Source organism: Takifugu flavidus, chromosome 8 (assembly GCF_003711565.1).
Source record: "Takifugu flavidus isolate HTHZ2018 chromosome 8, ASM371156v2, whole genome shotgun sequence".
NCBI lineage: Eukaryota > Metazoa > Chordata > Actinopteri > Tetraodontiformes > Tetraodontidae > Takifugu > Takifugu flavidus.
The window spans coordinates 3935475-4218386 of NC_079527.1; the positions used below are offsets into that span (position 1 = coordinate 3935475).

Sequence of the window (282912 nt, forward strand, 5' to 3'; positions counted from 1 at the left end):
TCATCTTAGACGTCACACAACTGATGCAGCATGTACATTTAGAAAATGTTGGTCCGACTTAAACGACATGTATTTGAACTATATAGATGAGGTTAAATTTGTTGTAAATTGCTGGTAGGTAAACTCCATTCATACCTGGTGCTGTGTCGAGTATTTAACTGCATTTTGGGATATTTTTGTAATTGAACTACTTGAATTTACAAATTAAAATATAAGTCCAAAACAGGATTTGTTTTTTTGTTTTTTTAAATACACACATATGTTATTAAATATATAAATAAAAATGTTACTTTACCATTACTGTGTTTAACACTAGTGTCCCTGCCAGTGCAGCATGTGAGCAGTTTCTCTTGGTAAATTATGTTTTTAGTGGCTGTCTGAGTTTGGGAACTGCTCATGTGTCATGTCAAAGGTCAATTCTGCCCTTACATCTAAGGCTAGCACCTCTGAACCTCCCAATGTGGTTGGTTGTCAACATTGTTGTTCAAGACACGCCAATCTAGAATATGTCTCTTATTACCCCACATCGATAGAATACCCAATATGTCTATAGCGAACAAACAAACTGTTGACACAGAAAGCTTTGAGAGGCATATTTATACTGTTTTTTTAAAAATCTATATATTACACTATTTTGTTTAATACACAAAACATGGTGATACAAGTAAAAAAACATATAATGAATTGCTAAAGCTACTATTTTTACCTGTACTATTACACTTCCTGGTTTCTGGGAGGTCGCTGTAGTGTAGCCTATCCCATCTGCATGTGTGTAGACCCCTGAATGCATCACCAGCTCATCGCAGGGGCTTATGTCAGCATCCAGTACCTCAGAAGTCCTGGAACGGTCTCCTGGCACTATCTGCTGATACCAGAACTTTATCCACACCTGGTTGTGAATTGAGAACCCTCCGCTTCTCAGCCCAAAATGCGCTACAGACTCAGCTTTACCTGTAAAGAAGCTTCCCCAACACTGCATTCAGACATTACAGCTATTCAATTCATATGAAAGCCATTTGTGGCACATCAATAAGGTATGCACCTGAAATAGATAATTAGAGTTAAGGTAAATTTAAGTGCATCAAAAAGTCACTATCAATCACCAAAAATGTTTTTCAATAATTTTCAGATTCTGGCACATTTCAGGTGGTCCATTTACCTTGCTGGCCTGCATGGACAAGATAATATTACTTATTTAAGAAGTTGAATAATGAAATGTAGCCCCTAGAGGACCAATTAAAGCCTACAGCCTTTGAATAAGTACAGTGAGCACATATGAAGAGAGCCAACCAAGATCCTAGTGCTTCACTGGAGGAATCAGCTGTTGAAACATTTTATATTTATCTTTGATGTTCTTAGGCATTTTGACAAGATGACAGCATTTCTGCTCTTGGGCTTCTTAGTTTTTGAATATTATTAGTTTTTAACATATTGTATACTATTTCCTCTCAGCTACTTTTCATTAGCTTAAGGAATGGAAATACCCTTGCAAAAATATGACTACAATACAGAGAGCCACAGGAGGCATTTACAGAGCTTAAGCACAAAATTGACTTAGCTGCATTTTCAGAGAAGCCCGCCTCACCTTTAGTGATCTTTGTTGTGAAGTTTCAAGTTCTGATCCCTAGAAGTCATATATCAGGAGACAAATGACAAAAACTAAAAAAAAAGAGAGACAAGGACAGTCTGCTTCCTTGGGTCACCACTCTTACATAAGCATGATGCTGATTTAAGAAGGCAGGTTTCAGTCAAAAATGTTTAGATGCTCCAGAGGTGCCTCTTTAGATGTGGTGTGCTTTGCATTTCAGATATTATACTTAAGGCAAAGTGAATTTGGAACACTGACAAACTTAGCAACACTGTATTAATGGAAAACAGAAGATTAGATGACTGCTCCTATTGTCCTGTTTGGGCCATCACGACAAGGTGGAGTTAGTTGTAGATTTGAAAAGCACCTTCTTTGTTTAAGCATGAACCAACGCTGCATTAGGTAAGTTACATGCTGCAAAAGCTTTTCAATGGAATTGTTCTGCTAAGCAGGTACTTGCTGTCTACTCCATGCTTTCTTTCTGTTCTAACAATGAGTAGAGAAGAGCGGAATTCTTCCAGCACATTTTTGAATCATGACCGTAACCACAATTACCCTGTGATTGTGGCATGTTAACCAAATTATGATGCGACCAAATTGTGCAATCAAGCATGTATGTCTGTGGTTTAGACACATCATGTGGTGAAAAACAACAGGACAAACTTTATTTTAAGGGCAGTGTTTGCTGAACATAATCCACCAGACACAAACTAATTCAGAAATGCCCACACTGGCAACCAGCCAGACACAGAGATTTCAAGCAGTTTTGCGCCAGTCAGGCATCCTGTCAGGTTGCAACATAGCTGCCCATCAAAATCAACCAGCAAGCCTATATGTCAGTCAGCCACATATGCAGCAAAGTTTCAATGTGGCTAGCCAATGACCTGCTCTCCCACTACATCAGTCATCCAATGGGCTTTCCTTTCAGTCCTCTACATATTCATCTTCCCTCCGTGTCCCTATCATCTTTTCATGTTCCATCATCCCTGTCCTCGTTTGCTCCCTCCTTACTTGCTCGCATTGTTCTGCCGTGACCCGACTCCTCCTCCACCATGTCAGCACTCCATTCTTCCTTCCCTTCTTCATCTTCCTCATCTGTAAAAAGGGCAGGCCTGTCAGAATAGTTTAGCTAAGATGTGCTGTTTTCCCTGAGGCAATGACAGGGTCAAATGACCCAAACTCTGTATTTACTGTTGGCAAGGAGAAGACAGACACTCTTATCAGAAGTATCTAACAGCAACAGAGTGTTTGGAGTTCTGTCTCTAAATTCAGGCCAAGGTTAAAACATAGGTTTCATTGATTAAAATAACTGTAAGTGATGTTTTACAGAAGACACACAAACACACACGTATGTATGTACTGTATGTATGTATGTATGTATGTATGTATGTGTATGTGTGTGTGTGTGTGTTGTGTGTGTGTGTGTGTATTATACACACACCACCCACACACACAGAGCAGGGCCATGCTGGAGGAGTAAAGGTACAGAGGACCTACAATTATATGTTCACATATGTATATAGACACACACGCATATCTATCTATCTATCTATCTATCTATCTATCTATCTATCTATCTATGGAAAACTGGACTAAACCGGTGTTAAACATAATGAGATGTGCAAAATGTGCAGGTAGTTCATCCATTTATGGCCACTTTCTTTTGTTATTGAGATCACAAATGTAGTTTCGGACCTGTTTTTGCCTGGTTTCCCAAATTCTGTGTATGTCTGACCCCTGAAAATGGCCAGTGACAGTACCTTAAGATACTGATTATAAAAGTGTCAGTTTGGGAAGCTCCAGTGGCTCAAACTGAACGTCCACCCGTCGTTCTAATTTCATTGTACAATGAACGTAAAATGTAAAGAAAATCATGCTCCATTTGTAATTGTCACATGTTAAATATGTAACAGGCATACTTCATTCATACAACCACCAATATGTACATATGTACACAATCATAATTCAATTGAATTAATCTTTATATAGAAACCAAGGGCCTGAGCCCAAGAAGCAGCAGTGGTGAGAGAAAACTCCTCTTTTAACAGGAAGAAACCTTAAGCAGGACCAGGCTCACAAGGACCCTCATATGTACCCTCCTGTTGGGTAGATCAGGAGGAAAAGGGGGTCGGTAAAAGATAAAGAAATTGGACATGGAAATGGAATGGACATACTGCATATCATGCGTAAACATTAATTACACTGAGCAATTAATGCTAGAGCCGAGCATGTCAGTGGTCAAAGGTTGGCAGGTCAGTGTGCAGCTATGGGAGTTGGTAACACCTGTAGATGGATACAGAGATACAGAGGAAGGGGAAGGGAAGCATCAAAAATTACACAAGAAAATGTGTTAATGACATCATCACCGACCTACAACATGAGAAGTGGAGGAGAGGAGAGGAGAGGAGAGGAGCTGCAGTCATTAACTAGCAGGGTGATGTCAGGTGATCATATTTCTGGACTCCGACAGCCTCAGCCTACAGAACCGTAGCTCTGATGATACCCGCAAAAATTGGATGTCCCCATTTTAAATATGATAATTGGTTTGACTGGAAAAATGACTGTAAATAAAGAATTACTGACTACAATCACAAAGAGGAAGGTTTCAAATCTAGTCTTAAAAGCAGAGGAGTTAGCCTCTCATACTGGGACAGAGAGCTGGTTCCACAGCACGGGAACAGGGGTAGCTAAATGCTCAGCCGCCCGTTCTACTTAGAGATTTTGTGACCCACAAGTAAACCAGCATTCTGAGAATGGAGTGGTCTGATGGGATTAAAGGTGTGATGAGCTTCACCGGTTAGGATGGAGCTTGGCCTCTCAGGACTTTGTAGGTCAGAAGAAAAATTAAAAAAAAACAAAAAAAAACATTCTTGATGGGTACAAATACAGAGAAGCCAGCACAAGAGCAATGGGATCTTTTTTGTCAATATCTCTCACAACTCTAGCTGCAGCATTTTGGATCAACTGGACACTTCTCAAATACCTTTTTTGGACATCCTGATAATAATGAATTACAGTAGTCCAGCCTGGAAGTGGAATGCTGTGTCAAGATTTTCTTAATCTGTGCAGTGTTTCTCAAATAAAAAAGGCACTTCTAGAGTTTTTATATGCGAATTAAAGGATAGATCTCAAGCTCAAAAGTTACTCCAAGATGCCACAAAGAGATTTGAGGCTAAAGAGATACCATCTGGGGTAATAATGTAATCTAATCTATCCCCGAAAAGATGAGGACAAACACTATGACCTAATTTTCTCCTGAATTAAGAAATTTTAGGTCATTCAAGACTTTGTCTTTAAGACAGGTCTGGAGCTACATTAACTGGTCTGTCTCCTTAGGTTTCAGGGATAAATACAATCATGTCATCGGCAGAGAAAACGGTTCCAATGCTGGAACTCAGTCATTACCATCTTCTCAAGGATTTCAGAGTTTTCCTAATATGAATAACTGTAAATGTGGCCTAAACAAATGCAAAATTTTACATTCCTGATCCTTGTAACCATATTAGCCAACAAAACATTCTGAGAACATTTCCTCTCCTGATGAGTCTACAACTATTAATGTCTTTATCACATACAAGCCCATTACAGTAATGGAAAATAATACACACAATGCAAACAGGTCTGAGGAGTAATTCTCTGTGTGTCCAATGTGGAATTGATTCAGTGCACTGGGCCATGCTGGGGTGCTAACCCAAGCTCAAGTCAAGCACGTCCTGGTTAAATTGCGTAAGAGGCTGAGCTGCCTTTCAGGGAAATTAAGCCCCTCTGTCGTCTTGCTGCAGACTGTCTCAATCCTTTGATGCCTTGTTCACACTCTGTGTCCTCCCTCTCTTTCTCTCAGTCGTTCTCCATCGTTTGTCCTCCTCCCAACTCCCCCTCCCAGTTTGTACAGTACGTCTGCTCACAGCCGAGTAGAGTTGAGCTGGCCAGGCCCGTCTGCTAACCGTGATAGTAACGGCTTTAATAAAAACACTGTTTGGGGGATGAGAATTGAATTTCATACTTGGGTGCTCCGACACTACATGTGTTTCTTTTTAATAAAGAAAGAAGAGCAGGAGAGAGGAGAGCAGAGCAGAGCCACTCGGCCAAAAGAAGATAGACTCAGGCTTTTCTCGTTCCTCCTCACATTTTTGCTTCCTTAAGCTGGGCGGTGTGTTTGGTGTTCCACAGGGGACATCTATGAAGTCAATCAGAGCTTTTCCACACCTTGTTGAGATAAAAGTGTTTGTAGAAGTGGTTTAAGAACCTGCTTCTCAGATTTGGTTTCTCTTCTGCTACAACTCAGTCAGTCACATTAATATTTGACATTATCAAACACTTTGATAGCCCTTAGATTTGGCTTTTCTTTTGAATAAAAAAGGCAGATCTTTTAAGGTTTCATGTTTAATTTAATCAGTGACTCCATATGTCTTGTAATTTGTTTCACTGCAGCTACACAAAGCCACTATATAAATTCCACCTACTGTTATTTGTTACATTAACACAAATCATATGATTGTGCAAATATTTAAATTTTCAATTTTGAAGTGACAAAGCTAACTACATAAACAAAAATACACAAACCAAAAGTAAAATCAGCAGGTATCATAGTTTCCTGCATGTGTGAAAGACAAATTGCATTCAAATCTGTTTTTTCATTTAATTTTCAAGTGACCCCTTTAGCTAATGTATCACACCTTTTATTTAGTGTACTGAGGAATTTAATTATATAATTTACCCAAATACTGTATGTACATCAACCCTGTGAAATACCATCACCAATCACCAAAGGTGCAGGTGCTCTGACAATATAGTCCTATAGAGCATAATTATTAAATGAGTTGGGAGTAAGAATGCACCTTTTGTTCCCCTTATGTGTGATGAGCTATTTTAAAAATGTTAATAGCTTAGTCTTGTTAATATATTGTTAAAGCAGAACTGACTTTTTCAATTATACAAGGACTTTAGCACAAACTCAGCAGAAAAATATTATAAAATGTTAATCTAACTTTTCAAAATTGATTTCAGTTAAGGTTTTTCTAGCTACAGAGTTAAACTTTTAAAATTTAAAATCTTGAATGTCTGTTGTCTTATATAAACTTGAATGGCTCTGATAAACACCAACAAGAACAATGATTTGTCTTCTTCTGTCAGATTTGTGAAAACATAACAGTGCAGCAGTGTCTCCTGTGATAACTGCATGTCAGAAATGTATGCTTCCTCTGGATGCAGCCGCAGCCGCTATAGTGACCTCGCTGGAGAGAAGCTGAGCAAAGCAAGCTTGCAAAGATGAAATTCTAAATGACGCAGCAATACTCAGAGCAGAAATCATATGAAACTTTAGACGGTGACAGTATAGGCAGTGCAGCAGAAATAATCTATTTCTTAACTCCAGACATTTGGCTTTTGCTGCGACCTTTCTGTCCTGTAACTATACTGCCAACTTTAGAAAATGCATCAATGATCTCATATCCTTAAAACTGAACCAGCATTCATTCTTAACTCTTAACTCTGAATTGAGCTCATTTCAAACCTCTGGCAACATTAAGCTCTGCAGGTAATCCGGCAGCAGCTGCACTCCAAAACCTGTGACACATTTTTTAAATGAGGCACCATTAGAGAAGATATAGTATATATATATATATATATATATGTTAAAATGCTTTTAGGGCCCTCCAAACCATCTTCAGAGACTTAATAGGAAACAGCATTACACCAAATGTTGGCAGAGATGAAAAAATTACCTTGTGTTCAGAGAACATGCAGAGACATTTTCTGTGAGTGCTGTCAGCTCTGTCATAGAGTCTTAGTCACTCTGGATTGTACATCTTAGGAGGAAAAGCAGATGAATTATTCAAAAAAGGAAGTGTGTAGGAAGATGAAATAATAAAGTGAGAGATCTACAAAAAAGAAATGTGGACGGAAAACAGACAAAGGCCGCCCTCACATTTGGAGGCATCTGTCACTATTACCCGTCTTCTTCGAACAATGATTTACAACATTTGTACGACAATTGTTTTTTTCTTTGCTTTGCTGCAAAACATGACGCAGTTGTGTGCCAGTTTGCAACCAAGATTGAAGAAATCAGCAATTATTGTATTATTCTATTGTCTTTTATAATAGCAGCATCCCTATCACAGTCTTTACAATTATTTGGGTTTTTCTCTGGTTAGTCAAATGTTTGATGGAAACTCACTGAACTATTGACATTTCCATTGTCCCTGAACACGTGAATAACTTGGATGACGGCTCTTTCTTTAACGGACGGTCCACCGGAGGCCGAGCCCAGAATGAGAGAAGAAAGATCCATGTGTTTAAGTCTGTAAAAGTCAGTTTATTAAAAACTCAGCAGAAAGACCAAAGACAAGAATGGTAAAAGGCAAACAAAAAGTGCTGTAAACTCCAGGGGCAAGGAAAAGAAAACTCAACAGCTGCAAGGCCAGGTAACTGTCTCTCTCAAGGAAGCAGTGATAAAGGAGAATTAACAGGAGATGAGCAGTACAACTGTCATATGACAAATACAAAGGTGTGAGTGCTAGCAAAACCACACCACATGGAATCATCTGGTGCTGGCAAGTAGCCACGCCTGGCCTTTTATAGTAAATTATTGGTAAATGGCCACAGCTGACTCAGGTGTGCCCACCAGTTTCCTGCCCAGGTGTGCCTGATGAGAGCAACAGAGGGAGAAAAAGAAAATGGAGCAGAGAGAACAAAACCAAGGCAGTGGATACGCAGCAAACCCAGGACCATGACACTTCCACGATTAACAATAAACCCTGAAAAATCAATACCACAGCCACCCTTTTTCTCTAAGATGTTAATAAAAAAGTGCCACCCATGTCTAATATGAATATTTTCTCCCGTCATTACATGGTTTGCATACTCATATGTATATGTTCTCAATCTTTATTCCCATCAGAGGTAAAAATGGATAGTTGTTTTTGGAAGTAAACTGACAATATTCCTCAGGAACACTCAAATCATAAATTTTCCAATTTGCAGTCAATTTTGATTAACAAGCCTATTTACAATAAGTTGACAGGGTCTGTAGCTCAGAACAAGCAGTTACAACATTCTGTTTCCTGTGCATTTTCAGCCCTTCTGGGTCCAGATGCACGGTTGAGACTTCTTTTTGGAACTGTAGTCAATAAAAATATGGATTTATTCACCACCCAGCCCATTCTCCAAAGAGTTATTTTATTGTTGTAGTTTTGGCAATCGTTAAAATCAAACAAACAACAACTAAAACCTCAATAGAATTTCTATGACGCTATGTATTCATACTTGTTTATGGCCGGGAACTAGGGTAACTCTGTCTCAATTGGTGGCAGGAAGTAAAAGATATCATCTTTGCTGAAGCACTTTGCCGCGCTCTTAAATGACTCATTCTTCTTTCTTAACTTTTAATTAAACACACCTTTGCATTCCATTCTCTGTAGGCATAATATTATCAGCTATACTGGCAGCTACTGTGGATATACAGGCATGGAAAAAGTACCTTATGGGACTCAATTGCACTGTAATAAAAGGTTTGTCAAAGCAGCAGCAAAAAAACATTTCGTTGTAGCTGTTTGGTGGCTCGGCTGACTTTTAATTAGTACTACTAATTAGCGAGTTCTTCAGCTAACACTGAACAGTATAGATGCATAGCAGAGTTTCAGGCACCCTTTTTGCTTATGCTCTTTTTATTAATTTTTCATATATCATGTATTTGTTTAGATATCAATCAATGTTTATTTATGTAGTGTCTGTTACAATCAAAATTGTCTCTAGGCACTGATCCTCAACAAGCAACAGTGGCAAGGAAAAACTCCCCTTTAACAGGAAGAAACCTTGAGCAGGACCAGGCTCATGTAGGGGGACCCTCCTGCTGATGGGGGGGCTGGGTAGAGAGAGAGAGAGAGAGGAGAGGAGAGGAGAGGAGAGAGAGGAGAGGAGAGGAGAGGAGAGGAGAGGAGAGGAGAGGAGAGGAGAGGAGAGGAGAGGGGAGGAGAGGCAGAGATCATGCAAGTACATTAATTATAACAAGCTGCTGGTATAAGAGTTTATTTGGTCAGCAGGGTCAAAGGTCAGCATACATCTATAAAGGTGACGATACCCGTAGATAGATACAGAGAGGGGGGGGGGGGGGGAGCAGAAAAACTACACAAGAAAATATGTTCATGACATCATCGCTGATCTACTAGGTGAGGAGGAGAGTAGGGCAGGGGAAGGGAGAGGAGAGGAGAGGAGAGGAGAGGAGAGGAGAGGAGAGGAGAGGAGAGGAGAGGGAGAGGAGAGGAGGAGAGGAGAGGAGAGGAGAGGAGAGGAGAGGAGAGGAGAGGAGAGGAAGGAGAGGAGAGGAGAGGGGAGGAGAGGAGAGGGGAGGAGAGGCAGAGATCATGCAAGTACATTAATTATAACAAGCTGCTGGTATAAGAGTTTATTTGGTCAGCAGGGTCAAAGGTCAGCATACATCTATAAAGGTGACGATACCCGTAGATAGATACAGAGAGCGGGGGGGGGGGGGGAGCAGAAAAACTACACAAGAAAATATGTTCATGACATCATCGCTGATCTACTAGGTGAGGAGGAGAGTAGGGCAGGGGAAGGGAGAGGAGAGGAGAGGAGAGGAGAGGAGAGGAGGAGAGGAGAGGAGAGGAGAGGGGAGGGGAGAGGAGAGGAGAGGAGAGGAGAGGAGAGGAGAGGAGAGAGAGGAGGAGAGGAGAGGAGGAGAGGAGAGGAGGGGAAAGGTGAGGCTTAGGAGTTGAGAGGAGAGGAGAGGAGGCTGTTAATGGGTGTCAGGTGGTCATGTTTCTGGACGCCAGCAACCTCGGCCTATAGCAGCGGTCCCCCTATTCTACCTTTATAGACACATTAGAGATGCATTTTAAAAATATTGTTTTCCTTTTTGTTGTGTTTTCTTGACTGCTCTTCCACCTTTCAGGGTTATGGTATCTTAGCTGCTTACAGGTGAAAGCAGGGTACACCCTGAATGAGTCGCCAGCCCATCACAAGGCCCTATTTGAGCACTTTGGGGTATAGAATCCTGCTCAAGGGTACCTTGGCAGAGCTCTGAAGGTGTTCTGACACCTCCACTACCTCTCTTACCTGCTACCAGAACACCTTCCAAATTTTGGTTGCACCAGGGCTTGAACCGACAACCCTCCGCTTCTCCGCTACAGACTGAACATGCGATTTTCTAGGGTGACACTTTTAAATAGAGGATGTAAAAAAATAAATGCCTGGAGTGATCCTGCAGCAGGCTATGATGAAAACACACATGCCTTAATAGAAAATGACTGTCCCAATCTCATTTAAAATGTGCTGAAGGATGACAGTTCACAATGCATGACATGGACGGCCTCAGATGGGGGTAAAACTCTCCGCAGATCAGACTCTCTTACGTATCGCTTGTTTTCAACGCAGCCCATGCTATCGAAGGAGAGCTGAATAAATGAATGAAACATGGCATGTGAGGGAGGAAAGTGGGCAACGAAGCAGTGCAAGAAAGTCAGAAACTAAAGTAAGAAAACCACAGAAAGAGGAAACTAGTGACACGTTGCACAAGGTCTGAAGCGGCGCTGACTGACAGGCCAAACATCACACAAGCACATCTTGAGGCAAAGCCTGGCTGGCTTTTACTAATTGAAATGTGATTGGAGACTGGGGGGGTGGAGGGGGTGTCCATCTAATTCACATCAGAGCAATTAATAACTCATTCAGTCCAGTCTTCTCCTCTCTACTTCCATCACCATTTCGATTTCCAGTGTTGACTATAAATTAGAAAAGGAGGGAGAAATAATTGAAAAAAAATGAGGGAAAAAAGAATTCTGAAAGGGGAGCTGGAGGCAAATTATAAAATTGGGGAAGGGGATTAATTTGTACAACAATTCAGGGAGCTACCCAGGAGGATTTTTTAATTCATTTATTTATTTAATACCTGAGAGATTTAATAATAGCCTAAATCTCTGGACTCACTTTCATTTGCTGCTTGTGCAGACATCAGAGAAAAGGAGACAGGGCAGGAGACTTCATTAACTTTCTTCCCTCGTCATCTCATAAGTATTAAATATGGAGTTATCTTGCTAAAGTTGACTCCAGGCCACAAAATCAAGTTAATGTAATATTTCTTTTTGGAATGGAGGGAGCCTCCCAGGCCACGAGTTAGCAGTGCTGGCAACCCATTCAATGATTTCCTTGCCTTGGCTATCTTCCTGCACTTAATATCCTCAATCTGGAAAGGAAACACTAAATACAAACAGGGATTAGGAAATGTGGATTGAAAACCCAGCAATCTGCTTTCCCACCCAATTTAGCAGACAACAACCTGCATCCAGGTCTGGTTCCCTAGTTCTCTTGTGTCTTCCTTGGCTCAACAAGTCAAGGAAGACAAGAGCTCGGACCTAGAATCTGAAAGTGTTGAGGTAGATACAGTGTCTTTATAGCCAATTTCACCACTTGGATAAAGAAAGAGGGCATCAGGGACTAGTCCATGCAGAAGGTAAAAGAAACAATCACAAGTCCTAACTGAATGAAGGACAAGGGTCTCCATGAAACACGCACTCGAGTTCCAAACAATGTGCACTAGCTTTAGCTGAGGGTATCCATCTCTCCGCTAAAAAGCTCAAACACACACACACACACATGTCGCACAGTTGAAGTGATTTTGTCTGGTTTGTTTCCTGATTATTAATTGCAGAGGTGCTGCATATTTCCCTAGGCTCAAATTTAGCGATGCAGTTGGAGCTGAGCATGGAGTAAGCAGTAAACTTTAGGTACACAATGGCTGCAGCACAGGTAAACAGTGAGTTCTGAACACAAGCGGGAAAAAAACATGAAAACATAATCAACAGTCCTTTGTTATACTTTTTGGAATTTTGGCTTTATCCTCATAATCTATAGCATGACGTTTTTGCTCATGTCAATTAAACTATTTTCATAACACACACACACACACACACACACACACACACACGCACACACACACACACACACACACACACACACACAGGCACTATAGTGAATGATATGTGTATTAGCTAAGCGCTGCAATTATAAGCATTAGGGAAGAAATGCCTTCAAATGGAGTAATATTTTAGAAACTCTTGACTTCATGCTGTCTTTTACAACAACAGTCACATTTTTGCATCCAAATTATACATTAATTTATTATAAGAATAAGGAATCTGACAGCAGTACAAGATTAGATTTTTGATTAGCCCCCACCCCCTCCCCCTCCCTGCAGATGAAGTTTGGACCAGCATTCATGCATCTGCCTTGGTGGTTGCAGTGTATTTAAAGTCTATATTTTAAAGAATACGGACTCTCATTTCACATTATTTCTCTTGTAAAAATATGAACCACAAATGGAGATGGTGGCGTCTTTATTATATAAGAGACCGTGTCATGTCTAAATGTGTCAAAAGCTAGTATTCCTATCATCATCTATTATAAATACATGTATTGTCAGAAAAGGTAAATATAATCAACACTGAGGTTGTACTAACACATTTGGGGGGGACACATCTGGAGGGGACAGATGTGGCGCCCCTCCTGGTCAGTTACAATCAGGATTGCCTCGAGTTGCTTGAACCTGAACAAGCAATGAGGAAAGGGTGAGGGAAAATACCTTATTAACAGGAATAAGAAACTTGAGCAGAGCCAGGGTCACATGGTGATGGCAGGAAGAGAAGAGAGAGAGAAGAAGTAAAACAGTCACTTACAGCATAAATGCACGTCCACTGAAGATGCAGAACAAACTACAGCAGGCCAGTGTGTTGGGCAGAGCTGTTATGTTCTGTCTTTCCCCTGCAGAGATGATTAAATCCATGCAGGTTGATATTCCAGTCTAATGTTCTTGTCTGAGCCTGACTGGGCATTTATAATCTTTTTGATCACATCTAAAAAGGATTGACATAATTTCTCTGGACACTGAAACAATGGAACATTATATTTTACCCACAATGGCAACATATATTTACATTTTCAAATAATGACAATGAAGGTGGGATTAAAAATAGCAGATCAAATGACTGACGTCCTCGTTCCTCCTCCTTTTTTTCATTGTGTTCTAGCTGATGACTGACAGTATTAGTAGATGGATGACAGTATTATGTTCTGCTCAACTTTGTCTCCCATAAATGCTATCATACATATCGTCAGTGATAAAACCACAGCATTTTCTTGTCTTACTTCTGTTAGTATTTTAAATATTGACTGTGCTCATTTGCAATATAAATTACTCCAAAAGCTATGGCAGCTACATGCTGCCCTATTATTATTTAGCTCACGTTATTGTAAGTTCATTCATGTTAGGTTAATTTCTCTTTATCCCCGTGTGTTTGTTAGCATTTCTGATTAATATCCTTAGATTACTGAATCACAGTGGTTTAAATACAACTGTCACCAACACTGTCATGGTGCAGCTAAGGTGAAGCTGCTTTAATGGTCTCTACACATAAAATGCAATGTTGATAATGACTACCGTAATGAATATAAATAATATAAAAAAATAACAATTAACATTTGATATTTGCAACTTTACATTGCATTAAATGATATTGCTAACATTGGAGCCTCTCTAGACAGTTTTTTTTAAAACTTTGCTTTGTTTGCTTTTAAAAAAAATTAAAATGAAAAACTAAACATACATGGGCAAATTCTAAAATCTGGCTAATCCAGTCTGACATATTTTCATCAGGGGCAGTGATAGCCATAGGTTACTGAGTTGCGGCTTCAGCGGCGGATTCTTGGTTCAAGCCCCAGGTGTGGACAACACTGAAGGTTTTCTCATCACAGGGAAAGGTGCCAAGACCCTCACAGCACTGCCAAGGTACCGGTGCTCTTGAGTGAGCTAGCAAACCCCCAAATGCTCACATACAGCCCTGCAATGACCTGCTAACTCATTTGAGGTGTATCCTGTCTTTGCTCATATACAGCTGGGCTCCAGCACCAACCCATGACCCTAAAATGTATATAGTGGTCAAGAAAAAAAGACATAATAATAGAAATATTTAAATATATTTATTTCAAACAAATGTTAAACACAAGTTAGTTGTCGGTACCGGTTGTCCAAATTTTTTGTCCAGGATTTAGCTTTGAGGCTGTCATTAATTAACCACACAGAGACCCATCCTTGTCGTCTTTGCTTAACTGGTTATAATTATTGTGAAATTAAACAGAATCTTTTTTTTTTTTTTCAGAATGAAGCATTCCTTGGAAATAACCACAACCAATAGGGAAGAGAGTTATTCCTGTTCCAATAAAACACAGAATAAATGTCATCCTGTGAGCACTGACTCAATTTTACAATACAGGGACTCAATATTTATTCAACCTGTTGAAAATTTTGATGAAATTAATGACGAAGGCTGACTGTGTGCGTCAGATAAGTAGAACCAAGTGAGAACTCGCCACATATCTAACAGGTAGCAATGAAGAGGAACTAAATTTGTGTACACAGAATGAATCAATCAGGCACTAAAATGGTGTGTATACTTTGATGAAATGTATACAACCAAGCAAGAAGATGAAATTTGATGCGTCTATTATACTTGTTTAAAAAAAAAAACAGTAGTGAGTGGTGTGTTTTCATCCTTTTGCCACAGGACAACACAAAAGAAGATGATAATGTGCTCCCACAAAACTGTAATTATTAATCTCTTTGTGGAAAATGCGTGTGCCAATTATTTTAGCTTGTGGTGCTAAAATTAGTACTGGCTCCTCACAGGGAATTGTAACCCTTTTCTGTTAAGAACAGGCATAATATGCTAATTTTCTAGAGAAGAACTTAGATAGAACTAAATGTGTCAGCACTGAAATCTACCAGTAATGGTGGAAATGTTTTCCTATTAATTTAACAGAAACCACATGCAAATGAGTCTCCGAGCTGCTGCTGCTATAGACGACTTTAGAGTAAATGGTAAATGGAGGAGTTTTGTTCTACAAACTGGTCTTATGTAACTGGTCTAGAAAAGGTGTGTGTTCTGAAATGCCTCATTCTTTAAGGCCAACATGATTTCGCGTGGTGTTCAGGTCTGTGGCATCATTTCATTTTTATCAAAAGAAAAACTGTACACTTAATTATTTTTTTCAGAGTGGCATCCATTAGCCTCAGTTCATTTTCTGTGAAGAACATATGAGAACATATTATTAATAACCACGCACTCCCTCGACCGGGCCGAATAAAAAACTAAAAATTGTAGGTCCTCTGTAACTTAATTCCCCCAACATGGCCCTTCGCTGTGTGTGTGTGTGTGTGTGTGTATATGTGTGTGTGGTTTACCTTTTATCAAACACCCCCAATTTTGGAGTGGGATACAAAATTAGCTTTGCCAGTGCAGTTCCTCATCACAGTTGACCAAGATGGGCAAAAAAGTCTCTGCCGAGAGGACTTTGCAATTGAGTTGGGTAGAGAAAGAAGCTTTTAATGATAAAGAAGAAGTTTCAGAAGGTGATGCTCACATTTCTGTAAATTCAAAATTGCACTGGCTTTGAAGAAGTGCATGGGATTGAACGACCGCTAATTCTAAAACCAGAGAGGAGCCACAGGACGAACCTGTCAGCAGCCAGTTCTGGAACCAACATGTCAGCAGTTCGCTCTTGGACCAGAACATGCTGCCACGTGAATATTGTGGACTTAAAAAAATAAATAAAGATGAACCTGAAGGGTCTTTTTCGTCAAGAAATGACCCCACCATCATGGATGCCAGTGTGAGAAGGGATTCAGGATTTTCATCTCAGTTTTCCATTCAGTAAATTATCATGGATTACACAAATGGATTGACAGCATGTTCCATGACCCTGAGCCTCTGCAGCAGAACTCTGGTGCACCATCCTCCTGACCAACAGAGCCAAAATCTGTAGCCAATGGCAACAAAAATAGCTGCTGTTAAGTGTGTGGACCCAAGATCGTGAGAGAGACATGTAAGCATGTGTCAAGTGCAAGAAATATATGAGTATGCAAGACACAGGCAGTAACTCTGTGGTCTGGAGAAGACAAAATATTGAAGGTGTCATCCAGACTGGCCTGAATGTGTTCTGCTTGCGTTAACGGTACCGAATGACTTAAATCTCTAAATGAAGATCAAATAAGTTATCTTGTTCATAATAGGTGTCTTTTTTCCCCCAATAATTTTATTTGAATTAAAAATAAACAAAACACAAGCAGGACTTTAATTCAGCAATTTCATCTAAAAAAGACCAAGGACAAATTTTAACTGTACATGGTTTTTATATTGCTGGTAATCGGCATTTTTTGAGTATTCTAAGATAAAAATGTGTGATTGTGTTGAATAAAACCCCTCCAAAACAAACACTGGCTGAGTGAAAGACCTACGAATACCACACAAGCATTAAAAGAAATGCAGACTGACGTGTAGAAGCGGACTGAAGCACATTTACAAATCTAAGTGTGTACTTTAAACAACACTTTTCCATCCATCCATTATCCAACATCCACAGTCTTAAAATGCAGTACTCTAATTGTCTTAATCATTCAATGGTTTATTTAATCTGTTGTTAATCAGAGAAGTGTTAATCAAAGCAGCAAGGTTGGGCTGGCTTCATTGAAAGGCAACAATTCTATAAGTATTACTTTTCAACATGTTCCTCCTTTGTCTTCCATTGTGAGAATGTTCCAATCTACCATTTGCTCTCATTTTGCATTTCATACAGTGTCAGCTTCTTCCTCTATCTTGGAGATGCCCCCTCCTCCTTCTACCGTTCTTCTGTGCATCCAGCTCTGGGTCTCACTAGTTGTTTACACCTCCTCTGAGAGCTTTTTTACAGCATCACTTTACATTTAGATAACATCGCCTTGCTACCCTAAATTGATCCAGAGAGGGAGGAGGAAGATAACGAAAGGATGGACTGCGGTGCAGGAATAAAAGAAAAGCGGTTATTATTGAAGTCCAGGCCAAATCCTGCCAGGAGAAATAATTGCAGATGTTTGGGCTCCCCGTGGTCAATGAAACAGGACAAAATTTTAGTGGAAATACAGAGACACAATTATGACCAAAAGCATTTTTTCCATTAGGTTTTCATTTACTGATTCCTCCTGCTGTGTCAACTCATATTTATTTACCCCCCCCCCCCCCTCCCCGAATCATTTCTATTGCTAGCTGCAAATTAATACCAACATGAATTAAATTGTAACATCATCACACTTTACCATCTCTGAAAGCACTTAAATTACACATTAAAACAAAATGATTTATCAACTGTCAAGGCACCTGAGGCTCCATCTGTTGCTGCTAATCTGAAGTGAAAGAGCTAAAAGCAACTGCATTTTAGATTCCTGAAGATGTTTAATCGCTCTTGTCAAAAGCTCATTGCAGGTTTTTTTTTAAAAAAGTCCATTTTTTCATGGAGAATTCACTTTTGATGGACAGCTTTTACTTTGCTATTTTCCTCCGGCTGTTTGACCTTTTGCCAAATGTTGCTCTGTTTTTGCTATCTCATTTTTGAAAGCACTTTATAGTTTTTTAAGGATTGTAGTTTCTAAGGAAGGCTTCTTTCATACATGTTCTTTATTCAGAAGCCGTACCACAGATAAATTATGTTTCAAATGGGCTTTAATGCCTAGCACAGTGGGACCTCTACTTACGAACGTCTCTACATGCGTATTTTTCAGGTTACGAAGCGTCTCAACGGGAAAATATTTCCTCTTGTTACAAAGGAAATTTCAGGTTACGAAGGTCAAAATTATGCTACCGCTGCTACTCGCAGCTCGCGGAGTTTAGTGAACGCAAACTTGCTTGTAGCTGCTCTGCCACTGGCTATCGCCTAGCATCTTCCTGTAATCCCATTGGCTAGGAGGGACGACAATATGTACAAGTTTGTGTGTATCCCAGCGTCGTCTTCGTTCAACTTTTATTTATTGTGGGTGTTCATATGTTTGTCCATTAGATGGCGGTGTTACCACAAGTGTTAACGTTCGTTGCTAGTAATGACGGCTAATGTAAGATTAGCCTGTAATAAAGTCCATTTTGTTCCTGGAGAAGCCTTGCACTGAATTCCTACATTTATTGTGCGGTAATCTAATTGTAACATGTATTTGTTACATATTTTGATGCATTTTTATGATTTATAAAAAAAAAAATGTCCGAATATTTGGGGGCTTGGAACGGATTAGGGCATTTGCATGGAAATTTTTTCAGGTTACGAAACAACTTCTGGAACGAATTAAATTCGTAAGTAGAGGTCACAGTATATCTGCTTTCTCTGTGATTTTGAAAACCTTTATTTTCATATGAATTGCTTTGTAGTGATTGAGATCTGTACCTGTTGCTGAAATGTGTGGGTTCAGCTTCTGGTCTGCAATTCAAGTGAGCCTGCAGGAGTGATCTTTTGTTACATTATGATATAGAAATAGTAGCATTTGACAGCGATCAAATTGATCATCACTGCATGAAGGCTGAGTTTAACATTTGTAAATATGTCAAATATGCAGTGCTGCACTTTTGAGCGGCAATATGATTGATAAAAACATTTAAATTCACAATAATTACTAGGTTTGAAAAAGAATATACAGTATTTATAGAGCCAAATGATGTGTGATACAGACTAATGAATCCATTGATTGAGTCCAGATAAGCTGTGGAAGAAACTATGGTTGAACATTCAAGACTTTTTTCAGCATGAGACACTTTGAGATTCTCTTACAAATACAACCCTGTTGCAGTATGATGAGGATTGAGTTTACATATCTCAGCAAATATCGACCATGCACAGTTCAGAGAATGAATCTGACACGATTCGAGACTAAGAAATGGAAAAAAGTTTGGTACAAAGGAATGTGTGGGTGGAGGAGAAATAATGGGTGAGCAAACAGAAGTTGCAATGTGGCAGATGAACATCTTTAGTCCAGCTTTGCCCCACTGCTGTCTTGTAAACATTATGAATAATAGACCAATTCACCTTGATCTTTTGCTGGCTGTTTCTGGCAATCTCACACATGCACAGTCTCAATGGGGAAAATCTGCTTGTTAGCTGTAGCATTAGCAGGCCTCCCATGCTGTTTATCACAAGCCTAGCTGCAATTAGAGACACATCCTGATGAGACCAAAGGAGGAAGCATTAGACTGCACCTATGTGTGTTTGTGTGTGTATGTATTCATACCTGCACTTTGCGTAGGTGTGTGTTATATGTGTAACAGAGATCAGGCAAGGCAAAATAAGTGCACAGAAGAGATTTAGTTGCCCTCTGTAGTATATAAATGTGGTGCATCATATATATATATATAACAGTCACTAAATTATAATTAGGAAAACAAACTATAAATTATACCAAAAGTAGCTACATATATGATTAATCTTATCAAAACACACAAACGAATCTGGTTTGCAATAAAAGTGAAAAAGGAAAAAAACAAAAACTCAAGCATTCTTTAAATTCCTAATTGCTCCTTTTTCCCAGGCAACCCTCTGTACAGATTTTTAATTATGATTTGGCATCTGTTATTTATGAGATGAAATGGTTGTTGCTGATCAAGGCTCCTTTGGATGGTGGCAGAGATGGTGGAAGATTCACTCAATCCAGAGAGGGAGACGGGGGGGGGGATGATCAAACTCATTTTCATTCACACCATGGTCAGCTCCATGCTGACACACAGACCCATATCGGAAGCAGAGCCTTTTTTGCACGCTTCAAAATTTGCACTTCAAAGTCAAAAGGCACACATTTCAAATTCAAAATATCTGTTTGGCTAGTTTATCCGTTGATGTGATAATTTATTGCTGGCCCACCAACAGCAGAGGCTGCACCGTGAAAAATGTCCTGAAATAAAAACACCTGTTTAGCAATATGATGTGGCTTGGAATGCTGGTTGTTTAATGACATTCATTCCCATGCTGTTCCCTGTCTCATACCTGAAATTTGGTGTGTTTCATGTGTATTTATACTACAAACTCATTCCTGTTGCTGCATGTCAAATAAGCATATAGGCAACTTTAACTGATGAAGCAGTATAGCAAATATATGGATGACTCACATTTGGAGGGTGAGAAATTGATTTGGCATGTTTCAACAAAACTGACCTCAACATACAATCGAGCTGCAAATATTTTTAATATACAGACAGGCTTTCATCAACATGAAAAAAATCCCACAGTAAACAAGCCACGTTAAAAATTACAATGTGACAGGAATGTAGAGACGAAAAAGGAGGGCTGCATGCCTTAAAATGACAAGAGCAATCTATCAAAATGAGGACGTTCAGTTTGGTATCGGGAGCGTTTGTCAGAGCCCGATTCCACTTTATCGCGAAATGTATTAATTGGGTGCAATACTGCCCCCTAACCGCGGCATGGAGCCTTGCGTCCGGCGCGTCTGATTTACACACGGACTCCGCAAGAGGACGCGCTCGTGTCACAGCTTCTCCCTCTCTCCCCTACCTTCTCTTTCTTTCTTTCTCTCTCTCTCTCTCTCTTTCTGTAACAAGGGATGCCAGAGTCTAACCACAGCTCTCCTCTCATTCATGCTGAGAGCTTTTCTCCGGCGCGCACAGAATTGCAGAGCTGAGCTTTGGACCTGCTGCTTCCGTCGCTGCTGCCGTCGTGTGAGAAACCCACCAGGAATGGAAATGTGTTCTCTCCCACTCTGACATCTTAAAAAAAACAAACAAACAAAAACAAACAACACGCCAAGCGCGACGAATGCGACAGATGTTGGGATCAGTAAGTACAGGCAAACTTTTCGAGGTTGTCCATCATGTTTTCCTCCTCATTGAAGCTTGTTTTTGAGGTTCCCCCGTTAAGACAACGCGATCCTCTCTTTATGTCAGTCGCTTACGTCTGTCTCTTTACTTTGGTTTTTGGCACACATGGACCCTTCTCTGGCGGGCGTGATCCTTCTTTCTGCCCTTTCGTATTTTCGCGATCAATCGTGTTACATATCTTTGAACCAGTCGCCCGCAGCCACAGCAGCACTGGAGGCGCAGAATAACATCTTTATAACTTTACATCTATTCTTTTTCTGGCGATGACGATGTGGAAGTCGGATTGTCGTTAATGGCAAAGAATACAGGTAGTTTAGATATGAAGTATTTGTGAACGCGCTGTTACCCTGTGACATTTACTGGGGTGTTTCTAGCGTCCACATCGTGCTCATTTGCAACTTGTCAGATGGACTATTGCAAGGACGGTGTCGCCATGGCACAGTGATGCCGTTACACTGCGTCTTCGGAGCGCATCGGGGAGGACCGCTGTAATTGTGCATGTGTCGCTGCTGTCGCTTGTTGTGAGTGTCGTTCAGTTCATTTTTATTTATTTTCAAGTTCATATGATGCCGTTGTTCTAATGTTTTCTTAAAATTCTAGAGTAAACTTGAAAGGAACGTACCAACTTTGCATATGCAGATTAACACACCTGTGCATGAAAGTGACGCAGTGTTGTGCCTTGAGGTCCTGGACCTATTTTGTATCAACAACAAAAAAGTAGTTGTATAGGACTTTTCTCTGTCGAAGTGATGCTTATGGTTTCCTTTAAAAAATGTATGGAAGCGGTGTAAGTTTGTTAATGTGTGTATGCGCAGTTAATGCGTGCGTCACACTCATTCTCCCACACATAAACACCCACATTTTGGAATCACATCAACATGCTCTGACAGTTTTGTGTCACCTTATGAATTTTTGACTTTGAAGCTACTTGTGTGGTTGCCAAGCTATGAAAAGACCCCCCCCCCCTTCGCCACACACACACACACACACTTTTAGGTATATGTTTGGAAATACATATATATCTATATATCTTTGGGTCTGCGTGTGCATGTGTGTGAATCCTCTCCTTTTTGTGCTCCTTTATTATCTCTCCCCGGGGTGAACTTATGTGTGAGAGCGTGATGGAGATTTGAAGAGATATATTGAAGGAAATATTTCACTCATGCTGTCTTAAGTGCACACATGTGTGTTGGTGAGTGTGCAGGCAGAAAGAGCATGCGGGCGTATGAGTTGATAACACAGAAACCTTGAACATCACCTGCCTTTTGAGGCTGATGTTGTGCAAGTCTAGTTTATATCTATAGCCCAGAAATTCCATTAACGTTTGTCTTGAAAGCTTTGAAATATTTACAGCAGACAATATCCTTTTCCCTTAATGAACACGGGCAAAAAACACAAACTTTTTACAGAAAAAAAAAGTAGAACAGCGACGTGATAACTGTAGAACGTATCAGACATGTATGCGTGTAACACTGCACGTGAACCCACTTTAACCAATTACCCAGTTTATTTTTGGAGGCTTTTATTATTCATTTGCTCTCAGAGGAAATTGTAGATTAGTGTCTCACTGTGTGTATTATTATATGATGACTGCAGCCAAAGCTAAGTTATTTAAGGGACTGATGGCATACTCAATCTGACACCAGTTCATATTTTTCTTTGGGACGCCAATCTCCACTGGCACGCGTTATACCTAGTTTGTTCTGCTGTGCAGTTTCTGTAGGTACTGCATGCCAGTTCATATTTGCATTACATTTTTTGGATGCTTATAATATTAAGTAGCATATGATTAACTTGATTACTAAGTTAAGAGGAACGCATGCAATATCTAGGCAGGCTATTTTTCAAGATCATGACTATACATATTATATAATTTGGATATTATTTAAGATTACCTACCATTGCAAATTATGTACAGTATATGTGGTACTGTCGAATTCATGTGTGTGTGTGTGTGTGTGTGTGTGTGGTGGTGGGGGGGGGGGGGGTGTTGTATGAGAGCTTCAGTTTCGCTCTCCAACTGAGCTGAGGTCTATACACATTTGATGCTGCGTTCTGCAGTCCATCTACATTTAGCAGGTCCATAACTTTAACAGCTGTAATAAATAAAGGAATGGGGAAGACAGCAAGGAGATGAATGCTCCCAGACACACCCAGGGGAAGGTGTGTCAGCGTGCCATGTGGGATGTAATAGAAAAGTGACGGTGCACCTAGATAGTCTTATAAATCAAAAATCCAACATAATCCCCCTCTTTCCATACTAAGGCCCCATTTATGCAACAATGGTTTCAAGATAAAATGCAATGGTTTCTTGTGTTTTGTTCTCTTTTAACTTGAGGATGGAGTTAAAGGATGTCTTAAACACACATTTGTGAATACGGCCTCCAGAGTTGATCCTTCTGAAATGCCAGAGCCAGATGGAGTTTTCAGGGGCAACACTGGCGTCACACTCTTCTTTGTGCATGTGCATTTCACGTTTATTCTAATTGCCCTGCATGTGTTGTGCTTGTGCACCTGAGTCTACTCAATTTGTTGAATTCCCTTTGGCAACATCTTTGGCACCGTATCTGCAATCAGCAAAGACTCCACTGTCATGTAAACCCAACAAATTAAACAAATAACCTAACAAATAACAAAACCTCCGCTGATGAAAATAAGAGCATTTACATCAGTGTCGTCTCTGTTATTTTTTATCCACATGAAAAAGCGTTTGGAATTCAACATATTTGGAATGACACAAACTTCTGCTGCTACATCCCACATCAGCTGAAAGGATGGTGATGTGAGGGTGGTTTCAGACTATGTGAATGAGAGGCACGATGAACAAAAGGCCAAGTTATAGTCCAATGGAAGTATAAATGGATTTATGATAAATTGGTTTAACAGTTACTCTACTGAAGGTTACGTTGCCTTATTTTGGATTTTAAAAAGCCCCTGCGCCTGGCGGAGGGCTTTTAAACTGCCAGCATCATTTGAATGCAGCTCTTGCCGTGAAGGTCCAAGGTAGCAAAAATATGGCCGGCAGGTTAAAATTGTTTCTTTTGTTCGAGGAGGACGTCTTTTAACAATGCACATCATGTAACAGGCTCAGGTTAGAAAGAGTTGGTTATGAAAATCTGTTCGGTTGCAAACATTTGCTTTCCTAAATTCTAAAATATAATACCAAACATTAAAAAAGCATAAAGTACATACCGTATTTTCACGACCATAAGGGGCACTGTAATAAAAGGTGCAGTCTCAGTTATAGGTGCTATATCTGTATTTAAAACATACATAAGGCGCACCGTATTATTAGGCGCATGCTAAAACCCTAACCCTAAAAAATGACAACGGAAGTAAAACAGTGAGTTTCGACACATTTATTGAACAAAATATTCATTCTTCCGTAACGAAACCATGAACGTTTTCATCTTCTGTATCTGAATTAAACAGCTGCACTATTTCAACGTCCAACATCCCAAATTCCTCCTCTTAATCATCTGAATCAGACCCACCGACCGGTTCATCCATGTTGGTGATGTGGCAGGGCGCGGTTATCTTGTTGCGGCAGGAGGTGCGGAAGATGGCCGCCCTCTCCTGGTTAGGGAAGATGGCCGCCCTCTCCTGGTTAGGGTTAGGGAAGATGGCCGCCCTCTCCGGGTAATCCGCGGGCAGCCGCTGCGCAACAGTTGTCCTTTCGCGTATGGAGAGATGCCGCCGCCTCATAAAGCGAAAACACCAGGACGGACCTCCTTGGAAGTGCTCAATGTCCATTTCTTCAGCAATCGCTTTGGCCTTTTGGCGAAAGGTGACAGTAGAGACGCCCCTTCCAGTTGCTCGCTGTTCCACAACCCACTGTTCCACTCGGTCTTCCAGCTCGGGCCACCTTGCTTTGTTCCCGCGGAAACTCAGCTTCGTCTTCCTCACTTTCGTTCACTTTCTTGTTTTCTCCACTTTCTGACCATGGACTCATTCACATTAAAATGTCTTGCAGCTTCTCGATTGCCATTTTCAGCCGCATATTCGATGGCCTGCAGTTTAAAGTAAGCCTCATTCATACACGTGTCGCTTGACCGGCGCCATTTTAAGGGATCCTTACGCGTAGGTGTGCCGCTAATTGATTGGCGGAGCGTTTACCGTAGTGCACCTACCAAAGGCGCACAGCAGATTTTGAAACTCAGTCCACACACAAGTCGCACCATAATATAAGGCGCACCGTCGATTTTTGAGAAAATCTCAATGTTTTAGGTGCGCCTTATAGTCGTGAAAATACGGTACATAAAACAGATCAAATTTGATAAAAATAAAAAACAAATATCACATGAATAAACAAAATTAAAACGGGTGCCACATCAATAAAATACCAATGAGCAAAGGTGAGTTTTTAAGTGGGATTTAAAAACATCTATAGAATAAAGTTATCTAATGTGCAATGGTACGTTAGAGTTTAACGGTAAAGTTTTCCAGAGCTGGGAGAGCGACCACGGCAAAGGCTCTGTCCTCTTTGGACTTCAGTCTCGATAAAGTCAGGGTCAGCTGATTACAAGATCTTAATGCTCTGATTGCCTCTGGCTTCATGATTCTGTGTCTCTGAATGAGAGAAATTTTAAGTGGGTGAGTGCTGCAGTCATTTAATTTCCTGTTGTGAGCAAAAATACTTTAACTGTAGTTTTGTCAGCAATTAAAAGAATTTCACAATCCAATTTTCTTCTGCTGCTGCAGACCCTGGAGCTTCTGTTTGTTGTCTCAAATGGCCAATTTCCTCCCCTTTATGTTCTGCGCCGTTTGACAGTTGAGGCAGCAAAATAACGGGGCCCTGTGCGTAACCTTAAGTGTAGCTGAGCGTGGCCATAGTTTTCTGAACTTGCCTGTGCCTTCTATGCCTCCATAACGTTAGTCCAATCAACATGTCCTCAGATTTTTTTTACAGTCACTGGGACATCCTCCCTCCTCTCCTTGTGTATATTTAGTGCTGAGCCAAGGTCAGTGTTTGAGAGCTTGGATCCTGTTTTCTTTCCATACATGGCTCTCAGATGCAGATCTCTCTCTTTTTTTATACACTAGACTTTAGGACATTGTTTATAATGGGGACAAAAAAAGGGAAGGTAAAGAGCATATGGACAAAGCTGTGATGAAACCTAAAGAGTTTGTCCTAAATCTTGCTGCAACATGATAGGATTTAATTTTTTAAATGCATCACCGATATGAGAGTGACAGATTTACAATGATTCAACAGTGTGATTGTAATATCAGAGAGTTTTCCTTCATCCAGAAGTCCTCTGGTATGCAAGTGTGTATGAATTTCTGTGGTGGGACACTCATTTGATGATGAGCAGAATATGTAGTGTAGCAAAATGACAGGAAAAAAAGCTAAAAAGGAGTTTGGATTATTTGCAATACCCCCCCACTAGATAAAACTGTCCAACATCTGTTTCTTTGTGGATTTAGTCTCTTACAGCTGTCTGGGAAATGTGCTTCAGTGTCACTCTGTAAAAGTGTTAATGTCAGTGCATCACTGAGTGCTGGCGTAAATGCAGATTGGAGTTTTACACTCTAAAGTTGTTTTTGTGTCACAAACAGAAATCGTCTAAAATGTCATAGCAAGGTTTCATCATTGTTGCAGCACCTTAGGCAGCTGGTGGAGAAAAGGTTAAAAAATGTTGAACGAGTGGGGTGATAATACAGACATGTTTGAGTTTTATCAAGTAAGAAAAAAAAATCATATCCAATATCCAATGACACCACCGAGTGCCCTGGTCTGGCTGCATCCGAGGTAGCAGGCTGGTGAGCCAGGCAATGCTCGTGATTCAATGAGGTTACACAAGCGGTGACACTGCTGGAGGAATGCCGGAAGGAAATAAAGCTGCATCATGCTTAACCCTGCAGACAGGGTTACAAAACCAGAACAGCACTCCAGGGTGTGGAAAGACTGATAATAAAGAGTGCGTTTAAAACTGGCCTTCTCGCAGTTGCATAAATAGGATATTTATTTTGTTTTTAATATCCAAATATGGTCTGATAAGTCTTTCAGACTTAAATCGTCGCAAATTAAAATGATTGCTTATTCTCACAGGGCATTTCCCAAGTCTTTACAAGATAAATTTGCTGTACGATTGCTGAGGAGCTAATGGACAGTCAATGCATACATGCCGAGTCAGTTGGGACAATGACACTTTCCTGTGCTCTGACACACGCATGCACAGAGGAGCTTAGTTCATTTTGCTAAGTGCTTGGTCCAATACAGGACAGCCGTGCCCCTACAACAGGCAGCAGGGGGTTTTTTTTCCATTGAGATTTTGGGAGAAATCGTATCATTGTCAGATGTTTGATGCTGCTATTTATTAGCTTGTGTCAAAATGAATGCAGCTTTCTGTTTTTGATCAAGGACATATCAACTTGCTTTAATTTTCTCCATCCTTACACAATAAGTTTTAATAAAAAGCATCCCAAAACAAACTTGTTCAACAAATTCATCTTGTAAATAAGAGTGCATTCAAGCCCTGAACCCATTGAGAGAAACTTACTTTTTCCTTGTAGGTACAGAGAAATGTTTTGCCCAGTCTGAGAAATGCACTTTTGTTTAGCTCAGATCGGTTTTCCTACAATGCAATGCTGCCTTTCCAGCTCTGCTTCCCTGCCTGTGTTTCTGGATGGGATTCTGCCAGCTTTAAATTCCCCTGTGTTTTGTCCGAAAGAAGGATACATCTGATAAGGAAGAGAAACAGTATAATGTTGACAGTAAATGCTTCCTCACCCCATAGCAAAGTAAACTACAGGGTCAAAACATGTTGAAATCCATTTAAAGCACCATGAGGTTTCCTCTTTGAAAGTATTGGAGCTCCGGCTGGTGAAATTGGCCCGAATATCGCTACCTTTATAGAGTGGTGATGCATGGGAAACAATTTAAAGGCAATACAGGCAGACAATTTAGCTTTTAACAGACGCGGGGGGTTGCAAATTGACCCAAACTGAAGAGAAAGTGTTGAGTTCAGTAAAAGCAGCGGTGACACAACGGTGCAGGAAGCTTTTGTCTAGTGAGATGAATTTACTCAATAACCTCTGCCTAATGGGGCTGTCTATTATTTACTGGTTTTGTGCCATCACAGCTCCTCTTACTTCACAGCTTAGGTATTGTCTGCTATTTGTGCATCATTTCTTTCCCCTTCACTCAAACATTGCCCTTGAAAATATGCATGGTTTCCAAACTCTGCATGCTATATAAAATTAGAAATAGTTATTGTTATGGCTTTTCATGGTTGAAGGAGGGGTCTGTCATCATGAGAGTAACAAAAGCTTTTTTTTTCCAACAGTAAGAAGAAAAAACAATTCATACATTTTTTTTGGTCAGCTGGAAGAGCTTTTCTTTTTCTTGTATAAATGCAGCAATACAGCTACGGCAGAGTTTTATTAACTAGGACTTTCTTGTTCTTGTGGTTGAACCAGTTCAGCGTGGGTCTTTTCACAGCCTTGACTTACTTGGTGTCGAACATGAGCCCACGTTCTTCTGCCAAGACAAATGCTCACTACAAGCATCATAATGCTGTTAAAACAGCAGTTACAGATTCAACCTACTTGGTCTGATTCCGTCTTCCTTTCAGTCTCTTTGTCTATTTTTGTTTCTCGAACTGAAGCGTTCAACGGTCTAATTCTTTTCTCTGTCTGGCTTGTTGATTTTTGAGATCTTGGCAGACTGACAGGACAAGGTTTTGCTGTGGGAATCTCTTTTTTCTCTAATGAGACATGGAGCCATTTACTGCACACACACACACACACTGTTGCAGAGCAGTGTGTGTGTCTTCCGCAATTTTTACAGATGCGGTTTTGTGAGATTGGTTGGTTGAAATAATAAGTGCAACTGTTAGTCAGCACTTTCTTTTAAAACTATTGATTTTTGTTTTTTTAAGCACTGTGTGTGCAGATCTTCATGCCTGGACTCTCCCAGTGCTGTTTCAAATTATTTGCCTTGGTACAACTGAGGAAACGGAACAGTTTTGTTGGCTGTTGGGCAGTGTTTCATTTTCCTTTTGTGAGCTTTGTGGATACATTTTTGGGGTCAGTAATACATCCTATCACTTTGCCACAAGTAACCATATATTAAAAAAAGAAATTGCATGTAAAATGAATGTAAACATTCAATTAAAGTGAATACTTGATAGGTGAGATGGATGACTGAGGTTTAGAAAGGGCAACAACAGCCCAAGCAGCAGGACCAGAAACAGGCAGCAAGGAAAATAGACACAGCTGGGGAGCAGGTGGCGGTGCTGGAGTGGAGCCAGTCCATCACCCTTTAAGGATCGCTGTCTTAACAGCACCCTGTGTTTCACAGAAAACCAGAGGTGAGCTGGGCAGAACATCTGAAGTGTTTGTATTTGTCTTCAGATGTTTTGGGACCACAGGAACGGAAATATTCGTCTGACAGTAGCATTCCTAACAGCATGGAAATTGTACCCCTCCTCCAATAAAATAGGTTGTTATGTTTAATTATATGATATTTAGATATATCTGTAAATCAGTGTTTTAAGATAGCAGACCTCAGCGCGTGCTCTCCACCAGGTATTCATGCAGACATCTGTGTTAGCGTACAGACAGGCCGACTGGACCACTCCTGTCCTGGGGATTTTATTTAAGGCTATAGGGAGAATAAAAAAGCATGTCAGATTGTGAATTGACCATAAAGCTCTGTCATTCTGCGGGGATTAGAAGGGGTTAAACTGCAGGGCATAATAAAGACTGGCATTTTTTCTGGGACACACTTACGTTGTCCTATGTGTGTGCCTCTGAACTTCTAAGTGTGTATCTGTGTGCATGTTTGTATTCCTCAAAATGTTGTGTGTGTGTCTGTGTGTGTCTGACCTATAACTACCAAGGGGCAGCCAGGTAGTTCCTGAGCTGAGCAGCAGGGGATTACTGATGGTGGGTTTTTTCCCTCTGCATCCTGATGCTTGGAGTCAGGAGGGAAAAAAAATAGCACAGAGAGAAACACAGACCGAAGCCAGTGTGTGCGCTTGTGTGTATGTGGGAGAGCTGGAGGAGACAGATTGAGGAATCGCTGCTCGCAGTGCCGTTTAAGAGTGACTTAGTGGCTGTTTCAGTCGTAACATACTGCAGGAGTGCAGCGCAAAGCCTCTGTTAGTCATCAGACCTCCACACGCGGTGACACTTTATGTTACTCCAGAAAACAGAATGAGCTCCCTGTTGCCATAAATAAAAGGCTTTATTCATCCCATGGATGCACCACAGAAGTTGTTACTAAATTTTCTCGGCTACTAATGACTGAATTCGAATGCACAGAAAAAGAAAATAGCACGAAGAATTGAAACTAAAGCTGGAAAATGAATTGGGGCACACGCTATGCTATGCATTACAGTTTTGTCTACATTTGTTTTTGTCTTATCCTCACTCTTTTCAGCACATGATTGTGGACCGTAATAATAGATGTTGACTCCTCATTCAGCCTTCCCTCCAGTGTTCCTTACGTTAAATGCCCTCAGCGTTAACATCATACATTTGTTAGCAATTTCTTATATCACTTAATTACTCCAGTTGTTTTGACGCCTCCCTATCATACAAAAAACAATATTGCTGTCATTGGGGTTTGCAAAATCAGGTCATACTGCAAACAATTAAAGTGCTTGGGTAACTTCACTTGAATGAAATGCATGCCATAGGTTGTTTTGCCCTTATTTTTTAAGAAACACTACCCCCACTTTGACATCCCTCCAGTTTTGCGTGACCCTTCTGGGGTTCTGGAAATGATTACCATCTGTCAGACAGAACAATCAGATAAAGCATCTACATTGGTTTCTGAGGGACCTGGGTTGGGGTAAAGGTTGCATTCTCTCCTCTGATTAAATCCACTCTTCACACTGTTACAGTATAAACCATTGCAGCTGTGAGAGTGGATGTAGGCCAAAACAAAGGTTTCATCATGTCACTTTGCAGTAATTGTTTCAAGAGGCTGCATGGATGATGTCATACTGAATCATCGTACATTTAATTGTACATCATTGTTTGAATGAAGCTAGTATTCCACACCGTAGAATCATTTGTCTTCATGATAGAGCCTCGACAAAAAGCAGAACCAGAACTTTGGAATTTTGTTTTGTGTGCAGCTGTCGTATTAAAAACCCTCTGCCAATGTGAATCAGGCTGAGCCATGCTGGGCTAAGCTTGAAGATGACTCTTGGAGTCACTGATTTTTTCTTTTTCCAGTGTCCTGGTTCAGTATTTCTGGCACTTAGCTTCACACTCAGATTCCCAGTGCATTCTTTCCAAATTCTGCAGCCTGGAAAGAGGCGACAGGGCCAAAGCTAAGGCTTTGCCGTGCACACACATACTCACACATCTCCTCAAATCGCAGTGTGTGAGATTGACTTTAAAATCAAAGTTTATTTGAAATGCCTGGAAAAATATCAGTGCCATCTTCTGCTTTTCCCCTTGGGTTTGTATTCTCAAAAAGTAGCTGGTGACATTTAAGGCTAATTGTTGTATTCATTTGTTGATTTGGCTCAATCTTTCTGGCTGCTGATTTCTTGTTTACATGAAAGACTCTTTCTCTCACAGTCACACAGAGAATGGGATTAACACTGAAATGTGATGAGCATATCAAGGCTCTCCCAACATCTGGTTGTCTAAGCAAGTCAGAGGTCCTGCAGGAAGACAAATGGGGCCCCTGCACAGCCAGATTAGCAGATTTTTATCAATGTAACTTCAGCTTCCTTGGCTTCACTCTTCACAAAAACAAATACTGGTACATGTAATTAATGTGCACCGCACAAGAATTATTCTCGCGTTTCACAGGATCACACTGTTTTAAAAAGAGACCTTTGAAAAAGTGAAAAAAAAGTTTTATTTTTTGGACTTTTTAGACTTGAAAAGGTCATGTCTTACTGTTGATGTTTGCTTCTGCCACTGTCTATATGCTCACTGCCTCAATAGCTTTTTCTTTAAGATAAGATCAGTAATATTTAGCTAGACTGTAGACCGTATAAATAGAGCTGCTAATTTCTATCATGCATTTATATATGCAGCATGTACAGTATATGTGGCATTCAGAGGTTTAAATAATTGATGGATTGAAGCATAGATGGTACAACACATGTGTTAACTATCCACTTCCAGAAGCTACAAAGAAACACAAACTGATCATCATTGCTCCAAATAAGGTTTCTTATGATCTGATGTTTTTATTTCTCAACACTGGCATCAGCATTTAGTGTTTTATTAATGGAATCTTTAATGGAATTTTACTCCTTGGACTCTCAGTTGGTGCATTTAGTGGTGAAAGATTTGCAAAAGACACACCTGTACACAAACAGGCAAACATATTCATGTCTCTTTGAGGAGATTAAGTTAACAGTCATCTATGATAACTGGAGGCTGGCAAACATATTATTTTCATTTGACCTTAATTTTACGGCTGTAATTTGAAATTGGAAAATGTCCCATCAGTTGTCAATCACTTGGCTTAATTGAGTTGCTTTCTGACATTCATTGCATTTTAACCATAGCAAATTTATATATATATATATATATATATAATGTGTGTGTGTATGCACAAGTGTGTCAAATGCTCAACAAAATCAGATCAGTCACATGGGTTTTTGTGTTGTCGGTTAATGTAGATTAATGTTCGATTAATTCATTGGTATATTTTCTTTTGTTTGGGCAAAAAAAAGATTCACAACAGAATATGATATACCTACACTTAACACACATTTTATTTAACCTAAAATAAATTGAGGAATAAGTAAATAATCTGTCATTTTAGGATCCAGCTTTTCAAACCTTTGTAAAGCCTGTGTCTTGATGATTTTAATCAGTATGCAGATTTTTTTTGTGTTCCGTTTGGCAGTTGTTTCAGTCAATATGTCAGAGGTAGACTTACTATTAATGTGTGTGTCTGTAAATGGAGAAGGGTTCCACTGTTCAATGACCACGTATTTCCGCTCTGATGCTTTAGGCAAGTCCATCTCTGCTCTCATATGTGATGCACTTCATGTTCAAGCATTTGGACTGCATCTTAATTTGGACTAAGTGAACTGCATCACAAATTATTGTAAAGAAGAGCACTAATAGGACCGAACTGTCTAAATGTTTTGCGAACTTTTGTTATTTTTTGGATGTGTAGAGATGAAACAGAATAGCCAGCTGGGTATCTGGTGTGCTTTGAGAAATCTGTTATGATCTCATTGATTGGTGTCATACAGGATGAGGTCACCACTGAAGACGCACAACAGTTGCCAGATGTAACAGCATGTGACTTTATGTGCATCACAGAAACCAAATCTGAAAAAATAAGACATTTATTTGACATGCCAGAATGATTTGTAGCTTAATAACCAATTGAACTGCAGTAGTTGTCTTGTTCCTGTGTTCTCTAGGGCTTGTGTTTCCCAGGGTTACGAGCAGACAACATGTTTACAGTCTTGTGGAGCATTCACAAAGAGATTCTTCCTCCAGTCTCTGTCCTTCTTATTCCAGACAGACCTGTCACTGCTCCCACGCCCTCTCTGACCCGGTCCAGATATGGGGGTATGCCCCCTCTACATGCCTGAAGGAAAAACAGTTTGACAGCAACATCAGGAGCTCTTCAGCTGTAACATAGTCCGGACTAGATATTTATTCAGCAGAAGCAAGTCTTCAGCTTTGGATGGATGATAATATCACAGACACTGATAGTTCTCTCTGGGACTGCATTTTCATTAGATGAGCACAACCTGGGAAGAGGTTGTTGTTGTCTTTTTCCTTTCTTTTCTTCCTCCTATTTTAATTAAAAATAAAATAGTAGAATGGTTGATACTAAAGCTCTGTTTACCATTGTTGTTGTGTTTATGAACCTGATTTCTAAAAAAGGCCGAGCCGATGCAAGTTCCTCAGCACCCCCCCCCCCCCCCCCCCACCCCCACCCACCCAGAACCGAAAACACAAGGGGCTAATTATTTATGAACTGCTATGAACTGCATGCGTGCCAAAAACAACACAAGCAGCTGCAATATTGCTTTAGGGTTAACAAGACAAAATCATCAATGTCTAACACACCATTAGAAGAAATGCAGCTGTCAGCTCACATTTGAGTCCATACATAAACACATACCAGGCGAGAGTGTGGTCATTCTGGGTTACCATGAGCTATGACACCACAATTAGATGTGGGAAATGAGCAATAGTGGTTGCATAAATGGTGGAGTTATTTTTGTCATTGTTGTTCTGTCTTTCATGTAGAAACACGTGTGCAATATCATATCCGTACATTTGGGTTTGTGCCAAGTCAAGGTTTTCATTCATCTGGCTAATGAACCACATCAGTGTCTGTCATTTTACTGGCTGTCCTGGGAGCAAAACACTATGGGGATATGTGTCACTCCTTCTAGGGAAGTTCTTTTGCTTTTCCGAAGAGAGGTTAATGGTCAGGTTTAGGTGCAGCGTAGAAGCCAGGCAGCTGGTTGAGGTAACCCCAGCAGATGTGATACCAGGTCTCAGGCTGTTTTCAATGTTCAGCTCTGTGCCATTTGGTTCTACCTGGGAGAAATTGTTTTATTTTAGCGGATTATACCTTATGTGTTGTGCTTAATGCCCATGAGACAGTGGCTCCACTGGAATGCTGTCAGCTCCCAGACCTGATAATCAGAACCAGATTCTGCAACCCTGGAGCATGTGCAATCACAATACAGCCAACGTCTGGAAAATTCACTCCTTTTTTTCCCCCCTGTGTGTGACCCAGTGTCAGAAATGCAGATCCAAATTTGATTAGCCGTGCGGTAGATTTTTCTCTGCGTTTTTATGGCACTGCACCTCAAACGCAGACAAATTAGACTCCAGACCCAAGTGTGATTAGATTTGGTTGCAGGGATCTCAGAGGGAAGAAAGGTCTGTTGTTGATTTAATGTCAAATGGGGCTGAAGTGAACTGTCTGTTAAAAAAAGAGCATAGTTTGAAATCTCTAGCTCATAGTGAGATGAAATGGAAACATTTGTAAAAGAACAAAATTACATGTGCAGCAATGCAGAAACCCCATTACTGCCCCCAGAGTAACACTTATTATTGCAGGAGGTAGATTTAATATACTCTCTGATCATAAAGAGACACAACAACACACTTTAAAGTTCATCCACGCCTGTTGTAAGGAAAGGATATCTTTCATTTCATTTCAGTTTGCTTTTAATATAGGTATTTACTTAAGGGAGACATTTAGCTGTCCATCTTTATATGTGAAGACACTTTATTCACACATATTCAAAATAGTCAGGAGAGTTTACCCAGGCAAAATCAGAGGTAACTGGGAGGGACGAAAATGCTGAAATTTGGGCTATTGGTCATGTTAAATTACACCATAAATCCTAAAATACTAATTGACCCAGTCAACAATTGTTCATCATAGCAGCCAATTTGTACAGAGGTTTTTTTTTTTTTGTTACTGTGCAAAGTGGGAAAGAATGCGTCATTAGATGAGATTACTCACCATGATTTATTTTTCATCCTGCATTAATAAGCCTGACCACATCCCTTGAGGAGTTGTCATCTTTGATTATGCCGGAAAGCCCAGTGAGAGCCTTTACTAAATAAGTGCTAGTGCTAATGGAACAAAATGTATTCACACTGGCGAAAAGTCTAATCAAAATGACACACTGGGAATAGTTCAGATCAAGAGCTACTTGGTCTCATCAAGAAAGGCAGTGAAAGAGATTTGGTTATTACTTGCAGTAGTAGAAGTGCTTTTTCCTACCTGGACCTATTATGTTGTTGGTCCGAGCTGAGCTTAAGTGCAGTATTGATAATCACCTGACTTGGAAGAAGTTTTTCCTCTATTTTCCTTGAATACAAATGAAGCATTTTACATAAGTGGACAAAACAAGCAATTTCCAGACACCAACCTGGGTTCAGTCTGGACAATAGTGCTGCATAAATGAGATGATTTACTAGTGTGACCCTGGTGGGCAGGGGGAGAGAAGGTTGGATTTAATAGAAACAAGAAAGAGAGAGAGGGGTTAAACGCTATGGATTTAGACGAGCTCCTGCTCCATCTGATCTGAACCACTGTGTGCACTTTAATAAGCACTTTCATTTATATTAAAGATGCAAATGTAGCCTTTACAAAGAGATTGATATGCATAGAGGAAACTCTGCGAATGTGTGTGTATGTCTTTGTGTGACTTTATCAGGGTTCTTTGTTCATTAGCCCAGTGTAATTGTGTTAGCAGTGTTGTATGCAGGATAGGAAGAAAATATCAGTGTGTAAAGGTCACATCAGAGGAGAGATGACATACAGATAGACGTGTGCATATGTGCACACACGCACGCATGCACGCACGCACACACACACACACACCCGTCTCAATCTTAGATGCACATGAACATCGTTTTTGGCTGTGTGCTTGGATGCTAACTCCTACCTTGTGCTATGTGTATGTCCTTATATGATTGTGTGTGAAGGTCTGTGTAGGCATGTGAGGGTCTGATTCAAGTGCCAGTATTTAATCAGCTATGGTATCACTCCTCTGTAAGCTTCAGCATCTACATTGTAGTCAGCAGAAAGAGCAGGTACATTACCTACTTCACGGTCCTCGGGTGTGCATGCGTGCAGAATGTGGACTGGATCGTATGAGTGGCTGTTTGTTCCTGTAAGCAAAGCTGTTGCAGATAGATCAATATTACTCTTCTCAGGAAGGTTGTTTTACAAATTGGGGAATGGATAGTATTTCTAGTTGTGACTAAATGTTAAAATATCTTAAGAGGTGCCACCTTGTTAACGTTTGGACTGCGAACATGGAAACATTCAGTTTTCAAAACAAGCTGCAAAAGCATATTTAACTGCTGGAGATGTACATCACATTTTTTATCCATACTTCAAAACCTCTGTCTCCAGTCATCTAAATAAATTAAATAATTATATAATAATCAAGATAGAGCTTTATTGCCAGCTCCACTCAGTCTCATGCAGAGCAGATGCTGGCAAATCAGTGTTTATATCTTCACCTTCCTAATGGCAGCCTCAGTTTATAGCCAGCATTACATCACTGCAGTGGCTATAAAACCAGTTTTATTGCAGGTCGAGCATAAAGTCTCACAGCAAAAAAACATGGTAGTATTCCTCTTGCCTCTAGATATAAAATGGCAATCTGCACTTAGTTTCCCATCTGTCTCCCCACAGAAATATCAGCAGCAATGCAGTAGCAGAGAACTCTGTCTTCTGGTTTGTCCTTGTCACTATTGTCCTCCAATTTTGGGGTGTTCTCTCCTATACATGTACAGCCAAACATACTGTTTATGGAAAACAAAAATCTGCAGAGGCTCCTTTTTTGTTTTCTTTCCCTCCCTCACTCCATCCCTAATATCCATAATTGCTCCCTCCAAAATAGCTGTTCTGCGGTCGGGAGCCTGTTGTGATTATACACGCCAAATTCTTTGATAAAGAACAGTGTTTCAAGACCTATTCAACACTTACACTGCTTCTAAATGATTTTAGCTGCAGGGACCCCACTTTGGAGACTATGGTTGATTGCATGGCAATGATCCAACTGGAGTATTAATTCTCTGATAAAACATTTGTTAGTTCAGACAGATACCTTTCCCTGTATACCATAGCACTGTTTCTTGCAATAAAAATACTTTCTTGACAAGTTCTCTGATGTTACGTTCCTAGGTGGAATAGGAAAGACTCATTCCAAGAAAACACAATAGGAAACTATGACTTATATTGTGTCTCTGGTGTTGAAAAGTTGTATCTCTGATTTCAGTGTGTTTGTGACCTTGTTAATTAGACCAAATGGTCTTTGACAGGTGCTATTACATGCCACGGCCAAAATAGGCAACCAGCTCAGGTCAGGTTTTCTGTCTCCTTCCTTATCAGTAAAAGTTTGAGGCACATCTGAAACTTATGATGAGCTCTTCCTTTTTCCCTTAATTTATACCTCGGAATTATTCCACTCTTGACATCTAACTTTGTGCTGTGTAATCAACCAATTTAATTCTAAAATTAATTTGCCATCAGCAGGATGGTCCCCCTACATGAGCCCGGTCCTGCTCAAGGTTTCTTCCTGTTAAAGGGGAGTTTTTCCTTGCCACTCTTGCTTGTTGGGGGTCAGGCGCTGGGATTCTGGAAAGCGCCTAGAGACAATTTTGATTGTAACAGATGCTATATGAATAATGATTGATTGATTGCAGCATGCACGAGTAATAATAGCACAACACAGCCACAGCACAGAAATGAGTGTTGGGATCCGTTAATGTCAGTTGTTTAAATTTAAGAAAAAATTGAATGATAATCAAAATGAAACAAAACTTAGATATATTCCATGCAAATGGGTTGCTAACCTTTTTTATCAAAATATCTTTAACAGGAGAAATAGAATCAGAATTTTCACCCTTTACCTTTTTGTTCACAAGACACCAGGATACAGTCAAACAACGTGTACATTCATATATAACTGTGATGTAATTTACAAATAGTTGGAGAATCTTGTGACAGAGGACAGTGTATACTTATATAATAGACACAGTAGCTATTGTGATTGCTGCACATAAAAGGGAAAGACAAAAAAAAGCCAAATAATTTTGAGCGGGATGCATGGCACATGAACTAATCAGCTCTTTCTATTTTGCTGATTCATTAGAGCTGCAAGCTCAATATTTACTCTCAATCTTGTAGAACCAAGTTAACGCAAGCTGGAAATAAATAAATAATCATTGGCAAAACACTCAAGTTAATCACAATTAGCATAAACATCTTTAATCTGCATCATAAACGTAGTGGAAGAACTGGGCTTCAGCATCCCCTATTGTGTGCAAAAACATGCAGCAGCTGTCAGTTTCATTTCATTTTTGTTTGAAGCATCCCTAAATTCCTCCACTCTGGAGAGCTTGGAAGACAGAAGAGGTGAGCTGAGTTAGTGACTCAGTCAAATTAAGGCTGTGGCATGTGGTTCTGTTCCATGTAGAATTTTTTCCAGTATTCCAGTACTCTGTATTAGTGAGTGATGACTGAGCTGCACCTGTCAGCTGAGACAGAAAAGGGAGTGCATGTTGGTGTTTCTGAGTGCAGATCTTAGTAGCAGTGTCTTAGAACAAAGCGGCTGAAGGGCGAAGCTTCTGGAGCAGTTCTTCAGACTGTACAATGCTGTAAAACACTTAAAACCTATTTGAGCAGGTGAAAATTGCCTAAGCATTATGCAAGACTGTTCTCTGTTGACAAAACCATATGTAAGCCAGATTTGATTTAATTTTAAGTTCCTTCAATTAAATAATATCTTGATATAAAGCAATGCAGTGTAAAGGAAAAGTCGTGCATATCAGAAAAGGTTGAAATATTTAATGTATTACTTATAAGTAGTAGCTAGTGGCCTGTTTGGCCATTGGCTGACATGCTGTATTTATCCTGAGGCATAGAAAGTATATTACATTTAGATCTGTTTATTGATTGTTCTATTTGATCTAGTTCCACTCCTCATCCTTTACTTACTTATCTCATCTTTGGCAAGCTGGACAGCACTGATGAACTTGCAGAGGAATTCCTGACCTCCTGTTTCACATTGATAGGGTGACCTAAGAAGTGCTTCAGTAAAACGAAACTCCTTTCAGCGTGTGAAAACTAATGTTTTTAATTATTTTTAAAATTAATCATGCAGTTTAATGGATTATTTTATACAGCCCTACTATTAACTACTACAGTCATTATTCTCAATATTACACAATTGAAAAGACAATTAGAAATCTTCTCATGTCACAATTAACAGTTGCCTTCGGAGATGGTTATCAAGGTATCTCATAATAGGCATCCTCACATTAATTTGATGTTTTAAGGTACAATTAAAGATGGGCCAACTGATGCAATAAATGCTCCTATCAGTGTGTTTGTTGTAGGAAAAATGCTGAGATTCTGATGACAACGATGTTAAACTAGAAATATCTGCTGCTTGCATTTCGTCTAGCACAGGTAACTGCTGATCAAGTGTAAGCCTCATAGGCTTGAGTTTGTCAAAGGAAACTGATGCCAGGTTGATTGTTGACTCAATAAAAACAGTTTTTTCCCCCTTGTGTTGAAATGCTTTAACTTTTAAAACCCACATTGCAGTACAAAAGTGAAGTACTGATGCTGCTATGATCTGTTTTACCAGTGGTTTCCCAGTGTAGTAATCCAATCTTCAAAATTTTGTTCCATCTTGTTGATATAGTCTTCAATACAAATAAACAGAGTTAACACAGCACTTGCTGAAATAATTCACATTTGCAATGGTTAAAATTATACAGTGTTAAAGTAAATGTTTAGTAATTATTAGACTAATTCCAAATGGTCAGTGTGGACCCTGGTTGTCAATTAGAGCTAATATATATATATATATATATACATATAGGCCCTGAGCACCAGAGCAACAGAGGCCAGGGTCTACTGTACCAGACAAGACTCCAGGTGTAGGCTGTGTGGAATATAGTTCAGCAACTTGATCCAAAACCTATTAACTAAGCACTTCAACATAAATGTGATCAGGATAAAGCAATTCAATCAAAAAGCATTTCTTCTCTACATGTCAGTATCAGGCTTGACATCTCCATTTTTACTATTCAGACATCAGAAAAGGTGAAGCGACAATGCTGCAGAAATAATCACTTTAAAATGTCACTCAGTATAATATGTGTCTGTTTTAGCATATACGGCCTATTTTCTTCTGTCAATCAGTTGGACAAGTACATAGGCCATGCATCTGTTTAATGTCAGCTATTTCTGTGTGTGTTAATGCTGTGAAGTCACTGTGATACTATGTAAAACTGTATGTGTCTTAGATGGTTACAAAAGATGTTTTTGTCCTGGTGAGACAGACAACAGCATCGTCATCTGGGACACTGTAATCATGGCTCGGCTACAGATGAAAGACACTATTGACAAGAAACTGAGGGAGAGGAATGCAATGAAAGGGAAGGAGAAACAGAGGCAGAGAAGAAAAGTTCACTGTTAAGCGAGTTTTTGCATTGTGCTCTACATTTAGACCTTCAAAGAACAAATTCATGACAATAAAACTTAACTGTGCAAAGTTACTTTACTACAATGCTAATATGTCACTATTGACCACGATGATGTACAGTGAGAAGATGCAAAAAAAATCACTTTATTTAATCTACATTGTCTGAATTCAAATTTGACCCATTTTTGATGGATTTCTTAAAATGAAAAATATAAGTGATTGAATTTACATCTGCTTTTTCCTTTTGTTTTTAGGGATGGTGGTGGACGAGGCTGAGGACCAGGGAATGAGGTTATAAAATAACGGGAGAAAGAAGGAAACAGTGCAGAGGAAACCCAAGTGCTCTAAGACACTCCAGTTATATCATCAGACCTCGTGGGTCCTATAAGGCACTGACTGATCCGAAAGGATTGTGTAGCAAGAAAACACCCTGTCACACTTGCTCCGCCTTCACTACCATGGCTTTATACCATATCCCAGTCTGCATTATTGCCCTTCTCCTCCTCTTCATCTCCATGGCCTCCACTTCTTTGCCCCCCACCTCCTCCTCTTCCCTCCTCTTCTTCTCTCCCCCAGAAGGTGGCCTCACACATTTGGTGGTCAACAACAAAACAGGCGAAGTCTACCTTGGTGCTGTGAACTGGATCTATAAGCTCTCGAGTAACCTCACCAAGCTACGCAGCCACGTCACTGGTCCCGTTACTGACAATCCCCGTTGTTACCCTCCACCTGGTGTTCAGTCCTGCCCCCATGAATTGGTGCAGACCTCTAATGTCAATAAACTTTTGCTACTTGATGCTGCCCACAATCGCTTAATTGCCTGTGGAAGTACCTCCCAGGGAATATGCCAGTTCCTGCGTCTAGATGATTTGTTCAAGCTTGGCGAGCCCCACCACCGTAAGGAGCATTATCTATCCAGTGTTGCTGAAGCAGGGACCATGTCTGGTGTTGTGATCTCCCCAGATGTTTTTGGTGGTGGTGGAAAACTTTTTGTTGGTACCCCCATCGACGGGAAATCTGAATACTTTCCAACATTGTCCAGCCGCAAGTTGATGTCCAATGAGGAAAATGCTGACATGTTCAGCTTTGTCTATCAGGATGAATTTGTTTCCTCACAGCTTAAAATTCCCTCTGACACACTTTCCAAGTTCCCGGCATTTGATATCTACTACATATATGGCTTCAACAGCGAGCAATTTGTGTATTATCTTACTTTACAGCTTGATACCCAACTTACATCACCAGATGCGAGCAGTGAGCAGTTTTTCACATCTAAGATCGTCCGCCTTTGTGTTGATGATCCCAAGTTTTACTCCTACGTTGAGTTTCCAATTGGCTGCACCAAAGATGGAGTGGAGTATCGTTTGGTTCAGGATGCTTATTTGGCTCGACCAGGAATTCGTTTGGCACGCTCACTCGGTATTCAAGAGCATGAAGAGGTTCTGTTCACTGTATTTGCACAAGGTCAAAAGAACAGAGCCAAGCCACCCAAGGAGTCAGCATTGTGTCTGTTTACAATGAAACGGATAAAGGAGAAGATAAAAGAGAGGATACAGTCATGCTACAGAGGAGAGGGGAAACTGTCCCTGCCCTGGCTGCTAAATAAGGAGCTGGCCTGCATCAATTCAGTGAGTATTTCAGACTATAATGTACCTAAACTGTGATGTTCTCTACTGGTTAGCGAACAAAAAACATGAAAAGCATGCAAAGATTATACAATCCAACATTTATCCTTGAAGGATTTTAAATTCTGATACATGTGGACTATATTGTATAAGACCCACATCCCTTTTTTTTTAAATTTGAAAAAAGTGGTAGTTTTTTTTTGTGGAGAAGTAAAGAAGTTTGTTTGATATTTAAATTAGCCTTTGGACATAGGGAAGACATTTCTCAAATTTAGATTCAAATGGTTTGAATAATGGCTATATACTCTGAAAGAACAGAAAAATAAGTGGATCCTCCCACTGCAACAAACTTCTCGCGTACTTTTCATAATTTTGGCATTACAATGTTTTGCAGCAGATGCCTTCCTCTGTTTGGGCTACCCTATTTTACTAATTATTACTTATTTGCACGTCTTTTATGTGTTTTACAAGATGTGTTATTCATTTTTTTGGAATTCATTAATCCCCTTGGCCAAAATCCATAGCTGTACAACCTCGCACCAGTTGAAAATCTGAAAAGACAACATTTCAACATCTTAAACCCTAAAGTCCCTGGCTCAGCATGCACATTTCTCAACAAATTCCTGTGGAATATGTATTGATCATAAGTGAATTTATTACACAGCACTAAACATTTATAATGACTGTCAAAGACAATGGCAGCCTGACAGGTCACCAAAATGTATAGCTGCTGTGGTCAAAAATCCTTTGCTAAAATAATGCCTCCATGTGATTGAATAACTGCTCAGGTTTCCCCCACAGTCCAACATCATGAATGTGGCCACAAAATGTAGTTAAATAAATATGATGCCTTTAAGAGGGGGAGATTTATTTAGCATAAAACTACTTGACTACATAATTATATGGTTAATGTATTAGACCAGCAAGAGAGCACGTTGTGTTTATTTGAGTTTTCAAAAGCTTCCAACCTCCAAATTGCTGTTTTTCTAACCCCATGTAGAAACACATTTTATTGGCAGCCCATGTTAAATCCACAAAGACACAGTCTAATAAAATAGATTAAACAGAATACATTAGATCAAAATGGACTAAATCAATTTACTGATTTATTATTTCCCTTTTGCGGTAATTTACTGTTGTCAGTGTGATTTTGCCATCGGCTGACGTTACACATTCGGTATGAAGACAGGAAATCGGTTTCAAAGCTAGTCCCTGTTGTTTTCAGAAATTCCTCCAGCTGTCGACAAGCTATGGTTTGTCTTTTTATTTTGCTATAGATGAGGGGGTTTAAGGGTGTCTGGGAGATATTTATGTGAGTCCTACCCACATGTCACACACGTACACACATTCTCATGAATAATTCACCTGGCCTCACCTTCTGTTATTCAGTCAGTGCTCCATAACAACCTGCCATAAATCTCCTACTGCAATACACCTAACTGTCTTCATCCACTCTCTCCAACCTCTCCTCTTGCTCAATAATTTGCATATTAATTTCACTTTGTTCACCCCATGGTCCCTCTTTCCTTTCTTTTATATTCAGTTTTCTTGATTTGCTATGCTCCTTTCACTCAGCTTTCCTTGATTCGTTTTCTTTGTCTACAAATTTTAAACTTTCACCTATTTCATTTTTAACAGCTAGCTTTCTTTGGTCCTCTTTCTCACAGAAGGCTTTAGTCTCCTTTGGCCATCGCTCTCTGCCCTCTCCTTGACTCACCACTGAGTGATGAGGTATAGAATGACTTAGTGTGTAAAGCCAGTGGCTGGATGTGATCTGAAAATTCAATGTGGGGAGAACAGAATTCATGGTAAGAAACAGGAGCAGGGTGATAAACAATGGAGCAGCGCTATAGAAGGAAGGGTGAATGGCCAGGGTTGAAGACAGAAAGTAATAGAGGGAGAAATAAGGAGGTAGAGCACAAGGGCAGACAGATGTAAAGTTATTGGGATGTGGCATGAGGAAAAACTGAGAGAGAAGTAAAAGCAGAAATAAAGCCACTGGGGATGAAAGGGAAAGATGTCAATTTCTGGGGTGACTGAGACTGAAACTGGAGATATTGACAGCGGTACACGACTTTGGTGATATTAAGTATTTGACATACTGACTGGGCAGGTCTTAAATGTCTGAAACTATAATTGTCTGATCATGCTCGCATAATTATGGGACTGAGCTGGACTTGTGCACTCTTAAGTGTTTGTCTATCTAATTAATTATGCTTCTTATAATGAATTCATATTTAGTTAGTTCAACAAGTGTAAGTGTTACAAGCACAGTATATTTTCTAAGCCATGGCACAGTTGGAGCTGTGCTTCTGCAGAGTACCAGGATGCTATTTATTGCTACTGTTGGATGGTTAGATTTGGATCGCAAAGGACATAAGAGACACAGACAATATATTTTTTTCAATAACATAATAATATTCAGTGCATTTTGTAATGATTGCTGATTTATTTTTCGAAGATCATGCAAGACATTATGTTTTTTGCTGCTGCATGGCTGTGTAAAAAAAACAACAATATATGTGCATATTATTATGCTAATGAGAATAGTTACATGATTGTCCTTTATGGCCATCTGTCGTTCTGCGTGAAATCGATCAAGGTCATGTCAGCAGATCTCTCTCTGGGACGTCACTTTGACAAATTCATCAATTCCTGTTACATTCACGTTTGGTTTATTCTGATGATGGGGGTCTTGTGGCATTATGTAGAAATTTTCTTCCATTCAAGAGACAAGGTCAGGCCAACACTAACCCTATTCGAAGGCTATCAGAAGTCAGGATCGAGGACAGTTCATCCCTTTACCTTTGGCACAAATTATTACAAAACTCCTACATTCCAGCAAATTATCATTAACTTCTTGTATCTATTATAGCTTCTTAAAGGACGAACTTTATAGTCACAGTTCCACGCTGTATCCAGCATTGACTTGAAAGCAGTCCAAGTCCAATTTCAATTTTCCCGTAATGGCTTGAGAAGTATAATTCATCCAGTCCTTGAGTCACTACAAAGTCAAGATTATATTAAAAACAAAAAGTCCCCCTATTTAATATATATGTATATACTGAGCTTTTATATATGCAATACACATCACTACAGTTATTAGTTTGCATGTGTCAATAAGAAATGGAAGAGGAAAGGATATTTTATTGTCATGATACACTTCCATGACAGTATTTAGTCCAGATGGAGGGTAAATCCCTTAGTCATAGGGAAACCAGAGTACCCACAGGAAACCTATACAGACACGGAGAGAGCAAACTAACCGAAAACAAACAAAAAACATATGGTGCAGTCACAACTGCAGTCCAAACAACTAGATACAATAAAATTACATGAAATTATTTATCCATAGCATTTTACACGGCAGAGGACCACTGCAACATGACCACTTTCAAAAATTTTGTTGATTTAATAATCAGTTTATTCTACTGAGTACATTCTTCCATATAAATAAATATAAAAATATTTATAAATAACTATAACCCTAGATGCAAATTTCATCTCGTTTTTAGATGACAGGGTTTGAGACATCTTTGGTGGCCTTGGGTACTGGCCTTGGGGTAATTGTCGGGTATTTGCGCAGCGTATAAATCAATTCTAACTTAGCTGAAAAATGATCCATATTAATGCCTTAATGCCTGTTTAGCCAGTAGGTTTTCACAAAATCTAGCTAAGCAAATGATAAAATGGTGCATAACTATTATCTGTGTTTAAATCTTGACTGCGTGCTTGAAAATCTGGCTTTATCAGTGTCAAAGTTTTGTTTTCTTTCTCCTAAGACTACTTTTCAGTCTGAATCATTTTACATGAGGATTACAACACCGTTAGGCTGTTGTGTCTGTGAGCTAAATCTGAGTTCAGACAGTGACATTGTCATTTCGACACACTTTGACAGGCATGACTCAAACCCTCCCTGTGCATCTTTATGTCCACTTACGCCAGCCGTGGTCTCCTGGGAGGGAAACTGAGGGGTGGGTGACCTTTGATGTATGTGGGCTGCTGTCCAGCTCTACCAACTGAGGAATTCTACCACCTCAGCATGACTAATGAGTCTGACTCAGGCATAGGATGAAGATACCTTCATTGATAGGCCTACTTTGTTTTTCCTGTTCTCTTCATTCTGTGTTGCAAATTCTTTTTCTTGCCTCAAAAACATAAAGAAAACCCAAAACAAATCTGACAGAAAGACTCTTCTGTTCTCATTCCCTTCACCATGCTTTTCTGAAGTTAACTGTCTGCCATCCTTTCCCCATTTTTTTCTTCCCTTTCCCTATTTCTTTCTATAAGCCTAATTCTGTTTATTAATATTCATCAGTGTTCATAACTGCTGGCCAGGATTATAGTGAATATCTCTGACATTTTGCATTCTGTCTTCCAGGCAACTGATATCTGGCCCTCTGTGTTCTATCTCTTCTCTAACATCTTGTTTTATCTTCAGTCTCATTACTGGATGCTTGTTCTACACTTGATGGGTCAGCCGGGTCCCTCTAAAGCGTTACAATGGTCTTTTTTAATGCACTGATTGCATGAAAAAAAGGTTTATAAACCTTTTGTGTGTGTGTGTGTGTGTGTGTGTGTGTGTGTTTTTATTGAGTGCCAAAATTGGATGTTCTTGTTGGTTATGGAACAGGCTAAGCAAAATATTTTCAATAAACCTGAGTAGGGTTTTATTCTAATACAGAATTTTATTCTATTACAGAATATGGAACGATACACAATTAAATTACATTTTTGTTACCTAATTAAAAAATAATGTTCTAGAAGGAAATTCCAAAAAGATAGTTTATTAAGTTAATCAACCATTCCTCAACATTGGCAACAATTATACATTGGATTCTGTCTTATTGCAAGATCTGTGAGAGTTTTCTCTCAATGGCATCTTCCAAAAAATGAGAACTTTTATAGATGGCAGAAGCTGGAGGACAGTCAAACCTGGACAAAATCATATTCACCAATTCCTTCCCCTTCTCCTGAATACTGGAAATATACTGGATTTTTCTTGTCTGGCATCTCTGAACAATCCCTGTCTCACTTACTGTATATACTGTATATATATAATAAAACAAATATATATATATAGTGAGACCTCTACTTACGAACGTCTCTACATGCGAAATTTTCAGGTTACGAAACGTCTCAAAAATACGCTACCGGAGTGGAGTTTAGCGAACGCAAACTTGCTTGTAGCTGCTCTGCCATTGGCTATCGCCTAGTATCTTCCTGTCATCCCATTGGCTAGGAAGAATCTGTACATGTTTGTGTGTATCCCAGCGTCTTCTTCGTTTCACTTTTATTTATTGTGGGTGTTTGTATGTTTGTCCATTAGATGGCGGTGTTACCACAAGTGTTAACGTTCGTTGCTAGTAATGACGGCTAATGTAAGATTAGCCTGTAATAAAGTTCATTTTGTTCCTGGAGAAGCCTTGCACTGAATTTCTACATTCATTGTGCGGTAATCTAATTGTAACATGTATTTGTTACATATTTTAATGCATTTTTATGATTTATAAAAAAAATGATGTCCGAATATTTGGGGGCTTGGAACGGATTAGGGCATTTACATGGAAAACACGTCTCTACTTACGTAATTTTCAGGTTACGAAGTAACTTCTGGAACCAATTAATTTCGTAAGTAGAGGTCCCACTGTATATATGATATGTATAAGATTTTCAAAGGCAAGCTGTATGCATGCTGTGAAGACAAAACAAGTACCACTTGTTGAGGATGTGGTTTGATACAGTTACCATAGTTGTAAAACATTTCACAGATTTCTTATGTTTCATCTTGTAGTCATTTTTAGCCTCTGGATGAATCATGTTGAGGTCACCCCACATTAAATTTCCCTATTTAAATGAATGAATCCTCAACGGGGGGAAATTCTTAGATTTGAAGGTGAAGCCCGAGGGTTAAATTTACTACACAACATTGTTCATTGTCAAGTCAGAAATTACGGAATGAATTTATTGCTGGCATATGTTCATGATAGTGTGTTTTGATTGCATGCGCCGTACGACCGAGGTATCATCTCACCTTTACTCGGGAAATTAATATCTCTGAGACTAAGGAAATGTTAACATCAGTTCCGCACCGTATTAGTATCATTTGAAGGTCAAATTGAAAAATGAGAGGCTCATATCCATCAGTAGAAGGTGAATGCAGAAATACTGAAGTTGTGAAACTGTGGATTAAAATGAAAACCATTCTTCTTTCTATGATAGATATGCACGTACATTCATGTCAAACTGTAGTTTAGCTGGTTCAGAAGATTTTCCCAAACCAGCGCTAGACATCCAGGAGTTCAGAAACTGCTGAACTGTAGTATCTAATGAAGAGTGTAATTACGTATTAATATGCATTTAGACTTGAATTTATGCATGTGATTTTGCAAACACATGCTTTCGTTATATGGGTTTGGTCCTTAAATTATTCATCTATGTTTGAATGCAGGAGCTAAACACAGCAGTAAGGCGCTACTGTATTTCACAGACTTTGAATAAAAATGTTTGGAATAATTGGATTAAGGTGGTTTACTTCAGATTACACAGATTATAGTATGCTGCTCTCAGATGGACAGTAGGGTTTAAAGAGCATCATCTGCTTTGCCTCGCTTAGAAAGAGCTTTTTTGCTAATGCCATTGACTAAATGATTGCCTCAGTGTGGTAAAATTAGGCCAAATGTCGGAAAGTAGCAGACGTGTCATTACAGGTCAGAGAGGCCCGATCAACTCAAAGTCCACATACACACACACACACACACACACACACACACACACACACACAGACACACGTACACATAGAAAACACATGCATTTTTGCAAAGTTAACATTTAAATCTTAAATTAAATTTGATATAGATGTAAATTACATATTTTGCAAACCTGCTTACAATATGAAAGTAGATACAGCATGAATCCATTATTTTCATGTCAAAAATAATGTAGAAACAAATGCAATAGAAATTGACTTATATTTTCTTTTATAATATTTTTTTGGAAATGGTGTTGACCAGAGAAGGAATACAACACAAGGGCTCATGGGTCATTTTTTTGTCTTTTGTATTTTGAGAAAAGTATTTTGGTGACTGATAATTAATTTTCTTACACTTTAAAATTTATTGAGGATGAGACCTTTATATATTTTATGCATGTGCTACCATACAGTAATAGTGTATCAGTCAATTAATTAAAGTTATATTGACTACAATATAACACATCATTTTCAAACTGTTACTTTTCATCCATCCATTCATCCTTTACCATCTCCCCCATTAACAGGGTCGTGGGGGGCTGGAGCCCATGCTATCTACCCTTGAGCCCAAGGCGGTGGGCACCCTGGCCAAACTTTACCAATTTAATATTAAATAATAATAATAATACATATTTCCAGGTTTTTATGTCATATCTAGATATGTTTTAGGATAAGATAAACTTTATTGATCCCACATCGGGGAAATTCACATGTTACAGTAGTAGCCAGTGGTATACAACACGAAAAGAAAAACTATTATGTTATGTACGTGACTATGTACATTATACATTATATACAGAGGGGAAATTATATACAGAAGGGAATGTATGAAGAAACTATACTATATGAAGAAAAATGAAAGTGCAAATAAGAATAGAATTGTGGCATTTACAGATTGCACAGTATGTTGCAAATATGTTGTAAATATGCATAGAAAAGAAAAACAAACCAAAAAAAATATTAGATTGCACAATGGCTTATCCGCAGATTCCGGAGGTAGTATGATTAAGTAGTGCAGAAAAGTAGTGTCATGCTGGCTAGAATTTGAAAGCAGAAAAGAAAAGTCAGGATGGTTAAACCAGCAGCAGGGAACCCCTGAGGAAGTCTGACTGATCTTTGGTGATCGACACCATGCAGATCCATCACCAATGCAAAAGCAGATGCTGAAGGCTATTTGTCCTTTTGCCAGCAAAAGTAAAATGAGAAGAGTCAAAGTGGTGAAAATTTTCAGATCTTCAGAATATCAGTCGGGAGGCACTATCTCACATGCAACTGTGAAAGGAACTCTCATTACCATTATTTATTCATTTAAATATACTGACAGTTTTGTATAGCTTCAGTGTATAGTTGCTGTTGCGTGCACATATCGAAACACACGTCTCCAGTTTGAGTGTAAAATGCAGATGCTCATAGCTGTGATGCCTGTAAAGCAGACTGCTCTGCCAGATGTCTACACACACAAGTGTTTTTGTGGGTTCCATTGTCAAAACTACAAAGACACATTTTCTTCCCCTCATGAGCACAGATGCGCATTGATCAAGAATGGAATTTATGTGGATGCATGTAGTTATGTTTGTGTTAACAGGTCAAAGCTTCAAGTGTCTCAGTCTGTCAGACAGATGTTAGACACTCCCACCCCTCTCTCTCTCTCTCTCTCTCTCTCACACACACAAACGCACACAAACACAAACAAGCTTTCAAACAAGCGTGCTCATCGACACACATGCACAGTTGCTCATTAACAACCAATTAGAGAGCAGATATTGGCTCACAGGGGGAAACCAAAGGCCAACCAGTTCCTGTTTTCTGCATCCAATGCCAAGCAAATAGCTGGCTGGAAGCCAGAAGAGAGAAGGATGGAGAAAGAGCAGGAGAGAGAGAGAGAAAGAAAGAGACTGCATGTGTTCATTGCTGCTTCCTAAGTTTGGCAGTCTAGTCTCATCTCCTTTCGGTATTATTCAAAGAAGCATAGAAGCACGCACGCACACACACACACACACACACACACACAGACACACACACACAGTGACAGAGAGAGAGAGAGAGAGAGAGAGAGAGCATCATTTCATTCAATGCATTTTTCCTCTGCAAGTCTTGTTGTTCATTGCATCATCTAGTATGTCTCAGTAGTCTAACTTTCACTTCAGCATTATCTTTTTCACATGGGAATGAGGTAAAAGCTATATGCAAAACACACTGACACATACACACCGAAGGACAGAGAAAGAGAGGGAGAGAGAGGGAGCTTGTTCTCTGGGAATGGAGCAAAATGTTTGGATGAGGAGATGCTTGAGATATTTTTCTCTCTGGAGAGTGTGTAGGTAATTTTTTTTTTGCTGCTCTCTTATACCGTACAGCATCCATCCATCCATCCATCCATCCATCCATCCATCCATCCATCCATCCATCCATCCATCCATCCATCCATCCATCCATCCATCCATCCATCCATCAATCCATCCATCCATCAGTCTCTCAGTATCCCTTTTTTGTCTAAAGCTCTATATCTCTTTCTGTCTCTTTATCTATCTGCCTGTCTCTGTGGATCTCTCTCTAGATCTTTATCTTTCTATATTTCTATCTCTATAGATTTGTCTCTCCCTCTATCTACCTCTATTTGTTTTTTTTCTATCTAGCCGTCTATCTTTCTCTCTCTCTCTCTATCCATCCATCTGTGTCCCTATCTATCTGTCTCTCTCTAGCTGTCTTTGTCTGTAAAGTTCATAGACTTGATGTAACTGGTGCTGTTACACTATGCTGACAAAAACAAATGTGTAAATGTTGGACTTTTCTAGTAATTTATTTAGTCAAGTTTTTGCATAATGCATATAATGGTAGAATTTATTTGCAACAAGAAATTCCACCAATTTAAGGATGGTAATTGGAAAACCAGGTGTTAAATTGCTTTGTTTCTTTTCATTTTCACAGACAACTTGATGATCCGAGGTTAACCCCTCTCTTTAAGCGATTTGTGTGTGTGTGTGTGTGTGTGTGTGTGTTTTATTTTAGTGGTCTTCACCATTTGCATGAAAGAGCTACAGGAGGTCAGCATATGGGACATCCTTGTGTCACCCGCTGGAAATGTTTGTGTGGGTTTGTGTGGGTACGATAGGTTTAGCCTCCTGTACACATGCTATACTTTGTAAAAATATTAACATAGATTGAGGTTCACCAGGCCAAACGAGACCACTTAACCTAAATATGCTCCAAAAAATCAAGCAATAGTCAATATCCACGTATTACATGTGCTTGCATTGGATCATGAGTCCTCATTATCTGGAGTATAAATCTGGGCCAATGGACCTGTCCCTTACAAATTATCTATCAATGATCAGTTTGTTTATTTTATTTATATGCTGATATAATACATTTTAGCCACATATTGTTAAATTTTATAGTCAGTGCAGCTTGATACTTATCTATTGATATTACACTTTAATGTGGAGAACTCTAGCAATTGGCTATAAGTTGCCATAAAGTCAGTGCCTTTTGCTCAAATGACAGAAACATTCAATAAGCTTTTAGTGCCGTGGTTCACTGAAATGACAAACTTGCATGTGCATCTTGAAGAGGCCGATAATTTTGTCCCTATTGATCATATTAAAAATATATGCAGACTGTTGGAATGTACTTTTTCCCCATTCTTGTCACCAATTTGTAACATGTACTCAAGGACAAACTGCTGACAAACATCACTATGTTCTAAAGGATCATAACCCACTTTCCAAGCAGGAGCAGAAAGGTGTGTGCAATTTAGCATTGAACATTTTGACAAGGAGACCTTCTGATTTGCATCCATGAAGCCTTGTTGTTAGTGGTCAGACAGTCCTGCTTGCCAAGCCACAGCTCCCCCACAGCTATGGATTTTACTTTAGTCTATAAACTGCAGCTCCCTTCTAAGAGAGGAGATTTATCACAACGGGCCTGATGAACTGCAGAGTAACAAAAACTGAATGTAAATTAAACAAATCAACTGTTCCAACTATACAGTACTGGTGGCGGGAAGGCATCTCTTGAAAGAGCCAGTGTGATTAAGTAGGCCCACCATAGGAATTCCATGTGTACAAGGCACACAGCAGTTAACAGATGTCAGGTCCATGTGAGGTCACCGAGCGCACAAATGTGTCTCAATCTGAGCGGTTGACTCTGCGGTAATGATTTAAGTCAGGCTAAACATAACAAAGCATTACTCCTCAGCATGTCGGCAGAAGGGCTGGAAATATGGTGATCTCAATTGAGCATGTGCAAACACCACACCTGGAATGCAGAATAGGCGCCATATCTAAATAAACTGTAACTGAATCACGTTAGTACAGGCTGCTGATAACGAACAATCTTTTGACAGGCTAGTGTGATTGAAATGTTTCAGTGTGGACTTAGAAGATCACAGCACTGGATTTTAAGAGAACATTTATCACTTTAGATTCGGACTTACGATCTAGTAATAATATACAATAGACAAAAGGAGAAAATATGCTGGTCTAAAAAAAGGGATGTATATATTTTACCTGGATGAAAGAGAGAGTGAAAGCAGGGCACAACATGGAAGAATTGGAAGATCTGTAAGTAAAGTAGTTCTATGACAGAACACAAGCAAGGGTTATCTGTCATGTGTTATCTGTTGTGTCCTTTTTTTTCTTTACACACATACAGACGAACACACACACACACTGTATAATGGACATAACGCTCCCTGACCACCTTGCGAGGTGAAGCTTTGATTGACATCTTGTTTTGTAATTAACATGAAAAACTTGTCAAGTTGATTTATGTTGTGTGATAGGTTTCTGTCAGTTTTTCCAGCTGTGTTTCTTCCTGTGTAGGATGTCTTAGGAACCATAAATTCTAAATGTGTGTGTCATGAAGAGAATAGCATATATTGTGAACATTTTCATCACTTGTGACTTCCGACTAATATCCAATAATTGGTGGAACAAATTAACTTCAACAACATCCATATTGCAGTCATATCATCTAGATAATTAAGATAATATTAAAAATTGCCCATGTGGAGGAAGTGAATGCTCATGTTTTTGACACTAACTCATATGATGTTGACAATTTCTGCTGCAATAAGAAGAACCTCCTGGCCCTTCCACAGCTATCAGATGTTTTTAATGATATGCTTGTTACACACATGCACACCCATGTATAAATCATGCATGACATATCAATATATCAGTGTTGCCATGTGCCTGTTCGAGACACTTTGATTATGATATGCTAATTCAACCTACAATTTGCTTGCTCTCATTTCCCTGTCATCTCCCCAGAGACCCATTTATGTCTTACAAACACACTGACAATCATGCTCCATTTGATTCACTTTGTATGTTGGCTCATCTCGCATTATGAATTGCATTTACTGAATTTTGGGGAAACAGCTGTTGAACCATACTGTTCTGTAGTGGTAAGGGTTCATGTAAAATCAGATAGATGTATATACCCTGCATGGGTCCAATTTTTGAGAGCTGGACCCCCGCTTGCTCAATAATACCAAAAGCCTTGACCCAACACACCCATGTATGCATGATCAGTCACTCCGGTAGTGTGTTTCCTTTTGATTTGGACATTGTAAAGACAATGCTATATGAACGTATATTTCAAAAATCTAACCAGAGCCTAAAAAAGCATACATTGGCTTTCAAAATAAAGAATTCAAACGCTTGATAAAAGTAATATATACAGTAGGATTGAATACTGCATTTTTCACTTTTATTTTGAAGAAAAAAAAAATCAACCTCATTCTGCCCACATACAGATCATACTTACCCATAATAATACATACCCCTGAATTTGCATAAAAGAAAGTTGTACACATTACTACAGATATCCATCTCACTGAGGGACTCTGCTGCACACTAGTTTAAAAGTCATTTTTAGCTTTCCTGAATGCCAGACATCACAGCATTACCTTTACTGTCATACTTAAAAGTTGCATTTTTGAAACATTAGTAGTAGTTTTTTTTTATATTATAATTGTTTGTCAATCAATTAACACATAAGCCTCAATCTTTCCTTTCTGGTGATCATTTTCAAAATCATTGATTTTTCTGTTGTTTTTTCTCCAAAACCTCAGCCGCTGCAGATAGATGATAATTTCTGCGGCCAGGACTTCAACCAGCCTTTAGGGGGAACCAGTGCCATAGAGGGCATCCCACTCTATGTGGACAAAGATGATGGTATGACCTCTGTGGCAGCCTACAACTATCGTGGACACACTGTGGCATTCACTGGCACCCGCAGTGGGCGTATGAGAAAGGTAGGCATTTTTTGACATGTTTGTGTGTTCTTGTTGCAGTGAGAGATAGAGAGAGAGACACAGAGAGAGAGAGAGAGAGAGAGAGTTTTAGTGGCTATTTAAAGTGGAAACGGATACAGTTCTAATCACTGTGTTTTATTTTTCTGCAGTATGCTACTATCTGTCTTAATGTGGGCTATATGAGCGTACACACAAAACACTGCAGACCCCTTACACATTTTCCCAGCTCTGGTGTTGCCCTGTAGTCCTTGTGTCTGACCCTTGGTCCATCTGTGTGCACATACGTGGAGATTTGCGTTTGTGTTGCTGAGCGTATCCACCAATATGAATCGTTTTTTTCCCTCGACCTTGTTTGTCTTCCCATGCAGTTTGGATATGTAGAGAAAAATGAAATGCAATGATTGTTAATGTCCTTGCATAGATCAACGAAGATATTGCAGGGACATGTTGCTGTCTTTACAGTGTGGGGAGCATCAGATACGCAAACTCAGTCCTGATTACAGTCACAACTACGCTGATTCACAAGTCTTTTGTTTGTTGGAATCTGGTGAGTCTTTACTCCAATGCAAGAGGCAATTATTTTTCTGAGAATACATAGGAACTTAAAGGTAAATATGAAATTCTTATGGGAGAAAACGCATAGTCTATGTGCTTTATTGGCTGTTCTACGGAGAAAAGTTCTGGTAGTTGTATCATAGCAACTGGACTGAGTTCCATGAAAACGTCTTACCTCTCATCCAAGAGGCTTCATCAGTTCTGACTGACTGTTGGGAAATTGGGGACATCACCTTTCACCTATTTACAATACAGTTTTGAATAACATCCCCAGGGGGAGAATAGGCCATTCACACGTGGCCACTAACTAATCCCATTGTGTCAGGGAAGTTTCAACGACCTGCATAATGAGGGGTGAAGTAACCCACAACCAGGCTACTGAAGCTCCAAATGTGTTAATGACTCCTGAAGAGTATAAGTATCTGGAACTCCCCAAGAACTGATGAAGCCTCTTGGATAAGAAATGAAACGTCTTCATGGAACTCAAACAGTCCAGTTGCTATGATTCAACTACCACAATTACCATGACCTGGATGACTGAGAACAGTCACAGACAGATGGAGTGAATTGTCATCTTGTACCAATGAATTGTAAGTCATTGCCCATTTATGTTTAAATGTACATCTTCAAGTGATCTTTGAATATATTTGTGCCATGTAAAAGAACTAATTTTTTCCACATCAGGACTGGGGGATAAAGAAAATGATTATAATTTTCCAATACTTTTGTTTTCCTGTTAACAGTGTATTAATGTTGTGAAACGGGAGGATAACTTTTGTTTCCCAGCCCCTTTGACTCTAACCAGACTCTTAACAGTTGGCTAATTTGTTGTCAGCTTATCGTTAAAGTTAAATGACAAATGTTTATACTTCCAGCTATTAATTTCTTCCATGTTGCTCAAACAAGAGATTTATTGACCTCTCAAAATCCCATCCTCAGATGCTTAGCCAACTATTTTGTGCTGCTCAATTGTGTGTGCTTTGTATTACTATTTGCACAGATTTATTGACATATTGATTTTTTTTTCCCTTTACCATTTTCCTTTTGCGCACATTTAATTTTGGGATTGCTGAAAGTTGTACATATGTAAAGTGTGTCAAAGGTTGTAAAGGTTGAGAAATACTGATAGCGTTGTAACCAACAAAACTTGCAGAACATCTTCTTAAGAATACAACTTTTTTAATGCGCTAAAATAGGCTAGAAAGGCCTTTATTTTTTAAATGCATTAAAAGTTGTTCCTAATTAAATGTAAATTATGGAATGTGTATGTCCTGATGACCTTTTTGCATGTATTTGTAAGAAAGTTGCTGCATATAGGTCCGAACATTTGCCTACAAGTTAGAAGGATGTTGATGCCTGTGAATCAAGCATAGACTTGTACACTGAATATGTGCATTACTGTTTTATTACTATCTTTATGTGGCATAATTTGCAGTAAGTTCTTGAAAGGACATCTACTTTTTAAACAAGTCTGGAGCAACATTCTACAAATGAATAGGTGGCTCAGGAAATTGTATGGGGATAGGGACTAGATCCCAAATCAATTACAAGACTCATTGTCTGCCCCCTTTTAATGAGACTATTTTCACTGTTTTAGCTATGCTTGAAGCACTGATACACACTTTTTGTTAAATGCATTTAGGTATACTCTAGGTATAGCAGGTCTCTATATCTTATGTAGGATGCAGAAAGATGGTAGACTCCGCCTCATGTAAGCTCTCACTAGCATAAACAGCATATGACAGTAAATATATTGTTGTTCTTTGATCAGCACTTTAAAGTGCAACAGAATTACTCCCCCCCGCCCCCCAACACAGTTTTCAATGCTTTAGGAAGTAAAGGTGATGTGTAGGTGGGGTAGCAATTGCTCATAACAGTACTATAGGCTAGTGTCTGTGCCTTTTGCTCTCCCACCTCTACCCCAAATCCGTTCAATCCCGTCATTTTGTCTTCTCTTTTGTCTACCTGGGAGAACAAGGTGTTCTTGCCACATCAGAGGAGATGAAAAGAAGCTCTCAGGAGCCTGAAGTATTTCCACATTTTAGAAACAAAAAAGAAGGGGAGAGATGAGAGGGAGAGTTCCTCTGAGCTTTCGGTGAGTGTGTGTGTGTGTGTCTGTTTGTGTGTGTGTCAGACGTGTGAACTGTCTGAGAGGGGATATATGTGAGGAGGGGTGGGTTTTATGTCATTTCATCATTTCCCTTCCAGCAGCAAATCCAATTACTTTTCCCTTTCCTTTCCATCTTGGAAGATAGCGTGAGTGACAGGAACGATTGGAGCGGCACTACTGAGGTAACTGTGCCAGCCATATGATTGACATAATGCTGGCTCTTTACTGCCACGAGTCTTTGGGATGAGTGAGCTGGGTTATGCCTCAGGGCATCTCAGAGCAAGTGAGGTGCTCTGAAAGTTCAGGGTCCAGCGCCTTCGAAAGGTACATGCCTTCCACTTAGAGATCATCTGATTCTCTTTGCTCCCCTCAACTGTGCTAGCAGTGACAGTGTGTCACTATGTGTCTGCACTTGCGACAATTTACATTGTACTGAAGATTTATTTGAATTTCTTGAAACTAAAACATATTTTTGCATCCTCCTCAAAAACTCAACAGACAACTGTACATAAGGGAGTTTTTGTACCCAAAATGTTATCATTATTATAAATATAAGTTTTTTAAAAATCTATACACATAAAAGACAGAGATCATGCCAAGTTAAAGATGCTGAATGATGATATAAAATCATGCTGGTCTGGCAAAAAGATACGATAATGTACTTAAATATCTCATTAAATCATGCAGTGAATATTTTCTCATTTTGTTTGTGGCATGTGTCATTGAAAGTTTTGTAGTTGCTAGTCTCTAGATTTATCTTGTTTTGTAGTTTAGAAAGAAGGATGTCAGATCAGAAGACTGTTTTGGATCACATACAGCACATGTACAGACTCTGCAGGACTAGAGGTAGAACTAGCTGTCACGATGATTAAGCCTAATCGAAAAACATGGGATGGGAGGTAATTTAGCATGTGACTGCTAATTAGCACTAGTATTCAGAGTGGCAGTCAGTGATTGAAGCAGTGCATCGGCTGCTCAGCCCGCTTAAATGGCAGGAACACCAGTATGAAAGAGATGATTGATAATCTGGTGCTGCGCTGCTGTCTGCTTCCCAGTTTGTGTGTGAACTATGGTGTGTTCTTCTCTCTGATGCACGCTCATAATGAGCTGAGGAGCCCAACACCTGAACACAGTCGTTTCATCTTTATCTCATTAACTCCAACTTAGTGGAGTCTTTTCTTTTTAGTTTCTGCAAAACCCCAACAGACTTCTGACGTGTTTTTTAATTAATTAATTCTTTTTTTTTTTTATCATTTTGGTCTCGCGCAGAAACACAAGCCACATGTTTATGAAACCTGCCTGAAATTATATAAATCACTTTTTTGACACTAAATCAGCCCTGATAAGTCAGGATATGCATAATACTGGCAGTGGATGTATTCGATATTGTGAATAGAATGGCAAAAGCTACATTTTATACTTGTGCATGCCATGAATGCTCAGTTGAATTGGAAGTTCAGAAGCCAAGCTAAAGTCTTTATAAGCTCTTTGATATTTTCTTTGAGTTGTTTTTGCATCATTAATATTTACGAAGTGGTATTTCAGGAAGAGCTGTGCTCGGGGGTGGGTATGTAGCAAAGTAAATACATCAATGTCGACCTCTGTCACTCACAAGGCAACAAACACTAATGAAGATAATGATTTTTAAACATAAACTTCTTAACCTTTATAACAATATTCATTATAAGATTTTCTGAACATATTATAATGTCAGAGGAATGAGTAATGGTACATTACACAAAGGGCTTGTAATTTTTGCCAACACAATTCTGAAGATGTATTTTTGAAGCCCTAACCATAACCCCATCTCCTAGTCTGCATGTACATGTATTATTCATGCAGTGGGAATTAAATCTTTATCTATTAGATTCACCATGTCGACAAATGTTGCCAGAGTGCCAGATGTGTGAAGCCTGAGGCAGCGCCTGGCCAGGCCTAATTATTTGATGAGTTGGCTGTGAGAACACATTGGAATGTCCGAAATCACACTTTCCCCTGCACTGATCAACACCGCGTGCACACGGAGATGAACAATGAAATGGTTTCTACTTTATTTATTGCCTCCTCTTTGATGGAGAACTGTATGAATGTGACAGTCATATTTGTCTAACTTTTAGAATAACTCAAAAAGTTATGAACTGATTTTATTGCGATTTTCCTTAAATGTTCATAGCGGGCAGTGATATTCCAGAGGGACTTCAACCTTTATTTCCAATTGTACTTTCCAAATTCTGTTTCTCCCTGCTCCTGTTTCACCTTCATCTCGATCTCTGTCTAACTCTCCCTCTTACCCCAGCGCTAGGTGGGCTGTATGCCCACAGAATCCAGCTCCCAAGAGAATTTTGCCTCATCTGTCTGAGTGTGAGTGTCATACTGCCCTTCTGTCCTCTTTCCCTCTTTCCTCTCCCTCATTGTCCCTATCTCCTCTGTCCATTAGTACATTAGAGTGTGTCAGCAGAAAAAAAGTGATATCACTGTCAAGGCTTTGAATGAATGAGAGAGACTCAGTAGGTTTACAAGCACAGCTGCGGTTATAACCCACCCTAAAATGTCAGACCACAGCAGCAGTCAATAGTGCACTTGTAAGTTAGCAACCCAGAGGTAAATTAGCAAAGGAGACATTGCCAATTTGTACACAGCACACTTTCTGTCAGCTTTATTTTTTATTTTTTTTGGGGGGGGGGGGGGGGGTCTTTTTGCACGTTCAGCCAGTTTCGTCTGTTAACTCTGTTTACCTTTTTAGATGTTGTTGGACTTCTGGCTAAGGATTTGGTGTAGAGCTCCAGTGCATGCTGTGCACATCTCCTTCCACAGTCAGACTTGTTTCATATACATGCAGGAGTAGAACAGCTTTTATTATCTGGGTGTGCTAGTAAGACTTTTAAAACTTGAAATTCAGTTGAACATGTACTTTAAAAATCCAGTTTAAGTAGATCTAATCCAATAATAATATTTCTTTAGCTGTTACACAAACATACTGACCTACACATAAACTGGTGCTGTTATTTTCAAGACTAAGGCTTTATAATGTTTGTAGCCATATACAGCAGTTCAGTTAAATTGTTATGATCTATTGAGCATTTTTGAATCTATAATGTCGTTATCTATTCTGTGCAGAACTGTGGTTTAATAACTTTTTAAAACACTTTTTGAAACAAACTGTACCTTCTAAATTTGAAATTTGTCTGAAATTTGCTGCAGTGTGTGTGAATTCTCCAATTGCAACTCATCACTGTCTCAGACAAACGGGCAGCATTTACAAGGGTGCGAAGCTCTTTGTCCAGAGTCACTGAACATCAGATGAGAATTAAGTGATACAGGAATCATTTTCTTTTACTTTGCCGACAGCACAATTTGGTCTTGTTCTGCAACAATTAACAGAGACTGGGGTTCTCATTATGTCTTGCTGGCTTTGGGTTCAAGTCCCAGGTTGCTATCACTTTATACTGTATGTATTACCCCTTGTGTCCTTGAGCAGAGCATTTTTCCGGCTGTCCCACTGGAGGAATCTGGCACAATGTTAATGGCTGGATAATGCACATGGAAAGCTGGATGGATGTGCAAGCTAATGAATCTTTGATAAGTGGGAAGGCTTTCTGAGTGTCAAGAGACAAAATCACAGGAAAATTGTTCTTCTGTGAAACGGGTTAAATTGGCTCAAAAACCCTTTCACCAGTTCGTGGTATTGAAAGTCTTTTGTCTATCCTTTGAAAAGATCAAATTTGCCACTAACATTAAGATAAAATGTGAAAACTTCCCGAATACAGTACATGCATTCGATTACATAACGTAGCCCAAAGTTGTGCATAAAGCTCTGTGTTTGTTTGGTATAATGCACTTTGCAATGCAAATGCGAAATGCACAACAGTGTCCTCAATTTATCTTACTACAGACATCTCGGCATCTTAGATCTGTCTCGGAATAACTGTCACTGCAAAAGTGCATATGGCTGCAGGTGCAGATGAACAGCAGACACATATGCAGACAATTAGCTACAGACAAGCGATCTGATCAGACAGCTGTTGCACTGGTGACCGGTGTCAGGTGAAAGTGGCCTGATTCAAACTGGCCTAACATTCTACAATCACAACATGTGTCTGCACGGATATCGGTGTGATGGCTGGACATGTGTCTCTTGAACTGGCATTCGTTTGCCAGTTTGTATTCATGCCTCCATTACCTTATTACAGGATGATGTAACAGCTTGTTCCAGCAAAGGTTTGCTTTGGCATATTGAACTAGTTTATAAGTAAAAATAGGTAGCTTTTTATGTGTGTGCAATCTTCAGGATGAACGTCAGGAGCATGCAAATATGCTGCCAGTGGGTGGGTGTGTGTGTTTGTGTCTGATTATAGGGGAGAAGAAACATTTTCTTGTGTGTTTCTGCTCTTTATGTTAATCTCTTTTCCATCAAGGAAAAATCACTGCTTTGTTGACCTTTCTATTTTGTCTGTTTCTATGCATGAGCCCAGTGCGAACAACTCAGAAAGAGTTGGGCTTTTTTGTGTGTCCATGAGCAGAGTGTGAGACGCTGAGCTACAGAACAATGCACAAATGGGTCAATAAGTAGATTTCCTCATTAAAAACTCCTGGGCCTGCATTTACAAGGATTCTCAGAGTCCTCTTTGAGAGCTCCTAGCTTAGCCCGTAGATTCTTAGCAAGGAATCTTGGCTGAAGAATGATTCACAAAGTTTTTGAGAGCAGCTCTAAGCAAGGAGGGTACAGGAACTTTTATCTTAGCGACAAGGTGTGGTTGACACCCTTTCTAGGTGTAGTAAAGTCTTCTAAAAGCTGTGATTGATTGTTACAAAAGGGGAAAAACAAAGACAAATGTGCTGTTCGTAATGAATGTACAGCCCTCAAAGAACTTAAAAAGAAATGTGTAATGATGAGGAATGTTAGCAAAATAGAAGTAATTGTTATACAGCTTCAAAATGTTTGAACGCACCTCATTCACAGTATTATAAGAATTTTCTTATTGTCATGTTTACTCCCCTCGTTTGGTAATTTTAATACTTGATCTCTTTTGATCTCAGCTGTCAGCAGTGATGTTTACTGGCCGTATTGTAAAAAGAAGCAGGTAGAATAACCAAAAAAAACCAAATGAAATGGAAGAAAAAAAGGAATGCAAAAGCTGAACTGGGCAGAAAAGCAATGCTGCTGGCACCTCTCCTGGAGGATAACAAAAGAGTTTTCACAGGGAAATTCAGTCCCAGGAAAAGGCAGAGGCAGCCTTGGGAGAACATTGTCTGACAAATCAACGCGCTCTTCCCTCTCCTTTAACGTACAAGTGATGAGTGTGAGAAGTGCTGGTACGCTGCAATCCAAAGTGAGAACTGAGATTACTAAGTTTATTTTAGCAAACCCCCCTCACCCCCCCCCCCCCCCCCCAAAAAGAATGTAGCTATTTGAAAAGGTGAAACTCATGTTTATTATACCTACCCTTTGTACAAAGACAAGAAAAAGAGAGAAAAAGGGGAAAAAAACATTTTATGGACAGAGAATATGTTTACTTCCTCTCTGTCTTTTCACCGTCTTTTATGTTTAAGACACTCTTTTGCTTCTTAAAAGTCCTCTTTGCTACTCTTAACACGTTTTACACCATAGAAGCTCTTGGAAGACCTAAGATGCTTTGTGAATAACTTTGACCTTTCTGAGGGAAATTATAAGATTTTTTTTTTTTTGAGGAATTCTAAGGTTTTTCTTAGAGCGACATCACTAGGAGCTCCGTTATGTCTTAAGGTTCTTTGCTAATATGGGCTATGAACAACTTAAAAGGGAAAGCATGAAATCATCTTCATCAGATAGAGTTTTTGTGTTTACATGTCATATATTGTGCAGCAGCTGCGCCTTATTCATGTACAATGGGTCCTCCACCTGATGCCATCGCAGCTGCCACACACACATGCATACAGACTCCTATGCCAGCCGACCTTTTTTGTGTCTGAGTGTATGTTTGGGGAGGAGAAAGGACCAGCTGCAGTGTAAAGCCTCGATCAACTGTTCTAGTAGACGACCCCATCTGTCCCCCCATAAATACACACAGGAACACAACCATGCACAAACACATCCACATGGTCACTCTGTTGACTAACACACAGCCTCCTTAACTTGGAGTAGATTCTGTCACGACAATTACGTGTATTTTGCCAATGTCATATAAGTGTAAGATATGTTTTTGTGCTGATGGTCATGTGAGCATGCAGACATTAGCTAGAGAGGCTAACCACAAACCTTAGCGCAGCCTCTGGTTTGACAGTGAAGGCATTGGGAGTGGTTGCCAGTATGTGCATCAAATATTGAGAGCATTTTTGTTGAGGATGTTTATGATATTGATTGACTCTTGTGAAGCTTCCTGATTTCTGAATTGGACATTATGAATGTGGTGATTGCAGCGAGAACTGTCCACCATCTTGAGTGGGCTCCGCAATCAAGCATGATGGCCCTTGACTCTATCCGACACAAAAAATCTGCCTGGAATACATACTTCAGGCTCTTGTGGGCAGAAAATGTCTCACTGATGCTGACAAAGTCCTTAGACAGTCAGTGGTTCATTTAATTTTATTCTAGATAAATAATATCTGATTTATTAAAATAAATACTTAAAAAAATAATGGTTTTTGGCCAATTACTGGCAACAACGCACTCTCCTCTCCTCTCCTCTCCTCCTCTCCTCTCCTCCTCTCCTCTCCTCTCCTCTCCTCTCCTCTCCCTCTCCTTCTTTTTTTTCCTTGCCACTGTTGCTTGTCTGGGGTCAGGCCCTGGGATTCTCTAAAGCGCCTAGAAACAATTTTGATTGTAAAAGACACTATATAAATAAAGATTGATTGATTGATTGATAATTGTGTGTGCCTGCACATGTGTGTATGTGTTTTTTATGTGTGTATGTTTGTTTTGAACTTGGGGTCTGCTGTAGTAGTATCTGAATAGCTGGATATCACTGTTGGTAATCTAAGTCATTTAGTCTGTTGTGTGTAGACATAATAGAACTCTTCTGTGTGTGTGTGTGTGTGTGTGTGTGTGTGTGTGTGTATGTGTGCGCGTGTGTGGGGGTGCTCGTGTTTTCTCTCCTAATTGAAGTATATACTCAAGTGGCACGCTGCCTGATGTCACATCATCAGATGGAGCAACAATAGGAGAAAACAAAGAGAGGCAAATGAAAAAAAGTAGGAGCAGTGGGTGAGATGTGGAAAGCAATGATTGGAGAGGAATGAATGACAGAAAAATTGGATAAAGGATGTAGCAGATGAGAATGGGACTGAGCTGATGATGTAGAGAATTACACGTGGTTTGTCTTTGCCAAATGGATCATAATGCCGCAATATTACATTACACAATATTGCATTATGCATATTATTTCATGTGCACAGAGACATATTTTTAAATGAAGACATTGCTATTAGGCCTTTGAGCAAACTAAAATAAGCATGCATCATCCACACCAAGCACTATTAACATCTGACAAAATCCCAAGATTATATTTCAAATAGCTGTTAGTGTGGTCTCTGTAGTAAATGAACGGCTGTACAGATGAACCAAAAAAGGTAATTTTATCAGAAGCTTTTAAATATTCCTTGTGCTGAATTTGGCGTTTGTCAGATAACAGGCCTACTTTGCCAGTTAGCCATTTGCACTTGGTATTTACCTGATTTTAATATGCAATGATGTCACTATAATGCAGAGATCTACCTGTGAATATTTAAAAATGTATCAGCATGGATAGAATGAAAACTTCATTCGGCAACAACCTCTGAACATTACAGTTTTTAAAATAATAATTGAAACTCCATTATATGTTAAACATTTATATAGTAGGCTCTACTTAACTTCTTTGTTTCTTTGTAAAGAAGAGAAGTTACTACAAAAATCACCACATTGAAGAAAATCATCCAGTGTTAATGTTAAGCAACCCACAATTTATTCAAATAAAGGTATTCAATTTTTAAAAAAATGTAATGCTGTTCTCCAGAAATATGGTATTGGTTTCAAATAATACAATAAAGCACATGGACAAAGTTGAGCCAATGCACTAAATATAAGAACCTCATGTCAATACCATCTTTAATGTTTTTCATCTCACTGAGGAGTATTTGCATGATGACAGAGTGGAGCATAATTATTATGACAGTTTATAGCCAATTATTATTATATTTATATTTATTAGCCAACCCTGTGGTCCTTTTGGACAGTAGAGCACAATAAGATTCAAACACTTCACAAATTTGTAAAGTTTTTTTAAATGAATGTCAGTTATCACATAAAACGAACTATGTCTAAAACCTGGTGCTGAGCTTGAGAGCTTGGCTTGTCTAGATGACCTACATTTAGCGAATGACCTACAATTGTTCTTCTTATGTGTTTTTGGTGACTGTCAGACACAGTTTATTTGCACATATAGACCTCCTGTACTTCCTCCACTCCCCTCCACTCCCCTATGATGGGTAATCAGCCATTACTGTGGTTGTGTAGATAGTTTGAACTTCCACCAAATCAGTCAAAGCTCAAGAAGGTTTTCATATGAGAGACGTAACATCCTCTTGTTACTTTCAACAGCTCAGTTGACTCTTTGCTAGACCTTCACAGATTATAAACTTCCTGTTAATGTGTAGACAGCTGCTGGTTTTATGCGGTGACTCAAGAATGATTGGTTGGCTTTCAGGAAACATGTAAATGTGCCTGTCAACATGACAGCACATCAACTCAAAAGTTAGCAAGGCCATGCTGTGCTCTTTAAGTGCTTCTGGAAAAATGTATGGTTGATAAAATGAATTGTTTCAAAATGTAAATAGGAGAAAATACATTAAAACAATAAACACCTTGTCCAAAATTACAATATACAATGAGCCAGAGGCGAACCACATTTGTAAAGTCACATCTTTAGGCACCCTATTTACAGCAGATCTTCAACACACACATACACATGCACGCAGACACACACACACACACACACACACACACACAGATATGTGCAAAGTAAAATGTGAGGGGAAATAAATGGAGAGAGTTGGGAAAATGCTGACTAATTTTAGAAAAGATACAGTGGGTTAACATTTTGTTGGAAAGCAGATGGCAACCTATTGTCCACATTAATACTCTGATTCAGGAACACAAAGTGTGATACTTTGTTTGGGGTCTATTAGTAGTCATGCTACAGGGTCATATCAGTTGATTTGTACCTGATCATTCAGAAAAGTCTGACATTGTCTGACAAATAATGCACCGCCATGTCGTGTGGTATCAGCAGCTGACACCAAATATATTATTCCTACATATTGCACAACAAAGGATACTTTATATTGGCTACTTTGCGGCATTGGAGTAATACTCATGTATAAAATTCACTTTGAGATGAGGATGGGTGGGACTGCTAAATCTGGGTCTACCATCTAGCTTTTGAAATCACATATCAACCAGGAGGTGGAACTTTGTATACGGTTCCCATATATATAAGCACAGATCAACAACAATCACGTCATTTAGCCTGTTTGAATGGTTCCACTAGACATACCGTATTTGATGTTAGACTCCACCCCCAATCACAGGTCCTGAGTGTCTAGTATCTTAGCTCAAGAACAGAGCAAATAATGGTTGACTGGCATCAGACCTCCTGGGGGCAATGATGTGCTTACAATATTGTTGTTTTCTTTCCCTTTATTGTTTATTCAGTTTGAACTAGCAATCTGCAGTATTGCTCCCAGGTCGACCATTGTGAGTTGTTTGCCTCTGCAAAAATTGCAAAAACAAAAAAAAAAGCAAGGGAAGCATTGTGCAACACTTGAAATCATCTGGGAGCCTCAAGGCAAAATCCTGCAGACTTGGTTCAGAAGGCAAAAAGCTACAGATTTGAAACTCATGGGGAAAAAGTCAAAGTTCATTGTGGAAAAAGTTTAATAAGGGGCGGGGGGGTAAAAGGAGTATATGGGAGGCTCTGATTGAAGAGTTCTGAGGCTCTGTGGTGTCCACTGTTTCTCTTGTTTCGTCTCGTTCTGTTGCATGTTCACTCAACACTGTACAGCTGCATTAGGACAGAATAAAATGCAAAGCATGAGTTTTCATAGAAAGTATAAATGTTTAAAATAATAAATGATTTATCTTTCAAACTTTTACAACCTGGCAGGAGATAATCACAAAAAATGAGAATGATGTGAAAGAGCTGTAAAATTCAAAATATCCAGTAATAAAATCACTCGAGATGCAGAAAGGGCAAATTAGGCAACACAGTGATTTGTGGTGTGTGTGTGTGTGTGTGTGTGTTTCTTCTGGAGTGCAGCAGCTATTCAGCAAATTCTATTGTTTAACCTTATAATTTCAAGATGTCAAGGAGGAATGCACAGTCTTTTATAGCATTGTAAGTCTGATCCCATGCACACACGACCACACACAGTAGTCGTCTCCCACAGTAACTGTGAGCAAAGCACAAAGAGACAGAAGACAAAAAGATCAAATCATCAGCTACATTTAATTACTACAACTAAACCGACACAATAACAGAGCTAAACCCTCATTTGTCTGCTCTTAAAAAGAGAGAGAGAGAGAGAGAGAGAGAGAGAGAGAGAGAGAGAGAGAGAGAGAGAGAGAGAGAGAGAGAGAGAGGCTGTCTGTAGCAGCCCTCATTCCTTTGCATTCATATATTAAGGCTTTACTGGAGAATGAAGTGATGACAGCTTATCAGATTAAGGTTTGCCAGATAATAAATACCCTTGTTTGGTTTCTCCACACATACTTCTTAGACACAATTAGAGCATGCTGTTACTGCCAACATCACATTGTAGCATACTGTGCAGCAGCAGCACGTGCATTTGCAGAATGTTTATATAGATTGTAATAAGTGATGGCTCTGGAGGACAAAATGCTGAGAAATGCATCAAAGCACTCTGCATTTTTGCTTATCTTAATCCATTTCAATGCTATGATGCTTTTCTTTTGACCTTGTTAGTGCAAACTAATGAAACCACACACAGGTGCTTCTCTGTGGGTGTTTGACATGCATGCTGACTGTATTGATTGTGCACGTCTGCACACACTTTAAAGAATGAGTTGAAGATTGAGACATAGAATATATCTTTATATTTTTGTTTAATGCTGATTTTTTCCATTTTTGTGTCAGTGCATCACTTATAGATTGGTTCTACTCAAATAAGAACATTAGTGTAAATTGATATGCTAGCGACTTTATTTAGTGTAATAACCAGGTCTCTCCCAGCTCACCTTTTTACTTTACTTCATTATTCAACTTTTTTATGTGCATTCAAGAGTTTCTCTATGCACTACAGAAACCTAGGCTTGGCTAGGTGTGATGCACACCCTTCAGAAAGGGATAAGCTAAATATAAACTGATAAAAATGGAACAAACACTGTAAACTGTTTATTGAACAATTTATGCCTGATATAATGAGTATGAGAAATTTGACTTCTAATGTATGTGAGAGAACAAATCCCCCTCGTGGTGCATTTGTTATCACTGTTGCCTTAATGGATCATTCTGGCGTTTCTCTATGGAGTTTGGGAGTCCTCTGTGTGGGTTTTTTCTTGGTACTCTGGCTTCATCCTATATAGTCAAATGATATGCATTTGTGAAACTTATTGTTAACTTTCTAATTCTCCTGATGTCTTTTATCACATACCTTAAGCAGTGCCATTGATGGATGGTCTGCAAATGTGTACACTTCAATCAATCAATCAATCAATCAATCAATCAATCAATCAATCAATCAATCAATCAATCAATCAATCAATTTTTATTTATATAGCATATTTTACAATCAAAATTGTTTCTAGGAGCTTTCCAGAATCCCAGGGCCTGACCCCAGACAAGCAACAGTGGCAAGGAAAAACTCCCCTTTAACAGGAAGAAACCTTGAGCAGGACCAGGCTCATGTAGGGGGACCCTCCTGCTGATGGGGGGGGCTGGGTAGAGAGAGAGGAGAGGAGAGGAGAGGAGAGGAGAGGAGAGGAGAGGAGAGGAGAGAAAAGGAGAGGAGAGGAGGAGAGGAGAGGAGAGGAGAGGAGAGGAGAGGAGAGGAGAGGAGAGGAGAGGAGAGGAGAGGAGAGGAGAGGAGAGGAGAGGAGAGGAGAGGAGAGGAGAGGAGAGGAGAATGTACAAGATCCAAGTCCTGAATCACTGTGTCATTGTTGTGCTGAATTTTCAGGAAAAATGTGCATTCGTCATTGCACATTCAAACTCCACCTTATTCATATTTGATTGGACTTTTTCTTACAGGCAATGCAGACATCTTCCTCTGAACATTTCCTATTAAAGTCACTTCTATAGTATTCTCGCATGTGTCCGTTTGTGTGTTTGTGCATTTGTGTTTGGAGGACTTGAACTTATCAACTCTACAGCTCACATGATTGCCCTCTAGCCATGTGGCCTCAGAGTAAACACACAGACGCAGCAGACCACGCCACACTGGCTGTTACTGCAAGTGTCCTGACTTGGAGACCCAACAGAAACCGACAGCACCAAAATATCACTGCAGGGTTCCTATGTCAACACTAGCAGATGCAACATTAATTCAATCAGCCATGGAAAGTCACCAAGCGGAATGGTTGTCAGAGCGCCAGCATCCTAAAACTGCAGTGACAGTGCTTTGGAAATTGTGAGAGACGAGAGAATATGCTGCAAGTTTTTCCAATGTCGATGAATAAAATTGAGACAAAAATTTCTTAGAAAATAATTCCTTATATTCCTGCAGGGGCTTCAGTAGAATTTTCTTTATCATCAAGTGTGCAATAGCTTCCATTGCCATTGTACCTTTCATTTTACATTCATGCAGTTAAATTTAAGATTTCAGTTTATATTTGATTGCATGTCTTCTTGTCAAAAAAGACATTAATTGAGTGAATTTTCATTTGAATATTCTGTGCTCAAAGATGTATTTTTTTTTTTTTTTTTAAAAAGGGCCGGATACTATCAATACTTGCACCAGATTCTCAATTTTATAGGGAATTACAGATTAGACAGAGGTTATTATTTCCAGGAGTCACATTTACAGTGGAAGAGATCAAAGTATAGCCACTGCTCTGAGTTGAGAATCTATGGTTCTCTATGTTGGACATTGTAGCATACCTTCAGATGAATATAGGTCTTTTTTCACAAAATGATACAGATCATTATATTAAAGAAATTAAAATGTTTTTCATTGTTATCCAAATATGTACAAAATGTTTATGAAAATGCATGGTGAAAGAAAGGAAATCATGTTCCTCCATTATACTAATGTCCAAGAAGTCACAGCCATTGAAGGGTAAATTTAGTGCACATTTATGCTCATCTGAAATGGTTCAACCTTTTGTTTATCCTGCTGTTTAAAATGACACTACAGTACATATGTGTCTTTTAGAAGGCAGCTTTAGTTAGTCTGTAACACTTTCTGAGCCTGCAACATGCTGTGTTCTCTAATCCCTCTTCATCCTTTTGGTGTCATTTTAAGTAAGAAGTGCTACAGTGTGCAATCTGGCTGACATTAAGTATATCCAGCTATTCAGCCCTCTCCTTGACTAGCAGCTCATACTTGTGACACAACATCCTTTGCCTTCTTTTCCAAAAGCTGTCAGTCCAATAAATATTTGCTGAGGACATACACTCTTTAGAAATCACACCATTGTGAATCCTCATACTTCTTCATGTTTGTACCTGGACTGTAATACCACATTTCCAAAAACACATACTCAGAAAGCTGAAAAAAGAAAAGAAAAAAACAGATAAACTTTTAAGTTACTGTGCAGATATCTTAGCATTCATGTGTGTGTGTGTGTTTGGTCTAAAGAGCTAGCAATTGGTTAAATATTGAAATATATGTTTGTGAAATTGACAAGGTTCATTGATTGAGGAATTGATTTTACTACTTTCTGGTACTGTAACGTATTATCTACTACAAGGTACACTTTAGTACCAGACTGGAAAAGGGTCAACTTAAGATGAGTAATCGTAGAAAGGTAAATGCTGCGCACTATTTAGTGTAAGGAAAGTATAATATTTCTATCAGCCCACTCTCTAATTGAATTTACAAAGTTAAAACTTTCATTTATCATCAGTAAACATTGTTAAAGGTGTTATAAAATTAGATTACATTTCATTTATGTCCAATAGAATTGTTGGTGAAGTGAAAATTTCCTAAAAATAAACAAAACAAAGATCTACAAAACTTCCGGCCCTGAGTTATTGAGATATGGTAATTTCATTCTCAACCGAAGCAACTTGAGTCTGGAGGGAATCTTCCTCCCTCATCCATCTGCTTTTTTGGTAGAATCTAGGAGGGATTTAGATTTGACCACAGGGTGCCAAAGACTGGAGCAGATCAACAAGTGGTGGGGCAACAGAAGGTGTGCATGTCTCTGTACTTCTGTGTGTGTGCATGTGCCTAGGCGCTAATCTGCCATGAAGGGGGTCCACCAGGATTAGTATAATCAGGGGTTTGTGAGGACCCCCTCACAGCTACCAACTGTGTTGCACCTCCTTATCCAATCCACCTGGCCTCCACTCAAACTCTGTCACCCCCTTATCCCTCTATCCTTCTTTTAGTCTCTATTGCCATCACTCAATCCCTCTCTCAGCCCACTCTTTACCCCCTGACCTTATCCGCTTATACTCATCCTTATCATTACCTTCTACATTGTAGGCATTTAGCTCAGCAGCCTGGCATTACAAGCTCAGTGCAGACCTGAGCTAGGGCATATAGAAGATCAGACATTATATATATCCCCATGTGAATGACCACCACGTGAAAGCAGAGTGTATAAGAGACAGATGCTCATTATTTATACACAAATGTTTAAACGAGATCTCTCTAACAAAGTGCAAAGACAAAATTCCTTCATGTAAATTTCATATTAATGTTTTAATTGTTTATTTATATTATTTCCTCTCCTTATGCTGCAAGTGTAAGGATATCTTACATGACAAGCTACTGAAAATTTAACTAATTGATTTAGGTCTGAGTATTTACTGAATGAATCTTAATCTTGGATCACTTGTCTTCCCCTGTAAAAAAAAAAAGTTTATTTAATTACGAACACTTTTCAGTGTACAAATATGTGGGGGAAATCTTTCAGTTGGGAAGTACAGTTAGAGTGCAAATACTATATATTTATCATTCGTTTAAGTCATAGGTGCTTAGAGTAAGAAATGTTCTTACAGCTCAAACAAAATGAGCTGGTCTGAGGGTACACAAAATGAAAAGCTAGAAATAGAAATAAAAGGTTTTCCTTTCTTTCCTATAGAATTCATCGTCTGCCGCCGTGTTTTCAAACTAGAGTTGGCATGTATCTTACTAAATGCTCCACTTTATCCCATTCCCACATTCATTTATCTTTCTGACTCTGACATCCACCCCTTTATTTCAGCACTGGCTCCTCTACAGTAACTCAACATTGCTCAGCGTCAACCTCATCAACTTATCTTCACCCTCTCTAAAGGTCATTACGCACAGTCTGTTTTGCCCGATAAAAAACTCAGGGAAATCAGATGAGCTGTGCCATATCTGTCAGTCCCCACCTTATCAAAACACACAGACAATATGGACCTAAACACCAATACACATGCTCACTTTTGTAAAAGTTTTTATTGCCGTTTTTCCCACCATGCACACTATCAGAATATAGATGTTATCATCCACTGGGCTTTAATGAAACCCATCCTTTCTCCTTATCTTCTAATACATGCTCAGACATATTCAACTTGTACAAAACAGCACACACTCGGGCTTGATTACATTTGCACGTCAAACAGGCTGAAGTGCAGACATTGACAATCAATAGACGACGTAAGCAGAGGGCATTACTCAAAAACATAAAGAAATGAAGAGGTCTTTGAGAAGGAATAAAGGGAGCAGGTGGGAAGAAAAGAGGCACAGAGGGTCCAGCAGTCAAAGGAATGAGTATAAAAGAGCTGGAGTGCAAGAGGAATAGAAAAGAAGATATATACATTGGTCTGAATTAATTAATATCAGTTACGTAGGACAGATCAGAATATTTGCCTTGATGTAAATGCATTTGAATTCATAAAATATATAACAAAAGAATTGTAGGATAAGACACTTGAGTGGCAGAAAAGCACATTACTAACTTTATATTTACAATCGTAGAACATTAAAACATTGGGTTTCACGTAAACCTACTTGGGAGAATTTGTGAAGAAACAAAATCTATGCAAATTGTAAGACTTTTATCCATGGTATAGCTAGAAAAACAGTCTTTTTGTTTGTTTGTTTTACTTTTTGCAGTGGTTCTTCAATCAATGAGTTTTTACATAATATTTTCAAAAAATGATATATAACATCCTAGGCTGTGTCACTGCAATTTCTGTCTCCCAGTTTCCTTCTTTACTCACTTTGGCATTGGTCAGCCTCTTTCGTACACTTTCGCACTGTGTACACTACAACAATTTTGGCAAAGTGTAGTCTGCACATAGATATAAGCTAAGTTCACATCAAAGATGAATAAGTTAATGTAGAATAGAATATTGTTTGAGAAAATAAGTTTTGTAACACGTTTTAAGTTTTGTGATTTAGCTCTTTTTGCAGCATGTCGTCTCCTTTCTTCTTGTTCATCCTCATCATGTTTGTTGTTGAGTATGCATGAATATGTGTGTATCCTTTTCTTTCGAAACCTTCAAAGTGTGTGTGAAGCTCCCCGTGTCTTTCACATGCAGATCAGCCACACAAGCCCTCTCCACACAGGCTCTCAAATGGACCTGTTTTAGTCTTCGGCTCCTGAACAAAACCTACTTGTCCAATGTAGTTGGCTGACTGGCCACACAGTGCTTTCAGTAATTACAGTGCACCCTGGCTGTGACTTGTGTTCCTGAATTTTATTGTGCACAATCGGTAAATGAGTTACGGTTCAGTGTGAATGGATCTATATGTTTATACTTTAATGGAGTTGTAATTTTATTTCATAACCTACAGAATAATGCTGTTCTTCAACAGTGAGATTATTATTCAGCTAAGCTGCTACATAGTGTTGTGCTGCTGTGGTGTCATGCTGTGTAGCTGACAAAGATCACCATCCGTCTATAAAATAATGTCCTGCGAGCACCATGTATACTTAAGCACAACCCTTCATCCATGGCTGAGACTGACAGGAAAAATCGTTGCATGTAGGCAGATTCAGTCAGAATACCCCCAACAATGTTCAACAGTGCTTTGGAGAGAGAGGCCAAATTTTATATTTTACCTGATATCTTAATGCATTTGGACTGTGGTCCACTTATTGTTGCATTTGGATTTTCTTACATATGCTAATATGGTAATAAATGCCTTGAAAACCAGACATCGCTTTGTATCAGTAAATAGTTGTATGAGACTGCAGTATTAATAAACAGTATTTCATATTCACATATATACATTTTTCACTTCTTTTCTTTACCATTATTGTTTCAGTATAGTCACAGACTGACAGCAACAAAAACAACAACAAAAAACACTGACATCTTTGTTTTGTTTTTTTTCTCACTGCTTGGGTTCATCCGCTGTGTGTTTCTGTGTGTTATTTGTCAGTTTTTTCTTTTTGATACTGTCCTCCAATCCCCTCCCTACCTCCCATACCCCCTTCCACTTCCTTTCATTCATCTATCCATTCATTCATCTATCCTTTCCTTCATCCATCCATCCATCCATCCATCCATCCATCCATCCATCCATCCATCCATCCATCCATCCATCCATCCATCCATCCATCCATCCATCCATCCTGACAGCTTTATCAGGGTCAAAGGGGGGCTGGAACTTACCCGAGCTGCCTTTGGGCTAGAGGCATGGTACACCAATGACAAGTCCCAACAACACTTATCCCCAATTCTTCTCATGTGTTCACCTGCTTTAAATTGTTCTTGTTTTCTTCTCAAATGTACTTAAATCCACTTCTCTTGCCTTTCTGTTTGAGACATTCTTTTTTTGAAAGCATCTAGCATTTTTTACAGTCAACCTAAAAGGCTTATATAATTTATTATAAAATGTACACCATTCAGTTTTGCATCACAGCAGATCATTTTATCACCTATTAAGTAATGCAGAAAAAGAACCCAAAACACTTTTAATAGAAATGGTGGTACATTGTTGAATGTTATCTAATTCACATTACAAAATTTCCTTGATTTAGAAAACCAAAGTGCTACGAAAGCCCAGGTTTTCACTTATTTCTCCTCTCCCCTCATTAAGGCACTGTGCCCGGCCTGTCCTTCTAGAAACCTAATTGAAAGCGAGGAGAAAGGCAAATGTTGCTTTAATCTCATTTGCAGGCGAACAATGGGTCCGGGACTATGCTAAATTTATGAAAGTGGCTTTAATGCAATGGAATTTAATGAGGTAATTTGTGACAGTGCTCGATGGTGACTGTGTCCTACTGTGTTCAAGGATATACACATTCAAACATAAGCGCAGACACACACATGAAACAAATCCAGCACAGTGTGTCAGAATTTAATAAAGGGGTGAAATGAGTATATTTTTAGATACAAATTTCCATAAAAGTGGTCTTGAAAGGAGCTGTTATGTGCTAATGTGTCTAGAAAATGTGCTGAATCATGTTGTGATAACATTCTGCATTAAAATATATGGAGTTAGAGAAATTAATTGACCAAGACCCTCAAATATTGACACCTAATTAAAGCTTAAAGCCTTTGCTTAAACACTTGAACCATCTATTTATAGTGCTAATTTTGATGACTATCAGATAGGATTAAATCCTAAAATTAGATCAAAGAAGTGTCGTGGTTCTATTGGATTAGTTTTGCTTAAGCAGGAGATATATTATAAATGTGTATTTTGATATCAATCATCGAACAACACATCCCCACAACACATTCTCTTACCAAAGGGCATACTACTTTATATATTGGACATTATTATATTATAGCATATATTGTGCATTATATTGGACCATTGGTCAGATACATGCTTTTGTCACATACCATTATGACACATATTATCTTAAAACTACAAACGTTTTATTTTTCCACCTGTGAATATACTGGAATAAGTTATGCTGTTAGTGAAAACATGTGGTCACCTTGCCAAAATAGTAAAAAGAGTGTTTCTAAATTTGTTTTGGCTGAATGACAGAAATAACAATAGGTTTTAATGCAGTTAGGTGACAGAGGGAAAGTCATATATCTAAGTTTATTCAGTGCATATTTTGATTGAATTGGCTTTGAATATTTAATTTTAGATTTAGCTGTAACATCCCAATTATATGAATATAAATACAATCATTTTTTTAACCTGCTGAGACTGTGCTGCTGCTTTGCACCCTCCTCAGAACCCAATAACAATTTAACTGCACTGTCACTCAGCAGTAAGACAGGGAGAGAGGGAGAGAAATTAAAAGCAGAGAGATGGATGAGGGAGTCAGCAGAGAACAAGAGGCAGTTGAAGCAGGAGCACATGAGATATATGACTAGCAAGGAACATGGAAAGAGGGACAGTGAAAGAGAAGAGAATGAAAGAAAGGAGGGGGAGAGAGATCGTGGAGAGTTAAGTTGAAGTGGAGAAGAGGGTGGAGGGCAGGTTGATGCTAGCAGCCTTGTAACACCAACATAAGAAACTAAAACCTCTGCCAGATTGTCATTGACCACAGGTCATGGAAGGAGAAAAGGAACCAGTGCTCAATTTGCGAGCAGATTCCAACTTCCATGAACTATTCAGACCCTCATCTAATGCTAGGGGCAACATCAAGCGATAGAAAGACCTTTATCTTAAAGGATACTAAACAGTGTAGTATGTAAATTGCAATTAATTACACATTTAATCAGTTGACACTGACGGAGACACGGCATCTTCATCTGAAAATCTTAAATCTACTCTTCTCAACTGCTTTTCCATTACCTCTAATGGTACCAAGTCATCTTTCTCCAAAGATTAAATATCCCGCCACCAGGCCTCAGCTGGCGTTCACAGCTCCATTACCCAAGATATGAGGTGAGGACAGGAGACATTACCCTAAAGGACGTGAATCACCTTCCTGCTGGCTCCATTGGGGTTAATAACACCTTCATCCCGGCAATGGGGTCAGTAAAGGAATGGAAGGGGGAAAAATAGAGACCTTCCATGCTGCAACGGTATGAGGCCTGGGTCACGGTAAATGTGTGCAGTGGTCATGTGTAATGAAGCAAGTAGGCACACTGGAGTCATGGTCTCCATCGATGGAATATATCACTGGTCTGAGGGTACATCATTTCAATGCACAAGTGTAGCTACGTATGTGTGTGTGTGTTCATGAATGCAGAAGTGTCCTTGCATATGGATGCTGTTGAGCAACCAAGTAAATAGGGTATACCCACTTTTTCATCATCCCGCAATGATGGCACCACAAAGTCAATTTTACGCTTAAAATGCAACTATTTCTCATTCTAGTCTAACCTTCAAAGTGTAAAGTCTTGTGTTGTTAAAACTGTGATCAGTGTCCTCTTCTTGATTTATGAGAAAATACAAAAATATATTTTCAAGTCATTATTAAGTCTTTATATTTCAATAATTATGTAGAGTTTTGGAAATCCGAAGGGAATACTAATAAAGCCCTCTTTAGACCATTCCAAATTTACATTAATCTTCTTAATTAATGTTCTGAACAATGTCGCCAACACTCTACCAGAGTTGCTCAGGTTCATTTCAATGTCTTTCTAACCTAAAGGATGGTTTTACTGGTCTTTGCCAAATTTGCCTGTCCTATAGGTCAGACAGCATATTCAGAGTAGCAATTGATTCCTGACTGGATCATAGAAATATAATCATGTCCTTTACAGGTTATTCCAATCTATCTATCTATCTATCTATCTATCTATCTATCTATCTATCTATCTATCTATCTATCTATCTATCTATCTATCTAGATAGCTAGCTAGCTAGCTAGCTAGCTTTATATAGCATCTGTTACAATCAGAATTGTTTCTAGGCGCTTTACAGAATCCCAGGGCCTGACCCCCAACAAGCAACAGTGGCAAGGAAAAACTCCCCTTTAACAGGAAGAAACCTTGAGCAGGACCAGGCTCATATAGGGGGACCCTCCTGCTGATGGCCGGCTGGGTAGAGAGAGAGGAGAAGGGGGAGGACAGGTAGAAGAGAGAATAGATAGAACATAGAAATACAGTATATTAATTAAAATAAGCTGCCGGTAGAGTCAGGTTGGGTGGGTCAGTGGGGTCGGAGGTCAGTAGGTCTGTATACAGCTTATAAAGGCGGTGATACCTGGAGATGAATAGTGAAGGGGGGGGGGGGGGGGGGGGCAGAAAAACTACACAAGAAATAACATCACTAGTCTACTTGGTGAGGAGGAGAGGAGAGGAGAAGAGTGGAGAGGAGAGGAGAAGAGTGGAGAGGAGACCATGACCCAGTGGGGTGATAGAGGCCTGTCAAGTGATCATGTTTCTGGACCCCGGCAGCCTCGGCCGATAGCAGTATAACTAAGATGTGACCTAATGATTAGACAACCCCCTAAGTATGATAATTTGTCTATCTAGGATAGTAACTGGAACCAGGTTATGGTAAATTTACTGCTCCTCAGTGATGATCATTCCAATTTAACTAAGAGGACGTTTTTTTACTCCTCTTTCAAACCAGCTTTTCCTCTCTGGCTAGAATGTGACCATTTCTGTTTTAATATGAGTGTGCTTTATCTTTTAAATGTAAATGGACAGCTAAATTCTCTCTTAAGTTGGCTGTCCAGTGTTGGGCCATGCATCTATGTAGTGGCTGCTTAGTCTCACCAATGTACAGAGGCTATTTGACCGCCTTAAATACGATTTAAAATTGTAAAATGTTCCTTTATTTATTTTTTCATATTTTCTCACTTATCCAGTGTTTTACACTTTTTTTATCCTCCCACAGTGACAGTGTGTGACCACCACAAACTTGTACCTTACACTGAGTTTTTATTTTTCATTACTCTGTTAGAATATGCACATTAAACCTTCTCTATATTTTAACAACTAGACAAGCTAGACTGTTATGATGGCTTGTGTTCCAATAAAATTTTACATAGATAACCTTTAAGTCTCACACTTGCACCACTAGAATCAGCAACCGGAGCCAGATTGTCTCAGGCCCTCTTTCCTCCACTATCTCCTCCACAGAATCACATATCTTGCCAACCTATAAGAAGTGACACTAATGGAGCGTTCCATAATCTGCTCCATCCATCTATCAGTAATGGGATGCTCTATCAATCCAGCTGAGGTGTGGGAGGAGGGATGTAGCTCTCGATGCTTTTGTCATAGCAGGCCCTCATAAAGTGCGTAATAACCATTTCGCCAGGGTAATCTCCATTCCGATGGGACAGGTTTCCAACCAGCCTTGACCTCTATGACTTTTTCGGTTGATGATGATGTCATTTTCTCAGACAGGCTCCCTATCTGGAAGTGTGTAACTGTGTGTGGTTTGTGAGATGGCTGCTCATCAGCAGAGGTCAAAGCTCTGAACTGTACTGTCTTTCACAGCATGCTGATTGAATTAGATGGCCATAAAGAAAACTTGTGTGATCCTGTGTGGCTGTGTCACTACTCTTTGTGGAATGTGAAGTTGTGTTTGTATGCAGCATGTAGCACAGGGATCCAGCTCTTCCCAGCTTCATGTGTTAAAGAGCGTGTTCCATCACCAGTGCTGGACAGCTCCTCTACTGTGATTTTCTTTCATTTTGGTTTTCTTTCTCATCTCCAGAATATTGGAAAATGTAAAGACTGTCCCCCCATCACCTCATAAGTTTGCAGTGATTCACCAGATTCTTTATTACTGTGATGCCTGGACGCTGCACAGCACTAGCACAGATTGTGTCAAAATTGAAATTGCATTCATCATACAGCAACCAAACCATTCATATTCTGTTTTCTGTTACCATTACCAACAAAACAAATGCTGATCATTCTCAAATTTCTTAAAACTTTTTCTATAATTTTATTTAATTTCCATCTAAACAGCAGCTGTGCTGTTTATATGTATATATATATATATGTGTGTGTGTGTGTGTGTGTGTGTGTGTATATGTATGTGTATATATATATATATATATATATATATATATACTTCTTCAGCTTCTCGTGTTCCTTCTTCCTGATGTTGCTATCACTCGGGATTGCTACATCTATCACCACCACTGTCTTCCAGTGTTTATCCACCACCACAGTGTCAGGCTGGTTGGCCACCACCATCTTGTCAGTCTGGATCTGGAAGTCCCACAGGATCTTGGCCTGCTTGTTCTCCAGCACTTTCGAGGGTGTCTCCCACCTGGACCCTGGGACCTCCAGTCCATGGCTGCTCCATGTATGCCTTGCCTGCTAACATCTTGCACCCTGCTGTGATGTGCTGGACTGTCTCAGGGGCATCCCCACACAGTGTACACCTAGGGTCTTGTCTGGTATGGTGGACCCTGGCCTCTATTGCTCTGGTGCTCAGGGCCTGTTCCTGTGCAGCCATGATTAGTGCCTCTGTACTGTCTTTCAGTCCGGCCTTTGTCAGCCACTGGTATGTTTTCTCGATATCAGCCACTTCCTCAATTTATCGGTGATACATTCCATGCCTGGGCTTGTCCTTCCATGATAGCCCCTCAGGTTCCTCCTCCTTGGTGGGCTATTGTTGCCTGAGGCATTCACTCAGCAATGGGTCAGTGGGGGCCATCTTCATGATGTACTCTCGGACGCTTGTTGTTTCCTCCTGGACAGTAATTCAGACACTTACTAGTCCTCAGCCCCCTTCCTTTCGCTTTGTGTGCAGCCTCAGGACACTGGACTTAGGGTGAAACCCTCCGTGCATGGTGAGGAGCTTCCTTGTCTTGATGTCAGTGGCTTGTATCTCTTCCAGTGGCCAGGGTATTATGCCAGCAGGGTATCTGATTACTGGCAGGGCATAGGTGTTTATGGCCTGGATCTTGTGCTTACCATTCAGCTGACTTTTCAGGACCTGTCTTAACCTCTGTAGGTATTTGGCTGTGGCTGACCTCCCAGCTGCCTCCTTATGGTTTCCATTTGCCTGCAGGATCCCCAGGTATTTGTAACTGTCCTGCACATCTGTGATGTTCCCTTCAGGTAGGTCAACCCCATCAGTTGCGATCACCTTTCCTGGAGGAGGTGGCTGACGGTTGTTCCACTTCAGAACTGGTACCCATAACCACTCTTGGTGATGATCTGGCTGAGGGGGTTTAGGCCTATGCAGAACAGCAGGGGGGACAGAGCATCTCCTTGACATATGCCACATCTGATGCTCACCCGCACAATTGGCTTTGAGTTGGCTTCCAGAGTTGTGTTCCACAGCTTCATGGAGTTCAGGATTAACTCTATCATCCATGTGTGCGGCATTGAGTCATAGGCTTTCTTGTAATCAATCCAGGCAGTGCACAGGTTGATGTCCCGCGTCCTGCAGTCCTGGGCGATTGCCCTGTCGACCAGTAGCTGGTGCTTGGCACCTCTGGTGTTGTTCCTTATGCCTTTTTGTGCTCTGCTCATGTATTGATCCATGTGCCTGCTGATCTAATGATGCCTGATAGGAGCTTCCATGTGGTGCTGAGGCAGGTTATGGGCCGGTAGTTGGATGGTATTGTGCCCTTCTGGGGGTCCTTCATTATGAGGACTGCCCAGCCTTGGGTTAGCCACTCTGGGTGGTCCCCTGATGTTAGCAGCTGGTTCATCTGTGCTGCCAGGCGTTCATGGAGTGCAGTCAGCTTCTTAAGCCAGTAGGCGTGGATCTTATTGGGCCCCTATCTATACACCGGCGTGTTCCTGATTTCTGGTAAAGTTAGAAAGAATTTTTCTGTTGCTATTATTTACCAAGTTACAGTCAAAGTCTGATAAATGGAAAGTCATTCACAATGGAAAAAGACAATTAGATACATTGTGTACCCGTAGATGTTTCGTTTTTAATTATTTACTCAATGATGCTCAGTAAAAGTTGCTTTGACATTAACTGAGCACATTACAGTCATTCCCTCTTCATAATTGGTTGACTGGACTGTCTGAGGATCAACCTAGCGGCACGGGATGGACCTAAACATAATGTCCCAGAGGTGGTCTATTGGGTTTAGGTCAGGTGAACATGGGGGCCAGTTAATGGTATCAATTCCTCCATCCTCCAGGAACTGCCTGCATACTCTAGCCACATGATGTCGGGCATTGTCGTAGACCAGGAGGAACCCAGGTCCCACTGCACCAGCTTTGGTTCTGACAATGGGTCCAAGGATTTCATCCCGATACCTAATAGCAGTCAGGGTGCCATTATCTAACCTGTAGAGGTCTGTGCGTCCTTCCAGGGATATGCCTCCCCAGACCATCACTGACCCACCACCAAACCGGTCACTCTGAATGATGTTGCAGGCAGCATAACGGTCTCCACAGCATCGCCAGACCCTTTCATGTCTGTCGCATGTGCTCAGGTTGAACCTGCTCTCATCGGTGAAGAGCACAGGGTGCCAGTGGCGTAGTTGCCAATTCTGGTGGTCTCTGGCAAATACCAATCGAGCTCTACGGTGCTGGCAGTCAGCACAGGGCCCACTACAGGACGTCGGGCCCTCAGGCCACCCTCATGGAGCCTGTTTCTCATTGTTTGGTCAGAAACATTCACACCAGTGGCCTGCTGGAGGTCATTATGTAGGGCTCTGGCAGTGCTCATCCTGTTCCTCCTTGCACAAAGGAGCAGATACTGATCCTGCTGAGGGTTTAAGGACCTTCTATGGCCCTGTCCAGCTCTCCTGGAGTAACTACCTGTCTCCTGGAATCTCCTCCATGCTCTTGAGACTTGCTGGGAGACACAGCAAACCTTCTTGCAATGGCATGTATTGATGTGCCATCCTGGAGGAGTTGGACTACTTGTGCATCCTCTGTAGCGACCAGGTACCGCACCATGCTATCAACACAGATGTTGATCCAAGCCAAATGAATAACTACAGCAGTAGAAAGTCAGTCAGTAAAAAATCAGCCAAAAGAGAAGAGGAGGGAAAAAAGTATCAGTGGCCTCAACCTGGAAAGCCATTCCTGTTTAGGGGGCCGTCTCATTGTTGCCCCTCTGATGCACCTGTTCTTGATTTCATTAACAACAAAGCAGCAGAAACTGATTAACAACCCCCTCTGCTACTTAACTGACCAGATCAATATTCCAGAAGTTTGACTGATAGGTTGCTATATTCTGACTAAAAAGTGTTCCTCTATTTTTTGAGCTGTGTATAATTGGATTTGCTTATTTTTAGTATACCCTAAGTGGAGGTGGATTTGTGTGTTGAATTGGAACAAGGTAAAACGTGACAATAGTCAGATTGATTTGTGAACCAGCCATGATGAGTTATAGGACTGATGCTTGTTCATTTCATGTGTATGTGTTTTACATCCATGTGGTGCCAGTGTGTTTACCACATGGTTGCATCTCACTGATCATGACATCATGGTTTTCACTGGTCCATTTCCATCCCCCCCCCCCCCCCCCCACTGCTTCCATTCATCTCCACTGATGCTGAAATTGCTGTCCTTGTAGGACACTTTCTCTGTCCCCACACTTTAAATTTGTGTCTCATTCTTCTCTGTTTCTTTGTTCCTTATTTTTTTTTCTGTCATTTTCTCAAGGTCTCTAAAGGGAATCTTTTTAAATTGAACGATGTAGAAAACAACCTGCCACAAAAGTATAGAAGGATGGGGAAATTAGGGCACTCAGCGAGTGAGTGGTGTGTTTGAGTGCCTGACAGAACTCACAGAGGCCCACCCACTGCAACTTATCAGGCATTCCTGATTACATTCCTTCCTCCAAGATTACTGGATAGAACTAAGTTAAAATTAACAAACAATTAGAAATATACATTGCTAGCTTCCTGCTACACTTAAATGATGTACATTTATGTCCTCCAAACTTATAGGAATCATCTATATCACAATAGTAGAATTATATTTTGAAACAGTTGAACAATTTAAATTCAGTGTGCTGGGACCTGCTGGTCCTTGTAGAATAAATTCAAATTATTGATGTTGCAATAGAAAGTGTTGTCTGATTCTATGACACAAGGCAACCACATAAAAATAGATGCACTGAGTTAGAGTTTAATTGGTCCTTAAACACTCCTTCCTAAAGTCTTACCCTGTCATTGCAATGATCCCTATGAACTCACATCAAAAACTATTTTACTTTCTTGGAAAATGTGTTTGGAAACTATCAATTTGCACATATAAAACTGGTATCTGGCATTATTAAGCCTATAAACATTGTACCAGATAGAGCTGCAGGTTCATGGTTAAATGAATAGGATAAGAACTCTTAAAATCTGTCTGGGAAGTACAGAAAGGTCAGTAGGCTGAATGTGTATGTCTCGGCCTGGCACTATAATAAGCTTACCAGTCATGGGAAAAGCTTTTCCTCAGCATGTGGTGATATTTGCGTGTCTCCTTGAAAAAAGAAAAAGAAAATGTGTAAGTGAGCGTGCCACATTACCTGAGAAAGAGAGTTACCTTATACATCTTGCAAAACAATAGACCTATTTGCCGTTGATAGCTAAAAAAATGATATTGATGCTGACATGTATGTTTTGATGAGTTTTAATTTAATTTTAACTTTTGAATATACAAATTACACTGTTTATACTCCTATGCTGTCACACTACTTAACATTCACATATTACCGTATTTAAAACCCGTCACCCATATCAAACATGCTTTGCTATAATCCAGTCTACTGCTGGTGGCAAGGTTGGCTTATTTTATGCTTGAAAGAAATTCAGCTTTCAGAAAAAAGAAAAGGAAATCGAGCCTCTGCATTATTTTATTTTGAGAAATACAATCAGAAACTACTTGGGCAGGCAATTTCAGCTTCATCCAGCATGCATATCAGTGTCTGTAACTGCTGATAGGGTCTACCAAAAGACGGCCGTTTTTTTCCTGGTTTATCCTGTTGGGTGGCATGTTGCAGTGCAGTGGTTCACACAGTCACCTGTTTGTGTGTGAGTGTGTGTGGTAGGCTCCAACTCCCTCTTGTGACCCTGATTAAAATATGTGTCAGTTGACAGAAAATACATGCAGTTTACGTGCATATAAGGTGAACCTTTTGTGTAATAATTTTGCTGAAGATTCAACCTAAAATTCTGTTTTTTTTTGGTATACACCAGCAGGCTTGCTCAAGTATTAAATAAAAGCATTAACATATTGGCAATGGATGAGACATTCTTACTGTATCAAAAGGCCTCAAAATAGCCATATTTGTATTGCAGTGGTACTAAGCATAGGCTTCTTTGAACAGGAAGGTTTTAAGGCAAAGGCCTCTCGTACGAGGACAGGGTGGTGTTAGTTACAGATCGGACCAGTGTCTGATTACTGTCCACCCTAAAGTCATTACACTGATGGACTGAAACTCTATCTCACACACAAACATGCTAATTATTCAACACGGGGGTTAGAACCCATGTATGCCGATGGGATTGAGACAGGAAAGACATCTATAGAGACTGTACACACAGACACAGAGACAGACACACACACAAACACACACACACACACTCTGGCATGTTATCCTCTTCCATTATTCCTGGAGCTATTTCATTAGCCTGCGTGAACACTCTGTGTAACAACTAACAGAAATCACGTGTGTCTCTTGAAACAGATACTAGCGGTCATAACATGATATGGTGATTTATGATGAATTTATGATAAGACTGTAAGAGCTCTTAAACCCCTGTGCCTCCGACCTTCAACTTACTTCCAATCTTCAGCATCTTTTTTCCCTGTATGCCCTCCTTCTATGTGGTGACTGAAAAAAGGAGGTTCTGCTGAAGTGAGCAGATTGTCTCCATCTGTAACAAAAACTACCTTAACCCCTCATGTTCTTAAACTTTCCCTGCTACCTCATCTTTCAAAATTAACAGACTTTTAGTCCGTCAAAATGTGTCTTTTTTGTGCTTCTTTCATACAGCTACACTTAGTACACATTGGTGACACCACCAAGGGAGGGTGTTATTGTCTCTCTTCATCTGCCTGTTTTAAATGGCAATTTGAAGCTCCGTTGCCTCTATAATTAGCTCAGAGCTCCCACAGGAGAGGGGGAAAAACAGCTCATCATCACTCCTATGTAATTACAAATCTGAGCGGGGCCTCAAACACAGTCAGATGCACAGACTTAGAAGAAGCTTGAATAATTAAGCATCTTTGATCATTGTTTTTTGTTAATTACAATATTTGCTAACCTAAAGCTTGCTATGTTTTTCTCTTAAGTGCCATATTCTGCAAACAGCTGCAAAAATTGTATATAAAAGGACCGGGAACACAACACTACGAGAGAACAGTCCACAAATATAAGCGCTGCTTTTTTTTTGCCTCATCCCAGAGCAACGGCAAGGCTGTCCTGCAGCAGCTCCAAGACATAAAGTGGAAGACAGAATGTGTTAGAGGATAACAAGATTAATCCTGCTGTCCACTGCACTCTCTCTTTCTGACATGGGGACTTGGGGAATACAGAAAAAAGAGAAGATGCAGGTGGGGAGTACAATGAAATTATGAATGAATGAATGAAATTATGCAGAAACTTTCCCAGACAGATGTGACTTCTAATACTTTCATCTCATTAAACATATTTTTTTTATTTTTCAACTAATTAAATACCATAATAATTGTAGAAATAAGCGCAATTGCATTTGCAGTAATACATTTAAAAAGCAGACACTTTATGCAGCTGTAGCAATCAATAACATACCAATGCAGGTAAAGCTAGATCATGTGCGCTTCACAAGTACTCTTTTCTGATGCAAATTAAACCAAGGCTAACTGGAACGGACCCAGAATAAGAGTAGCTGTCATAAAGCACACTGTGTGTTATTTTAAACAGCAGAAAAGAAAGTTCTATGATTGGAAGTGCCCAGGTTTGAACTTGGGATCTGCAGTCCTATGCTCTTCCACTGAGCTACACCTCCTGCAAACTCAATCATGTGATGCCACCATCGCCTCTGACAAGCTGCAATGGTTATAGAAGGTGCTCGCCATTACCTCTCCACAAAATTATCCCAGTAATAGCACAAGTGATTGCTGGTAATAACTGCTGGTTTTTAGCTGAATTCATCTTATTCAGAGACAGACAATTGAGGGTCGGGGTCAACATTGATGCTGGACAGGATGGTAAGAGAACAAACAAAATTAAAAAAAAAAGAAAGGATCAAAACCTCTCATTGTACTTGATAGCAATAAACTGGTTGCATACCCTGTATTCATTTCAAATCACTGTACCACCAAAAACTGTTATTTTGTACTTTGGATGGATTTTTAATTGTACCGGTTTGTATTTTGAATCGCTGTTTAAATTAAAGCTATCATTCAACTGTAAAACTTAACATTAAATTAACTTAAAACTAGACTTTAACTGGACCTAGAATTTACACCATTTTACCCCCAATATATTAGCTGCTGGTGTCTAATTTATGGTAACGATCATTTGAGTTTTTTTGCTTCTGTATTGAATGCATTGTCTATGTTTGGATTGGTATGTAGCCATTATAAGCTCGTGGCCTTTGAAGCAAATCTGTATGTAGTTCCATATGTAGTCCGTCTTATAATATATAACCACTCACCCATATTAAGTCACCTGTCACCTGATTTGTATTCACATGGACACACAAACACATATGATCTCTAATGCACAGTCAGGATTGGGTCTTGACTGCACTTCATCAAAGTCACACAGATGGAGTGACGTTGATGGAGTATAATTTCCTCCTGCTGTTTGCTCCAGTGGGGCTCATCCAAAGGAGCAGAACATTGAAATCTATTGAATGTTTTCCCCCTTCGTAAATGTTTATTTCTTTTCTTTTAAAAATCCATACTCCTCTGTTTACCTCCAAGAGTGCATTGCTGCAGTCCTCAAGGTCCACACCTCTCTGCTCCTGACAAATTGAGCTTGTTTAGCAGTAGTTTCCCTGCTCACTGCAGGGCAAGTCACACACATGCACACTCCCTCTCCCTCTCTTGCTCCCTCTCTTTTTCTTACACACACACACACACACACACACACACTGGTCTGCACTGTTCACAAGCATGTTCTGCTTGGTGGCTCCCATCTTCTGAGCTGGTGCATCAAAGAAAGAAAGGTGGTGACGAGTTGAGGAGAAAGCTGAGGAAGGGCAGGGGGTATCTGTGGTCAGAGTGAAATAAAAAGGTGCAACATTTTGCTGATGAAACAGTTTAATACATTTGAAGCAGCCACATCACTGGTCCCGTTAACGACTGTCTTCATTTCATCATCACACAGTTGGCAGATGATCCAGAATTCACTATATGGGACTGTATGAGCAGTCCCAAGGACTACTGATTTTTTACAGATTCCTCTGGGGTGATGTAAAATTAAACAATCTTTTAATACCGACCTGTGTAAACTAAAGAAAATGGAGTTGATTGTTTCAAAGCCTAGGCAGCAACCATTCAACTCATGGAGAGTTGACTGGGTTAACTCTTACCTTGAAGGACATGCATGTTCTTAGAACTGCTGATGCTTCTTGGATGAGGGGCAAAGCGCCTTCAATGAACCTTTACCTAGGTAAAGTCCACATTACCTAGTTCAAGCTAAAGAGAAAAGTTCTTATCATTCAGTCACAATAGGTTACATCATCCACAGCCCATATCATTAGTGGTGTAGAGTAGTGCAGGGAACAAGTTTAAGTCTAGTTTTTTTTTCTATATTTGAGAATCCAACGACTCCTTTTAGTTTTTTGCAGAATAAAGGCAGGGATAACATTTTCATAGAGTCTGTGAACAGATTAGCCTAGCTGCTCCAATCAAGAACATCAGTAATATAAACAGAACAAAAACTCACTGCCAGAGATCTGGAAAATTTGACTGAATCCTCTGTTTTGACCCTCAAGCCATATGTCATACATCTACGGACAGTAAGATAACAATGTAAGATATCAGGTAACTGTGGGCCCCTGAATACCTATATGTTATATGTGATTGAGATCAGCTTTTACTTTTCATTTAGGATTTTTCTTCATTCTAAAAACCTACAAACTGCAAGCTGTTAGGTTACTAGCCAAACTGTACTGTCCCTAAGGCTCACCATTTTAGAAATGGTGCTTTGACAGGTGGTAGCAAAAATTAATATGTTACAGCATCACACGTTTCGAAAGGAGCAAAGGAGCTTTCACTGCTCATTGGTGCTCCATCCAAGAGTTTTGCTCTCACAGTGATGGAAATGGCTTTGCACACCCTTGATGCCTTTGTTATCTGACACTGATCCCTGATGAGAAATGCTAAATTTTACCTCTTGTTTCTTAAGAGTAACTCACCCGGAGGGGTAGCTCGCTGTGTACAGCTTAGAAAAGTTGAGTAATTGTCAGTTAACATTTAGTTTTCCTTAAATCTGAATCAAGTTTCACTAAGTATTTACACACACACAGGGATTTTTGTTGTTTTGACTTTGAATTACATGTATAGATAGATACAGTCAGAAGACATTCAGAAAGGCAACGGGGCAATAACAAACTTTAACAGGCATAAAGAGAAATATAATTAAGCCTCACTCGTGTAAATAAAAACCAGTGAGTGGATTAAAGTTGATAAGAGGGGGTAGTGCAAAATAACACTGTTGTAGTAGTCCAAATGGCATAAAGTACTAAATATGCATATTTTTTTTACAGTATGAAATGTAAAGCAGTATATGACAGATCCAGTTGCTCATCAGAGTGATGGCCTGAGGAAAGAAGCTGCTTTTGTGTTTAGCGTTGATGCGCCTACCAGAGAGAATAAATGAAAAAAGGTTGTGCCTGGGGTTTGATGGGTCAACAGTGATGTTTGCTGCCCATTTCCTGACTCTGGAGGAGTACAAGTCAAGGTAGTTTAGCACCAACAATTCTCTCTCCAGTCATGATTGTTCTTTTCAGCCTGTGTCTCTCCTGTCCTGTATAGCTGAAGCCAAGCTGCTACCAAGTGATCAGGGATGTGCAGAGAACTGACAGAACAACTGCTGTGTAAATAAAGCAGGTCTCCCGTCACTATTAATGACAGGGTTCCATCTTGTTCCCGATCTTGGTCTTTTTTTGTTCCACCATTGAAAGAACATTCTCTGCATCTGTGTTGGAGTGGTGCAGCACCAGGACCAACTTTTGTACTTATTTTATTATGACACCTCTCACCTGTGAAGAAAGAAACAAGAACACAGTGGAAGTAATGTGTGAAGTTTTTTTTTTTTCTTTTGCCAAATATGCATGAACCTCACAATATACTACAGACATGTTTAAAAAAAACAACAGTGCATTTAAACCTTAAAAAGGTTCACAAAAGGCTCAAGATATCTTAAAAAATGCAACACACTAATGAGTAAATAGTGTATAAAGCATACATACCTGAATCAATCAATGGCGCTTAGAGTGATCTCTGATCATTCAGTCCAAGATGTCGCATTAACTGTCTCTGTATCCCAGGAAAGAGCCCAAATGCCCATGATGCACAAATAGGGGTACATTGGGGGTTAGCATGAGTTCAATCTCCTCACTGTCCCTGCAAGCACAACAGACAGCTCACAAGTGGGTTTTCACGGGTGCAACAGGTAGAACAAAGATAAATACAGCTGTCAGGTGCATTTCTGACCATTTGAACCTCAATACTAAAATTTACTTTTGACATGCATTTCACTGCGAGAAAGTGAGGGTGTGGCATAACAGCATATAAAACCTATCAAATAAGTCTCAGAGCCAATGCATAAAAATTCTCAGCTCTCAATGTTAATGTCATGACCATCTTTGCATTACATTTCCCAAGGACGTAAGCAACCAGTTGGTTTGCAACATCCTATGCCCACTGGCGTTGCCTGAGGGCAGAATGCTTTTGTGAATTTAGCATAAAGTTAGACCTCGATGTGTGAGGTCTAACTTTACCTGAAGTCTCAGGTATGGTGTGACACGGTGGAAGTAACAGAAGTAGAGGTAAGTGAGAAACATAATACAGAACCTAAAAAGAATATTAATAATATGTGTGTTACAATAAGTGTGCATTGCATGTAATCACGTCTTAACATACTAATGAGTACAGGCGATTTCATTTCATTTCAACGCAAATTCATTTCAACACTGAATTAGTAAGGTGACAGTTCACAGGACAATTTTTAAATATTTTATCATTTAAGTAGTTGAAGTTGAAAAACACCAGCTGATTTCATGAAGAAAGTAATTAAAACGTACCAATTAATTCGACGTTTACAGAACAATGAGATCTGAGTGATGGACGAGCAATGACATACAATTCAGATGCGCTGTAACGTCTTTACTTTGTAGAAGATACTGAATTACCGGTATGTGTTTGGCTGTATAAGTAGATGAATGCTTGAGAATTTCAATATAGATCTACAGTATTTCGACTCTACGCTGAGCCCGAGATGACCTGCATGTCATGGTGCAGTTGTCCCACACTGTGTTTCTTTTATCCACTTAATGACAACAGTGGTGTATGTTTATTTTGAAAAACAAAAAATGCTATCTGGTGATATTGGCAATGCTTACACAATATGTAGTTAATTTTTCAGGTTGGGTTCAGTCAGGCAATGATCTGGAAATTCTTTGTAGGAGTTTCTGCTGATGTAACAAATCTGTAAAAGTTTGCATTAATGAGGGTTTTTATGATTAATACATATACATACTTTGCTTCCTATGCTGACTGTGTTTTTCCAGCCACTAATTAGACTGGATTAATGGCATTCAGTCATATTTATACAGAAAATTGAAAAGCAGTCACCTGAAAATTAGGAATTTGTTTGAGATAGGGTAATCTTTACCCTTACATGCATTACCCAGTAATGCATAGAGTGCTAATGTTAACATGTGGGAGAGATGAGGAAAAAAGGCTAGGATGAAATAATAAAACAAAGAAGCTGTCATAGTGTCTAGTTTTCTCATCCAGTAAAAGAGCATGTGCGAGACACTCTAAGTAGAAACTGAAGTCCATTGTGAAAGATTAAAGAGCTCACAAACACACACAAGTAATCATGGAGCTCAGCCAGGCTGACAAGCGAACAAGTACTTTGCCATGTCTAAATATTTGACAGGATGGGTGTACAGATACAGCCCTGGTGGATGCAGTTTTGTGCTTATCTGTGTGCCCCTGACTTGAATAGAAAGAGACATTGCCTCTGAGCCTCTTCTGGTTATAAAGTGTCATATACTGTAGCACATATTCCCCACCAGGGATGTAAGTCAAAAGGATGCTGTGACATCTTATCGCTCCAAGCACTCAGATTTCAATGTGAAAATCCTAGCAGTGCTAATAGTTGGGGAGAAGTTGGGGAATAGAAAAATACCAACAGCATAATCTGTCAAAGTTATACATCAGAGATTCCTAAATGTCACAGTTTAGAACTGTTTTTGCAGCCCCTTGCTCAAGACAGAATGGAATGTTGCCTGTTCAAATATTGTTGTAATTACATATTTGGTCATACTGTTTGCTATGTTCAAATATTTTGATTTGAGGTAACCATTTTACTGAGACTGTTCATAGCTAATGTTTCATAAGTATGCTGGGTTTAACTGTCTGTTGGAGTTTTCTCTTTAGGTTATTTTACTAAACTGAAAATGCTTGCTTCTTTTGAAAAAAAAATCACATGTATAAACAAAGTAATTTAATGTGTCCTTCTCATTTAGAAGAAACTCTTCTTGTTTGACTATTTTTTTTTCAGAAAAGCTTGAATATTTTCACTGTCACAGAAGGTGCTATTTTCACTGGATTGAAAAAAAAAGTTTTCTAAAAAATACATTTTAGAATACATTCCTCTGGAACCTGACAATGAGCCATTGCTGACTACTAAAACCAACTGAAGTTAATTAAGAAGCCAACTTTGTAGCGGCATGCCGTCACCATCCGGCTGTCTGCCTGTCACTCTATGGGTGCATGTGTGTATGAATGTGCATCACCTGGGGCCAGCCTCCTGTTGTCAGAGAAGCGGTGCGAGAAAAGAACGATGATTAATTTCCCTCCAAGTTACCTGTCTCGCTGATTGGGCTCTACCAGTCAGCACGTGCCCTTTCATACGTGTGTGTGTGTGTGTGTGTGGTGTGTGTGTGTGTGTTGTGTGTGTGTGTGTGTGTGTGTGTGTGTGTGTGTGTGTGTGTGTGTGTGCTGTAGACTGTGTAGTCAGCAGGTGTGCTGTGATACTTTGGATGCCCTCCAGTCAGGGTCAGACACACATCCATTCTCTAAATCGACTATTTTATAAATCTGAGCTCACCGACTCACACTCACTCTCTTTGCTCTACCTCTGCCACATTATCATTATCATAGCAGCTTTCTTTCTTTTATAAGTTTAATTGTTTAAAACTGAAATTCAAGAACCAAGTTCTGCTCCAGTTATTAGAATTAGTACAGTGTGTGAATATGTGTGCACTCACAGTCCTTCAACAGATGAGCCCTAAATCATTTTCACTAGGGATCATGAATTCACTCAAGCAGTTGTCACACACACACACACACACACACACACACACACACACACACACACACACATGGATGCATGCATGCAGAGAAAAAAAAATCATGCAAACACAGACATCATAGTACTTCTGTTCTTTGGAAGAACATTCCAAGATCATTTGTATGGACTCTTATAGACATAATACATTTCCCAGGGCTATACAATAACATCAACCCTTGCCTAAACCTAAACCCAATCCTAGCCTCGAGCATAGAACCGACTCAACCTTCAAATCGACATTTTAGGTTGTGAGGAAGAGCAAAACTGTGCTGTCATATTTTGTGACACTGTGGATAAATAGTGTGAACATGAGATGCATAAAACAAGCTGAAGTGTTTTTAATTGCTTTTCAGAACCCATTTTGTTAGCAACATTTTGTTAATTCCCATCACAGCTTCTGTTATCACCAGCATGTGGTATGTTTAATTTTTTTCTAAGCAGTTTTTGGGGGATTTAGTTGAAGGTTTTTTTGTAGTTTTACCTCAATTGTAAACTGCCTCAGCCCTGCTCTTTATGTGTAGCTTGCAAATATGTATTGACATTGAACATTTATATTTTATAGATTTTGGACCAAATCGAGTCAGAAAGATTTCAAAAAATTAAAGAAGTGACTAAGGAGGAAGATCAGATTTTTTAAAAGAATGGTAAAGAGAAAACATTGTGACCTGACCCATGTATTTGAACCCAGCATGGCATTAATCATGGCCCAAGCTCATTTTCTACCTAGTTCACTTGTACTACTTTGCCCTTCTCTACATCGAGACCTCCTACATTCAGCCCCTACATGATTGGCCTCTAGACTTCTTTTGATTTTAACATACCTTCAGTGCACCTGCAGAGAAGCAAAGTATGTTTCTAAGCCACTGTGTTCTTCTTTCACTAAGCGCACTTTCCAAGTAAATTGTCTGTTGAATTTGACAAATAACTTTAACCCGAACCTCAACCAGTATGCTCACCCTCACAATATCCTAATATGCTCCCTTTAAACTGTGAAATTTTTTTTAAAAAAGTAACAAGAGCTATTCGTTGCAAACACAAATCTGGACAATGGAAACAGCGAAGAAAATACAGTCACTCTATTTCCATCATGACATACAGTATATTACAGATGCATTAGAGTCGGCAGTTTGGAGACTTGGATGAAAGCCTTTAATAATAGCCACTGATTTCTCTACAATGCTGTCTTTAAAAAAAAATATATAACTCATGCAGACCACCATGGAAACAATCAACAATACCAGCAGTGACATTTAAGTGCCTGGAAAAAGGGGAGTAATCACACAGAGCTCAACAACTTAGCTCTGCATGAAGATTTCTCCTCAGTTGAAGTGATTGAATTGCCATGTCATGTAGACCTTCATATATATTCAAAATAAACAGTGTTTTGAAACTAAATGATTGATGAATAATTTGAATGCAATGAATGATCAGAACACTCAGTAGAGAGCGCTGCTGCTGAGTGCAATGAAAATACATATGAATGTTGCACTTTAAAACAGTAATCTAATCAGTGAAGTGAGAAAACTTTAATTAACTTAAAAGATGTAAGGGATTGGCATGGTGGTAATTATTTTATCTTTCTGATCATCTTGGCGGCAGCTATAAAATCACATTTAAGACCCTTTAAAACAGATAAACACTGGTTGTGTAGCACATTTACTTTTAATTTATTGACCAAAAATCCATTATATAAAATCCTTATGAAATCCATTAATATCCATTCTGAAAAACAGAACTGCTGTTTTAAAAAAGAATCAAGTTTCTTCCCCCCTAAGTGATGCCACTTCAACACAACTCTGTGACTCCAAAAGTTTCAAAGGTCACAAAAGGAGAGCAGTAACCTGCAGGCTCGTAGACTAGATGATAATCCAGTGTCTCCGACGCCAGTCTGGTGTCCCTTCTGTGCCAGCTGACCTGAATCTCTCTCCCACTGCCCTTTACCCCAAGCTGTAGGCCAGTGCATGTGCCATGCTGTTATTTCCCCACTCCTCTGCACAAGTCTTTCTTTAATTGAATGGGAAATAGTAAATTAAGTTGCATGTTTGTCACATGTCAGCATTGAAGAAGTAACTACATCCTTAGCCACATCCACATCAGTCATTCTACAGTATGTTTGTGTTGTGTAACCATACGTAAGACGACAAAACAAAGGTTGACGAATTAGGGGAAAGAGAAAAAAGGGGGACCAGACCAAAGTGCTGTCAGGTGATGGATGACCAGACAGAGGCTAGAAGATTAGAAAAATCGAACCTTACAAGTACACCGAAAACAAGAGAACATTTTACAGACTGGCGCACGAGTTGTGATACATCTGCAACGCTTTCAGTAGATTCACTGTCATTGATAACACAAGGAAATCCTTTAATTCTTTCGTGTGCTAACAGACACTGTAATGAAATGGTATTTTAGGAATTTCAGCATTAAATGAGGCTCAAAATAATGGGGCCATATAGGCAGCATATATCAGAACATAATTTTATGACAGTCAAAACTGAATGACATGTGAGATGTGCTGGAAAATTTGTCTGAATATCCGCCATTACTGTTTAGTATAAATATTATTATTTTTATATATTGTCTCCCACTGTTCATATTAATGTTGAAATGTTCACTGAGAATACTCTCTCTCTTCAGATCCTGGTGAACTCCATCGTCCAACCTGCCCCGCAATATGAGAATGTAGTCGTGAGCGATGGGCACTCCATTCTGAGAGATCTTCTCTTCAGCCACGATCATCAGTATTTGTATACTCTTACTGATAAACAGGTATGAAACCCCACAACACTACTTAAAACTACTTTTATACGTTGTGAAAGTATAATACGGACTGAGAAAATAAGTACATGGCATGTGATAATCTCACAGACACTAAGGGATAAAGCCACATGCACACGAAACTCATCTTAATACAGTAAGAATTTATACACTGCTACTGTATGGGCATTCCATTAAGGAAGTGTCTTAAAAGCATTAACATAAGGAGCTGACGGGTGAGGCTGATTATGAAGTCTACACAGGAAGTCAAAGGCAATACATTGCACCTAAAAACAATCTTCATTTATTTATTTTAAATAGGTGGGGGCATTTTTAGTTTTAAAGATTATGTTGAATATCAACTGGAGGCAATAAAATGTAACCTGACTGCTTTTATTCAGCCTCAGCTGCTCTGACACAGTAGCATAAATCACAAATTACTCTGAGCAGCAAAATGGTTTGAGGCCATGTTTCATACCTCCTTCCAAATGATCTTTTCCTCCCCTCTTCAGTGGGAAATGTTATATATTGCATGATGATTTTCATCAATGCTTTACTTTGATTACAGAAGAAGAAAATCTGCATTGTCTTGAAATGTTTTTTATTATAAAAAACTCTATCTTATCAGCATCTCATTTTGTGTCTTGTAGTTCTGCTTGTAGTGTAGGTGTTATCCTAAAATGTCTTAATTCACTGGAGTTTGAAATTGTAGTTTAGAGATTTAGAGACTTTGGCCTCATTTTCTTACACTGCTCAAGCTATCTCATATCATTTAATGACTACAGTGTGATAACCTTTAACAGCACTTCTGCACTATGTATACAAGTTGCTGCAAATGCAAGTGCTGTGTAATTTCCAAGCAATTAGATATAATTGACTTCCCCATGTCTGGATAAGCACAGAGAGGAAGTCGCTAGTAATTGATACCAATCGACAGTAGCGGTGTTGATGTTGAGAGGTGAAAAAAAGGGGCCTGAGTCATAGACCTCAATTCTAAAGGGATGACGAGCACAGTGTTTAAGACAGATTGGCTATCAAGGACGAGTGAAGCCAATGGTGACTTCAGTAGCTCAGATTTAACGGAACGTGCCTGATCACAACATGAGAATTGAAATTAAATATTAATTCAGAACAATACTTAGTTAAAAATTAGAATTAAAGCTTTTTTTACAAGATAAAAACTGAATTATTGTCAGTTTTTGTAACTAGTTTAAGGTGAGAAAGTTCTAATTTTTGCAGAGGACCAGAGATTTCTAAGGAATTACAGAGGTGTCTTTATCATAGTTATTTCAGACTCAACCTCTTTGCCTTTATGCTGACTTAAAATCATTAAAATATAACAATATTTCAACCTTTCTGAGAGAAAGTCATATATTGCCACAAAATGTCTCATCAATTACCCTAAACTGCTCCTAATAAGGGATGTAATGGCTCATCTTTTGGTGGCATTGCGTTTTGATTGCAGTGTTTTTTGTGATGACATTGACAACAGTAATTGTAATTAAAAGGTAAGCAAGGCCTACACATATGCCTCATATTTTATATATTATGAATGGCCCTCCTTTCCTTTCAAACATATGATGAGTTTATGAAGAAAATGCTCTAGTAATAGAATAGATCTTTCTTCAAGTCTTAAGCAATGTTAAAATAGTACAGGAGCAATGACCCTAATGACCCCTATGAGTTGCATCTTCCTAGCTAAAGGCTGTTTGGGCCAGACATAAAATATTGTTCTATCTGCTGATCTAAGAGAGAAAAAAAGTAACACGGTAACTAGGAATCTGCTTTCGTAACTTTCAAGATGCATCCAGTTTAATACTATAGATGAACGAAGATATGAAGCAGGGGTGGGAATAGTGAACTATATGACACAGGTAAGACGTATGAGGGGCAATTAAGGTATATATAGCAAACAGTAGGTATAAATAAATGTTGTTTTTTTTATCTTTGATCTTTGTTTATTTAAAAGGGGGCAGTACAATTTCATAAAACACATGATTTCACATGGTTAAAAAAGCCAGAATTAGCCAGAAGGCTAGTTTTCATCTTAAGTCCCCTGGTCATGATGTTAATATGGTCATGGTCGTGTTTTAGTATGACATGTTAAATGTCAGATTCTGGCAGACACTCAGGGGTATGTCTCTCACCCAGGAGGATTATGAGTAGGGGTATTTTCGTGGGCCCTGAGGTTTTAGGCACACTTGTTAATGTTTGTTCTTAAAGATTAAACACCCAGTTCCACCTTTGTCCATGGAATCATTATTCCACCTCCTACATTGATAACCCCGATTTGAGCATGTTCGAGGGAGCAGAAGACTTTTTCTCCTCATCAGCGACGTATGTTGTCTGAGACTCCCTGTGGGGGAAATGGTCCTTGCTGGACTTTGGCTCTCAGAAGGGCCTCCTCCCTCCAGTTGAGTCGGATTTGTCATCCCAAAGCAGCAGCCCTCTGCTAGGTGCTGCTAACGTTATATTTGGTACCAGGTCGGTGTCTATTTTCTAATTTTCTGTGTACAAATATTTGGTGGGAGCTAACCGGCATTTAAGACTGTTTACAAGTTCTTAGCCATGATTTAGCCATCTTTGTTTAATACCATCTCACTATCGAACTGGGTTTTTTTTGCTTTGCCGTTATGAGCTCAACGGAAACAACATATTTTCCTGGTCTAGTTTATTTTTTTGCAGGGACACGTCTGTCTGTTGTTCGAATACATGTATTTTTGCCTCCTGTTTACATGGCAGAGGTGATAAGCCAGATATTTTGCTAAAGGTCTCTTGTATTGGGGGGAGTGCCCTCGATCAGTTAGGACCGGTAGATTGTTTCTGTTTAGCTACAGTCAGGCAGAAAACTGATCTTGAGCTCATGGATTCTCATTGCAATCTGTGTTTTCCCTCATGTTGTAGTGTGGCAGTGCATTCTACAGTGTGCACAATATTTATGAGGTTCATTTCATGATATGAGGTATGCATTTACCCTGTTTGTCCTCTTCTTGTCCTCTACCTCTCTCTCTCTCTCTCTCTCTCTCTCTCTCTCTCTCTCTCTCTCTCTCTCTCTCTCTCTCTTCTTGATGTTGAATAATAGAAATGCCAACAGATGAAACTTCAGACATCAAAAAGCCAATTTCCCAGCCTGGCAGATCAATTTTCCCTCTTCCATATTCACGTACATACGTAATTAAAGGTGTTGGATTGTACTGCAGCATATAGACTGCATTTCTCTACAGCCGCATAGACTCAAATATAATTACAGTCATACACCCAACTGTGTCTAAACAGAAAACTGCCTGATTCACCAGGAGAGTTCCCCATTTTCCAGAGTAAGTGATGGATTTATACATACTTCCTACACACATAAACTTGTACAAGGCTCTGATTCATTGCTTTGTCTTTAATCATATCACATAATTTCTGGCCTCATAAAAATGTGCTCCAGCACTGAATCAGTTTTATCACAGCCATTGTTTCCTCATTATGTGGTCAAGTTCTCCAATCTAATGAAATCCACCTGCTTCTATTGTGGACATCAGTCTAGTAGAAATTTCCTTATATCCTAAGGCATGACATCATCTCATAGATTCAAAGTAAATAAAAATGGATTATGGCTCATACTGCATTTATTCTCTATGGCCTATGGCCTGTTTCTTTTTTAAAATCCTGTTTTTCACTAATCATAAAATGTCTGCTCCATGAGCTTTCTATCACCTTTTTTCTATTTTTATGAGGTATTCTCATTTCTTTTAAGCAAGAGGTGCAGGCTTTTACCCTACTTACAATAATTAATTTCAGGCTGAGCCCACTCTGTCATCACAATTCAACTGAGCTCACAGACCAAGGTCAACCCTTGTCTTGTGATGTAGCCTCTTAAAGAGCCCTGTCTGCAGCGCTGGCCTCTGTCGATGCCTCTGCGACATTTCTTAGACAGTGGCATAATGGTCTGATGATGTACTGCATATCTCTATATTGATTTAGCTACAGTACAGAAATGTGCACAGCCACACTATTCTGCACAGCAGAGAAACCCTACTCCTGGCTCTAGATCAGGGTGGGTTCATATTCAATTCACTCAGCACTTACTATGAAGTTCAGGGGCAAAAAAGAAACACAAACCAATTGCGTGCTCTTTTTACATTCTTTGGTTTTTGTTTAATGCATAGCTATATGTCATTAAATAAGTATAAAGACAAAATACAGATATCGGTCTTCTCAGCCAATGGGTGAATTTAAGGTTGCATCGAGGAAATTGCAAATTACAGTTGGTAAAGTCTGCTGCTTAAAGATATCATCGTGACAGTGGAAAATCATCCTGGCCTACTGCTGCCTACAGTTTATTACACGATTTGAACAAGCACTTAATTTAAATATAATGGTAGAAGTTTAAAGAATTAACACAGTTTACTTAAGAGAAATAGGCCTAATCAAAATAAGTGGTAAGTGTAAAATGGATGTAAACAACCAAATTTCCTAGAGGGAAAAAAACCCTAAGGCTGACAAAAGGACAATAAATGCAGTCCCTCTTGTACTCATTAGCGATCTGTGTTAGTTGGGTCTATATGGAAGGATTCTGGGACAGCATGTAAGCCTAATTTTCTTATACATTTGTAGTTTTCAGCCTTCAGATATTTTCCAAAACAGGTTATTGTAGTTTGTCTTTTAATCTGTGATGATCTTTTGTATTGGGGAGGCCTGTGACAACATAAGAGCTGTGCTAACACCCACCAGTTAAGCACAACCTAAAGTATTTTTTTATGGTTCTCTAATGACTATGGTTTTATCGTCCTTATAGTTCAATGAATGGCATTTATTAGTGAAACACGGTATGACACAGTCATTGTCTATTGCCTTTTTGTGCAGTCATTAATGCTATATAGGAATCAGTAACACATCAAAATGTTATATGGTTATAGAAATAAAATAGAAAATATCCCAGTGACCTTATATATATATATTATTTTATTTTCTTGTAATTATCACATTTATTAACAATGGCTTCTATCTTCATAAAGAAACTTACTAACTGATGGGCCCATTTATGCGCTAACAAAAGAGGTGAGGTTTGGTTGGCCTTGTCCTATCGTTTACACGAGAACGGTACCTGCACTGTGTGAATCCACATAGGTTAAACCGGAGTAAAAAGGTTTGAAAACATCTTTGTCTGGAACGCCGTTGTGACTGAAAGCAGTGATATGCGGCACATGCCCTTTACTCTTTTGGAAAAAGGTAGAGCGTGCATACCTAGGAACAACAACAGCTTTGGCCGACTACCGAGCAACATGCGTGCTTCTAACTGTGCTAATTGTATTATCGCTCCTCCGTCAAACTGCGGATTTGCTGTGTCAATACTCTGACCAGCAGAGACGCATTTGTTATCTTTGACAAGGGCTGAGTCAAATGCTAACGTCACCAACTACTGGCCTTGCATGCTTTCTACCACAGTTTCAGCCATTATCAAGGATCTATGATGGGCATCATTTTCACACTGTCCGTTTCAACACAGAATGCTTTAGAAAACACAAAAGAAAACCCCAATACACTGTATGCTGCGCCAGAAGGTGGGGTAATGTCCCAGACATGCCAATTTTCCGATCATTTTCATATCACTCAGTTTTGAGGCATTCTACTGTAAACAGACAGCCAAAATGGAATTAAAGTTTTAAGTTTTTACTCAAAGATGTTGTTGGGTAAACCGGGTCTTTAAGCAAAAAGTCCATGTAATCCATGAAGTACAATACGCACTCTAAATTGTGTATATATGTGTGTGTGTGTGTGTGTGTGTGTGTGTGTGTGTGTGTGTGTGTGTGTGTATGACAAATAAGGCTGCTGCATCATAGCTCACTGCATCCCCCTAGCATAAAGATAGATGATAGATAAATTATTTAAGTCTGTTATTAATGTACTCTCTGAACTGACAGGAGCATAATACCTTTACAAGCATTCGTTCAAGGGATCTCTACATGGCTAACATAGCTAAGTTTTAGCATATTTTGTTACTTATTCTTTATAGACAGCCTATGTTTTACTGGGACAACATGGGTTCCATCTGTGAAATTATGCATTAGCCACAATTATATTTGTATGCTTCTCATAATTTCATCATCTCCACCATCATTCATCTTCATACTCTTAACCTCCATTTAGCTCTCACCATTCTCATATGCTACTTGGCAATGAAGAGCTTCAACATTTTTGCATTGTGTCTGTTATATATTTGTAATAGCCTTAGCCACATCATCTCCTCCCTCCCTCACTCCATTATGAGTTAGAGTCTAAAATAAATGGACAACAGGGATGTTTTGTGATTTCATTTATTCCATCTTTATCTCCCTCCTCTTCTAACCACCCCCTCCTCACGGATGTTCACAGATAAATGTATTCCTTTCTGCAATAACAAATAGGCCAGGAAAGAAAATGCCATATTTAATATAAATGGGTGGTTCTCACTTACTTATTGTTACATGCACACTGCTTCCTAGCAACCTCAGTGAGACAAAGAGTCTTTTATTTGAGTATCACCCATTTCCTATCCCATTATCTGTTTTCTAAAACTCAATAATTGAACTGTTCCACTGAAATACATCCATCCTGGTAGCACAGTGCTCCACTAAATAAACTTCCCTTCACTTATGCTGTGTTTGAATATGATGTGTTTTTTTCCCCAGTCTTCTTCCCTCTATTATATAGGCTGCATTACTAGCCTGTTATTTGTCCGGGTGCAAGTAATAACTGCAATTTGCTGCTATTTGATGTTCTGGAAGAGGCTTGTGCCTGGTAATGGCAGCATTATAATAGTTATCAGATACAGGTTACTGTCAACACCCAAGGAATCAGCAATAATCTGTTGTGGTATGCTGTACATCACTTTAGCTCACAGCAAAGATGTACAGTATACATGCTCTTTCACAGTGCACAATCAGTATAGTATTGTATTGTATTGTGTAGCATAATGTAGTGTAGTGCAGTGTAAGTTGCCAGCATTTTTTAGAGCTGTAGAGACAGCGGTACTTGAAGCTAAATACTTTCCAAAACTGTGTTTATGCAGTTGAAATATAAGTGACTGCTTTTTCTAACACTTACAATACATAGTAAACAGGTTAATAGTATTATTATATTTATTAAGAAACAGCAGAAAGCATGTAAAATACAATTTACAAGCATGCACAGCATCCTACCATTTTCACTGCATTATACTGTATATATATACACACTTGTGAAGTGTGTTAATGGTGGGTATTGGTAGCTTGAGGGAACAAGCTGTTCCATAACTTTGCTGTTCACGTCTAATGCGACAAAGGTTTCTGCAGATGCCACAGAGACAAAGATGCTGTTTGAGGAGGAGGACTGGTCCTTTGCAATGGTCTTTAGGCATCTATTGTGTCCGGAAAAATTGGTTCTCGTTTAAGTGTAGAGAAGCTCTTATATTTGTATTGTTTTCACTTTGTGATGTAGTGTAATTCAGATCCCGCCAGCAATGTGATACATTATTCAGAATTACCATCCTGTTTTGCTGTAGAAGAAGTTAAAGGCCAATACTTCAGGTGTAATCAATCACAGAGCTATGACCAGAATTGTAATGGAGCCAGATAGTTATAAATAAAATACTTAACCATTTCCCGGGTCACCACAACAAAGATGCTAATCATGCTAACATGTATGAAGTTCATAAAAAGCTGATGATGAATTGGTTGTCAATAAAGGGATGTCTAATGCTGGTATCTTGGGATTATAGCCACGGGATCCTAAATTTTTTACAGAGCCATATTGGTGGAATGCAGTCAAAAAATACAATATGAATATGAATAAAGTTAATTTTGTCATTAAAGTTTCATCTTATCTCAGCCATGCAATGACACAGATGGCAAAGAAGTAATTGAGGCTGTTTAAAGAACATATTTTGCTATTTCTATATGAAATTAAAAAAATCAAAAGTGGAGGTAATCAGAAAAAAATAATCTTTTAACATTTTTGGTCGTTATAAAAATAAAATAATGCTGTTGAAGGGACAAGATGTGTAAATCATTTTTATCTTTTTTTTTTTTCTTCTAAAGAAAAACTGCAGCCCTGCATGTCCTCTGAACCACATCGACCATGTGTGGATAGGTCATAGCAAGACATTTTTTGAGGATTTGAATTGTAATCTCTTTGTGTGTGTACATGTCATAAAACATTGCATGCATCCCCTCTAACTATAATCCTATGGCAACCGTTTCGGAGTAATAATCACTTATTTAGTGGCTTACCTGTAATAGTTACATTGGGCTAGGCTAATAAAGGTGTATACATGAGGTAATACTTTTAATATGTAGTGGTAACTGTGTGTGTCTGCGTGCTTTATTTCCAGGTCACCCGTGTACCAGTGGAGAGATGTGAGCAACATAAATCATGTCGAGCCTGCCTGGGCTCAGGAGATCCTCACTGCGGTTGGTGTGTGCTACTTAATACGTAAGTAAATCATTATATACTGTCCATTGTAGTGGTTGCACTACTTCTTTGGAGAAAAGAGACAGTTAAATCATGGAAATGTTAGCGTTGGGCTTTTACAGGACCCAAAAGCAGGCAAGAACGCAGTGATAAAAAGTCCAAAAATAAGTTTTATTTAACAAACTCAAAACGGCAGTCCTCCTGGACTGCAGGGAAGCACCCTTCTGGTCATCCGGGGCGCACCGAGAGCGCCAGCGCGGAGCCAACACGGGAGTCAAGTCCCGCGCGTTCTCTAGTCAAGCAAAGCGGCGTGGAGACCTCGAACGAGCAGAGGAACACACCTAAACACTCCGACGCTGATAGACAGGCGCTCCGTCCTTACATGGGTGGCCTGGAGATTGCCGGCAGGTGCGCCTGCCTGCAGCGCCAATGGACTCCTCCACGTCATCTGCAGGAAAAACCAAACACATCCCAGAACCCTGGACCCCAACAGGAAACGCATGTGTTGCTCGGTTGAACATGTAATAAAGTCTTTAAGAGTACCGTTTTAAAAAGAGTATACTATGCCATCAATAAGGTTTGTGCACAACAGATTTTGAATTCATTTGGACCACATCTGACATGGATTATGGATGCTCTCTCTCTCTATCCGTTGGACACACCTTTGTTAGATGGCGGTATTTTTCTGGCGTATACTGCTGTTCACCACATTAAAATGAAATACTGATGGTTGCTCATTAAATAGCTTTCAAACAGTTTATTGTGCTGCCTTCATTTTTTTTTTGTCAGGCAAAAAATATCTCCACTGCACAGACTCACATATCTGCTAAATTATTGTTTTGCATGACTTTGCATACAGTAAGTGAACATAGAAGTCATTTATATACAGTATAAGTATTACAACCTACCAGATGTGTGCATCATGGAGATCTCGCATTCTCAGGTGATCCAATTAGAGCATTTCTACCGTGAACACTAAGCTTTCATGGTCTCACCACCACCATTAGCAAATACTAACAACACAAATTACAAGCATATCTCGCTTGCTCAGCTCAGCTCCAATATTTGGTGTAGTAGGTACTCCTCTTTGAGGAGGGATATGGAGCATATGGAAAAAAATGTGTCATTATATTAAAAGTGTCAGGCATAAAGGCCACTGTGCACACCTGTGCTGGTCGCCAAGAGGCTAATGAATGAGTCACTGATGGCGAAGCATGACTGAGCAGCTGGCTCCAATCAGCTAATGCAAGTGGGACATCAGGGCTCTGCCTGACCTAATCCTATGCCCCATTTGTTCATCTCTTTTCTTGTGTATTGGCTCAGTGGTTGACAATTTAAAAATGCTTGACTTTATAATCATAAACCTGCCTAAAAAAAAATTATTGCCACCCTTCTATAAACATATATTCAGTTTGATGAGCCCACCTGAAGGTTATGCACTGTCATGTAGTTCGGGTTGTAAAATTAATGTTTTTTAAAGGTTATCTTTTTATTTTCTTTTGAATTCAAAGTAAGTATTTGGTATCATCCGGCTCTAGATGTTCAAGAAAGGACCACTGTGAGCGAGCAGAGGAGCCTCAACGCTTTACCACAAGAGTGGAGCAATGTGTCCGATTGTCTGTCCAACCCGATACTGTCTCTGTCACCATGTCAGAAGTGCAGGTAGAGCATTTGAACGGAACTTTCCTTGTTCTTCGGAGAAGCTTTAGGTCTCAGGCTAAAAACATTATGCTTTTCTTTCTTCTTCCAGTTGGTTCTTCAGGCTCAGAACGTTCCCAGTCTGTTTGCTGGAGTAAACTGCTCCTTTGAGGACTATGTGGAGACAGAAGGACGCATATATGGTGGACGGATTTTTTGCCTGTCCCCCTCTAGAAAAGATGTTCTGCCTATCACTCAAAACCAGGGTAAATCCTATATCTCACATTATAAATAAATTAAGCACTGAACAAGGTGGAACCGTTGATTTATCAATGAACCTGCCAGGAATGGGTTAAGTGAAGTTATTTTTTAGTTTTAGTCACTAATCTCCAGTGTCCAGAAGCATTTTTTACTTTGCCATGGTAATTAGGAACACAGCATTGTGAACATTGTTAATATTTTTGTTCATTGTGGAGAAATGTAGTATTCTTGGTAAAATACAGTGGCTGTGCTTTTTTGTTTTAATTTATATGTTGTTTTTCAACTGTTTAGGTTTAACTGCACTTAAAAATTTGATGCTAATGGCGACTCATGCATTTACTGCTAAAAAGCCATAAAATGTTGAAGTTGACTTACTGAGTCCATGTCTCACTAACTTCACCAGTCTTGGGCTCCAGGTCCTCCTGACTTCCCAGCAGAAATACCAAAAGGTCAACCAGACAAGTTAAACCTGAAATGAGTCTGTTAACATTTCAGAATAGATTCTTAATTGGTTAAGACACAATCCTTGATGCATGAAAGCATTTTCACACACAAGCTGTCATGATTCCAGTTGAGACAAAGACTAGACTCAGGTAACATGAAAACCGATCACAAAATAAATATGAGAAGGACAAGATGTTACAGACACAAATGTTATATGATCATCACTGTGTAAATGTCTACAGGAAGATTGTCTGACATGAATAAGGTGTGCTGTGATTGCTTGTAGGTGACCAACGTGTAATAAAACTGTACCTGAAGTCTAAGGAGACAGGGAAGAAGTTTGCCAGTGTGGATTTGGTCTTCTACAACTGCAGCGTCCACCAATCGTAAGTTTTGGTTTACTTTAAATTAAGGTGTATTTAGTCTGCCAGTATGTAAGTTACAGTCACAAAAAGCAAAGCATTCCAGCAAAGCCTTGCTTTATAAAAACAGAAAATTGTTGAGTCCCTTTGGTAACATGTGCATGTTGAGCAATCGCTATCTAGTCTCTCGGATGGGTCAACTGCTTTTATCCACTGGAATGGAATCACATTTCAACATTACCATGACACCTAGAATGATTGCATTAGTCTGACTAAAAGTGGACTTTGTTCACAGCAGGAAACAGAAAACATCTCATCTGCAAAAACTTTGTTACGTTGTCATGCCACTTTACCTTTGGGTTGCTAATTTGCTGGCCTATTATTGACTGTTGCCTTGGTCTATGATATCATATTTCAGGCAGAAATGGTGAAACTCTACAGAGATGACTGAGCCCCCCAAAAAAGCATAAAACAGGCAAGATAAGGGAATATAATGTAGGGGATTTGTGACTCTGTTGTTAAGTGTAAGGTTCACTCTCACCCTTTGCCCCCTCAACCTCCTACATTTGAACAATCATTACTTCCTCTTCATCCATTCCTCTTTTTAACCACCTTGTTGACAGCTTCTGCTTTTTCTGGCCTCTCTCTCATTCATCACGCTCATTTATAGTGTGTTCTGCGCTCTTGGGCTTGCATACATCTGCATAGTAATAGGCTGTTAATTAGATAGAGCCATGGTGCTTGTGTGGAGATCGTCATAATGGAGTCAGTGTCGTGAGAGAAAGTGCTCACCTAGGCTACCTCCTCGAGGTCCCCAGGCACATGTCAATGGCTTCGTTTGAAACATTGTGTAAATGCTTTTTTTCCATTTGGTCTTTGTGATTTAGACTACAATATGATTTATGAATGACTCAATTAAGGTTATCTCGTACATTCATTTTGTATTTACATTAACTCCACAAAATTGACCTCTAGCCTATTGGAACCTGTCCATTAGTACACAGGACCTGAAGTATCAGCATTGAGGCAGTAGGAGTGTAGCCTAAAGGTAACTGCCCAGATTCATGGGCACAGATTCATGAAGCTCGACACGATCAGTTGTTGAGACTACAACACACATTTCCCCCTGAAAACACACAGACAGAAGGTGCAGCACATTATGCTGCAAGCTGTTTACATACGCCGTCACAATATTATTTGCATTAAAAAGAGGTTTGAAATCGTTTAATTGAGTGTGTGATAGGAGGAGGAGTAATTCATCTGTAAAGAGAGGAAGGGAGCTAAATGGGAGGAAGAAAGTAAGAAGTTGCAGAGGGGAAAGAGGCTGTGAGCCAAATAGAGGTAAGAAGATGGAAATAGAGATATGAAGCATAGTGTTCGGGAAAGAGGCAGAGATTGTGCTCATTGTGTCAGGAATAATACATTCCAAAGAGCTAAAAGGTTAGCACAGCAGCCTCTGGCCACCACGATCATTTCCATATAAAAGAGATGAAAATGTAGGAACACAAACACTGAAGGCAGGTGACCTATCACATAAAGTACTTTTACTCAAGCGTTGTATTCAAGTGGGGTTTTGGCACATTTGTATTTTTAAGATGACAGAATTCTGCTCTCCTGCATCCCCCAACTCGTGTTGTCATGACTGGCTCAATCCTTTTCAGTAGCTTATATGACGAGTAATGCATTTTAATTAATCATGTTGGCTAGAATGACTTATATTAAAATCACTTAAATCATTTTTAAGTAGCATCTGTCACAATCAAGATTGTCTAAACCTGCCCCAAATATTCGGCAAGAAAAAAAATGCCCTAAACAGGAAGAAACCCTGTTGGGGAAATCACTTGCTGATAGCCTGGTGGTTAAAGAATATTGGAAGGGAACACAGGGGAGGGGAGAAGGATAGATAAATCCATCATTCATGCAAATAATGTGTTATACATTATGCAGATAACGAACAAAAACTGAGCAGGTCAGTGGACCCAGTCAATATGTCATTGCAACTATGTATTCATGATGTTAGTTATTCATGACATCAAACATTGGCATACGAAATGAGGGGAGGAGAGGAGGAAGAGAGAGATAACTGTCAGTGGACACTGGCAGTCTAGGCCTATAACCTTCTTAACCCAGGTGAGAGCTCAAGGTCAGATGACACTGTTTTACCTAAACATTAGTATGGCCAGAATAATGACCGGTGCCACCCAGGAAGCTGTTTCCGCAGCAGCGAAGGTTGATATGTAAAGGCTTGCCCACCCACTTTACTTTTAATGATTCTAGGAACTACAAGTTAACCACATTCTGAGCAGAGCTGTCTTTCAGGATGCTAAATAGCTAAATGCTCGGCCCCCCAATCTACTCCTAGAAACTCTGGGAACCACAAGTAGACCAGCATTCTGAGAGCGGAGCGGTCTATTGGGCTGGTAAGGTATCACTAGCTCCTCCAGGTAGGATGGAGCTAGGCCTCTGAGGACCTTGTAGGTCAGAAGAAGGATTTTAAAAATTATTCTAAATTTAACGGGCAGCCAATGAAGAGACGCCATTACAGGAGTTATGTGATTCATAGCATCAAAGCTATGAATGAACACATGTGGAATTATGTACTAATGTACTTTATATAAAAAGTATGAAATAATTCTAAATATATCTCCTCAGAGTAGCTGCCATTTGCATTTTTTGATAACGCTGCAAACCCTTGGCGTCATTGAGCTTCATGAGTTGGTCCCTGTGGGCATTCCCAGTGGGCATTACTTCAGTGAGAATCTACAATGTTAATAGTCATGAAAATAAAATAAATGCATTGAAGGAGAAGGTGCATCCAAACCTTTGTACTGTACTGTATGCATGATACTTTAATCGTGTTTACAGGGTTTTGTTGCTTGCAGTATTTGGAAAACAACAAAAACTATTCTATTCATAGAATGTAAAGTTCCACCAGGCTTCTGAACAACATCCATCCATTCTCTACCGCTTATCCGGGGTCGGGTCACTTGGGCACACAATGCACCCGACCCCCTTAGCCCCTCCTGCAGGTGGTGAGCCCACGGGAAGGGGGTCCCATGTTGCCTCTTCGGGCAGTGCCCGGCCGGACTCCATGGGCAGAGGTCCGGCCACCAGGCGCTCGCAAACATGCCCCACCCCCAGGCCTGGCTCCAGGAGGGGGCCCCAGTGACCCACATCCGGGCAAGGGAAACGTAGGACCAATGTTATTTATCATCATTAGGGGGTCATGAGCTACGCTTTGTCTGGTCCCTCACCTTGGACCTGCTTGCCATGGGTGGCCCTACCAGGGGCATAAAGCCCCAGACAACAGAGCTCCTAGGATCATTGGGACACGCAAACCCCTCCACCACGATAAGGTGGAAGCCCAGGAGGGGGCTTCTAAACACCATCCATACAAAAGAGGTCAGGGAGATATAATATAAGACAAACCAGGAATTTTATTCAGAATCACAGCATGCCTCTAGTTGCTTCAGATACTGATTGCAGTTTGTTTTGTGCTGCAAAATGGGTCACAAGCTTACTTCATTTGGGTCGGTGAATGAAAATAATTTGAAAATAACCACAACCTTCTGTGAAACTGTCCATAGTAACCAAAATTAAATGAGTGTGATCTTGCAATCTTTTCATATACATTTATGACATACTTTTGTAATACAGTGGGACCTCTACTTACGAACGTCTCTACATGTGGAATTTTCAGGTTACGAAACATCTCAACGGGAAAATATTTCCTCTTGTTACAAAAGAAATTTCAGGATATTAAAGGAAAAATTACGCTACCGCTGCTACTCGCAGCTTGCGGAGTTTAGCGAACGCAAACATGCTTGTAGCGGCTCTGCCATTGGCTATCGCCTTGCATTTTCCTGTCATCCCATTGGCTAGCAGGGACGTCAATATGTACAAGTTTGTGTGTATCCCAGCGTCGCCTTCGTTTCACTTTTATTTATTGTGGGTGTTCGTATGTTTGTCCATTAGATGGCGGTGTTACCACAAGTGTTAACGTTTGTTGCTAGTAATGACGGCTAATGTAAGAATAGCCTGTAATAAAGTTCATTTTGTTCCTGGAGAAGTCTTGCACTGAATTCCTATATTTATTGTGCGGTAATCTAATTGTAACATGTATTTGTTACATGTTTTGATGCATTTTTATGATTTATAAAAAAAATAAAAAATTCCGAATTGTTGGGGGCTTGGAACGGATTAGGGCATTTACATGGAAAACGCGTCTCTACTTACGTAATTTTCGGGTTACGAAACAACTTCCGGAACCAATTAATTTCGTAAGTAGAGGTCCCACTGTATTGATCCATATTCACTCATAGCCTCACACTGCACGACAACAAAGAGGTGCTTGACCCAGCTCTGTTGCTGGGCCTTGTTATATAGCAGGGGATTTTATTGACTCCAATGCAGCAGTGCAACCGCTTACCCACGTCAGTTGTCCAGACATTGACAGCTGTACTGTGGAACAGATCTCCAGGTAACCCAGAGGAATTATGCAATCTTGACATGGGTGACAGCTGTGTGTGGAAAGGAATAATTGTTTGTTACTGCAGTCATGGAGTGTGCATCCACCTTCACAAATGTGTGTGTACACATCTCTCCAAAGACAAATCGATGAACCCTGGGGTTAATATTGAGGAGGAACTGGCTCACCAGTTCTGCTAACAAACACTCGACTGTTAGCATAACCTTAGCCCTCCCTCCTCCCCATGGAAATACACTTTCATTGATTTTATACCCTACACTGCAGTTCAATGTAGTTGCACTAGCTTATAACTGGCTGTAGCTCATCACTCTGAAATGGATTTAGGAGTTAAATCTTAAAAATCTGAAAACACAAGGACTGTAGGACAGAGACAGAAAAAGGATTAAAAAGAAATCCAGTGCAACATCATTCTTTTCCAGTAGTTTGGCAGTTTTTTGTTGGGGTTTTTTTTTGGCACATGGCTCATTTCTGTGGTGGATTTGTACTAGTAAATTGTAAATGTAGCAGTGGAGGTGCCATTGTCATTTAAATTCTAAATACCAATAATTCCAGATGGCACATCAACCTGTGTTTTAAAAAAAAAAAACCCAAAAAACATAGTTAGCTGAGACAAAAATCACCATTTTCAAAATACAGAACAACTGTCCAGGACTAAAACAGAGTAAAAAAGATATTCTCTTGTATAGTAGTGAAGTGCAGTATGAAAGTATTGAAGTAGATATTGTAGCTGACAATAGGACTAGAGTAGCAAGAAAATCACAAGAGCATTGGTTTTCAAACTACTTTTATACAAGCTAGATAATGCAACTTCATTTGTTACCAAGTAAAAACATTACTATAACTATAAAGTTATAATGTTGTCTATTTTCTTGTCTTTTATCAAACCAACATTAACTAGGATTTTAGGTAAACTGTTGCACATTTGTGTGTCAGGATCTTTTTAGTAATTATTGTGTAATTTGGTTCTAATAAAGAGCAGGGTGACGCGGCATGTTATGAATTTGTGTATTGAAGCACTGAAGTGTGAAATCAGGATTTGTTCTTTATTAAAAGCTGTTTTTCTGTTCTTATCTGATGGTCAACGTAAGAAGCAAGGCTAATATGCAAGGATAGCATTATACTTGTCCCTCTGACAATATTCTGAGAGATTTGTTCCGAAATATGTTATGCTCTTTAACTATGTTGATGACAGTCCACATTTGTCAAATTATTATTTTGTTTTTCAGCAGTTCAGCCAAGGAGTTTGACTGTTTCTTGACTGAGGATTGCATGACTTTGGACAATAAAAGAATTCTCCATATGGAATGAAAACAAGAGCCTATATTTAATGAAAGAAACCTTTTGATATCTTACATAGACTTTTCCCTCTTTCTCTTGTGTTTCCCACATTCCCACCTCTTGTAGGTGCCTATCCTGTGTTAATGGAAAATTTCCCTGTCATTGGTGCAAATATCGGCACATGTGCACACAGGATGCCACTGACTGCTCCTTCCAGGAGGGAAGAGTCAACACTTCTGAGGTGAGGAGTACTTTACGAAAAAGTTATTTTGTCAAAAGACATTTTTATACCTGATAATCAAAAAATGGACATAATCCTCAGACTGTTCCGATCAGGGGGCAAGAAGGTGGTACACTGAATATGTATGTGTCTCCATGCTTATATTTACAGTATGCTTGTGACTTGTGATTTTTGACACTCTTCAGCAGATTATTTGCATCTAATAAATGATTAAGTCCAATACTTTGAATTTGTGCATTGTTTGGTCTTCTGCCTATTTTATAATTACTAAATTACTTTCATGATGGTGATATCTTTGAGGAGAGGTGTTACTATGATAACTAATACACCTTAAATTTTGGTGAATTTGGGCTTTGCTGAAGGCTGCACGTGTCTCCTACCATTGCCTCCTACAGTGTCACCAATGGGAATGGAGTTTTTTTATAGTGTGTATAGACATGGTGATAGCAGTAGTTCTGATTTTGTTCCAGTTTGTCAGTTTGTAGCTCCTGCTAAAAGCAATATTGCTCCCTTAAAAAGTTCTCCCCAGTGTCATTAGCACTAGGTTTCCAAAGTGATTGAATTCACACTACACTGGTTATCTTCCCAAAGGCATTCATCACATTTTCCTAGGCTGACTTCACTTCATATCTGATAGATTTCATAGCATTTGTGAATCTATTCCACACAAATATCTTGTGCCCTTTTACAAACAGTAACTTGCCAACGTGCGGCATTTGCCCTCTTAATTATCCCTTGTAACCTTCTGCATTTATATAAATCAGATGTGTCTGCGACAGCAGATAAACTGAGCAGCATATTAGGGGCAACCAGGCAGAAAATTACCAGTCTAAGAAACACTTGAAGACCGTGAAGAAAAAAATCCGTATACACAAACAATGAGAGAAACAAACACAGACACAAACAAATTTGCTTTGCTCCACTGAATCCCAGCATTGCACTGGTAAAGCTGACAGGGTGTTTGCAATGTTGGGGAGGAGGAATGTTTAAATGATTTCAAATAGGGGGGGAGTAAAATAATGAAAGGCAGCAGGGAAAAAAATAGTTTGTTTGCATTTATTTTCCTGCTTGTGCGCCTTCCTGCATAATCATTTATTGGCTACAGTTTGCAATCCAAATTAATTAATTAATTCATTCATCCATTCATTCATTCATTCTGCATGAGGGTTCTTTTATATTTCATGTCCCACAAATGAATTAATGCAGCACATGATTGACAGCAGGAATAAAATGGCTGCCAAGTAAGGGAGTCCCAAGTGTCTATCAGACTTGAAGTGACTTATCTGTTTTGTTTTCTTTATTTTCCCTTTTTTCATTTGTGCATGCTTGTGTGCGCCTGCAAAACACTATAGTTAGATGTTTTTATTATTCCACCTTTACATATTTGTTTGAATTCCTGTGCTATAGAGAAGTTACTCTACTTCTAGCTGAACTTGAAAACGCTGACCTTTTCCACCTATATACTGCATGCAACTTATATACATTTTCCTAAATAGTCCCCTTGTTTTCTTCTTCCCCTACATGATATCAGTCTTTTACCATCATTCCCTTTTGATTCCTCCTTCTGTTGGTTTATTCCAAAAGGTATTTTAGCTCAAGTCTGTTTTGACCCCCTCCCAGTTCTTGCAGAACTGACCTCCTTATATGCGCAATATACCGTATGTCCATGATGCATCGCTGCCACACCGGAACAAATGAGGCTAGCTGTAAGCTAGCTGTAAGATAGCCTCATTGATAATCATTAGTGGGACGTGTTCGACTTCAGATGAACACATGGCAAATATGGATATGTGGATCAGCCTTAGCTTTTTTGCAGCTAAGGATGAATCATCAGAAATAAGTTGGCGAATAGTCCTGCAGAGGATGAAAAAAGAAACACATAAAACAATTAATGCTTGCTTGTGCGCGCACCACTTCCCACATCATTCATCTTTCCTCCTGTTCACCCACCCCCTCATTTCTTCAGAAAGTCAATTAGTGGGACCCAACACCATCGCCTTTTGTCTCTCAGATGAGGGTGTCAGAGCCTTTCTATTGTAGCTGGTTACTGGGGATCCAGCTGGTGAGTAGCTTGGAGTGGCACAGCTCGGAGTCTCTGGCACACAGCACACTTCCCTTCTCCCTCTGGGTCTCTCTGACTGAGGAAGCTGCCTGCCACTGATAGACTCAGTTCTGTGCATGTGTGTCGGCACATTTTAATTATTCAAAGTGTATTAAACCTTAAAGATGCATCTCCAGATGCCTCTCTGATCGTCGGTGTGTTTAATGGAAGGAGACAGATGAGATGAGAAGTGAAAGGTGGAGCATCCGCAGCAAAAAGTACGAGGAGCAGTGTGGCAGCAGCCTAGTTGTTAGAGATAAAGCAAAACTCGCCAGAGCATGGATTTATAAACTAATGTGCACTCTGAGCAGAATTAATTAGTCAACAAGTAACTGCTGCAAATATGCACAATGAAAGTTCACTCTGCATAATACTGCCATCCTTTTGTGCATTTTCCATCACACTGCAATTTGTAGTTTCACATTTGTGACCCTTTAACAATTGATAATAGCTATTTAATAAATGCATCTGAATGAGTGGCATTTAGATGCCAATCTTTCTTTTGAACAAATGCCACTTGGACTCCTGATCTGCTTGAGCCTCTTGAGAAAATGCTAAAAACACACAACATACATGTGACCAAGAGAAACTAGTTCCCTGTCCAATGAAAAATCAGTCCTTCATGCCATCTTTAACTTAGATTATATTCAAATTTTTACCCATCGTTTTTTGACTACCAGACAAGAGTAGGCTGGTAATAACCGAGTTAGAAAACCTGATTTAGGAACAGAAGCCTACGGAACTGAAGTAATAAGATATGGAGGCTTTTATTGAGAGCCCTGGGTTGGTGGCTTACTGCCAGCTTTTCCACTGCAGGAAAAAGAGACTTAGACTTAATTTAGACAGTTGCTACATATGATGTGGGGAAATAAATCAATGTTTTCTTTCACAGACATATTTGTTGATTTATTTATATTTTTAAATGCTGTCTCCATTAAAAATGAAATGGGACAGAACCATGAAAAAGAACCTTGAAAAAGTAGAGGGGCAGTGAAGGATAAGCCACTAGAAAATGCATGAAATGTGCAAGAGAAAACTAAGGACTTCATAAAATAGTCTGTGATGCGGAATCTTGAACCATAACCAAGCAATTTGTTGAAAATAGGACAGACATTGTGTGTGTCTGGGCTAGGTTTGGGTAATGACGATAATTAAGGGATCAAAAATGCCACACCTATCCTTTGTCTGCATAATAATTACATTAGATTAATTTAAGGTTTATCTGTCTTTCTATAGAATTATTTAGAATTAAATATTCTGCTCGTATTAAAAAAAATGTGTAAATTCTCTTATCATTAGTGAAAACTACAGGGTTTCTCACCATAGTATATGTGTATGTCTGTGCTGAAAATGTTATTAAGTCTTTGGGGGAAATGTTCCTAATGAGATTGCAAAAGTATTTCTTCAACCTGTACTAAAATACATAATGATTTCTAGTTCAAATGACACTACAGTGTTGTTCCTCAGCTGACCCTGCTCCTCCTTCCAGCTGAAGGCTTAATAAACGTCACTGCACTTTTGCTGCAAAGGCGCACGAGTAATCATATGTGGGAAATTAGTTTTGAAAGACTTTTGATGGGTCTCACTGTCTCAGTGGATAAGTTTAATGGCCATCACACTATTGAATGGTCCATTGAGGTGGATGGCCAGGGGATTAACCAGGGTATCAGTGCTCTTAGTTCTTCTCGGTAGCAAAGTAACACACTAGATTGGATTAAAAAAATATATACTTAATTTTCTCCATGAAATACATTCTCTGCTATACCTTGGCCCTTTTTGCATATATGAAGGAATTTACACTCAAAAACTGACATTTCTGAAATCGATCTTAAATGGTTAGGTGCTGTAATCATTCACAGACTAAATTCTGTAACTACAAAGAGAAATACCCCTAATCTTTAAAATTGGTACTGTGGTTTAATCCCTCTCTGATCAGACACTAGAATCTGTCCTAAAATCTGTTTTTATTCAAAAATTAGCTAATTAGTTAGCTATTAAATTCCCATGCTACTTGACATTGTGTTACATGAGTGTTTTGAAACGCAACTGTGTATAAAATGCTTCGCCAGGTCTGTTAATTTATTCAGAACCAGTTCAGTTTATTACATCTTTTTTATAAGATTATAATGCTCTCTTATTTTAGAGGAGTCAAAGGCGAGTCTTCTTTGTCTTCTAATGGCAATTTGTTGACATGTAGACATATTTTATTTTGTCTGCTGAAAAGCTAAAAAAAACAATCAAAGATAGATGGATGGATAAAAAGTTAAAGTTAATTAGGTCAAATTTATCATCATCACTTTCTCATGAAAGAGTGACTGATTGGGAAAATGGGCTCTGACAGCATATTAATGTGCTTTCTAAAAAAAATTGACTTCAATGTTTCTGTCACTCTTGTAAAGTAAAATGTTGTTTATAGTGCCATATTTATTAGAATCCCACTTCATAACAGCATGAAGTCTATTTTTGTTTCATCTTTTCTGCATTTCTCGCATTGCTCTATTTCCCCTACAGTCAAGAGCTGCCAAGAGTGGGTGGACACTCAGAAAAGACTTCTAACACAGCAGAAAGTTCATAGTTTGATACAACAGGGTGCCTTCCCTCCTTTCACCTGAGAATATGACTAAGAAACTCGGGTCATTTAAGTGAAACAGATGAAACATTTTTTCAATCAATTGAAGCACAGGGGATGAGTAACAAATGTAGAATAAAAGATGAAACAGGTCTTGCAAAGAGAAGCGCTTTCAAAAGTTCTTGCCCCAAGTGAATTTGCATAGTGCAGTATCTTTAGTTGTGAAGTTGCCTGCGTTGTGTTGTGTTTAAAGTTTCCTGACCTGGGAGCATTGGGACTTCCAATTTTCCATACTTCTTCCAAGACTAGCAGAAGAAATAAGATAGATGAAAGTGAATGATGATGGAGTCAGTTCATTTTTCACAGGCTTTTACACTGACCTTGAAGAGTTTGCTGCTGCGTTGGTGTCTTAGGGAAATATCTTATTTATTAGGGCATGGTCTAAAGGGGGCTTCAAGTTTAATTTTGATGTTTCCCACATGACATGAAGAACTGTTATTTTCCTCTAAGAGGAAAGCGCAAAAATTGGTAATGCAGACCAAAACAAAAGATAATAAAGGGCCTTGTTTCGTTGTGCACCAGTGTGTTATTGATCTACCATGCCCTGCTCTGAAATAAACACTTATAAATGGATTGTGCATTTTAGAGGCTTCTATTGATCCACTAGCTGATGCTTATCTGCAACATCCTCCTCTTTGTCCACCCATACCTGATAACAGTCAGCTTGACACACAATCACACTTGGTCATCAGAGACCTAACACAGCAGCTCTATTCTAATGGAGATATGCAATGGAGAGCACTGAGTCGACAGAGGCTGCAAAATGGATTAGCTGGACAAATTTACACATACAATATTTCATATATTTTTCTATGTCCTTATTTACTTTTGTGACCACAAAAGTTATAAAGAAACGTAAAGCACAAAGACATCCAACATGGATGGAAAATCAGATTTATGTTTAGTTATGTATATGTATTTATGTTCTGTAAGCAGAGAGAGAGTGGTGGTTAGCAGTAGGATAGACTTTTACTGACCACTTGCATACTTAAAACAACCACTTGGCCGCAGTAGTGGACATTAAGCTACACATTGAGCGTAATGCTGTGTGAAACTCAAAAAGTGGTTAGTTACCCCACCTCTTAAGTGACAGAGGGTTGAGAATGTAATGGCTTTATTTTTTGGAGGGAGTGGTCAACATCCTTTTTGTACACTTGAAAATATGTCACCACGTGTTTCTACAGGAAGGAAGGAGGAGAGTTATCAAAGCAACATCTCCCGATTTTAAGATTTAGAATCCACTGCTAATTCCTTAACATGGTCATAGTGAGCTTATATTTATGTAACTAATAAGTTGAATGTGTTTGGATTGAATAAAGAGATCTACATGGGGCTAGGACCATATATTTGCATGTGAGAATCATTCTCTACAGGGATAACTATATTAATGTTCAAAACAGAGACATTACTCAATAGATGAGTCTTATCTTTCTCCCCAGGAAGATGTGGTCACATCAAGCAGTTTTTCTTTAGGCTCGTGTGTGTCTGTGTGTATAACTGCATTGGTCAATGGGGTCTTGGCCCCGCTTTTCTAAAACGCTCCATTGGACTGTAACGCTAACCCATGGGGACACTCCACATTGCAGTGACCCACACACATACACACTAGACATGCATGCGCGCACACACACACACACACACACGCGCGCGCACACACATCACTTACACACATAAGCACGCACTACCTCATCCATCATACTCTTACTGGGGTTTCAGCACTCTTGTATGCACCCTTGGATGTTACAGTGATCTTATTTCTAACATCAATGTAAAAATTATTTTTTTAAAAAGGAAAAATGCAGTCATAGAAAATTGGTGTCAGTGACTCAAAAATGAGGTTTGTCTCCAATAGATACTGCTTTCACATATGATACGTATTTGGTCATCATCGTCTGACTCAGACAATTCTCTTTGCCTATCTATCCGTCCTTTTTAATGTCATGTAAATATTCATGATGAAATAATATTCATGATTGTCTAGAGACATTGACTTGATTGTAAAAGGGATTATTAAAAACAAGATCAATTGAATTGACAAGCCATCGTAAAAAAACACATTAAGAAAAGTTGCAAATTTGAAATTCCAGGAGATCTTGGGAGCCAACAAATGAGCATGACTGCAGGCATTGTTCCAAATTAATTACTGCATAGCTAGAAATCAAGTGTCATTCTGTTGGCTGGTGGTGTTTGTATAGTGTCTCACTGGATAAAAGGAAGTTGAGAAAAACAAATGACACAAAAACGAAATGTTAATGTGAAGAGATATGTGAGCCATTGAACGAAAGAGAAGTGAATGTGTGAGATCATAGGAATCCCTTAGGTAAAGACATTTTCTGCTTCTTTTTTTTTGATGCAGACTCAGCTCTGACACCTGTCACCACTCCTAATAAAACACAGCCTACAATCTTCTGTTCACCCTTTATCACTGTGTGATCTCTTCTGTTCAGTTTGTTTCATTGTGACCCCCCCTTTTTTTTAAAGATTCAACTTTATTGTTATTGCACATGTACAGGTACAGAGCAACAAAATGTAGTTTAGCATCTAACCAGAAGTGCAAAAGGAGCAGCAAGTGCAGATATAATAATAAGTAATAAATACATTATGTACAGTTTATAAAGTTACAGTACTTTACAATGATTCACAGGTTGTCGTGTGGGCATATTTTACAAAAGGCAGCGCTTCTTACGGACATCCTCGATGGCTGGAATTGGGGTCCCTGTGATTCGTTGGGCAGTTTTCACCACCTGCTGCAGAGCCTTGCACTCAGTGATAGTACGGCTTCCATACCAGACTGTCATACAGTTTGTCAGGATGCTTTCTATCGCACAGTGATAAAAGTTTGCCAGGACGGCTGAAGACGGGTGGTTCTTCCTCAGTGCCCTCAGGAAGAAGAGGTGCTGGTGAGCTTTCTTGACCAGGCTGGAGGTATTTGTGGTCCAGGACAGGTCCTTCGAGATGTGGGTCCCCAGAAACTTGAAGCTGGAGACACGCTCGGCGGCCATCCCGTTGATGTGAATGGGATCATGTGTGCCTATTATCACCTTCCTGAAGTCCACTATGAGCTCCTTGGTCTTACTGGTGTTGAGGAGCAGGTTATTGTCAGCGCACCATGTGGTCAGGTGCTCTACCTCTTCTCTATAGGCCATCTTGTTGGTGATGAGACCATTCACCGTGGTGCTGTCCACAAACGTGATGAAAAGTTGGATCCATGTACAGGTCTGCAGTTGTGGGTGAAGAGAGAGTAGAGGAATGGGCTCAGCACATAGCCTTGAAGCACACCGGTGCTGAGTGTGATGGTGGTGGAGCAGCTGTGGCCGGACCTAACTTGCTGTGGTCTGTTGGTCAGAAAGTCCGAAGTCCAGTTACAGAAGGAGGAGTTGGTGCCTAGGTCTCAAAGTTTGGTGATCAGTTTGGAGGGGACGACAGTGTGGAAAGCTGAGCTGAAGTCAGCAAACAGCAATCGTGAGTATGTGTTTGTGCAGTGCTGTGAAAACTGCATCATCTAGGCTCCTGTTGCTGCGGTAGGCAAACTGGTGTGGGTTGAGTGTGGGTGGGAGGCAGTCCTTCAGGTGTGCCAGAACCAGCCACTCGAAGCACTTCATAATGATGGAGGTGAGTGCTACCGGACGGGAGTTGTTGAGGCATGTCAGCTTAGAATGTTTTGGTACTGGAACAATGGCTGTGGCCTTTAAGCATGTATGAACCACCGCATGGGCCAGGGGAGAGGTCAAAGATGTTCGTAAAAATCCCGGCGAGCTGTTCTGTACATGCTCTGAGCACACGTCCAGGGATGCCATTAGGACCAGCAGCCTTGGGTAGGTTGATCCGGCTCAGGGCTGTGTAGAAAGAGAGTGTAAGGGGTTGACTGTCTGCTGGGAGTGGGGTCATGGTGGTAATGTCTTTACTGTTGCTGTCCTTCTCGAAATGAGCATAAGTTATTAAGCTCATTCAGGAAGGTTGTGTCCATTGATGTGGGGGTGGAGTTGTTGGGTTTGTAGTCTGTAATAGCCTGGATGCTTTGCCACATACGGCAGGGGTCAGAGTTGGAAAAGTCACCCTCTATCTTGCGTTTATAGGTGTGCTTGGCCTTTTTGATGCCCCTCCTCAGGTTAGCCCTGGCTGCGCTGTAGGCCTGTGAGTCCCCTAATCTGAAGGCAGTGTTATGTGCCCTCAGATGCCCTCAGGTGACACACCTCCTTGCTCATCCATGGCTTCTGACTGGGGCACGTGGTGATGTGCTTCGTGGTTGTGATGCTGTCTATGGTGGTGGTGATGTGGTCCAGGACAGAGGAGGTGAGATTATCAATATCGGCATGTGAGCCACAGCTGGCCTGGGGAGTAAACATACGCCAGTCTCTGTGTTGAAACCTATCTTGGAGTACAGAGACTGCCCCTGCCAGCCACACCTTGATTGTCTTCACTGATGGCCTGACACGGTTGATGAGGGGTGAATACTTGGGGGTGAGGAACAAAGAAAGGTGGTCTGATTGTCCTAGGTGGGGGAGGGGTACTAGCCATGTTTGTGTAAACATGGTCCAGAATTTTGCTCCCTCTTATATTGCAGGAAATATGTTGGTGGAATTTAGGAAGCGCTGTTTTTAAGTTTGAGTGGTTGAAGTCACCCGCAACAATAAATGCAGCCTCTGGTTGGATGGTTTTTTGTTGGCCACATGAATTTTTTTTCATTAGACAATGAAATATGCAGTTACAATGATGTATGTAAATTCCCGAAGCAGATAAAACGGCCTCCATTCAACCATGATAAACTCAAGGTTAGCTGAACGGTGTCTCCTAAGAGTCCGTACACCAGGTCTTGTTGATATAGATGCACAGTCCGCTGCCTCTGGTCGTACCAGACCCATCAGCTGTTCTATCTGCCCAATGCATGGAGCACCAGTTAGCTAAATGGCAGTGTCCGGTGTGCCGCTGTGTAACCATGTTTCTGTGAAAATTAGGGCATTGCAGTTCCGTGCTACGTGTGAATTTGATCTGTCCAGGCATTATTTGCACTTGTGCATGTGTTTTATCCCCCCCCCCCTTGTTATGTCATGTTTGACTTTTTGATGCTGATGATATTATGTGAAGAGAGTGTGCAGGATGCATATTTGTGTGTGTGTGTGTGTGTGTGTGTGTGTGTGTGATGTCGATTTGTTTTCCTCCTCACAGGATCCCTGAAATAATGAATTTTGCTAACTTCACTCTCACTTTATGTCTCTTTAATTCCATATCGCATCCTTGAGCTGTGCAAATGTATCATGCATCAGCTGAGTTCGATTAACCTGGATTTGTTAGCTGACGCATCATCAATGAATGTGATTGCATGTATAATAATTATCTGCCATGATAGATAGATAGATAGATAGATAGATAGATAGATAGATAGATAGATAGATAGATAGATAGATAGATAGATAGATAGATAGATAGATGATAGCTCTCTCTTTCTCTCTTTATATATATATGTGTGTGTGTGTATATATATACAGTATATATGTACAGTATGTATGTGTGTATATATATATATGTGTGTGTGTGTGTATATATATATATATATATGTATGTATGTGTGTATATATATATATATGTGTGTGTGTGTGTGTGTGTGTATATTTTTTTTTATTTTTTTTTAAGTGGAGGTGCTATCATTTCTAACTGTGCTTTAAACCCCAGAAAAGTCTCTGTTCAGGCCACCCCACTTCTGCCTCCTGCCTTGATCGTCTCCTTTCTTCTCCGGTCACGTATCTGTTTTCTTTTAATCATTATTTTTCTCATCTCCAGGAGTGCCCTCAGATCCTACCTTCCACCCAGATCTACATCCCTGCTGGAGTTGTGAGGCCAATCACTCTGCTTGCCCAGAATCTGCCGCAGCCTCAATCTGGACAGAAGAACTATGAGTGCATATTCCATATTCAGGGCAGCACACTTCGTGTGCCAGCTCTGAGGTTCAACAGTACCAGCATTCAGTGTCAGAAGACCATGGTAAGAAACAAAAAGGTTGTTGTCTGTTAACATTTTAGGCTCATCAATTCACTTAGGGATGTTTTATCATCGTATCATTTCTTTTCAGAGATCTATAAATTTTTTATTTCAGACAGCTAATAAAGAGCAACTACTAAATCTACATTAATAAGAGGAAACCCTTAAAAAAACATTTTTTAAAGATCCATTGCCTGTCTTGTAAACAAGAAAATGTAAATAATTTCTGTGGATGGTGAATAAAATATCATTTCTACAATGATAATGCTGATACCAACCTTTTTATGTTGACAAATGTTGATAATGATGTTTTTGTGCCCCAGTTTTATATGTACACTTCTCAAGCTTTAATGCTACACGATATGGCTGGAGGGCCTCCAAAATGAGCCTGCAAGTCTGTAAAACAGGTTCCATTGAGCAGTGAGAGCAGGGTTGCGTTTCCATTTTAACAAATAATTTTAGCAGATATTAGAACTTCTTGCCATTAAGCATTTGCCGGTATGGGATCAATGAAGTCACTTTCCTGTTGAATTACAGAACAAAGGCAGCCAGATGTGTGTGGTGCACTCTGCTTCTGGAAAGCTGAAATCAATATCTATCTATCTATCTATCTATCTATCTATCTATCTATCTATCTATCTATCTATCTATCTATCTATCTATCTGTCTGTCTGTCTGTCTGTCTGTCTGTCTGTCTGTCTGTCTGTCTGTCTGTCTGTCTGTCTGTCTGTCTGTCTGTCTGTCTGTCTGTCTGTCTGTCTGTCTGTCTGCGACACTGCGATTTTGTCATGCTGGTATCATGTGCTGCTACATACAATTAAACCAACGTGTACCTTAATGTGTCATACTCAGCAGAAATATGTGCTGCAGTGTTTGCCTCCATATTTATCAGACGATGTGAATAGACGACACAGTTTCCTGTGAAACTGTGGTGAAGTCACACTTTGAACTAGGTTTATAATTGGTTTGATCTACAATTTCTGAACATCACACAGTGATGAGAAAAGTCTTTTACTGATCAGGGTTGGAATATACTTAAAGATTTTATATCTTATATCTTATAAAGAAACTATTTCAATTCCTGTAAATAACAAAAGTATTGTTCTACTCAATTAAAAAGGATAAAAATGAGAATTCTAACATTAAAAGACCCACCTAATAAAAATTAGTGTAAGCTCTTTGGCTGAAATAATCCCATGAAGATTCTAGCGTAGCCATCTCTGTACCATTCTCTGAAATGGGTCTGAGAAAATGTTTGCCATAGTTCTTGGTTACCGTATGTTTGTGTTAGGTTCAACTGACCTACAACATGAGAGAGACAAATGAGGCAAAGACAACAGCTTTAAGTTTTATTTGCAACAAGGAGGACAGAGAGATGTGTTCAGTTACAGATCTCCAACACGTCCTGAGGCACATCTTCCGCCATCCTTCTTTTATTGAGATTAGGTCCCTAGTTACACAGAATTCAAATGTGCCTAAGGGGAGGGGGAAACACAAGATAGCAGGTCCCATACATAGTAAAGAATGCAAACCATAATGATGAGAATATGAATTTGTCTTCATTGATTAATTAGCTTGGCTCTGAAACAGCACATCCTTCCATAATTGGTATGAACAGACACAGAAAGAAGGAACCCTCCTGCTTTTCTGTGTCTTCCCATGTCAATCTCTGCATCTCCGTCCCCAGTCAACGTCACTCCCTTATACTCCTTACAGTAGCTGCTTCCTGTTCTCCTTCAACAGAGGGCTCCGAGCTCAGACATTAAGCATCACGAACATTAAGCATTAACAAGTAGTAAAGGCATAATGTGATGAGATTCAATATAAAAAAAATAAGGAATATAACAAGGTAAAAGCAAATAAGACTGAGCTAGTACTGGCCACTTAAAAAAAAAAAAAATCCTTTTTTAAGATTAGATTTTTCTGTATTTTATTTATTTATAGTTGGTAAACTGTGATGCGAGACTAGCATCAGTAGAGTTTGTGGAAAAAACTTGAAACGGCGCCATATGGCTGTGGGGTTGTGGGGTTGGACTAACTGTGACACATGCCTTTTCACTTCATTCCCACTTCTCATTTCCTACCTCTTAGCCTTCAGCCAAACTGTCACCACTAATGTGGAGCAAGTATTTCAGCAATGTTAATTTCCTCAGCTCCAGTCAGGTCAGGAGGCAGATGGGAGACATTGTAATGATACCAATTATGACTTACTTAACAGGACATATGATTAACATGCAGGCTGCGCACCGCAGCACTCACTAGTGGTGATATGTCTAATAGTGAGTTGTCAGAAGTGAAAAACAGCAGGAGATTTTGTCTGGCTTTGGCAGCTTTGTCTGCCATCTTTCCTTCAGCTGGTCACAAGCTCATCAGGGGCCCTGGGTCTTTGAGTTGGCTGCCACATTACCTCCAGGCATACAACACATCTGAGCTTTTACTTTCAGCTCTTTTTGTATATAAATATGAAAAGGAAGCATTGGTTATAGTACAGTGGGACCTCTACTTACGAACGTCTCTACATGCGAAAGTTTCAGGTTACGAAACATCTCAACGGGAAAATATTTGCTCTTGTTACGAAGGAAATTTCACCATACGAAAGGCAAAAATATGCTACCGCTGCTACTCGCAGCTCGCGGAGTTTAGCGAACGCAAACTTGCTTGTAGTTGCTCTGCCATTGGCTATCGCCTAGCATCTTCCTGTCATCCCATTGGCTACGAGGGACGTCAATATGTACAAGTTTGTGTGTATCCCAGCGTCGTCTTCGATTTATTGTGGGTATTCGTATGTTTGTCCATTAGATGGTGGTGTTACCACAAGTGTTAACGTTTGTTGCTAGGAATGACGGCTAATGTAAGACTAGCCTGTAATAAAGTTAATTTTGTTCCTGGAGAAGCCTTGCACTGAATTCCTACATTTATTGTGCGGCAATCTAATTGTAACATGTATTTGTTACATGTTTTGATGCATTTTTATGATTTATAAAAAAAATTATGTCCGAATTTATGGGGGCTTGGAACGGATTAGGGCGAAAACGCGTCTCTACTTACGTAATTTTCAGGTTACGAAACAACTTCCGGAACCAATTAATTTCGTAAGTAAAGATCACACTGTATTTGACAACTGGTTTATAAAGGTGATATGGAAAATAATTCAAGGGTAAATTACAATAATTGCTCATGCAGTTCTATTGTCCATTGGGCACGTCTGTCTGTCTAATTACTTCTTACATGTTAGTAATGGTTTAAGAGCTGAGCTTTGAGAGCTATGATTGTTTGGACATTTTTTCTTTTTGGTAGACAACCATTGACAAAACTAAAAAGCCTTGTGACTCGCGCAACAATAATCCCTGGAAGTGTAACATTTCTTGCAGTATTACAGAAAAATAAATTTAACTTATTCTTACATGAGCAATAAATCAAATATGTCCATCAGCACACTGAGTGCGAATTGTCCTTCATAACACCAGTGAAAGTAGGCTTTATGTGTACAATTTAGATGAATTTACAAGACATTTAACACTAGATCTATTTAGTACTACATGGACTCTTGTTTTTGGTGCCGAACATGCACAGAGTGCAATGCTCTACACCAAATATAAGTACTTAATATATATATATGTGTTTGTCTAATTATAAATGGTTGCTCACGTGTCAAAAGTTATTGTAAAATCTGCTGTAGGCCCATGTATGTATAGTTGTACAACGGTACACATCATGTTATTTTGTTCATATCGTATGACCAGCACCCGAGACACGGGGGTTGTTCATGCAAATAACAGGAATTGTTTAATTGTATTACGGCATAATTTCAAATAATTTTCCATGTAAAAGAGCACAAACTTGACCTAACAATTGCTTTGTAGCATTTCTAACTTACTAAATCAAAATTGAAAATGAAAATCTATTGGTTAATGGAATTTAGTAATTCAAATATTGGATTGACCTCTCACAGAAGCAGTTGGAGTGAGTTTATCAATATCAGAGGTTAATCATGCACAGTGATACACATGTGTTTTTGTTTTTTTTTAAATAGAGTTTCAGTGCTCCATAAGATTACAAAATTTAATAATCTATATACATAAACAAAAAGTCTGCTGTTGTATATTAAATCTTTCTGTCTGTGAATGTGTTTACATCCTTTTTTAGCTTCTCCCTGTCAGGTAGGATTGTGATAGAATCCAATTAAGGTAGCTGTTGGTAAAATGATGAATTGCAGTGCTACAAGAGACAGTCATGAGGAAAACACAGAGGCATATTATGCACAAGCACTGCACTAAAAAAACAGAGGAAGACAGAGAAAGTGAGTGACATAGAGAGTGGGTGAGGGAAAGATACAGATGAAGCAACAGAGGTGAAAATGGAGGGAGCAGAAGGATTTACGAGAGGTTAAGAAGCACAAAGAAAGAAAGAAGGCTAAAATCAATGCACAGTTCAGCAGTCAGGAAGAATGGAATCAAATGGAAAGGATCAGAAATCACAGACTCCTAAGTTATTGAGGTGTGTTACTTAATTTAAAATAATATAGTTGTTCTGCATTCAACAGATAATTTTGTAAATCAGATACAACAAACATTTGCTTCTGCCTCTAAATGTGTAGTTATTTAAAATACATTTTTTGAAATGCTGGTAATTTAGGCACATTTTCTAGCTTCATATGTATCTTTTTTCACTCTTCTGAAAGCTATTATCTTTCACAGTGTAGAAACCCAATTCAGATCCCATCTGTCTTACATTATTGTGGCATTATAATGCAGTTTGACTGTAGATTAATTTGAAAAGTCTACCTTGCTTTACCTCTGAAAATATGATAAAAATGAAAGCTGACTTGATGGTTAGTGTGATGGATCACATAAATCAAGAAAGCCAAGTCTGCTGGGTGAATTTTATACCACAGAAATGATCGCCTAACATTTTTTTTCACATCAAATTCATATGAGGAGTACCTTATTTGAGCTGTAGCATGAAACTTATTGGTTCTAGTATTTCTGCCATATATAAGTCAGTGAAATGAAAAGAAAGCACAAATATGCAAAGCCTAGAATACCAACAATGATCAACAACTACTCAACTACTCTAATATAGCAAAAAAAAAAACAAGTTTTTCCCCTCTAGAAAATCTTTGATAAACAGTTATATTGATCAGGCTAACTGTGACTCTGTGCTGTTAATATTCTGACTCTCATGTCATGCTTATTTTATATTGTGACATTAGTTACCCTATGATTGCATTAGATGGATTTGAGCACCATGCCCATCTGTCATTGTCCTCCTTTGGACTTCTTCTTTAAGGAAAAGAGGATAATGCTTCACTCAGTCACCTGTACTTTCATAACTTCATTAATGACAGACTAGAACAACATGAACAAATGTGTATACCACTGATTTTTTTTTAAAATAATGTGTTATCCCAGGCTATTCTGCACAATTCTCTGCATTTGTTTCAGAATAATAAAAAATGGTCATGATTTTTATTAATTATCTAAAAATAGAGATATTAAGCATTTATTATATATTATTTCTGAAGTTGTATTTCTTTTTCATCTTTATAAGTGAAACCAAATTGACCTAATGTTATCAGTCATCAGTAATAGATTAGAATAACAGGCAGATATAAAAAGAATAATAAATAAAGTTAACCTCCCCTATCATCACTATCGCTATTTTCAATTGGAAAAAATATGTAGGTATAACACAGCTGGATAGGATACTGTTGTGTAATAAATCACACAAAAAAGAAATTAGCCACCAGTAGATGTACACTGATCCATTCATTCATTCTGTCTGTTTGTGCTTTATTTAGCTGCTCACTGAAGCACTGAAACATTGAACTTGCATATTGAAGTACACTGGGGAGCTTCTGTATGCATGAGCACACTCTGAGACATGCACAATAGTGAGAACATACACAAGCACATAAAAAAGGAGTTCATTCAAGCCTTCCATTAACCTCACAAACACACACACACACACACATTCTTCAGGGGTTGGGTGCAGCAGCCATATGGAGATTCTCCACATGATCCTTCTCCTAATCATGTGGAGCCGACGGAGAATGTAGCATCAGCAACAACACCAGTAACCTGCTTTACATGATTTATTGTACTGACACACATGTGCTATCAAACTACATTTGTATGAACTTCTCAGATTAGTATAATTACATTTGAGAAAATGGCAAGTTGCATGTTGGTTCACATACACATTGGACAGGACATGGGTAAAAACGTTTTTTTTGGTTGTTTTTGGCTTCGAAAATGCCTAAATTCCTCAAGACCTACATTCTCTGAACTGCTGGGAACATTCCTCAGAAAGTTTGGTCCATGTTGACAAAACAGCACCATGCTGTTGCTGCAGATTTGTTGGCTGCGCATCCATGAGGCAACTCTCCCATCTTTACATCTAATTACATTTACATTTCTTTTTACAAATCTAGAATTAAACAGACACTATATTCTGACCCTTGTGTGTGTGTGTGTGCGTGCGTGCGTGCGTGCATATCTTTGGATGTGTACACTAGTGAATTTTGAAGCCACACTAGGGTATCCGTCAACATGACTAATTGAATAGCGGTGACCTGCACTAGGACTTTCACACACATGTACCAGCCTCTCTTGTTTTGCTACCTTCCCCCTCTCTGCCAACCAGCTGCTCTGTTTTGTTAACATTGGGAGTTTTCAAGTCGCTCACATATACGCGCAGGCACACACAGAGACACACCAGCCATATCTATTCTTACGATCCACTGGGACATGTGGTCCGTGGAGACAACTCATGTAGCGAGAGAATAAATGAGTGTGAAGCAGATAACGAATGAACCCTCCGCCGGGCTGCTTTGTTACTGTAATGAGGCCAGGGACGGCTTTGTGCTCACCTTGTAGTTTTTACACCTCCTCCCCTCCCTCTCCTTTCTTATCCTCTTGTCACCTCCACTCTCACTTCGTCATCCTCTCTCAAAGTCCTTCCTCTTCTATGCGTATTTTCACCCTTATCAGGAAACTCTTTGTGTTCTTCTGTCATCTAGTTTTATGTTCCCTCCACCCTCTTCTCCATCCTTATACCTGTCCCATTTTTTTTAACCTTTTTGTTATTACTAAATTCCTGCATGCATATTTATTTTTTATTACTTTGGCCGCTAGCAAAATATACTGCTCAAAAGAAAAATAAATAAATACATAACCACTGGTTTTAAGCACTGGGTCCAACATTTTTCCCTCTTATGTCAGTGCTATACAGGAATGCAGGAACTTCTGTCATGCATATTAGTTTAGATTGTTCAATTCAAATCAAATCAAAGTCTGATCATATTTAATTAGGTTTTGCTACAATAAAGAAGTAAGTCTATTGATTTTTTTGGTAAATGTGTGATAACTCTGTCATCTTCACAGACACAAACAAGTGCTTGTGTTGTTTGTCCAAGAGATTGCCACAGCTGGTGAAAGTCCCAGAAAATTGCATTCGGTATAATAGGCATAGAGGCACGATCAAATTTGTTAGGCCATGATTTCTTCTGATGGCCTTGCTCCAAATGTCACACTCCCATTAAGCTACAGCGCATTCTTTCAGAACATGGGAGCCTTTTTTTTACCATCCTTACTTCCTGTTCTCCCCTCCCATCGTTTGCTCTCAGGGGACTGGGGCACAGTGAGTTGGCTCAGGTAGATTAATTACATGCAGTGACATTGAGAAGCCGGCCAGAGGCTTCTGTAATGAGTCTGATTACTCATCTCCAGCAGCTCTGGGCAGTCAGGGGAGGGAAGTCAGGATGGCAGGTTAGCAGAGATCCCTTATTCTCAGTAGAGGGAGAACAACTTTTCCTATGGGCATAGAGGTCATTTTACATCAATACTTTGCTGAGAATCAGTGACTTGCTGAGAATTGATGTATAAGTTACCAGGAAGTATCCAATTAGAATGCAATAATGCCAGGATTGTGACCTTGTAAGGCACCAATACAGTAAGTAAAATTTGCAACCACAGATGAACCAAAAATATTTCAACAGAATTGAAGTGATTGTAGTGTAGAATTTCTTACATACATCATAAAACTGTGTGCTTCAGTGTATTGGTGATTGCTTCATGTCCATTCATTAGGGGAAGTATAATGTCAAAAAATGCATAATCTAAAAATGACTCACTTTCCTATTGTTACTGTCTTAAGATAAATGTGTGTAGTAGCTTCCTGCAAGTCTGTTTGAGAGAGAAAAAAACAATACTTAGTTCTTAGGGTTGTCTTTACTCTCATACAGTAAATTATGGTATAGTAGTGTATTTTTCCTTGCTGGTGATATTCTTGGAACCACACCCCCACCATCACTATTCTGAATTCCCTGCCCTAACCAGCCATTTTTTGTGGAAATTGCCTAAAGTGGAAATTACATTTTTGATAAATTAGCCTTTTCCTCAATTCTCCCCAAGAAAGAAACACACAGTGGGTGAGTGTGACTGGATGGCGCTGTGTCATGGTGCGTCACAGTGTGGTTGGTGTCGGCATTTTAAACCATTTGATAGTATGAATAAAGCATGATGCAGCGGGCAGCAGGGTGGGCAGGGAATGACAGGAAAACAAGCTCACCCAGTGTTGTGATGTCTGCAGATAAGTCAAAGCCCTTAAAGTTTAATGGAGGCCACACCACAGAGAGATGGGTACGTGGGCGTGTTTGCATGTGTGTGGAGGGATGCTGCGGTTTCTTTGGGACTTCAGTGGGATGTAATTGCAATCGTAATAAAGTCTCGCAGTATCCTTTCATGTGAGTAAGGCTAAAGGTCACAGTTTGAGTAGGAAGCAGCCATTCAGCATTGGCTTTGTGACCAAAGAGTCCTCTGTTGTCTGCCTCGAATCATGTGGTTTCCATTTATCTGATGTTTTAAGTATCATAATAGGCAATGTCAGTTGAACTGTAACTCCCATTTTATTTGCTAGACTCTATGCTGATTTTTTTTTTTTTACAATCTGTGTATCAGATTTTTACCATCAATGTGTCAGTAAGAATGCAAAAAATACAAATCCTGGATAGAACTGCAAGAGATTTAAGTGATGTCACAGAAAATGCAAAATTAGGTACTCATTCATCATAAAGGTATATGTTTGCGCTCTAGTGAATCTGCAGTTGCGAAAAGCTCAAAGGGACAAAATTATTTGCACAACACAAAGGCAAGCTGCAACATCTCATCTGTGTTAATTCAGATCAGCAAGGAAATATTCCAGTTTTAAAAAATCATACTAAGAAATAGATACGACAGGCCACAATAAGAAGAATTAGTTCAAACAGTTCAGAAATCACAATTTACTGTTCCTGTTCAGTTCTCTCTTCCACTGCTGATATGTCATAGTAAATGCTTCTATAAGTTAACTACTAGCAGCTCTTTTCTCAAAAACTTGCAAAATGTTATGTTTTTATGAGGTCTAATCAGCTGACTGATTTAAGTAGCTAACTGAAGGCATATTGATTTTTAAAGTTTCAACATAGACCTATGGTTGTGTATCTTAATATTTAAAATAAGTGGTAGTTTGGCTGTGTAAAATAAATAAAATAAATCTTTTGTGGATTGTCCTATTCCTTCCGTCCCTTTCTTACTGAGGTCATTTTCTTCTATCCAGGCCCTTGTGTTCTACATGTGAAGTGGCTTTGAGTAGTTCAAACAGTCATCTAATTTATGGATCGAGATTAATGTATCAGATCCCCTCTATCCATCATATTTAGGTTCTGCTTTTTTGACTTAAGCGAGGAAAGTAATGAAAGTTTAATTAAATATTTTGGCAGTAATGTTTATATTTTTGGTATATGGTTGAGTGAGTTGAAATAGAGCACAGCATGATTTCTGACTATATCATCCAGGGAGCGGACGGCCCATATCAGGGGGCCCGACACCCCATACTCTCGGAGAACCTGCCACAGGACCCCCCGAGGGACACGGTCGAATGCCTTCTCCAAGTCCACAAAACACATGTGAACTGGTTGGGCAAACTCCCATGCACAGTTCCACGCCCAGGACGAAAACCACATTGCTCCTCCTAAATCCGAGGTTCGACTATCCGGCGGACCCTCCTCTCCAGTACCCCTGAATAGACCTTACCAGGGAGGCTGAGGAGTGTGATCCTCCTATAGTTGGAACACACCCTCCGGTCCCCCTTCTTAAAAAGAGGGACTACCACACCGGTCTGCCAATCCAGCGGCACTGCCCCCGATGTCCACGCGATGTTGCAGAGTCGTGTCAACCACGACAGACCTATAGCATCCAGGTGGATCTCATCTCAGGCCCTGCTTCCTCACTGGGAGGCGCGTTGGTGGGATTGAGGAGGTCCTCGAAGTATTCCTTTCACCGATCCACAACATCCCAAGTTGAGATCAGCAGCACACCATCGCCACTATACACAGTGTTGACAGTGCACTGCTTCCCCTTCCTCAGACGCTGGATGGTGGTCCAGAACCTTTTCGAAGCCGTCCAGAAGTTGTTCTCCACGGCCCCACCAAACTCTTCCCATGCCCGGGTCTTTGCCTCGGCAACCACCATAGCTGCACTATTTCCCGATGTGTATTTATGAAATGTCTGTTTTAGTAAATATGGATTTGCTTGGCCATATTGCTGTCTGCACTGAATGAATAAAAGTGATTCACTATGCAATTTACACAATAACAATTTCCAATTTTTAGATAAATAGTTTTTAAAAAATCACATTTTTTCTCTCATAATTAATATATTTCTGTTTTTCTGTCTGTGTTAGTATGACTATGAGGGAAGTGACATCAGTGACCTGCCAGTGGACCTCTCTGTGGTGTGGAATGGAATCTATGTTATTGACAACCCATTCAATATCCAAGGTATCGTATTTCTTATCGTTTCTACTTTTTATCCTCAAAGCCCATGGGCAAAACATTGTGCAACAATTTGAATCACTCTGCCGTGACTGTCTATGAAGTTAACGCTTTCTTCCCTGTCATAAGAGATGCACAATTTCATTTTTGACAGCTGTCATGAAGAAAGTTGAAACTCTTCTGATAATCAATTAAAAGAATGGTTAGACAGAATAATTAATGGATGCTGACAAGAGCAAAAAAAAACATCTAAGGAAATGAATATGGCTGGATATTTGTCTAACACAAACAAATAGTAATACTGAAGAACTGGGGAAAGTGAAGAACGATGGGTGCGTGACAGGTTGATAAATGCATTGCTTAATGTTACTTTGGTCGGAGGGCTGGATGAGAGGACAGAATTGATAAACAAAAACAGAAGGTGACATGCGGGGATTGCATCTATTATTTCTTAATTGCTACGTGTGCCTTAAGTGGAAAACAATTACTGATTCAAAAGTCTTTATTAAGTGTGATAGTTTGGGTGGTGGAGGGTAATGATTTTAGATGTTCCATTACACAAGATAATATAAATCTTGTTCTCAACTGTGTTGCAGTTGAGGAAAAAAAGGCCTGCTAGAATGAGACTAAACTGAACTTTATCTGTCTTGTGTTCTTATTTTACTGGTTCTCCTCTGTTTTGTCTGGACTCATTTTGACAAATATCAGACAATCAGTTAATATTTCAGATTGCTTAGAATTTTGTTACTCATTGGTCTTGGCCTAATTCATTTCCATTTTCCTCTTTTTAAATTTGCTTCTTAAATGTTTCACTTTGTCTGTCTTGAAATATCTTTCTAAGCATTAAGGGCTCAGTGGAGTGTCACAAGAATATATTTCATGACTAATCCAAACGGTGGAGAAACATTTTGTCAACATTAATTTAACTTTGAATTTTTCACCATTATTTAGGCATGTTGAGAATGTCTTGTAAGTACATTATAATTTTATGTGAAAAGAAGCTGGTAGTCAATATATGTCTTTTGTTTTTCATTTTTTTGTGCCTTTTTTTCCCACAGCATACTATTAATCATACCACATGCACAGTTTGCTGTCTAACATAGGAGCATTACAGTATATAATTCACAAATAGCCAGTGCAACACCACTTCCATTCTATCAACCAATTCAGGGCAACAACCCAGCAGCAGGTCTGCGCTTTGTTCCTTTGTCTGAGAACGGACAGGTGGAAGGCAATTTTGGTTCATTTTTTGTTCATTTTTCATTTATTCAGCAATTCCTGTATGGCAAAAGCAACTGTCCTGTTGACTGTCCTGTGCAGAGAGTCTATGGGATATTGTGCATCTTTGCATCTGCCACCATATTGCCACCATATACCATATTGTACCGAACACTGTCAAATTGATGCAATAATTCTAGTCAGGAGCACGGCCACACTCTGTAGGGACATGTGCCCTCTCCATGCACATGAATTTATAAAAACTACTGAGGTAAATTTTCTGTTTTCTTGAGAAAACAGTTGTGAAATCAGTATTTGATCTCATTTTCCCTCTTTTATCATGAGTATCATTGTTGATTCATGCCTAAATGTTTTAGTAGCTTTATCATTTTTAGCATGCACTGTAGCTTTAGTCACTTGTTCTGGAGTCACCATAAGAACTCTATTTTTTTGAGAAAGAAAAACTGTTTTTATACCCTACATGGAACATATATCCATTTTTTACATGACAGGAAGAAAAAAGCAAGCAAATAGCTTTCCTGTGGATTAGATTACAGGACATTATACAGCTTCTTCATCTCGTCACTGCCTGGGCACAGTTTAGCACTGTGCTCTATGTTTTACATCAAGCTTTCCTTTTTGGACCCTTCAGTGGTAACTTAAATCACCGGTCTCACATTCACCAGTATTTCTAAGCTTACTGAAGGTGGAGTCCTGTCTCCAGCCAGGAGTGAATACAATTGCTGGTCATATTGGTTCCTGTTCAAAGGCCCCAGAAGTGACACAGACCTTGTTATATTGTTTTTTCTGTTATTCTGAATTAATTTATTTGGTTTTTTTTGCCTACAATGCTCCTTCATTGAATAACAACAGGCAAAAGTCATTACAGCCTTAGCATTCAATGTCCTTATATGAATTTAAAACTGCTTTAATTAACTCTTTATCACATATACAGTAAATATGTTTTTGAAAACACACACAAAAACATGTTCTGATTTGAGTTTTGATTGTTGAATATTTAGTTTTAGTAGAGGCCATCCCATAACCCCATAAGATTCTGTGAAAGGTCTGAACTTTTCTGGTAAATAATGCACATTGTATCCAAGGCAGTCCCCAGACCTTCATGTGTGTGTGTGTGTGTGTGTGTGTGTGTGTAAACAGTCTTTATCAGTTCACTGTAGGAATGTTATGTAAAATCCTTAAAGAAAACCTATGAGGATTATATTTAAATGCAATGCTTAATGTTAAAGGTCTAACAGCACTTCAAATCGCTCATTATAAACCCATTCTCAGTTATACAAATCTCATAAGGACCTTCTTTTCTTCTTTTTTCACTCCACTGCCCATTAATCCTCTCTTGCTCCATCCTGTCCTTTTTCTTTGAATTGGAGCAGCATTATCCGTCTTGAGCACCACCCCAGATTTGCCCCAGTGTAAAGAAGAGATGATAATGTTAATTAAATCATTCATTTGCTTTAGATTAATTAGTGTCACACTACTTTTAAGATGAGCCATGGCTAAACAGATTAGGCTGAATCAGGGACTAAAGGGGAGGGAAGGGTGGAGGACAAGGATACTCCTACATGTAGCATTTTTTTTAAACTTTTCTCTTTTGCCCTCATCTTATTTAAAATCTGTTTAACAAGTGTGACAGCCAATTCACCTATCTACAGGGTTTGGAAGTGTACCACCGATGATAAACTTCGGAATAAACATCTCTTCACTTGACCTGTATTCTCATTGGAGTTATTTGTTATTTGTTTCTTTTTTGGGCTTTTACCATCTTTTTAATACTCAGCGCTTGCTGCTGTTTAGTTAAAATGTGTCCACCCACTTCTTCTGGCTTCAGTTGCTATTTATTTATCCAGGTTTTTATCCTTTTTTCCACTCTGAAGATTACTGTGTTGTTGTTTTTTAATTAGATCAGTTACAATTTGCAATCTTGTCATAGTTGTCATAGATTAGGGGCTGATTTCTCTGACAGTCTATATTAACTGTCAAACAGATCCTCTCACCCTGTGCCTCAGCTCTCTTTTCACTCCAAAAGACTGGATCAGCATCTGCAGTACTGTAGACATTGTCCCATTCCATCATTGAATCTCCTGCCCAAGTTTTCCCTCACTAGTCACCAAAATCCCAAGATACTTAACTCTTCCACTTGGGGCACTTCTCTCTGTCCTGGAGGGGGTAATCCCCCATTTTCTAGCTCATAATTGTTGTCAGAGGAGCTGATTCTCCACTCCATGTTGCCTGAGTGCCCCGACATTGTGTCTGTAGGTACGCAGTCATAAGTCGTTTCCAGATCTACAAAACATATCTGGAAAGTTTGGGCAACCTACTGAACCAGGGAAATGCTTTAGGTACCCCTGGAGGAGTTCAGATTTATTGCTTGCAAAAATTATTGTTTCAACTTCCAGCATTTCATCAAAAAGCCTTTTTTAGCGTTAGCAAATTCCAATATTTAAAGCAGGCTCTATGTGCTAAGTAAGAAATATTCATTGTGTATACATTGGTGAGGACAGACAATGGTTTATAATTTATTAACCAGTTAAGAAAACTGAATACAACCTCTACTAAATACAAAGCAATTCTTTAAATTTCTCTCTTAAATGGAAAACAAATGTGTTGAATATTCAATGGATTTGTGTATAGGCAACATATGCCTTGGATAGAGAATCGAAAGTCCACTGGCAACAAAAAATGTCTTCTTAATTGTACAATACAATCATTTAGAATAGGTTGATGCCGTATAATGAATAATAACGAGCCATTATGCGAACAACACGAGAAAGCAAACTAGCTTTTTGTATCAATAACACATTTAATAGCATTACAACTGAAAATTAGATCATCTGTCAACAAAATATTACCTTTTCTTTTTCACTGTGTTCTTTGCAGCACACTTGTACAAGTGCAGAGCATTGCGAGCCAGCTGCGGCATGTGCCTGAAGGCCAACCCTAGGTTTGAATGTGGCTGGTGTGTCCAGGACAAGAAGTGCTCCCTCAGGCAGGAATGTACCAGTGGGGGAAGTCCTCATCTCGCTCTACTACTTTCTGAAAGTGGACGGTGGATGCATGCCTCCTCTGGAAACAGCCGCTGCTCCCACCCCAAGATCACCAAGGTAAAGGAAGTGTTTGCATCTGTTTCTCTGTGTGTAGGAGTAGGTGTAAAGGTACACAATTATGTTCATTTTCTCAATCAAAACTATTAAATCTGATTGCGTCTCAAACTTGTATGTTGCAGACCATTTTTTTCCATCAGTCGCATATTATTAATTATATTTGCAATTATGCATAACGGTTGGTATTAATAATTATACAATTATATATACAGAATGATTCATTTCTGATACTAAAAGTAATTAAATCAGTGATGATTCTGCTTATCAATAAGTGGCATTATTTAATGTATTGGCACTATAAATAGAATTGAAAGCCCCTGCACAATACAAGCTTTTACTGATGCAAATAGATTTTACTCACTAATAACCACAAAACGTATTAACATAAACAACATCATTATGAATAGAACCAGATATGAGACATTGAATATTTTATGCATTAAAAGCTGAAATAGTGAATACACACTAGATGTTAAAAATGTTTCAATCAATTTGTAACTTGTTTTTCTGTTTTTCATGTTCTAAATTTCCAGGCACATCTGTAATTGCTCTTTTCATTGTTATTAACCCGGTCACCTTCTGCTTCGTTGTTTAAATTCTTGGTCGTCCTATTGTATTTATTTGAAATTAATTACAAATGATATCAACAACAAAAAGTATGTTTGTTTTACATCCATGACAGTAGACAAAGTATACACACTGTTAAAGTCAACTTTAATCAGACATTTATGCACTTTTACCTCAACACTAAAATAATGATCAAGGTTGAGAAGTTCCGACTAGACATAATCGGTCTCACCTCGACACATAGCAAGGGCTCTGGAACCAGTCTTCTCGAGAAGGGTTGGACTCTCTACCACTCTGGAATTACCAATGGTGAGAGGTGAGGGGCAGGCGTAGCAATCCTTGTTGCTCCATGGCTCAGTGCCTGTATATTGGAGTTTACCCCAGTGGATGAGAGGGTAGCCTCCCTTCGCCTTCGGGTGGGGGACGGATTCTGACTGTTGTTTGTGCCTATGGCCCAAACAGCAGTTCAGCATATCCACCCTTTTTGGAGTCCTTAGAGGGAGTGCTGGAGAGTGCTCCTTCTGGGGGCTCCCTCGTCCTCCTGGGTGACTTCAATGCTCACGTTGGCAGCGACAGTGTGGCCTGCAGAGGTGTGATTGGAAAGAATGGCCGCCCTGATCTGAATCCAATTGGTGTTTTGTTATTGGACTTCTGTGCTCGTCTCAGATTGTCTATAATGAACACCTTGTCCAGGTATAAAGGCGTCCACATGTGCACTTGGCACCAGGACACCTTAGGCCGCAGATCGATGATCGACTTTGTATTCGTGTCATCGGAGTTGCGGCCGCATGTTCTGGACACCCGGGTGAAGAGAGGGGTAGTGCTGTCAACTGATCAACACCTGGTGAGTTGGCTCCGATGGTGGGGAAGGATGCCGGACAGACCCGGCAAAGCCAAATATATTGTGAGGGTCTGCTGGGAATGCCTGGAAGAGACTCCTGTCAGAAGGAGCTTCAACTCACACCTCCGGGAGAGCTTTGACCATGTCCTGGGGGAGGCGGGGAACATTGAGTCCGAGTGGACCATGTTCTGTGCCTCCATTGTTGAGGTGGCTGACCAGTGCTGTGGCCGCAAGGTGGTTGGTGCCTGTCGTGGCGGCAATGCCCGAACCTGCTGGTGGACACCAGCGGTGAGAGATGCTGTCAGGCTAAAGAAGGAGTCATATCAGGCCTTCCTGGCCTGTGGGACTCCTGAGGCAGCAGATAGGTACAGGCAGGCCAGGCAGAGTGCAGCGACAGCAGTTGCTGAGGCAAAGACCCGGGCAGGAGAAGAGTTTGCCGGGGCCCTGGAGAACGACTTTCGGACGGCCTCGAAAAGGTTCTGGACCACCAGCCAGCGTCTGAGGAAGGGGAAGCAGTGCACTGTCAACACTGTGTATAGTGGCGATGATGTGCTGCTGATCTTAACTCAGGATGTTGTGGATCGGTGAAAGGAATACTCTGAAGACCTCCTTAATCCCACCAACGCGCCTTCTAGTGAGGAAGCAGGGCCTGAGATGAGATCCGCCTGGATGTTGTAGGTCTGTCGTGGTTGACACGACTCTGCAACATTGCGTGGACATCGGGGGCGGTGCCGCTGGATTGGCAGACCGGGGTGGTAATCCCTCTTTAAGTAGAAGGGGGACCGGAGGGTGCGTTCCAACTATAGGGGGATCACACTCCTCAGCCTCCCTGGTAAGGTCTATTCAGGGGTACTGGAGAGGAGGGTCCGCCGGATAGTCGAAACTCGGAATCAGGAGGAGCAATGTGGTTTTCGTCCTGGGTGTGGAACAGCGGACCAGCTCTACACCCTCAGCAGGGTCTTCGAGGGTCCATGGGAGTTTGCTCAACCAGTCCACATGTGTTTTGTGGACTTGGAGAAGGCATTTGACCATGTCCCTCGGGTGGTCCTGTGGGGGGTCCTCCGAGAGTATTTGGTGCCGGGCCCCCTGATACGGGCCGTCCGCTCCCTGCCCTTTGTCACCAATTCTGTTTATAACTTTTATGAACAGAATTTTTAGGTGCAGTCATAGTGTTGAGGGGGTCCAGTTTGGTGACCTCAGGATCGGGTCTCTGCTATTTGCAGATGATGTGGTCCTGTTGGCGTCATCGGTCCGTGACCTCCAACGATCACTGGCTCGGTTCGCCGCGTGTGAAGCTGCTGGGATGAGAATCAGCACCTCCAAATCTTAGGCCATGGTTCTCAACCAGAAAAAGGTGGAGTGCCTTCTCCGGGTCAAAGAGGAGATCCTGCCCCAAGTGGAGGAGTTGAAATACCTTGGGGTGTTGTTCACGAATGAGGGAAGAATGGAGCAGGAGATTGACAGGCGGATCGGTGCGGCGTCCGCAGTATTGCGGACTCTGCACCGATCCGTAGTGGTGAAGAGAGAGCTGAGCCGAAAGGCGAAGCTCTCGATTGACCGGTTGATCTTCGTTCCTTTGGGTAATGACCGAAAGAACAAGATCACGGGTACAAGCGGCCGAAATGAGCTTCCTCCGTAGGGTGGCTGGGCTCTCCCTTAGAGATAGGGTGAGAAGCTCTGCCATCCGGGAGGAGCTCGGAGTAGAGCCGCTGCTCCTCTGCGTTGAGAGGAGCCAGATGAGGTGGCTTGGGCATCTAGTCAGGATGCCTCCTGGACGCCTCCCTGGTGAGGTGTTCAGGGCATGTCCCTCCGGTAGGAAACCTCCGGGAAGACCCAGGACATGTTGGAGAGACTATGTCTCTCAACTAGCCTGGGAACGCCTGGGGATCCCCCCGGACGAGCTGGAAGAAGTAGCTGGGGAGAGGGAAGTCTGGGCTTCTCTGCTTAGGCTGCTGCCCCTGCGACCCGACCCCGGATGATGGATGGATGGATGGATGGATGGATGGATGGATGGATGGATGGATGGATGGATGGATGGATGGATGGATGGATGGATGGATGGGAGAAGTAAACTTTATAGCATTTTGTAAATCTTACAATGTTCGTGTAGTCCTGCCTAAATTTTAATAATTCAAAAATGTATTGTGCCAAATGTGGGGCACTGTGTGCTCTGGCTGCTTGTTGGCTCTGGAAGGCTCACTGAATTTCTTTCTCAGCAAATGTACAGCGACGATTCTGGACAGCTTATCTGTCCAGGTCTTGTAGCTTCTCTTCTTTTGCTACATTCTCAAAATGATTAAAACAGAGCATTGTTTATGTGTTGTTCATGTTTATCTTTGTCATTTTGTTTTTGTCAGTCTGCACTGTCTATTGGACATATACTAACATTCTATAAACTAATTTATATGAGTTATTTTAAAGATTAGATTCAATTAAATTACCAGTGGGTAAGGTCAAGAAAAATAGATGCATTTTGTTAAAAAAATTAAAGAAAACATTCTGCTATAACAGGTAAAAAGAAAAAGAAGAGCCACTTGTACTTTTTTCTCTAATGAACATTTAATGAATCTGGTGATTATCTTGTTATTAATAGAGTAATCTGTGTCACTAGAGGTCATTTGGTTTTTATCTTTTCTCATTTTATGTCAAGTGACTTTCACTATGACTATGCCTGATCAAATGGCTATAATTATTATAATGCTCTGCCTTTGATTTTAGGTAGCTTGCATTTTATTTCAACAGAGTACTTCTAGATATACTTAACAACTTCTTTGTTTCTAACAGATTGAGCTGCAGCAGGATGAGTAAACAATGAAATCACTGATAGCAGCTCTTTATATCCTATTGTCTCCTCCCTTCATACAAGCAACCGCATCAGTGTCTGAAAGTTGCATGATGACCACTCCAAGTAATCCACATGTAGACTGATGCTGCATCAGCCAATAAGTTAAACAACACAGAGGCCCATAATTATTAGGAATTATTAAAACAGGGAAATAATGCCACAGAACAGTTTAACTGTATTTCAGCATGTATGTTGACTACTATATTGAAAGGAAAAGCAACCTGAGGCACAGTATTCCTTAACAAAACAAAAAGGACCAGTAACAAAATTGCCATCCTTCCTGGTTACAGCAGTCTGTCATATTGTTGGATGTTTGTCACATTACTTCCACAAACCATTTTCAGTTTACATTATGGTCCCGGAATATATCGAGATTTGTCTCAACCCCAACACAATTGTTTCATCACAGGATGGATAAGAGATGAAAGATGAACACAAAGCCACAAATCACAAACTTCCATTCTAGTTTTATATGGCTGTGATGTCCAGATACCAAAATGCTACTACCTTTACCAGTGGAAAGAATATAGGGGTGGAGAAACACAGTGCCTGTAACAAAAGGAGCGCTTGAACCGAACTGAGACTGTACAATACTAAGAGCAGGGGCATGGAATTAGACTTTGTGGAAAAATATAATGACCAGAACTTTCTGTCATAGGCTAAGGGCCTTTGGGTATTTATAGAACATTTGTTGTCATCATCTGAGCTGTTTTATGTACATATACCGATTGTATCTGCTCTTAAACTGTAGTTTGAGAGCAGTTTGCATATCAATACTCCCATGTTTGGTTAGTTGTGTGCATGTACAGTAGGTGTAATGATACAAAATCACATTAATTTTCTCAATCAAAACTTTAAAACCTGAGCATGTCTTAAAGTTGAAATTGTCCAAAGCACTTAAACATTGCAAATCATACACCTGTCAAATACTTTCTTGACAAATCAGAGGAGTACAATCATTAATTCCATACGCTACTCCTTGCCCAAACACATTGTTAACATCTGTTGTTGTGTATAAAAATATCTCTCTTCCATTAATTTGGATGCCGAGTTTTCATTTCCACGCTGTACTGTGTGCTCAGCCAGGCAGTACATGAGAACAGGGTAATGGACAGATTATGCATAATAACCTTGTGATGCTTGTTAAGGATTATGTTTGTTCGTGCATGTCCGTGATGGCACAGTGTGTGCAGTGTTATGACAGCCAGCGTCTATCAGTCCCCATATTTGTTTTGTCACACCACACCTGTCCCCGCTACGCGCCATAATCTGGCTAAATAAATCACATTACGATTTGGCATGATTTAGAATTATACTGAACTCCTCTGTTCAATCCAAATCAAAGTAATAAGTTTCATTTACACACATATGATTACACCAATTTAGTCCTTCCCATCAGCCAAATGGAAAATATTTTTCATGTTATTGTAAGTTTTCTAAACCATGAGGGTGATTTTTCCTCATTAAAGCTTGAATTTAATGTGTGATCATCGTTTCGTTCCGCTCTCTGCCACTTATCCGGATCCGGGTCACGGGGGCAGCAGCTTCAGGAGGGACGCCCAGAGAGCCCTCCCCCCGGCCACTTCCACCAGCATGTGTGTGTGTGTGTGATCATCGTGTGTGTGTGTGTGTGATCACAGTGTGTGTGTGTGATCATCCATCTATCTATCTATCTAGCTGTCTGTCTGTCTGTCTGTCTGTCTGTCTGTCTGTCTGTCTGTCTGTCTGCCTTTTTACTTTTTATCAGTGTAGACATGGAAAGACACATGACAAAAAGTGAATTAAGTCACAGGTTGCACAACCAGCACATGCTTATCAAAAATATTTTTTCAGATTTCAAAAATGTTGATAAAATTTTAGAGATTTTGATAAATAAAATGTATTTCCTTTTTATACAAATTAATCACAGGATAATCACATAATAATTCTTCCTTTGTGCCTTGTTTTTTCTCTATCCTTCACCCAGCTATTCCCTGAGACGGGGCCCCGACAAGGAGGAACAAGAGTAACCATCCTTGGTGAAAATCTCGGTCTGCAGTTCAGAGATATCCAAATGGGTGTGAGGGTGGGCAAAGTTCCCTGTTTGCCAGTTGAGGAGGAGTATGTAAGCGCAGAGAAGTAAGCTGGTCTCTTTAATCAATGCAAATGCACTGACAAAATGACCAACACTCAAATATACACCCTACTATATGGAATAGTATATAAGTCATATAGAGTTTAGGCATACATTGTAATCCAGCATGAAATTTTTTTTATGCACCTGGAGGTACAGGGAGGGTTCAGCAGACAAACAACCTCATAGCTTAAACCTCTTTCATTTTTGCCATTGGACTGGGGTAAAACCTGGATGAAAGGCTAACAGAAGCTCTCAGAAATCTGTAGAACTCCTTCAAAAAGATGGGAGTAAACTGGGGCACCTGTCAGATAAGAATGTTAAACTAAACTATCATGAACTTTCTGATTCACAGAATTGTGTGTCTGCTGAATGATGCCACTAGCTACAGGGTCCAGGAAGCTCAGGTTGAGGTGTGTGTGAGGGACTGTGTAAATGACTACAGAGCCCTCTCCTCCAGGCCATTCACATTTGTGGTAAGTTTATTTTTCTCCCTTTTGTAAGTGGATGATGTAATGACACTGGTTTTGTACCTGAGCCAAATTTTTATCCAGTGCTGTAAAGCCAAATCTGCCAAATAATATTTGTTTGTAGGACAGCTTTCTGCTTGAAAATATGTTGAAAATATATTAACACAAATCAACACCAGAATATTTAAAAATTAGCTTTAAAAATAATTTCTATGACATAAAATGCAGTGTATATTTCATTGGGGAAAAAAATCTATATCCTTTTTTTTTTCTTTCTAGACTCCATACTTCACCCGTATCCAGCCATCTCAGGGGCCCATTTCCGGGGGCACCCGGATCACCATTGAGGGAAGCTATCTCAACGCAGGCAGCTACATTTCAGTCAGATTTGCACAACAGCCTTGCTTCTTTAAAAAGTAAGGAACATTTTCCCCCACTAAATTCTATAATAAATATCCTTGTGTGGAATGTGTGTTGTGGAGAATTGGATTAGGATCTGACTAATAAGACAAAAAGATTATTATATACACTATTGAAACAGATTTAGGATTATGACTTGTGGCACTGTAGATAATAACAAAAAAGTAAATAAAATACTAAAAATTACCCAGGTTCATATAAAGATATTACATGTGCATGTAAGCATGTCATTAGTATGTGTCGTGTACACACACATCATATCTTTGCAGTCATGCTGGCTTTCCCTTATCTACCTTTTTCAAAAAAGCAAAGAATCACACCATTTGCTACCATGTCAAATGCAAGGATTAGCCAGTCATTGCTAATCTTGAATAGAGTAACTGTATGTTGACTTTGATGTCACAGTAGTCAGTCTGATGCTGTAGCCTCCCTGTGGTAATCCAACAGATTCCACTTTAAAACAGCTGTATGCACAGCACACACATCTGTGTACTCCTTATCTGTAACTGATGAAGTGTGTCAATGTGTTTGTAGCTTTAAATATTGTGGCTGTTCTTTGTGAATGGAGTTGCCATGGTTACAGACTGAAGGAGTTGGATGCAGGTTTTGCAGATTTTCTCTTACAATTTATCTTTATAAACTCTCTCTCTCTCTCTCCATCTCTCTTTCACTCTTTCTCTCTAAATACAATTGTACAGAGTCAGAAAAGAATGGGATACACACCACACAATGGCTTGCTCTTTCATAGACACACAGGTCCTGTATAGACATGGCCTGGAAAGGCAGCAACCACTTGTGGTAAATACATATTAGATTATATAGCTACTTTGGTCTCCACCCAAGATGAAAATAGATAAGAAAACATCCAAACACACTTTAACCATTGTCTCCAATCATCCCTTGACCATTGTTATTTCACTATAAGATTTCTAAGCTTCCTATTGTAAATACAGTTTGTCCTATCTTACCTCTACGTAATGTGAATAATGTGCTCCTTTTAATTTACTTGTATCAGAGCCCTATATAGGGAAAAGCAAGCATAGCTGCCAAATATGAGGTGTAAATGTTTAAGTAATGGAAAATATTCAAATTACTTATTTGTACAGACTTTACAGTACACTGCCATGCATTGTTTGCCATGCGTAGCACTGAAAAACACTAAGCTTGGTGATTCAGGCAGGGTTAGAGATTGTTCATGTTCAAAAATTGTTAAGTGAAGCACATTTGGTCAATATTGTAATTTTCTAATCAAATAAGTGGGTTACAATGTGGTTTAAAGAGAAGAGGAATAATTGGTTTTCAAGGCTGGACACTGGTAATTACTTGCACAACGAGTTAGTGATTAAATATATCACAACTTCAGCTTGAGCCTCAGTGTTTGAGGAATGCATTAAAATGAAAAAGCCATCATTTTCGTTAGTATTGCAATATTATTATAATTCTAGATCATACTCTGTATTGTTTGTTCCTGAAACTCATTCTCCCTGTTGGACAATATAGTTTCTCTCTTCAAAGTATTTTTTTCTCCAAGTATTTATACATTTATTTGTCTCATAAGTTAATCTTTTCATTAGATCTGATATTCATTGGAGTAAGAATGGTCCATAGATTTTTTTGTTTTAAGCAAATATAAATTTTAAGCCTAAATACACTCAGCCTCACTGAAATCTTTTGGTGGATGATCATTTTCCTTCTGACTTTGCTCATTTGGTCTGTCTAGGAGGAATGCCCGTGAGATAGTCTGTGTCACCCCTGCTGGTATAGCACCGGGCAGCACATCAGTATTGGTAGATATTGATGATGCGGAGCTTAGAAATCCAGAGGTCAGGTTTAACTACACTGAAGACCCCACTGTCCTGAAGATTGAACCAGACTGGAGCATTGCCAGGTACATTTTATCACTCTTTTCTCAACTTTGTTTAAAGTTATTTTCTATGCGCTCTTGTGTTGCTCTTTTATTACATCCATTCTGCTGTAAAATGGAGCCTCTCTTGACTTATGAGATGCTGCAGGAGACTCAGAACAGAATGCACTAAAACAGAAGTGATATTTGGATTGCTGCAGCTGGTGTTGTTAGAGGCTTATGGCTTAAAAATGATGTCTGGAACTTCTGCTAATATGAGAGAGTCCATACTGTTTCAAGGCAGTGTGAGCAAATGTAAACACAACAATATGTTCTGACAGTTTGTTTAGCTGTGGGTAAATTGATGCTGCCTCTAGACATTTTTCATCAGAATTCAGCAACTGCTTGGGTGATTGGAAAATGCTGAGCATCCCCGTGTCAGCTCAAATAGCGTGATTGAATATCAAGCTGAAAACAGATCAGCCGTGCAAGACTTGAGTTCTTTTTATAACCTGATGTCACGCATGACAAAAATTCCATATCCTCTCATTTAGTCTTGTAAACCAACATGACACATTTTCCATCAAACCTATATAATACTGTATGACTTTACTGCAAAATTGGGCATTTTCTTTCCAGGAATATCTTTTATTTTAGAATGCTGTTAAACATGTCAGAGAGTAGCTAGAATGCAACAGTGATGGTCGACAAATCACAGTGATTAATTTAAAACATCAAAAACAATTGGTTTTTCATTCATTAACTTAAATTTTGCTCCGTCAAAAAAACCAAACAAACAAACATAAAATTATTATATCATTTTTTTGTGCTACTTTTACTAAAGTCCAAACTTTTTGTTCTGCACTGCTATTAATCCAATGTCAAAATACTGGAGAGGCTGAACATTTTCCTGATGACATTTGCATTGAATCACAATCACTCACACTGTGAGGGTGTTTGTATTTGCGCCAGTTGAGCTTAGAAGTTGTTCTACTTGAGGAAGCTCAATCAGGGGTGATGATCTCAGATAAACGAAAACATGCTTCCCAGGCTCCTCTAGGTTTGGTCCACTGTCCTTTTATGTGGATGAAAAGCACGCAGACCCGTCCACCCCACCCCCACACACATTTAGCTCTGCAAATAGCTAAAATACTGCAGATTTGTGCTGGTGGAAGCTTTAATTTGGCCTCTGCCTTTCAGATGTCCACTTTCACAGTGGTACTTTCATTCAGGTAGAGAGTGTAGTGAATCAGTCTGATGTGTTATCTGATTGCTTCAAGTCTTACTCACAAAGCTCTGCACTTGGTGTGACCACATGGATGAAAGGGGAGGATGAGAATCAACAACAGTGATAAATTGAAAAAAGCCCAAGTATTTGCTTATTACTTGAAAGGGGATCTTCTTTTCTTTTTAAGGGGATTTTGAAAAACTTACCTGGCATCAGTGTAAGCAACTGTCCAATTAATTATGAAGCCTCATTGCTATTACAATATAATTTCTCTTGGTGCTTTAGTGAGTTGTTTTAAGTGTCACACTGATGTGGACAATGACAATTACTGTGTTTTTCTGCATTTAGTGATGACATGGAGCCTCATGTTAAGGAATGTGGCTTTTAATGTTGCTATCAGGCTGGATTAGATTAGGTCTTTGCAGAACCTCAGGTCATGGCAGGAACAGGCTCACAGGCTTTCTTACTCTCTCACTAAGTGGTATATTGCCTGGATTATTTATCTGATTTTGCAGAGAACACCTAACCCTTCCATTATTATAGAATTGTGTTAGTCTAATAATTGTAATGCTACACATGGAAAACTTACAGGCAGGAGTTTACTGCAGGAGTTGCAGGAGTTTACTTTCCAAGAAATAGATCCCAGGCTTGTAAACCACTTGAAGAATACTGCAGCTTAATTATAAGAATAACAACTTTTTAAAATATTTTAATGTAAGCTATATTTGATATATTTACAGTTTATGAAAAATTAGTAGACATAAGTTGATTAGATGCGATAACTTATGTACCAACTTACCAACCTGTGTTTTATGTCTCTGCAGTGGTGGGACTCTGTTGACAGTGAGTGGGACCAATCTTGCAACCATCCGAGAACCTAAAATCAGGGCAAAATATGGGCAGGCAGAATCCTTCCATGTAAGTATTTTCACGTATTTCCATTTTTAACATGTACATGTAACTTCTTACTTGCACTATACATACAGGCTTATTAAAACATGATGTAGACCCACACAAATTCAGTTATTCTTTTTTTGACAAATATATCCATGCTTATTACATTAAGTAAGGCCATCTACAGCCAACTACCGGTACTTATATACCGGTAGTCCTGCAAGTAGTGGCATACAGCCTGTCTGTGTGTTGCTCACGTCCTCTGTCTCTGCAGATACAGCTTCCAACATCTGACACTACCTCAGGCCATGTAGCTTTTTCAAATGTCACTGCATTAAATGAGTGTTACTGTCTGAAAACAAGAGACACAAAGAGACAGCTTCTGAAAAAATGTGGGGAGGATAAACTTCAACAAACCTGGCACAACGTGGTTCCATTGGAAGTTTGATCCTATAGATAACCCTATAGATCCTATAGAATCACTATACATTAAACACTTGGTTATTGTCACTATTAAAGCTCTCAAAAAACAAAGCTTGAAACAATACTTCAATGGTTTATTTTACAGCACACATGATGCATCCCACACTGTCTTTTTTGATTACTTTTAAAGTTGCACTTTGTGATTGTGCATGGTTTCAGTGCAATTTTTTTTTTCTTAAATCATTGGCTTCTCTTGATCGGCTAGCTGCCTTCTCCCTGAATACACTTCTCTAGAGACAACACAAGGGTATAAATGTCAAAAAAACACTGGTGAAACAGGTGTCACACCAAAACATAATTCATTCCAAAATGTTCAAGTTATTTTGCTAAAAAAAATGCCAGCTGCTACATAAGCAAAGGTGGAGGAAAAAATAAAGGGTCATGCAACTTTTAAGTATTGGTGATACATAATAATATCATATAATATGACATAAAGTAATGATTTAATGTTTAAGGCAATGATATATACCATTAATGTAGACACCATGTAATACCATTTCTGCCCTCTTTATTTCTGTTTCCTGTCAGAACTGTACGGTGTACAACAACTCCGTCATGGTGTGCCTGGCCCCCTCGGTAGCAGATTCAGAGTTGGGGTTTTCTGAAAGTGGCACGGGTCCAGATGAAATTGGATTCTACATGGACAATGTGAATGCTCTAGTGGTGGTCAACGAGACTTTCAGCTACTACCCAGATCCCGTGTTTGAACCATTGAGTCCCTCTGGAGTGCTGGAACTCAAACCCACATCGCCACTCATACTCAAGGTTAGAATGGCATAAATGTGGTTGCATAAATGTCCTGCTTCATTTCAGAAATGGATGATCGAGGAAGACCCTTTTTTCTAGTGTCAAGTTCACCTTGGACTGTGAGAACGTGCAACTCTCTAGGTCTTTTTCTTCATTGCCAAAATGAAATCTTGAGTGAGCACCCTCTAAAGTTCTCCAGTGGGAATAAAACGATTGATGCTGACAGTTTGACAAAGTAGGCCACAGAGAGTTTTGAGGTACATGGGAAAAAATATTATTTTAATATCAAGCTAGGATTTAATTTAGCCGACAACATTATCGCTGCCGCTGAATACAACTGTTTTGAGCTGGAATTTTGGAACAACTCCTATAAAAACATAGGGCTGCTCATGGCTCAGAGGAGAGATTGCCCCTGAACCCAATCCACATTCCTTCCTGGGTGCAGTAAAATGCCTCCCACTGCTTCTGTTCCTGGCTTGTAAAGGATGGTTTGAATACAGAGGTTAAAGTTCACTATCACCATTTAGCATGCATGCAAATATAAGAAACCAGCTATTTTCTCTCAACATGTGTAAATTTCTATTTGCTTCAAAGTTAATTCGACATCATGACATTAAGTCAAACCCTTTTCAAATTCTTTTAAAATGATGGACCTTGATTGAACTATTAGTAGCTTTTTTTAAACAGATGCCATAAGAACATCTCTAAAAGAAAATATACTCAAATTATTGTGAACATGAAAACAGTCTACATTAGTTCATACAGTACACAGCACTGGCAGATATATTTGTGATAAGATTTTTTTCTTCTTTCCTAGAAACATCACTTTCTACACTTTTACACTCAGCAGAATTTTCTTACTCTCAGTTTGACTTCAAGGGTCTAACATCTTTGGAACCTATCATGCATTATTTCTGGCTAAGCACAAATACACAGGAACACATTTACACTGACAGAAAATACATAACCCTAACCCAAAAATGTATTTGCAAGAAGTCATAACTGAAACTTGACAGCAAATGTAAGCACTGACCAGCACAGAGTCTTACATTCACCTTAGCTACAAATGTTACTGATATTGTCTTCTGCTGCCTTGAACCCACTTACATAGCCATATTTAAAATTGTGAATATCCATTTAAACTGTCAGATTAATTTCTACTGCTAGAAGGCACAGAAAGAGAGAATATACAAAATACTCGTGTGTGTATTTTGGAATTAAAAACCTGTCTTGAACCCCTTTGTTATCAATAGAGCTTACAGTGGTTACTAACACAAAAAATTCTTCTAGTTAAAAACTAGAATGAAATATTTCTACTGTTTTTATCAATTATTTTAATTAGACTGCCTGGTATTTATTTCTTCTGATCCGTGTGTTGTAAATATGTTGCCTTTGGGTTAAATTCAGTTGCCTCTTCTATCATCTGCCAGTGCCTATCTTATTTAATATCATGCAGCTTGAGCTACACTATTTATGTCCCTGTAGAGATTGAAGGCAGCGTAACCAGCGTAATTTATTCCTTAAATGATCATTTATTTCAGAAAAGCCTTTTGGTAATTGCCAAATCTCCTGCTTGGCTTACTGGTGAAAGTGTCCGACTATTGGAGAGGCTAATCAGATAGAGAAAGAAGCATCCTGATCGGTCTCGATGTGGAGCTTCCATTTCTCAAAAATGTGTGTACCCAACTCACAAGCAATTAATTTCTAATCTGAAGTGTCAGGCACGTTTGAACTTTGATGTGGTGGTTGGAGAACAATATTTATCGAGTCTTGGTGCTTTGTGAGTGCTGTGCAGCGTGTGTGTTTTCTGAGATTGTGACGCTGCATGGCGCGTTTTCCTTGCAGTGTTCATGTGTGGCCGCAGCTTCACGTGTGGTTTCAGCCTGAGCTCTGTTTGTGTGTAAGCTGCTGCATGTTTACAGGGTTGCAGTGCAGGGCTTGGTGGCAGCCCACAGAGATGACAGAATTGGAAACCAAGTCTTTCTCCGGGTCTCACCATCAAGCCAGTGGGGGACAGGACAGCTATCACTTCTCTGTCTGCTCTGCCTGTCTCATTTGCTTGTTGGCTTTTTTATTTCTCCTTAGTCCTTTCTTTCATGTTGGAGTGTATTCATTGTATCTTTCTGGAGCCCTCTCCTAATATTTTATTTGCTCCTTGAGGATGCTGTCCTGATGTTTTTGCAGTGATGTATCAGCTATATCTGTCTGTTTTACTTTTGTGGTCCTTAGAAGCTGCAGACACAAACTGAACCCCAAAAAGCACGCACACACACAGGAGTAGATTTGACCAGGCCAGATTTTACTAAGACGGGGCAGTAGAATTCCAGAACTAAACAAATTTAGAAAAACTCTTCATCGAACAGACATCTGAATGAGCAGGCACAGAAGGTTGAGCAATGAATTGGCAAAGATGGACTTGGGAGCAGTCCTTTTAAAACAGCAGGCAGGTGTGGATGATTAACTGGAGGTGAGTTCCAGGTGTGTAGATCACACGATGGAACTGAACCAGGAAGCAGCCCCCTCCAGACTGGAAACAGACAAGGGAAACACAGACAAGGAACAGAAGGGGAGGGGGAGAGAGAAAGCACTAGAGAAAACTCTTTCCGTCTTTGAACACCACTTACTGTGTTCTTACATCACAAAGAAAATGGTTTAAGAAATGGAAAAAAGTGCCTTGATATTGAAATGGACAGAACATAAAAATTAACTGAATTGAGAACTTTCTACACTTTGTTTATGTGACAGAATGATGCTCTGCGACCCAATTTAGCAGGATACTAAAGTGATATACCCAAAGATCATTGTGACAATGTTAAAATATCTAGATCACTTGCTGCAATGCTAATAAAAAAATATAATCAACTAAGGACCGTGGTAGTATAAATAATTCTCAAATATTTAACATTTGTGTCTGTCTGCCTACAGGGACGTAACCTGATTCCAGCAGCTCCGGGTAACAGTCGTCTGAACTACACCGTGCTTATAGGAGAAACCCCCTGCATCCTCACGCTGTCAGAGAGCCAGCTCTTGTGTGAATGGCCCAACCTCACTGGACAGCACAAAGTCACGGTCAGATAAAAACTCTGCATTCATTTCTTCATGTGTCTCCACTACGGTTGAGTTTTAACTTTCCATTTCTTTGGCCTCGGAAGCGCTGTGGTGATTAAAGTCTTCGTATAAATGAATTCTATATTGCATGATTCATTTTAAATATAAAATTTTATAAGAAAATTATACTGATTGTATTTTACATAGGTTCTCTAAAAAAGCTTTGCAGTAATTTTACTCTAACTTTGACATTACAGATTTGTTTATGTAGAAATCATACAATGGATCTTCTATAAAAGAGTTTTCTCTGACAGGATGGTGAGATTGATAATAATTCTCATGTGGACTTAAATTAATGAAATGTCTTTAGGTTTTGTTTCTTTATTTTGATTCAGGTTGTTAATTAACTGGAAAAGCACATTGAGCACATGTGCAAATTGTTTCCATATCTATATCTAAACTATTTTTTATTCAACAGTTTATTCTCTTTATTTTGCAATATTATTAGTTCAGAAGTTACAGCACCTCTATAATTTTACTGAAAACAATAATTTGATTATACCTGATCGCAGGGCCTGTGCTCTAAGAGTGCGCTGCCACAAAATATTGTAATTTTTTTTTCACATTACATTTTGAACTACTTCCCAAACCAAATTAATACCAGCACCTTGAAAAAGAAGCTCAATGGAATTCACTGAACTACAAAATAAACTAAAAATAATCTAAAAGCTGAATGTCTGCAAAAATTGAGCTGGATTATGTTAGACACATGTACTGAGAGATAAGCAAAGCATCTGAGTAACCACATTTATGACAATTTATGCCTGTGAAAAGTCATCTGTCAGCAGTGTCCCCAGTGCACAATCATAAAAGGTGGTCTTAAGAATAGAATTGTTTCTGCAGGATGCCCCTGATATGCAGACACTAAGCTCATCGCTAAGCTCTAATCCAGGAGCTTCTTTGGTTGCATAAACCTTTCTGATGTGCAAATTTTCCACCTACTCCCAGCAAAATCCAAGCAAAAGTCACTGTCAGATCATCTTTAAGTTGTGGTACCTGTTCCTTTTTTCATAAATAAAACTTGTATAGAAATACTGGTCCAGGAAAAAAGTCAAAAAGCAGCCTTACAGGTGTTTCCCTTGACAATGGTTCAGCTTTTCCTTGTCCAGACTTTTGAGCTATCAGTAGAAAACCCTGAATTACTCTGACTGGAGCGGACTTTGAAAATCACTCTGCAGCTCCTCGAGCATCTGGAATGAGCAAGGTCAAACCTGTCGGGCGACACAGTCCTTAGTCTAAATATATTTAAATGTTTGGAGGTCCCGCCAGTACACCCACTTATCCCCCTTTATCTCCACCTCCTGGCTCTTTTAAACTTCAACTCAGCAATGTCATTTTACACAGTCATTTAATTTTATCTTTATGACATTTACTCCCTGATAGCTACATCCAATATTCCTAGAAAGCCACATTCAAAGTATCCATGTAATTCAATATGATAGCGCTTCACAGAACCAGCCAGATCGCGGGTAAAACACTCATAATCCTTTGTCCCCTCTTTTTTGAGTCGAATGTCATGTTGGATATTGGAGCGATACATGTTAGTGGGGGGTAGAGTTAGTCCTTCTGACAATTGACAAAGAAAAAATAGAGCTGTCTGTTTCCATCTCTTCTTTTGTGTGTAACTGTGTGCAATTACTGCTTATGTGTTTGCAGGCGCATGTGTCTGCACAATTGGGCTTGCCGCAGAGCAGGGCACAGCTGTAGTGCAGTAATATTCCCCCTGTAGAACGACCTAGATAGAGCGCAGCCCAATGTGTGTCCAGATGCACTTTGCTGGGGTGTGTTTTTCGTGCGTGTGTCGCCGTTTCTCAGCTCAGCTGTGTGTCGGCAGCTGTGTGCCTCCCTTGAGTTTTCGAAGAATCTTGTTTGCTGTTTTGGCCCAAAGCTATTTAAGTTCCGATGTCAGTATTTCAGTCTATTGTGGGACTAAAAATAGACCAATCTCTACAGTAGATAATGTCCCTTTTACTAAATGCTTAACCAAAATTTTCATTAGAATTAATTACCAGAAGACATATTTCTTACATTGGTTGGCTCCATTTAAATTATTGATTACCAATATGATGGAATTGTTTTCAAAAAACTTATTTTGAGAAGATAGGATAATTAAGAAAATATCAGTCTTTATGTACAAATATTTGGCATTTCCTCTCATTATTATTATTATTATTATGGTTGTTGTTGTTGTTGTTGTTATGTTGTTGTTGTTGTAACTAAAGTATAAAATACTAATAGTAGTAGAACAGGTAATAATCACTTTGTAGCCTCCAGCAGATTGCTGGGGTTTTCTTTACATCTCTTTTCGATATTTTTTTTCGATGTTTTTTATGTAAATGTGTTTGCATATGTGTTTGACATTGCATAATTACCAAGACTCCTTGGAGGAAGATTAGAATGTTAGTAATTACCTGATTTAATTACTTATTCTACACGTTAATGTGTTTGTTGTACTGCTGCTTACATCTTCATTAACATCAGCACAAATTACAGTACATGCAGCAGTTATAAAATGAACCAATATATGTTTTTTCTATTTTAAGATTTTTTTTCAATTGCCTTGTCTATACTTATTAACATATTTATTACCTACCTTTATTACTTTATAACTAAAATAATAGTCTAAATGGTTATCAGGACTTTTTTTTAATAGTTATTTAGCACTGAGTAAAAAGCCAAACTAATAGCAAAGCATTACCAGTTCTGGAGCATGTAAATTATTCAAAGTATACTCATGTGAGGTCACAGAAACTCCCTGATGATGCTCCTCAGGAGGCAAGAATTGAAAACATTTCTGGCAAGAAATATTTGCAGTAGTCCAGGTGATGTAAACCTCTCCAGTCAAATATTGGTCTGACAAGTTCATAAAGGATAAAAATTTAATGAACCCTGCAGTAGAAATTGGGTCAGCTAACTTGTATTTCATCCGGCTAACATATTTAGATCTCTTCAGACTGTTTTTTTTTTTTTCTCAAACCATCTGCTGCCGATGAAGTGACTGCTGCATGTCCTCTTATTTATTTATCTGGAAATTTGAATTTTCAGATTGGCTGATCAGAATTTAAGAACATACTCTTCCTAAACAGTTGAGTTGGGACTATCTTGAGCAATAAACTAATGTACATACATAAATTGCTTATACCATGTGTGTATTTTCATTAAAATGTTTTGTTTGTGTTTTTAGATCCGTGCCGGTGGGTTTGAGTACTCGCCTGGCATGCTTCACATCTACTCTGATAGCCTGTTAACTCTTCCTGCCATTATCGGCATCGGAGGTGGTGGCGGTCTTCTTCTGTTGGTCATCATTGCTGTGCTAATTGCCTACAAGAGGAAGTCTAGGGACGCAGACCGCACCTTGAAACGGCTTCAGCTGCAGATGGACAATTTGGAGTCCAGAGTGGCCTTGGAATGTAAAGAAGGTAGGAAAGCTTTCTTTCACATTATCCTTAAAGCCCTTTTGTTTAACAAAATAATTAAGAAAAATAAATTTCAGAGCAAGAAAAAAGTTTATAATATGGGTTTTGGGGTATTTTTCATTAATACGTTCATTTTTTTGGTGCATTAAGTCAGTCAATAGTACTGGCTGTGTAGGATGTCAGGATAGCTACTTTGTACAAAAATATTGCGGCTGCAGTGAAACTAACTTAGCTAATAAATTTAACAAAAGTCTACATCTCTCCTTAATGCCACTGTGGTATGAAGGTAATGATTTCAAATAATGCATGTGGCAGGTATTGCAAAGACTGACCCTTTTTTTACTGAGGCCCTAATCATCATCATCGTCATCATCATCATCATCATCATCATCAAATTTTCTAATGAAGCACATTAAAAACAGCTACAGCTGGAAAATGTACTGTATGTAAGTGATAATAAACAACAGAGCATTAAAAAAACATGTAAAAATATGATATGTAATGGGAGGTCATTCCAAAGTTTGGTATCGGCAGTAGAAAAGCCCCTATCTTCTCCGAGCTTCCGATTGGACTTCGGCACCTCTAGGAGTAGCCAATCAGTTGAGCCAAGGCTCTGGGGAGGTACATAGGCCAGTGTATGGGGGCCAGAATTGGATTAATGTGCTCCCTTTTACATACTCCAATCAGGAGTCAAACAGCTGCAATTTGCACTGACTGGAGACGTGTGAGGGAGAACTGGCTGACTCCAAAGTAAAATGCATTACAGTAATCCAGCTGGGATGTGATGAAGGCGCGGGTGCTGTTGTGCAAGGATTGGCTTCCCCTTTGCCAGCTGCCTAAGGTGGAAAATTGGCCTTAATTAGTGCAGCAATTTAACATTCCAATTTAAAATCACTGTCCATCTTGAAACCCAAGATTGAGAATATTGGCTTTAAATAGTGTGCTGAAGGGCCCCAGTCAAAAGACCCACTGCAACCACACACCATCATTTCTGTTTGCTTTTGACAACATTTTCTAAAGTTCAGGGACATTCTGTCTTTAATGTCCTCAAAACACAAATAATGGTTTATTAGAGAAAGTACTTCACTTCTTCAGAAACATATAAATATGGCTTTCAGTGTGAAAGTGGAAAGTAATATCATACTTTCTCCTGATTGAACCCTATTGATTGCTTGCAAACTTTAGCCCTTGTTTTAAGTCATTATATTGCCATGCTGTTTTCTTGACTGCTTTATCCCTCTTGGGGTCAAGGGGGACTGGGCTGGAGCCTAACCCATCATCCCGATACCTAATAGCAGTCAGGGTGCCATTATCTAACCTGTAGAGGTCTGTGCGTCCTTCCAGGGATATGCCTCCCCAGACCATCACTGACCCACCACCAAACCGGTCACTCTGAATGATGTTGCAGGCAGCATAACGGTCTCCACAGCATCTCCAGACCCTTTCACGTCTGTCGCATGTGCTCAGGTTGAACCTGCTCTCCTCGGTGAAGAGCACAGGGTGCCAGTGGTGTAGTTGCCAATTCTGGTGGTCTATGGCAAATGCCAGTCGACCTCTTTGGTGCCGAGCAGTGAGCACAGGGCCCACTACAGGACGTCGGGCCCTCAGGCCACCCTCATGGAGCCTGTTTCTGATTGTTTGGTCAGAAACATTCACACCAGTGGCCTGCTGGAGGTCATTTTGTAGGGCTCTGGCAGTGCTCATCCTGTTCCTCCTTACACAAAGGAGCAGATACTGATCCTGCTGAGGGTTTAAGGACCTTCTACGGCCCTGTCCAGCTCTCCTGGAGTAACTACCTGTCTCCTGGAATCTCCTCCATGCTCTTGAGACTTGCTAGGAGACACAGCAAACCTTCTTGCAACGACACTTATTGATGTTCCATCCTGGAGGAGTTGGACAACTTGTGCAACCTCTGTAGCGTCCAGGTACCGCACCATGCTATCAACACAGATGTTGATCCAAGCCAAATGAATAACTACAGCAGTAGAAAGTCAGTCAGTAAAAAATCAAAGTGTCAATGCCCTCAACCTGGAAATCCATTCCTGTTTTGGGAGTCATCTCATTGTTGCTCCTCTGATGCACCTGTTGTTGAAACTGATTAACAACCCCCTCTGCTACTTAACTGACCAGCTGGCCTATAGGGATGAGACATTTTGTGTAGGTGGAGGAACAGATGAAGTAGGTGGTCCACTGTGTGCATCTGCGTGTATAGTGTGATTAAACAACCCTTTGAAGCGGGGAAATCAGGGTATGTTTGGTTTAGTTGTCCGTGTGAAGCAGAAATTTCCCAGCATGCTATCATCATAATTAGCAGTCATGGTTAATTAGTAACACATTAGAAATGACAACAGCTGACTGGCAAATGTCAGTTTTTGTTGCTCAGGGGAGCAAATGGATATTTTTCACATACTGAATAACGGCTTTTAAACTAATCTACAGAAGAAGCATTCTTTTTCAGACTAAAAATGTGGTTTGTCTTCCCAGACTTTGTAGTGACACAGTTTTGTCTTTAATCAGAAGCATATGATTATATTTTCCCACAACACACATGTGCACTAGCAAACCATGTAGCGGTTGGATTATGCTAATATAGAAAAAACTGCTTGTGATTGGAGTAGATAAAGATATAGATAGATATGAATCCAATACTGTGAGCAAGTTAGGCTGGAAACCTGGTCACGCATCTAACATCATTTTGATGGAAACATGAGACAGGTCTACACTGGGCTGCCCTATTACAATCAACTGTGCTAACCAAAAATTTACTTAAACAGAAACAGCATCATCATCATCAACTGAGCTTCTTGATCACAACCAACCTTGAATTTATAACCAGTTACATTACTTGTGCAATTTACAGACCTATTTATTTGTCATCTCAAATATCTTAAACAACCCAAATACAGATATATTTGTTTTGCATCTCACATTTCGTCTCTGTCAATGTAGTGGTGTTGTACATCTTGATTGAGCTTGACAACATTATTTTTGCCCATAATTTTAACTGAATCAGCAAGGTGTTGTTTTGTTTATTTTTTTCTTTTCATTCAATGTTAATAATCAGCAAAACGTATGTCTAATCTATCTCTTTTTTTAAGCAATTGTTGCTTCTGCCTTTTCTGTGTGGCACATTTGTAAAACATTTTCAGAATTATGTTTCTCCTCTTTCAAGCCATTTTCAATTTTTTACCCTTGAATCTTGAACCTCTGTTTACTTCATGCCTTTTTCTTCTTTTCTACTTTAAGGCCCTTAGCTTCCTCACATCTCCATTTCTCCCAGGAACTCAATAGTTAAGTAACAGCTAGGAGAAATTATGTTTGGAAACAGTCTGTTAATAAATATCCATTCATGCAATTAATTGACTTTCTTCCCAGTGCCTTTTTGTGTGTATTCTGTTTCTATTTCTGTCCCTATAGCCTGCACTTCCTTTTTCTTTAATTAATGGGATTGTTGCCATTTTTGAAAGGAAAACATTGTGATTGCATTGAGCATTGAAGTAATTTTACTATCTGAAATGTTCATATTATTTGGGTTTTTTTTTCTATGCTTGCTACTTGTTATTATTGATACTGTTATAGGTTACTGTCATTGATTTAATCTTCACCTGCATTGTGAGATTATTCTTTTTTGTCTTGATTATTATATTACATGCTGACACTTGATCTAATCTTATCATGATCAGTTTATCATCAGCAGTCAAAAAATTTGTTTTATCTTGTTCAAATACATGACATCATTAGGATTACATCATTTCTAATCAGTTTTCAGGGTTACCTATTGAAACTAGATTTAAAGTAAAATAGCAAATAGAATACTTTCAATTAAAAAAGAAAGTTTCTATAGTCTTGACTGAGGGCCTCTGTATTGTTGACATTTATATTTCTCAAATATCTTGTTTGTAGCTTTTGCTGAGCTCCAGACAGACATCCATGAGCTTACCCAGGAGCTCGATGGATCCGGGATTCCATTTTTGGACTATCGGATTTATGCTATGAGAGTCCTGTTTCCAGGCATAGAAGACCACCCAGTACTCAAGGAGATGGAGGTACGGGTCAGTACATCACAAAGCAACTAACTCAACTAAGCAATCTGAGCTGAACTACAAATCAAAATGTTAAAAAAATTGTTTGAGGTTTTAAGTACTAGAAAATTATTGGCAGATGTTACTAATTTTGGTTAGGTGTGTGTCATGTGTCCCTATAGGTCAAGTCAAAGTGCATCCTTTCTATACTACAAGTGATAAAATAATGATTCTGCTATAAATCATTATTTTCTTGAAGAATACGTATAAGTGCTATTCTAGTGATGCACTTCTGTACCATTGTTACGATGTATTTAGTTTTGTACTAACAAAATGGCATTATTAGTAACAATTATGTAGTTGCTCACCAAAATGAACTACGGTCTAACTTCTGTCGGGATTCAGTGTGGATCAGCCTCTGGGAAGTATTTCCAAAGTTGGCTTTCATGGCTTGAATATGTCCTGACTTTACTGTGTAGGAGTTATCCTATGACAGGCCATCATCAAAAGAAAGCTTCTCTAGAGGGAAGATGAGAGGCAAAAAGTGTTCCACACACATTTTACCTCAAAGCAATCCCATAACCTATATTTTACCTACTTTGTATTAATGTATTCAGCTTGTCTCAGTTAAAGCCAATGACTTTTTGAGTGCCTTGGTATCATCATTAGTATGATCTTGTGGGAAGTCCACCGTATACCAGGAGCAGTCATTTGAAAATGATCAAAAACTAACGGACAAAGTTACAAGAAGTAAAATAAATTCTTCGCAAAGTAGAAAGTCATCCAGGGGCCGCTATCTAGCAGGAATGTTGTCTATATAAACTTAAATTGCAAAGTAAAATTGCATTTCACATTTTGCTATGCTGTTAATTAACATGTAACTTACTGTATATTACCAGGGTGGTAGAATGGAGATAGATCAACCATTTTATCAGAATGTTTGACTACATACTAAATCAAAATAGAAAGTGACATCAGTGCGATTGTGTGAGGGAAACATTTGTGTAATGCTTTATATCTTGGTCTTTTTTTGTGTAATCTAGAAAAGTTTCTACTCAGGAGTGTATTAGTGTAAGTAAGAGTATATAAATTGCCCGACACCATAACAGTGTGATTTTGAGCTAGCCAGTATATTCAAGAATTATGTGACACATATAAAGTTGCCTCTGCAACCAAGTGAAATTGTTTTGTCATAATGATGCAATAAGTACACATTCTAACTTACATAGCAACAAACCAAAACGTTTACCCTATAAAGTTAAACAAGGTGCATGAATAGTTTATTCAAATTTTTTATATGAATTTTGAAACAAAAGGAAAAAAGAACAAATGTCAGATTGAATTATGTTTTACTTTACCTTATATGTTGGAAATAAAGACTTACATTATTGTTTGTGAGAAACATTTAGCAATAATCAATTTAATTTCCTGCCTGAGGCAATTTAATTTTCTGCCTGCCTGTCATACTGACATAAAGTTGCAATTTATTACAAATAATAACGCTAAACACTAATAAACAGATCTAACATCAGACCACCAGTTTAAAAGCATAAAACCCTCATTCTTCAGATTAACAATAGACATTGTGTGATTTTTAAAATTGCCCACTCTTTCATGCCACATGCTACTGTGGTCACTTGAAGATATCAGAGAAAAAAACAAATCACATCACTTTTTTTTGTTAGATCAAAGAGTCATGACACTGGATCCAGCAACTCCCGCTAAACATTTTCAAACTCCATCTCCGTCAAAGAGTTAAAAGTTCTTGCATTTATTTCACATGTATTGTCTAAACTTCTTTACCTTTCCTCCTCTATTTCCTCAAAGATTTTCTATTGTAATCCAATGGCCTGTTTAACGCAGCACTTCTAGGTTTTCAGTTTATTGCTCTGTGTGACGTTGATTTCCTCCAAGTTGCACACAGACAAACACACAAGCAGTACACAGATAGACATCCACATCAATATCAACCCTTGAGGCCCAAGAATCTCATTTAGCACTTCAGAGAGAGGTCCAGACACTTTATTATGGCAGACAGAGGGGAGAATGAATAAACACTACACCGATGCGAAACAATGACAAGAGGTTGAATGAGCAAAAAGAGAGGTGAAAATGATTTTGCAGGTGTGGAGAGAGAAAAAGAGACAAAATGGCATCTTGGGGGACTTTGGAGCATTGATGAGTAGTGACAGGTGCTAGTCACTGGAACAGGCAGGGTGCAACTACATATGTCCCCATCTCTTACACATGTGCACACGTTCCTTTTATTGACTATTGTCTCAGTGGGTTTTTGCAAGACCAGTAGCTTTTGGGGATTTGTTTTAAGAAAAAAAATGCTTTGCAAAAACGATTCTACCTGAAAATGAACCAACAAAACATCAAGGTGAATGTTGCTCTAGGGTAGGATATGTTATGGTGTAGTGGGGTATGGTCTCGTTTAGTATGTTTTGGTGTTGTGGTATGATATAGCAATATTTAGCATATCATTTTGATAGATTCAGACATATTTACAATAGAGATTTGACAATTTAGTGACATTATGTATGTACTGTATGTATGTATGTGTGTGTGTGTGTGTGTGTGTGGTGTGTGTGTGTGTGCGCGTACAGACAGACAGACAAACAGACAGACAAATCGATCTTTTTTACATCAAGGGACCACAATTCACACATTTGCTACATAAATTTACCGGTATGTATTAACAGTACCGCTACATTTAGTTATAAAAGATATTTTTTCATTTCCTGGTTTTTATATTACTTGTTAATCAACAAGATGTACCGCTTAATATTAAGAACATAAGGGATGAAAAAAATGCACAGAATTAAAAAAAGCACATTTGTGGGAGGGTCAGGCAGATGTCACACTAAGATCAGAGCAACATGCTTTTTTCCATTGGTACTTTTATATAGTAGTTTATACTTTTTTTCTCTGTTTCTCCAGGTCCAGGCAAATGTTGAGAAGGCACTGATGCTCTTTGGCCAGCTGCTGACAAAAAAGAACTTCCTGTTAATTTTCATACGAACCCTGGAGTCACAAAGGTGTCTTTCTTAGCAGTTCTCTTAGCAGTTCAGTTGGTGTTTAACTAGTAACTTTTATTTATTTATTTATTTTCTACCATCTATGTTGTTGAAAAGTGACTTTTACCAATTAAATCAAACTAAATAATAAAGAAAAAAATATACCAGTTGAAGTATTTTGCAACAATGAGAAATGCATTTTTAGGAAAAGGATAAAAATGAATTAACATGTGTTTTTAAAGAAAATATACCTAATTTCTTCATTTAATTAAATATATGAATCAGTTGGATCCATTTTTGGTCCAACAACCATCCTTGTGATTAATGTGTTCAATGTTAAAAGTTGATAATATTCAAATTGATTCTAATCACAGTTTTGGCAGGCTGAAAACTGGATAACCTAGTGTTTTTGTCAATCAGAACTGTGATTAAGATTCAACTAATTTGATCTTAATTATAAATTCTGAGATGTTTTCAGTGATTTAACATTGGTTATAATAGTAGCATATTGTTATTTTCCCAGGTCATTCTCCATGCGTGATCGAGGCAATGTAGCATCTCTGATCATGACAGCACTGCAGGGGGAAATGGAATATGCCACTGGGGTCTTGAAACAGTTGCTGTCTGACCTAATAGACAGAAATCTGGAAAGCAAAAACCATCCCAAATTGCTGCTTAGGAGGTGAGATCCTTCTGACTAACCAAATAGTCTATTCTGGTCATTATTTCTGTAAGTTTTATTTTATTGTGACTTACTAAATGTGTGGATCCTATCACAGAACAGAATCTGTCGCTGAGAAGATGCTGACCAACTGGTTTACATTTCTCTTGTATAAATTCCTTAAGGTGAGTCCCTGTCAGTAGATTTATTGTTAAAAATAAATAGGCAAATATTTAAGTGGATCGTGTCCTTTGTCTTTAAATATTTGCATTGCTTTATTTACTACTGTAATTATTTTTTTTAAATAAAAATCGTCATTGTAAATTGATCTTGTCATCTGGAATTAAATTTACTAATTCCTTCAATTTGCACAGTTTATTTGTATGGCAAGTGATTATAGTGACTGGAAAAGTTTAAATAATTCTTATGATAACCTGTGGGCTGTGAGTTATGCTACTAGAAATTAAAGGGAATAATAAATTACAACATTTGTCTTTAAAATGAGAAGTGGGTGAACCTCACAATATAAGTTAGAATGAAGACAGTTCTGAAGTACTTAACATTAGTCATTTCACACACCATCTTCATAGCTGGTTAAGTCATATCTCTGGTGGTATTATATTGTATTTCTAAGAGCATTTTACCTGTCTGTTGAAATTAAATACCTCTGATTTATATCACTGTTGCATTTATCTAATGAGCTCATTATAAAGGTTTTCTCTTCCCCTCACTGCTGCACTAGTAAAGACTGACATTGGTTTTAATGGATCTTTATGTTTCTTCTTTTAGCTCACATCTTCCCTTTCTCTGACCTCCCTCTTCATCCATGTGGTTTCCTCAATCATTATTCCGCTGTCACTGTCCCCTGTACCTTAAGGTCATCTGCCACACCAGAGGGGAGGTGGTGGCATCACTCGCACCTTCACTCTTAACCTTCTGTGCTCACAGTCCCTTGTCCATTCTTTTCAGTTTCAGAGATGAAATTCATTCCAAACAAATTGGTGTTTGTCTTATTTTCTGTTTCTTGTTCTTCTTTTACATTTTTTATCTATTTCTGCTGTTAGAAACATTAATGTGGCTAATATACAATTGAAATAATGAGGTAATGCTATAGGTTGTCATGTGTCAAATTTAAACATCAACAAGGAAAAGGTCTGTTCAGAATTTAAATAAGACTCCATACAATGTCATGTCACACATTAAACAATTAACTGTAATTTCAGTACTTCAGTAGTAATTTGTTACTTCCACCTCTAATAAAAGGCACCATATATGTTTTCTGGTCCTACAAAAAAATCACACAACAATCAAGATGTCTGTAAAGATTCTCAACCATCCAGGTCATAGTTATCAAAATAAGATCTCTGCGTCAACTGGACTTGTTAGGGTTTTTCTTGAATACATTTCACCTTCTCTCCAGAAGGTTTCTTCAGTTCTAAACTAGCTGAGGGCAGAGCTTGAAAATATCGCCCTTGGCAACATTTAACATGCTCATGGGTGGTCATCTGAGAGTCATTGGCAGGGTCATTGGTAAGGAAGTTCACCTAATTTCAGTTTGGGTGCTTCCCCTTTGTCTGCTAGGACACATGATGAGTTACGGTGTGTGTGTGTGATACGGTGTGTAGTTTTGGAATGTTGGCACAAAGAGTGGAGGACTGCTTTGTATGTGGGTGATAGGAAGTGCCTTAGCCCACCACCACTGTTTAAGGATGGATTTTCCAATTTAACATGAATGGCTACCTTGACACCCCTCTCAAACCAGCAATCTTCGCTGGCCACTACCCGTTCTTGATTGTCCTCAAAAGAGTGCCCACTTTCCTTTAGGTGTAGGTATACTTTTTGTCCTGTCCTGAAGAGGTGGCATGTCTGTGTTGGGCCATTCATTTATGGAAAGGCTGTTTAGTTTCACCAATGTACAGTTCATTGCATTCCACGTGGCACTATACAGCATAGATATCTTTGCTTTGTTTTTGTCTTGGTGTCCTGTCCTTCAAGTGTACTAGTTTTTGTCTGTGTGTGCTGCAAAGTTTGAACTGCACTGGAATGTCATGTTTCTAGAGGATTCTCCTGAATTTTTCTGTAACTCTAGACAGATAGGGGATAGAAATGTTGTGGCATTCGTTTCTTTCCTCTTCTTTGCTTTTTGGAGGTCTCTGTGTAGACCCAGTTTGGGTAACCACATGTTTTGAGTGCTGTTTAAGATAATCCCGTTCCTTCTTTTCCCTTTGGGTTGTGGTAGTTACTTCTCTAGCATTATGTTGTAGGGTTTTGATTACACCCAACTTGTGTTCCAGTGGTTGGTGAGAGTCAAATTGGTGGTACTGATCTTTGTGTGGGTTTTCTATAGACCTCAATGCTGAGGGTTCTGTCCTCAATCTTAATTGCACAGTCCAGAAAGGCCAGACTGTCTTCTTTTACATCTACCCTGGTTAACTTGATGTAATCATCTGTATTGTTGAGGTGGGTTGAGAATGCCTCCAATTCTTTTGTTTGAATTTTGACCCAGGTGTCATCCACATATCTGAACCAGTGGCTTGGGACAGTTCCTGTGAAGGATGCCAGGTCTTGGTTTTCAACCGATGGCACAACCGATGGCTTCCTGTCGAAGCTTTCAAACAACAATCAAGCTCATTTTCTCTACCGAGAAAAAAAAATAAAAATATTATTACAGAAAACCTGCTTGAGCCTGTATGGATGCAAGTTAAAAAGACAAAGAAAAATTATTCTACACATTTCTACACAGTATTAGAACAATTGGATGTTTTTGTCCTGATTTGTTTCTTTCAGTTAGCCTGGGAAGCATTAGCAAAAAACTGAACATTAAGGTTGTAAAGATGTCTTTACTGTTGGCAACCTTTTTGTCATCTGTCACCTCCATCTCCAGGAGTGTGCTGGGGAGCCCCTGTTCATGCTTTACTGTGCCATCAAGCAGCAGATGGAAAAGGGACCCATAGATGCCATCACAGGAGAAGCCCGCTATTCCCTCAGTGAGGACAAGCTCATAAGGCAACAGATTGACTACAAAACATTGGTAAGAAAAAGTGACTGTTTCTGAAATTTCTGTGCTTTGCTTTATGTGTAAATCTTTATTTGCAAAACGTAATCAGTTCCTGCAATGTAACTGTTGTCCTTTATCTAATTAGCTAAGGAATTTGTCCTGGGGTAAACATGAATGTGCTCAGAGAAAGACCATGATCTGGCCATGACACATCCCAGCAGCTGTCCAGTAGTAATCATTATGTGTCTATTGCAAATTCTTGTTTGGTTTGGGAACTTTCTGATAGCCATAGTACTTTATTACATTGTTTTGAGGTATTGCAGCAACATACAAAGAAAGAAACATCATAATGTGTCCACAGTACTGCAGCTAATACAATGTGTGCAAATTCTTTTCGAGGCATTGAAATGCTCTTTATTTTGCTTTTTTTTAAAAAAAAATTATGTTCCTACCAGACCTTGCACTGTGTAAACCCAGAGCATGAGAATGCCACCGAGGTGACAGTCAAGTGCCTGAACTGTGACACCATCACTCAGGTCAAAGAAAAGCTTCTTGATGCTGTGTACAAGGGCAGCCCCTATTCACAAAGGCCGAAGGCATCAGATATGGACTTAGGTAAGTATCCATCTTCTGGTAGCACCAACCCCATGGTTGTGCGCTGACCTGCCAACCGACCCCACTGACCTGCTTACCTCTAGCTTTGATTCCTCTGTTTAAGTAAGGTATTTGCATATATGATGTACTTCTACTCCTCTATATGTATTTGCCCCCTTTCCTCTTTCATTACCCAGGAGGCCAACAGTAGGTGCTGTGAGATCATAGGTCCAGGAGTTCAGTACACTGCAGATCGGAGACATTACCAAATTAATAATTAAAAAAAGCCATGGGTTTGAAAAATTAAATGCAAATGAAAACTTGAAGATGAATGATATATTATTTATTTTAGCATGAACCTTTTTGCTTTTATTTTTAAGAATGGCGCCAAGGTCGAATGGCCAGAATCATTTTACAAGATGAAGATGTCACAACTAAGATCGACAATGACTGGAAAAGACTCAACACATTGGCACACTACCAGGTAAATGAGCAGACACAACATTGCGCAGCAAGTACAACTAAACAGAGAAATAATATCTGAGTGTCTGTGCCGTGCGTTTTGATGTGCAGGTAACAGATGGTTCAGTGATCGCCTTGGTGCCAAAGCAGAACTCTGCCTATAACATCTCCAACTCCTCTACTTTTACCAAGAGCCTCAGTCGATATGGTACAATTCTTTTCTTTTTTTTTCTGAGGGGGCCCCCTCCCCAGCTGTTTACCCCCATTACCTTTCTTGACTTTCATTCAGTTTAGTTGTTGGTTATTTGGTCTTTGGTTATTGTTGTTTTGATTGGCCTCCATTGTTGTTGTTTCTTTTCACCTCCATCCCACTGACGGGCAATCATTTTGATCCAGTGCTATCAGCCCAGGCCAAGGCTATTCCACATGTATTTTCAAGTTCTCTGTGAATGGCATTGAAGTAGACATTTCAATCCTGAGCTGCCTGAGTGAGGGAGAGGACACCTGGCACTCAGTGATAAATGGAGCTCAAGCCCCTATATGCTTTATTTTATTGGAAAATTCAACTACGCAGGAAATAAATTACCCTGGAGTTGCAAAGTTGGCCTGTTATAATGGCCTGTGGTGCTGATAAAACTGCTATAGTTTTAGAAATTTTAATTAAGGTCTTTAGCAGTTTTTAAACACAGTAGGTCAAAGTGCAACAATTCAGAATTATCCAAAAACAAATATTGACTCTCCTAAGACAAAGAGACACTGAGTGTTCCACTATGCCCAACAATTGGTGGCTAGTTGTTGTGTTTCAATTATGGGCAATGCTGTAACAATGAAAAAATAAAATCTGTAGGCCTGGGACTTAAACAATGAACTCAAAGTCAAGCTGCACCATAGATTCATGCAGCACTGATCACTCCTAGAATTTTCTAAGAAAACAACCTTAATAAAAGCAGTCACACTGTTTAACAAGATGTGATGTGGGTTATTTTCCTTAATATGCTCACAGACTTACACAGATACTTTACTTCACAGTGAATATATTTTTTTTAAATATATATCAATTCTTACTTGTTCTCATTTGTTTTTTGAACATTTGTTGTGTGTAGAAGGGTGTGCTTTTGGAAGGGTGTGGGTGTTGCCCACTATTGGTCCTGATAGAATCAAAGTCCTTCAACACCCTGCTGGAAAAGACAGCATTACAGATAACTTAGCTCTTACTCCATTTTACATCTCTTCCCTGGCTTTTATGGGTCCCTGTCCCTTTAGCTATTAAATGTATCATGCCCAATCCTTATATCTTCCATAAAGGGGTTACATAAAAGGGTTACAACAAGCATCAGCAACCTTCTTTTATCTTGTCACCTCTTCTCTCTATTACTATTATCCATGAGGAACTGCAAATGTCCCTTGCTTTTAACTCTCAATAGTAATTGCAGCATAACTGTACAGTTGTATAGGACAGTAGCATGAGTAATAAAGAACATTGGTGGGGTAAAAAATGAAGGAGTAGCTACAATTATAAAAATTATTACTTTTGAGTTGGTGTTATTTATCGATGATGTGCCAGATGTAAAATAATTCCCTGTATAAAGTGTTTTGTTGTTTTGAATGACGATTTTTTTTTCACTGATTTCTATAGAGAGTATGCTTAGGACAGCCAGTAGTCCAGATAGCTTAAGATCCCGAACACCTATGATCACTCCTGACCTGGAGAGTGGGACCAAGTTGTGGCATCTTGTGAAGAACCACGACCACTCTGACCAGAGGGAAGGTGACCGAGGTAGCAAGATGGTCTCCGAGATCTACCTGACAAGACTATTAGCTACAAAGGTAAGATGTGGAGAAAAATAAAGCTTCAGTGCTACAAATTTCTGTGCTGAGATTAAGAATGAACAATGATCCATCCTGTTATAGCATATTAAAAATGCTGATTTTTTTTTTTGACCAAGCATGAAAAAAAGACTTCAGTTTGTGTGTCATAAGTCTCCAAAATCCAATAAAACTATATGTAATATATATCATTTTAATTGATAATAACTGATTTCAACAAACTAGGAGCCATTTCAGGACTCTATTCTATTCTTGTTTTCTTAAGTCTAGTATATTTTTTCTATTTGAAGCTGAAGCAAATGCAACACTGCATTATCAATTTACACTGCTACTATTACATTTAATAAAGCATATACATGTATGTGGAGTAAGTGGAGGCAGAAATGAGATATCTTGGACAATTTGAGTCTACATAAGTACAGAAACAGAGAGAGCTCTCATCTCCTTGTCTCTCTGTATCTGTCTTTCTGTGTCAATTTGCTTCTACTAAAGCTTCTACCCCTCAATTACCGTATGCAGATCTCAACTCTTTGATCACTGAGAGAGATAGAATTCATTCTCATTTTATTTTGCTGTGGCTTCTGTGATAATAGATTTTACGAGATGGAGAAGTCTGAAACAAATGTGCAGTTAGGGAAATGTATTTAGCTTCATTTGATGTGATTATATTGAATTGCAATGTTCCAGGGTGTGCAGCAGCACAAAAAAGCTTCATTCACAAATAAAAGAATTGAAATAAAAAGTTAAACATATCATGTTAAAAAGTGAATCAACAAATTAAGATCGAATCTAAATTAATGATTATAGTTAACTACAGGTTAACTTTCCCTTTATGTCTCTCCTCTCAGGGTACATTACAGAAGTTTGTTGATGATCTCTTTGAGACCATTTTCAGCACAGCCCACAGAGGAAGTGCACTGCCACTCGCCATCAAGTACATGTTTGACTTTTTGGATGAGCAGGCAGACAAACACTCTATCACAGATTTTGATGTACGACATACCTGGAAGAGTAACTGGTGGGTTGGATTGATTTTTACAAAGTTTATTACTGTAATCTTATGTGATGCCACCTCACCAGATGTTTGGATGTGTGTATGTTCTCCTTTTATTCATGGTTTGGTTCCTTGTAACTTTCATATTCCCTTTTCTTGGCCAAGCTCAATGCTATATGATGAATATTGGTGGTTTTTAAGAATTTAGTTGTGACCTTTATTTCAATAACAGGAGGGAGTTATAACTTCTCTCAATAGGTTTCCCAACATTCTGGGATAATCTTGACACTGTAAGAATTAAAGAGTTCTTTTCAATAGCCAGTCATCTTGAGTAAAGTGGCCTTTACAGATGGAAAATTGAATTACAAATCAAATTCAAATTGCCCTATAAATAACTGTTATAACATAATGATGAATACAATGCAACACTCTAAATCAAAAATTGATTTGAATTGCCTAAAATTTGGAAGCAGTTACTGCAGTCACAGTTTACTGCATGTTCAGTCATTGAACAAAAGTCATTATTCCTATTTTCTATAGTCAAATTGTATTTAAAAAAATTATATATTTTGGTCATATAAGAACCTTAATTCTATCTTGTATATATATATATAAAATCTCTTCCTTGCCATCCTGGGCGGTGCCTCCTTCCTTCCTTCAGACTCAGGTCCTCTACCAGAGGCCTGGGAGTCTGAGGGTTATGAACAGGATCTTAACTGTTCCTAGGACTGCACTCTTCTGGACAGAGATCTCTGATGTGGTTCCTGGTATCTGTTGGAACCATCTACTCAGGTTGGGTATTACTGCCCCTAGTGTCCCAATCACTACTGGGACCACTGTTGCCTTCATGCCCCACATTCTCTCCGTCTCCTCCTTCAGCCCTTGGTACTTCTCCAGCTTCTCGTGTTCCTTCTTCCTCATGTTGCTATTACTCGGGATTGCTACATCTATCATCACTGTCTTCCGGTGTTTATCCACCACCACAATGTCAGGCTGGTTGGCCACCACCATCTTGTCAGTCTGGATCTGGAAGTCCCACAGGATCTTGGCCTGCTTGTTCTCCAGCACTTTCGGGGGTGTCTCCCACCTAGACCCTGGGACCTCCAGTCCATACTCAGTGCAGATGTTCCTGTACACTATGCCAGCCACCTGGTTATGCTGCTCCATGTATGCCTTGCCTGCTAACATCTTGCACCCTGCTGTGATGTGCTGGACTGTCTCAGGGGTATCCCCACACAGTCACCCCCAGGTGAATCAGAGGGTCGATGTCATGCTCGTTCTTGGCATACAGCTTGATGTCATTTATGTAGAGGAGGTGGCTGACGGTTGTTCCACTTCAGAACTGGTACCCATAACCACTCTTGGTTATGATCTGGCTGAGGGGGTTTAGGCCTATGCAGAACAGCAGGGGGGACAGAGCATCTCCTTGATATATGCCACATCTGATGCTCACCCGCGCAATTGGCTTTGAGTTGGCCTCCAGAGTCGTGTTCCACAGCTTCATGGATTCTTTTTTTTTTTAATGAATATAATGAAGAAAAAACACAGTGAATTCTCTCTCCCCACTCCAGTCTTCCTCTGCGATTCTGGGTGAATGTCATCAAGAACCCACAGTTTGTTTTTGATATCCATAAGAACAGCATCACGGACGCATGTCTGTCTGTGGTGGCCCAGACCTTCATGGACTCCTGTTCAACGTCAGAACACAAATTAGGAAAAGACTCTCCGTCGAATAAGCTTCTATATGCTAAAGATATCCCCAACTACAAGAACTGGGTAGAGAGGTGAGTTAAACAATAACAACAAAAATATTTTTATTTTCTTTTTAATGTGTCTTTACAGATGAAAAAATGACCCATCAATCCATTGTTTTGTTTTGTACCAATTATTACTATTCAGGGTCACACAAGGTCATTGGGTTCTTAATTGAAATTTAAAAAGATATATTGATAATCAGGGTTTAACAAATTAAAACTAAAATATGAACATTATATGGAGCTGAGTTTGAATCTGAACTTATTATAGTTATTACATGACTGTGGTACATAATACATTTCCAATTGCTACTTTACACCCAAGAAATAAAAAACAAAACTCTCACTAATTATCTTAACATTGCACATTTAAAGCAGCTTATATAGTCACAGAAATGTTATTTTTAGTTTGACTTGAAATACAATGACATTATCAGGTAGGAGAAAACATCATTGAAAGACAAATATTCTTGACTTGCATTGTACTGCAACACTAGTCTAGTCCAGTAATCTTAGGGCGGCTTTGTTTAGAAGTGTGCCTCACAGCGACTCACAGACAAGTACTGTTCTTTCATGAGTGTTGAACAGACAAGATTTAGACAAGAACAGCTGTGTTTAGTAGTGAAATGGCATGAAAAACAAAAATCATCTGATTAACCCCAGTTAATTAGATGTCCATTGTCTATTGCTGCTGAAGTGAAACATAAAAAAACACTATTTTTTTCCAACAAAGGCAGCAATATCCTGAGTGATCTACATCAAGTCCTATGCTGTTTTTTTACATCAAGATAGAATAATTCATAGTTGATATAAATACAGTTAAAAAAATATTGTCAATACAGTTAAAACCTGCTTTGTTTAATCATGCCTCCCAATTCCAATGACCTTTGCAAGTGTTCAACAGCAAAAACTGTCTGCATTCCTAATATTTATCAGGTCATTTTGGGATCTAAAGGGTAACTTATACCTGAACTCTTCTCCAGGTACTACTCTGATATCTCCCGTATGCCAGCTATCAGTGATCAAGACATGAGTGCCTACTTGGCAGAGCAGTCCCGCCTGCACCTCAGTCAATTTAACAGTATGTCAGCTCTGCATGAGATTTACTCCTACATCACCAAATACAAAGACGAGGTAAGCTGAGCTGAGTGCTGTAATTAATGCCCTGCCATCCTTCTAATATTTATAACCCATCTATTTTAATGCCAATTTAAGTATAAAATAGGGTAATGTTGAAAATAAGCCTCAAGGTTCCAATAGTTGTAGCAAAAATCTCCATTGGATGTGAGGCTTTACTGCATTTTAACTTCCAAGTGTCTTAGGACTAGAACTTCTGATTGCCTACTTTTTAAAAAAAATATATTTATTTTTAAAAATCAAGTCATGACAAAGCATAGGTCATCTGTGGTTCTTTATGCTCTGCAGTTTGACAGAATTTAGTTCAAATATAGGCCACATATTCTTCTTGGACTGGAGCACTAAACTTCTACTGTAATGTCCCTAACAGTTACAATGCTGGCAGTGGAGACACATATTGAGTATAATGACTGTTACACAGCAGTTACATTTGTGGTCAGTTCTGGGGTCAGCACCCCTGTGGCTGTAAGATTTACACCAATCTCTATTTTATTTTCTTCAAATTTTATATAATCCAATTAGAAATTGAGTCCAGTCACCAGTTTTTTTTAAATATAGTTTTGCTTTAATATGACACAACTTGTTCATGATCTATAATTGATATTAGTATAATGGCATGCCTTAGTTAGTTTGCATGTTTTATTATGTTTATTCACAAATTTCTAACAAATGAAGACAGAGTTGCTGTCTGTTTTCTGCAACTCCCTTCTACTCTTAAATGGCAACATCTCCCCATCTTAATAGTGCTTTCATATGATAAAGGCTACATTGGGTCACCTCCTTTCTTCCTTTTTAACCCGCCATCACATCAGTCCCACAGTAGTTTGGTTCCAGCTGCCTCCATTCAGAGTAAATGTCCCCCATCATTACAACCTATTATCCAGAGGCATGCAGCTGCACACTCCACACCAGCCACCATACATGTCCTGACCTTAAACACACCAACACACTGGCATAAATGCACTGTAATGGTGCAGATTATAGCAACTACACACATCAACACACAGTCCTTTTACCACTGTTCCTTGGCTGCTCCTCCCTGACTTGTTCAGTTTGCAATTAACAAGACACACTTGCTACTGCGCACATATTTGGTGACCATAAACATACCACTGTCACATTCCTCTGGCTCTCAGTGTTGCCCTACTGACCTTCTCAGCATGAATCAAAATGTAATCAGTAGCAGAATGCAAGACTAAATAAATGCAGTTTAAAAACTTTTTAGAACTTTCATCACCACCACCTTATTTTTCACTGCTTTAAGTGGTGAATATAGGAATGCAGCAGATTATATGTCATCATAAAATAGTTTCTATCATTCTTCTTTTTTGCTGCTTGTTTAAATGTTTCTATTGTTTTTAGTAAAAGTCAATGCAGTGAGTCATGTAACTATATATACAGTGTATGTATATACAGGACACATGTAACTGTTTTCATTTAGAGTATTTAAATTTCACAGCTGTTGGACTATAACTCTTCCTGTGCTATAGCATGTAGTCAGATTCATCTTAACAGCTTTGTCCAACTTTAGGTTGTACGACTTTACATTGATATGCTTGATTTTTTACCCCCAAGCAAAAACCCAACCCTAGGTATGTGCATATTATTCACATGTCCGTAATAGCATTCATAGGAGGGTTATCATATCAAAATGTGACCAAGTTTCACTATTTGACGTGATAATTATTATTAAGGCTAGTGACAGTAATAAAGAAAATTCTGAAATTTTTATACAGTACATATATTACTTGTATCTATGAACGCTTTAATTATTGAATTAATCCTTGTTCCAGATTCTGACAGCATTACAGAAAGATGAGCCATCACGCCGACAGCGCCTCCGCGGCAAGCTGGAGCAGGTCATTGACACCATGTCCCTCGCGAGTTGAGGATTGCTCAACAAATCAACTTGTTGAGATCCGGTCAACAAATAAGCCTTCTCTGACAACCTTTGTGACATTTGGACCCTTAGAGTCTGTTCTCCTCGTCACAGACAGCAGGAGGCAACAGTGCAAAAGATGGCAAGGACATAAGTGCCAGCAACACGGTGGAGGGACTGCAGAGTTTGGAATGCGTTAGCTTTTCCCTCTTTCTGTGTCAGTCTCTCTGAGCCTCCAACCAACTAATCCAAATGATCACATGACTGGAACATTAGCTCAGGAGAGCACATATTCTCATCAACCGTTTAACTGGTGATCAAGCTGAAACAGTAAAAAGATGTTCAAGCTACCGACCAGTCACCTCCCTCAACCAACACTGAGGTTCAAGATTGTGAGCCACTAACAATGCAGGATACAGTACCTTGATACTTGATGAGGAATTTTTATTTTTGTTTCTCTGCTGTCAGGACAGCCTATGAGCAACAGGTAAAGATATTGATTCTCAACATGTTTCTCAGCGAGACATTAGTCATATAAATGTAGGTAATATGTTGCAACTGAGTAAGAGAAGAAAATGTACAGGGATACTCCTCCAAAAACTCCTCCAGCACTTCTATTAACAGGAACAACACAGATCTAGGAAAAGGAATTTTATCTATCACATTTGATTTGATGTTTCCTTTCCCTGAACTGCCTACTCTCCCCTGTGCTGTTACTTCTGTTACTGCTGAATTTGCACAACAAAGCAAATCAAAAGACAGAAAGGTCTATATATATATGAAAACTGTTTGTTTTTGTAGCCAGAAAACAAGATTTTCCATTGTAATGTACAAGAGTTTGAAAAAATGTGATATTTCCAAGATCAAATACCCAATGAAAAAGTCATCCTGTGCCATGTTTTGTTTTTGAATGTTTGATTAGTACAGAGACTTTTTTTTAAAAAAAAAGATAAAATGTACTATAAAAAAAGAAAATGTTGTACTGAAAGTAAGAGTTGAAGAGTAAAAAATATTTTTAAAAAAATATATCCCTCGGCTGGAAGTCACCTGTAAGCCCTGCAGCCAGTTATTTCATAGAAGAAGCTGAAGCTGACTGGGCTTGAAGTTCACTGAAGATGTTTCACTTCTGAGACATCTTCAAGTCTGCATGACTTGCAGAATGTTGTGATATTTACACTCCCGCGAGAGCACAAAATGTTGGAAACTGCTGCTGGAGAGGCCCTCAAGAAACTTTGAGCAATTTCAGTCGACTTTCTTCTTACTGTATGAAAAAATACAACTTGGATGACTTCGAATTTCTGCAGACATGCAGCCAGTTGTGTTCATAGTAAAGATCCAAATCTCAGTATGCTCTTGTATTGTAGTAGCAGACAGTTGTGCTCTGGGCACTGGGAAGTCACTCATTTTAAAGACTGCAGCACCTCTTACATTATTTTTTTCTCCTTTTTATGTTCACCCTGCAAATGAAGGCAAGCTTTGGTGTGCAAACGAAGGTTAAGTAGTATTAATTATTGTTTTGGCTTGGTGCTAAAGGTTTTGTTTTTGAATGTAAATGTGGTTTCTGAAAGAATAATGCAATGTAGCTAGGTTATTGTGTTTTGTACAAGTTGAAATTCTTCTTAAAGGGTGTAAAAGAGTTTTCATGGTGTGCTGCTGTTGTGCATTCTTCAAAAAGACATTCCTTTCTTTATGTGTAAAATGAGCAAAGGTAATGGAAATATTCTATGGGAGATACGGCCAGTAAAAAATATTCAAGATTTACTTTATTCATCCCCGTAGGGAAATTGAATTGTAGTAGCAGCCTAAATTTAAAAAAGAACAATTAGGTGTAGGGAGCTGCTACTACTGGCTGACGCCTGGGACAGCGCCATTTTTTCATAAAGTAGAAATATGTAAAGTTTCAGATGGATGAGGTGATCTCTTGATACAGCTTCTTTTGAGCCATGTATTTGCAGGAACATAAAATATTTAGGTACACCTGGGTGGCCAAAATATTACTTTAAAATGATGCCTTAACTTGCTGGAGGTACCCATCACATCCTGAAGGTACACACCGTGCTGATAAAGGGATGAGCACGGCCAGCAGGAATATTCAAAAAAGCTATATTTCTCAATGTTCAATTGTTACTAATGTGCACAACAGCAATTACAAAATGATAATGCGTGAACCTTTAAGTCTTTCAATATCAGCCTGCAAGTGTGATAGTTGACTCATCAAATATTAAACTCTACAGTGAAATTTGATCTATTGATTAAACCATCTCTGAAAGGAGTCAGCAGCCATCCCCTTGCTCAATGTGACAGTGCTAACCAGGGAATAATTGTTTCAAAGTTGGTACCACTTGATTAGCCTGCTAGCCTCTATGTCCTGTTAATACATGGTGTGGTTTTCTGTTTCTGTAGGATAACTACTTCAGGGTTAAGGTGTTGTAAGGCAGGAGAGTCTCTATTGGCTGAAAGTAGAAATTTGATTGCACATGCACGGTGTAACTTTGGGAAAATGTACCAAATAAAGTGCCTAGTAAGTGGCACTGTATCTTGGACCTACAGAATATCAGTAATAATTATCCAATGCATTTTTTTTTTTAGATTTGAATTAATTTCACCTGAAATACGTGTTACGTACCAGTGAAGTGAAGCAGTTAGCAGACTGGCTTGTAGAGTAACTCGTAGAGAGCACCAGATGGAACACTATATCTCAAGTGATAACTGTTTACACAGCTGTTTTCCACTAAAAACAAAAGTGTGACTCTTTTATTTGGCGTGAACGGTGAGTTTCACTCCCTGAATTCACACCTCAGCCTGCTGTCTTTGAGCAGCTTTTTCCCAGTAAGGCGCCATTATTTTACAAAAGAAAAAGTCACATGAAGGTGATACTGCAAGGTGGCAAAAAATCTTGACAATGTGATCTTAATTTCAGTTTTCTTCATATACTTTTTTAGGGAAAAATTAATCAAATATACCATACCATCCATATGGCATCAAAATCAAATTCATGCTGGTATCTTGCTAAAACGCTACAGTCCAAAATTTATATAACAATAAAAGTTGGCAAATTTTTGACAGCATAAACATATGTTTAGACAAAAGAAAAAACAGTTTTCATTATGTGAATCACTAATCTAGACAGGGTAAAAAAGACAGACAGTATAATATAGCTAAAATCTTTTTGACTGATGTGAGGGAGAGAATGAATTTTGTCTCAAGTCTTTTAAATACTGAAGGAAATTAGCATTTATCTTGTTTGATTTTGAAAGTGAGTTGATTCTACAACCTTTGACTTGTATATATATATCAGCAGGAGGGTCCCCCTATATGAGCCTGGTCCTGCTCAAGGTTTCTTCCTATTAAAGGGGAGTTTTTCCTTGCCCCTGTTGCTTGTTTGGGGTTAGGCCCTGGGATTCTGTAAAGCGCCTAGAAACAATTTTGATTGTAACAGACAATATATATATGTGTGTGTGTGTGTGTGTGTATATGTGTGTGTGTATGTGTGTGTATATATATATATATATATATATATATATATATATATACATACAGACACACACATATATAGTCTTTGGTTGGTCATTTTCACCACCATCAACATTTCCTGAAAATTTCCTTCGTGTTATTTTGCTAACAACAGATTTTTGACATTTTTGCAAGCTGCACAGAGTGCAATGTTTTCAGCAGAGATTAACAAAAGAGATTAACAAAAGCTTAAAGTTGAGAATACATTTGTCTTTATTGGTTTTGAAAAGACATCTACATATAATGTGGTGGTTAAGATTATTACACCTGTTAGATATAAAAACAGATTTTTTTTAAAAATCAAACACAATTTCATTTCAGAATGTTCATGAAATATGCAGATTGATATTCTGAGCACAAAAAGACTCAGTCATACTGTTTTTATCCATATTTTTAATTTTAATATTTACAATAGCCCTTCTCTTTTATATTGTGTAAACGTAGGAGTAGGAGTAGTTGACCTCTGTATGTCATTACATTTTATTTTGGTTTATCTCTTAAGACATTATATCTAACATGATTATGACTGTGCAATAATACAAGTTTATTATTTGAAAGCAGCATATCAGAATGTAAAATTTGCTTAATGGCAGCCTTCTGGCTATTGCCAGAAAACAAAATGAATTGGGGAAGAAATTACTAAATGTTTTTATTTTCTTTTAGGCAGGTGTGCATCTTGGATTCCAATTTCAGGTTCCTCAAATTTAGACAGTTGGATAGCCTTTGAAATCATGACTTCCATTATAATGATACACACCTACAGAAAAAACAAAGTAAACCATGATGAAATAAGAATATCTTCTGGAATTGACTCAAACTACCCCTTATACAAAGTTTAGATGTCTTTTTTTTCAGTTTGGGCTGCACACTCCAACACCTCCACAGCACCTTAATACTTTCCCCTCATTTGCCAATTTTGGATCCTCCGCAACAGCAACTCTGAAGTTTCTCATCCCTCCAGCTCTCTCACCTGCAGTGTTCATTTTGATTAAAGTACATTTGAGAAGTTTAGGACTTAAAGTACCACCACACACAGATTAAAAGAGGAGAAATACAGGAAGAAGAAAAATGTTCCTTTAAGGGTTTTAATACTGTATGAATTCTGATACCTTTTTAAGATTTTCAAACTTTAAGCTGCTGTGACAGGTTTTGGCTGTTTCACACCCTTGTAAATATTCTGCTCTTTCCTATTTTGCAGATTTATTATTTGTAAATAGACAACCATCAAGGAGAGATTAAACATGTTTTTGCTAAATCAGCTTTGTTGGATGTTTTCATTTCCCTTTGTTCATTAAGAAGTAGGAACAACCTTTAGATTTGTTATAACTTGTATTGCACACAAGAAAACTTGGAAGACAAAAGTAGCAAACAGACTTTAGTGTTAATATGCACCATGCAGTATGCTAAAGACAATAGTTCTGCTTCTGTCTAATTTTCTACTCAATGTTCAAAAAGTCTTTTTTCCTGAAGCCAACTAAGAAAATGCAGAGCCAAGTTTGAAGAGTATCCATATCCACTTGCTTTACTGTCCCACTGCTTTACAATGTACCATCATAGTAACGGCATAGATTTATTAGTCTTCATTACAAGGAACAAATATAAGAACAATACACACTTAAATTTACAGATATAGTCATGGTGCGCAGAAATTGTACCTATCAAAAGGAAATGTTTAGAAATAATCTGTCACAGGTAATAAATGGCCCATAAAACATAAGCAACATGCAAAGATGAGCTAATGTGCTAGTGATCATGTAGCACTGTTGGATTAGTTTGACAGAGATTTTTTTGACAGAGTTTTATGCTACGGCTGTATTCATGCTGTATTTGACCTATATCGGAGATATTTTATTGCATTTTAAATTGCATTGACCTGTCAGATAAACTTTAGTAATTAATAATAACTTAATATATTTTGCACCATAAATTACCCTTTTCATACCTACCCTGCCTGGGGTGCTGCCCCAGAGACAGCAAGCAAGCAATCAATCAATCAATCAATCAATCTTTATTTATATAGCGTCTTTTACGATCAAAATTGTTTCTAGGCGCTTTCCAGAATCCCAGGGTCTGACCCCAACAAGCAACAGTGGCAAGGAAAAACTCCCCTTTAACAGGAAGAAACCTTAACCAGGACCAGGCTCATGTAGGGGGACCCTCCTGCTGATGGCCGGCTGGGTAGAGAGAGAGAGGAGAAGGGGGAGGACAGGTAGAGGAGAGGAGAGGAGAGGAGAGAGGAGAGGAGAGGAGGAGAGGAGAGGAGAGGAGAGGGGAGGAGGGGAGACGAGAGCAGAGGTAGAGGAGAGAATAGGCACACATACTCCACAAAGTACATACAGAAATACATTATATTTAGTAAAGTAGGCTTTGTCGGGTCAGGTTGAGTGGGTCAGCGGGGTCGGAGGTCAGTATGCAGCACTGATGTCGGCGATACCTGTAGATCAGAGGTGTCAAACTCAAGTACCCAGTGGGCCAAAATTCAAAACTGGGACAAAGTCACGGGCCAACATTGATATTTATTGAAAAAAATCTTCCTCCAGCTATAACAGGGAACCTTTTGACATGGACCCAAACTAGATTTCCTCAACAACTGAACATGGAACAAGCAAAGCTTAACACAATACAATAATTTATTATTGCACACATGCAAAATCGAAATTAAAATAAAAAAAAACACATCACCGGCATTAATTTCTTCTCTTTTTATTTGCAGCCTTCTCTTTTAAATTTCAACAGTAATCTTTTGCCATTGTAAGTTAGTTTAATGTAAATGTAATGCCTTTTCATCTCTTCTACTTTCTGGCACCTTTGAGTCATTTCCAGGTGTTTGTGCTTGTCTTAGTGTTGCGTTTTATAGTGTCATCTGTTGTTGTTCTCCTTGTAATGCACATTGCCTCCACATACAAGGAAGACAGGTCTGTCTTTTACATATCTAAACAGATATTCTGCCTCCTACCTGTTCAGAAAGGTGCTATTTTCTGCCTTTGTTTTTACCATTTTTCAGAGGGGTAGTGCGGTGCCAGAATTAGCATTAGCATATAAGTTACTTCCTCTTTCGTGGTGGTTGGCAAGCCACAAATTGGTGCATTGCCAACACCAACTGATGTGGAGTGTGGATTTTCACACCAAAATACTAACAGAGCATTCTGGTATTTGTAGTATTAGCACATGCGCTTTAAGAGATAATACCGGTGGGCCAGCTCAATTGGTAGGGCTTCACGGGCCAAATATAATTACATTGCGGGCCAAATTTGGCCCATGGGCCAGAGTTTGACGCCTATGCTGTAGATGAATACAGAAGGGGAGAGAAGCAGAAAAACTACACAAGAAATAACATCACTAGTCTATGTGATGAGGAGGAGAGGAGAGGAGAGGAGAGGAGAGGAGAGGAGAGGAGAGGAGAGGAGAGGAGAGGAGAGGAGACCATTTCCCAGTGGGGTGACAGAGGCCTGTCAGGTGATCATGTTTCTGGACCCCGGCAGCCTTGGCCTATAACAGCATAACTAAGATGTGACCTAATGATTAGACGACCCCCTAAGTATGATAATTTGTCTGTCTATGATAGTAACTGGAACTACAGAATTAGTAACAATAAGCTTTTTCAAAGAGGAAGGTTTTAAGCCTAATCTTAAAAGTAGAGATGGAGTCAGCCTCCCGTACCTGGACAGGGAGCTGGTTCCACAGCAGGGGGGCCTGGTAGCTAAATGCTTGGCCCCCCATTCTACCCCTAGAGACTCTGGGGACCACAAGTAGACCAGCATTCTGAGGGCGGAGCGGTCTGTTTGGCTGGTAAGGTGTCACTAGCCCCTCCAGGTCGGATGGAGCTAGGCCTCTGAGGACCTTGTAGGTCAAAAGAAAGGTTTTAAAAATTATTCAAAATTTGACAGGCAGCCAGTGAAGAGACACCAATACAGGAGTAATGTGATCTATTTTGTCAATACCTGTCAGAACTCTGGCTGCAGCATTTTGGATCACCTGGAGGCTTCTTAAAGAGTTGTTTGGACATCCTGATAATAAAGAATTACAATAGTCCAGCCTGGAAGTAACAAATGCATGGATAACTTTTCAGCATCATGCCGCGTCAGTAGTTTCCTGATCTTTGTGATGTTCCTCAGGTGAAAAAAGGCACTTCTAGAGACTGTTTTAATGTGTGAGTTGAAGGAGAGATTTTGATCAAAAGTTACTCCTAGATTCCTCACAGGGAGACTAGATGTTAATGAGATACCATCTAGAGTGATCATGTGATCTAATCTATCCCTGAGAGCTTCAGGACCAAACACCATGACCTCAGTTTTTCCTGGGTTAAGGAGGAGGAAATTTGAAGACATCCAAGACCTTATGTCTTTAAGACCGGTCTGAAGCTCCGCAAGAGGCCCTCATTTCTTCCTTACAGTTAACATCAAATTGACTTCCTCCTTTGTCAAACAGGCAGCAGAACTTCAGGGACTGACAATATCATGTTTAAATAGTTCATGTTCATGTTTTGCTTTTTAAAAATGTTTTACTTTGCTTTCAGTTCAGTCTCACTTCAATGAAATTAACATTTTGTTATTTGACTGCTGTTAGATTTTCTCACTGAATCTCTTCCAATCTTTTTTGGCCCAAGGAAAACAGTGAAGATACTCAATGTACCTCATGTCTTAGTCCTCATAACACAGTCAAATACACATTCCAAATTATTGTGTTTAAAATATCCTCCAAAACCCCACCCCACCCCCAGGAATATTTGATTTGATAGGCAACCTATTAAAATTAGAAGTCCATTAGTAAAATAGGGGAAATTTAGACCTCTGGAGAGAATCTGACCTGCATATTAAAAGCACAATCCTCTCAATCAGATTGGCCTCTACACTTTTATGTTCTTTATTATACTCGGCACCTCTGGAGATATTTCATAGCATGTGTGGTATTATTGCATATACAGTACATATTGTGCACAATACTGTATGTGTGTGCACGCGTGCATGTGTATTTTGTATGTGCTTAAGTTTTGTGTTTTTCTATTTTTTTCCATTTTCTTTCTTTCTTTCTTTCTTTCTTTCTTCGCCTGGAGGCTTTTTTGTTCAGTCAATCACTCATCCCTCTGCAAAAAGACCGGCCTCGTCTAAGATGTAAAGAATAATTGACATTGTCACATTCTCACGAATCACCACTGTCATAAAGCCTAACCCATGATGAAGGTACTCTATTTGACCAAATACGAGAAGTTAGACACAATCTGAGGAAAAGCAACAAGAGGAAATGTGCAGCAGCAGGGAAAGAATCAAGAGCAAGCGATGAATTTATCTCTAAGGAAGTATATGGATAATACTACCTGGCTGAGATCTCAATCATTCCGTCTAGATGTAGCCCTGGCAAATGAAAGGCAGCAGGGTAAATAAGAGCAGGGCATCAAGAGAGGGCAGCAGATAGAAGTCATGTTTGCTGTAGGCAAAGCTGAAATTACCTTAATGTAATGCTTGGCTCAAATATGACATTTGACAGGGCTAAAAATGTTGTAAATATCATACTTTACACAATGTTATGTTTCTTTAAATTACCCAGAATTTAAATTAATATTTTCACATTTTATTCTACCAATTAGCTATAATTTTCTTTTACACAGCTTTTCTTGTCTCAGATGTGACCCTTTCTACTGACATGGATTTGGGTACTAGTGTGGATCAAACTATGGTGGTTATATTGTGAAACTGTAGGCCAATAAACAATATGCATAAACATGTTATGCATATTGTTTATGGGATAGTACTCAGAGCGTACGGAGGGGAACTCAACACTGTAACAGAAAAAGTCCATGTACTTATTACTTTAGCTTAGGCTCCTGCAACGAAAGACTTTTGAGGGGTGTGGTGGAATTTGGAAAAGTGCACTCTAATAAGAACAAGATTGCTGCATCTCAGCCAGATATTTAACATACTTGGTAACACGGTCACAAATAAACTGAGTTGTACGTATTGTTATGGTAAAATATGTCAACGCAAAAATGTTTCCTATGTTTGCTTTAAACGGTTTTCCCATATAAGCCCTCCTGTTAAAAGGGAGTTTGTCCCTTGCCACTTTTGATATTTGGGGGTCAGACTCTTGGTTTTTATTTAAAAACCATTAAGAAAATCTTGAATATAACAGATACTATGTAAACAAAGTTGAATTGATAAAATTAACTATAATATAATATAACTATTATTCTAAGCTTTTCTCCTCATCACGTAGACTAAGCTTTTGAGTGCTGGTTAAGGGTGCATCCTGCATGTCACAAAGGTAGTGCAGGGCCATAACACATTTGTTGTGTTATGAGCTATAATGTGCAAAGTCTATGACAGGGGTCGGCAACCCAAAATGTTGAAAGAGCCATATTGGACCAAAAAAACAAGAAACAAATCTGTCTGGAGCCGCAAAAAATTAAAAGCCTTATAATGAAGGCAACACAGGCTGTAAGTGTCTATATTAGCTGTATTAGCCTACTTTCCAAATGGTAAGTAGGCAACAAATACATAATGAGCATTCATGATTGTAGCTACACCGGTCCAATGAAATAATGGCCACGCATCATACAGATGTCTTTTGAAAAGAACCCTACAAGTGACCTATCAAAGGAAACATACATAAAGAACAATACATTTTTAAGCCATTTCAACAATAACGAATTGAGACATTAAATGAAATTATGACCATTTTAAAAATGTAAAATAAATATTGAATGAATTTTTCAATTAACATGTCTCTCAGACAGTTACAATGATGAAATGTTTATTTTCCTGCCGCGCATCCTGGAGAGAATGACGCCCCATGTGACCACTCTGCTGTACGATGGTGCTTTAAGTTTAACTTCCATTATCATGGGATGTTGAAAACTTTAAGAATGCTTGTCACGTTTTTCTCCTACAGAAATTATATTAAAACAATTCCCATTTTTTTGAAAAAGCTCCAGGGAGCCACTAGGGCGGCGCCAAAGAGCCGCATGCGGCTCCAAAGCCGCGGGTTGCCGACCCCTGGTCTATGATGTGTTGAGCGGCCTTGAGTCACATCAGATTGCAAATTGAAAGCATATAATAATTTTAAACCATTGGTACAATGCAGGGTAATCTACAAAGTAGTTTATTTGAATCACTTGTGGTTGGGAGGATGGTGGTGGGGTTCATAAGATGATAAATCTTCCTGAGCTGCCATTTCAGTGACTGACAGCATGGCAGCAGGATTTGGTGACCCCTGATCTATTCCAAAATGAACAGGTTAAAGGGTGATTTTTAGAAGGTGTCAGAGCAGAAAGACAATATGGAATGAAACCTCCTATTGCAGCCTTTTTTTGATGTAGATGACTCCAATGTACATAAGCAGCAAACAAGGAAGATTTTTGTGAAAAAACAATGGTTAGATCTGTTGGTCTTCACTTTCATATCATGTTGCAGGTGGGATAGCTGTCAAAAAGCTTAAGGCTGCTTCTAGTCTGTGGAATGCTCAGACAGAAGGCCCTTACTTTGAGTCAAGATGTCCCCAGAAATGTTCCAAATCAGAATTAGTGGTGGTAAGACTTGACAGTTATGAGACAAAAGATGCTGACAAAGTGACAGCAGTCAGGTGTTGCAGTAGTTGACCATGACTATTATAAATTCCCACAGTTCCAGGATGTTGTGCCTTTTTCACATTCAGTTAAAACCATTTCAATCATTATGGCTTGTTATGTAAAACAAGACACAATACTATATAGAAGGAGTCCAGAAGGAGTCTCCCTTCATGGTCTGTTGTGCATTTTTTTTTTTTGGGGGGGGGGGGGGGATTACAAGCCCTTTCTTCAACCCCAAATGTGGAGGACTACATATTGCATTAGTCCGGTTTCTCACCCTGAACCTGTCCAGCATGATTAAACCTACAATAAGCCCAAATGCCCCAACTGGTATAGCCCCCAGAGTCATTAAAGCATACAAACCCCCCACCCCCAACCAGTATATGTAACAGCACACATTGAGACTCAGAAACATCTGTTGAGGATTAATCATAAATTCAGATGTGTCATGCGATAGTTAGGCATTTTAAATAGATCTACAGTAAAACTTGATATAGAAACTTTCTATAAGTGAACTACAATGGGCATGTGACTGGATGTACTCAGAACAATCACGATGCAAGACAACTTAAAAATATTAATCTCCAGAGTATCTGATAAAGTGGAGAATTGGTGGTGATTTTTTTCTACCATTTACATAAACACTTATAATTTAGGGACAAACTTACCATTTCTAGTTTAGCTGGAATCAAATTTCATTTGGTACAGACAGCTGAACTATCTTTAAATTGTGTTTTATTGAATTAACCTGATGATAATGAATTTAATGTTGTGGGTTGACTGTTTGCATGATAAGCAGATTAATTAATTCAATGGATGCAAATATTTTAGTGCAGGGTGATGAAAAATTGTTAAAATTATATATGGACAAGATGAATTGTTTCCAAAATAGCATCCACACAAGACTTGTTCTAATACTTGAAATTTGATTGGAAGAGCTTCTCTTAGAAGTGGTGACTAACCCGGGAGCCTATGAAAAGCAAATGTGTCATTAAGAATTCTGCATGTGGTTCCACTCACGGTATTTTCAGAAACCAAATCCCCCTGCCTGGCTTGCTTCTTGCTGCCCCATAAGCTCACTTCACCTTTCCTCCCACTAGCCACCAAGCCATCATCATACTTTTATCTCTATCTCTCTCAATCTTTCTGCAAAATGAGCAGATTGCTCCAAAGAGCGGATGCTAGACGCTCTGGTCACTGTAGACCACCCCACAGTTACTACTGTTCTGAAGCCCCTGTCATCCTCAGTCACTTCCACTGTCATTCTTTTATGTTTTTCAAGCCCTCATATACCCCCTTTATCTCTCGCCACCACAAATTTTCCCAGGCTCCTGATCTCTCCAGCACTACTCATGACTTTGATACAACCAGCACTGCACTACAGGAGGGAGCATGGGACTTAGTGGGTCATACATAATAAGACTACAACTAAAGAGAGCTTTTAAGAGGCATCTTGGCCAATATAGATTTAAACTGACCATTAATACTGAAGCTGAGCACCTTGATGTGAGAGTGACAAGCAACTATATTAGTTTTACTGATGTCATAGCTATTGGTTTTCTTGAAATTAGTTTACAAGAAGCTGTGTTAAATGGGTACTCACACTCCTCCACCACCCACCTTCCCATGCCCCTGTTCTCATGACCCTTGAACTCTGATCAGTATCTGTCAGAAGGTGTAAGAAGTATTTCTTGTTACCACCAGTGGCGCTGTGAGTAAGGTGGAATAGTAATATATTGCTAAATTCAGGGCTGAAAATCTTTTTAAACCATGACAATAATGTGTGTGGTAATAAGGACTGGTGAACAGTCTTCATCCTTTTATTTTACATTGTTTCTCCATCTTTGATCTTCTTTGTCATTAATTTGCCTACTCTAAAAAACAAATACAAATCAAAAACAAAACACAAAACTCCACGGGGGTGTGGTCATTTTATGCTTTTAATGCAGAGATCCTGTTAGGGTGTGATTCAGGCAGGACCCGTAAGCAGACAAACAAGAGCTGACGGTGTGAACACAAGATTTTAATTAACTCAGAGAAAGGTGAGGAGTGCATATCATTCCTCCGAATTAGAGGCACGTGGTGACCTAGGAGGAGACGTGAGAAAAACAGGGATAGTTACATGAAGGGAAGGAACACAATAAGATAATATTGGCCCACATTTACCACAAAGTCGATGAAAACAGTCAGACGCTAGTGATGGGAGGCAGCGGCTTTTGAAGAGTGTTGATTGGTAACCAGTGCAGGTGTGATGGGCACCAGCGACTGGTATCCAGGTGAACCCACCACGCCCCCTAATGAGAACACCAGGAACACAAAACACAAACAAAAGGCACCAACACACTGGCCATGACAGATCCATTAATGTAAGCCACTAATGTAAGCCGTCTAAAGGCCACTGCTGAGCCATTTTTCTAAGTTTTTTGCAAACTCTTTGAAATATATTTGTGCAAATTTTCTTGGGTTTTCGTGTATGGGTTTACTTCCAAACTATGACAAAGAAGTAAAGTTGCAGTAAAGTTTAACTTAGAAGGAAAAGTAGGGCAGGAACCATGAAGTCGGTGTTATTCACTTACATGGTCATTATTCTGTATCATATTCAAACATCCAACATAAATATTTAAGTAGCAGACAAGCATCTCTATATCTGGAACACATATGAAACATAGCAAATGCAGTGAGTTCAGAAATTGATTTAGTTCAGGCCTCCCCCTACTTAAATATTGTGTACTGATGGACAGAATATAACATACATTCAAAGCAATTTCAACACTGGTGCATATATAGATATTTTACATCAGAAGAGAACATGGGATGTATAACTGAGAACAAGTTGACATAAAACCCATTTCTGTTAATGTGTTAATCTGCACATTACTTAACATATTTTGTTTACAAATTGTCCTTGGATATGTCCATTAAGCAAGGTGATATTACCAGTCAGGGCATCTTCATGTTTAATCAGGAGTCAGGAAATAGAATACCCTTTTATTCTTGTTTTGTTTATTCCATTTTGCAAAAATGTAGACTACTTGAGCAAGATATTTAATTGCTTTGCTGTCAGGTTCACTGTTTATTTTTTTTTAGCTTTAATTTATTGGCACAAAACATACTGACATTTTGTCATTTTCATCAAGAAAAATTTGAAAACTGAGTGTGTTTTTTTAAGATTCACCACACGTGTCCTCGCTGGTTGAACACAAATGGATTTGCTGATTAAATATGACAGAAACACTCTCTCCTGTTTCCTCTGTCATTCTGTTAAGAATTGGCTAATTTTTCAATTTATTTATTGGTTTCCTCTGCATGGAGTGAATTTTATTGCTGATAAATTTATGAAGAACAGTAATGAAGCAAAGCAGGAGCACGAAGTAGTGAAATGTATTAAAGTAATAAATAAGGTGTTATGTATTGCTGTTAAAATAGGTAAAAAGAAAGCATGCCCTAAACCCATCAAATTTTCAATGGATTCCTCTGTATCATCAAAAGAGTAATTAGCCTAAGTAATTTGAATTCATAATAAACTAAAGACACATTTCTACTGTACTAATAATTAAACAGAAGAAACAGAACACATTTAGATATACTGTATTTTGTTTTAGAACTCTTCATTACAACACACTGGTGACAGTCTGTGATTTGCCCTTTTTAAAATGTTAATAGTGTGATGAAGAGAGGATTTGTTTCATTCTTTCTTTATTGTATTTGTTGAGATAAACTTGATGTGCATCTTTGATATGCATCTTTTTTCATAGTACAACCTTCCTATTTTTATTCTTATTTGATATTTCTGCCATTAGAGTGTGAATTTTGTTTTCAGAGTATAGTTAAGGTAAAGCACTTTGAGTGGTCAAATGTTGACTAGAAAAGTAGTATAACATGTAGTTCATTCATCATGTGCAGTCTTCAGTATTTGTCATTTTTCATGAAGGAAAATAGAGAATGCTTGTCCTAGCAATGGGCTCATTGGGCCAGATTCACGAAGCGTTCTTACGAACAAATTTGTTCTTAAGTCCCACTTACGAACAGTTGACGAAGATTGTGGCATTCACCAATTTCTTCTTATCCTGGATTTATGCGTAGGTAAGAACAAATCCTACGAACACTCAGGAGTACTCTTGCGCACATTTCAGTGCGACATGTTGGTATGGTTGTGTTTTCTTCTCTTGTGCAGTTCAATAAAATTCAATATTACAATGATAATTCTGTCATATTTATTTATTTATTTGTTTATTTCCTATTTTTGGTGATTTACGGAGAATTTTAAAATTACGTAAATGTGCCAATGACTTAACATTAATCAACCAAATTGGAAACCATGCCAAAACTGTCTTTTTATTTGATTTTATCTTGATTTATTTTATTAGGGGATCGAGGATATGCCCTGGTTGTTGACACCACTGACCAACCCTCAGACTCCACAGGAGTTTTATTCAATCAGATGCATGCGCGCAGTCGCTCCACCATTGAACGCACCATCGGCATGTTAAAGGGGCGCTGGATGTGTTTGGACACAGAGCCACAACCCCGTGAGGATGTGCGTCCTGACGCAATGATGGGGCCAGACTGCAGGCACGCGGTTCACGTTCGAGCGCGATTAATTGCCCGTTTGTGAATAAAATGCATTATTGTCACAATCCGAGCACAGCTTTTACACGTTTATTTTTTTTACATTCTTCTTTTTTTACATTCTCGTTGATTTCTTTAAGCGTGTTGGCTATAGTCATCAGGGTTGAGGCAATTTTATCAAGCGTGTTAGCCATCCTTTCTTGATTGTTCAACACGGCGTCAGAAGTCAGGCGTGGAGAGGCAAGCTTTGGGCATTTGGCTTTGGGCATTTGGCTGCTTTTGCTCTGTCTACAGGGTCCTGCTGCAGTTCCTTTTATGGGCATTAGTGGGCGGTGACTTATGCTAATCGTATGTTAATTAGACTCACCTGGCACGCGCTTTCAACTTACGAACAGATGGTATTCATCAATCTAAGAACACAGCTGCGAACAATTCTGGGGCTTACGAACGCGTTGATGAATCCGACGTAGGGTTTTCTTAAAAAACTTCTTAAGGACAATTTAAGAAAGAATCTAAGAAGATTCGTAAGAACATATTGGTGAATCGGGCCCATTGTTTGTTGTCAATGATGCAGAAATCAAAGTGAAGACAGAGACCACAAATAAAAGAGTAGAAAGTAGTACAGAAATTGACAATGTACAGTATATAAATTGTTAAATATGTGCTGCACATATATCACAGGATTCAAAATTTGTTTAAAGCTGTCCAGAAATCCTTACAGAATGTGAACAGAATGTACTATTAAAATGCTGCAGAAAATCTGCAAAAAACATGTAAGCTGATGTAAGATGTAAGATGATGTAAGCTCATTTTCTATAGACTGTTACTCAACTAACCATTACATGTTTTTGTTTTCCTCCAGCAAGTCAGCCAGTTCATAAGCAAAACATATGAGAGACAGATAGAGGCAGCCAGTTCAGACATGCACAGACACCCAGAACGCCCACTATACAAAGACACACAGGGAAGTTTTGACCTGTGTATAGTAAGTTAATAGCTGCCAGCAATCCTGGCTTGCTTAGTGGACATCCGGTTAAAAAGGTCAGACTTCGCAAAACTTTTAGTTCTGTTATTTGTCTGCGATCACATTGTAATGATAGTTCTGCTATCTATTAACTGTAACCTGTAGTAAATAAGTTTGGTATGGTAATTTATCTGGAGTTACTAACTGATTTACAACATTATAGAATTGTATATTGCATAATGTTTTATGTGCACTTTTTCCACATCCAGTAAAATTACATCTCATTAAAAGAGATAATACCACTCCGACTCTGTTTTAAATTAACAACACAAGAGTTGGATGTGATCAGAAAATTTGCCCTACAAATAAACTAGGACTTTCTATCCTGCTCATGATCAAACTAATCCATCTTCAGTTTAATGAGATTTTAAACCCCCCCAAAAATAAAAAATACTCCCTGTTAATGCTGTGTTTCTGATAGCCTGAAATACATGTTTTTGAAATACAGTGATCCCTCGTTTATCGCGGGAGTTGCGTTCCAAAAATAACACGCGAAAAGTGAAATCCGTGAAGTAGTCAGCTTTATTTTTTTTTTTATTTTACAATGCAATACTGAACTATAGAATGAAACCAAAAATCAAAACCTGTTTTAAAGCCCAAAATTTGTTTAAAACAATAATTTTAATATAGTAATACAAGGTTGGAAACATTGTCACTCGCGTATTTCCCAGTCCCAGCTGTGCCTCTTCGTCCTGACTCCGCTCCGCTGGAGCGTCTGTTTCTACTGAAGGCGCAGGAGTCTTTCTCCGAGAGAAGAACATTGTTATGGGTAGTTGTTGGCGCTCTTTCTTTTTCTGAGCAAGAAGATTTTTATAAACGGATATGCCACCTTCGATTATATTTGAGAACTGCAATGAACGACTCGCAAAAAAAATCCGTGAAGCAGCGAAGCCGTGAAAGATGAAACGCGATATAGCGAGGGATCACTGTACATGTGGTTCTATTGATTTATAGGCTCTACCCACTACAAAACATTCACTATGTGTTTGATTGTGTGTACGTGTGTGTGTGTCTGTGTGTGTGTGTGTGTCCACCACCAGCATTTGATGTCTTAACAGAGATCAAAGGAAAGATCAGCCAGAACACCTGCACTCCAGCATGAACTTCAGGAGAGGGAAAATCTTTGCTTGGTAGCTGAGGTGAAATTTTTGTTTACACCTCAGAATCCATTCGGGAAAAACCCTTATTTTATTTTTTTTCTGTTTATTTTTGCAAAACAGAAATCACAAGATTACATGTATAACCATTTACAATCAATCTTGGAGTTACAGTATATACCGTGCTACTTTACTGAATCATATCATTAGTGGTCACTGGTGGTAATGTGCATCATTAAAGGATGGATCATCCTGGTCATCATTTAATGTTGGGTGTGAACAATTGTGAAACTTTCTGGGGAGGGATCCCAGGACAACATTGTAGGTGGCCAGCAAATGGTGTTGTCAACCTCCTGCTCTGTTCAGTTAAACTGAACAACTTCTGTTCAGTTCAACAAAGATGACTTCTTTTACTCCTCTTTCAAACCATAATTTTTCTTTGGGAACAACATTTACACTACGGTCTTCAAATGAGTGTCCCTTATCTATTAGATGTAAATGGACAGCTGAATCAGGTTCTCAGGAGTTGCCGTTCCTGTGTTGGGTCATGCATCTGTGCAGTGGCTGTTTGGTTTCACCAAAGTACAAATCTGCCCATTCTTCACTGCACTGGACAGCATAAACTACATTGCTGTTTGTGTTATGGTGTTTTGTCATTAGGATGAACCAATCTCTGCCTAAGTGTGTTGCCAGGTTTAAAATGAACAGGGATATTGTGTTATTGTGTATAAAAATCCTTCTCCGCTTTTCTGATGTACGTGCTATGTAGAGTATGGCAATGATGTTGCTTATCTTTTTCATCTTTCTTTGGTTTGCGTTTGGTCTTCTTCACGGATGTAAGAAAGGCCCAACCAGGATAACTGCACCTTTCCTGATGTGATTCATCCCCTTCTAATTCTCCTCTTCACTTGTTACCCATTACCCACAGTGGTTCAAGGTTTGTATAACACCAGAGCTGTGGGAATCACAGAGCTAACTAAGCTCATTCGCCAACATGTTTCACAATCAATTATTCAAAGCAAGTGCTTAAATTTGTTTTCGGTGGAGAAGTTTTTAGATGTTTTGCAGACTTCCAAGAGTGCGCAACTGAGCGCACCTTTGCCCATCTGTTCAAGAGTGAGGCACCTCCAGAGGTAACAACTCTTCATAGAAATATTAGATTCATTACAAGAAGATTTATTTCTATCCAGGAAGACATCCTTCTGTTGCAGCTTGCAGGCGAGATTGTCAATATGATTGTTAAAAGCGAATTTGTGGTTTTTTCAACTACCTAAATATTTAGACCCTTTTCATCTCTTTGATACAGCTATTGATACAGCTTTTGAATTCAAACATATAACTTTATTCTTGTATTTACAACAAGGTAAGTCAATTTATATGCAGCCTGCACTCAATCTTATATTATTAAAAAAGTGTATTTAAAAAGTATCATCAGCTTAGATGTTGTAATACCATTAAATGCAAATTCATTCAATGCAAAGGAAAGATCATTTATATAGAGACAAAACAGGATTGGTCTCAAAATCAAGCCCTGAAGTACCCCTTTAGAGATTTGTAGCAAGTTAGCTTTACCAATCCCTGCTTTTAGACATTGGTGTCTTCCATTAAGATAACTATAGAATAATTGAATAGGCTCCATTCCATTGTTAAAAATGTATGCAGGAGTGAGCCATTGTCGACTGTCTCAAAAGCCTTAGAATGGTTGACAAAAAGGGCAGCACACTTTACTGTTGCCTAAGACGTGTATGATGTCAATGGTAATGTGATAACATTGATGGTGCCATGGATGTGTTCTGAATAAAGGTAAAGGACCATAGAGTCATGGAAGCGAGAGGCAATGTGGCCTGGTGGATGATGCTTTTTCCCAATAAGAAGACTGAGTTGTACAAGATATGCAATGAATATGAATTATAGATAACATAATGAACAGGTACTAACCGCAGTAATTATTTGTAATTTTTACGTTATAAATTTGAAGAAAAATATTATTCTTTTTCAGGCCTAGATTGGCAGTTAGCTGTCTAGTCTCAGTGCCCATTTATCTCCTACAGTATGTCCTTGAAATGGACACAGTGATGGAAGAACAAGTCCTCCACAAGCTTTTTCTCTTTCTATAAAAACAAAAATGCAGCAAAAGAAAGTCAAGAAAACAAGCTTCTATTTAGTATATTAAAATTCAAAGACTAAAACATATCATTTAACATTCTAAATTAGCTTTCACTTAGGATGAATCAAAATCCAAACAAGTTTACCTAGTATACTTTGATTAAAATGCTCATATCGCCTACAGTTTTATAGTTTAAACTTAGATTAGATGTCATCAGCGTGCGCTCCCCTGCCAACCAGGCCCACTGAGCCATCCAGCTCTAGCTTTAATTCCTTGTGTAATTAAGGTATTGGCAAGTATGATGTCTGTCTATTCTCTCTTCTGTCTCTCTCTACCCTCTTGAGCAGGAAGGTTCCCCATTTAATCTCAGTCTTGCTCAAGATATCTTCCACTTAAAACCTAATGGTCAGGCCCTGGGTTCCTGTAATGCTGCAAGAGATAACTTGGTTTGTAACAGATGCTACATAAGTAAAGTTGAATTGAAAAGATGAATAGCTAGGACTGCAGTTACCCATGAGCGCTTATTTCTGATAAGCACTCATGGATTATTTCTGTATGTATTGTATGTATGTATTGTATTGTATGATCTATGCCTCTTCTCCTCTCTCTCTACCCAGCCGGTCATCAGCAGGAGGGTCCCCCTACATGAGCCTGGTCCTGCTCAAGGTTTCTTCCTGTCAAAGGGGAGTTTTTCCTTGCCACTGTTGCTTGTCTGGGGTTAAGCCCTGGGATTCTGTAAAGTGCCTAGAAACAATTTTGATTGTATAAGATGCTACCGTATTTTCACGACTATAAGGCGCACCTAAAAGCCTAGAATTTTCTAAAAAATCTACGGTGCGCCTTTTAACCTGGAGCGCCTTTTGTATGGATTACGGTAATATTGGTTAATCGCGGCTACCGTAGTCAGTAGGCGTGGCCGAGGTAACAGCAGTAAATTCAGTCCCAAACCATTTCTGTCTGTAAAGACCCCAAAATGGCTCCTCGCAAGAGACGCGCTTTTGACGCAGAGTTCAAACTGAAGGCTATCAGTCATGCAGTTGAACACGGAAATAGAGCAGCGGCAAGAGGATTTAACGTGAACGAATCAATGGTGCGGAAGTGGAGGAAGCAACAAGACGACCTGCGCCAGGTAAAGAAGACTCAACGGAGCTTCCGAGGAAACAAAGCAAGAAGTGGATTAACAAAGGAACTCCAGCCGCTAGATATTGGTGTCAACGGGGCATTCAAAGCTAGACTGCGAACTGCGTGGGAGCGGTAGATGACGAACGGCGAACACACGTTCACCAAGACGGGGAGACGGCGCCGAGCGTCATACGTCACTATCTGCCAGTGGATCGTAAATGCCTGGGCATCGACCGTGGTCCGAGCTTTCGGGAAGGCAGGGATTGTCACTGAAATGCCAGACAACACCAGCGACACCGACCCTGATGACGACTTTGACGAGACGGAGCCGGCCATGTTGTACGCCGTATTCGCACAACTGTTCAATTCGGACACCGAAGAAGAATTCGAGGGATTCCTGGATGAGGAATGAACTGATAAAGTGAGCTTTACGTGTTTCTTTTGTGTGTTTACAACTTAACAAGGCTGGTCATACTGTGAATATGGACATTACAACGTTGTTATATTGCTATTGCTATTGCTTTGCACTACTTCAAGAGTTCGAGTTACCGTATATTGTGTTTGCACTAACGTGATAAAAATGTTGCACTAAATCGAAGATTTATTAAACTCCACTTGTGATAAAAATGTTGCACTGCCTGTTATAACTCGCTGTTATTAAACGAACTGTGTTACGCGAAAACACTACATCACTCGGGAAAAATAATAAAACAGCTGTTTATTCGTTTTGGGAGTGAATAGAGTTGTGAGAACGACGGTTTGTATTCTATTAATAAAGTTTGACTGACTTATCTGGCTGTTTTATTGACATTCCTTTTAGCGCAGCTCGATCTAGTGAACGCGTCATGAAACCACAGGCACTACGCAGTTTCTATGCTATGCGCCTTATAACACGGTGCGCCCTGTGTATGAAAATATTTCTAAAATAGGCTGTTAATTGAAGGTGCGCCCTATAATACGGCACGCCTTATGGTTGTGAAAATACGGTATATAAAGATTGATTGATTGATTGATGATTGATTGATTGATTGATTGATTGATTGCCATGGTCTGTCTCGGGGGCAGCACCCCAGGCAGGGTAGGTATGAAAAGGGTAATTTATGGTGCAAAATATATTAAGTTATTATTAATTACTAAAGTTTATCTGACAGGTCAATGCAATTTAAAATGCAATAAAATATCTCCCATATAGGTCAAATACAGCATGAATACAGCAGTAGCATAAAACATCTCTGTCAAACTAATCCAACAGTGCTACATGATCAGTAGCACATTAGCTCATCTTTGCATGTTGTAAAATAGGAGTTTTTCCTTGCCACTGTTGCTTGTTTGGGGTCAGGCCCTGTGATTCTGTAAAGCGCCTAGAAACAATTTTGATTGTAAGAGGTACTCTATAAATAAAGATTGATTGATTGATTGATTGATTGATTGATTGATTGCCATGGTCTGTCTCGGGGGCAGCACCCCAGGCAGGGTAGGTATGAAAAGGGTAATTTATGGTGCAAAATATATTAAGTTATTATTAATTACTAAAGTTTATCTGACAGGTCAATGCAATTTAAAATGCAATAAAATATCTCCCATATAGGTCAAATACAGCATGAATACAGCAGTAGCATAAAACATCTCTGTCAAACTAATCCAACAGTGCTACATGATCAGTAGCACATTAGCTCATCTTTGCATGTTGTAAAAGGGGAGTTTTTCCTTGCCACTGTTGCTTGTTTGGGGTCAGGCCCTGTGATTCTGTAAAGCGCCTAGAAACAATTTTGATTGTAAGAGGTACTCTATAAATAAAGATTGATTGATTGATTGATTGAATAAAGTATACACATTTAAAAATAAAGTGTTGACCATATGAGTAGAACGCACTGCTTTGCATTCTGCTAAACACCTTTTCTCTGAATAAAAGCAGTGGATCAAAAGAGAAAGCAGAGGGAAGGCATCGCTTCAAGGTTTTCCCACATGAATATATTACAGAATTACTGTCGCCATGATAGCTAACACAGACAGACAGATTGAGGTCGTTACACAGGAGAGGCAGATGAGAGAAAGAGAAAATCTGGGAAGTTAAGAAAAGACATAGAGTGGTGCCTTCCTTTTATTTTCTGTACAGTTCACAAGGTGACAGGAAGGAGACGTTCTCCAGTTTTTTAATGTCTACTATGTTCTTTTCATCAGTAGGTTTTTATGCACGTGGCAATGATAGCCCAGTCTGTTGGGAACTGGGCCGAGAAGCGGAGGGTTCTTGGTTCGAGCCCCCCGGCAGACAGGACGTGCCAGAATTCCTTCTGAGCATTGCCCTGGTCCCCTTGATCAAGCTATTGTACCCACAAATTTGAAGTCACTGTGGTCAATTTCTGCTGATGGTAGCAGAGATGTGTTGATGAGGAAGGAATCTTCACAGACACCGACTTGGTTTGAAGAGATGTTTATTGGAGAGAAAAATCAGGCATCAATCGGACACTGCAGTTTGTCCGTGGGAGTTCTCGGGGTCCTGATGGTGAAGATCTCCTAAGTGCTTACTCCGTTAGTGCTCTTTTATTTAGTAAACGCATTCTTCTCTGATGACTTCATAACCTAGTCTAACCGACCCAATGATATAGAATCCAATTATTACTAAAAAGGAGGAAGGAAGGAGGAAGGCATCCATCATGAGCCTATGAAACATAAAAGTCTCAGGAGACATGAAACACCTGTGAGATAACGCTAGATTGTCTGGCAAGCAAGTTGAGGCCTTACAGATTACCACAGCCTACACAGGATGGATACTGAGAAAGCTGAGAAACAAGCTGAACTCTCACAGAGTTGCAGAAAATAGATTCAGACACTACATCACCCAGGAGGACGAGGGAGCCCTCAGAAGGAGCACTCTCCAGCACTCCCTCTAAGGACTCTAAAAAGGGTGGATATGCTGAACTCAGGATCCGACCCCCACCCGAAGGCGAAGGGAGGCTACCCTCTCATTCACCGGGGTAAACTCCAATATACAGGCACTGAGCCGAGAAGCAACAAGGATTGCCACCCCTGCCCGTCGCCTCTCACCATTGGCAACTCCAGAGTGGTCGAGAGTCCAATCCCTCTCGAGAAGACTGGTTCCAGAGCCCTTGCGCACCAGCTCAGGCTCCTTTCCCATCAGGGAGGTGAGATTCCCTAGAGCTAGTTTCTGAAGCCAGGGATCACACCACCAGGGGCCCTGCCTTTGGCCGCCACCCAACACACAATGCACCTGACCCCCTTGGCCCCTCCTGCAGGTGGTGAGCCCACGGGAAGGGGGTCCTATGTTGCCTCTTCGGGCTGTGCCCGACCGGACTCAATGGGCAGAGGTCATAAAGAGGCATAAAGCCCCAGACAACGGAGCTCCTAGGATCATTGGGACACGCAAACCCCTCCACCACGGTAAGGTGGTAGCCCAGGAGGGGCCTCTTCAGCATGTTATTTTTTAACAGTGGGACTTTGTGGGGCCGATAGATTAGCCTCACACAAGCATCCTTGCTCAGAGGAAACTTCAGACCATTGCCATTGTAACTTCAGACCTTCTCTGATCTTCCTGGAGCTGATGTTTGCTATTCTGTCTATTGTTCGATCAATTTGAATGGTCGTCTTCCATTTTCTTCCATGTCTTTCTTTCTTATTTTCTTCATCTACATCTTTCTTTCTGGTTTGGCTTTCCATTTTAAAGCATTGGAGATCATTTTAGCCCAGCAGCCTTTCATTTTCTGCACTTCTTTATATGTTTTCCCCTCTTCAATCAACATGTTCTTCTGAACAATGTCTGGCATGACCCATCTTTCTCAGGATTTCAGAGAGAATTGCATGTACAACATGTGCTGGCTGAATTTTTAAGGGCTACCTGGACAACACCTGTTTCTTCACATAATGAATGACCTCAGTGATAGAACTCTACAGAATTCATATCATGAATGTTGGGTCTGTGGGTTTCTCTAGCACTACTGCTCTACTCTACATGTTATTATTTTATAAACGATTGTATGAACAATCTAAGTCAAACAGGTGATATTTACATTGATAAGGGATATCAACTCTAACGCCTGGCAGCACAATTATTATAACACCATTTTTTGACCTGTTACACTGTCCATTTTTGGGGAAGGAAATAAAGAGCAATATTTTTTTAAACCTTCTATCCTAGTGTTACTGTAGGTCACAATTCATTGTATTTTTTAGTGTCATCACACCAATGTGATGTGAGTTGTGCACTTTCATCATTGCGCAAATATTTATGCACAAATCTAACACTTTAACAAATCAGCTGATTATTCACACGTCTCACTCTCTCTATGTATGTCGGCATGTGCAGCAACTGGTGAATTGGCAATGGGGAAAGCTGAATATGTGGCTATGCTTCCCCTATATATCATTCCAATCCAGCTATGTGCATCCTCCAAAATCCTCAACTCACCCTCCAACGCCAGGACTCAAGAAAACAGCATGTAGTTGGCAAGCCCCCCGAGTGCCTCAGCATGCACAGACACACTTCCAACACACGCCAGTAGAAGACAACCCCTGGAGCTTGACCTACATTATGTGTCCTCTTGCTTCTGATCTGACAATGTATCACAGCATGGCACGACTTCCCTACTGGGAGGGCAGTCAGGGGCACAAAGAGGGAAAAGAGCAAGCTATCGTACAAGGACAATGTGTCCTTTACACCTCGTCGACAATGTAAAGAATAGTATTGGCTTAAACTGAAATGTGATATGAGTAGTAAAACATGCAAGCAAATGCATGAGACTGGTAGACATTCTGGCAAGTTGATTATCTCTCCAAAGTTGTACATTACAATTCTATTTTAAAGAATGTACTTTTTTTACATATTGGCAAGAATGACTGGCTGAAGTAGATATACTGTAAATTAAATAATAAACAGTGATAATGATGGTAATGTTAATAAAAGTAACAATAATTGTTATTAGTGAGTAAAAATGGAGACAAGCTTGAGAGTTAACAGTACATATGGCACTAGCCCTGAGTGCCAGAAGCACACATGTAAATGATGTCACAATAATCTAAAAGGGACATAAAATAGCTTCAAATGATCTTTCTACACATCAATGGAAAAACAGAAAATTTCTTTTAACTCAGATTTTCCTGAAGATGATTGACATGGGAATTCAATGTATGATTGTCACAAACTTAATTTAAATAATAATTTCATGTGCTGGCAGATTTAAAAAAAACAAAACAAAAAAAAACGTATAATCATCTACTCATTAGCTTGTAATACATCAATGATGCACTCACACCTAGACTTGAAAACAAAGACTTAAGTAATGGTTGAAAATGTTCAAACAGTTCAAAAACAACATAAGAATGGGGATGAAACAGGAATTTGAATGTGGCATGGTTGTTGGTGCCAGACTTGCTGGTCTGAGTATTACAGAAACTGATAATCTACTGGAATTTTCATGCACAACCATGTCTAGGGTTTACAGAAAATTATCCATTTTTTTTTCTTTAAAGCTAGAAACTATCCCGAGCAGCAGTTTTGTGCACAAAATGCCTTGTTAATATGAGAGGAGAATGTGCAGACTGGCTTGAGATGATAGAATAGCAGCAGTAACACCAATAAGCACTCATTACAACCAAGGAATGTAGAAAACAATCTCTAAAAGCAAACCACGTGGAACCTACATCAGCAGAAGACTGCACCAGTGTTGCGCCTGTCAAGTGAGAACAGGAAAATTAAGCTATCGCTCACAATGGGCTTCTAGGTTCAGAGCTTCGCAGTGTGCTGATAACCCTGAGTGACTGCCCATACAAATGTTTGCATCACTTCCACATTTATGAAAAGAACATAACACTTTGTGGTTGGAAGAAACACCGCAACTACACAAACACCTGAGGTTAAGCTTTATAAATCCTAGGCCATAAAATAAAAGAGGTTTGGATTGGAAACACTAAGCAAAACTAATGTAAAAGTAAACTGAATATAAATAAAACATGCTTGGTAGGGTAGTGTTCTATTTTAAAATATATATATATTATTATTGTTTTTCAGTCATTGTATTGTCATTTCAGACTTGGTTTAGCCTCTTGTAACTAAATATTTAGACAGCACCCCCTTTTTGAAAGTTAAATAACTACAGAGACTAATTGTACTCAAACAATAAAATCATCTTTGAAGTTAGCCTGAATTCCATGTCCTCAAACACTGACTTTTGGACCTGGAAAGGAGGTGAAATGACAGAAAGAAAATGAGGTGAAATGACAGAAAGAAAATTCCCATTGGAAAATTCCCATTGGAACATTTCTTCCTAGGCAGACAAATCCAGTCAAATTAAAAGCTATCCTGAGCTTTTTACCAAGCTTTTTAAGCCAGTGGCAAATTAATTTTAATTTGCCATACAGACTTTTGATGTGGACCTCTCCTCAATCAAATAAGAGTCAGGTCAAGTTCAGATCAAATTCAGCATTTTGCAGATTTGTGCAGGCTTGGCTCCTAGCTTTAGGGGGAGAACTGGGTTGAGTTAAAACTTATGTAAGATTTTGTTTGACGGTCCCGGCACAATCTATTCCTTTACTGCTAAATTTACAGCCTGCATATGCATTCACTTAGAATCTGCGTAATATTCTATGACTTACACATGCTCTGTTCAGATCTCCTGAGTGAGTATTTGTGATAAATCATTTTAAATGTACCATAATGCAATTTTTTTTTTAAATTTCGGATGAAATTTTGTTTGAAGTTAAATCCCTACTGCTTTCCTTTAATTGGATGATTTAAGAAGTATTCTCTCAAGGGGTTGTCCTGATACCTAACAATATATCTGTATTTTCTTTTGCCTGCTGCATTGGTTACTTTTGAGCAATTTACCCCTAACACAAAGCTGTTCACTGGAACAACTTCCCAGTTCAAATCACCAAAGCCCCAGTAATCACAGTAATATAACATAGTTGAAGTCAGCAAAGAAAAACCTGCAGCGGATTTAAATTTATATAGTTTGGTAGTCATAGGTTGGACCTGACATTTGTCCTCAGTTAACAACTCTGGCAAACTAATTTGTCATAGTATGAAAGTCATCTCTCCCATAGTCCACCAATAGTAAAACTGCAATTCTGGCCTGGCTGCAATGAACTGGTGTGGAAAGGAAACAATCCACTAAAACCAAAAATTCAATAACATAAAATGCAAAAAATAAAAAAACCACCTTAAAAATTAAGTTTCTTTTTTCCCTCCATTAAATAGCTATTGATGCCATAAACTACACAAAATATTTGACATTCATAGAATGAATGCATTGTTATCTATATTCTGACCAAATCGTGGTTGAAACATAAGACTGAAACATAAGACTGTGTATACATGATTAGACCATTCCCCTTGAAAGCTACCATGGCCTACCACAAGAAAAAACAGAAAAATCAAGCAGTGCAGAGTGAGATCGCTGTAATAAATTGACAAGCTAAACCGATCATATTAACGCTACTTGTTGGACATTAAAGTCTCAAAAGGACATTAAAGTCTTGTTGGATATTAAAGTCTCCATTATCATTGGAGACTTTAATATCCATATATCTCCATTATCATTGGAGACTTTAATATCCATATAGATGTTATAAATGACAGCTTTAGAAATGGCTTCATTTCATTACTTGAGTCAGTTGGTTTCCTCCAGCAGATAAACCAACCAACTCATAGCTTTAACCACACCCTCGATCTAGTCCTGACTTATGGTGTTGAGGTAGAACATGTGTCAGTGTTGCCTCAGAACCCAGTCCTGTCAGACCATTCTTTGATCACTTTCACATTTATGATTAAGGATTCTTCTATGCTCAGAACAAAGTCTTACTATAGCAGATGTCTTTCAGATAATGCTGTAGCTATGTTTAAGGAAGTGATCCCTGTGCTGATCCCAGGACCACCGTGTGTTTCCCCAGGGATCAATCATTATAATCTTAGCCCTGCTGAGGTTGACTCTATTGCTGAGGGTGCAGCAACCTCACTGAGAATCACGCTTGATTCTGTAGCCCCCCTGAAAAAGAAAATAGTAAATCAGAGGTGTGCCCCCTGGTATAATTCACATATCAGGACCCTCAAGCAGAAAGTGCGAAGACTGGAAAGGAAGTGGCATTCTTGTAAAATAGACAGCTATCATGTAGCCTGGAAAGACTGTCTATTAGGTTACAAAAAGGCCCTCTGTAAGGCTAGAACAGCTTATTTTTCTTCTTTAACTGAGGAAAATAAGAACAACCCCAGGTTTCTTTTCAGCACTGTGGTCAAATTAACTAAGAGTCACAGTGTTTTAGATCCACATATCCCTTCTTCCCTTAGTGGTAAAGACTTCATGAGCGTCTTCACTGATAAAGTTCTAGCTATCAGAGAGAAAGCCAACCAGGCCATCCCAACAACTGGACCATCACCAGATGTGCCGACTGTGGGAACATACAGGGTCTCCAACGAGCCCTTAAGCTCCTTCAGCCCTATATATTTTTCGGAGGCGTCATCGCTAATTCAGAAATCCAAGACCACCACGTGTCTTTTAGATCCCATCCCAACACACCTGTTGAAGGATGTTTTACCATTGATAGGCAGTTCTATCCTGGACCAGATCAGTGGTTCTTTAGTGTCAGGTTATGTACCCCGGTCCTACAAGGTGGCAGTGATTAAGCCGTTGCTTAAAAAACCATCACTGGATCCTGAGGTCTTAGCAAATTATAGGCCAATATCCAACCTTCCTTTTATCTCTAAAGTTCTAGAGAAGGTGGTGGTGACTCAGTTACTGGAGCACCTGCAGAGGAACAGCCTGTTTGAGATGTTTCAGTCAAGCTTTAGAGCTCACCACAGCACAGAAACAGCACTTCTTAAAGTCACTAATGATCTTCTCATAGCTTCCGATCATGGACTGGTCTCTTTGCTGGTTCTGCTGGACCTCAGTGCTGCTTTTGATACAGTTGATCACAGCATTCTGTTACAGAGACTGGAACATGTGATTGGGATTAAAGGGGCAGCACTAGACTGGTTTAGATCATATTTATCTGATAGATACCAGTTTGCTCATGTCCATGGTGTTCCCTCCTCATACAGTAGGGTTAGCCATGGAGTTCCTCAAGGTTCTGTACTTGGACCAATCCTCTTCACCTTGTACATGCTTCCCTTAGGGAACATTATTCGGCAGCATGGGATAAATTTTCATCGTTATGCTGATGGCACTCAGCTCTATTTATCCATGAAACCCGAGGAGACAGAGAAGTTAGTGAAGCTCCAGACCTGTCTTAAAGACATAAAGTGCTGGATGTCTTCAGATTTCCTCCTCCTTAACCCAGGAAAAACTGAGGTCATGGTGTTTGGTCCTGAACCTCTCAGGGATAGATTAGATCACATGATCACTCTAGATGGTATCTCATTAACATCTAGTCTCCCTGTGAGGAATCTAGGAGTAACTTTTGATCAAAATCTCTCCTTCAACTCACACATTAAATTAGTCTCTAGAAGTGCCTTTTTTCACTTGAGGAACATCACAAAGATCAGGAAGCTGCTGACGCGGCATGATGCTGAAAAGTTAGTCCATGCATTTGTTACTTCCAGGCTGGACTACTGTAATTCTTTATTATCAGGGTTTCCAACAACTCTTTAAGAAGCCTCCAGTTGATCCAAAATGCTGCAGCCAGAGTTCTGACACGTATTGACAAAAGAGATCACATAACTCCTGTAATGGCGTCGCTTCATTGGCTGCCCGTTAAATTTAGAATAATTTTGAAAACCCTTCTTTTGACCTACAAGGTCCTCAGAGGCCTAGCTCCATCCTACCTGGAGGAGCTAGTGATACCTTATCAGCCCAATAGACCGCTCCGCTCTCAGAATGCTGGTCTACTTGTGGTTCCCAGAGTTTCTAGGAGTAGAATGGGGGGCCGAGCATTTAGCTACCAGGCCCCCCTGCTATGGAACCAGCTCCCTGTCCAGGTACGGGAGGCTGACTCCATCGCTACTTTTAAGACCAGACTTAAAACCTACCTCTTTGAAAAAGCTTATTGTTACTAATTCTGTAGTTCCAGTTACTATCATAGACAGACAGATTATCATACTTAGGGGGTCGTCTAATTGTTCGGTCACATCTTAGTTATGCTGTTATAGGCCAAGGCTGCCGGGGTCCAGAAACATGATCACCTGACAGGCCTCTGTCACCCCACTGGGTCATGGTTTCCTCTCCTCTCCTTTCCTCTCCTCATCAAGCAGACTAGTTATGCTGATTCTTGTGTAGTTTTTCTGCCCCCCCCCCCCCCCCCCCCCCCCCCCTCTATTTATTTACAGGTATCGCCGCCTTCGGAGCTGCATAATGACCTCCGGCCCCGCTGAAGTGATTGTATATCGTATTTTTGTGTGTGTTTCTGTGCTCTGTGCCTCTCCTCTCCTCTCCTCTCCTCTCCTCTCCTCTCCTCTCTCCTCTCCTCTCCTCTCCTCTCCTCTCCTCTCCTCTCCTCTCCTCTCCCCCTCCTTCTCCTTCTCGTTTTCCTCTCCTCTCCTCTCCCTTCCTCTCCTCTTTCCCCTCCCCCTCCTCTCCTCTCCTCTCCTCTCCTCTCCTCTCCTCTCCTCTCCTCTCTCTCTACCCAGCCCCCCCATCAGCAGGAGGGTCCCCCTACATGAGCCTGGTCCTGCTCAAGGTTTCTTCCTGTTAAAGGGGAGTTTTTCCTTACCACTGTTGCTTGTCTGGGGTCAGGCCCTGGGATTCTGGAAAGCACCTTGAAACAATTTTGATTGTATAAGACGCTATATAAATAAAGATTGATTTGATTTGATTTGATTGATAAAGATTGATTTGACATGGTGATTTCACGAGTCCTGAATGATTGCACTGATTGGAGAGTTTGAAGATGATGCATGGAGAAAAACAGATAAGCAGTCTTTAAGATGGTTGTAAGAAAGAAAAAAGTAAGATGTTTGTTTATCTTATGCCATTTGTGTCATTTGCTTATTACAACAATATGCTATTCCATGGTGATTGCCAAGGGCAGTAAGAAGACAAATTTGATTAATTTGTATCTTTTTCACTTCTTATATCAATGATAATCTTGCCAACTTGTTTATGCTTTGCAAGAAAGAAATACAGTAACTGTGTCAACATGTTTAAAAACCACCTGTTGGTTTATTGCTGGTGAAGCTTTGAAAATGTCCCTTCTGTTTTCTGCCTGTTCCTCTTTTATGTCCATCTTTTTTATTTATGTCTGTTAAACAAAGATGCTTCAAACTAATAAAAAGGAACATAGTATTGACAGAATTAGAATGGAGACTTTGGAGTTCCTGTATTTTTCAACAGTTGTACCTAGAGGGAACTTGTTCAATGAGTAAGGAGTGGCAATGCAAAACACATATTAAAATGTGAATTTAACAGGATGTTTAGTGCTAATTATATGGCATTAATCAGCTCTAATCTGTTTTTAATCCAAATCTTCACCTTATTAACAAACCATACGTCAAGACTGGATTAGACAAGCCAATTGGGAAAAAATGTCAAAGACAGATTGCAGAAGAGGAAAGCAAATACATATAGAAAACTTCTTAGCACATTTTCATTTAGTTTCAAGAGTTTTCTGACAGATGTCCATTTAAATATTGATTTGAAAGTGAAGTTGAAACAACTGAACTATTGCTATTCTTTGCTGTTATGTTTGTATGGTAATCGCATGTTTAAGTGAATAATTAAGACATTGTATACATACATAATAATAAGACATCAGCTCAACTTTCCCCATAAGGTTTTGTCTCTCTTAAATGGATTCTGATGTGGACTTCTACACCTCACGGTGACCAGTAGAGCAGAGAAATTGCCTTTTATTGAGGAGGTCGATTCTTCTTGGGGTCCTGTAAATTGCCTTGTATTGACACCCTGTCAGATTTGCTATCCTCCTGTTAAATCCAAGCTCTCAAGTGAGATGCCTCAACTCAACACCGGCTAGAAGTCCCTGCTGTCTATTCCTGTGTATAAAATCATTGGGCCAGATTCACGAAACGTTCTTACGAACAAATTTGTTCTCAAGTCCCACTTACGAACATTTTAAGAAGATTGTGGCATTCACCAATTTCTTCTTATCTTGGATTTATGCGTAGGTAAGAACAAATCCTACGAACACTTAGTAGTACTCTTACGCACATTTCAGTGCCGACATGTTGGCATGGTTGTGTTTTTTTCTCTTGTGCAGTTCAATAAAATTCAATATTACAATGATAATTCTGTCATATTTATTTCCTATTTTTGGTGATTTACGGAGAATTTTAAAATTACGTAAATGTGCCAATGACTTAACATTAATCAACCAAATTGTAAAACTATGCCATCAAGTAACCCCCCCCCCCCCCCACCCTATTTATATGTGCATTCTCAAGACCTCAAATGGCATATTATTGCTGCTGCAAGATATTGCTGATCGGGCCCTAAGGAGAGAACGGATGTTTCGCGATCATATCGATCTTTTTGCAGAGAGTGATGAATTCCTCTTAAGACGCTTCAGGCTCACACGACCGGTCCTGATTGATCTCTGCAACCAGTTGGAGCCAGCACTTCGGAGCCACACACTTCGGTCCAACCCTGCCCCCCCGCATGTGCAGGTACTGTCGGTCCTCGGCTTTTTGGCTACAGGGACATTTCAACGAGTGCTGGGAGACAGGGTGGGCATATCACAGCCATCAATTAGCCGCGCTCTCCCTCGTGTTTTGGATGGAATAAATCAACTGGCCACACAATATATTAAGTTTCCGTATACACCACAATATCAGGTCACAGTCAAAAGAGGATTCCATAACATCGCTGGCCTCCCGAACACCATTGGTGCAATAAACTGCACCCATGTAAGCATCAAGGCACCCTCTCCAGACCCCTTCCCATACCTCAACCGCAAGCAGTACCATTCCATAAACGTCCAACTCATCTGCGACGCCAACAACCACCTACTAAACGTGGTCTCAAGGTTCCCTTTATTTTTCAAAACAGCTCCGTGGGAACACACCTAGAACAAGGAGCAGCTGGTGACGCATGGCTCATTGGTAAGTATCTTTTATAATTTCTCTCAACTGTCTTTATTTGATTTTATCAGGGGATCGAGGATATGCCCTGGCTCCCTGGTTGTTGACGCCACTGACCAACCCTCAGACGCCACAGGAAATGTTATACAATCAGATGCATGCGCGCAGTCGCTGCACAATTGAACGCACCATTGGCATTTTAAAGGGGCGCTGGATGTGTTTGGACACAGCAGGTGGCAAATTGCCGTACAAACCGGAGAGGGTAATTATTTGTTTTTGTTATAAAACCTTCTTAGATTACGTTTATTCATCTAACTTATGACTCTCCCTCACCATTACAGGTCTGTAGGATAATCATGGCCTGCTGTGTCCTGCACAACATCGCTATGAAGCGTTGTGTCCCTCTTCCCCCCTCAGCCACAACCCCGTGAGGATGTGCGTCCTGACCCAATGATGGGGCCAGACTGCGGGCACGCGGTTCACGTTCGAGCGCAATTAATTGCCCGTTTGTGAATAAAATGCATTATTGTCACAATTTCTGTCTAACAGTCTTGATTCACTTGAAAAAGAAAAAAAAGAGACCGGTTTCAGAGCACAGCTTTTGCGTTTATTTCTTTACATTCGTTGATTTCTTTAAGTGTGTTGGCTATAGTCATCAGGGTGGAGGCTATTTTATCAAGCGTGCTAGCCATCCTTTCTTGATTGTTCAACACAGCGTCAGAAATCAAGCGTGGAGAGGCAAGGGACCGAGGACGCGTGTTGCTGCAGGAGGGGTCCGTCTGTCCTTCCACAGGTTGGCTCTGTGGGACTTGAATAAATAGGCTAATAAGTCAAGCCATGGCTGCGACCCTCAGTCCAATACGTATTCCGATACCACACACACCATGGTAAACTCCTCCGGTACTACAACTTTTAAATAAAGCTATTATTCCAGAAAATAAATAACCTTCCGATTCCTCTGGTGCAGATGACGCACAGGGAGGGGGTGACAGTGTTGCCTCGTGGCCCAGGTCTGTATCCAAACACTCAGCCGATGGTACACCTAAAGAGGTGGGGAAATTAAACAATTAAAATATCATTACAATTACAGTATAAGATTTGCCCCATATAGCCTACCTGAGAGTGCCGTCTCTCCGATGATGGCCCCGAGGCGCTGGTCCAACTCGGACAGGCTTTTGATGTCTGCTGTTCCTCCAGTCCGTTGCGTCTCCCGTCGGAATTTAGCTATGTTTTTTTTGGTTTTAGATTTAAGGTCAAACCATTTTTTTTTTTTCCACCTCCGCTAATGAGCGTCCTTCTCCCGACACTGCGTCCACTGCACTTGTGATTGCCTCCCATATTTCCTTTTTATTAGTGCCAGTATAACCAGCACTAACACTACTGAATAGAACCGATTTCCTCTGGGTGATTTCCTGCAGCAGTACCTCCACCTCTGAACTACTAAAGTTTTTTTTTCCTCCTCACTTGCTGCGCTCCATCCGACTTCTTTTTCGCTTTCAGCATTTTGCTGCTTTTTGCTCTGTCTACAGGGTCCTGCTGCAGTTCCTTTTATGGGCATTCGTGGGCGGTGACTTATGCTAATCATATGTTAATTAGACTCACCTGGCACGCGCTTTCAATTTACGAACAGATGGCATTCATCAATCTAAGAACACAGCTGCGAACAATTCTGGGGCTTACGAACGCGCTGATGAATCCGACGTAGGGTTTTCTTAAGAAACTTCTTAAGAACAACTTAAGAAAGAATCTAAGAAGATCCTTAAGAACATATTGGTGAATCTGGCCCATTGTTATTAACTACTGAAGCAGGATAAGTGTGTGGCATTAAGATGGTGTTTTCTGATATTCAGTTACAGTTGTCTTAAAATAAAAAAATAGGACATCCATAGGACATCCAATTAAATATTGATCTCTCATATAGATAGATAGATAGATAGATAGATAGATATTTATATATATATATAAATCTCATCCTTGCCCTCTGGGTGGTGCCTGGCTCAGACTCGGATCCTCTACCAGAGGCCTGGGAGTCTGAGGGTTCTGTGCAGGATCTTAGCCGTTCCTAGGACTGCGCTCTTCTGGACAGAGATCTCTGGTGTGGTTCCTGGTATCTGTTGGAGCCAACTACTCAGATTGGGTGTTACTGCCCCTAGTGTCCCAATCACCACTGGGACCACTGTTGCCTTCATGACCCACATTCTCTCCATCTCCTCCTTCAGCCCTTGGTACTTCTCCAGCTTCTCGTGTTCCTTCTTCTACATCTATCACCACCACTGTCTTCCAGTGTTTATCCACCACCACTATGTCACTAAGTCCCACAGTTTTGGCCTGCATCTGGATAGGCCAATGGTTTATGCCACTGACTTTGGTGCGGAAGGTTGTCGGTTCAAATCCAGGCGAGCCTTAGGCAAGGCTCCTTACACATATATGCCTACACCTCGGTATGAGCGGAACATTAACTAATTAAGTCGGACGTCGCCTGGGTCAACGAGGTCCGCGTCAGGGAACCGGGGCTACCTGATGTCAAATTGCCTACTGGGACAAGGCATTCATGGAGCAGGGCAGAGAACATGGTACTGATGGAGTGTCACTGCGGGAGTAACCCCAGCGATAGAGGGTACATCCAGAGGATGTGGGAGAGATGGGTACTTCAAAACCCCACGTTCTCACTCACTTGAATATCTGATATATATTTTTTTTATTATGTCTGAAAAAGAAAGAGATTGAAGTGCAAGTAAACAAATATTATTTTTTTTCCCTCACCAAGTCAACAATTTCAACAAAAAAGCAAAGGAAAAATGGCAGTTTACTCTGGCAGCATACATATCTACCAGGTAAGAAAATGTTTTTACCAATGAAATTGGATCCTAAGTGAAAATGTTTTCTAGCTGGTGGGACAGAAATCTTGGCTGGATTGTGTCCTCTGAGGACAAACCCAGTCTGTCCTCTGAGGACTGACCAAGGGTCTCTGTTCTACAATTTTCTACAATTCTGCAAGGGTCCCTGTTCTACAGTTTTCATCTTATTGGCCCTTTCTCAACAATATAAATGCAATGACCCCACCTTCTTATTTCTGTGAGTAATGGTTTCCGTCACGATGGTGTAGAATGCAACCTGTTAGCTCCACAGTTGCATCATGTGTAACTGGGTAAGGCGACATCTCTAGAAATAATCGGAGCCTAGCAGTCTTCAATACGTCTTTTGTCTTCCTGTATCTGCTGTTCATCAGTGTTACAACCAGTCCAGGAGCTCTGGGTGCAACACAAATGAGGCCCCAGCTTCCTCAAGCAGGGTATCTGATTACTGGCAGGGCATAGGTGTTTATGGCCTGGATCTTGTGCTTACCATTCAGATGACTTTTCAGGACCTGTCCTTTCAGGTCTTAACCTCTGTAGGTATTTGACTGTGGCTGACCTCCTAGCTGCCTCCTCATGGTTACCATTTGCCTGCCGGATCCCCAGGTATTTGTAACTGTCCTGCACATCTGTGATGTTCCCTTCAGGTAGTTCAACCCCATCAGTTGTGATCACCTTTCCTCTTCTAGATACCATCCGCCCACATTTGTCTAGCCCGAATGACATCCCGATGTCTTTGCTGTAGATCCCAGTGAGGTGAATCAGAGGGTCAATGTCACACTCGTTCTTGACATACTGCTTGATGTCATTTATGTAGAGGAGGTGGCTGACGGTTGTTCCACTTCAGAACTGGTACCCATAACCACTCTTGGTGATGATCTGGCTGAGGGGGTTTAGGCCTATGCAGAACAGCAGGGGGGACAGAGCATCTCCTTGATATACGCCACATCTGATGCTCACCCGCGCAATTGGCTTTGAGTTGGCCTCCAGAGTCATGTTCCACAGCTTCACGGAGTTCAGGATTAACTCTCTTAGTGTCCTGTTGATGTTATACAGCTTTAGGCACTCCAGTATCCATGTGTGCAGCATTGAGTCATAGGCTTTCTTGTAATCAGTCCAGGCAGTGCACAGGTTGATGTCCCGCATCCTGCAGTCCTGGGCGATTGCCCTGTCGACCAGTAGTTGGTGCTTGACACCTCTGGTGTTGTTCCTTGTGCCTTTCTGTGCTCTTCTCATGTATTGATCCATGTGCCTGCTGATCTTAGCCACTATGATGCCTGATAGGTGCTTCCATGTGGTGCTGAGGCAGGTTATGGGCCGGTAGTTGGATGGTATTGTGCCCTTCTGGGGGTCCTTCATTATGAGGACTGTCCGGCCCTGGGTTATCCACTCAGGGTGGTTCCCTGACGTTAGCAGCTGGTTCATCTGTGCTGCCAGGCGTTCATGGAGTGCAGTCAGCTTCTTAAGACAGTCTTATCAGGCCCTGGTGCTGTCCACCTCTTCATTTTGGACACTCTTGTTTGGATGCCTGCTAAGGTGATGACTACCAGGTCCTGTTCTGGAAGTTGGCTGTGCTCTGTCTGTAGGTGTTAGGGTTGAAACAGAGCAACCCAGCAAAACCCTGTGTGAATCAACAAAAGACACAGACACACACGGGTGACCTTGCAAGGGAGAGCGAGCAGCAGTTCACTCTGGAACACCCTCAGTCGCTCTACTGCTCCTCTGCAAAACTCCTTCCTTTATTCACATCAGCTCATTATCTTTGTGGAATTTCACCTCCTCCCAAAACACTTTTAGGGTTTTAGATAACAATTCTCACACTAAATCTGGTCCTCTGGACAATTGTGCTAAATCAAGCGAGGTGAAAAACACTCTGTTTCTTCTTTATGCACTTAGGTACTAAACTTACAAATGCATTTAAATGTTAACAATGTAATAATTATTCTCACACATGGCATGTACAGAAGTGGAATCTGGTCTTCTCTCACAGCTCCCCCATGTGCTCCCTCTGTGCAGTCAGGGGTAGAGCCGTCATCATGGTGAAAACACTGCACTAAAGGTTTCCAAGAATAAGATGTTGGTCTCTGCTCTCCATGTTCTGCTAATTTAGATGAACCAGTGACCTGGGGCTATGCAACTCCCACAATGCACTGAAAAAACAATGACAGTTATGAAAAGCATCATGGTCAGAGGCAAAGGCATCAGAGGTCATCATCATTGGTCACAGCACTACCCAGTCATCAGAGGTGAGCATCGCAATAGCTCCACGTTGTCCCTCTGATTGGTCCTAGTCCAGAAGCCGATGGAGAAATTGGCCACAGATAGGTTCCCTTGGTGCAGGGAGAGCAGATCATGGGCAGCATCAGAAACAGAAGCTGTAAAATGATCACAATTTGAGGCTGATTGCCATTGAATCCATAGGAAATATGGGAAATTCCAACTTATATCTAAAATGTATTCTTTGCCTGCCATAAATAAAACAAGCATAATTTGTTGCATTATCCATTATTTTTTCTCTCAATAGGTTTTCAATTTTTTTTAATATTCAGTATCCAATTATTTCTGAAGTACTTTGTATAGTTGTAACTGATTTTGGGCTTTTCTTATTTTTTGTCATTGCCAGTGGCCTTAAAAAAACATCCTAACTTCCCCATCATTGAATTATTTCAGGTTGCTATGAAATGCATGTCTGCTTTGGCAATAATTTTCTCAATAACATATTGTAAATAAATTTGTGATGAGTAAGAGACATCAGTCTCCTTTGCATCTCTGTACTTATGTTCTTTCCATTCATTATTACTGCTCATTTTCTCTTTACCCTTCCTGTGAAACACAAATATTTTTTTATTCTCCTCCAGCTATGTAAAAATACTACATCTTAGTAAACTCTATTTCATGTTGAATTCTCAGCAGATTCTCAAATCTGTTTCTTTCATCTGTAATCCTTGTGTAGAAAAAAACTAAAAAGTCTCATATTGAACTTGTTGTGATTCTGTTATTTGTGAAGCAAGAATATGCTTTTTTTTAACCTTCAAAAAAAGGTTAAAAAATGTTTTGTACTAGCCTTTGAAACACTCATGGCACGACTCCTTGGTGTTTTGTTACAAAGACACAGTGCAGATGCTTTGATGGGGAAGCTTCACTCTCTTGCAGCCTCTCTAAAACCCTAATGATACCTGCTTCTAAGCCTATTTCTGGGACATCTAAGGCTCAACTAGCCTAGGTGCTCATACCAAAGTGGAGAGGGTACATATTGGTGTCTGCATTCAGAATTTTTTTCCTGTGGCCCGAGTTTCCCTTTTGGGAACCTCAGGCATTAGAATTGCTGTGACATGGAGCAACGTTGCCATTGAGTGGAGAACAAATGATTAGACAAATCTTTACTAGGTGATTGTCTGAAGGGTAATCTTTCTAGGTGAGCTCTCTGTTTGCTTTCTGTGTCTGTTTCTATTTGCTGCATGATGTTTATGTATTGCTATACTCTCGCCAAACAGTTTCCCACAGGATTAATAAAGTTTATATCTTATGTACAAGTTTGTATCTTACCTACATGCCTCATCTTGGTCTTCTAAAAAGCAAAAATCTGAACAGCAGGTCTGTTTTTATCTCATCACCATTTTAATTTAAAGTGTGATATATGCTGAGGGGTGGAACAATGGTGTGGCGGTTAGCACTGTGTGATCATAGCAACACAGTTGTGGAATCAAAACCCTTTGGGGGCCAAGAGGCTTTTCTGCGCAGTTTGCACTCTGACTTCTTTTCTGGGTACAAGGACATGCATTTGGGGGATTGGCTACTTCAAATTATTAAAATGGAGACTTGTTCAGGGCACTCCCAACCTCATAGTTACAATATATACAGTCTTCAATAGGGCATTTTAAGAGTCCATATTAGGCCAAAACACATTTTAATCCACTCCTCAGTTTAAATATAGTTTTTAGCTTTAGTAGTTCATCTTAAAGGGCAGTAAAGAAAATGCTTGTAACAGATTTTCATGGATAAAGGTATTTTTTTCCTTTTTTATTTCACGTGAGAAGCTGTTTTTAAATCTTTAATTATGTTTAATGATTTGAATCTTATTAATATGCTAACAGAGCAGGTATTCCAAATACTTAAGTTATTACTATAATAATTGTATAGTAATAATCTTATCTGCCAGTAGTGATAGAAGAGTTCCACATGGTGGTGCCAAATACCACCAAGCCACCAACTCCACTGGTTAGATTCACTTTCTTTCACTTTTTAAATCCTGTACAAATTTGTGATTTATCATGCTGCTGTCGTTTCAAAGAATTGTTTCAAAGACCAAATGCTGCAAGCTAATTTTAAAAGCTGCTATATTATAGGTGCCCTATAATTAAAACATTGTAACAAAAGAGAACTATTCAATGACAATAAATTTACATCCTCTAATCAGTTAATGGTTAAATTTAACATCCCTACATCTCAAGCTTTTAGATTTCTACAACCCTGAGTTCTAGTTCAGTATTCTTTACTCATCTTACTATCTGTAAGTATGTTGTATGCAGAATCAATGCTAAGTTGCAATTTATATTGTTGGGATGGGGCGTTGGCAGATGGGATGGAGAATTATGTTTATGTTTGAAGACTTGGTGGAAAAGAAAGTTATTATTTTACTTCTTTCCGATACTTCCAAAAGAGTCCTGCACCATTTCATAGGTATGAAATGACCTTGCACCACAAGGAGAACTCTATACAAGATTAAAAGTGTGGTAACAGAGCTCCCATTAGTAACACATCCACATAGCATAACACAAACAACCAACATCAATCCAATCCAAACATTTCTGACAAAATTAAACGGATTTAGTATTCATAAGTTGCACTTTAAATGACCAACATCCTTCCAAGGTAGTCATTGGAATAAAATTCACGCACTTATATGCATTATTATTTGTAAAATTGTTCAAGATTAGTGAGTGCTGACTGTTGAGGATGAGCAGGAAGAATTGTCGTCAGATCAGTACACCGCTGCTGCAGCATCGGCCATCCAGCTCGACACATCCTTCCTCACACTGTGTCTCGCGAAGGTGAAAAGCTGTCCGTAGAGTGGCCCTCTCCTCCACCGGCTCAAAAACCGTCGCGATTCACGGAATTTTTCCTCCCCCCTGAACCGATGACTGTTAAGAATAGCCTGCCTACGTTCACCGACATTGTCGCGGAACTAACTTCGACATGGCACAAACCACTGTCTACCCGGTTAGAGGCTCTTTGTGATTCCCCTTTTGAGCCTGTTGAGTCTGTTGCTATGAAGTTTCTTTCGCTTAAGACTGAACAACTTCTTGCTCTGACTTTGGCGAAGCGACTGGGCAATCTTCATGCTTTGTCCGTTCATCCCTCATGTACCCAGTTCACCATGGATGTTTCTAAGTTTACATTGCGTCCCAGTGCAGCGTATCTACCTAAAGTTATCTTGTCTAATAATTCTATGGCGTTTGAACTTTTGAGTTTCTCTCCATTTGCTTCTGAGGAGCAGAGGAGGTTGCACTCCTTTTGCCCTGTGCGTACATTACACATATGGACCGCACCCAAGATGTGCATTTATGTGACCAATTATTTGTTTGTTATGATAATCCGGCTAAGGGCAAAGCACTGTCTAAACAGAGACTTTACCTCTGGATTGTGGAGGCTGGCGTACAACAGCAAGGGTCTTCCTTTGCCTCCGGGTGTGAGAGCTCATTCAACCAGAGGCAGGGTGACATCATGGCCTTTGTTTAAAGGAGTATCTTTGAGTGACATCTGCTTTGTGGCCAGTTGGTCATCATAGCGCACTTTTGTACGGTTTTATCGTTTGGACGTGACAACCCCTTCGGTGGCTCACTCTGTCCTCTCTGCTGGGTCAACGATACACTAGCGTGTTGAGGTTTTGACTCTTGTATGGTAGCTGCTCTGTGGGGCATGTATACATGTCCCATACAAATGTGTTGTACTGAGTGAATCAACTGAAAGGCAACGAAATGTTATGGCTATGACTTCTGTTCCCTGAAGGAGAGGAACGAGGTACAACAGTAGGTTGCTCCACTGTGCAGCCAGGCTCGGTGAAGAGTGGCTATCAAACTGAAAAATGACCGTGATGATGGGAATTTATAAGTGCGGGTGGACCACACATACGTCACCATGGGTCATTTGCCTTAAAAGGCATGAATAGAGGTTTCTTTAGCAGACCAGGCGAGGGCGTGATATCCCATACAAATGTGTTGTACCTTGTTCCTCTCTTTCAGGGAACAGAAGTTATAGCCATAACATTTCATTTTACATGAATGTAAGTTTTGTTTATTGTTCAGTTTTTTGCATGTGTTACTGTCAGACACGTTTACTACAATTGAAAGAGCAATTTAGGTATTTAGAAGTTCATTTTGCACAGTGCATTTAAACTTTTTTAATGCATTACACCAATCTAACACCAATCTAGTTCAGTGACATTCTTTCCACTACTACGTGAAGGCAGCACTCACTGGGGAGAAAACTTGCAAGGGAAGGTAGGAGGGGTGACGTCATGCCATGGTGACCCGTCCATGTTTGGCGTAAAAGTTTTCACAGCTTCGACTAACTCTCAGTTTGAATATCAAGTAGAGCTATCGGGTTGTAAATTATAATGCTTCGGTGCTACTCCCATTGGCAGATTTTGACATTAAAAATGGTTAACGTTTTATCAAAGTCAGGCAAAGACGAGACAGGACTGTTGTGAATGTAGTAAGGTGTTGTTTTCACTTAAACGGATAGAAATTTCTAGGTGCAGTCATGGTGTTGAGGGGATCCGGTTTGGTGACCTCAGGATCGGGTCTCTGCTTTTTGCGGATGATGTGGTCCTGTTGGCGTCATCGGCCCGTGACCTCCAACTATCATTGGATCGGTTCACCGCCGCATGTGAAGCGGCTGGGATGAAAATCAGCACCTCCAAATCCGAGGCCATGGTTCTCAACCGGAAAAAGGTGGAGTGCCTTCTCCGGGTCAAGGAGGAGATCCTGCCCCAAGTGGAGGAGTTCAAGTACCTCGGGGTCTTGTTCACGAGTGAGGGAAGAATGGAGCGGGAGATCGACAGGCGGATCGGTGCAGCATCCGCAGTAATGCGGACTCTGCACCGGTCCGTAGTGGGGAAGAGAGAGCTGAGCCGAAAGGCGAAGCTCTCGATTTACCGGTCGATCTTCGTTCCTACCTTCACCTATGGTCATGAGCTTTGGGTAATGACCAAAAGAACAAGATCACGGGTACAAGCGGCCAAAATGAGCTTCCTCCGTAGGGTGGCTGGGCTCTCCCTTAGAGATAGGGTGAGAAGCTCTGCCATCCGGGAGGAGCTCGGAGTAGAGTCGCTGCTCCTCCGCGTTGAGAGGAGCCAGATGAGGTGGCTTGGGCATCTAGTTAGGATGCCCCCTGGACGCCTCCTTGGTGAGGTGTTCAGGGCATGTCCCTCCGGTAGGAGGCCCCCGGGAAGACCCAGGACACGTTGGAGAGACTATGTCTCTCAACTGGCCTGGGAACGCCTGGGGATCCCTCCGGATGAGCTGGAGGAGGTAGCTGGGGAGAGGGAAGTCTGGGCTTCTCTCCTTAGGCTGCTGCCCCCGTGACCCGACCCCGGATAAGCGGTAGAGGATGGATGGATGGATGGATAATGCATTCTAATATTTAAACCTGTGATGTTTCCTGATTACTAGATGTGCATATAGTTAAGTTTAAGTTTAATCATTTAAAATACTGTAATAAAACATAGTGGAAAAATAAATGGTAACATAAGTGCTTACATAATTTGTATGAAAATACTTTTTTTCTTGACTGCTATATCCCTTTTGGGGTCACAGGGAGGGTGCGGTAGCCTATCCCAGCAGGGTACACACCTGAACAAGTCACCAGCTCATCGAATTACCCTGTTTAAGAGTTTTAGGGTTTGGTGCCTTTCTCAAGGTTGCCATGACAGTGCTCTGAGGGTGTCCGGGCAGTCTGCTACCACAGCAACTTAGCATTATTACTATTCCTTTATAACAGTTTAATATTTTAACTAATTGTACATCTGTACAATATGTCTTCAAAGTTATTCTTACATTGGGGTTTGAATTTTGTTATTATGGAAAATCTGACTTTTATCAATTTTAATTAGCAAGTTACACCTGCATTCCTTTTGTTGGATGGCAATACCTCACGTGTGTCAATGCCGATCTGCGTGTTCTCTGAATGAAGACTTCAAGAAGAAAAATGCCAATTTCAAAATGTATTTAGCAAATAGAACCAATTCAAGATACAAATATTACAGAGCTCCGGGCCAGTTCATAACCCTACAATAACAAAGTCAATTGTCAGGGCATGAAGTCTGACAACCTAACTATCCGTGGACCCAGTCTTTTATAGAAACACATATGTAAATTATTGATGCTAATCCAGTCCAATCCAGTCCTTCTGCTTGGAGGACCTCATCTTCTTCTTCCAGTTCCATTGGACGCTGGCACAGTCCTTGCTCTCCGTTGTTTCCCAAATGGCCAGGTTAAAGTTCACGTTCTCCCCACAGATGAACTTATCAACACCACTATGCTGTCCAGCTTTCAGCCTGACTTCCTCCTGCGATTACAACTGTCTAAACAACAATCATATTAAGGAAGGGTCAACTGACTGCTTATCTTTATTACACTTGCTAATGATTCTACCATGCCTAACTTCTAAACTACTTCTAACAGAAAACAGAAACCTATGGTACAACACATGATAACAAGGAAAACACAATTATTTTCAATTCCCCCTTTTGGTCTAGCCTGAGCTAGGCCAATACTAGCAATTAATTGACCGCTCCCTTTGATGTAATCAAGAATCACTCCTGTGTAATCCAGGAAGATCTCTCCAACGTTGCCTTGAGATCCTGCCCACAACGCACACAAAAATAGAACTTTGATCATTGTGCCGTCTCCTTTTGATGTTCCTGGATCTGTCCAAGCGTTCTCTGTGGATTATCTGCTGGGGTACACTGATTCCAGTGATACCAGGGTTAGGGTTAGCATGTGAGGTATGCTCTGCAACTTCAAAGGGACCAGTCCACCTGGGCTCTGACCACTTTCACTTGATGACTCTCAGGAGGACCCACTCAGCTGTGTGTGGAATTCCTGGATCCTCACTGACTGTCATTACAGAGGTTGCCTGTTGAGAGAAAACTGAGAGAGTCGCTTTTAGTTGATCAAAAAAAGGTTTATATTTCAGAAAAGGTGCTGGGCTAACCAATGGATTTTCTGCTCCTGGTCCCGGAAAGGGCACACCCCACTCGAGCTCAAAGGGGGTGAATCCTGTTCGGGAGCTAACAGAGCTTCTTACTGACATCAAGGCTATTGGAAGCGACTGTGTCCATTTCATCCCACTGTGAGCACAAATCTTGCCAATTTTGCTCTTCAGTGTTTGATTCATTCTTTCTACCTTTCCTTGTGATTGTGGATGATAGACAGTACCAAATGCATGTTTAAGGCCCAACGCCTTTTCTACTTCTTGTAAATCTTTATTTATAAAATGAGTTCCATTATCAGACCTAATTCATTTGGGGAAACCATGTGTCGGAATGTATTGATTAATCAAAAAATGTAATACCACTTTTTGCATCTTCTGCTTTTACGGAACCGCCTCTGGCCAGCCAGTGTGTGCATCCACTGCCACCAAGAGGTATCGGAACCCATTGACCCTGTCTATCATGTCATTGAAATCTATGATTATTTCTTGCCCTGCCATGCGGGCAACTGGAAATTTGTCCTCATGTGGTTTTTCCGTGCCTCATCTAACTGCATTTTTAGGAGCTGTTCCTGCGCTGTCATCACCTCCTCTTTGTTTATGGCCCCTGTCAGCAGTAAACCTCGATAATCAGAGTCACTCTCATCCCCTGATTCTGATTCATAATTTTCCATAAGTGAACCTGGGTCTTTTTAATATAATTCTGTCTGAGATTCAACAGGCCCTTGAAGCTCAAATTCCCCAATAAATATAGCTGGAAGTTTGAGGATGTCTGTCTGACTCTCACTCTCCTCTTTATCACTGCCATAAATCAGTCTTGCCTTCTCCTCCCTGTGCTCAGCCCTTGCAAATCCTCCTGAGGCATCAGCTCTTTTCACTTGTTTTATTTGATTGCTAGGTGTTTTAAAGACGTTTAATGCAGATTTTTGACTGTCCTGTTTTTTAAACGTAGTTTGTTGGGAGATTTTAGGGCGAACCACCTGACATTCCTTTCTAAATTCATTTTTTCATAACTTATCTCTAACCTCTTCCTGTCCCTGTTTGATCCTTCTAACCTGTCTCTGAAGTTCCCACACTGTCTCACGTAACTCCTGCCTTTCTTCATCTCTGTCCACATCTAACTGACCACTGTCAATAGTCAAAACTGGCAATTGATATGGCGGTGGAGAAGAGGTAATTGGTAATGATGGATAAAGAGTGGTGTTAAGTGTCAGTGTCTGATTTGGATCTTCTAGTGGAGGCTTCTCTAAATTGGGCACTAGTAAGACCCCCCTAAATTTGCAATTGTGCATTGCCGCACATGCCACAACATGTATCCTTCGAAGCTTATCTTTTAACTCCTTACCCTGTTTTTGCCATGATTTTCCTGCTTTAAAACCTAACTTTGGATTATCCAGATGATCTTGTAATATGGTATGAATTTCTGACTCCCACTTACACAATGCTTCAGCTAAATTAACCTTCCCCTCTGGAGGGGGAAGTATTTTTGCTTCTGAGCTTCCTTCCACAACTTTTTTATTGCATCCAATTCTCTCTCCCTGTCCTCTTCTTTCATGCCACTCACAACCTGATCAAGTGTCCACTTCCACTGTTCTTCCACAGACTGGGGATATTGAGAACATTGGTCCTCATTCACCAATATGTTCTTAAGAATCTTCTTAGATTCTTTCTTAAGTTGTTCTTAAGAAGTTCCTTAAGAAAACCCTACGTCAGATTCATCAACGCGTTCATAAGCCTCAGAATTGTTCACAACTGTGATTGATGAATGCCATCTACTCATAAGTTGAGAGCGCGTGCCAGGTGAGTCTAATTAACATACGATTAGCATAGGTCACCGCCCACTAATGCCCATAAAAGGAACTGCAGCGCGGCCCTGTAGACAGAGCAAAAAACAGCAAAATGCCGAAAGCAAAATGCCCAAAGCTTGCCTCTCCATGCCTGATTTCTGACGCCGTGTTGAACAATCAAGAAAGGATGGCTAACACACTTGATAAAATTGCCTCAACCCTGATGACTATAGCCAACACGCTTAAAGAAATCAACGAGAATGTAAAAAAAATAAGAATGTAAAAAAAATAAACATGTAAAAGCTGTGCTCGGATTGTGACAATAAAGCATTTTATTCACAAACGGGCAATTAATCGCGCTCGAACGTGAACCGCGTGCCTGCAGTCTGGCCCCATCATTGCGTCAGGACGCACATCCTCAGGGGGTTGTGGCTGAGGGGGAAGAGGGACACCACGCTTCATAGCGATGTTGTGCACGACACAGCAGGCCATGATTATCCTACAGACCTGTAATGGTGAGGGAGAGTCATAAGTTAGATGAATAAATAAGCAGATTTTATAACAAAAATAAATAATTACCTTCTCCGGTTTGTACAGCAATTTGCCACCTGCTGTGTCCAAACACATCCAGCGCCCCTTAAAATGCCGATGGTGCGTTCAATGGTGAATAAAATTTCCTGTGGAGTCTGAGGGTTGGTCAGTGGTGTCAACAACCAGGGAGCCAGGGCATATCCTCGATCCCCTAATAAAATAAATCAAGATAAAATCAAATAAAAAGACAGTTTTGGCATGGTTTCCAATTTGGTTGATTAATGTTAAGTCATTGGCACATTTACGTAATTTTTAAATTCTCTGTAAATCACAAAAAATAGGAAATAAATAAATAAATATGACAGAATTATCATTGTAATATTGAATTTTATTGAACTGCACAAGAGAAGAAAACACAACCATGCCAACATGTCGGCATTGAAATGTGCGTAAGAGTACTCCTGAGTGTTCGTAGGATTTGTTCTTACCTACGCATAAATCCAGGATAAGAAGAAAATCGTGAATGCCACAATCTTCGTAAAATATTCGTAAGTGGGACTTAAGAACAAATTTGTTCGTAAGAACGGTTCGTGAATGAGGCCCATTCTCCCTGATCCCAGCACATTTTACCACATTCTAGTTCCATCTTTAACTATGCCACGTGAACCTTATTTGTAGGAATAGCAATGGGGGTCTGTGTAGCGGCCGTCACTGGTAAGGACCATAAGGACACGCTTTCCAGTTTGTACAGGCTACCTGTTGGTTAGAAAAGGCTTACATTTATTTACCTCCATGTACCTCCAGTGAGGCTGCTGCACTTTCAGCAATAGAGTCGACATTGGCAGGACCAAGGACCAAATGATTGATCCCTGGGTTAATACACAGCCGTCCTGGGATCAATGCAGGGATCGCTTCCTTAAACTTAGCTTTAGCATTATCTGAAAGATATCTGCTATAGTAAGACTGAGTTCTGAGCATAGACGAATCCTTAATCATAAATGTGAAAGTGATCAAAGAATGGTCTGACAGGAGTGGGTTCTGAGGGAACACTCACACATAGAATAGTCAGAACTAGAGCAAGGGTGTGGTTGAAGCTATGAGTTGGTTGATTTATCTGCTGGTCCATATTATACATATATTCCACCTGTCTCACTCTTACCTTTTCTGCTCGAGCACCCCTGGCGGCCGTTAGAAAAAATCCATAAATAAGCCGCACGGTAGGATAAGCTGCAGTGTTTAAAGTGTAGGAAAAAAGTAGCAGCTTATAGTCCAGAAATTACAGTACATATAATGAAGAATTAAGTGCACTTAGTAGGTAGTAGTGCAGTTAGAGGTTGTTCTGTGTAAAATGTTTATTTACCACATGTACAATATGCTCACCAGGGATTTCTTAGTGTTTTCTAAACATATAATGTATTTTTTGGCTTATGTACTGCTATGCTGATGAGGTGCTATGGAGTTCTCTGAAGAAGCCAAAAGTAGTACCTTAAAAGTGAGTTAAAGACTGACTTTCACTGACTTTGAGCAGAAATTTAGATTTACATTAAGTTGTTGCTTCAGTAAACTAAAAGTTGGATGAAGCAGCAAAACCCTTACCAATGTTTAATGGCTGTGTCTATATTATTGATGATTGTAAACAAAACATGCTCTTTTAATAACCTCAGAAAAAGTTTTATTGTCTGATATTTGTTACAACTGGTGTAACTAGACTGGCTATGTATTTTGTTAGAAAGATTTTGTGGAGCTTCAGAGGGCAAAGCTCTGAACCAGTGAGATAGTGTGAAAGCAGAGGGCCAAAAAGCCAGTCCCCAAAAGGTCACCCATGGCAGTCAGGTAAGGGATAGAGAAGTTGTCAGGGTCCATTCTCAACCTCCACATGAGGCGGATGATGAGGTCGGCAACATATAGGAGGATGGTGACCTAAGGAGAGAAGATAAGCTGCAGTTAAATGATGAAATGATGGTCACCTAGCTTCCCAAACAGAGAGGTACAGTCTTCCAGAAAGTTTTCAAGCTCGGGCCACCTGCTATGTTTACGTCTAAAAGCTTTTGTTGTCTTTTTGCTTTGGATGAGTTCTTTATGCGGGCGTCTCCACCTTCTAGCCATTGATTCATTTATGCCAAGATTACATGCGGCAGCTCGATTTCCTTCTTCAACCGCCAGAGTGATCGCTTTTAACTTAAAAGTCGCATCATTTGCTTTTCTTCTAGTATTTTCCATGTTGAAGAGGGTTAGTAAAAATGACTGATTCACAATAGTTGTGATAGTGCGCTTGACTATCATACTATTTGATTGGACCTCTATCTGGACCTCTCACCAATTTTGTTGGTCTACTGTTGCCAGGCAAAATGTTTTTGTCGCCACAAAAAAAAACATGAATAAGCCGCACCGTAGAATAAGCCGCAGTGTTTAAAGTGTAGAAATAAAACTAGCGGCTTATAGTCCGGAATTTACGGTAAATAATAATCAAAACAATCCATTGTGTCACTGCTGATCATTAACAATTCTTTCACCAAAGAAAATTTGGTGAAAATTTTTTTTTTCTTAGTATGCACTTATGTAAATTCTAATTCTTAGCCAGAACAACTAACCAACAACTGATTCAAATAGATTGAATCCATGATGATAGATTGTTTTTTTTAACGTGCAACATTAACTGTCACCAAATGAGATATGTCATAAACAGCTAACCTACAATAGCAAATACGTTTACCTGCAGCATAGCAGCAAATAGGAAGCAGACAATGAAGGCTTCAGAGATAGGTGCTTCCTCTCCCTGTAGCAGAGAGATGGCATAGAGGAAGACCATGTGTCCAGGAATAACCAGCATGAGCAACACCCGTGCTGATCTGGAGTTCACCCCTTGGAGACACAATAAATTTGAGTCCAACAGTGGCTTATTAAAGGCTAATGTATTCACTTCATCAAAGATGGCTAGATTAAAGATGGTCTGAGGTACTTTCGGATGGGCTATTTTACAGTACATGGTAATGTTACCTGAAGATAAGAAGGTAATGCAAGGATTTGGCCAGTGCTGCCTCATTTTATATGGCAGAATTCCGGGGGTGGACCAGAAATGCAAGTAGGTGGAGATTCTACTAGCTTGTATAGCTGCCAGGTTCCCACCCACTCCTACACAGATGACAGAAGACAAAGAGAAAAACAAAATTACACACCTTTATTTCACCCATTAAAAAACAATTCAGGAAGTGGTTCGCTGTGGTCAAAGGATATAGTCAATCAGAACAAAGCACCGCTAAAATGGGATCAGAAGTTACATGGGAAAGGGCATTATCCATTATTTATAATGAAGCTTTCAGACACAAGGTGCATCCAGGGCTATCGGCTCAGCTCCAATGCTGAGTATCAAGCTATATTCTAAGTGCATAAATGAAGCTGAGTGTGCATTTACACATTCAAGACAGAAGAAGCAAAATGCTCATCAAGCCATTGCATTTACACTAAATTTGTATCAATGCAAACCTTTATTCTTAATTTATACAAAACCGAAGTGACTGTATTTGGACCTAAGCTCCTCAGGAATAGATTATGTAATCAGCATCATCTTTTTTTTTACCTCCAGTCAGATTGTGAGGAATCTGGAGAAGTTATTAGCACCATATCATCCTTATATATTGCTCTGCTTTACTTGTGGTTGTCAAAATCTTTAAACATATAATCTATTAAAGATATAGCCTTGATCAGCTATAGAATTTTATATAGTTGCTCATTGTTCTAGCTACACTATTAATAATACTAAGAACAAGGTCATCTAACCTTTTCCCAACATCTTGGTTATGTTGTCCTAGGCTGCCATGTTAGGATCTAATCCGATTCTCTTTCCTCCTCCACTCCCCCCCTTTCTTTGGCTTTATTTTTCTGATGCCCTGTGGTGATCCAATATACTTACCTGGACAGGGAGCTGGTTCCACAGCAGGGGGGCCTGGTAGCTAAATGCACAGCCCCCCATTCTACTCCTAGAAACTCTGGGAACCACAAGTAAACCAGCATTCTGAGAGTGGAGCAGTCTATTGGGCTGGTAAGGTATCACTAGCCCCTCCAGGTAGGATGGAGCTAGGCCTCTGTGGACCTTGTAGGTCAGAAGAAGGGTTTTAAAAATTATTCTGAATTTAATGGGCAGCCAATGAAGAGACGCCAGTACAGGAGTAATGTGATCTCTTTTGTCAATACCTGTCAGAACTCTGGCTGCAGCATTTTGGATCAACTGGTGGCTTCTTAAAGAGTTGTTTGGACACCCTGATAATAAAGAATTACAATAGTCCAGCCTGGAAGTAACAAATGCATGGACTAACTTTTCAGCATCATGCCGCGTCAGTAGCTTCATGATCTTTGTGATGTTTCTCAAGTGAAAAAAGGCACTTCTAGAGACTGTTTTAATGTGTGAGTTGAAGGAGAGATTTTGATCAAAAGTTACTCCTAGATTCCTCACAGAGAGACTAGATGTTAAGGAGATACCATCTAGAGTGATCATGTGATCTAATCTATCCCTAAGAGGTTCAGGATCAAACACCATGACCTCAGTCTTTCCTGAGTTAAGGAGGAGGAAATTTGAAGACATCCAGGACTTTATGTCTTTAAGACAGGTCTGGAGCTTCACTAACTTCTCTGTCTCCTCTGGTTTCATGGATAAATATAGCTGAGTGTCATCAGCATAACAATGAAAACTTATCCCATGCTGCAGAATAATGTTTCCTCAGGGAAGCATGTACAAGGTGAAAAGGATTGGTCCAAGTACAGAAGCTTGTAGAACTCCATGGCTAACCCTACTGTATGAAGAGGGAATACCATGGACATGAGGAAACTGGTATCTATCTGATAAATACGATCTAAACCAGTCTAGTGCTGTCCCTTTAATCCCAATCACATGTTCCAGTCTATGTAACAGGATGCTGTGATCAACTGTATCAAAAGCAGCACTGAGGTCCAGCAGAACCAGCATAGAAACCAGTCCATGATTTGAAGCTATGAGAAGATCATTAGTAACTTTAAGAAGTGCTTTTTCTGTGCTATGGTACTTTCTGCTTGAGGGTCCTAATGTGTGAATTATACCACGGGGCACACCTCCTCTGATTCTCAGTGAGGTTGCTGCACCTTCAGCAATGGAGTCAACCTCTGCAGGGCTAAGATTATAATGATTGATCCTGGAGCACACAGTGGTCCTGGGATTAGCACAGGGATCGCTTCCTTAAAGTTAGCTTCAGCATTATCTGAAAGACATCTGCTATAGTAAGACTGAGCTCTGAGCATAGAAGAATCCTTAATCATAAATGTAAAAATTATCAAAGAATGTTCTGACAGGAGTGGGTTCTGAGGGAACACTGACACATGTTCTACCTCAACACCATAAGTTAGAACTTGATCCAGGGTGTGGTTGAATCTATGAGTTGGTTGGTTTATCTGCTGGAGGAAACCAACTGACTCAAGTAATGAATTGAAGCCATTTCTAAAGCTGTCATTTACAACATCTACATGTATATTAAAGTCTCCAATGATAATGACTTTATCTCTTCTAAGGACCAAGTCAGATAAGAAATCAGAGAACTCAGAGAGGAACTCTGAATGTGGTCCTGCAGGGGGCCGATATACAACTAAAAACAGAAGTGGCTTTTCTGCCTTCCAGCTCAGATGGGTGATGCCAAGAGTCAGGCTTTCAAATGAACTGGAACCATGTTTTGGTCTAGGACTAATTAATAACTTGGAGTGATAGATTGCTGCCACTCCCCCTCCTCAACCAGTAACACGAAGAATATGATAATTAAGATGGGTAGGAGGAGTAGATTCGTTTAAGCTAACATACTCCTGCTCCTGAAGCCAGGTCTCAGTTAGACAGAATAAATCAATGTGATGATCCGCTAGCAGGTTGTGCACTAACAGGGATTTGCACAAAAGAGATCTAATATTTAATAGTCCACATTTAATTGTGATGTTAGTTTCTCCAATTTGTGCTTTGATATTAATTTTAATAAGATTATGGTGACTGACCGCTCCCCTGCTCTGGGCTTGGTGAACTTTTAACCGTGGAACAGAGACTACCTCTATAGTGTTAAATATATTATTGTTGGTGGATGAGGGTTCTATGGAAGCAGCAGAGAGGTGTGTAAGACTACATCTCTGCAACTCAAACTCTGCAACTCTCTCAGAAGAGAGAGTAAAAACCTTCAGAGCTTGCCTTGCACTTTCATCGACTGTGTCTTCAGTAACTGGGTCTGATGGCTTCAGCCATCCACATCATCGGTCTTGGCCGTCTTCAAATGCGGGAATTTCAGCATGAGACCACTTCAATCAGGCTAGAGCCCTGACACAGTGGTGTCCATGGGCACTGTATTGTCCATGAAAGTGGTTACCGCGGATGCCAGTAGTGTATACAATCCATCAAGGAGGGGTTGCTCTCTTGTGTGTTGGCACATAAAAGAATCGTTTAAGGCAGTATGCAGCTTCTCTCCCTGGGGGCAACTCACATTCTGGGAGGTCTGGTTTGAGCAGTGGTGTCTTAAGCAGTGGTGGGACTACATCACTTTTCAGTATCTATGCTGTTGTTTTTCCAGGAGCTGATTGATTTCACAAATAAGGTTTATCTGGCAGCTATAGCAACTTACAGGCTTGGCGGACATAACAGTGAGCCAAGACCATGCTGGAGGGGCTAAAGGGCCCCCCATTTAAACCACTGCTACAAACATCTGCCCTTTAAGACAGTGCTATTACTGGCTCTTGCCTCTGCAAAAAATGCAAGTGATATCTCTTGGTGAGCTCTGTGTGTGCTCAGTTTGACCAGTGGAATACGCCTATGTTTCTGAATCCCAATGGATCTCTGTATCTAAGGCAGTGGGTTCATGATCCCAAAATGACTCTATTCACTGGTTCTGCTAGCGAACACCAAGCGTACATGCTGTGTCCAGTTCAAGGTGTACGCTGTTATGGACAGGACTCAGTGCATCAGGAGGAGCGAGCAGCTCTTTCCAAAAGGCAGTCACAAAGCAGTGTCTCATCTACTAGACAGTCTGTGGGGTGTGCACTCTATTGGATGGCAGTACTTGTTTGATAAGTTTTAAGGAACTGCAGGAGCTACCATATCACAAATGAAACTGAGTGAATATAATGAAGAACTTTTGGTTATGTAACACATCTACAGGCTTCAGGCTTCAATGCCATAGCAATTTAGTACAATTGCATGTTTTTGCCTATTTTAATCATAAAAACCTAAATATTAGAGGTCACTAAGTCACATTTTAGACTATTTCCTTTTAAACTGGTGGGCTATTGTCGACACTGAATGAAATCTGACTTTAGAGTGTCACAGGACATCTTGTCAGCTACATCTCCCATCTTTAATTATTACAAGGTCACAATGTAAATAATACATTAAGGGTTTAAAACAGAGGATAAGAATTCATCATCTAATTCAAAATCTAATTCATTTTTGCAATGCTAATCACCACTAAAAAAAGAATTAAAAAACTAACAAATAAAGTTAAGGTGAAAACATTTAAATCTTAAATGCCTGTTGTTGAAAAAAGAACAACACTTTATAATTACACAAGATGAAGTTCAAGTATGTCGCCCAGAATTATCAATGTAACTTGGATGACCATGTTTCTAAAGTGGGCATGAGAACCATAACTACGTTGTTTAGAAAGCTGAACTGTGCTGTCAACTGATTACTATGCAGCTCCGCTTCACACAGGGATAAGCAAAAATAAAATAAAATAATTGGACCTTGTAAGTTATGACACAGGTCAAAACTTATGGAGCAAAAGTAATTATTCTTTTTAACCAGCATAATCAAAAGCATAAAATTCTAAATTAGAATAGCACACATATTACACGCAAATAGTTGTTCCATTCAATTTAACTTGCAGAAATGAATGAGATCTGAACACTGATTGTCACGGACCAGACGAGAACCCAAAAGCAACACCAGAGTTCGACTGAACACAGCTTTATTATCAGGAACAGAAAACAGACAGGATTCACCGGGGAGCAGGCAGGGTCGAGACCAGGCAGAAGGCAGACAGAATTTACCGGGGAGCAGGCAGGATAGAATCGTCGGGGACATGCAGGGTCGAGACCAGGCAGACAGGCAAGCAGGAAAACGCTGGAAAGTCATGTGAACCACAAACGACGATCTGGCGGGGAGGCAGCGTAGCACAGGGAATTAAAAGCGGCTCGTGATGGCGATGATTCGCCACAGGTGCACGGGGCGAACTAGGACTCAAGGGCGGGGTCGCCTGCAGCTCTGACAACTGATACTGCTTTCACACTGTAATTAGTACATAGGATTTTTTTTAATGCCGTCGAACCCGCCTATGCACGGCATTTGGACATTTTCACACTGCCAGCAGTAGTCGGTGCAGTGGTGTTTTTTAATACCTGAACACTGCGAGATAAACAATGGACAGCATTAATGTGAGTGGGTCGATGGTCAGTGTTGTTTTTCTACTTTGCAATTTTGGTCCTTTTGCAAAGTTTACAAAGATCAGTGCAGATTGAACAATGTCCGAGCATTGATTAGCAAAGGCATATGGAATTTGTTGCTACATTTTACTATTTTGTCAAATTTATTGCTCCAGCGACTAGGCTACTTAGCAGAGGAGCCTTAAAGTCCTGCTGGAATATCAGCTTTGTGTTCATCCAACAATGGTATGTTTCAAAGATTATAAATAAACTGAGACTATTAGGAAAAAGTGTAATATTTTCAGTCAGAGGTGTGCAGTTGGACAAAAATGTGCCATGGCTTGCTTGTTTTTGCCAACTCCTTTTGACACCAGTGGAGGACATGAAGGGCACCAGTGACACAGCTAGCTGGAGACAGTCAGGAGTTTTAGCCAGGGCTGAGAGGCTGTATAACTATTAATTTGCATAGTTCATACTAAGGCCACTTGGCTCCCAGGCTGACAATATTGCCATAAATAACTTTGTTTAGCGGGAATATGCAGGATGCCTTTCACATTACAGGCAAGCCGAGCCACTATTTTCCCACGAACCACCATCCAGTGTGAAAGGGGCTTAAGTGAAAACAATGCTTGCCTAAACTTTTGAATAGAAGTCAACCATCACTCTAAGCAAAGACACACGAACACTGTCTAAAATTCAAATCACACGAGTTTATCTCGTGGCATCATTCAGCTTACCATTAATAACAGGAGTAAAAACTGCCATGCCTTCAAACTTTGGATGACTCACTGTTTTATCCAGTATAAGGCCTCCAAAACTGAAATTGTAAAAGCAAAAGCAAACAGAAATAGATGACAGATGTTGGAATAAATCAACCAAAAAATATAACTGACAACATATACACTACAGTGGAGAAAATTATTTGATCCCCTGCTGAATTTGTGAGTTTGCAGTTTCAAAACTACGTCTATAACCTGATTATCACTGTAATAGACATTATCAGACAAATGCATTAAATCAGACAGTATTAAAGTTTTTTAAAAATGCATTTTATGGAGTGAAATAGGTATTTTATCCTTAACATCATAAATAAGTACTTGGTAGTGATAAATAACAAGCTCGTGCTGTTAATTATCCCTCCAGGAAGCTAGATCTTGTAGGGAGCTCCAGACCTAGGTCAAAGATGGTCATTTTGTGTCTTCCAGTTTAAAATAATGGCACCAACAGTTGCTACCATTTCACCAAGCCTTTTGCTGATGGTTTTGTTTCCTACTCCAATCTTGTGTGGTCTACAATCTTCTCCCTGATATCTTTTGACAGGCTACTACCATGGGCAAGACTAAAGTCTTGGTAGTAGCCCCTATAATACACCGGATGCATCTGCATTGCTCTGTGGTCCAAAACAGAGGCAGAGCTAAAAAAAATTTCATTCAAATAATTTATGCTTTATACATGACATGACAGGTTGAGATTATGAGTAGTGGTAATCTACTGATTGTATGCAACCCAATCTGTCGGAGCTAGAATTCTGACTGAGTTGTAGGGGATCAAATACTTCCCTAAGTCCCACCCTAGACCCACCACTGACCATTCATATGTAGGCACCAGTAGCTAAGACACAAGTGCCTGGCAATCTTCCACTTCCGGAGTGAAATGCCAAACCGTTCAAAACCAGAGAAATGTGGAATATTGATTAAATAGCACGGGAAAACTTACTCATAGCCAAATACATCCTCTTGTTTTTTTCCCAGCTAAGTTACTAAAAGTAACTAGCCCACAGTTGTTAGCTACAAGGCAGTAGTAGAGTATTAATTAAAAGTTACAAATGTTTTACCATCAATACACTGAAACAAAAGGAAAACATACCATTTAGCAACAAGCTTACATATCAGATAGCAAAACTAAAAAGCTTAAGCTTAAAATAAAACAGCGTATTGATTTACCTTGTGATGCAACAACATTCTTATTCCAATATGCCAGTCCTGTACATAATTTGTCAAGACAAGTACAAGTGAGCAGTGAATCTTTGCGACAATTTTAACGTCCTCTTCGTCAACATTACTTTGTCGATAATGTTGTGAATATATTTCTCAAATGCATATTGCAGTCCCTCTGTCTAGTTCTCCCTGGGAACTATGACTCTAGATCTTTCATATGTTTAATATCTTTCACCGAAGATGCTGAAAAATCCCCATTTACATGCCTGAATGAACTAACCCAAATGAACGGCAAATTTACCAAGCCTAGCAACTGTAACCATTGGGTTAACCATAGCAACTTAGTGAAGGGTTAATTCACGAAAAACATTGGGAAACATTCTTTATAGGCAAGCAAACTCACAAATTCAGCAGGGACCCAAATAAATATTTACCCCACTGGTGTTTTATTACCTTTATTGTAACGTCAATGTAGTGTTATTTGTATATGGTCGATCAAATGTGAAATAAATTGTTTTTTGATAATTCATTTTTGTTTTTACTTTTTTTTTTAAGCATTAACAGCAGTCAACTAAACATTTGGTTATCTAACATAGCTGCAGTTCTTAGAATAATACGAACAAGGTGACTTAATATGGAATGCAGCCTCCTGCAGCCAGCCCTGACAGAATTATTTATCTCAATCTTCCAATCCTGATTGGCCAGTGAAAGGTGTTCATCCACACACCACACCTAGTAGTCCCAGAAAACACTTTCTATGGGATATGGTAGGTCCCCTAATGCCAGACAGCTTACAAAACAAGCACGGGCCAGTGGGGAGGATCCTTGGGATCCTGTTAAGACTCAAGGACTGCACCATCCGTGGGCTAGTGCCCTGGGCTTGTAAGAGCTGATCACTCCTGATGTGCTGTGCCCTGTTCACATAAGTGTGTACAACTTTAGACCCAGCATGTGTGCTTGCTACTGACTGGGAGAGGAACCGAATACTTTAGGTAAAAAGATGGGGATGGGCTTCCGTACCGTACAGGTATTCCCCTGGTGAACTGAATGCATACAGGGTTTACAGAGGAGGAAGACTCCTAACCAAGAGGAAGGCTATCAGGCTGTTCTTTTTCTTCTGTGACTGGGAGACAGAGGCCGCGGTGATGGTAAAAACACTGCAGTTAGGGCGGGAGACTTTGTGTGCCAGCCAGCTCCATGCACCTTCCTTGTAATCCTGAGATGTGGGGGCTAGAAGCAGCTTGACCAAAGGATTTGCCCTGCACTGGAGGTGAAGGCATGGGTGCTTTGCGCGGGAAATATGTCAGGTCTTTGTTGTCCATCTTTGCCTTACATCTCTGCTACATTGTGAATGGAGAGCTGAAGATGCACCCCAAGATGATTGCCATGTAGATTCCTATGTTATCAGGCTTCCTGTAATTCAAGCCAGTGTGGCTGTTCCATCTCGCCCTCATAGTTCAGGGTCACATCACCTCACCTGTGGCGTGGACTGAGATGTGCTGGATATGGAGGAACAAGTCAACAATGACTGCAAATTCATCCCCTGCATCAGGGTTCTGCTCCAAAATGCTCTGCATGGTAGGCAGTGAGGGTGGAACAAGCACTGAGAGCTCTGTCCGAAAGGGTGGCTGCCTCATATCACCTTTCAGTCTATGCACACTGGAACCATTTGGGCTTACTTGGAGGACCCCAGGAGGACGCTGTGAAGAGCTGGCTCGTGCTACCTAGGCAGAGATGTGGGGGCTTCCACTGGAGGCATTGGCAGGAGAACGTGGGCATCCATTGCCTTGCAGTGGAGCTATGCTGAGAACAGGATAGAGCCACCTGTTGCTGTACAGGCAGTTACTTGGACAGCTCGGTCAACAACTCAGGAAAAACAGAGTCAGGTTAATAGAATTCACTGCAATCAATTGCACATAGCAACATTCTAAAAGTAGGCAAAATGTATTCTCTTTCATTGGAGAAATTCCAGCAGTTCACAGGGTACAAATGCATTTCTTCAGCTGTCTTGCAAAACCTGTTCTCTTCCACCAAACAGGAATTCAAAATGAACCACTCATCTGGCCCCTTTGTTATTCATTCTGCAAAATTATTTTACATGTTAAAAATATTGAGCATTTTATTTTTTCAACAGACAGGGAGAAGCTGGAACAATATGTCATCTTCATCCTGTGAGAACATTTTCCAGTACATCTTCCTTGGAAAACAGGGATGGGCATTGCTGTCGTAGTCAGTCTTTGAAGCTGTCCCTGCCATGTTCTTGTCTTTCTCTGTAGTTACACTGTGTTCAGCAGTGTGGTGTGGTGGGGTGGGGTGCTGAGGCTCTCGACCATGAATGCCTTGCAAATGCAACGAAACTAGCGCCTGGTGATGGAAGCCAGCAAAGATCCATTCGGTGAGATAAGTTCGCAAGTAAAAAGTGGTTTTGAATTAGGAGAGTGTTATTTGTGTTCACCATTTATAATAGATGGGACTATTAGTAGGTGCAGATGGACATAGCAAACCAGGAGTGGTGGATTGAGATAAATTCTTCTGTCAGGGCTGCAGGAGGCTGTGCCTCATAGTGAAACACCATTATGAAGAGGAATTAAATTATTAAAATGTACAATAAAATGAAGGTTTAAGTTCATACCTGCTAATAGACATAGCTATAATAACAGGTTGCCACCCTGAGCGGAGAACCTCTCGGATCTGTGGGCTCAGCCGAGCCACCACCACCCAGACTGGGATCAGACCCAAGAAGACCAGACACACCAGAGGAGACAGATACCATGTATCTGGGGAAAGGACCAGATATGTGTAGATTTAAAAAAAAGATTAAAAATCAAACATTACCATACACATATGAAATATTTTCCTGAATATAAATATATTAATTAAGCAATCCTATTAAAAGTATTCAACCCCCTTAGATGTTTTTCCTTTTGTTGCTTTCATACATAAAATTGTGACCAGTATAATTGGCCTCTTTTAAAAGAAAAAAAAAGTTTTCACATCAATATGAAAGCATAATTTTACTCACTGGACAAATAATGATATATTAAATAGGGAAATCAATATGTAGTTCCTGAGGTTTCCAAAAGTTATACAGGGGCCTTAAGCTGTTAAGCCCCAGCTCCCAGTCTGGATTCAGGAGGCAGACACACCTTATAATTAAGGTCAACACAGAAATGCTTTATCACTCTGCTATACTTTCAGACTGCCGAATGCTCATGTAATGAACCTGCACCTAGCTCTCTTGCTGACCAATAGCTCAGAGCTCCATCTGAGGACGTCTGAAGATGCACCTGGGCCATTGAACACCTTTCATCATAAGAAAGAAAGAAAGAAAGGTGTGCACTGTATATGTGGTGTCTACTGCACGTCTGTTTGTCCCAGGAATAAGGATCCCTCATCTGTGGCTCTCCTTCAGGTTTGTTCTTTCTCCCTAAAACAATTTTTAAGCTTTTCCTGACCTGGTTTTCCTGATCGAAGGATAGAAGGTGTCTCAACTGTGCAGCCTGTACAGACCTTCCAGGCAAACAATATTTGAATTTAGGCTCTAAATAAATTTGAGTTGAATATTTGCTGCCATCTTGTGTTGTTTGAAAAAACACATCTTTGACAAGTCACTTTCTTAATATCAGCAATATAATTGTGATTTTTCATGATTAACATCTCTCTTTGAAAAAATGTCCTCACCTATGTAATTATAGAGTGTGCTGCTGACCCCAGCCAGCAGAGATAGTGTGATCAAATCACCCAAGCTTGCTGCAATAGGTGTGGCGACATTGTCTGGGTTGATCCCAACCTTTTTAGATCCAATGATTACTGCAATCATCACCAGACCTGTGGAAATATAATATGTTAAAAAAATGGTGTTCTGGGAGATACTGCATAGTTTACCAGCCTAGACATCCTAATTATAAGATTAAGCCATTGCAAAATGACAACCAAACAACACTTGCACAATTAAGGACTTTACTTTTAATTAAAATCCTTAATGGGCTTAATTACATCTTTTAAATTGTAGTACTGGGGATACTGGGAAGCTATATGGTGGCAAATTTGACCAACACCAAGTCAAATTCCTTGTATGTGTAAAAAACATACTTGGCAATAAAGTTCTTCCTTATCCAATTATAAGGTTAAAAGAAAATTAAACCTAAATTAGACTTCAGACAGACAAGTTCAGACAGAAGTTTCAATGTGATGAAGCATGTGAAAAAATTAGGAGACCCAGCATCACTAGTTTGAACAAAAACACTTACCCAGCCCTTTTCATAGGGTCTTGTCCTTGACTACCTGCAAAATCACCCTGATTAAAATAAGGCTATTACAAAGCTAAAGGACATTATGACTGTCTGTTAGGAGTCCCGAGTGTTTTCCCTCTCCCCCTCCCCATCTCTGTCTTGTCTGTTTCCCTTGTCTGTCTATTCTCAGGCTAGGCAGCGCGGCTTCCAGACTCTCCCCCGTCGGGCGATCGAAACACACCTGAGACTGATCTCCAGTCAATCTTCCACACCTGCTGTTCTCTTTAAAAGCCTGGTCAACTCTCCAATCATTGCCAATTTGTTGTTAACCCCCTGTGGTACAGCCTGACTCCTAAAACTCCATGTGCAAGTTTGTTTCCTCATTTCTGTTTCCAGTGTGAGACTGATAATTCGTCTCTCCCGCAGATTGCCTTTCGGATGCCTGTTCGCGCTGCCCAGCCTGCTCCAGTTTGACCGTGTTCATCTGCTTCCAGCTTCACTCGGTTTTGTTCCTAATCAGATTCACAGTAAAACTGATTCTCAACCTCACCCGGTCGTGTGTGTCTGCATTTGGGGTCTTGATTCCGGATAACAGTAAAAAGAATAATTATTACAGACACAAGTCAGTTTTTAAACCTTTTTTTGCTCATAGCTATAGGTCACATGGCGCCGTATATAAACTAACCCATGCACGTAATGATAAAACTATATTAAATGCTTTATAAGAACACTTAATTTGCATGTTACATATTGATAACATGATTTAGCATGTTATAGAATTTATGATAGCAACCTTTCTAGTATTGGAAATTAGATATGAGAACATACAAAACCCATGGTTAATTTTCACTTACCTAAGAAAAGAGCAGCTACAAAAGCAGTGGTAATACTGCTGGCACAAAGGACTGCAGCCTGATCCAATTCAACGCCTCCTCTGGAAACGGCGCCTAAACCAATGGCTGCAACTGCAGCAAGGAAGCCCACCACAGTTGCCTGAACCTATAGAACATTTTAAAAGATTTATAAATCTACAAAACAAAGGCAATAAAACTGATATTACAACATGGTCAGATCACATTTGCAATAATACCTTGTGTAATGGCAATATAGATTTACCATCCACTAAAAGTTATAAATTGTATTTACTTCCTATCACAATTGTTATCACCTCCAGAACATTTATTATAAACTTTGAAAATATTGTTTCTAGCAACTTCTTGTGTTTCCTTGTGATGAGGACATTTCTCTTGTTAAAGTCAATATACGTACATACATAGTGATTAACATACATGTTAATCACTTTATTTCTGTCATCATGATAAAGCTCTCATTTTTGGATATATTTTAGTTTGCCTGTCAACTGAAAATTAATATGAAAAATTTTGTATTAAAAAAATATTAGTATCTGATAAGATAATATAGTCACTACATGCATGTTAATAACATTATGAATAAACATTATGCACATACTAAATATGACTCCGTTTATTTTAAACTTTTTAAAAACTGGATTAGACAATGCTTATAATGAAACATTCATGAGTCCAGATTACAAACTACAAGAGACCAAACATGCGCTTAATAAATCTATTCTCGATAAATTTTATTGTGACACAGGGCTTTACCTGTATAAGTGCCAGATTGCTGAATACCATAGTCCATTGATTATCAGGATCATCCATCTGGCCTGTGTTTGCCTAAAACGATGGGGATGTGGAGAACAAGAAGTCACTGAATTAAAATGAAATTTTAAATAATAAAATGATCTTCTGAAGTACAGAAGGTCAGGGGAAAAAAATATGGTAAAGTTCTCTTTAAATGAGCCTGTGTGCTAATTTTCATTAGTTAGTGATATGTTGATCGTTCTAAAATTGTAGTTTCCCATTTTCAGTAAAGGGAAGGAGTCTACTTAATCAATTGCCACTGAACTGCAGGGCACTTTCACACACACACATACACCCTGGAGAATTCTTTAACTCTCAAGGAAAAAAGTGCATCGTTGAAAGTGAGAGACAACTGGAGAAAAGCTATTCAGGCACTATGTGATATAGAAACTCCACATAGAAAGGCACAACCCAGGATTCAACCAAGACCATAACTGCACAACCTGATTATAAACTTTTTATATGTGTACAACTGCCAAATATATGATGCACTCTGTAAGGAACCCTAAGATATTAAAACAGCAAAAGAAATTGCATTACCCAAAAAGAAATAAAACTGATTACTAATTAAGTACTTCTAAATGTATGTTTACACAATTGTGCTAATGCTGTATTTCTATATGCAAATTTCATTGTTTGCACATTCAGTTGATGTTGCACTACTCTCCTTTCACAGAGTTGGCAGGTAAAATGTATTCTTACCTGCTGCTTTTGCTACCTACCAAAATATCCATTTATTGTACACTGACTATTTCTTTCGGTTTGCACATACAGGTGATGTGCTACTCTTGGTATGCCTATATGCTATTCCTAAATGATATACCAGTAGTTATCTATTCTTCTTATCGTTGGCATTTATTGTGACCAAAGGAAGAATTTCAATGTTCAAGAAAGCACATTTCTTACTTTTTTATATGGCAATAAACACTTTGAATCTTCAATTTTGAATAGTTGGGGTGTATTTTATGCATGGAAAAAATTGAATAGCCACATATATTCATGACACTAAAGGAATTTGTAATTTGTCTCTACAATTCATTGATTATATAGCAGACCACTGATGTTCTATTCTACACAAAGCTTATTAATCAAGACAAAAAATAACATATATTACAGCAGTTGAGAGGCGAGCAGCCAGGGTCATCTCCAAGTTTCCTTTCAGTCCAACAAGTGCAGGCACCAGGATGAATACTTCAGTTATCACCTTAAAAACTTCCCAGTGCTGGAAAACACACAATTACAATATTAAAAGCACACCTGAATTGCAGAGTCTCTCTTTTAATACCAAATTATCTTAAATCCATACAAATATATTCACCATCTCCACCCTCTCAACTTAATGCATTACTGATGCAAACAAGTACATAACAAAGGCATCAGCCTACTTTTGCTGCTTACTAGTCACTGAGCATCATGTGACATCAAGGCATACTGCTCAGGTTTAGCGGGTTATGAATAAATACAGGGTCTGCTCTCTTATTGATATTATACATCTAGATTTGGCAGGAATTAAATGGCTTACATTATATATATATATATATATATATATATATATATGTGTGTGTGTGTGTGTGTGTGTGTGTGTGTGTATATATATATATATATGTGTGTGTGTGTGTGTGTGTATATATATATATATATATTATATATATATATATGTGTGTGTGTGTGTGTGTGTGTGTGTGTGTTGTGTGTGTGTGTGTACTATATACAGTATATGCTTTTTTGAAAGAAAAAAACAGCCAGTGCCATATTCACTCAATTACGTACATTTCTTTGAGCCTGACGAACTTGATGTGAATCTTTACATGTGTTAATCTATTTAAATGTTAATTTGAACTTGATCAAAATCTTATCAACTTGTATGACTCATATGGTCAAGGCATATCATTGAAAAGGTGAACAAACTTGATTTTATATTGGAGCATTGAAATGGATGACCATTTAATTAATAATGAACCAGAAATTTAAATCTAAATTCTCTAAATTTTGTGCTCACCTGTACATAGTGTAGCACCATGCCAGCCATCACCATCCCCATCCCAGCCAGCAAGAAGGGAAACAGCACCTGAAGACAGACTGCGAGTGACGACTCCTCCTCAACTTTGGCAACAGATGCCCTTCGCTTCACCTCAGCTGGTTTTTTTTTCATTAGGGGCTCCAGTACAGGTGGTAAAAGGAGGTCATCATGGCCGTCTGTAATGTGAGACAGGTGGGCATTGTTACCCCCCCCTGGGCTCTTCCCTTTGGAGTGAGACTTTTTACTCTTTTTCCTCTGGCGCATCTGCTGTGGTGGCTTATCTTCAATCATGGTGACAGTGGGAAGCTGTTGGATGGATGAATAGTTCCAGTTAATGTACATATGATAAAGAATTAAAATTTTAAAACTAAAGAAACTACAATTAATACTATACTATTTTTTAATGATAACAATAACTTCAAGTTGATTTGTTTAGACTACAAAGCTACCACATAAAAAGGAATGTATGTAAATACACCTGAACGTTTTGATTGCCATACAAGAATTGTGTTTTCAATGACAATTTAGAATATATTACAAAACAGCAGCCAAAAAGCCAATGATTGACACAGAGCAAGAAGTATTGTAAATGTAAAATGAATCCATGATGAAAATAATATGTCTATATAAAAGCTTTCCTTAACTGGATCTGGTCAAATAGGAAATGCAAAAATGTCATTTCATACGTTGTGATTTAATCATTTCACTTTTTATTTCACAAGCTCAGAACAATAACGTCCCACATGATAACCCCACCATATTAGGGTTATGGGGTAAAACAACTTTTTTTTCTAATGTTATGACTCTAATCAAGAGACCATTGGTGTGCTTCACTGGTGCACAACATAGTAAGAAGCGTAATACTTGGTTTTAGAGGTTGCGAATTAGTACATTAAAAAAAAAATATTATTAACACAGCTGAGAAACTCCATTTATGTTTAAATAAGTAACTATGCAAAAATTAAAAGACATAGCAACACATTAAAATAAGACCGAGTCCCTTTAAGCCGTTTCTACTATTTTCGGAAGAACAGTATCCCTGATATCGTCTGTCAAACTTTTACTTTCTTGTCACGCTATATTTACACCACCTAAAACGGGTTCGACCCACATGTTCAAACTGAACAACATAAAAACCCATTCAGCATCATTTACCTGGACAGTGGATGGTTCAGTCACAACAAACTGCAAAAAAAAAAAAAAAATAACTCGGCAAAATAACACTAAAACCGAGATAAACTAATAAAAATATTACACAAAATGGTTACCGCCTAAATCACTCCAAACCTGTAAACAGCCCAAAGTACCATTATATTGGAACCGCAACATACACACAATCTACTGTGGACATCAAATCCTCCCCTTGAGGCAGCCATCTGTACATACCATAATACTATAGCCCAAGTAACCCGGGTTGCAAGACCAGGCGCTTCGTTATTGGTCAAGAACAGGAAGAGCTCTGTGACAGCGTGTAACCTCGCCCCCTTGAGAACGAAAAATGCAGACGTGTCTATTTCCACTGCAATAGCGATGTTAATGCGTCAACATTTGGTTGTGTTTTAATACAACTGTTTAATCCCAAATTAGCAACCTCATCACCACCGCGATCGTAGTGGAAAATCACCCGAATTTGGTGTTAGAACAGAAACAGATACGCTTCATTTCGAAATAGTGACAGCGACGCTGCAAAACAGTCAGAGCAAAACCAAAATCAGAACAATGGGGTAGATGAAATGATTGTCATATGTCCTGTAGAGCGCTAAAGTGAAGAATTAAATGACATAACAATGCGCGGAATGTATGTGCCATTAAGTTAAGTGAAATGATGCATCTATTATTGTACAATAAATGCACATTATGACTGTTGTTATGAAAACACCTGAGAAATGAATTCACAAAACATGGAATGTTGGGGGGGGGGGGGGGGGGGGGGGCTAATGTGGACAACAGCAACAACATGTGAGTTATAGGAATAACTGCCTTTGTATGCGTGTGCATATGTGAGATTGGTATGTATTCCAATGCAAATGCCTCACTTAGCAAATGCAGACAGGTTGCCTATTGTATCTTAAAGCAGTGCTTCAGTTGTCTACATTATTTTCCAGTTGCTCAAGCATTTTGCATTGTGTCCATATAATTGTTGGTGTAAACTAAGAGCACATGCATTACAGCGCACCATCTTGGATTTCACAGCATTGGCAGACTATGCTATGCCTGTTGCCCCCCCCATGTCTTTTTAAATCTCTGCTGGGGTTGGAGGAAGCAGTAGACTGGTGTATCTCATTCAGAGAAATTAATTATTTTACTTGTAGCTTCCTGAAATCATTTTGCCCATTGCTGTTTTCATGATACCAGTAAGCAGCAGCAAAATTTAAGCCTCTACCAAAGTGGTTTGGGCCACTGTTGTTATAGCAGGTTTATCAGCTCTATTCAAACTGTTCCTCGTTTTTACACATTATTGTTGATATATGACAACAGCATGATCTTCATTCTTTTATTTGTTTTTTTTTTAAAGTGACCCATATGGACATGGTGGAATTTACCTTTGCCCTGAACATCTCACCAGGAAGGCGTCCAAGGAGCATCCTAACTAGATGCCCAAGCCACCTCATCGGGCTCCTCTCAACGCGGAGGAGCAGCGACTCTACTCCGAACTCCTCCCGGATGGCAGAGCTTCTCACCCTATCTCTAAGGGAAAGCTCAGCCACCCTACGGAGGAAGCTCATTTCGGCCGCTTGTACCCGTGATCTTGTTCTTTCGGTCATTACCCAAAGCTCATGACCATAGGTGAGGGTAGGAACGAAGATCGACTGGTTAATCGAGAGCTTCGCCTTTTGGCTCAGCTCTCTCTTTACCACAACGGATCAATGCAGAGTCCGCATGACTGCGGACGCCGCACCGATCCGCCTATCGATCTCCTGCTCCATTCTTCCCTCACTCGTGACCCCAAGGTACTTGAACTCCTCCACTTGGGGCAGGATCCCCTCCTTGACCCGGAGAAGCCACTCTACCTTTTTCTGGTTGAGAACCATGGCCTCGGATTTGGAGGTGCTGATTCTCATCCCAGCTGCTTCACATGCGGCGGCAAACCGATCCAGTGATCGTTGGAGGTCACGGGCCGATGACGCCAACAGGACCACATCATCTGCAAAGAGCAGAGACCCAATCCTGATGTCACCAAACCAGACCCCCTCAACACCATGACTGCACCTAGAAATTCTGTTCATAACTTTTATAGACAAAAAAATCAGTGACAAAGGGCAGCCCTGGCGGAGATCAACCCTCACTGGAAACGAGTTTGACTTACTGCCAGCAATGCGGACCAAACGCTGACACCGATCGTACAGGGAGCGGACGGCCCTTATCAGGGGGACCGGCACCCCATACTCTCAGAGGACCCCCCACAGGACCCCCCGAGGAACACGGTTGAATACCTTCTCCAAATCCACAAAACACATGTGGACTGGTTGGGCAAACTCCCATGCAACCTCGAAAACCCTGCTGAGGGTGTAGAGCTGGTCCACTGTTTCACGCCCACGACGAAAACCCTCCGGTCCCCCTTCTTAAAAAGAGGGACTACCACCCCGGTCTGCCAATCCAGCGGCACCGCCCCCGATGACCACGCGATGTTGCAGAGTCGAGTCAACCACGACAGCCCTACAACATCCAGAGCCTTAAGTATCTCTGGGCGGATCTCAGCCACCCCCAGGGCCTCGCCACCGAGGAATTTCTTGACTACCTCAGCAACTTCAGCCCCGGAGATATGAGAGCCTATCCCCAGGTCCCTAGGCCCTACTTCCTCACTGGAAGGCATGTTGGTGGGATTGAGGAGGTCCTCGAAATATTCCTTCCACCGATCCACAACATCCCGAGTTGAGTTCAGCAGCACACCATCGCCACTATACACAGTGTTGACAGTGCACTGCTTCCCCTTCCTCAGATTCCGGATGGTGGTCCAGAACCTTTTCGAAGCCGTCCGGAAGTCGTTCTCCATGGCCTCACCGAACTCTTCCCATGCCTGGGTCTTTGCCTCGGCAACCGCTGTAGCTGCACTCCGCTTGGCCTGCCGGTACCTATCTGCTGCCTCAGGAGTTGCACAGGCCAATAAGGCCCAATACGACTCCTTCTTCACCCTGACGGCATCCCTCACCGCTGGTGTCCACCAGCGGGTTCGGGCATTGCCGCCACGACAGGCACCAACCACCTTGCGGCCACAGCACCGGTCAGCCGCCTCAACAATGGAGGCACGGAACATGGTCCACTCAATGTCCCCCGCCTCCCCGGGACATGGTCAAAGCTCTCCCGGAGGTGTGAGTTGAAACTCCTTCTGACAAGGAGACTCTACCAGGCGTTCCCAGCAGACCCCCACAATACCTTTGGTTCTGCCGGGTCTGTCAGGCATCCTTCCCCACCATCAGAGCCAACTCACCACCAGGTGGTGACAGCTCTGCCCCTCTCTTCACCCGGGTGTCCAGAACATGCGGCTGCAAATCCGATGACACGACCACAAAGTCGATCATCAATCTGCGGACTAAGGCGTCCTGATGCCAAGTCCACACGTGGACGCCTTTATGCCTGAACAAGGTGTTTGTTATGGACAATCTGAGACTAGCACAGAAGTCTAATAACAAAACACCATTCGGGTTCAGATCGGGGGGGGGGGCGTTCTTCCCAATCACACCTCTGCAAGCCACACTGTCGCTGCCAACATGAGCATTGAAGTCACCCAGGAGGACGAGGGAGCCCCCAGAAGGAGCACTCTCCAGCACTCCCTCTAAGGACTCCAAAAAGGGTGGATACGTTGAACTGCTGTTTGGACCATAGGCACAAACAACAGTCAGGATCCGTCCTCCCACCCGAAGGCGAAGGGAGGCTACCCTCTCTTCTACTAGAGTAAACTCCAATATACAGGCACTGAGCCAGGGAGAAACGAGAATTGCCACTCCTGCCTGTCGCCTCTCACCATCGGTAACTCCAGAGTGGTAGAGAGCCCAACCCCTCTCAAGAAGACTGGTTCCAGAGCCCTTGCTATGCATTGAGGTGAGGCCGACTATATCTAGTCAGAACTTCTCAACCTCACACACTAGCTCAGGCTACTTTCCCATCAGAGAGGTGACATTCCATGTCCCTAGAGCCAGTTTATGCAGCCGGGGATCAGACCGTCAAGGTCCCTGCCTTCGGCCGCTACCCAACACACAATGCACCCGACCCCCTTGGCCCCTCCTGCAGGTGGTGAGCCCACGGGAAGGGGGTCCCATGTTGCCACTTCGGGCTGTGCCCGGCTGGACTCCATGGGCAGAGGTCCGGCCACCAGGCACTCGCCAACGTGCCCCGCCCCCAGGCCTGTTTCTAGGAGGTCGCCCCGGTGACCCGCATCTGGGCAAGGGAAACGTACAACCAATGTTGTTTATCATCATTAGGGGTCATGGGCTACGCTTTGTCTGGTCCCTCACCTAGGACCTGTTTGCTATGTGTGGCCCTACCAGGGGCATAAAGCCCCAGACAATGGAGCTCCTAGGATCATTGGGACACGCAAACCCCTCCACCACAATAAGGTGGAAGCCCAGGAGGAGCTGATCAAACACACACACACACACACCAAATAGTGAACGTGTATTTGACTTCAGTGGGCTGCACTTCACAGTGGTGAGCAAAGGGATTGGGTGCCTTCCTCACTGGGATGCCAGCTTATACATTATGCTGGGATTTAAAAGAGCAACAGTCCTTTGCAAGACCATTTCCTTTCCTCTGAGCCACGAGCTGCTCTGAAGATACTCTATTTTCAGGGAAACAAAAATGGTGCCTGTGAGGGTTTTTTTTGCCAAATCCCTTTTTCAACTGTTTTTCATTCTTTAGCAGCGGTTACCAAATTTTATGTGAACTAATACAATGTCACCACTAGGTGGAAGCAGGGTGAAAAAGATAGACAAAAAATATGAATGCAAATTTTCCACGAGTAAGATAACATAAACAAAACAAAAAAAGGTTATTCTTGGCCGAAAACAACGTGGTCTGTGAGGATCTGTCTCTGATGTACTTGAAGTCTTGGTCTTATTTAAGTTTTTAGTAACTTGATCTATAGTATGCCTATAACTACATCCATTCCAATATTCAGACTCATAAACCCCTCAGAAATCTCCTGGAGGGAATGGGAATCTAGTTTACATGCTTGTTCTGTTTATCCTACACACATTACTGCAATGAAAACCAACAAAAGCATTTTTCTCTCTTTCTTTGTCCTATACAGTTTATGTATAGCACTAAAAGGAGATGCCAAACACAGGCAGGGTGAGGATCATGAGTGTTAATTTAAAAAAATATATATAACATTTATATGAATCAGAATGTTTTACTGAACAAAATACTAAAGGCAGCATAGCTAGCAAGATTCTTGTGTCTTTAAACTTTAATCACTAAATCCTAAATTATAGTTCTATTCCCTACCTCATAGGACAAACCCTAACATTAGTTCAGTACTGATTGGGATCAGGTAGGTTTGAAGGTAAAACCAAAGAAAGTTCTGCATTTTTAAGGATTCATGGCAGTGAGAGTGGCAGTAATATAATGTTGTATTTTTGTGCAGTGATGTTTTGTGAGTACAACATCATGTTGCAAATTTACAGAAGCACGTTACCATTGCAGAGCTGACACTGAGTTAGTTTCAAATAGTTGCAAGTAGATTAAGGGTCCAACGTTTTTGGTCCAAATTACATCATTAAAGTTTTCAGTCGTTACTAGAATTTGCTTTATTACAAACAGTGGGAAATTGGAGATATTAAAGGTTGTAGAAATGAAAAAGAAATAAATAAAAAGAAAGGAAACCATCTAATATCCTACATTTCCTCCAATCTCATTGTACCATGAATTCCACTTAAGAAACAAAAAATGAGCTGTGATTTTGATTCATGTGGTGTTTTTAAAGCTTCTGCTAACAGAGTAGTTGAATTTCTTATAATGTGTGAGTGTGACTCAAATTGTCATGTTTCAGGATCTCTGGCCTGCCTGGTGGAACCTATGATTGAAACTTGTAATGCTGCTATAAATAAATATTCCATCACCTGTTTCCATGCAATCATGGCAACACTTTTACGAATCAGAGAGCATTTGTATTTTTTGTAGCTTTGCAAGACAAGGCTACCCCTAGTTTTTCAAAATATTATTTACAGTACATTATACTCTGCAAAGGGCTTTGACACATTTCCACCTCAATCTGAAAGCCCTGAAATTGATAGACTTTCTAAAATGAATATAATGCTAGTACAGTGCTCAGCTAGTATTTCCCATCAGACCGACTAGCATACAGAAAATTGTGGTGTTTGAAAACTAAAATAGCCTGTACATTTTTCTTAGTGTTGCTTTTCTTGTCTTTTGTGTGTCATTATCACTATTTCAATGACATTAATGTTTTCTAGCCATTTCATCTTCTCCATCGCTTTTGCTTCATTGTTCTTTCCCGCTGTGCTGTTTTTATGTATGGCAGATTTGCTTCGTGCAGTTTTCGATAAATTCTCATTTTTTGTGTGTTATGGGTATGTTCGTGCATCCAAACGAGTACATCTTGTTTGTAATGGAATCTATGTCATTGGGTAGCTGTGTCCACTTTCAAAGAATGCCATCTAAAGGTGAAAAAAAGGACTCAGCATTATTTGTATTTTTGAAAGAGGGAAACTTTTTGTATAAATTGTATGTCTCTGACACCAGCAATATTTCAAGGCACTAACTGAACATTAAACACACCAAAAAGTGATTTATTGACTCTTGGTTCTTTTTCTCCATCTCTCTCTCTCCCTCTCTCCCTCTTGACAGACAGACAGACAGACAGACGGGCAGGCAGGCAGGCAGACAGACAGACAGACAGACAGATTTGTGTATTTGTTTATTTTAAAGGCATTCATATGCATTCATACATGTTCCATGGCTTGATTAGGAATAAGCAGTTTCTTATTCTGTGTTCATTCAAAGTTGGATTTTCCTATTATTGATATTCAGCTGTCACATCGCAGCAGAAACTGCAACTTATTGTTTTCTGACCTGGATTTGTGGAATCCAAAGATTGTAATTTGACATTTTTTCCCTAGATTTGGCAAATTAACTGTCTACCGTATCTACTGGCCCCATGGGAGCAAAGCTTATTTTAGAGAATTCCAAATTTGAATATGTGAGTCAACTCTCTCTAAGGAGAGTTGAAACTGCTCATTTTGTTTTAATTATGCATTTCCTAAATTTTCTGACCTGATCAAATAATATGAGAATGTGGTGATCGCAAAAAGTGAATTCTACAGTGGCTGTGAAATAAGCAAGTATGTCAGCTTTCTCTTGACACTTTTGAACAGAGCATTTGCTGATTAGCTGCTGGCGAGTCTGAATGTTTGAAGGGAAATGTTGCATAACCCTGCTGGGGCTCCTTATTTGTTACAGCACCTCAGCTCAAGGATATTCTCACACAGACTGGATAATCATCAGAAGGCACAAACAAACATGCATCAAATTTCTGCTAAATTAAAGTTTCAAATGCTTCTGTAAATCATATTTTTGAGTTTTTCTAGATGAATGGAAAATCCACATTGTCAGACTCTAGCATGACATTATACATAAAGGGGCATTGGTGTCTTTTTGTCTTTTTATGTCAGACTGATATGCTTTGTCATGTTGAATCTGTCAAACGCTGTTGATAATTATTATCAATTTATTTCTTTTTGAAGGCTAGGCTGCAACTTGAAAGTGTAGAATTTAGAATGATATAGCTTGAGGTTACTTATATGTCCTTAGAGTAAATGCTGATTTCTGAAACAGATATAATTAAGTATACATAAATCAAAGTAGTCTATGCAGATTTTTAAAAATTGAATTGAAAAATATTTACATAGCAAAATTGTCCATTTTAGTTTTTGATCCAAGCGGGGGGAGGTTCAAATAAATGTTTAAAGTTTGTGAGTTGAAGTGTAAGGGTTATAGATTCTTGTGCTGTGCATCTTAAGGTGACAGGGTCAGAGAGGTTGTGTGAGAGGGGTCATCTGACGCCTGTAAGCAGGGCAACGGTCAAAGTTATTTATTAGAATTAATCATGTATAAACACAAGCAGATATTAAGTCCAGTTTTTAACTTACTTTTCATGATATGCAATAATATGAGTAATAATTTCTGTTACAAGCATCTCCACTGTTGCAGTCTCAGCAGTTCAAGTTGTTGCTAACTTGACACAGGTGCAAGAAGACTAGCTCACATTTCAGTGGCTATTCACAGTGTCACTACCACACAAGGCAACAGCTGTGATTCCTTGCCCTTTCATAGCTTAATTTAAACCTTGTTTTGATGGTGAGTTGTGTGTGTGTGTGTGTGTGAGTGTTTGTACATTCATTTTTTTCCCAATGTAATGATTAATTGCTAATTTGGGGTGTTGATCCATCCCCTTTTACTGCATTAATGTCAAGGAAGTATAAACAGGGGATAAAAGAATAACCACAAAACATCACCAGCCATTGTTTGTGTTTGTGAAAGTAGTAAATTATATTACAATATTATATTTATAAGTTAACACACCCCATGCTAAAATCCTGGCTGGTTTTATCCTGGTTTCATCCTGCACATTTAGTATTTCCTATTTGTTGTGTATTTCTTATTAATAAAAAAAGAAAAGAAAATCCATTAAGTGACAGTGTGTATTTGTTGACAGGTAGAAATGCTCATAACAAGCACACTTTTTGATATCTCTCAATGACCAAATGACCCACTATGAGTAAACGGCACGGCAGGGAAGTTTGAAAACCAAAGTAATTAGAGAAAAATCGACTTGAAGAATACATTTTTCAAAATGTATGTTCATTATTTTTTTATTTGGCTGGTAGCACATGCACAATAATCCTCATTGGTGAGGACTGATGGGCTGCTGTTGATAATTAAACTCTAACCCTGAGAGAAGTCACTTTTTGGCTTTCCCCTGCCTTACCACAGAGGCAATTTTAAACTGCTAGTTATGTACTGTATTTGCAAATAGTATCTAATCATTAGGGGAAAAAGAATCTAATCAAATAATTTATAATTTAAATAATAACAAATCCTCTACCCACTTCCTGGCTCCGTTGTCTGGGGCTTTATGCCCCTGGTAGGGCCACCCATGGCAAGCAGGTCCAAGGTGAGGGACCAAACAAAGCGTAGCCCATGACCCCCTAATGATGGAGAACAACATTGGTCGTACGTTTCCCTTGCCCAGATGTGGGTCACCGGGGCCCCCTCCTGGAGCTAGGCCTGGGGGTGGGGCACGTTGGCGAGCGCCTAGTGGCTGGACCTCTGCCCATGGAGTCGGGCACAGCCCGAAGAGGCAACATGGGACCCCCATCCCGTGGGCTCACCACCTGCAGGAGGGGCCAAGGGGGTCGGGTGCATTGTGTGTGGGGTAGCGGCCGAAGGCAGGGACCTTGGCGGTCTGATCCCCGGCTGTATAAACTGGCTCTATGGACATGAAATGTAACCTCTCTGGTGGGAAAAGGAGCCTGAGCTGGTGCGCGAGGTTGAGAAGTTCCGACTAGATATAGTTGGCCTCACCTCGACGCATGGCAAGGGCTCTGGAACCAGTCTTCTCGAGAAGGGTTGGACTCTCTACCACTCTGGAGTTGCCGATGGAGAGGCGACAGGCAGGGGTGGCAATTCTCGTTGCTCCCCAGCTCAGTGCCTGTATATTGGAGTTTACCCCGGTGGAAGAGAGGGTAGCCTCCCTTCGCCTTCAGGTGGGGGGGACAGATCCTGACTGTTGTTTATGTCTATGGCCCAAACAGCAGTTCAGTGTATCCACCCTTTTTGGAGTCCTTAGAGGGAGTGCTGGAGAGTGCTCCTTCTGGGGGCTCCCTCGTCCTCCTGGGTGACTTCAATGCTCACGTTAGCAGCGACAGTGTGAGCTGCAGAGGTGTGATTGGGAAGAACGCCCCCCCCCTGATCTGAACCCGAATGGTGTTTTGTTATTAGACTTCTGTGCTAGTCTCAGATTGTCCATTACAAACACCTTGTTCAGGCATAAAGGCATCCACTTGTGGCCTATATATATATATATATATATATATATATCTCCTTGTGAGAGATAGAGATATAGATGGAAGCTCCTATGGAAGCTCCTATCAGGCATCGTAGCGGCTAAGATCGGCAGGCACATGGATCAATACATGAGCAGAGCACAGAGAGGCATAAGGAACAACACCAGAAGTGCCAAGCAGCTACTGGTCGACAGGGCAATCGCCCAGGACTGTAGGACGCGGGACACCAACCTGTGCACTGCCTGGATTGATTACAAGAAAGCCTATGACTCAATGCCACACACATGGATACTAGAGTGTCTAAAGCTATATAACATCAACAGGACACGAAGAGAGTTCATCCAGAACTCCATGAAGCTGTGGAACACGACTCTGGAGGCCAACTCAAAGCCAATTGCGCGAGTGAGCATCAGATGTGGCATATATCAAGGGGATGCTCTGTCCCCCCTGCTGTTCTGCATAGACATAAACCCCCTCAGCCAGATCATCACCAAGAGTGGCTATGAGTACCAGTTCTGAAGTGGAACAACCGTCAGCCACCTCCTCTACATAAATGACATCAAGCAGTATGCCAAGAGCGAGCGTGACAACAACTCTGTGATTCACCTCACGAGGATCTAGAGCAAGAACATCGGGATGTCATTTGGGCTAGACAAATGTGGGCGGATGATATCTAGAAGAGGAAAGGTGATCAAAACTGATGGATGAAATACCTGAAGGGAACATCACAGATGTGCAGGACAGTTACAAATACCTGGGGATCCTGCAGGCAAATGGAAACCATAAGGAGGCAGCTGGGAGGTCAGCCACAGCCAAATACCTACAGAGGTTAAGACAGGTCCTGAAAAGTCAGCTGAATGGTAAGCACAAGATCCAGGCCATAAACACCTACGCCCTGCCAGTAATCAGATACCCTGCTGGCATAATACCCTGGCCACTGGAAGAGATACAAGCCACTGACATCAAGACAAGGATACAAGCACTATGCATGGAGGGTTTCACCCTAAGTCCAGTGTCCTGAGGCTGCACACAAAGCGAAAGGAAGGGGGCTGAGGACTAGTAAGTGTCCGAACTACTGTCCAGGAGGAAAAAACAAGCCTCCGGGAGTACATCATGAAGATGGCCCCCACTGACCCACTGCTGAGTGAATGCCTCAGGCAACAAAAGCCCACCAAGGAGGAGGAACCTGAAGGGCTATCATGGAAGGACAAGCCCATGCATGGAATGTATCACCGACAAATTGAGGAAGTGGCTGATATCGAGAAAACATACCAGTGGCTGACAAAGGCCGGACTGAAAGACAGCACAGAGGCACTAATCATGGCTGCACAAGAACAGGCCCTAAGCACCAGAGTATTAGAGGCCAGGGTCTACCATACCAGACAAGACCCCAGGTGTACACTGTGTGGGGATGCCCCTGAGACAGTCCAGCACATCACAGCAGGGTGCAAGATGTTAGCAGGCAAGGCATACATGGAGCGGCATAACCAGGTGGCTGGCGTAGTGTACAGGAACATCTGCACTGAGTATGGACTGGAGGTGCCAGGGTCCAGGTGGGAGACACCCCCGAAAGTGCTGGAGAACAAGCAGGCCAAGATCCTGTGGGACTTCCATATCCAGACTGACAAGATGGTGGTGGCCAACCAGCCTGACATTGTGGTGGTGGATAAACACCGGAAGACAGTGGTGGTGATAGATGTAGCAATCCCGAGTGATAGCAACATCAGGAAGAAGGAACACGAGAAGCTGGAGAACTACCAAGGGCTGAAGGAGGAGATGGAGAGAATATGGGGCATGAAGGCAACAGTGGTCCCAGTTGTGATTGGGACACTAGGGGCAGTAACACCCAATTTGAGTAGATGTCTCCAACAGATACCAGGAACCACATCAGAGATCTCTGTCCAGAAGAGCACAGTCCTAGGAACAGCTAAGATCCTGCGCAGAACCCTCAGACTCCCAGGCCTCTGGTAGAGGACCTGAGCCTGAAGGAAGCAGGCACCGCCCAGGAGGGCGAGGAAGAGATTTTTTTTTAATATAGTTTCCTGTACTTGAACCAATCCTTTTAAACTTGTACATGCTTCCCTTAGGGAACATTATTTGGCTGCATGGGATAAATTTTCATTGTTATGCCGATGACACTCAGCTTTATTTATCCATGAAACCAGAGGACACAGAGAAGTTAGTGAAGCTTCAGACCTGTCTTGAAGACATAAAGTCCTGGATGTCTTCAAATTTCCTCCTCCTTAACTCAGGAAAAACTGAGGTCATGGTGTTTGGTCCTGAACCTCTTAGGGATAGATTAGATCACATGATCACTCTAGATGGTATCTCATTAACATTTAGTCTCTCTGTGAGGAATCTTGGAGTAACTTTTGACCAAAATCTGTCCTTCAACCCACACATTATAACAGTCTCTAGAAGTGCCTTTTTTCACCTGAGGAACATCACAAAGATCTGGAAACTACTGACACGGCATGATGCTGAAAGGTTAGTCCATGCATTTGTCACTTCCAGGCTGGACTATTGTAATTCTTGCTCGTGAATTGATAGTGAATGCTCGTGATACCTTACCAGCCCAATAGACCGCTCCGCTCTCAGAATGCTGGTCTACTTGTGGTTCCCAGAGTTTCTAGGAGTAGAATGGGGGGCCGAGCATTTAGCTACCAGGCCCCCTGCTATGGAACCAGCTCCCTGTCCAGGTACGCTGACTCCTCCTACTTTTAAGATTAGGCTTAAAACCTACCTCTTTGAAAAAGCTTATTGTTACTAATTCTGTAGTTCCAGTTACTATTATAGACAGACAAATTATCATACTTAGGGGGTCGTCTAATCATTAGGTCACATCTTAGCTATACTGTTATAGGCCAAGGCTGCCGGGGTCCGGAAACATGATCACCTGACAGGCCTCTGTCACCCCACTGGGTCATGGTTTCCTCTCCTCTCCTCTCCTCCTCCTCATCAAGCAGACTAGTTATGCTGATCCCCCCCGTATTCATTTACAGGTATCGCCACCTTCGGAGCTGCATGATGACCTCCAGCCCAGCTGACCCGCTGTATAAATAGTGTATTTTTGTATGTGTTTCTGTGCTCTGTGCCCGTCCTCTCCTCTCCTCTCCTCTCCTCTCCTCTCCTCTCCTCTCCTCTCCTCTCCTCTCCTCTCCTCTCCTCTCCTCTCCTCTCCTCTCCTCTCCTCTCTCTCTACCCAGCTGGTCATCAGCAGGAGGGCCCCCCTACATGAGCCTGGTCCTGCTCAAGGTTTCTTCCTGTTAAAGGGGAGTTTTTCCATGCCACTGTTGCTTGTCTGGGGTTAGGCCCTGGGATTCTGGAAAGCGCCTTGAAACAATTTTGATTAAAAAGTAAAAGACGCTATATCAATAAAGATTGATTGATTGATTGATTCTTTCCTTGTTGTTAAACATGATTTTGTCTAAAATTGTATGTCTCATAAAATAGTAAGTGTAGTATGTAAGATGCTGTTTTCCTTTCTTCTGAAATTCCCATGGAAAGACTAAGTCATCGCTCACCATGCTGGTGAGCATTCCAACCAGTTAACAATTCCTGCTGAACAAAAAACACCAATTTTGATTAAACTGAAGTGAAATCATACAGTTGTGTAATGTATTTGCTTTTAAAAGCTTTGCTTGAACAAAAGATAAAGGAATATTTGTTTGGTTGGAACTAAATGGAATTGATCATGTCCAACAGCATAACTGTATGTGTCTTTGCCTGAAAAGGCCTTTATTATGCTTTTTAAAATATATACATTAAATACACTTTTTTGCTTCCATGTAAGCACAGAGGCCTCTGCTGGGCTTAAGTTGTATAACTCTCCTCGATTATGATTCATGTTCAGTCAATGCATTTTGTCATGTAAAGTCATGTAAAGTCTTTAGTCTTCCTGATTTGTCTACACAAGTGTAATTATATAGAAAGCGGATGCTCATTTTACTTGTGTATTTATTTTGTGTGTGTATGCATGTGTGCATTTATTGACTTAATGCAGGTAACTTGGAAACAATTAATAATTAATGAGCAATCAAATAACTTGAAGGGAGCTTCAGTTACGTAATCAGTCTCATTTGTGTAGGGAAATGAAAAGGATGTTTTCAATATGAATTATACAGTTATTCTGTCATTTTGATTAAGGAGGGCTAATGATCTGGGCTACTTCAATAATCAAAGAATGGAAGTGGACCAAGAATATCACCCTTGAAAAGGCACCATTTGCTCTGTGCTTCCTGGCATTGAAGTCTCCCAGCAATACGAGTTTGTCGCTGCTAGGCGTGGACTTGATGACGGAGTCCAGGTTCTCGTAGAATGCCTCCTTGTCTTCGTCACTGCTAGTCAGTGTGGGCGCGTAAGCGCTAATGACAGTTGCGTGGCGTGATTTCGAGATGCGGAAACGGAGTTTCATTAGGCGTTCGTTGATGCCGGTGGGGAGATCAGACATGAGACGGAGGAGAGTGGAGCGTATGGCAAAACCAACTCCATGAATCCTGTCCTCATTTTCAGCTTTTCCTTTCCAGAAGAATGTGTACCCTCCATCAGGCTCGCAGATCAATCCTTCTTCAGCAAAGCGAGTTTCACTAAGAGCAGCGATGTCGATCCTGTAGCGGGCTAGCTCCTTGGCTATCAGGGCTGTTCTTCTCTGGGGTCTTTCTGTGGTGTCTCGGTCCAGCAGAGTGCGTATGTTCCATGATCCAAAGATGAGTTTCTTTTCCTTTGTTTCTTTTTGTTTTCGACCGCATTGTAGAGCTAATCTGCCAGCCGCGGCATGCTGGCCAGAAACGTTGTGAGGCAAGCAATGTTTGGGACACCTTTTCTAGTCCCCTCCCTTGCTAGGGTGAGCAGTGCTGTCCTAAAGAGGGCTGCTCAGTCGCCTGGGATGCTGCCGAACTCCTCTGTTGCCTCAAGTCAAGAGTCGAGCGACCACTGGTCCACAGGCCGCCTACGTGCAGGTTTGAGGCTACGGCTCCCAGTAGTAACCGCTACCTGCCGCTTCGCCCCGCCCCCAACGCCGTAGGACTTGTAGAAAGATGCAGCAGGTGCGAGAAGACTACACAAAAACCTGCGCTGAGAAAGAGATTTTGGTGGGGAAGTCATTGCGCTGGGACAACCCCACCCTCTCGGCCGCAGAAGTCAGAGTCCAGTGGCACGACGAGGCGTTACGACTGGGTACCCCCTTGGCTGCAGTGGATGGCCAGACCTTCTTCCGTGCTCCGGTGTGCCCTATGCATTCCACAGTGCCTTGCTGCTACGCTTTCTCAGCCGTTGATCCTTACTATTGGTTTCTTCCGCCTGGTCCATCGAAGCAGTCTTCACATGCTGGGTGAGCAGAGCCCTATTCACCGAAGGTCTATGACCCGACGGTTACCCTCACTTGGTTTAGCCGACCTGTCGAAGTCGTTGCCCGGGGTGTGGCCGCTGTTGCATGTTAACAGCTACGGGGAGCCACAAGTGAGAGCTGAGTGACAGGTGGGGACCAAAGGCTGGCAAGCTGCCCTAGAAGGGCACGACATTCCCCCCAGGCCAGAGGTACTACCCCTCCCTGTACACCCCACACACCCCACATTCAATATGAATTATACAGTTATTCTGTCATTTTGATTAAGGAGGGCTAATGATCTGGGCTACTTCAATAATCAAAGAATGGAAGTGGACCAAGAATATCACCCTTGAAAAGGCACCATTTGCTCTGTGCTTCAAAGACTTGAGGCACTGTAATTTTATTTGATATTAAACAGTTAAACTTGACCTTGGATAGTTTTTCTTTATTTTTAATGATTGACTATATTATTATTATTATTATTAATATTGGTGGTGGGATGATGAGGATTTATAAGGTTATATAAATAAGAGGGAGAACAACCATGAACAGCATTAAATGTGAGGAGGAGGATTTTAAAATCTACTCTAAATTAACTGTCACCGACACTGATTAATGTAATCTCTTTTCCTGGTTCTAATCAACACCTGAATAGCTGGACCAGCTGTGAAGAGTGTAACAACTTATTTGATCAGCCCAATAAAAGTGAATTACAATATTTCCTCCAGCCTGGAGGAAAAAAATGAATGGACTAATCTTTCCACATGCACTTTGGGACAGGAAGTTCCTTATTTTAGTGATGTTCTGCATCCAATAAAAGGCAGACAGACCTTGAGACATGTTTAATATGGGTACCTAGTTCTGGAATATCTAGGTGTATGTTGTGGAATAAATTATGTAATTAAAGTACAATCAGTGCGTGTGTGTGTGTGTGCACGTATGCACGCATGTGTGTGTGCCTCTGGTAAACAATTTTGCATCTGTTAAACTATAACAGATGCCAATGAATGTTGAAATCAGCCACTCAGACTCTTTTGAAACTTGCCCGAGAAAATCATCTGTTGGACTGTAAACCTATGTTTGACAAATAGTTAAGACTGAAGTGATGCCTACCGTGTTGCTTAAGTTTCATAAAGTAACAATTTATACATTTGTAGAGATCTTTAGATAAGTTATATTTAGACTGTTCTCAGTATTTATTTTTGTCAGAAAGAAAACATTTTACTAAATTGAGAAATAACAGGAGATTCTCTTTTTCACAAACATGTTCGAATACTCGGGGCCAATTTCAAGACCTTGGATATTAAAGATTTGCAAGTCCATACTGTGCCATGTTTCAAAACTACATCACCTCAAATGGTGTCACTTTACTCCTAAACTGTGTGCCAGGCAGACACAAGACCAGAGTCCAGCCCAATATTTCCCTGGATATGCCTCAGAATCAGTTTGTCTGATTTCAACATCCACTAATATCTGTTATAATTTAACAGACGAAATGTTGGTTTACACGAACCTACTCGTACAGAAAGAGAGGGAGAGAGAAAGAGAGGGGGGTGTAAAATATTGACAGCACAGAAACAAAGGCAGGGAAAAAAATCAAAGCTGGGATGAAAAGAACCACAATGACTATATTCTCAGCATAGCGCAAATGGAATTCAGATGGCAAATTGATATGTTTTTATAATGACTAAACTAAATACTTGTGTTGATTTCATTTAGGATGAAATTCACAACATATAGCAGCTTATAATGATGAGAATACCCTGGGTTGTGCACTGAGCCAAAATGTTTTAGACTGGTGAGGAAATGAAACTCTAAACTTTTTTAATAAAGTGTAATATTGCCTTTAATGTTTGCATCTAAATGCCTGGCTGACCATAACCAAAAAGTTAACCAACTACAAAAATTCAGGAGTTTCATTTTGTGATTATTATGTAGACATACTGGTAATATTTGTCCCTTGTAGGACATGTGTGCTATTGCTCTTATGTGCTCTTGTGTGATAGTACTTCTTTGAAGACCTGGTTGCAAAGATCATGATAAGAGGCATTCAGATAACAGGGCAGTCCAACGACATTGAGGACCTCAACTTGATTCTCAGGTTGCCTTGCAGATGCTTTGATCGTATGCAACCGGAGTTTAGAAGTTGTAATCATATTCTCTTCTTGCTCAAGCACTTCTTTATCATTGCTGAAGCACTTTAAGCATCATTGTGATAAAATTCTACAAAATATGTAAGGTTAAACATACTTTTAATTATTTTAAACAGTCTCAGTGTATTGCATTTATGTTCAGTTTCGAAGTACTGTACCGTATTTTCCGGACTATAAGTCATAGTTTGTCAGGGGGTGTAACTTGTACTCCAGAGTGACTTATATGTGAAATAAATACATTACATATTACAGAATTTCATATGTTAATTATTTTCACACTGACAACCACAAAAGGGTGCTCGAGGCTTGTGTACCTGTACCTGAGGAACGAGTTCCTCTAGCGATGCAGCAGAAGATGCGGCGCTTCATCTATGGAGTGAGACTTGATTGTTTGGTAAACTTGCTGATGTTCTTTATGCTATAGTTATCTAAATAACTGTTAATATGTTATGTTAACAAAACAGACACATACTCAGTTCATTGTGGGTCATGTAGCTGAATGTGTTACGTTAGCATACCGTAACCCTATTGCTAATCCATTATTATTTGCCTTTCAAGATGAAATGTATATTCTTGGTCTCGGATTTTATCAAATACATTTTCCCCCAAAATGTGACTTATAGTCCAGTGCCACTTATATATCTATTTTTCTTTTTTAATATGCATTTTTTGGCTGGTGTGACTTAAACTCCCGAGTGACATATAGTCCAGGAAATACGGTAATCAATCTGTTGGCATTGATTTAAAATTCAATAATTTCATATTTTCCCTGTTTTTTGTAGTAAATCTTAGTCAATCTACTGAGTGTTCTGCAGCAGAATACACCCAGGGTATTTATGATATATTGAAACTACAACATACCAAAAAAAGCACAAACCACTAGAATGACAACAGAACATCATGACCTTATATTGAAAGAGTAACATAATTTACTTGCTATCTAACTTGAAAGGGTTTCTTTGGCAGGATTTAAAGTAGATAAATGAATGAATGCGACTTGACATCTCGACAACACAGTAAAATTGACATCATTTATCTACCTAGCCACAATCACTGTGTATTTATGAGTGTGGTGTGCCTGTCCCTTCATGAATAGTTCCTCTCTGCCAGTATCAACTGGCGGGAGAAGAACGCACATGGGTGCAGCTTCCGGTCCCCCTGAGATAGCACCGCCCCTACACCCGTGTCAGAGGCGTCGACCTCGACGACGAACTGGCGACTGGGGTCTGGCAGTTGCAGGATGGGAGCGGTCGCGAACCGCCTCTTGAGCTACTGAAACGCCACGTCCTCCTCCGGCGTCCAGGCAAACCCCCTCTTTGAGCTTGTGAGCGACGTGAATGGGAACACCACGGTGCTATATTTCCGGATGAAGTGCCAGTAGAAGTTCGCGAACCCCAGGAATCGCTGTAGCTGCTTGCAGGACTCAGGGCGCGGCCAGTCCACGACCACCAAGACCTTCCCCGGATCCATCTGAATGTTCCCTGGGGCAATGACGAATCCCAGGTAGGACACCGACAGGGCGTGGAACTGGCATTTCTCTCTGACAATCGGCAGAGCTGTTCGGAGAGCGCCGGGAACGCCTGCTCGTTCGCCTCCGCGGTGCGTCTCGTCTCCGCGACGGAAGCCGCCACTGTCTCCTCATGCTGCTGTAGAATCCCCTCGATCTGTTCCAGACGGTCCAGCGGGGACGGGTTGTGCGCTGGGTTCATTGCTGGCCAAATTGTACTGTCAGGGACCAGACGAGAACCCAAGAGCGACACCAGAGTTCGGTTGAACACCGCTTTATTGTCAGGAACAGAAGGCAGGCAGGTTTTACCAGGGAGCAGGCAGTATAGAATTGTCGGGGACAGGCAGGGTCAAGACCAGGCAGACAGGCAGGCAGGAAAACGCTGGAGAGTCATGTGAACCACAGAGGACAATCTGGCAGGGAGGCAGCGTAGTGCAGGGAACTAAAAGGGGCTCGTGATGGCGCTGATTCGCCACAGATGAGGACTCAAGGGCGGGGTTGCCCGCAGCTGTGACACAACTTGGTTATTTATATCTTAGCAGGTCTATAGTTATATAACATATCAAGAAACATTCTATTACATCAGCCATGACACCACTGATGTGCAAGACTTACAGGAATTACAGAATGTTGCAATCACAATGTCACATTTGCAAGACACAATATGTCATGTTTATGTTATTTCCATCTAGCCAAATCTGCTACTGGTGTGACAGCAACTTGTTGCCCCAAGCCCAGTCAAATGGGGAGAGTGTAAACAAGAAAAGCAGTGATATTATATGCATTTTTCAAAACACCTAAAAGCCATCTTGCATGGAACAGATGACATATGACATTTAAGTGCAGACCATATTATTGCCGTGAAGCAATAGATTACAGGTACATTTTAGTATGTACTGTACACACAATAGTGAACTGTGGATTATAATACTGTCCAACATAAGCAATGTTTTTTTTTCCTATTATTTTTAAAGAAATTGTGAGTAAACATTTTGCTGGTTCTAAATTGTCGTTCAAAAACATTGACAAAGCTTCTTTCTTTCCAAAAATGCATCTTACTTTATAAGTTTTAGCAAATGTTTTGGGCACCTGACATCTGCGGTTCCACTTAAAATATTTGTAGTGAAATTATTTTAACACTTTCTAGATAAACTCTAGATTGGGATGACTAGAGCAGGGGATGCCAGTTTGAGGGCAGAGGGATTTTACAGAGCTTCTGATGAGGACTTCAGTGAGAGAAATATTACCACCATTTTTTAGGCTGGTTATATCCCCCAACTCATGACCACTTGGCCTCTGACCTTAGGAATTCTTGAGGGTCAGTGATGTAGACCAAACAGGCAAAGATTAGTTTTTGCTCTATCTACTAAGTGCACGTCTATAAAACATGGATATTTGCAGCTGCACACTGGCTTAAAAATAGCAGATATAGTGCTGCTTGCAGAAGGTTACAACTATGTTTCACCTCTCAGTATTCCTAAGCACACTGCCCTACTCCTCAAGAATTCCAGGAAATCTCAGAAGTTATAACCACTAACTAGGTTCTTTTTTTCAAGGAGAAATTCCCCTGGGTCATTTTAGTACAAACATGCTGATGTTTTCCAAACTCATGGGCAGGTGAAAAAAGTTCCTAGAGGGGGAAAAGGGGCTAATGTGAAAAGCTGGCAGAATGACAGGCATTGAGGCTAGAACACATTTTTTGCATTTTAATTACTTTTATGTATCAGCATCTTTTACCAAAATGGCATCTCTAGAAACATTTTTAATCAGCAGTTTCATAGGAGACTGCATCTTCTTTAAGTGTGATTTTATGTTTTTATGACTGTTTTAATTTTTAAAATCATTTTCTCATTTTTGCTGGTAACAATAAGGTAATAAGCTTGTGTGCCCCAAAGTTACACAAATAGCAGTGTAATAGCAGTTTTCAAAGCACAAATAACTTGATATCCAATTGATTAAGTGTCAGCTGCTTTTTGATACCCGACACATTAAAAGTTTGACCTTGGGCATTTGTTTTGTTAATGGCAGGACTTTGCTCTTAGCAGATATACAATAGGATACGTGATCAGGACAATTCAAATTTTGAAATACTCATAATTTAAGTTGTGGTGACTTCAGACAAGACAGAGTCCATCAAACCTAGTTATATTATCATACGCTCATAATAATAATAATAAAATATTTGCTTTCATATTAGATAATTACATAATCCAACCAAAGCTTTTTCTTTTTTTACATATTAAAAGAATCTGCTGTTTTCAATTATTCTATGGTGGTGAGGAATAAAGGCTAGAAATACCAATGAATACCTTTAATAACCACTTTTATTGTACAAATATTTAAGAGTATGAACAAAAGAGAAAAATAAAATATTTTAAGCAATTTGTCAAGTGTTTACAAAAGGCTCATTTTGTTCACGCCTCCTCAAACATTCAGTGTATTTAAACCTGCTAAACTTGTTGATCACACATACTACAGGAAATACTAAGCTGTGATTCAGAAATTAAAATTGAAACATGAGAATTTTTTTTTTGTGTGTAAACACCTGACAAAAGTTAATTTCAGCATGTGTATGTGTTCAGTATTTGTCAGTACAAAATTATTTATGTACACCTTTCTTTTACAGTCAAAGATATCTTTCACAATCACAGACATGGTAAGATGAGTTGATTACTTTGGCTCTCAGACGAGGATATGGTATTTACATACATTCACAGGCTTACTAACGTTACACATTTGGCAAAAGATCTGTTCTGACTAGGAAGGAATGCATGATGCATGAAAAAAATAATATAAATATAATAGTTTTCCTTTCAGGCTTCTCTTATCAGTTCTAAAATTATACTATATTCATGTGACAATCGCTGAACAGTTTTGTCTCCCAAAGTTCCAGAAACATGCAAAATTACACCAACAAAAGATAACAACATAAAGAACTGTCCATATTCCTTACAATATAAGACATTTTATGATTACAACCAGGGACAGATTATTGTGCTATTTAGGCACAGCATTCAGAGGCACATGTTTATTTAACTATACATTTTTTTAATTCAATGGCTTCTGATTAAATACATTCTGACACATCCCTCAATGGTTGTATTATGCCTGATAATAATTACATTGACTGAAGTTCACCAAAGTTAGCAGCATGTAAGCCCATATGATTGCCTCTTCCAATATTCTGAGTGGAAAATCATTAAATTAAGCTGAAAATGTGCATGAATAATGCAAGAGAATCAGCACACTGCATTCCATTTCCACTTATGAGTAAGTTGAATGTTATAGCAATTATTTAAACATTTTCTAAGAATGAAAGGTATCTTATTAAACAATGAAAGCAATAGAAGCTGATGTTGAGATTTATGTTCACAAAAGTGAGACAAAGATGTCAAGAAAACAACCTACACAAAATCACTGAATACTTTGGGCAGACACCCAAAAGTTTTGTGCACCAGTGCAAATTACATAATGACCTGATCTTTGTTGGCAAGCGGTAATTCAACATATGTTTCAGTCCCTGCCACACATTTCAAAGGCAACAGTTACTTAAAGCTGAAGGAATGTTAGAGGATCTATTACTTCACTCGAGTTAAAAAAAAACTCAATACTTCCTAGAAGCTTCAACAATTTTTAACAACACATTTTCATTGTATTTAAATGGCATTTGGCTGTGTGGAGTTAAAAAAAAAAAAAAGAATGCTAAGTTTGAAACATTGCATTTCAATAGCTTTGTAATTATTTGTTCATGCCACAATGTGCAAAATACTCTAACTAGCAAGTTACAATTATTATTCCAATTAAACAAGTTAAAACATTATGCAAAATAATCATTCCACCCAAAGGTGTGTCAAGTAACAGTTTTTGAGTTTTATAGTCTTTTCCTCACTACTAAATAAATTATCACAGTACCATGAACATATGTCAAGCATACATGTTTGGATATTAACGCAATGGGGAAAATATTCTGGAATCCCTTTGTAAAGCTGTTTGGACTGACACCCCTGTTTTTTTTCCTCCCACAACTATCCTTTTATCCCCCACACCTCTCCGTGTTTAACATCAGTGGAGTCAGTTTGCAGAGCGGTTGGTTCTGCTACTTCGCGGAAAGCGATGGACTTTCAGGTGTTTCGACAGGTGATCACTGCGGGCAAACTTCTTCTCGCAGACAATGCACTGGTAAGGCTTTATGCCAGAGTGGGAACGGCGATGACGGGAGAGCTCATCAGACCGGGAGAATCTGCCAGAATAGGGAACCAATATGTTATTCAAATGATGTTATTTACACATTTGTTGTGGAGCTAGTTAAGTTTAACTCCACTGCAGTTGACTCCTCTGTATTTAGCAACATGTTTTTAAGATTACAATATTTATTCTATATATTGAGGGTCAGCCCATATTTAGCACAAGGCATATGTTCAGACTATTTCTGGCCTGCTCCCCCCTCAATATGTAGCCACTGTATTATACAAGTGACAGCAACAGTAGGTGTGGCTGTGGGTACTTTGAATGCATGAAGGCGATAATTCATTGAGATGTATAAATGTCACTAGCAGTTATTTCAGACCATTTCCACTCTGAACAGGGATTGCACAACAGCACATTCATCATTTTAATGGCCACCAATAAAAAGGTAATGGGCAGAGGTCACAAAGCTAAACTGATTTCTTTTGTTTAGGCTCATGTGTTTCACTTATTGTATATATAATAGCAATATTGTCATTGTAAAATTGTTTTCATAATATAAATAAGTAAAAAAGTTGCAAGAGTAAAATAATACATTGATTGCATTACTGTGAACAATATTTATTTTACATTGTAAACTCTCTTGTAGTATACAACACCCTAAAGTAAGTTTATTTTCAAGCTATGGCACCTACTCATGATCTTCTGGCTAAAAATGGGCTGAACTAAAATATAACTATATTGGGATAAATCCTCCTGTGGAACATACATAACTTCCAATGCACTGCTCAATTTAAACCTGATGCACTTCTCCTGAAGAGTGAAGTGACAATATTAGCTATACAGAGAGACTTGCAAACTTACAAACCCGTCAGTGCTGTTTTTTTGTATGTGCTACATTATGTTCTCTGATGTTGTTTTTCTGGCATTGTGTGATTTGTTTAAACATCCAATTCAGTTTAACTGTTAACTGTTTTGCTGTTTAAATTTAATGGTAAGCTGTGCAAGTCTCATTTGAAATGCATTGTAGATGGTATCAATGTAAAGCTAGCTTGAAAAGTCAAACTAATCACCATCTTTATCAATTTTCCTTTCAATCTGTGATCAAATATGTCCTCTACCCTCTTATACCTTATCACTGGATAATGTTGGAAATACATATACAAATTTTGTTCTTGCATGCCCAAATGGTCTGTAGCAAGCAGCATGCAGTGGTAACAGCTGATAAAGGTTTGATTGTTTGTACACCATGTTGGATTTTTTTTAAAATCTGTAACAACAGTCACTTCTCTCTCATCCCCCCCGTACTCATCTACAGGTATCGCCACCTTCAGAGCTGCATACTGACCTCCGACCCCGCTGACCCACTCAACTTGACTCCACCGGCAGCACAATTTACTTAATATAATGTATTTCTGTATGTATTCTCTATTATCTACTGTATGTCTATTCTCTCCTCAACCTCACCTCTTGTCTCCTCTCCTCTCCTACCTATTCTATCCTCTACCTGTCCTCCCTCTTCCCCTCCCTCTCTACCCAGCCGGCCATCAGCAGGAGGGTCCCCCTACATGAGCCTGGTCCTGCTCAAGGTTTCTTCCTGTTAAAGGAGAGTTTTTCCTTGCCACTGTTGCTTGTTTGGGGTTAGGCCCTGGGATTCTGGAAAGCGCCTTGAAACAATTTTGATTGTAAAAGATGCTATATAAATAAAATTGAACTACAAAGCTACATTGTTCGGCTGTGATGCCAAATTCATCAGCTAACAACCTTAAAAGTCACTGGCCTGACAGAAGTCGAGTACAATGTTGGGACAACAAATTCTTTGGGATTAATCCATCAATTACCAAGAAAGTCTATGAACGTCTGAGCTAAATACAAGCTAAATTCTTATAAATTATAATAATAATAATGCTATTGTTTTTGTTGATTTTTTTCTTATTGTTAGTATTAGCAGTAGTACTGTTAATAATATTTAACAATACATTTTATTTGTAAATGGTTTTACAAATGCTCAAAGGCACTTTAAATTTAAAAATCATACAATACCAACAGAGTTATAAATAGATTATAAAATACAATAACTGTATAAAACACTGAAAAACTATACATAACCCAGTGAAAATTATCAATGGTCTTGGGCAACAATCCTTTCATGGGATGAACAGTGATAGGCTTTATCATCATGTGCACATGTGACATACAGATGAATAACTTTTAAAAATGCCAAAAGGTCAGGTATTTGTTGTTAGTTCCATCACAAGCATAGGGTCTCCTGAACCCAAGAACACCAATGTGAACTCTTTGTAAAAAAAAAAAAAATCCATGTGTATTATGGTTGTGTCTGTGTGTCTGTCTTTGAGAAATCTGCAAGAGACTGGACAAGAGGGTTGATGGGATTTGATGGAAAGTATGATATATGAAAATCACAAAAAGTGACATAAAGAAGGTTCCACGAAAAAGTCTGGCGAATAAAATGGACCCATGAAATCAAATATCTATCCAGAGCTTAAATAGAGTGGAAGGTTACTGTTTCTAAAGCATACCTATGTTTCATCCCCCATAAGAATGGAAAAAACTATTTTGGAATAATTAAGGAAGTGACATACGTATATATTGAGGGCATTTTTCACATTTGGACAGTATTAAGAGCAAAAATGTATATTTTCTGACATTAAGTTTTGAATATACATTCCAGATCTCTGAAAAACGGATTTTTGCAAAAAGGTCTGATTCCATGTGCAGGAAATACATCATGTTCTGAGGTGCTTACAGTTAGAATTAAGGCAGCAGAAGATGTGATAAAAACAGACTCATATATCCCAGACTCTTCACACAAAAGATGCGTATGGTTTTACCTCCAACATGTGCCTCAGCTGCCCTTTTTGCAATGACAGAAAATGTATTTTGTGCTAGTCTGAAGGGAAAGTGTTTATGACGCAATCGTCTGATATATCGCTGTACTGGTGGGCTGTTTGAGTGTGTGTCTAGATATGAGAAGTAGTTGCTGAAAATGAGCAAACACTTGCAACAACGAGTAGGGTACAAAGTCTGCAAACAAAAACTTCAAAAGGTGGTCTATCTAATCTATAACTTTAACAGGCTACCAAAATACAGAGGGAAAAACAGTGTAATAAATTACTTTAGAACATTTGCGTGTTTAGTTTCCATTTAGATTAATGGTTTAAAACAATTCAATGTGTAACATCCAGAAAAAGTACAATCCTATTTGTAAAACATTCCCTTTCATAACTAAGTCATCTTACAAAAAATTATCTAGTCCCGCCAGATTTCAAAATGATACAAGTTAAACTATAATCTCAAATTGTGATTCTCGCAATATTGCACCAAACAAGGCTTTCCCCAAACCAAACATTACAGGTTTCATGAGTTTCACTACTGACAGCACCATGCCAAGTCTTATCACCAAAGTCACATCCACCATGTCTGTGAGGACGTAGACATGTTATAAGAAGACACAAATCGCAATGGCTGAAGTTAAAACAATTTACCTTTGTCGTTCTCTGTCATGAACATGTATCAATGTTGTGACTCACTGGTAAGTATCGCCTTATTTTGCCCAATAGCATGTTTTAGTTCAAAATAAAGCACATTTTGCTGGTGTTCTTAAGCTATATGTGTGTGTGTGTGTGTGTGTGTGTGTGTATGTGTGTGTGTGTGTATGTATGTATGTATAACTTTTGATCTGTGAAGCATATGTAATGTATTTTCTCCAGCCCATATATAATTGTAAGCATTTGATTTTATTGCTTTAAATGCTCACCTCCATCCACAGCCAGGCCACGTGCAGGCAAAAGGCTTCTCCCCTGTGTGCCTCCTCAGATGGGCTTTGAGGTGGCTGCTCTTGGTGTACATCTTATTGCAGCCAGGAAAAGAACACTTGTGCATTTTAATAAGGTCTGCTACTGCACCCTTCTGGTACCTTTGGCTTCCAGCAAAGAACCCTGCAGCAGGACTTTGGGCTAACCCACCTTCTCCCAACCCAATGGGTTTTGCAGCTATTGGCACTGGTGCAATCCGAACAAACTTAGATGATGTACTTACATTTTTCTTTGATCCAGTAATGTTTACTGGTGAAAGCACTTGAGGTACCAATGTAAAGGTCTGCCCCTGGATGCTGACCAGGAGTTGGGCAATTTTGATATCTCCCTGAGTCTGACTTGGCTGGGTTGCAACTTTCTGGGTTTGCTGTGTACTGGGATTAGATATGGCACTGGGGGTGGGTTCCGGTTTTATATTTATGGGCTGGATTTGTAGGATGACAGGCACACTAGATGGATCATTGATATTTGCCATCACAGATGATGGTGTAGCACAATACTCCTGTTTGATTCCATCATTTTCACCATAAATGGAACTTGAAACAGATGTATGGCTACAATCTCTAACTGATATTGAACTGCCCACATCTAATGGTTTGGTCTCTGTGCAAGAGGAAAGGGGAGAATTTGCCACAGGTACAGTCTGATCTGAATTCCATGATGCTGGCACAGGTTCTCCTGATAAAGTCCTTGAATTGTCTGCCTCTGCATCCTCCGATGTGGTAGACATGCCTTCATCACTTTTGTCCTCTTCTTTTGACATTAATGAGATCATATTCTCCTCTAGAAACTCTTCAATCTCCTCTAAGGTGGGCTGAAAGAGAAGTGCTGTGGGATCCTGCATGTCATCCAAAAAGACAGGAAACTCATAACAATCCTGTTTTGGTTGCTGCTCCCCCTTGGTCTCCCAGGTCAGACCTATAGGTAAATGAGGGTTAGGTGAGAATGAAGAAACAGGCGCGGACAACAGCGGTGATGCTGATGGTGAAGAATGGGGGGTATCTGAACTCAATGAGGCGCTAAGAGGGGCCTGTGAAAAGATAAGGTCCAGTAAACTATCTTGACTGTCTCCTGTTGAGGAACCACAGTTCCCATTGTTACAGATTCTTTTGTTTCCATATTTACAGTTGAGAATATGCCTCAATGTTGGTGATGATGACTCAGGGCTTGAGCAGATAGAAGAGACAGGGCTGGATGAGTCACTGAGGTCTTCTTCAGAAGTGTGAGGGGAGGATGTAAGCCCATAGTAAGGGTTATGGTGATTATAGATGCACTTGTCTGTTACCATGATTCCTGGTAACACTCCACCATCGACATGGTGACGTGAGTAGAAGGTTTCTTCACAAAGTATCAGTTGATCGACCATTCCTGTGTGGCTGATCTTGGATGCGCTTGAGAGCCTTTGCCAATATTCAGTTCGCTCAATATTAATGAAAATGTTTTGTCTCCTGTCTGCAAAAGAGAAACATCATCAGTGGAAGACTTTGCTTTGTTTGAATTCTATACCCACCAAAGTAAAATCTCGTTCTCAGTACAAGCAACCTTTTGGTTTACCAACATTTAAATGAAAACACACCGACAGTACAGCACAGCTGTGAGCAATGGAAAGAGATTCATGTTTAACTGAAAATACCTCATGTTGGTACTGTATGAACGTGAGCAAAGCAACAGGATAGCTGAAAAAACAATGAAGATCAAAAGCTGGCTACTACTGTGCTTGTTTCAGAGGTCTGAAACTGACAACAATTTGAAAGGAAAGGCAACGGCACGTACAGAAAGTTTAATTCTGCTGCCATACGTGCATGCGTGCGTGTGCGTGTGTGTGTGTGTGTTTGCTGCAGCTGCTGGCTGAGGCTTTCACACTGACCATTTGAAACCAAGTTACCCTTTCTCACCAGGTCTACATTAAAGCCAAATGGCTGTACTGTTGCAGTATTGCTTGGTGATTGATATCAAACAGCTAGAAAATGTCAAGATTACTTAAACAAATTAAGGCTTAAACAAATTAGATTCAGTGCCTCTACAGTAAAACGGATTGTATATTATCATAAACAGAGTCACTGGTTTTGTGCAATCTAGCGTCATTGAGATCACCTCTTGGCCCTTCTGCTACACGTGTACTGCAGAAAAAGATTCAGCGCCCACTGCTGTACAGACAATGACATCGGCTGGACCCTACATTTTTTTTCAATTGTTTTTAAAGCTGTACATGTTTAATTCTGGGTATGAATGTTTGATGCAGATTCTGCTCCTTTAACATCCCCCATGTGGTTAATTAAGTGATGGTTAATTAGATGGTAACGCTGAGCTCGAACGGGATAAAATATATACTAATGGGGGAGGAGGGGGTCTACTCCTGCTTTGCCAAGGTACTACCTCATGGGGCAAAGACGTTTGAGGACGTCTTGGCTTGCGAGATAAGTTTGCCCTGCGGTAACTCTGTCGCCCTGAACCAGTTGCCTTTGGCAGCAGTTCGTTTTGCCAGTCGCGATCACGCCGAAGATGTTCCTAAAGGTAAATGTGGGAAGTGAAACGAGGGTCGTTCTGCATGACCAGAAAAAATAACTGACACATTGTAAATATCCACTCTAACTTGTCAAAGGGGAAAAAAGCCATTTTATGTTCTTACGTTAAGTGTGAGATCTCCTTCTTCCCTACAAAACACGGTTTCACATTACGGGCAACAGCTACCTCCGAAAGACCTTGTGCAGGTGAAAAAAAGTTTATACTATGCAGTCGGAGCAGCTTCCCGACTTTTAATGCACTTACCAATAGAAGAGATATTCGCCGGCGCGCTGGGCTCTTTTCTGGGAAAGTTGCTGTCAAATCGCTGTCAAACCGTCTAACCGTGTGTAAATGACTATGGAAATCCACGTCTCTCTCTCTCTCTCTCTCTCTCTCTCTCTCTCTCTCTCCCGCATACAAACGTGCGCGCGCGCACGCACAGTGACGCCAGACCCTAGGCCGGCCTCTCTTCCCGAAAAAGAGCCAATTGCGGCGGGTCGGGGAGGCGAGCCTTTATAAACTTGCACTCTAATTCGACAGTTGTAACGTACTTTCATGACAGCTAAGTTAATTAAGAAGTTGGTTAGTACGCGCGCGCGCGTGTGTGACAGAGAGAGAGAGAGGCATTGTATTGTACGGTAATTGACACTTGCTTTGGCAAAGTAAACAATTGTTTTCCATGCCAATAAAGCACTTTAAACTTGAATTAAATTGAGATAAAGTTGTGTTTGAATCTACACATGATTACAGAAGTAAGTAATCAAGCATACCGTCAAAATACAATAATATCCTCTTGTCAACTAAATTCCTTATGCATAATGCATGCAACACTTATTTCATTCTTTACATTCTCCCATGACCTCTCTGACCATATGTATATAATTTTACTAATGTTATACTTCATCTATTATCATATCATGATTTTAGAAATCTGTTGGGTCCTCAAAAATCATGTTGTGATTTTCCAAAGAGGAACATAGCAAGAAGAAGAGCACCTTACTTGTCTGTATACGAACTGATTAAAATTGAATGGTTCAAATTCTATAATGTAACACCATTTTAGGGGGGGGGGGGGGGGGGGGGGGGTATTTGTTAATTCAAAAAAGTAAGACAAAGCAGTTTGTTGAATAGAATTTCCACTTTTTCCTTTAACCAACTATACAATGAAATTTAAACAAGGAAGTTGAGCTCAAATTAGCCTTCACATCAAAAGCTGTGGGTTTTGGAGCAAAATAAATGCAAACTAAGAAAATTTATTCCAATCAATAGTTAACATAGGTCATAAATGATACACAGTGATATTTTGGCTCTTTTCTGACAACTTAGAGGAATTTTATAAGGGCATTGTGTTTGAGCCATTCTAAGATACTGCCAGCATCATTTGGTGAGTGCTGTTTGTAATTCAATTTTAATGAGACGTCATGAATACCAAAATTTAGACTTCTCTGCTGCTTTGTCCTGCTACTGGCCAGACTTGATGAAAGCCTAAAGTGCAGGACACAATTACAGGAGAATATTACAATGACAGCGTCTGGCCTGTCAGATGCTAATGACATTCTTCAAGGCCTAGAATAAGGTTAGTAAATGGCATGTGGTCATTGTTGCTGACAACAAAGTAAATATTATCTATGGCTGCCAAAACAGCCCTGTCAATATTTTTTGTTAATATTGATTCACCAGACATGTTTGTGGAGCAACTATAGATGACCATAGTGTGTACTACCAACATTTAGCTTAAGAACTTAGACTTTAATTTGAAATTTAGATTTAAGAATGACTATCCTCCTTGAACCACCACCTTACTGCGATGGAGGGGTTTGTGTGCCCAAATGATCCTGGGAGCTAGGTTGTCCAGCACTGTTATGCCCATGGTAGGGCCTCCGAAGGCACACAGGTCCTAGGTGACAGGCCAGACTAAGGGTGGTTCAACAACCCATCATGAAGATAATACAATCAAGGTTGTTTACGTTGCCCAGATTGGTGTCACCGGGGCTTCACTCTGGAGTCAGACCTGGGGTTGAGGCTCACAGGCTCGCAGGACACCCTGGACCGGGGATCGATGATCGACCCTGTTGTCATCTTCTCTGACCTCCAGCTGTATGTTTTGCACACTCAGGCATCTTTTTAAAAAGAATAATCTTTTGGTCCTCTGTGTCACATTTTTTGGACACTACTTCCTCCTCCACAACACTAAGCCCGTGAATCCAACTCAACACCAGGTGGTGATCGGCTGACAGCTCAGCCCCTCTCTTTACCCGAGTGTGCAAAACATGGTAGTAGGGGGATCACACTCCTCAGCCTCCCTGGTAAGATCTATTCAGGGGTACTGGAGAGGAGGGTCTGCCGGATAGTCAAACCTCGAATTCAGGAGGAGCAATGTGGACGTGGGATGGTGGACCAGCTCTACACCCTCAGCAGGGTCTTTGAGGGTGCATTGGAGTTTGCCCAACCAGTTCACATGTGTTTTGTGGACTTGTAGAAGGCATTTGACTGTATCCCTCGGGGGTCCTGTGTGGGGTCCTCCGAGAGTATGGGGTGTCGGGCCCCCTGATATGGGCCGTCCACTCCCTGTACGATCGGTGTCAGAGTTTGGTCCACATTGCTGGCAGTAAGTCGAACTCGTTTCCGGTGAGGGTTGGTCTCCGCCAGGGCTGCCCTTTGTCACCGATTCTGTTCATAACTTTTATGGACAGAATTTCTAGGTGGTCATGGTGTTGGGGGGGTCCGGTTTGGTGACCTCCGGATCGGGTCTCTGCTATTTGCAGATGATGTGGTCCTGTTGGCGTCATCAGCCTTTGACCTCCAACGATCACTGGATCGGTTCGCCGCCGCGTGTGAAGCAGCTGGGATGAGAATCAGCACCTCCAAATCCGAGGCCATGGTTCTCAAAAAGGTGGAGTGCCTTCTCCGGGTCAAGGAGGAGATCCTGCCCCAAGTGGAGGACTTCAAGTACCTTGGGGTCTTGTTCACGAGTGAGGGAAGAATGGAGCAGGAGATCGACAGGCCGATTGGTGCGGCTTCGGCAGTAACATCCCGAACAACATCCCGAATTCCTCTTCTTAATCATCTGAATCAGACTCACCGACCGGTTCCGGTTCAGCGTTGATTTTGTGAAAGCTCTTACAATACATGAAGACGGTATCATAGCCCATGCGTCTACAATCCACCCGCATATGGTGGCATAACTTGCCCTCCGCTGCCTCATAGTCTTTGTGAAGGAGTGTTCGCCTTCCGTCATCCAGCGCTCTGTCCGTTTCCGTGGCAGCCGAGAACCACGGTGAACGACGACTTCTCGTGCCCAGTTTTGCGTATCGCCACAGTGCTGGTCCCTTTTTCTCCACTTTGTGGGTCAAAGGGATGTGAAAAGTCAGAGGGATCTCATCCATGTTGGTGATGTGGCTGGGCGCGGTTAATTTGTCGCGGCAGTAGGTGCGGAAGATGGCCGCCCTCTCCTGGTTAGGGTTAGGGAAGATGGCCACCCACTCCTGGTAATCCGCGGGCAGCCGCTGCGCAACAGTTGTCCTTGCGCATATGGAGAGATGCCGCCGCCTCATAAAGCGAAAACACTAAGATTGCTTGATTGCCATTTTCAGCCGCATATTCGATGGCCTGCAGTTTAAAGTAAGCCTCATTCATACGCGTGGCGCCATTTTAGGGGATCCTTATGCGTAGGTGTGCCGCTAATCGATTGGCGGAGCGTTTACCATAGTGCACACACCAAAGGCGCACAGATTTTGGAACTCACACAGGGCGCACCATATTATAAGGCGCACCGTCTATTTTTGAGAAAATCTCAGTGTTTTAAGTGTGCCTTATAGTCATGAAAATGCGGTATAACAAAGCAAAATACAATACCATTGGATAAATCCAATACTAAAGCTTTAGTAAAATAATGAATAGAAATAAAATGTATTATCTCATGGAAGCACTGTGTGAATAATAAAGTTTTAAAGGCTGATTTAAAAGAAATGAGTTTGAGAGCAGTCCTCATGAAGTTTGTTCCAGAGGAGAATGATAGCTAAAATCTGCTTTAATTTGTTTTTGACACCACGAAACATGAGGAAACCACTTCCTGAGGATCTGAGGGGTCTGGTTGTTTCATATTGTACAAGTATTTAGGCCCAAGGCCATTCAATGCTTTTTAGACAAGTGCGATTTTGAAGTCGGTTCTTTGACATTCAAACAGCCAGTGCAGTGATTTAAGCACAGGTGTAGCGTGTTCCCCCCACTTCATGTGAGTAAGGGCTCTGGCTACCGTGTTCTGGATAAGCGGTAGCTATCTGACTGATTTATTATTTAGACCTTTAAACACACCATTACAATAATCCAGCCTACTGAAAACAAATACACAAACAAGTTTTCTTGTAAATCTTGTTTAGTGAGTAATCCTTAATTCTTGCAATCAATAAACTGATTTTGCAATTGTCCGATGTGGTTATTAAAGTTCTAGTCTAAGTCCATAAATGCACCAAAATTTCTAGCTTTATTCATTGTCTTAAGTGAGATGACATTAAATCTAACCTTTCCTTTTTGGGGCCACAGCCAATTGCTTCAATTTTTCTGTATTCGGTTGTAAAAAGTTCTGACACATCACTCATGGATTTCAATTGTGCATTTTCTCAGCAAATATAAGGGGCTGCTTTCATTAGTTGACATTGATGTATAAAGTTGTGTGTAATCTACATAATCATGATTGGAGACATTAAAATATTCCATAATCTGAGCCAGAGTAGGTATTAAATCAAAAAGGCCCATGCTTGGACTTTTGCTCCACAATTGATTTTCATATACTCAGATTCATAGTTACCAATTGACAATGTCTTGTGTGTAAGAACTGAAATGGAATTTGAGTGTGAAATGTAAATTGAGTGCAAAAGGAAGGGTTGAAATGGAAATTTAGGAAGGGTGTGGTGGAGACTGGGAGAGCACTTGAGCCCGTTTGCCACCTCATGCATTTACAGGAAACAAAGGCGCCCTGAGGTTCAAAGGAGACCTGTGTCAAACGACTGGGGGGGGACGACATTCTCAGCCATTCAACTTCTTGCGCCAGCCGAAACACAGGCTGTGAAGGCACCAAACACACGCGGTGCATGCAGCGCGTATGTTGTGAAGACGTCCTCTGTCCATGCCTCGGAGGCGGACCTTCGGCTATAAGATCAGAACTGTGTACGTTTAGGCAGACCGACGGTGAAAAGTGATCTTAGCCAAAATGTTTTTGGGTGGAGGCAAAATCATTGCATGCATTAACAGTTTTGGAGGGACTGATGCTGAGGCCTCTTAGATGAGGATGGACTGATGCTTATGGGGGACTGATGCTGAGTCAAAAGGCTATAGATATTCTTAGCTTGAAATCTGCTTCACATCCATTTTTAACAATTTAAAAAAAAACATTTGAATAAAAGTTTTAGATTTTACCTTGTCCTGGTTAAGCAACATATGGCAGTGTGGTCAGTCACAAATGCAGATTTTTTTCAAGGTTAGAAAATTACTGTGATATTGAAGTAAAGGTTAATGAACTGTGACTTCAGCCAAGTGACGCACATCAAATAATCCAGAGGCCACTGCTCCCAACAACAAACACATTCATAGGTCCTTCTGCTCTGTTATTGTATGGGTTTTCTTTCACACATGGGACACAAGGAAAGCAAAACGGGTAAAGATAAATTCATTAAATTTTAAGGACATTGTTTTCCTTCGCTACATCAGCTGCCAGACACTCACAAGACATGGCAAGCAAGCAAAGTAATTTAATCTTCTTTCAAGGATAACAACCAAATTTAAATGTGTTTATGTTGCTTTATCAATCAAAAAACATTCACAAGTTTAAAAACCAACATATAAAAAAGGAAAAGAAATAAAGTTTAGCAGATCAGGTGTGAAAGTAAAGGATCCTGACAACAACGCTTACGTATTTAAGTTGAGCATAGTCCATGAGTCCTGCACTTATTTGCTCCCATTTGCGTTTCATTTGTAAACATGACCAGAGTTCATAATTTCAAAGCCATGGACAAATCTTTTTATCAATGACTTTTTGTAAAGAAAATTTTCTTTGTGTTATTTTATATACCTTTCTAACAGTATTAACACAAAAAGTGAATAAATCCAACAGCAGAACCCCCCCCCCCCAAAAAAAGAAGCAAGTACGCTGTGACATGTGAGCAGCTGTGTTAAAAGATTGAGGGAAACTCAAAAGAACAGCATAGCTACTGTTCTGAAGATATTGGAAGAAATCCCCACTTGAAATCTGTCCCCACTTGATGACTGTTCCTCCAATAATGTCTGTCTGTCTGTTATTATTATTTTTACTTGATGACTGTTCCTCCAATAATGTCTGTCTGTCTGTATTATATTATTATTACTATACTACTACTACTACTACTACTACTAATAATAATAATAATAATAATAATAATAATAATAATAATAATAATAATAATAATATTTTCTAGGAGCTGTCTCTTTTTCTTTCTTTTTTTACTTTTTCCAGAAAAAACCTTTTTCTGTAATCAAGTTCTGGGAGATCTTCCAGGAGAGCAACCATTATCTCAGCAGAAGCATACCCATATCTTGCACTATTACTATGCCACAAGCAGCAGATTGACTAAACCTAGAAGCACTCAGCTTGAAATGTACCTTTCTTTGTTTTTCCAACTTTGAAGGCCTAATTTATATTTTCCCAAAATTTCCTTGAGCTAAGCCTGTCTGACCTATTACCCAGTCCAACAAAACCAGGTTTGTTTAAATACTAAAAAAAACATACATAGAGCATGCACGTGCAACGCACGCGCGCGCACACACACACAC

General features: G+C 39.9%; 3 protein-coding genes and 3 long non-coding RNA genes across 11 annotated transcripts; 3 read left to right on the forward strand and 3 right to left on the reverse strand.

Moving 5' to 3' along the window:
* The first annotated feature begins 20975 nt into the window (after window positions 1–20975).
* On the forward strand, window positions 20976–183717 carry LOC130530404 (plexin-A1-like). Of its 5 annotated transcripts, none has more exons than XM_057041541.1 (34): window positions 20976–21226; window positions 41456–42829; window positions 55657–55839; window positions 97520–97651; window positions 105975–106075; window positions 107593–107716; window positions 107805–107958; window positions 108684–108783; window positions 114653–114767; window positions 125276–125476; window positions 136196–136292; window positions 140403–140626; window positions 146846–146997; window positions 147348–147468; window positions 147742–147878; window positions 149603–149770; window positions 151778–151871; window positions 152859–153095; window positions 156003–156146; window positions 159370–159604; window positions 163505–163653; window positions 166567–166664; window positions 167167–167325; window positions 167423–167489; window positions 170189–170335; window positions 170758–170917; window positions 171277–171380; window positions 171470–171566; window positions 172995–173185; window positions 174034–174203; window positions 175751–175963; window positions 176917–177067; window positions 178864–182429; window positions 182490–183717. In XM_057041541.1, the coding sequence occupies exons 2-33, from the start codon at window positions 41660–41662 to the stop codon at window positions 178957–178959; spliced, it is 5691 nt and encodes a 1896-aa protein (XP_056897521.1). In that variant the 5' UTR covers window positions 20976–21226; window positions 41456–41659; the 3' UTR covers window positions 178960–182429; window positions 182490–183717. The 5 variants fall into 5 exon arrangements, with proteins under 5 accessions (XP_056897521.1, XP_056897523.1, XP_056897524.1 ...); XM_057041543.1 differs by having other exon boundaries at window positions 178864–182425; XM_057041544.1 differs by having other exon boundaries at window positions 178864–182419.
* Window positions 156160–159154, forward strand: LOC130530432 (uncharacterized). Its single transcript, XR_008951839.1, has 2 exons — window positions 156160–158537; window positions 158590–159154. It is a non-coding gene; the product is annotated as an uncharacterized LOC130530432 (long non-coding RNA).
* A 29795-nt stretch (window positions 183718–213512) lies between the features above and the next one.
* On the reverse strand, window positions 213513–214728 carry LOC130530427 (uncharacterized). Its single transcript, XR_008951833.1, has 3 exons — window positions 214038–214728; window positions 213868–213963; window positions 213513–213729 (listed from the first exon to the last, which is right to left on the reverse strand). It is a non-coding gene; the product is annotated as an uncharacterized LOC130530427 (long non-coding RNA).
* A 12362-nt stretch (window positions 214729–227090) lies between these two features.
* LOC130530414 (solute carrier family 41 member 3-like) lies at window positions 227091–247090 on the reverse strand. Of its 2 annotated transcripts, none has more exons than XM_057041566.1 (12): window positions 246959–247090; window positions 245552–245878; window positions 244667–244774; window positions 243514–243585; window positions 242743–242887; window positions 241338–241484; window positions 240289–240433; window positions 236457–236536; window positions 230305–230439; window positions 230021–230169; window positions 227356–229227; window positions 227091–227283 (listed from the first exon to the last, which is right to left on the reverse strand). In XM_057041566.1, exons 1-11 carry the CDS (start codon window positions 246959–246961, stop codon window positions 229054–229056), a joined length of 1485 nt encoding a protein of 494 aa, XP_056897546.1. In that variant the 5' UTR covers window positions 246962–247090; the 3' UTR covers window positions 227091–227283; window positions 227356–229053. The 2 variants fall into 2 exon arrangements, with proteins under 2 accessions (XP_056897546.1, XP_056897547.1); XM_057041567.1 differs by lacking the exon at window positions 246959–247090 and adding an exon at window positions 246728–246952.
* A 20798-nt stretch (window positions 247091–267888) lies between these two features.
* Window positions 267889–276510, reverse strand: LOC130530411 (Krueppel-like factor 15). The gene is made up of 3 exons (XM_057041563.1): window positions 276373–276510; window positions 273546–275055; window positions 267889–269822 (listed from the first exon to the last, which is right to left on the reverse strand). Exons 2-3 carry the CDS (start codon window positions 274967–274969, stop codon window positions 269654–269656), a joined length of 1593 nt encoding a protein of 530 aa, XP_056897543.1. The 5' UTR covers window positions 274970–275055; window positions 276373–276510; the 3' UTR covers window positions 267889–269653.
* LOC130530431 (uncharacterized) lies at window positions 269648–271442 on the forward strand. The gene is made up of 3 exons (XR_008951838.1): window positions 269648–269761; window positions 271086–271184; window positions 271308–271442. It is a non-coding gene; the product is annotated as an uncharacterized LOC130530431 (long non-coding RNA).
* Window positions 276511–282912: the final 6402 nt, after the last annotated feature.

What these genes read in the sequence shown, in the direction of transcription:
- LOC130530404 (XM_057041541.1), top strand. Translation starts at nt 41,660, where the DNA reads ATGGCTTTATACCATATCCCAGTCTGCATTATTGCCCTTCTCCTCCTC. An exon ending in CTGGACAGCACAAAGTCACG is followed by an intron (nt 156,147 to 159,369) that starts GTCAGATAAAAA and finishes TTGTGTTTTTAG; the next exon opens with ATCCGTGCCGGTGGGTTTGA. An exon ending in TCACCAAATACAAAGACGAG is followed by an intron (nt 177,068 to 178,863) that starts GTAAGCTGAGCT and finishes TCCTTGTTCCAG; the next exon opens with ATTCTGACAGCATTACAGAA.
- LOC130530414 (XM_057041566.1), bottom strand. An exon ending in GCAATCTGGCACTTATACAG is followed by an intron (nt 242,888 to 243,513) that starts GTAAAGCCCTGT and finishes AATGTTCTATAG; the next exon opens with GTTCAGGCAACTGTGGTGGG. An exon ending in ATAGCTATGTCTATTAGCAG is followed by an intron (nt 236,537 to 240,288) that starts GTATGAACTTAA and finishes TTACAATTTCAG; the next exon opens with TTTTGGAGGCCTTATACTGG.
- LOC130530411 (XM_057041563.1), bottom strand. Translation starts at nt 274,969, where the DNA reads ATGGTCGATCAACTGATACTTTGTGAAGAAACCTTCTACTCACGTCAC. An exon ending in TGGCCTGGCTGTGGATGGAG is followed by an intron (nt 269,823 to 273,545) that starts GTGAGCATTTAA and finishes CTATTCTGGCAG; the next exon opens with ATTCTCCCGGTCTGATGAGC.